Here is a 288,358-nt window from a genome sequence, read left to right as displayed (position 1 = left end):
AGTGACTCCCACAGTCCAGTGACTCTTCAGTCCAAGTTTGGTGGAGGTAAGTCCTTGCCTCCCCATGCCAGACTGCATTGCTGGGAACCGCGACTTTTCCAGCTACTCCGGCCCCTGTGCACTTCCGGCGGAAATCCTTTGTGCACAACCAAGCCTGGGTCCACGGCACTCTAACCTGCATTGCACGACTTTCTAAGTTGGTCTCCGGCGACGTGGGACTCCTTTGTGTATTTTCGGGTGAGCACTGTTTCATGCATCCTCATAGTGCCTGTTTCTGGCACTTCTCTGGGTGCTACCTGCTACTGAGAGGGCTCCTTGTCTTGCTCGACATCCCCTCTGTCTCCTGGCGCAATTTGCGACATCCTGGTCCCTTCCGGGCTACAGCAGCATCCAAAAACGCTAACTGCACGATTTGCAGCTAGCAAGGCTTGTTGGCATTCTTTCGGCGGGAAAACACTTCTGCACAACTTTCCACGGCGTGAGGGATCCGTCCTCCAAAGGGGAAGTCTCTAGCCCTTGTCGTTCCTGCAGAAATCTTAGCTTCTTCTGTCCAGTAGAAGCTTCTTTGCACCCACAGCTGGCATTTCCTGGGCATCTGCCCATCTCCGACTTGCTTGTGACTTTTGGACTTGGTCCCCTTGTTCCACAGGTACCCTCGACTGGAAATCCATCGTTGTTGCATTGCTGGTTTGTGTCTTCCCTGCAGTATTCCCCTATCACGACTTCTTTGTCCTTTGGGGAACTTTAGTGCACTTTGCACTCACTTTTCAGGGTCTTGGGGTGGGCTATTTTTCTAACCCTCACTATTTTCTAATAGTCCCAGCGACCCTCTACAAGGTCACATAGGTTAGGGGTCCATTCGTGGTTCGCATTCCACTTTTGGAGTATATGGTTTGTGTTGCCCCTATCCCTATGTGTCCCCATTGCATCCTATTGTAACTATACATTGTTTGCACTGTTTTCTAAGACTATACTGTATACTTTTGGTATTGTGTATATATATCTTGTGTATATTTCCTATCCTCTCACTGAGGGTACACTCTGAGATACTTGGCATATTGTCATAAAAATAAAGTACCTTTATTTTTAGTATAACTGTGTATTGTGTTTTCTTATGAGATTGTGCATATGACACTAAGTGGTACTGTAGGAGCTTCACTCGTCTCCTAGTTCAGCCTAAGCTGCTCTGCTAAGCTACCATTATCTATCAGCCTATGCTGCTAGACACCCTATACACTAATAAGGGATAACTGGGCCTGGTGCAAGGTGCAAGTACCCCTTGGTACTCACTACAAGCCAGTCCAGCCTCCTACAATATGTTTCAGCTTTATTTTGATATTTATCTTCTTAACTACCATTTGAAACTTCGAAACATTAACCCCCTCTTGATCCACACAGTGAACTAGAGATTGACACGGTTAATTAGTGGTTGTTGTCACCACTTCTTCATTTGCAGTCTTCAGTCTCATCGTATGAGCAGCATGGCTCTACTGTGGAATACCACCACATTTCACAGCAGTGTTCATCACAAGGATTACTTGGTAGGGGCCCCTCCACCGTGGCTCCAAACAGTTTTTACGAATGTGTTCTTTACCAAAACCCAATCACCTAGCTATAGTGCATTATACAAGACTTATTTTGGTCATGATTTTACCAAATTCATCTGACAAAGGTATCACAACATCAGTCAGACCATTTCAGTAATCCAACACAATTTCATCACTTTTTGAAACAAGTACAGCAGTGGGAATATAGTTAATTGTCATAGTCCTCCCCATAAACACTTTGGGCCATATGTACTAACATTGAGGATATTGGTTTCCTAATTGCAATTATCTCTGAATCAGAATTTGGAAATTGCTATTCTTATTGTATGAAACAATTTATTTTAAAATAGTGATTCTCTGTGGGTCACAAATTGACCTACCTCATGAATATTAATAAGGTAGGTCACAATTTGTGACCAACAATGAATTGGCCAACTATGAATTACAGCCATCACAGAGATGGTGGCCTGCTGGAGTCAGCAGACTACTATGTTTGGGATTGATTTTTAGGTCACATCATACCAGACAGCACAACTGTGCTATCTGGTTTGCTAAATACATCTTAGAGACTTTCAGAAAATTGACCTAGGAATGCATTCCAATTGTTGATTACCATTGGCATTGTGGTTTGTAACTTACATTTTCTGGCTTTCTATTTGCTGGCTTTATTTGCTTTAGACTCCCCAGGTTCAGTTTGTCCCTCCTATAGCCTAAATCGTGTTTTCTGTATTCCTCCACAAACTTGTTTTCTGTTAACAGGAATTACACCTTGTTCTTATCTCATCACATTTGCTGTGCATTCAGAGACAGAGGTCAAATGTCAGGCGCTGTCTTCCAAAGGTGCTTGCTTACTGTTCTTTCTGTGACTTCAAAGTGGGAGGATTTATGTGACAATCTTGATGGATACTGGGAAAAGGAAATAGTTTTTCTCTAGCACACAACAACATTTAAATGAATTGTGTAAGTATTTTAGAATATATCAGAATTATGAGCGTACAAATGAAGCACATATTTTGTTATTTCTGAAGTGTGTTGGAAACAAATATATTAATATGTTAAAAAAGAATTGTTAAACTAGGTAATGCAATTTCCACACATTTCCATCTGTGCACTGTATAGCTGTATTAGTAAAACTGGTTGTTTGTGCAAATGTAATGGTCATTTCAGTTGAAAATGTGTTGTCTGTAATGACAGTGTGCTACCACACCATGAATACTCCATCCTGCGTTACGCCACTCTATTCTGCACCACTCCACTTTACACCACTCCACGTTATTGAACTCTGCACCACTCCACTCTATGACTCCGATTCTACACCATTTTACACTATGCTTCTTTACTCTATCCTTTACCATTTTACACTTTCCCAATGCACTCTTCGTCACTAAACTCTCCTCCACTGTACTCTTCACCCCTGCTCTCTACAGCACTCCAGTCTAGGCCACACCAATCTACTCTGCGCAACTCCATTCTACGCCACTGTAATCTATGCCAATCTGCAACACTGCACTCTATGCTGGTACACTCTATCCCAATGCACTTCACTCTCTAACACTCAACTCAATGCCCCTGCACTTTATGCCAATCCACTGTGTGCCACTCTAACCTACTCTGCGCCACTGCACTCTAGATCACTTTACTCTATGCCATTACACGCTATGCCACCCTACACAACTGCACTCTACCCTGCACCACTCCACATCGCTTCATTCTACTCTGAAATAATCTACTCTACACTACTGCATTACTGCACTCTATGCCAATCTAATCCACTCTGCATCAGTCCACTTTATGCCACTGCACTTTACGCTACTCTACTCTTAACCACAGCACTCTATACCAATGCACGCTACACAAGTACACTCTGTTACTGCACTCTATGCCACTGTGCTTTAATCTGCATCAGTATACTCTACGCCACTCCTTTCTACAACCCTCTACTTCACTGTACACCACTGCACTCTGGCACTCTACTCTGCAACACTGTACTCCTCACCACTGAACTCTATGTCACTTTACTCTGCACTACTCCATTCTACACCTTTGCACTCTATGCCACTGCAATCTATGGCACTATACTCTACTGTGTGCTGCTTGATTCTACTCTGCACACTATGCCACTGCACTCTACTCCACTTGACTCTTCTCTGTGCCAGTTCTCTCCACATTACTCAGCTCTATGCCACTCCACACTACTCGATGCCACTGTACTCATTGCCACTGTACTCTGCGCCACTGCACTCAATGCCACTGTACTCTACTTTGCACCGCACTATTCTGTGATACTCTACTCTGTGCCACTCTACTCTGTGCTGTGCCACTCTATTCTGTGCCACTGCACTCTATTATGCACCACTCCAATGTACGCTACTGCATTCTACAACACTGCATTGTACGCCACTGAATTCAATGCCACTGCACTCAATGTCACCGCACTCTATGCCACTGCACTCTACGCCACTATACTCTGCAACATTCAATATCACTGTACTCCACATCCGTCCACTCTCCACTCTACTCTATGCCACTCCAGTGTATCACACTCAATGCGACTCCACACTATGCCACTCCAATTCACAACACTCTCTGCCACTCCACTATACAACACTCTACTCTACTCTTCACCATTCCACTCTACAACACTCTCCTGTATGCCACTAACTTTTAGCCATGCTGAGCAGCTGCCACGTTGGTGACAACATGGCTAAAACACATTGGCAAAGCCAATAGCTCTTGCATAGGCGTGACCTATTACCTTTGCCAATTGCCTGTTAATAAAGCAATTTTTTATGCAACCCATTTTCTTCAAAGGAAAATAGCATATGTTTAAAAAAAGAAAATGTTTCATTTGTTTAGGAATAGGCAGTGGTCCCTTGGCTATCCTCTAAAAAAGTATTTATCTTAACATTCTCAAAAGGGAAGGAAGATGACTCTTTCCCATTTGCAAATTGGTTACTACTTCAAGTTTGTAGCCCGTAAACGATTAATATTTTGTGACTGGAATTCAGTGGCAAAGCATTAATACAGCCAATTCCGATTTGACGTTTGAAAGGAACGCCCCTTCCAAATACCTCATTGGTATTTGGTAGCAAATGCAAATTGTTATTCAAGTTAAAGAATCGCAATTTGCCTTTTGTACATTGCAAAAAGCTTTTTTGCGGTCGCAAACTGCCCAATTATGTTAATAAGGATGTTTGCAACCTTAAAATAGCTTTGTACATCTGGCCCTATGGTGAAATGCCAGTCTTTCTATCTAGAGTGCCTCTGATGGTCATCAACAAAAGTGTAAGTACATCAGGCCACCTTAAGGAAGCAGCAGCACACACCTTAGCCAGACTGGATTTTATAATCTCATCTATTGGTTCAACCACCCCTAATGCTTTGCTGAATTTGTAAATTTGTGACCAATAGCTTGAGGACCTCATTTCTAAAATGGGTTCCTCTATCTGTCTCAATACAAGTAGGGATATCAAATCTAGAGATTAATTCCTTCAGTAATTATGTCATATCTGATAGTTGGATAGGCCTCCACCCATTTCGAAAATAGGTGGACAATCACTAAAATGTGGCTAAGCCCAATGTGAACAGGCATCTTGATATAATCTGCTGGCATTCTGGTGAGCAGTCCTCTTGACTTTCTTAAGTAACTTATAGTCATCATAGTTTGTTTCCTTGAATTGTATTTCTGACATAACTCTTCTGCTATGGACCTGAAGTGAGAATGATATCAATATTATTTTTAAATCCTCACCATTGTGTCTCATCTCAGTATCTGACCACTGATCAACGTAGCCATTGCTGGTAACATTGAAGAGGCAAGAACATATTTATTGTTGATTGATTTTCAAACATCATTAAGATCTTTCTTCACAACCGTTTACCATTTTTTTTCTGTTAATCTTTTAGAACGCCGTCTTGAGACTCTTTAAGCTCACTCAATGTGGCTGTACACGATTGAAAAAAACAATTTGCATAATTAAATTCATCAATCTCAGTTTCAGTTTAACAGTTGCTTTGCTCTTTTGAATTGGTTGTTACAGTTTTCAGAGCACATTCCCTAGTAATCTCCTCTGAAATAGTTATTGGCCAAGTTGACCATGTCATCACCCGTCTTATGAGCAATACCCTTTACAACAGATTTTTCTTTAGGTTACTGCAAAGCTTCTAGTAAGTGTAAAGTGTATGTCCCATTTCTAATGGCGGTACCAGAATATGTCATATGAACCCTTTGTGACTACAGCTATCCAAAATCATGTAACACACCAAAACCATAGGGGCTGTATGTGAACATTGTCACACCCAATTCATTAGCCAGACAGCATGCTATTGTAGAGGCATTAAATTCTGCTACTTTGGCTGAGGTTACATTACTTAAGTAAGATGCTTAAACAGTTTTTTGATATGGAACAAGCTGCATATGCCACTCTAAATATTCCATAATAGACTCAGAAGAGAATCCTCCAAAAACAGTATTAAATCAGCCACATCAAGTCAATCAATCAATCAATCAACATTTATATAGCGCTGCTAATCACCCCATAGGGTATTCAGATGCTTGCAGTTCACAGACGGCTCAATCCTATAGCCAGGTTTTGAGGGCCCTTCAAAATTCTGGGTGAGGTGATGGTTCAACGCTGTGTGGAGAGGCTGTTCCAGGTCTTTGCAGCAATGTAGGAGAAGGAGCGTCCTCCACTTCTGGTTTGGCAGATGCAGGGAGTGTGGGCAAGTGAAAGGGTGGTGGAGCGTAGTCTTCTAGATAGTTGGTGGATTTCTGGCAGTGGTTAATGTAGGCGGGTCCTTGGTTGTGTAGAGTGAGTCAGTAGTTTGAATTGGCATCTCTTCTGTACGGTGAGCCAGTGGAGTTGACTGATGTGGGGTGTGATGTGGATTTGTCAGGAGAGGTCAAGGATGAGTCTAGCTGCGGTGTTTTGTATGGTTTGAAGTCCCTGTGGGAGGTGTATGGTGATTCCTACATAGAGACTGTTGCTTTAGTCCAGTCTGCAGGTGATTGAGGCTTGTGTCTCGGTGTGTCTCATGTGTGGGAGTAGCCACTTGAAGACCTTACATAGCATGCACAGAGTGAGGTAGCAGGAGGAGACAATGGCGTTTATCTGTGATGTCATGGTGAGGCTGTTATTGAGGATGATTCCAAGGTTCCTGGTGTGGTCGGTGGGTATGGGTCCTAGGCTAGATGGCCATGAGGAGTTATTTCATGTGTTGTTGTTGCCGAGGATCAGGACTTTCATTTTGTCTGTGTTATGCTTTAGGCAGTTGTTCTTCATCCATTCAGCAATGCTTGCCATGCATCTGTGACAGGTTTCCCTTTTGGTGGTGGTGGGGTCATCAGTGAGTGAGAGGATGAGTTGGGTGTTGTCTACATAGGATATTATGTTGAGACTGTGAGCTCTGATGGTGTTGGCCAGTGAGGTCATATCTGCATTGAAGAGTTTGGGGCTGAGAGATGAGCCCTCGGGGCACCTCAGATGAAATCCTTAGGTTTGGAGGTGAAAGGTGGTTAACAGACCCTCTGTGTTCTACTGGGGAGGAAGTAGGTGATCCTTCTAAGTGTGCCTCCGTGAGTGCTGATTTGGTGGAGTCTTTTGATCAGTGTGTGGTGGGATACATGTTGAAGGCTGCCAACAGGTTGAGTAGGATCAGGGTGTCGCGTAGGCTCTCATTATCCTAATGAGACTATTGGATTTTGAGCAGCAAGATCGTTCACAATGTGGGGGACTAAGTCTAACCCACGGTGAAGGACCCTTGTCACTCTAAATCCGTTTTTTTGCTCCGGCTAACTAGCAGTGCCTCATCTCACCCGAAAGGAAGAGACAATTGGGCAGCCAAGCGCATGTCATCTTAGTACTTTCCAGGGAAGTCGTGGTCACTCAGGTCACAACCGGTTCTCTCATACACAGTACGGTCTCATATGGAAATGACAAAGGCAGTTTAAGTTTTAAAGATTGGTTTAATAAAACGACTGCATTTTAGATAGCAAAGCGTGAGCTGCAATAACCAGAACTACACAACACAGTAGGATTAAAATAGTAACGATGAGAGTGAAGCACAAGAATAAGGCTATCATAGTGCAACTAGATTAGGTTCTCTCTAAGTTATATTCTGAGCACAGCATGTGAAGCTCTAAGCCTGCCTTTCAGGTTCCCCCGGGAGGACATCAACCCTCCTACCTGAGCAAAGGCCTGTAATCAGCATCTGCAACAGGGCAGTCAGGATCTAGTTGTAGGTTCCTGGTCGGAATCTCCCTCTGACGTGTACTAGGACTAGAAAGTGTTTTTATAACTAACATGCAGATGTTCTAAGAAAATGTCCCTACGTAAGGATGCATGTTTTCTATGAACACTAGAGACTAAACTTCTACCACGTTTACCGGCAATGTACCAGACTGTAGCCATGACTGAAGCACAGGTTGAGCAAGAATGCATTGTTTGAGAACACAGTGCTGAACTAAGCTAAGCAGTGTGATAGAAAGAAATAAAACAAGACCGTAAAACTGGTTATTCTAAAATAACAGTGAGAGGCTAAGTAAAATGTATCTAGGGCAAAGTGCACAGAGGCCTAACATGTTAACCTGACGTGCATGAAGCTACATTAAAAAATGGCTACACTACAAGGGCTGCTGTTTCCCCTTAGTTGAGGAAGATTCTGATGTCATCTGTGGCTGCAATCAGGGTGGTCTTGGTGCTGTGGGACCATCCTGCATTGAGTATCTGGTTCTGCTCCAGGTATGTTGTGAGTTGCTTGTTGAGACACTTCTCCAGTACCTTTGCTGGAAATAGGAGCAAGGATATTGGATGGTAGATTTTAAGTTCTCTGAGGTCAGCTGAGGATTTGTTTGAGAAGTGGTCTGACTTCAGCATGTTTCCAGGCATTGGGAAATGTTGCAGTGGAGACTGAAGTGTTGAGCAGGGTGGTACGTTCCTGGCCGATCCTTTGGTTTCTGAGGTTGAAGATGAAGAGTGGGCATGGGTCTGGAGGAGCTCCTAAGTGGATGCTTCTCATGGTGGAGGTGGTGTCCCCAGTTGAGAGGTGGTTCCAGGTGGTCAGTCTGTGCTTCCTGTCTGATGCGATGATGGCAGAACTGTTGAGGCAGTCCGTAAGTGTAGGTTGAGGGTCAAAGATTCTGTATATGGTTGCGATCTTGATAGGAAGAAGACAGCAAAGTTGTTGCACAGCTCTTGGGAGGGTGTGTTGTTGTTTTCGCTGGCAGCCGGGTTGGAGAACTCCTTAATGAGGCTGAAGTGTTTTTTGCTGTTGGTGGCACTCATATTGATGTGTGTGGCTGGGATTGCCTTGTTTGTTGCCCTCAGCAAGTAAGGTTAGATGTTGAGGGCAGTCTTGAAGGCTGCTCTAGTGTTTTTGTTGGCATGCTATCTTCTCTCCAGCTGTTTGTTGTTGCACATTGCTGATCTGAGTGCTTGGGTGTACCAACTGGCCATTTTTGGGGATCTCTTCTGCTTGTTGCTCTTGATGGGGACGATGCTCTCAGTGCAGTTGGAGATCCAGGTGTTGTAGTTGTTGATACCCTCTTCCAGGTTGGTGGCAGTAGCTGGGTGGGAGGTGTTGAAGGTGTGTGTTCAGAAATTTTGTTCTAACTCCGATGGGGGGCACAAACCGTGTTGGGCTTGGCAGTGTGGGGCTGGAGATGCTGAAGTGAACAATGGAGTGAACAGTCCATGTGAGTTCTGTGACGTGGCTGTTTTTTATGCATTTTCTGGAGGTGAAGATGGGGTCCAGTGTGAGTCCTGCAGTGCGCATGGGGTCGCGACAATCTGGGTCAGTCCAATGCTGCTCATACTGTTGAGGACGTGGGTGGTGTTGATGTCATTGGAGTCGTCAAAGTGAAAGCTGAGGTCATCAAGATACAGTCCTTGTAGTCCGTGGCAATGGGAGCTATGAAGTCTTCAATGGTGTTGTAGAAGCTAGAGCGTAGGCCCCGGTGCCAGTATGCAAGGGTGCCTCTAATGGTTGTCTTGTCATTCGTGTGGAGCTTGAAGTTTAGGTGTTCCATGGGGGTGATAGTATTGTTGGTGGTGCACTGTATGACCTCTTTGTAGATGATTTCTAATCCCTCTTTTCGGCTTGTTGGTGCTGTCCTAGTGAGTGATTTTATATCTGTCAGGGACCGCAGTGGCGAAGTCAGGGGCGGAGGCTGTGTTGAGCCAAGTCTCGGTGATGAAGGTGATGTTGGGTACAATGGTTGTGATGAGGTCTAATAACTCTGTGGTGTGCTTGCACATTGAGCCAGTGTTGAGGAATAGGCAGTGAAGTAGGTGTGTTGCCTGCAGTGTGGTATGGTGAGAGATCAAAGTAGTGCTTTTTGATGTGCTGGTGGGCATGTTCATACAGGAGAATGTGCATCTGGTGCAGGAGAAAAGACCTACTGTAGAGTGCAGTGTGGTGTGGCAGCAGTGTTCGCTGGGGTGTCCTGTGTACAGGGTGCAGAGAAAGGCAGAGTCATGAATGCAGGGGGCTGGGGAACAGGGATCCTGCCACTGGGCAAGGAAAAAGCAGTAGAAAAAAAGGGAAAAGCAAAAATTCAAAAAGCAAAAGAGTAGACTAATGATCAATGTAGCAGCATAGTGGAAGACTGGGTGAGGGGCTTGCTCAATGCAGTTGCACTGTGGGTTCTATTAAGTAGGTCCTGGGAGGATGGAGGGGCGCTGGGAGGCAATAGGTGGGGCTTGGCAAGAAGTGGGAAAAGCATGTGGCTGGTGGGAACGGGCGCCAGGGGAGCAGGAGAGGAACCACGAAGGGAAAACAGCAGTGAAAAACAAGGGAAAGACAAGGAGAGAGTACTGAAAAATGGGGGAAGGACAAGGAGAAAGCACTAAAAATTAGGGAAAGACCAGGAGAAAACACTGAAAAAACAAGGGAAGGGCAAGGAGAAAGCAGTAAGAAACAAAGGAAAGCAAAAAAATCAAAAAACAAGAGTAGACTACCGAGCGATGTAGCAGCACGGGGAGAGCTGGGTCAGGGACCTGCTCTACTGAAGTACCTTTTATGTCTGGCCTTGCTTTGGTACATAATTCCTTCATATTGGTAAAGCCATTGTCACAGTCCTCATTATCTTAATCTTTGTTTGGCATCAACAGCAGTGCTGCAGGATTCAAGTGTTGTACCACCTGATTGTTGTCAGCTACCAATATCAATTGCTCATATTTTGTCTGGCAGCAGTTTGTCATGTGCTGAGTTTGTGTATGAGTCAGCAGAACCTCAACTGAAGTAGGGACTAACACAATAATTGTAGGACCCATCATAATCCATCACACTCTGTTTAATTGCAAGGCATACTGCTGCTTCGACTTCAAACAAGTAAGAGCTGCAACTATTAGATCTAATGTATCAAAGAAGCAATAAGCCGGTTTACTACACCCTGCTTTTGAACCACCGCCAACATTGCACAACATTCTCTTTTGTGACAGTACAAATTCAAGTCCTTCTCATAATTTGGTATTCCTAGTGCGGGAGCAGTACAGAGTTTGTTTCTGAGCTTGAGGAGGGCACTCATACATTCGTCATCCAATAGGATGGGTCCTCTATGTCACTGTAAGAAAGTCTTACTAAAGACTTAGCAATCAGGGAAAAGTTTGGAATCCACTTGTGTCAGTAACCAACCATTCCCAAAAAATCCTCACTTTCCTTGGGGTAGTCAAAGGATTAATTCTCAGGATTGCAGAAATGCATTCTTTGGACACCCACCTTTATCTTTTCTCAATGTTATGTCCCAAATAAATCACTTCACTCATACAGACACCTTATGAAGTAAGAGGTCATTAATACCCTGTACCAGCACTGAGTTCTAGAGCGACTGCAAATTTTCCAAATCTTTCTTTAGAATCTGAATAAAAATTGAAGGGATTTCTCTGTATCCTTGTGGGATGTGACACAAAACAAAGAATTTATTGAGGAATCTGAATGCCAAAGGGTACTGATAATCCTCATAAAGAGGAATGGAGAAGAATGCTGGGCACAAGACAATGACTATATAAATTTCTGTATCCGCAGGAATTTGAAATCAAATCACAGCAGAATTTGGTACCACAATCGTATCTCTATTTGTCACTCAGTTTTTGTATGCACATTACAGGTGAGTTGCATGGGCTACCTAGTGCTTCTTATAGAAAGTCCTGCTCTAACATATTTATCTGGCTTCATTGTCTCTTCTACTTTCTGTGTGAGCTTGCATTGGGGAGTTCCATGATAGGCTGCATCTGGTTTTAGTCTAATCTTTACTGGCTCTGCACTTTCATTTAGCCCATTTTCTTTACCCATAAAATCCTAAAATTTTTCTTTCACTGTGTGCCTTATTTCAAGAGGCAGGTCTTCTTTTGTAAGGACTGGGAACACCTGGACCTTTGAGTCTTGTGATTTTATTTTGAATTCTAAATCTTCATCTTGAGTTTAAATTACAACATCATCTGGTGTACAATAAATCATGCAATTCATCTTGCAAAACAAATCACTACCTAGCAAATTAACACAATTCGAACCACACAATATAAATTGGTGATCATTTTCTATTGAGCCAAGTTTACATGAACATTTGTTGTAACCTGATTAGTTACCAGCTTATTGGAGATCCCTATAACTTGGACTTCCTTACCTGAGAGAGGTAGGTTTGTGACCCATATGGAACAAACATTGGAGCTATAGCACCTGTACACCATCTACATATAGGCCACTGTGGTCTTCCTTTAGGCCTGCACCAAACATGCAATCCTACTCTCCTCTCAACCACTGTAACTGTAAATTATTTACATTTGGTAAAACTGTAAGAATTCACTATTTATATGCAGAGGCTTTTGCTGAAAACCTGAACTCTGCTGAAAGTAAGCCATCTTATTTCTCATGTTTGCTATATCACTAGAGCTACATGCACATTTGTATGAAGTTGTCCTTGATTTTTCCAACATTATCTATCAAAGTCTGTTAGTCTGGGGAATTTGACTATGCTATGTGATGTGCATTCTGCTGCATCTGGTGAACAAAATCATTCTAGGCTAGATCTGGATTTGATTTTGCACTCGTGTTTCCAGTGCCTAATTTCCCCCCAGAAGTGACAAGGAGGCCTCTACTTCAGTATGTTAATATCCACATTCATTCCACCTGAATTATTCACAAGTGCTCTAGCTTTGTCCTGTGGAACTACATTCCCAATCTGCCCCAAAAACAAATTACTTCCTTGCACACCAACTCATTGTGTACCAAAACTGCCACCAAACATTGCACCATCAACAAAACCAGAATCGAAACCCAAATTCACTATCTGATTTATACCATTTATTTTTGGAAATGGTTTGTCTGCTGAACCATTAATTTTTCTTTCAGCTACCCCTGTTTCTCACTGAAACAGTCACTGCAGTACTCTGAGTACCTGAGGACCTCAACAAAAGTCTTAGCCTGCCAACATATCATACTCTGCTAAAGATTAAAACTCAGCTCAAGATGTTAGCCCAAGACAAAAGCTGACACAAAACCTATTTTTTTCTTTTGTGAGGTCGCCGACTCCACAATACTGTCCATGGATCTGAATAAGCCTCTCATAATATGCATGCACTGACTCTTTTGGCTCTTTTAGCTTTCATGATCTTTGACCAGTTCACTTCTTTCTCTGGAACCTTTTGTCTTAAATATGCAATCACTTGTTTGTACTCATCAATAACAAAGGCAGCTTCAGTATTATGATAAAGCACACTCCAAAGCTCCTCTGTTGGCCAATTTACAAGTGCTTTACATTCTACTAAAAAATCGTTCATAATCACAATTTCATAATGTATTCAAATCAACCCAAAGCACCTTTGAGATTGTCATTAATCTCGCTAAGCTTTTGAAAGATACTAGTAAATGCTAGGAGATCAGATCTCCACCAAGGAACACGCACATACCCACCTCCATGTACTGCTCACAACAGATATCCTGTTCCTACTAATGCCTTTTAAGGCTCACTTATACTCACTTTTGATTCTATGGCTGTTTCATCTTTTTTCTTTTTTAGCAATACAACTTCCTTTCTTACTCCCTTTTTCTCTAACGTTTTTCAAAGCAGAGAAAGTTTAATACGTTTTCTTAATTCTTTAATCTGTGCAGGTGTAAAAATCATATCCATTTCATTCACACCAACGTCATCCAAATCCATTCTGAAGTTTTAGCACCATTCTTTTTTATTGTGTAGATTGACATCATACTATGCTGCCAATTCCACAATTTTTGGATCTGCATCACAGGCACATCTACCTGCTTTATAACTCAGAAATCTCAACTAATCTGTATTATAAGAAAACAATTTCTCTTTGCCAATTATACCCTGCAAAATTTCTCCAAATTCAGTTTTTAGTCTAAGGACATCAATTTCTCTTCTTTCTGGGTCGGCTGGTTGGATTGCAATCACAGTAGTAACTGTATCAGGAGCAATAATAATAATAGGAGTCAAAACAACTCTACTAGGACTGACTATGTTTTCAGGTGGAGGAATAGATAATAGAAATGCACTCATACTTAGCTTTCCTGCTCCCACATCATGAGGTGGTCTGGGTGTTTGTAAACCATTTTTCTTTTGTCTGTCATTTTTCTTTTAGGCAATTTTATCATTCATTTTCAAACTATCAAATTCATTGAAAATTGGAGGAAACACAACCACTCTCAGCATAACATCCTCTTGCCTTGCTCTTTCTTACATGCCACATCTCTATTCTAATCAACGACTCACAGTATTTTTAACCTGACCTTTCATTCCTTTACATTCCCTTTCTATTCCAATACGATCCCATTCATTCAGTGTTTCAGCTAGGTGGCGTTTTCTCTTAAACATTTTTCATCTAAAATATTCAAGATTTCTCACATTAAAAGTGCTCTCTAGAAGAAACTGCATGCACTTGTCATCAGATGTAATCTCATTTCATTCTTCTAAACATAGGCACATATGGTAACCTGAATTTAACATTACTTCAAAAGCAGGGAAATATCTTGTATGAATCTTATCTCCTTCAATCTTATGAACTTTAAGCTTTTTAAGTGTGGCACTCACTTTTGCCTAAACTCATCTGAAACTAAGTTACAGAAATAAACATATAGCAAGCAACCAATCACTGCCCAGCTGGAGCAAGGGTCAAGAATGTATGATGGAACAACGTATGCGTATATCACGCATACCTTTACAACGCAGGCTGTACAACAACCGCGTCTTTACCATGCATGCCTTTACCACACATGCATTTACAACAAAATTCGTTGTAAAAGCACATTTGATAAATGAACATGCGTGGCAAATTTCTCCCCTGCCCTGCATCCTACACCTGACACCATACTCCACATGCCCAGGATATTAAAACTGCCCCTTCCACCCCCTGTCCTGAGCCGTAATCCCTACCCTGCCTTGTCCTAAAACCTACCCCGCCCTGTCCTAAAAACTACCCAACACCCAATCCGTCCTAAACCCTAAAATTTACCATGTCCTAGAAACTACCTCACCCTGTCCTAAAAACTATCCCGACCCCCTGCCCTAAGCCCTAAAACCTACCCTGCCCGTCCTAAAAACATACCCACTCCCACCCTAAAAGATACCCTGCCCTGACCTAAAACCTGCCCTGCCCCAAAACCCACCCCAACCCCCTGCCCTAACCCGTAAAACCTACCTGTCCTAAAAACAAGCCCTTTCTGTCCTACAAACTACCCAGACCCCCGTCCTGAAACCTACAACCTACCCCTCCCTGTCCTAAGAACTACCATGACCCACCACCCTAAAACCTACGCTGCCCTGTACTAAAAACTATCCCACCCTATCCTAAAAACTATCCGACTCCCCACCCCCACACCGAAACCTAAAACCTACTTGCACTGTCCTAAAAACTACCCCAACCCACAGCCCTAAACTCTAAAACCTACTGTGTCCTGTCCTAAAAACTACCCCACCCTGTCCTAAAAACTACCCAACTCCCCACCCCTGCCCTAAGCCCTAAACCCTAAAACCTTCTCTGCCCTGCCCTAAAACCTACCGCAACCCACACCCCCAAATCTTAAAAGCTACCCTGTCCTGTCCTAAAACCTGTGCCGCCCTGTCCTAAACACTACTCCAACCCCTCGGACTAAACCCTACCCTGTCCTAGAAACTACCCCACCCTAACCTAAAAACTATCCCCCGACCCTAAAAGCTACCTCGCCCTGTCCTTAAAACTTCACCGACCCTCCGTCAACCTAAACCCTAAAAGCTACCCTGCTCTAACCTAAAACCTACACCGCCCTTTCCTAACAACTACCCTGACTCCCCCACCTTAAACCCTAAAACCTACCCTGCTCCGTCCTTAAACTACCCTGCCCTAAACCCTAAAAGCTACCCTGTCCTAAAACCTACCCACCCTGTCCTAAAAACTGCCCTAAATCCTAAAACCTACCCTGTCCTAAAAACGACCCCATCCTGTCCTAAAAACTACTCTGACCCACCTGCTCTAAACCATAAAACCTACCCTGCCCTGTCCTAAAAACTACCCCTCCCCCTCCCCGACCCTAAACCCTAAAAGCTACCCTGCCCTGTCCTAAAAACTACCTGACCCCCGCCCTAAACCATAAAACCTATCCTGTCCTAAAAACTATCCCAACCCCTCCCACCTTAAAAACTTAAAACGTACCCTGCCCTGTCCTAAAAACGACCCCGATCCCCCACCCTAAACCCTAAAAATGACCCTTCCCTGTACTAAAACCTACCCGCCCTGTCTTAAACACTACCCCTACCCCAACCCCGCCCTAAACCCTAAAAGCTACCCTGCCCTGTCCTAAAAACTACCTGACCCCCGCCCTAAACCATAAAACCTATCCTGTCCTAAAAACTATCCCAACCCCTCCCACCTTAAAAACTTAAAACGTACCCTGCCCTGTCCTAAAAACGACCCCGATCCCCCACCCTAAACCCTAAAAATGACCCTTCCCTGTACTAAAACCTACCCGCCCTGTCTTAAACACTACCCCTACCCCAACCCCGCCCTAAACCCTAAAACCTACTGTAAGGAAATGCCTCCTTGGCATGGTTGCCCCCTGACTTTTTGCCTTTGCTGATGCTATGTTTACAATTGAAAGTGTGCTGAGGCCTGCTAACCAGGCCCCAGCACCAGTGTTCTTTCCCTAACCTGTACTTTTGTATCCACAATTGGCAGACCCTGGCATCCAGATAAGTCCCTTGTAACTGGTACTTCTAGTACCAAGGGCCCTGGTGCCAAGGAAGGTCTCTAAGGGCTGCAGCATGTCTTATGCCACCCTGGAGACCTCTCACTCAGCACAGACACACTGCTTGCCAGCTTGTGTGTGCTAGTGAGGACAAAACGAGTAAGTCGACATGGCACTCCCCTCAGGGTGCCATGCCAGCCTCTCACTGCCTATGCAGTATAGGTAAGACACCCCTCTAGCAGGCCTTACAGCCCTAAGGCAGGGTGCACTATACCATAGGTGAGGGTACCAGTGCATGAGCATGGTACCCCTACAGTGTCTAAACAAAACCTTAGACATTGTAAGTGCAGGGTAGCCATAAGAGTATATGGTCTGGGAGTCTGTCAAACACGAACTCCACAGCACCATAATGGCTACACTGAAAACTGGGAAGTTTGGTATCAAACTTCTCAGCACAATAAATGCACACTGATGCCAGTGTACATTTTATTGCAAAATACACCCCAGAGGGCACCTTAGAGGTGCCCCCTGAAACTTAACCGACTGTCTGTGTAGGCTGACTAGTTCCAGCAGCCTGCCACACCAGAGACATGTTGCTGGCCCCATGGGGAGAGTGCCTTTGTCACTCTGAGGCCAGTAACAAAGCCTGCACTGGGTGGAGATGCTAACACCTCCCCCAGGCAGGAACTGTGACACCTGGCGGTGAGCCTCAAAGGCTCACCCCTTTGTCACAGCCCAGCAGGGCACTCCAGCTTAGTGGAGTTGCCCGCCCCCTCCGGCCACGGCCCCCACTTTTGGCGGCAAGGCTGGAGGGAACAAAGAAAGCAACAAGGAGGAGTCACTGGCCAGTCAGGACAGCCCCTAAGGTGTCCTGAGCTGAGGTGACTCTAACTTTTAGAAATCCTCCATCTTGCAGATGGAGGATTCCCCCAATAGGGTTAGGATTGTGACCCCCTCCCCTTGGGAGGAGGCACAAAGAGGGTGTACCCACCCTCAGGGCTAGTAGCCATTGGCTACTAACCCCCCAGACCTAAACACGCCCTTAAATTTAGTATTTAAGGGCTACCCTGAACCCTAGAAAATTAGATTCCTGCAACTACAAGAAGAAGGACTGCCTAGCTGAAAACCCCTGCAGCGGAAGACCAGAAGACGACAACTGCCTTGGCTCCAGAAACTCACCGGCCTGTCTCCTGCCTTCCAAAGATCCTGCTCCAGCGACGCCTTCCAAAGGGACCAGCGACCTCGACATCCTCTGAGGACTGCCCCTGCTTCGAAAAGACAAGAAACTCCCGAGGACAGCGGACCTGCTCCAAGAAAGGCTGCAACTTTGTTTCCAGCAGCCTTGAAAGAACCCTGCAAGCTCCCCGCAAGAAGCGTGAGACTTGCAACACTGCACCCGGCAACCCCGACTCGGCTGGTGGAGATCCAACACCTCAGGAGGGACCCCAGGACTACTCTGATACTGTGAGTACCAAAACCTGTCCCCCCTGAGCCCCCACAGCGCCGCCTGCAGAGGGAATCCCGAGGCTTCCCCTGACCGCGACTCTTTGAATCCTAAGTCCCGACGCCTGGGAGAGACCCTGCACCCGCAGCCCCCAGGACCTGAAGGACCGGACTTTCACTGGAGAAGTGACCCCCAGGAGTCCCTCTCCCTTGCCCAAGTGGAGGTTTCCCTGAGGAACCCCCCCCCTTGCCTGCCTGCAGCGCTGAAGAGATCCCGAGATCTCTCATAGACTAACATTGCGAACCCGACGCTTGTTTCTACACTGCACCCGGCCGCCCCCGCGCCGCTGAGGGTGAAATTTCTGTGTGGGCTTGTGTCCCCCCCGGTGCCCTACAAAACCCCCCTGGTCTGCCCTCCGAAGACGCGGGTACTTACCTGCAAGCAGACCGGAACCGGGGCACCCCCTTCTCTCCATTCTAGCCTATGTGTTTTGGGCACCACTTTGGACTCTGCACCTGACCGGCCCTGAGCTGCTGGCGTGGTGACTTTGGGGTTGCTCTGAACCCCCAACGGTGGGCTACCTTGGACCAAGAACTGAACCCTGTAAGTGTCTTACTTACCTGGTAAAACTAACAAATACTTACCTCCCCTAGGAACTGTGAAAATTGCACTGTGTCCACTTTTAAAACAGCTATTTGTCAATAACTTGTAAAGTATACATGCAATTTTTATGCTTTAAAGTTCCTAAAGTACTTACCTGCAATACCTTTCGAATGAGATATTACATGTAGAATTTGAACCTGTGGTTCTTAAAATAAACTAAGAAAATATATTTTTCTATACAAAAACCTATTGGCTGGATTTGTCTCTGAGTGTGTGTACCTCATTTATTGTCTATGTGTATGTACAACAAATGCTTAACACTACTCCTTGGATAAGCCTACTGCTCGACCACACTACCACAAAATAGAGCATTAGTATTATCTATTTTTACCACTATTTTACCTCTAAGGGGAACCCTTGGACTCTGTGCATGCTATTCCTTACTTTGAAATAGCACATACAGAGCCAACTTCCTACACCTACCCTGTCCTAAAAACAACCCCACCCTGTCATAAAAACCACCCCGATCCCTACCCTAAACCCTAAAATCTACCCTGTCCTAAAACCTACCCTGCCCTGTCCTAAAAGCTATCCTGAGCCCCCACCCTAAACCCTAAAAGCTACCCTGCCCTGTCTTACAACCTACCATGCCCTGTCCTAAAAACTACCCCAACCCCTCACCCCACCCTAAACCCTAAAACCTACCATGTCCTTAGAATTACCCCACCATGTCCTAAAAACTACCTCCACCCCCACCCTAAACCCTAAAATCTACCCTGATCTGTCCTAAAAACTACCCAGACACACCGCCACGACCCTAAACCCAAAAGCTACCCTGCCCTACCCTGTCCTAAACCCAACCCAGCCCTGTCCTAAAAACTACCCCGACCCTGACCCCTCACCCTAAAACCTACCCTGTCCTAAAAACTAACCCACCCTGTCCCAAATGCTACCTGAACCCTAAAACCTACCCCACCCTGTCCTAAAAACTACCTGGACCCCCGCCTTTGCCATAAAACCTAAAACTATCCCGCCCTGCCCTAAAACCTACTTTGCCCTGTCCTAAAATCTACCCCGAACCCTGCCTTAAACACTAAAACCTACCCTGTCCTAAAACCTACCCTGCCCTGTCCTAAAAACTACCCCGCCCCACAAACCCTAAAACCCACCCTGCCCTGTCATAAAAACTACCCACCCTAAACCCTAAAACTTACCCCACCCTGTCCTAAAATCTACCCCGACCGCCCGCCTTCGCCCTAAAACCTAAAAGGTACCCCGCCCTGCCCTAAAACCTGCTTTGCCTAGGCCTAAAATCTACCCCAACCCCCAGCCTGAACCCTAAAACCTACCCTGCCCTGTCCTAAAAACTACCCTGCCCTAAACCCTAAAACCTACCCTGCCCTGTCATAAAAACTACCCCACCCTAAACGCTAAAAGCTACCCTGACCTGTCCTAAAACCTACCCTGGCCGGTCCTAAAAACTACCCCGCCCCCCAGACCCGGTCCTAAAAACTACCTCTCTCCTCTGGTCCCTACTCATTCCTGTTCCACCCGGACTACTCTCTGCCATTACCAAGCATATGCATGATGAAGGCATGCATGCTAAAAGCAAGCGTAGTAAATCCATATGCGTGGTGATGGCAGCGTGGTCGATGCACAGCGTTGCATTGGCCACGTAGCTAGTGATGTTTCCCAGGTCAAACAAACACAGCATGACCCACACAGCAACTGACCAATGACAGCAACAGTGACTGACCAATGACAGCGACAAACAGTGACCTGCTGCAAATCTTACCAATCCCAGCATGGCTTCTTAGTGGCAACTATCCAATGCTTTTCATGACTGTGACAATTCACCTGCCACAGTGCAAATCACTACAACTTAATGCTTTTCCAGTCGCAATCAAAATAAACAACAAATTATAGAATTGCTTCACGTTAATATTACGAGGGAAAGGAGCTACATCAGTTTCACTCAAAGATAAAATAATAATATCGTTCAGCACCATCAATCACACTAAGGCAATTTCTCAACCAGAGGCAACTTGCACCGATCAGTGCATTTATTTCCGCGTACAAAGAAAATAAACGAACACTAATTCGAGTTAATGCATGTTCAACAAGACCTTTTAGTAATTCAGTACAAAACACACTTCCACTTTATAAACCAGTTCAAAAATATATCTCTAGTTCTTGGATACTAATCCATTTACCTGTAACCAATTTAAAAAGAAAAAAAAAATCAACATTCTCAATGCAAGTGATACAATTCAAACCTCTTCCAAATAGCACTTAAATATTTCCAGCTCACAAATATTGCAAAATCATCAATGTCATAGTAATTAAACCATCTAATAATGCCCAAAATCAAAAGCGCAGAACCAAGAAGTTCACATATAGTGTAATTCATGTCATCACAATAATCCAGCTCAAAAACTATAAATTCCACAATGCACTATTAAGTGCACAACCAATCACAACAAATTCTGCCCTTCTAATACTCACACTTCTTTGTTCAGGAGCAACTCTGGAACACCAAAACACTGCAGGATATTGAATTTGGTCAGACCAATCAAATCAAGGAATGCAGACAAATTGCAGAATGGGGAAACATTATCTACAGGTGGATCTATTATCTTCTCTTTGTTTCCCTATATGGGCCACCAGTACTGTTGGCGCTATTCCTGATAATCTATAGAGTTAGAAATAAAGGCCGATATTTATACTTTTTTAGCGCCACAAATACATCTTTTTTTGGCGCAAAAGTGGTGCAAACTTCCAAAAAACGATTCGATTTTGTAAGTTTGCACTGCTTTTTCTTCAAAAAATGACGCAAATGCAGCACTAAAAAAGTATAAATATGGGCCAAAGTGCCTAATGTGGGATCAGATGTGGTGTTGTCCTCAAGACTAATAAGGGAGTGTGTCCCTAAAAATAAGATTCAAAACAACATTTTAAATGGCAATCAAAAGGGAATAGCCGTGGCTCAAAGAGGGATCTAGATCAGTATGTCAGTAAAAAGAATATCAGAGTCAATCAGTGTGCCTAATATTTCATTCTTAACCATTAATCTCAGACATCATTTATAATGGATGCAATATGAGCAAAACATGGGAAATAGTCTAAGTCAATGGTTCCCAACATGTGGTGCGGGGATTCCTGGGGTTCCGCAAAGCCTCCTCAGTGGGTCCGCAACTGATTAGAAATTGAATAATACTAACAGATTAGGTCCCCAGCTTTTAGTGATGACTCAGTGGTGGTCCCGGACTCCAATAATGATGCAGTGGGGTTCCACTTATGATAAAGGGGGGATTCACAGAAGTCAAAAGGTTAGGAACCACTGGTCTAAGTCAGGAACGTACCTCAAATCAATGGAAAATCGAACAGCATCCTCTCAAGAAAGAGCTCAAATAGATTTGGCTGACTCCCAATTCCATAGAAACCATAGAAAACAATGGAATTGGCACTGTCAGCATAAGATGAGCAAATGTAATAACACATTATCGAATCATAGTGCAGCATTGTAAAATGTCATATAATACCACCATCCTAATACTTGAATAATACTGGGCAATAATGGGTACCCTTCTAGACTAATATCTTTTGACCTGTTAGCACAAATCTTGTTAAATAAACAATAGCAGCCTTCTGAGTGAATACGCCTATCGTGAATGAACAGGAAAGGACCTTCAGAAGCAAAACTTTAACTGAAGAATGTCCTTGATGTCAGTGAGAAGTGAAAACCTGATTTATTCTGAATCCAAAATGGAGGACTAATTGAGGCCTTGTTATGCCTATGCCAAGATAATACAGTTCTGTGCATCACATCATTGTCATTCAAAATGCAAAAGGTTGATATTGCTAAGCAAACATTATTAAACTAACAACAGCATTAACACAGCTGACACAGCATTTACAATTACTTACCACTAGTTGTGATGTACAATTATGCAGTAGTAAACACTACACTTTTAGTGTATTCTTGACAGTCATACATTTTCAGTAAGAAATCTGGCTTCGTAAACTACGCCCACAATGCCAATATATTATGGGAAGTAGGAGTCCAACATAAAATTAAATGGCTCTTATTAGGGATTTTTTGGGAGGATGAGTGTTAAATTGAACAGCACCTCAAAAGAACACAACAATCCTCCTCGTATGTTTATGCTTTATATGCTTTATGTTGCAGAGCTAGGCTATGATCTAATAGCAACCCTGTAAAGTGTTTTAATCCAGGCCCTAAATTGCAATGAGCCAGAGCAGCAAGGCAGTCTAACCCTCTCCACAAAGAGTTCACCCATACACAAATTCTAAAACAAATGTATGACTTCAAAATTCAGCACAATTTTCAGAAATATTTTTTGGATTAAACATCATGTGTCTGATTTAAAAAAAACAGTCAGCAACCTGCTCTAACAGGTTTTCAAACTCTCACGGGTGCTGTATCCTTGTTCACTTCACCTCCCCACCATGCCACCATTACTCTTTTAGTTGGCCAATATGAGATTAACCCCCAAATGTCACTGACTAAGCTGACCTAGACAAACCAGGTTTTCTACAATAAAGTTAGCACAGTAAATTGTCTATTGCCTCAGAAGTTATGCATTGGCCAAACTAGGCCCCACATAACTACTATTAGAGACACCACATTCAATTGCAACAACAAAATTGAAACTGATCATTGACTTGGACTCTAAACTATTTACATCTGAACAATCTGAAGCCACACATTAGAAGTCAGAGGGTACTAACTTAACTTTCACAGCAGTCTCTGGTACTCTGGGGACTGAACTAAGCCTCAAAATCGAGGCAGTCAAGCTAGAAATGTAGCCCTCTTAAAAGGAATCTACTCCCTGAACCAGTGGTTTTGTCTGCCTTCTACTTGACCTTCCAAAAATAATTGCCTGCTCCTTTAATTATGTCATTTCTTGACTCAATTATGGTTACCCAAACAATGGCAAAACCAACTCTTAGCTTGATTTTGTAATCCTACTCTGAATCCTCATTGTTCCATTCAAGTAGACTCAGGACGTTATTATACATTGTTATGAAATTAGAACTTAGGAAAGTTGAAGGCTTCTTTGAAGACAACGGAGTTCCTCTGGGCTTCTAATGGCTGGTATAAGCCTGAAGCTCCAAAGTTCCAAAGTTTGTCTTCATGTTTCTCCCTTTTTAATTTAGTCTGTCCTTATTGGGTGGAATGTTCTAATGACCTTACAGCCCTTCTGCCTTGGGCTATACCAGTGCTTTATTTGGAATTAAAAACGAGCTGGTGCCCAAAGCTCTCCTCTGAAACATGCAGCTGCTGCAAATCAATGTGCGAGCACTAAATAATGAGGCAGCGTAATCCTGAAGCCATCTTGGGGCTCTTTAATCCTTTTGCAGCCAATCCCTGCCCCTTCAGCTCGCTCTTGCAGCTTTCTGCTTTCTCCCTTCGTGACACTTTTTTCGTTTTTCTCTTCAACCGTCTTTCTTATATGTGTCTTTTGCTCACAGCAAATGTTTGAGGCCGAAGAATACGTGCAGGCCCTCAAAAATAATTGCTGGTGCCCCACACTGGAAACCACCAGCTCAAATTAAGCACTGGGCTATACCGGTGGTTAAAGTCCCTCTCCCTTATTATAGCCGTGGGTTCAGGGCCTTTAACAACCGGTACAGCACTATATTAGAACATTGGAATGTTACGCGCTCCATTGAAGACAATGGAGTAGCTCTGAGCTTATAATGGCTGGTATAAGCGCAGAGGGCCAACACTATAACATTTGTCTTCATGTTTCTACCTTTTTATTTTAGAAACTTCTACACTTAGTGGGTGGAATGTTGTAATAGCCTTATAGCCCTTCTGCCTTGGGCTATACCAGTTGTAAAAGGCCCTCTCCCTCGTCATGGGCCCGTTTCTGCAGCTCAGGCCTATAATGCTGGTTCAGAGCCTTTAACAATCAGTATAACACGAGGCAACGGGCTGTAAGGCTATAATATATTCTAAAATACATTTATCTTCTCTTCCTCTTGTCAAATAACCAAAAAGGTTTTCATAAATAAGTGAGCATTTGAGAACACAGTAAAAGTAAGTTATGCAAAAGAAGTAACCCATAACATTGGAATCTGATTTTCTCATCTGTAGACAGGGTGGACAGGAGCCTTAGATTACGTACGCTTGATACATTTTGCTTTAGCATATTCTTCATTAAAAGTTTTCATATCCCACTGACAAGCATTAAGGTCAATCCAATTCTTTCATGCTCCTGTGCTCACTGGTGCCCTGATTTACCAAACTGTAACACAACGCATCACAGCTCCCTGGGCATGACAGGGAGAAAGCCAAAAGCCCCCCTATCTACAAAGACATGCCACTATGCTGCTCCATCCCTAGCACTGGTGCACAATTACGCGGCCAAGCTTGACGCACATTGTGCAATGGTGTCTGCAGGAGTATGGCTTTTGTTTTGTACTGAAAGTGTCCCCTTCCAGTACAAAATAATGTGCTTAAACTAACTTTAAAAATGTCCCCCTTCTAATGGGTGCTGTACAGTGCTGCACCCATGCAAAGTTGGCAAAATTAGAACTGACAGCATTTCACCTTTTTTAACGCCTGCTTTGAAGTGGTGTTAATTTTGGTGCAAATCTCTACAACTGCTACTAGATAGGGGTTTCGCCAAAACCTATGGGTGATTGCCTGGGAATACCTATATACAATTTATAGAACGCCCCCTTGACATAGAATAGTGCAAAACAGTGTTTTGCGCTGTTTTGCATTACTTTCAAGCAACTTTCAAATGCAAATCAAGTTTTGCACTGGAAAATAAATCCAACTAAAAACATTTTGTGCAGGTTTGCATCACTTTTTTGTGACGCAAACCCAATAAAAAATATATATATCTTGCACTAGGTATGCTACTTGGTCCCAGTGCCTTCTCATTTGTGGTGGATCTCGTTATGTAGTCTGCCTCTTTTAAAGATGGCTCCCAAAATGAAGCATCATCAGTGGGAGCCAAGCAAAGATCTACAGAACAACCCTGAAATATTCAAGGGGTTTGTGCCACTGCAAACAGATTCATTACTGTGACTCGCTTTGATCTCTTTTTGGGCAGTATTTTACTTTTCATGAAAGGCAAGTGCTGTGTCACCTTATCTCTCTGCTGGAACATTGGTGCCTGCAGAGCATGTTTGGTTTTACTGTTGAAAGTAATTTATGATTCCAACACAATGTGGTTAATGGAATTTGAAGAGGGAATTTGGAAGAGTCACAAACTATGTGCATAGCTTTCCTAAGTCCACTATGCAGGGGCCTAGCTTGGCCAGTAGGATTAGGGGGTGTGAGCTTCAGGTTTTTCAACAATCACTCTGGCATAGAATGCTAAAATGCATTACAGACAAGCAGGACGCATGAGAGGGGCTTTAGGGGCAGTGGGGAGGGAATACAATACGTATTGTTGGGGGTCGGTAGTAAATGAGACAAAACATTATATTTGGTCAAATAACCAACATTTTTGAAGGCTTTCAAAACAGAGAGAGAGAGAGTGTGTGCCTTTTTGTCTGTTTGTATTGAAAACATTCGTGTGAAATCGACAAACACCTCACCATATCCGACTGAAAGCACCTGTACCCAACTAATTTCCAGAAAATACATTTATTAGGGGGTGTAACACCCCAAACACCGCGTCCCGAAGCTACTCCCCTGCCACTAAATCAGATCTGAAGTACTTCCAATGTAGTGCACGGCACTGATATGCAAGGCTCTGACGTGTAGACAAACCATGGTATGAACACATGTTATCCAGGCACTGAGGTTCAGGAAGCAGTTTTTTAAGCATACCTGGGAGATGAAGAATACAGAAGGTGTATCTTTTATGGCAAGAGGTATGTTTATAAGGGTAAGCTTTATTTATTCCTGAGTGCTTCGCTTGCTAAATAATGCTTTGCTGAAGCATTTACTATTTTTGGTGCCGGGGGCTAAGAAGCACACTAATAATAAAAGAATGTGCCCGTGCTTCCGTGCAAGGCAAAATCATTCACTGCTGGAGAATAGCTTTTTAAATAGTATCTGTTGAGTTTTCATTCTCAATAAAGAGTTGAGGCTAGATTAAAGGATACATGCAGATGCTTCTGTAGAGCATTTAACTGCGTAATGTAAATATGCTTAGAGACAGGCCTATTGTTCACACTAACAACAGGTCTGCAGTTATTACTTAACGCTGAAGTTAACAGTTAAACGTTTTGCCCCTCTATTTTGCAAAGTGTTGGCAGTTCGGCATGCAAATTAAATTGTTCCCAAAAATGCAGTTCTTCAGACACTTATTATACCAACATATCATTGATTTAGAGATTTGGTAAACAGTCGTGTAGCGAATAGTAAACCGCTACAGAAATTATGTATTCATATACATTATATATTCACGTACATTAGACAACAGTACTCTGTGCTGCTGTTTTATTTACACATATTCCTATCTTGACCATAATAAATGCATAACCAGTAGTGCGTAGAATGGTTCAATAATGCCTTATCGATGCTCTGGTAACATTTATAGACCTATGGTACTACTGGAAACTAATTCTCAGTTACCGATTATGGGTCCGCTAATGAGTCTGGCATTGAAGTATACCTTGGTGAGGCAATTATCTGCCTAACCAAACTGCATAAGGATCAGACAAGGGCTGTGGGCACAAGAGCAGCCCAGGCCCTACCCCAATCCCCTTCCTGTTGCAAATGGAGCATGAACAGCCATTCTGCCTGGCACAGCCTTCCCTGCCCACTGAAGATTAACCAGTCCACCATCTCTCCTCCCACCCACATAGACACCCACTGCCCCCATTTGCCACCTGCCCAGAACAAGTTTCACAAGGTAGCTGAAGTGTGCATTGAATGGAGACTCGAAAAAGGACCCAGTAATTGTGATCTGCGTGTTGCCCTCTCATTCCGGGAGCAATGACTCTGAATAAGTGGCTATAGATGCAGACACCACAGCCAGAAACATTAATTCTGTGCCACCTTATATCATCACTGTCATTGTTTTAGTGAAGCTGCAGAAGCATTTAAACATTGAGATAAATACACACATAGCTGGATTCCTCATATCTCTGTTGCAAGCTTGGAATAACATCTATATTAAGGACCATTTGCTGCTGTTCACATTGGTCTGCGTGAATAACAAAGTTATACGGACTATTTCAGAGATAATATGGGTGGATTAAAGGTAGCTCAAAGGTATGTAGCGTGTGGCTGCGTATCTTATCTGGAAATTGATTGCTATCTGAATAGTGGCAACAGCTCTTTGAAGTGCAGTAACAGCTGCCTGGTATTATTGGATTCAAACATTCTTTGGCTCTGGGTACTGAATTCTCGAATTTCTCATGGCTTGCCTCTGGATCACATAACAAATACTCTAGACCACTGAGCAATAGATCACTGTGCCATACTAACTAGATGCATGCTAGGCTGGCTTGCAAATGTAATTTAAATACGCCCAACACACTCCCCAGTTTACACCAATGCACACAAAAGATTTTTGCCCTTCATGGGATTGGCAAAGGATCTCTGGGCTGTATCATGATCCTGTTAGTGCACCCAGGCACTCGCACAGAAGGCCGAAGAGATCCCTGTGAGAAACAGGGTTGTTGGTTGAGAGGGGGTGTGAGTCCTTCTCAAGCAACAGCCACAATCCTTGTCATGGTGAACCACAAAATCACTAAACTAACCAGTGTTTAACCCACAAAAGCAATCTGACTTATTTTAGAGGCAATGTGTAAAGTATTTATGCAGCACATTACAGTAATAAAGTGAAAACACAACACAAGAAAAATCCCACTGCATTTACAAAACTAGAAGTTAAATGTAATAAATTGTGTGACATCAAAACAACAAAAATCCAATCTGTAGACCCAGAGATATGCAGTTTCAAAGATTTAGGTGAATATAGCACCCAAAAGCACACTCACGGTTACCTGGTTGTGCTGGACCGGGGGAAGTCACAAGTTTAGGACGACCGCAACGCCAGATACAGGGACCAGATTAGTCCTGCCAATAAAGTTACCTTCTCAAATTCTAGCATGGTAAAGGAGGCCACGAGGAGCAGAAAAAGCATCATGGATAGTCATCACTGTAGTGGAAAGAGCAGGCCGGGCACCACAAGCAGTCACGTAGATCCTCTCATGTATCGTGAATGGTCATTGTTAGAGCTTTGCGTTGGTGTCAATGCAGGCTATTAAGGCTGTTGTGCAAAGTGCAGACCTTTCCTGGTTGGTGTTGGAGGTCGCTGTAGCACCAACTTTCTGGTCTACCGGAGCTTCAAGTTGGCATTCGTCGTGGACTACAATATCCCAGTGCAAAAGGGCCCATTTGGAGTCATGAAGAGCTCAAAACATCAAGACTTATCCTTTGTTTTTAGAGGAGCTAAACTCATGCCACCCAAGGGCCCAGGGCCTGGGGAGGCACCTCTTGGGAATCAGAAACTCACTCCAGCAGAGGCCCGCAGGGCTCAGGCTGGTCCACTTGCAGGCCCAAGAAGGATCAGTGCAGCAGGTCAGTTGGGAAGTTGCAGGGAAGCCTCTGAAGCTTGTTATGTCCCAGTAGCTCTGGGCAGAGTGACTCCAAGGGTCAGCCTTCTGACCCTTGGAGTCACTCTGCCCAGGATGAAGGGAATAGGTCTAGTCTTCCTTCTCAGACAGCAGTCTTGAGCAGCAGGGAAGTCCTCTGGTAGAAGGGCGTTCCTTGTTCTGTACTATCCACAGGTCCAGAAGTGTGCTGAAAAGTAGGTCTTAGGGCTTTATTGTTATAACCAGTGCCAGCTTTGAAGTGGAAGAAACATCTGGAGTTTCCCCCCCACAGATGGCTCTGGAATTTCCTTCCTCCGTGCCCAGGCTCCACTGGGTTTGAGGTCACAATAGTGCTAGTGTGAAATTCGTTGTGTGTGTGTGCTGAGACATCTCATCTGAAATGTAAGTGGGGCTGTGCACAGGTTCACGCTCCTATCTGACAAGGGTGGTCAATCCTACCAACACCCAGTCCCTTTTATATGACTATCTGGGATGAATACAAAAAGGACAACTGTCGGTCACACCTAGTCATGTGATCCAGGATACAGGCTGCAGGCACCAATGACCAGGGGAATAAAATGGCAACTTTCTATAAGTGGCATCTTCAGAATTGTGACTTAAAGTGCAACTGTACAATTAAAGAGGATTTTGAATTACAATTCTTTAGACACCAAAGATGATATTGCTCCCTGTTCCCAAACAAAAGTTATCACTTAATAAATGTAATAAAGTAACCCAAAGTTATCCTATGGGAGAGGTATTGGCATTTTTCACTACCAGGACATGTAGTACATGTCCAACCTTTTGAATACAATGCACCCTAACCTAGGGGTTGTTAAGGGCCTGCCATAGGGGTGACATATGTATTAAAAAGGAGATTTAGACTTGGAAAAAAGTTTATTTTGCCAAGTCAATTTGGTAGTTTAAAACTGCACACTGGTTACAACTGCGGGTCTGAAACATGTTTTAACAGGCTATTCAATTGGGTGCACAATAAAGGCTGCATGCTCACTAGTAGCATTTTATTTACTAGCCCTTGATATATGGTATACCACTTTACTAGGGGCTTATGCGTAAGTGAAATATGCCAATCAGATGTAGGCCAATTTGACCATGTTTTAGGGAGAGAGCACAAGCACTTTAGCACAGCTTAAGAGTGATAAAGTTCACATGGCCCTAGAGCCAACAAAAATGGGTTCAGAAAACAGAAGAGGTAAAGACAAAAGGTTTGGGGGTGACCATGCAGAGAGGGCCAATTCCAACAATCCATTTTGTAGGAAATGTGTCATCTTTAGAATATACATTACCTCAGTAAATATACAAGTAAGAACTTGAGGTGCAGGCACCACAACTCCTTGCCATTAGTTTGCTGTAAATATATCATGGATAAAATTAGACAGCGAAAAATCTTTATCAAAATGTCCTCTACTGAGCAAATGGAATGAAAAAATGTTGTGGCTACAAAAAAAATAGAAAGATGTTATGCCTTATAGTGTGAAGGTAGAAGTCCTGGGAGAAGGGGCAATAGGGTATCCTCCTGCTAAAGTAGAACGGAACATTTACAGTGAGATAGGAAGGGGTGTCTTGTAAGGGTTTTTTAGGATTCAGAGAGGGTTAGCACTAAGAGATAGAACTGAACTGATACGGTTAATGGATTGATAGCATTAGGGAGTAGTTAGAGGCTTTAAGGCTTCAGTGAAGAGTAGAGTTTAGGATTAGTAGGGTTTTTTAGGTTTCAGGCAAGGTAGCAATAAGGGGTGATTCGGGGATGGGTAGCGTAAAAGGGCAGTAAGGGTTGTTAATGTTAAGAGGAGGGGACTGTTAAGGGATAGCAAGTTTTTTCTAGATTTAGGGAAGGGCATCAATATGGGGAGGTAAGACGCTTTGAGGTTCAGAGAATTGTAGCATTACATAGTTTTTAGAGTTCGGGAGCGAGTAGCATTCAGTGGGTTTAAGGTGTTCTTAGAGTTCAGGGAAGGGTAGCATTAAGGGCTAGTAAGAGGTTTGTTCAGAGAAGGTCATTTTAATGGGTAGTAAGGGTTTTTATGGTGCAGGGAGGGGTAGAGTAAAGAGGTAGTGAGGGGCTTTTAGGAGTCAGGAAAAAGTAGCGTTAAGAGGTAGTAAGGGTTTTTAGGGTACAGGGAAGAGTAGCATTAAGGAGCATGGAGGATTTTTTAGGGTTCAGGGACTGATAGCAGTAAGAGATAGTTAGCAAGTCTTAAGGTTCAGGTAAGGGTAGCCTTCCTTAGCAGTAATTAATTTTTAGGGTTTAAGAAGGGGTGGCAGTTAAGGTAGTTTGGGGTTTTAAGAGTTCAGTGATGGAAAGTGAGAAAGAATATTAAAATGTTACAAGGGGACAGTTAGCTATATTAAATAATTTATGTAATGTAATTTACTTTTTTCAACACATTTTTTTTAAATTGTCATAAATAGTAATGAAGGACAAAACATCGATTTATTACATACAACCTTGCAGCTCCAGCTTTACAAGCTCTGCTGACCAGAACACAGGAGAACTTCAATGTGCAAAATTCAAGCAGGTCGAATTTGTACAAGGTGTGAGTTTCTGCATGAGTATTTAATACGGAAATTTGCATTACCAAGCGTAATTTGTCTTTTATCCCCTCCACAGAGAAAATATTTTACACCGAGAATCCTGTGGGTCCCTACCACGATTAAATGTTGCCTCCCTTTTCACATCTTTGGAAGACAACAGTTACTCCGGTCTTTGTCATGAGTACATTTCCATTCATTTCCAGACGGCAAAACTACCAGCAAAATGATCTTTTCCTCTATATGCTCAAGCGTTTACTTCAGTTTGCAATGCCTTCCCCAAGCCACCAGAATCCAAATATTGTAAGCCATGCTCCTGGATTTATAAATTGAGAAAATTCATCATAATTTAGTTTTATTTATTCATAAGTGCAAATTTCAAGATACAGGCACTCATTCCGACCCTGGCGGTTTCAAACAGCCGGGGTGGAGGGCAGAGGAAGCACCGCCAACAGGCTGGCGGTGCTTCCCGGGCCATTCTGACCGTGGCGGTAAAGCCGTGGTCAGAAAAGGGTAACCGGTGGTTTCCCGCCGGTTTTCCCCTGACCCAGGGAAGATTCCGACCCCCTTCCCGCCAGCCTGTTCCTGGCGGTTTACACCGCCAGGAAGAGGCTGGCGGGAACGGGTGTCGTGGGGCCCCTGGGGGCCCCTGCACTGCTCATGCCACTGGCATGGGCAGTGCAGGGGCCCCCTAACAGGGCCCCATGAAGATTTTCAGTGTCTGCTTTGCAGACACTGAAAATCGCGACGGGTGCCACTGCACCCATCGCACCCCTGCAAATCCGCCGGCTCCATTCGGAGCCGGCTTCCTCTTTGCAGGGGCTTTCCCGCTGGGCCGGCGGGCGATCTTTTGGAGATCGCCCGCCGGCCCAGCGGGAAAGTTGTAATGACCCCCACGGTCATTTGACCGCGGTGCGGTCTTTTGGCGGTTTCCGCCCGGCGGGCGGCGCCCGCCGCCCGCCGGGGTCAGAATGACCCCCACAGTCTCACAGGGACATGAAAGTTACTCAAACAGCTTTTTGGTACAACTAAGTTTCATTTAGGTGCATTTATGACTAATGAAAAATTAGACTAAGGGGGCTTTTTAGACTCATTTTAACTTTGTTATTATTCATTGTGCACTTGTGCACATAAGGATTTACCTTGACGTCAAACATAGGAGTTAGCAAAATTTACAGTCATTTCTTAATTAGTGCTTAATCAGGACAAATTACCTACCATTCAGGTTTATATGGCCCATTAAGTAAAGAAAGTCGTTTTAGAAAAAAAGCACACTTGCACAGAGTTCTGTGGAATTATTCCTTATCACGTCATTACAATTTCACAGTTTTTTTCAGGCTTCCCTCCTGCGATCTGATATGAGGGTCACAAATTTCGCAAAATGTAAACACCTACTTCTACAAAAACTTGGATTTACGTGTATGGTACTAACCCTAAACTTGCAGATTTCTCGAGGTAGAGATCACCTGCCTAGTATATGTTATGGTTCAACTCTGTTTATTGTTTTCTGTTAACAAGGTTATACAACATACAACCAAAGGGCGGTGGGTTAACTGTCAATATAGGCCATGGTAACAAAGAGGGAGGGGACAGTGGGGATAGCGGTGGGTGGGGGAATCCCCAATGGGTCATCGAGACTGTTGGTATGTGCCTTGCTCCCATTGTTTCTGCACTGGGGATTATTGAGGTTTAGGGGTGCATAAGGAATTTATAGATGTCTGACAGTATGGGCCTGTCAGATGCGCGGGTGATCAACCACTTTTCAAAGACCGTAAGGGGACGACTTCAAGAAATTGATTTTAAAACCTGAGACATCCCTAAATGTGTCCAGTTCCTGCATAAGTAGGGGAGTGAAGTGAGTGGGTTTGTCAGCACCATCACTATATCGCTGCGTAAAGCACCAGCTTGTGCTCCCTGCTCCAATCGGTAGGCCCCACAATATTGTTGTTAGGACGCACCCATTGTGCTAAAGGCTCCATATAAAGAACAAATAGCAGGGGGCAGAGAGAACAGATGGTAAACCTGGGAGGTGCCCCTACAGATGTCAAATGACTGAGACAGGAGCCCATTGGACCTGACAGCTGCCTTGGGTTGTTTGTAACTAGACCCCACCCAGGTACGAAACCTTGGACCAAAGCCTATTTTAGTGAGGACAAGATGGAGAAATGGCCAATGCACTCTGTCAAACGCTTTTGCAGCGTCAGCTGACAAAAGAACAGTGGGTATCTGTGATCGGTGGGCTTTGTCAATGAGATGGCAGAGTCATTTCGTATTATTGTTGCAGTCTGAAACCAGCTTGGTCAGTGTCGATCAGGTATTGCAGATAGGGGACCAGGCGAGTCACCAAGATTCCTGTAAAAATGTTTGCATCCATATTTAGTAGAGAGATGGAACGGTATAATGAGAAACTGGCAGGGTCCTCTCCCGTTTTAGGGTTGACAGTAATGGTTGCCAATTGCATGGTGTCAGTAAAAGTGCTGGTTGTGCTAAAGGAATTGTGTAGTCTAGTTAAGATGGGCGCTAAGATGGGTGCAAAGGTCTTGTAAAAGTCTTCCGCATAGCCATCTGGCCCCGGGGCTTTGCCAGGAGTTAGTTTTTGTGTTGCTTGCAGTACCTCAGTAAAGTGGATGTGTTTTTCAAGGATTGAACCGTCAGACGGAGAGAGGCAGGGTGGTGGTAATTGTGCTAGGTAGGCTTCTGCATTACCTATTTCTAAATCTTCAGGTTTGCAGAGTGTAGTATAAGTGTTCAAATGCCTGAGCTATAAGGTCACCTTGGCTCACCTGATGGCCTTGTGAGTCGTCCAGCTACACTATTCTCTGCTGCAGACTGTGTGAGAGTAGTCTTGGGAGGGGAATAAACAACAATAACAAACACAGAACAAAATAACTGGGTGGTTCCCTGTCTGGGAACATTCCTATAATCAATGGTGTGAGGGTCCTTGTTGTCGGCCCAGTCCATCAACACTCATGAGCAGGAAGAGTGGGTCCCACCACTGATAGCTATGTCTGAAGTTAGGGCATTTCATTCCGGGCTCTATTAACTTGATAGGAAACATTAGTTATGCCTGCTTCCGGACTTGTGTGGGTACAGTCAATCTGGTGGGTTTCCCTTAGTCATTATCAGGATCAAATACTGTCCTTCTTCTGGAGTTGCTATAGCAAGGCGGCCTGCATCCAGCATCTCTCCTGAGCCAAGGGTTTGCAAATTTTCCTCTTTTTCGTGGGGAGGCGGACCCATTCCGCGCAGGTGGGTTTGGAGACCCTTAAGATCGGCAAAGTGGCAGGTCGTCCGAGTTCAGCGTGTCTCCTCCCAGCAGTGAATTGGCTTCCTCCATGGTGGGCAGGATGTGTGTTTCATTGTTCCACACAAATGTGATGCAGAAGGGGTGCCCCCATTTGTGAATGATCCCTTTTTTCTGACGGAAGCTGGTAAGGGGCCGAAGGGACCGTCATCTTTGCAAAGTGATGGTGGAGAGGTCTTGATAGACTCCTACTTTGATGCCTTCAAAGTCAACAAAGTTCCCGTCTCTCACCACCGCCATGGTGGTCTCTTTCTGTTGATAATAATGTAGACAGGTGAGAATATCTTGTGGTTGACCCGGTGCACGGGTGGGCCGACCCACCCTATGAGTGCGATCAAGAACGATCTTCTGGTCTGCTAGATCTAGGGCTGCATGGTGGAAGAGGCGGCAGACATAATCTGCAAGTTTCCCGGCATTAGCTTGCAGCGGGACACCATTGATGCATATATTGTATCACCTTGACCTGTTTTCATGATCCTCCAGTTGGTAATTAAGGTCCGCCTTTTTGTCCCTGAGACTAAGAAGCTTGCATCTGTGCTCCTCTAGTTCCTCGTCCTGCGACTCTCATGTCTGCTCCAAGGAGTCAACCCTCTGTTCCAATTTTCCAACGTTTCTTCTGATATCCTTGACATCAGCAGCAAGTTCCTGTTTCAGGGCTGTTATGTCATCTCTCTGAGTGCAGAACGGGCTGTCAAGGAACCGCTGAGTGATCGAGGTATCCGATGCCGGGCACCCTCCAGGGATATAGCAGACGGATCCAACACCCTGCCTGGCCCATCCTCCACCTGATCTGTTTTCTTGCCGGCCGGTTTTGTGAACATGTCTTTTATGGTTGAGTCCTTACAGGCTGTGCGTGCCGCTGACATGTTGGCTGAAGGTCAGTTAATTTTTTTGTAACCCTGGTCTGGGAGTCTCACTCTACCCAGCCCCACACGCCACACCCCTCAGACCGCCTCGGCCATATCTGCCTCACCATGGGTCCCCCTCATGGGTGTCCTTCCAAATGTACGCTGCAGGGTAAGTCGATCTTGGGGAAGAGCCAGCACCTTCTCATCTGGGGCACATGGCTATGAAGCAAATTGAGGGGAAGTTGATTCCAGCCAGCCGGCTCAATGAGTATGCCAGGCGGGTCTAAAGCGGCTTGTGCTCCTCTCCAGGGGATGTTGCGCATCTGCCTTTGCCCTCCTTTCCGGTTAGCAATCAGGGTGCATTCTCCAGGCAGAGTTTGCAATGTCCCTACACCTACAATGAAGCACCTCAGGGCCAGTGCGCTTAGTTCATTCAGAGCGAGGCCCTGACTGCCACCACCAGTACCCAGGTATCTCTACTGTATCTCTCCAGGGTCTCCTGAGGCTAGGGCTCAGTGTCTCCTCATTCCTCCAGGCCACTGTTTGTGCTGCCGTCACGGCCCAGCCATGACCATCATCTTGCCCTGGGGCTGCCGGTTGTGCATGTAGTGCATCTTCTATTTGGGGCAGCTGCCCGCTGGATTGTCGCTCCTTCTGATCGGGTGAGGCAAAACCTCAGAGGGGAGTGGGTCACCGATCACTGCTGCCGCCGTCATGCCCTCTAGTGCGGGTCGGTCAGGGTACCTCCCTGACCTCCACTCATCCCGCAACTGAGCCCCTCAGCACCATGACGAGGTGACACGTCTCTTGGTGGGTCTGCAAGCACCGCGGGCCCGCTATAGCCTCCTCGCGTTCGCCATCTTGTTGTTCACTGCACTCACTGCCTCACTGGATAAACATCCCTCCAACCTAGGGATCTGCTGAAAGGCCACTCTGTCTCCTTTCCTGTCCTGCAATATAATCTTCTGCTGAAAGGGTGCAAGGGAAGCCACTCTGAGAGCCGGGAATGCCACTATCATGAGCCACAGCAGCAGAGCTCTGCACTAATGCGTCCTATCTAGGTGCACATTGGACACGCCCCCTGCCTAGTATATTTTACGGTTGAAATGTACCTCATTTTCTCTGCAGAGGTTAAACTACGAGAAGATATATATATATATATATATATATATATATATATATATATATATATATATATATATATATATATATATATATATATATATATATATATGAATATATATATAGATAGATAGATAGATAGATAGATAGATAGATAGATAGATAGATAGATAGATATAGAGAGAGAGAGAGAGAGAGTTAATTAGGTTCAGATTTTACACACATAAAACCATTGAAATTCATCAGTTATAGTTATAGTTATCTCAAGAGACTATGGGGGTCATTCCGACCCTGGCGGTCATGGACCGCCAGGGCCGGGGACCGCGGATGCACCGCCAACAGGCTGGCGGTGCATCCAGGCCAATTCTGACCGCGGCGGTAAAGCTGCGGTCAGAAAAGGGAAACCGGCGGTTTCCCGCCGGTTTTCCCCTGGCCTGAGGAATCCTCCATGGTGGCGCTGCAGGCAGCGCTGCCATGGGGATTCTGACCCCCTTACCGCCAGCCTGGTTCTGGCGGTTTTGACTGCCAGAACCTGGCTGGCGGTAACGGGTGTCGTGGGGCCCCCTAACAGGGCCCCACCAAGATTTTCAGTGTCTGCATAGCAGACACTGAAAATCGCGACGGGTGCAACTGTACCCGTCGCACCCTTTCCACTCCACCGGCTCCATTCGGGGCCGGCATCCTCGTGGAAGGGGGTTTCCCGCTGGGCGGGCGGGCGGCCTTCTGGCGGTCGACTGCCCGCCCAGCGAGAAACTCAGAATTACCGCGGCGGTCTTTTGACCACGCAGCGGTATTCTGACGGCGGGACTTTGACGGGCGGACTCATGCCCTAAGATACTTATATCTCGTGCCCCTGCCATGCACAGTTTTCTCATCAATAATTTTGTTGTAAATGTTGCAGTGATATTATCAATGATATCATAGAAGATGTCATGACTGATGTAATATTGGGGTAATTAGCAGTGCATGGCAAAGTTTATAGTTACCTTAGGACACAACTTATATTTTTTTAGAAATGTGCTGAATTGCTAATAGTTTTTAATTCTATGTCTTAACTATAAAGTCCCTGTAACCTTTGGTATTTTTTTCAGTGAATTTCTAGGGATTTTTTAACCTAAAGTAATATTTTATTACCATATCATGCTGACAACCCCTGCATGCAACCAACCCCATGCTGTGGGTCTGTGATTGAGTGTGTGAGTGGCTGTATGGGTGTATGAGTCAGTGTGTTGGTTGTGTCGGTGTGTAAGTGGGTGTGTGAGTGTATGAGTCAGTGTGTGAGTGCATGTATGAGTACTGTGTGGGTCTGTGAGAGTGTGAGTGAGTGGTTTTGTGGGTCTGTGAATGAGTGTGTAAGTGGTTTTGTGGGTCTCTGAGTAGGTATGTGGGTGTGGGTGTGTGAGTGTGTGTGTGAGTAGTTGTGTGGTTGTGTGGGTGTCTGAGTGTATAAGTGGGTGTATGAGTTCACGCATGAGTGGCATTGGGGGTCATTGAGTGGGTGTGTGAGTGATTTTTTGTGGGTCTGTAAATGTGTGTGTGAGTGGCTGTATGGGTGTGTGAGTGGGTATGTGAGTGGTTGTGTGGGTTTATAAGTGAGTGTGTGAGTATGCAAGTGGATGTATGAGTGGGTGTGTGGGTCTGTGAGTGGGTGTGGAAGTGGTTTTGTGGGTCAGTGAGTGGATGTGTGAGTGACTATATGAGTGTGTGTAGTTTGTGTGGGTCTGTGACTGGGTGTGGTAGTGATTTTGTTGGTCTGTGAGTGGGTGTGTGAATGGCTGTGTGGGTCTATGTGTGGGTGTACAAGTGGTTTTGTGAGTCTGCGAGTGAATGTGTGAGAGGCTGTATGGGTGTGTGAGTGGTTGTGTGAGTGTGAAGCGGGTGTGTGAGTGGGTGTGTGAAATGGTGTGGTAGTGGTTTTGTGGGTCACTGAGTGGGTGTGTGAGTGACTATATGAGTGTGTGTAGTTGTCTGGGTGTGTAAGTGGTTGTATGAGTGTGTGAGCAGCTGTGTGGGTCTGTGACTAGGTGTGGTAGTGATTTTGTTGGTCTGAGAGTGGATGTGTGAGTGGGTGTGTATGGCTGTGTGGGTCTATGTGTGGGTGTACAAGTGGTTTTGTGAGTCTGCGAGTGGATGTGTGAGAGGCTGTATGGGTGCATGTGTGGTTGTGTGAGTGTGTAAGTGGGTGTGTGAGTGGGTGTGTGAATTGGTGTGTGAGTGGCTGTGTGGGTCTGTGACTGGGTGTGGTAGTGGTATTGCAGGTCTGTGAGTGGGTGTGTCAGTGTGTGAATGGGTGTCTATGTTTTTAGGGTCGAGCCTGCGTTGCATGGACTCGCGCATGTGTATCGCAGCAAGACGCTTTAGTTATTAGAAAAGGGCTCAGAGCCCTGTCGACGTCATGTCAGTGTGTTTCGTTGGTTCGTGGGCTTGCCTAGTAAAATCTGCTTGCTTTCAAAAGTGGAAGGCATGCACACGACATGCCTTTTCCGGTGGTTAGCCCTCCTCGAGTGCAGCGAACAAGTACAGAAAACATGCGAGGCTCGCTGTTTTCTGTTGGATCGTGGACTACTTTTTCTCTATTTTCCTAGCATGATTTCACTTGGCAGAAGTTGAGCGCTTTACACAGTTAATTTCACTTTTTCAGGTTACGTACATAAAAGCACTTTTGCTGATAGATGAAAAGTCGGGTTAGGAGTTTACAACACGATCAGCTCTAGCATGAGCAAACGCGAGACCCGTTGCATTGCAAATGCTTGTTTGAATTGGGGTCTGCATCAACAGATCTTTCGCAGATTCACACGAGGTCCGCGCTGAGTGCTACGGAGGATCTGCAGATCCTTTTGAACCCCAAAAAACATTTTTGTGCTATTTCTTGCCCAGGAGGTGTCCTTCACTGACCCCTACTTCAGTCTTTTTCTTTAATAACCCGAAAATTTCTGAACAGATTTACACAGAATTACAAAAACCACTCTGTAATTCTTTTCAGTGGAAATTGCATGGGGATAACAGGTTTTGGGACCCCACCTTTTTCTCATCCCCCAGTCGATTAATCAACCCAAAATTTTCCAGACAGCGGCAGATGTGAATGGCAAACTAATTTAAAAAATATAGTGAAAAAGTTTTCAAGGGCCAAAAAAGTTTTAATCTCTTTCCCTGCTCGCAGACATGCAGGCAGAGAAAGTGATGAAAGTATTACTAGTGGATGTGGGGAGCTGGATTCCCTGTCGCTCCCTGCATGCGGGGGCATTGCTAACACCTGCAGGAGACGAGGAGCTGGCTACGACTGCGTTGGCCTTGAGACTCCCCCTGCAGTCCCAGACGCTGCAGTTCTACTTGAAAAGCTATCTGATGAAGACGCTTGAAGAACAAGAACACAGGCTAAGTTACAGACACACAAGGTCATTGGAGACATCACCTTGACATCTTTTAAGCAGCTGTAGTGTAGGAGATGCACTATACATATACCTAACGAGGTAGCACTTACTAATTAGCCAATAGAAAGTACTCCAGTTTGGTAGACATTCTGCATAAAATGGTAACCTCTTCTTGGATAATTCCGCAGGGCAGGATTCATTCTGCCATGATACTCATTTCACAGAAATCAAACCTCACCTGGAAATTCCTACAGATATAAACAAATTAGGTGCCCAAGTTGAAGCTCCTCTTCTGTGAAGTACTAATTGATCCTTTTTGTTTTGCTTATAATTTTGACACCGCTTGACGAATCTTCACAAAAGTTTCAAAACATATACTTTAGCCAGTTCAACTTCAGTCTTGAAAGTTTCGAGGTGATCCATTGAGCGGGGGCAGAGAAAAGAGGGGTCCCAAAACACATTTCTCCAATTCATTTTCCATAGTACATTTAGACACGCCTACAGCCCGAACCACTCAACGGAATTACACTAAATTTGGCATGAACCTAGATTCTGTTCCGCAGATTACGCGTTTTGTGGTTTGCTGCAAATCAGTTCTGTAGTTTTGGAGTAATTTAGGGCAAAAAAAATATAGATATCTAGAGATGCGGATCCTCGGCAAATCCAACTGTCCCGTGCTGATATCTGATTGGCTGCCAACAATTCAACAAGGAAGTGTTGGTAGCAATCTTTGGACTTGGATTTAGCTGAGTCCCAGACAAAAATCCCAAAAAAAGAAAAGGAGCCAGAGTAGAGTCACTCTGAATCCTTAGCCCTGGTGCTGGGGTCCCTGAGGGACTAAAAAGCATTTTTTTTTAAAACATCATAAAAAAACAACAGATAAATTCTAAATATTTTCTGAGATTTTTTTTTTTTAAAAGCAGTCTCCTGCACTTTTTATTTTCTTTCCTCCGGGTGAGCCAGACCCCAGCGGCATTTGGGGCTTTATAAAGGAGGGGGGCACACAGGACCCCATCTTTGCGCTTTAATAAGCTCCGTGGACCACCACCTCCCCGGGGTGATTAAAGTAATGTGAGCGAGGAGTCACGTGGCCCCCACACCCTTGGGACCACCACCTCCAGGGCAAAATGCTTTTTCAAACTGGGTGAGACCTTATGGCCTTCCCTGCAGTCCCGGGGTCCACCTATTTTCACACCCAGTGAGGCCGCAGCCAACTCCCGCCTCCCACGGCCAAAGGACCATGTGCAGCATGGGGCTGTGTGGTTAGGGGTGTTGGCCGCAGGGTCTAGCTGCAGTCCAGATCTTGTGGGCAACCTCCGCTGAGCATGGGCAAAAGCCATGCATGGTGTAAGGTTGGGTGCTTAGCCCTGTGGCCAACCGCTGCCACACACGACTACATGTTAAAAAAATGACTACTTGGTAAAAAACATAGAAATTCGCTGAAAAAAACAAAGGTTACAGGGATGTTATAGTTAGGAAATAGAATTTAAAATACCTTACAAATTCACTGAAAAAGCAAAGGTTACAAGGACGTTATAGGTACGTTCTGAATTTGCTCGCACAAAACCTAAGAAATTCAGCAGTTATAGTTACCTGAGCTAACTATAACTTGCACTCCTGTAATGCACTGCTTATGACCTCACATATTGCATCACTCATGACATGGTCAGTGACATCACTGATGACATATCTGATGATATCTCAAATTACATTACTGATGACATCACTGATGATATCATTCAGTGAGTGTAAGTGTTTGCTATGGTTGAATGAGTGGTTGAATCACTTGCTATGAGAGGATAAAGCAGCCACTGTGAGTTCCCAGAGTACACCCTTTTGTTTGCAGAAAGGCCATATGTTTGATGCTGTCTCAGTGCAGAAAAGGGTGCTTCAATCAAACTAGGCCTGCAGCACATGAAGGAGAAGAGGGAATCTTCTTGTTAGTTATGCCATCATCATTTAAATGTGAGCATCTACCAACTGTCCAGTTAAGTGGGAAGCACAAAGAGAGAAAGAGACCAGTACAGGATGATGGTCTGGACTAACAATGTATCGCTTACACTCATTATCCGTGTCTGAGGGTCCAAGCAGTGCTTAATTTGTAAAACAAAACCAAAAATAAGTGCAGGGGTCGAATGTTTGAAGACTACTACAGACACTCCCAAAAGTCACAGTTGCTCAATACCAGGGCTGCCAAGTTTTAGTTCAATATTATGTACCTTTCTTTCACCACCCTACACTTCGTGCCTCTTTTTATTACAAGTTCTTTTTCATCCTTGCTTTACCCCTTTGCACAGTTTTCCTATTTTTGTTTTTCTTCTTCTTCTCCTTTTTCTGACATTTTTTCTGCTGGTCTGGGTCAAAGTATGATTATGAATATTAAGTAAGTCAGGTTCCCCAAAAATGAGCTCGGGTCTCCCAATACTTGCAGCCAAATGCACAAATTTAGCAGTAGATTCAAGGCTTTGGCACGATAGCTGGATGGATGCCTGGTTGCTCCTTTGACTGGTAGAAGTGGGACCATCAACTCACCCCTTCTTAGTCTGTGCCTCTGTTCCTCCAGCATCTAGGCTTGTCTACCTGCTGACTGTCTCATCAAGGCCTGGAGCCAGGAATAGTCAGTGCAGTACTGACTGATAGCAGGACAATGTATTTGCCATGTCTGAGTATTTATACCAGAGTTATTGTTTTTAGAACTGTAGTGCAACTCTTTTTAGTCATTGTTGATGATGAATAGTAACATTTGCCACTCATGTTTCCAACGGTGTAGCAGGAGATAACACAATGCCATGTATGCATGTATATTCTATTTATCAATTTTATAGGAAGGGATGCTTTCAAAACACATTTGACGCAATTCTGTTTTTTCAACTCTTCTTACAGAAGTGAAACCACGTCTTAGAGCTGTGCTGCCAAAAAGAAATTCAATCACAATTTATTTGATTTCAGCTTAATTCTAATATTTCAACCTCACTGGGTGTCATTTTAGCGAACGAGATCACTGGGAGGCTAAATGACGCACTGACACGTAGCATCACATGCCAAGAATGAAACCTATCCTAAAAAAGTTATTATCAGGTTGGTAGCTGATACTCCACAGCTTAACATACAATTGTGCATTGATAATTCATCAACAGTAGTGGCTTATTACACGAACTTGCGTATTGTGTACGCGTAATCAGTTAATTAGAGGGTGTTATAAACAAGAGATGGAAATTCAAAGTGACACACAATGTGTAACGTTTCCGCCACCCGTATCTGATTATATGGTTGTTTTTCACTATTGAGCCCCACTCTTCTCGCTAATAAAGAATAATAGCTATCGAAAACCACAATTTAGTTTTTCTTTAACGGTGCATGACTTTGCAATGTTGGTTCCGCGTTAATGATATGACGTAGATTTCTCATCGCATGATAAAAATGTGAAGCTGTAGAGTTTTCCAAACGTTTTGCCATTATCGACCCGGCCATTGCTAAAGTTAAGCTTAACACACAAGGGGCCTGGCTCACAAGGTGACCTTACACTTTTGTGCAAGATTACGTTTATTTTGGAATTGACAAACTCCTATTTAATAGTAATTTCACGACTGCTATCACCTTGCACCTTTTAATATGTGGAAAATGACAGTTTTGACTTTTATTATGGAATAAGTCTAACATTTCCACCATCCAATTGCGAGAGTACTAGCCATGTTCAAAGACCACTTGGAAACAGCGTTTGACAAGCAGTAAGTAAAGCTGTACAACTTCTTTTATGGCTCTTTTCTGCCCATCTGTCCAGTCAGCGAGCAGCCGCTCAGTCCATGTCATTCTTTGATCCTTTCCCAGAGTGCCCTGGCCACCTCCGGTGAGCCCACCCATTCTGCATATGGCGCTTCCACGTGTAAGACCTACCCATGAGGTGACCACCGAAAGCATGAGGGAGGAAAGAAAAAATATTGTATTTTTTTCTTAAGTACCTTTTTTTTTCTTTTTTTCCTTTACTTCCTTTTTTTAATGAAAAGAAAGGTTGTCAAACTATAACTATTAAAAATAGATTAAAACATTTCCAATCCTGTTAATTACCAGCAGAAAAAGGACTAATCCTGTACTGAAAACAGGTTATTTGTTCTTAAAGTTAAATTCCTATGCAAGTTATGTTTTTTTGTGATGCAGAGGACAACAATATATCTTTCCTTGCTGCAAAACAAACACTATGCAGATTTACCTGTGATCAATTTAAGTTCAGAAGGGAGTTATAGGAAAGCCTCCTAATCACAATCTCTACATTAGTAAATATACTGACTAATAGCTGTGTGCTTAAAAATACTGGCAAGAATTAGAATGTCAAACGCCTTTCTGTTAAACCAGTGTAATTTGACATATTCTCAGTAATTTCATGCCCGAGATCACAACATTACACCATGTTGTGTAATGAAAATTCAGTTCAGGGAAAAATTCTAACTCGATAAGAACAGTGACAACGAGATTGGCACCAAGAAGAGTTGAATTTTCCGAACGCGAGCAGCTCTTCTTTAATGCAGGAGGTAAGAATACATTTCAAGTTGATTTTTAACCCGAGCAGACACTTCCTGTGATTTTTAGAGGGCAAACTGCAGTTCAGAATGTGGCAGTTCTTTTAACACCAACACCCTAAAATCAACTCGAATATATATGTTTGAGTTGAATTTTTGCCCAAATTCAGGTAATGTGTTTTGCTCTAAATGCATTTTTCTTTTTATTTTATATTTTTTGATACAGGAGAAAAGTGCCAGAGAGACTGGGAGGCTACTGTACCTATGGTAGCAACTTGCCATTCCTATCTAGATGCAGCGGCGGCTCCTCTGCAATGGCGGAGAAGGGTTGCACCACTGGCTCAGAGCCAGCAGCTGAAAAATGAAATATTTTAACATTGTTTTATTTTTCAGCTGTTGGCTGAGCCAGCGTGTGCAGGGACAGGTGGGGTTGGGCCATGGGGGGGGTGAGAGGAGGAGTGGAGTGGAGTCACTGGAGTTTTGCACACGAGTTTGAGAAACAGCACAGACTCCCATGCACAGTCTGACCGGCAGACCATGTAACTCAGACCACTTCTGGTGCTGCTCTCATGCTAAAACCTAGCATGAGAGCAGTACCAGGATTGCATGGAAAGCCTGTGCTGGTGTCCCAGGGACTTCTGGGACACCATCAGAAGAAGGAGAGAAGAGGTGCAAGGCGGCCAACAGTGTCAGTGGCAGAAAAGGTAAGATTTAAAAAAAAAAAAAATCCCAACCTCCCCCCGTATCCGCACTTGAGATTTGTGGCTGCCGCCACTATCTAGATGACTCCTCCCTTTGCTTTGCTCTGCCCTTGGTTATTTTGAATCTGGGAGGGAAAGCAAGTAAGTTCAATGGATTAGTTTGCAAAATGTTTGCTGCTTGTTGGAGGGTGGTACCACTATTTTTGTTGTTTTTTCTTTCTTTTTTTTGTTTGTATGTTGTTGGGTGGCAAGCACTTTTGGAATAGGGGCCCATGTGGTATGAAGGTTTTATAAGGGATAATGTTTGCAAATTTTAAAAGACTGGTTGACACTTGATTTTCATATCCTCATTCTTTGTGTGCTAGAAATATGTTTTTTATTATTCTAGGAGCTTGGACTTGGCGTTATATTCATGCCAATTTCTTTTTTTTTGTCTGACTTTGTTGGTGGCTATTGTTAAGAGGGATTGGAGTCCAGGCCCATGTCTATAGAGAAGTTCTTTTGTTCTTCCCCATATTTTGCTGGCCATTTGTGAGCATTGTTTGTGTTTCTCTGGGATAGTTGATTGTTTTTCTTCAACTTTTTAACAGTATGTAGCAGTGGTAATTTTTGCCATGTGCGGTTTGTATTTGGGGCATTTTCAAAGTTTATTTTAAAACTTTCTCACTGTTTCCACTTTGTTGTACTCTTGAATTTATTGTTGCTACTTTACTGGTGGTGTACTAGACCAATAGATACACCCATGTACATTTTGGGTGTATATTTGTGCAATCCTTTCCCTGCAATCCTGTTTTTTATTAAAATGGGGGTAAGCGGCTCCAATAAGGGTAAGGCAGTCTTGTTCTTTGTTTCTCATGCCTCCATGTTGTGACAGCCATTTTGTGGACCCTGTGTGAATATGTGTGTTTGTGTAAACAGATATTTTGCCTTTGTTCTCCTTGCCTCCTTCCTTCTTCTCTCATTCTGAGTGGTGAGCAATCACCCTTTTGTTGAGCCACTGGGCGTTTTTAATTATTCATCATTTTAGTCCAGGTCCTAGGAGCATTTATCTTAGAAAAAGCCTGTGCCATTTTTGTTCATTTTATTCCTGATACATCAATGTGTGTTTATGGCTGAATGTAATTGTCTGTAGTACACAGTAGCTGTTTTCTGATTTATTTATTTGATTTTTGCCTGCCTTCCCCTGCCTCTAACATGGATCCCAAAGGCCCTGGATGGATACCAGTTATTATTTGATTAGTTTACTATATTTCTGCATGCCTCCTATGTTAGTCACATCAGCCCTGAAGGGACACTAAGTTTATGCATGGGTAAACTATAGTTAAGCACTTGTAATTATTATGATGCCTTGTATTACATTGACCAAATTGTCTCACGTCTCATTGACTTCCGATTTTTTTTACTTGCAACTGCACATGATGCTTGATTCTAAGATGGAGAGAAGTCTGTAAGTTAGCGGACAGTGACATCAGGATCCTCTACTAACTTTTCAAACTAACCGATACAAGAAGTAAAGAAGATGGCCTCAAAGAAGGAGGTTTCTGCCAAGAAAGTAGCCACTAATGAGAAGAAGTTTGTCAGCACCACCACTGCCCTGGCTGCATGAGCAGCACAACAAGAAAATATTCAGTTTGCTGCAGAACGATTGTTGTGGTAAGCCAGGTGGATAGTATGGTACCAGTAGCAAAGTGGCCCATCTGAAACACACAATCATTTGGGAAGAGCCCTTCAAAAAGATAGCTGCTGGTGAGAGAAAATACATAGAACTGATAAAAGGAGGTGGTGGTGAGAAAGAGGATGTCAGTGTCATGAGAAGCATTATTTTAACCTGTGACTGTCAATCGGAGTGTGCAGTCATCACATGCAGCAACCTCAAAATAACACAGGGAAAGAGGGAAACAGTCACCCCGAAGCACCCAAGCAGCCTTCCTGCTCCCTGCATTCATACAATGCGAAGTTGGCCAAAACCTTACCACTTGATCTCCTCCCTTTTTCTTTCATGGAAGGAAAGTGGTTTCTAGAATTGTGGGGACCCTATGAACAATAAGGAAGGCTCTGAGCCCGAACTATTTTTCCACTGTTGCTGTGTCAGCACTGCATCATTAAGTGCTGCATTTCTTGGCAAAGCTATTATGGAGAGCACTGTTTAGTCAATCCACCTTATGACAGAAATGTGGCCAAATAAAAGATTACATGTGCATCACTGCACACTACATTTCTTTCAAGGGAGTGAAGCAAAGGATAGTCACTGTTCTCACCATTAACAATGCTTTTCAAGGAATTCGATGGCATGCAACAGTTGCGATGATTGTCATGGAGAGATTGCATACTGCTGTCAACATCTTGGATGAACTTAATACCAAAATCTACAAATGCCCTCAACCCAATAGTTCCATCACTGGATTTGTTGCCACTAACAATGGCAGTAATATTTTCAAAGCTATGGCTGATGGAGGATAATTTGGCATCCCTGTTTAGAGCATTGCATAAAACTAAATGTGCAGGACTTACTCAAAGAAGAAGTAGTCCACATTATATTGGTCATCTGTCACAGAATTTGCACTCATTGCCATCAATCACTTAATGCCCGGAAGCAGTTGAGGATCATTCAACGTGCTAATAGAGATTCTGTAAAAGCTCTCATATAGGAGGCACCAACACATTAGAATTCAACCTACTACATGTTGCAACACCTGTTTTCCCAGTAAAAGCTTTTTAATGATAACTTACTACAAATGAGAGGGGATGCAACTGCCATAGCTAGGACAATGGAAGTGGACACATGGGGCCTAGTGGAATGCCCGATCAAAATACTACTGCCTTTTGAGATTATGACACAAGAAGTCAGCAAGGAGGACAGTACCATGATCCAAGTGATCCTATTGTTGTACCTGCTGCAGGAAAATGTGCAAAAGGTGGAACAAACATTTAGCAATGTCAATGAAGAAGCAGCTTTTTTGGTAAACAGATTAATCCTTTGTTTGACCACAAATCAAAGACTGCAAAAATAGATTGTGGGGGTGATTCCGACCCTGGCGGTCCTTGACCACCAGGGCCGGGGTCCGACCCCCTCACCACCATCCTGTTCCTGGCGGTTTCGACCGCCAGGAACAGGATCGCGGTGAGGGGTGTTGTGGGGCCCCTGGGGGCCCCTGCAGTGCCCATGCCAATGGCATGGGCACTGCAGGGGCCCCCGTAAGACGGCCCCACTTTGAATTTCAGTGTCTGCTTAGCAGACACTGAAATTCGCGACGGGTGCTACTGCACCCGTCGCACCCCTTCCACTCCGCCGGCTCCATTCGGAGCCGGCTTCCTCGTGGAAGGGTGTTTATCACTGGGCAGGCGGGCGGCCTTTTGGCGGTCGCCCGCCAGCCCAGTGGGAAACCCAGAATGACCGCCGCGGTCTTTTGACCGCGGTACGGTCTTCTGGCGGTTCCCGCTTGGCGGGCGGCTCCCGCCGCCCGCCAAGCTTGGAATCACCCCGTGTCTCCAAAGAGTATATCTGCACCACTGCACTAGACCCATGGTACAAAAAAAGGGCTGGCCACTTTCACTCCTTTCTGAACATTGAATGTCACAATATACAAGAACTGGATTGTCAGGAAATCAGGTGATTTAGAAGATAAATAATTGCAAAGTAGAGGCCATGGCTGAACTGAAGTGCAGCATTCAACCTCTGGACAGGGTGTGCTGTTGGCTGTCAGTCCTTCAGAAGCTGGCCACAACCATCTCTGGCTTTTACTAAACTGATAGCATTGACAGCTTTTCTTCCAACATCTGCAGTGGGTTGATTTAATGTGGCAGGACTTACATCAAGTGCATAATAGCAGGCAATACAGACACAGTAAGTATCAACAACTATGACAATTGAGAAGATGGTCCAAGACTATCTGGATGACCCAACAGAAGGGTACATGACCAATGTCCCAGTTACCTTTTGGCATGGGAAGGAGGATCAGTGGCCATAACTCAGCAGACTGGCAATAAAGTATCTAGAATGTGCTATAGCCAGTGTATCTTTGGAGGGTGTGTTCAGTGCAGCTGGCTGCAGCACATGCTAGATACTTTATTGCCAGTCTGCTGAGTTGTGGGTACTTGTCATGGTCAGAAAACATGGCAAGACTGAAGATGATTGAAATGAATAAGCATTTCATCCCCAAAGACACACCCATGGATTAGACAGGGCAATTGGTCAGAAAAAGTAGCAAGTAACCCTCTGGGTGACCTCCTAGAGTTTGGGGATATACTCTGCTTTCCAGATTAAAATGGGAACAATAACAATAGATATGACTTTTTTAGATAGATAGATAGATAGATAGATAGATAGATAGATAGATAGAAAGATAGATAGATAGATAGATAGATAGATAGATAGATAGATAGATAGATAGATGGATAGATAGATAGATAGATAGATAGATAGATAGATAGATAGATAGATAGATAGATAGATAGATAGATAGATAGATAGATAGATAGATAGATAGATAGATAGATAGATAGATAGATAGATAGATAGATAGATAGATAGATAGATAGATAGATAGATAGATAGATAGATAGATAGATAGATACCCAAAAGTTACAGCTTAGGGATAGCTTAGTTATAGGTAGGAAAACATTATTGATTCTTTCTATACAAAGCAAACTTAAACTACAAAAACATTAGATTTGTAAATAAGTGTATTCCTTATTTCTATACAAACGAAACTTAAACTACATGAACATTATAAATTCTAAAGTTATACCTTAAATGTAAACTTTATGCACCACATTCCCCTTATTATAAGTATCTCACCTCAATACAAATTGTTTTCAGCTCGCTAAACACACAGCAATAACTATAACTTGCTCCTTCTACAGGAAATGATTATACCCTTTTATATTAATTCTCTAATACCAAATAGGTCCTGAACTCGCCCCTCACGACCGCAGCACCAACCTGCTGCCTTCTGCCTCTGCCCCACGACCACGCTGCCGTCTGCGTGTTCGAGGCCCTCCTCCACCCGCAGGCATCCTCCTGCGCCTCATCCCTGGTGGCTAGTGGGCTCACTTGACCCGAGTGCCGCTTCCGCCGTCCCGTAAGTTTGTTTTTCAGCCTTTTTCCGCTTTTCTGCGCCTCGCCGCCGGCGCTTTTTGCCCCATTGTGCCCCCCTGATTGCTGTCTCCCCGATCGTATTTAGTGCCAGTATTGTGTCCATATTGTGTTTTTTCCTGCATTTGTGACTGTTTTTGCCCGATTTCTGTGCCTTTCGCCCCTTGTGCGCTCCTCGACCCCAGCCGCTGCTTCCCTGCGGCCCTGCCCCCCTCGCGCCCCCATTTGCCGCTCCCTCCCGCCTCCCGCCTCCCAGCTGCTCCTCCCTCCCCCCTCCCTTCTTAATGGCTGGCGCTGCGCGTCGCCAGTGAGCGAGTTCGGACCTGGTTCAGGTCCTGAACTCGCCCCTCACGACCGCAGCACCAACCTGCTGCCTTCTGCCTCTGCCCCACGACCACGCTGCCGTCTGCGTGTTCGAGGCCCTCCTCCACCCGCAGGCATCCTCCTGCGCCTCATCCCTGGTGGCTAGTGGGCTCACTTGACCCGAGTGCCGCTTCCGCCGTCCCGTAAGTTTGTTTTTCAGCTTTTTTCCGCTTTTCTGCGCCTCGCCGCCGGCGCTTTTTGCCCCATTGTGCCCCCCTGATTGCTGTCTCCCCGATCGTATTTAGTGCCAGTATTGTGTCCATATTGTGTTTTTTCCTGCATTTGTGACTGTTTTTGCCCGATTTCTGTGCCTTTCGCCCCTTGTGCGCTCCTCGACCCCAGCCGCTGCTTCCCTGCGGCCCCGCCCCCCTCGCGCCCCCATTTGCCGCTCCCTCCCGCCTCCCGCCTCCCAGCTGCTCCTCCCTCCCCCCTCCCTTCTTAATGGCTGGCGCTGCGCGTCCGCGCAGCGGACGCGCGCAGCGGGCGCGCCAGAGGCGCGCCAGAGGCAAGCCCGTCTGCGCCCGTCCGGCGCCTGGACCGCGCCCAGCGCCACCCCCCCTGGTCCTCGCGCCTCCCGCGCCCACTTCTCGGCCAAAGAGCTCCGCGCCCTCAACCCCGGGCCCTCCACTGAATGCTTCCGGGCATCCCCGAAGCTCACTAAAGGACCTTTCTCCTGTCACATTCAGAAGGCTCCTCAAGACCTGGCTCTTCGACCGCTAAACAGCCTCTCCACCCCCCCCCCACCTCAGCGCCTCGAAACCCTAACGGGTACATAGCGCGCTTTATAAATACTATGATTGATTGATTGATTGATTGAAATAAAATCATAGCATTCATAACAACACCTACAACTTCTCAAGTCACACCATTTGCTAGAACTCAGTGCATGGAAGAGTGGTGAGTTACAGTTATAAGAATTTGTAATGTTTTGTGTAGTTTACCTTTGGTTTGTATAAAAATAAGAAATAAAGTTACAGTAATTTAATGGTGGTATGTAAATTATAAATTTAAAGTATAACTATAGCATTAGAATGTGTAATGTTTGTGCCTTTTAAGCTTGTTTTTTATAGAAATAAACAATAAACTTTTCCTAATTATAACTCTTTAATCTTTGTTTTTGTATTTAACTTCAATGTCTTTTTTATTTTTTAATAAAAATGTGTTTCAAATCGTCGACTTCACTGTCGTTGAGTGGAGTGTTGCTATGTGAAGTGTCATACAGTACAGTAGAGGAGAGTGTCCTACAGTGTAGTGCTGTAAAGTGGAGTGTCATACAGTGGAGTAGAGTGGAGAGGAGAAGAGTGGAGTAAAGTGTCATACAGTGGAGTGGTGTGTCAAACAGTTGAGGGCTTGGAGTACAGTAGAGTGGAGTGGTGTAACGCACACTTAAGTAAACTGTCTTAAATTGGAGTGGCATCTCATAGAGTTGACAGGAGTGCTGTGTCATAAAGTGTTGGAAGGTTTTATAGAGTGGAGCAGAGTGCTGTACAGTGGAGTGGAGTGGGATAGAGTGGAGTAGAGACTTGTACAGTGAAGTGTATGTGGAAAGAGTGGAGTACAGTGTCGTTGAGTGGCACAGAGTGGAGTACAGTTTTGTGTGGTGGAGTTGCATAGAGTGAAGGAGAGTTTTGTAGAATGAAGTGTAGTTGGATAGAGTGGAGTAAAGTGTAATTGAGTGGTGCAGTATGTTGTAGAGTAGAGCAGCGTGGAGTGGAGTAGAGAGGCCGACTTACCATACAGTGGAGGAAAGTGTCATAGAGTGGAGTGGTCTGTCATACTGTGGAGTTTAGTGGTATGTTGTAAAGTCTTGGAAAGTGTTGTATAGTGGAGTAGAGTAAAGCATCACATAGTGGATGATAGTGTTGTAGAGTGGAGCGACATGGAGTACAGTAGAATGCAGTACAGTGTGGTAGAGGGGAGTGGCTTCGAGTGTCAGAGTTGAGTGGCATAGCGTAGCATAGAGTGGAGTGGTGTAGAGTGGAATAGTGAAGTACAGTAGTGTAGAGTAGAATAGTGTGTCTCAGATCTAAGAGCAGTAAAGTGGGGTGGAGTGGCATAGAAGGAGTTGCGTAGAGTGTTATAGAGTTGTGCAGAGCAAACTAGAATGTTGTACACTTGCATAGACCAGAGCACACTTTTGTACAGTGGAGTGCTACAGAGTGGAGTATTGTGAGGTAGAGATGAGGGGTGTATAGTGTTGTTGAGTGGAGTAGACTGTCATTGAGTGGAGTAGAGTGCAGTGGAGTTACGTAGAGTGGAGTTGCATAAAATGGAATAGTGCAGAGTGGAGTAGAGTGGAGTGGCTTAAAGTGGAGTGGTGTATAGTGGAATACTGTTGAGTGGAGTGGCATGTCATTAGTGTTGGAAAGTGTTGTATCGTGGAATGGCATAGAGTGGAGTAGAGTGTGGTAGAGTGGAGTGGTGTACAGTACAGTGTTGTAAAGTAGAGTGATACATAGGCCGTCATTATGACATTGGAGGTAAATGCCGCATACCGCCACGCTGATGGCCGCCAACTTACCGCCGAAGTGGCGGATATTCGTTCACCATATTATGACACACACCAATCCGACAGAATTCAGCCACATACACAAATCCACCAGACCAAAGGTCAGTGATAAAGTGGCGGTATCAAAACCCACAGCATTACGCCACCTCACAACGGCCACCACATTATGACCCACAAATCACCACGGCAGATATTCAACGGTGGTAAACCATTGGTGGTACACACCGCCGCGCTCACAATGGACACCCACAGACAAAACAGCACCACATTGGACAATTCAAACAACACACACCTGACACCAATACACACCACACCCACACCACTATAAAACACACACCCACAGTACCCACAACCCTTTCTGATTACAAATCATTGCCACCAGAGAGGCCCCAAGACCACTGAGACAACTAGAGCCACACACCACTCACACCCATACACCACTCACGCACTCCACATCACACACCCCAAAACATTATCCATCACACCCTCACCAAACACCTCACATAACCCCCTTGTCACCACAAAGACACCCCAGTTTCACAGAGGAGGAGCTAAGGGTCATGGTGGAGGAAATTGTCAGGGTAGAGCCACAGCTATTTGGAGCACAGGTGCAGCAAATATCTTATGTTAGGAAGATGGAGCTATGGACAGGGTGAATGCCGTGGGACAGTACCCCAGAACAAGGGACGACATCAGGAAGAGGTGGAACGACCTACAGGGGAAGGTACATTACATAGCAGCAAGACACCAGCTCGCTATACAGAGGACTGGCGGTGGACCCACATCTCCTCCCCCACAACTCACAGCATGGGAGGAGCAAGTCTTGGTAATATTGCATCCTGAGTGCCTGGCCGGAGTTGGAGGAGGACTGGACTCTGGTAAGTCAACTCTCTACTATTACCACCCCCCTACAATGCATGCCATCACATTCCCTCACCCCCACTTCCATCACTCTACTCCATCCCACACACTCCACCATCACATCTCACTAATCCAATGCCAAGCCCTGCATGCTGTACCAATGCATGGATACCCCTCACAGCCCTGCACGGACACTCATCACTAAAGCATGCGCAGCATAGAGAACTAACAATCCCACCATACTCTAACATACAAAAGTGAGAGCTAGCAGGGCAAAACCAACCATAGAGGGGAAGCCAGGGATGTACGATATGTCATACACATCAACCATAACACATCATTTACATCCCCACAGGTACCCCAGCCAATGTCACCGGAGAGGAGGAGCCACCACTATCCAGTCCCCCAACTGAAGAGGCACACAGTGATGACAGTAACTCTGGACTTCAGGATCTGGACCTACCTGGCCCATCAGGGACCACTGGACAGCCGGTTACCCAAGCCCAGTCACAGACCACCACAGAGCCTCCCCCTTCAGGAAACTCCACCACAGCATCTACCCAGCGTACCCAGACCTCTGTCCCCAGGTCACGTCAATCAGCAGTGTGTCCACATGTACAGGGACCCCAGGCCACACCTCATAACCAAGACAATCAGGGACCTGGGGGCAGTGGCAGTGGCACACGGTTCAGGGGACAGAGGCACAGGCCAACAGGGAAACTGGGAGGAGTGCTGTGCGCCAGGGGGAGGACATGCCAGGGAACCAACACTCCAGGAGGCACTCTCCGAGATCCTGGGAGCCTACCAACATTCCCAGGACACGATGGGCCGGATCCTGGGCAACGTGCAGGAGAACAGGCAGCTGCAGGAGGGACAATACCAGGGGATCAGGGAGGACTTGCAGGACATCAACAACACCCTGATCTCCATAGCAGGGGTGCTGGCAGACATGGCCAACATTATGAGGGAGGCAGTCTCACACCAGCGGGCCCCTGCCACTAGCCAGTCATCTGAACAGCCATCCACTTCCACTGGTGCTAGTGTCCAGGAGGCCCCGCCACAGGACTCACAGGCCACCACCACTCGTCCCCCTGCAGAAGGTGAACCATCCCGCAAACGTTCCCTGTGATCCAGACAGAAGCCAGAGACACTTGCCAAGACCCCCTCCAGGAAATGAGACTCTCCTAATTGTCCCCCTTGTGTCCCACTAAGTCACCCTGTCCACCTTGAACTGCCATTGCTCCCCTTCCTATGTCCCCTTGGACAATGCACCTGTGCTACAAACAGACTGAAACAATACCCTAGACTTTCCTCCATCATCACCCCATCCCATTGCACTTCCCCCTATATGTTAGCACTTCAATATACACCCTTTGACAAAAATCGATTTCGAATATGTCACGTATATCAAATATGTGTTGTTTGAAACAGGTACAACCTTTGCAAATGAACTGTACATAGAATGAGCATAGATTAATGACCTGTAGCTGGCTGTAGTGATCACACCAGGAGTATTTGTCATATCACCAACATCTGTAAAATGAATACCCAGAGGGAACAGTAAGTGGACATTGAATTGGGAATTACCAGCATGCCAATGCCACATAGAATACAACCAAAGTCATTGAAATGTAAAGTTACACTGTCTTACCTGTGTGTCATTGGAAGTATTGACGGATCACAGATGTTCTGTTGTCCTCATCTTTATCCACTGCCTCCTCATCTTCACTGTCCACAGGGTCCACTGCTGCCACAGGGGCATCTCCTGTCTCCTCCTCCTGCAGAAAAGGGACATGGCATCTGAGGGCCAGGTTGTACAACATGCAGCATGCCACTACTATCTGGCAGACCTTCTTGGGTGAGTAGCACAGGGATCCACCTGATAGATGTAGGCACCAATACCTAGCCTTCACGAGGCCAAAGGTTCTCTCAATTATCCTTCTGGTTCTCCCATGCGCCTCATTATAACGTTCTTCTGCCCTTGTCCTGGCATTTCTCACAGGGGTCAGCAGCCATGATAGGTTTGGGTAACCAGAGTCACCTGCAATTATTGAGGGACAACATTTAGCCACACACTGTCCTATATGGCCCACACCATACCCATACACCATCATATACTGGGTGGGAACCAGGGCTCACCTATAAGCCACACCCTGTGCCTCTGTAGTTGGGCCATCACATTTGGGATGCTGCTATTCCCTAGGACAAAGGCAACATGCACCGACCCAGGATACTTAGCATTGACGTGGGAGATGTACTGGTCCACCAAGCACACCATCTGCACATTCATGGAGTGGAAACTCTTATGATTCCTGAACACCTGTTCATTCTGGCGGGGGGGACAAATGCAATATGTGTTCCATCAATCGCCCCAATTATATTGGGGATATGTCCCATTGCATAAAAATCGGCCTTCACAGTGGCCAAATCCTCAACCTGGGGGAATGCAATGTGGCTGCACATGTGTTTTATCAGGGCAGACAATAGTCTTGTCAGCACTATTGAGAACATTGGCTGGGTCATTCCTGCTGCTAAGCCCACTGTCACTTGGAAAGAACCAGTTGCCAAGAAATGGAGTACTGATAGCACTTGCACAAGTGGGGGGATCCCAGTGGAATGACGGATATCAGATATCAGGTCAGGCTCCAATTGGGCACACAGCTCTGTGATTGTGGCCCTGTCCAGTCTATAGGTGACTATTATGTGCCTGTCCTCCAGTCTAGCCAAGTCCACCAGGGGTCTGTACACGGGGGTATGTCTCCATCTCCTATTCATCCGCTGGGTAGGAATCTATGGGACAAAAGAGTGAGGAGCCTGTCACAAACTGAACAATGGAGCCTCAACAGTAGTTTGCATTCTGTGAACATGTAATGGGTCAGTGTGATTTCTCCAGTATGTGCCTATTTTTCCTGTGATGCAGCATTATTCCATAGGGTTGCCCCCTCCCGAAATGGCGTCCGCCTGTCCTGTGTGGAGGGACCGGTGTAAGTGAGGTGATTCCGCTGACGTTGTGTGCTGTGGCGGAAGGTGGTCGGGAACCGCCGTACAACTACTCATTGGTTAATATTGGGCCCTATGGGTTACAGTGGCCAATGGTGATCTACACCGGCGGTGGCGGTATGCACCACCGTGGACGTGACTGCCATTTTCTATCATATTCCTCACTTGTTACCTGACCTTCCATAGGAGAGAACCTACACTGCATGTGCTGCTGTGACCTGTGTCTGGAGCCCACCATGGCCCATGTGACCGGGGAAAGGGCCTCAGCCTTCACTTCGGAGGAGTTGGAGCGACTGGTGGATGGGGTCCTACCCCAGTACGGACTGCTGTATGAGCCTCCAGACCAACAGCTGAGTACACTGTGGGCACGATGCATGTGGCATTGATGCATGGAGATGTGTGTGAAGGCATTGTGTAAGGGAGGATTATCTGTTGGTGGTGTACATGTTGTGAGCTGGGCTATGTATGTGCCAATGGTGATGGAAAGGGGTATGGTGGCCCATGTGTGTGACAGGCTGGACTGCTTGTCTAATGGTGTTCTCCTGTCTGTATTGCCAAGGAGGAGCAGACCCTGGGGGTCTCTGGCAGGTAGAGCCCCCACTGTCACAAACGGTGGGAGGACCTGAGACGCTGGGCACGGAACACAGCGGAGACCCAGCTGGGTATGGCCTCCCAACGAGGAAGGGGTGCCCGTCGAACCCTGACCCCCCCTTGATGGCCTGCATACTGGCGGTGGCCTATCCAGAGCTGGATGGGCACTTGAAGGCAACACAGCAGCCACAAGGGGGTGACCTTAGTATGCACTACTGCCTTATCTTGTGTTGCCTTGTTTAGCGTGAGCTTATCTTGTACACGTTTGATTGCGTCATCATCCCCTTTATCAACGAGAGAGACACCACTGTGAATAACCTCAACACAGGCCTTGGAATGCTCATGTGTCTTTGCCATTGTAAGAGAGGGATTATCCTTCTGCCACATGCTTTCTTCGGCCTTATCCAGAGCACAGACCAACATAAATTTGTCTCATAGGCGCTACTCATTTATCCACCGAAGCCGCGAGTGGAGGCCAACCTGCGTAGTTCACTTATATATTGATCAACAGACTCCTCTAGGCATAGCATCCTCTTCCCGAAATGGTAGAGCTCTTGACCAGTGCTCAACTTGGAAAGCTAATGTAAATCCAGTTTTTTTTTTTTTAAATAGACATCATATTCGTTCAGGTTTGCTGAGTCACTGTCTGATAGGTCAGGAAGATGCTCAAATACATCCTGACCTTCAGGATCCAGACAGTGCATCACCACCAACATTCCTCTTTCAGCACTAAGGGGGTCATTCTGACGCCGCCCGCCAAAGTTACCCCGTCGAAAGACCGCGGGGGTCATTTCGACTTTCCCGCTGGGCCGGCGGGCGACCGCCAAAAGATCGCCCGCCGGCCCAGCGGGAAAGGCCCTGCAACAATGAAGCCGGCTCCGAATGGAGCCGGCAGAGTTGCAGGGGTGCGACGGGTGCAGTTGCACCCGTCGCGATTTTCACTGTCTGCAATGCAGACAGTGAAAATCCTTGTGGGGCCCTGTTAGGGGGCCCCTGCACTGCCCATGCCAGTGGCATGGGCAGTGCAGGGGCCCCCAGGGGCCCCATGACACCCGTTCCCGCCATCCTGTTCCTGGCGGTAAAAACCACCAGAAACAGGATGGCGGGAAGGGGGTCGGAATCTCCATGGCGGTGCTGCAAGCAGCGCCGCCATGGAGATTCAGCCCAGCCAGGGGTATTCCGGCGGGAAACCGCCGGATCCCCTTTTCTGACCACGGCTTTACCGCCGCGGCCAGAATGGGCTCTGAAGCACCGCCAGCCTGTTGGCAGTGCTTCCACGTCCCTCCACCCTGGCGGTCATAGACCACCAGGGTTGGAATGAGGCCCTAAGTGAGGTGCCACAGATCCTCACATAGTGACTGAATACCTTTTTTCGATTTCAGCCATGGTATGATTGGATCACTTGGTATTGCAAGGAAAAATGGTGAGTCATTGACATTTTGCATGATGCAAAGATAGAAGTAAAGCTAAACCGAAAAAAACTGAATGCAACCAAGACACTATACGCTGCAAGTTGAACAAAAAACCCAAAATACAAGGCAAACACACAAGCCAAATGCCCACAGGACCTACACCGATATCCAACAATAATACCTTAAATAGGCAGGTGTCTGACGTGATACCCAAGGTGCCAGGATGTCCTTCTGAGAAGTCTACTTATTTCAAATGTTCACACTGGTAAAGTCAATGTTACTCAAGTTCATTTTTACCACCAAATATTTGTTGCTGTTAAGAAGTAAATTTAGAAGCCAGAATATTTGTTGCTGCCATCTCTCCCCTTTGCCAGCAACAAGTTATTGCTTTTTACCTTTCTTTCCTTTTACTCTATGCTGCAAATTAATTAACAGTCACATTTCAAGACAAGCTGTAAATGACAAACTGGATAACTCACCACCGAAGAGCATGCCTGCAGAGTGTCTTTGCTTGGCAACAGGGAGCAAGCTGATTGACTTGTGTCTCACCACTGACAGCGAGGCCTGTAATGTTGCTCCTTCATCCTCATGTCTCATCGCATGCTGTTGCTTGGTAATAGGGCGCACATGTCCGACATACACGCTGACACAGGTCTCCGACAAGACCTATGATGTTGCTCCTTGTGCTCATGTACACTGCGCACAAGCCTGTCCTGTCTTGAGCCTTCCCCAGCTATTGGGGAGAATGAGCTGTCTCCCTACAATCCCCAAAATATCAATATTTAAAAAGGTAAAGGGTACCTCTCATTCGCCAATGGACCACAGGAGGGTTGTTGGAGTGGTTATGTTGAGATCTCGTTTTCACATCATTTAGGTGCTGACAATGCCACTTTGCTTCAGGATGTTGTTCTCTCTGTAGATCTTGAAGTACGTCGCTTGTTGTCAATGTTGAGTTCGGGAAGGAGTCTTTCAGACAAGCAGGAAAAGGCCCAAAGAAATTGTATTAAGTAATCAGTATCAGAGACCCCATCCACACCAGCAGCTAACAGACAGGTTAGATCAGCATGGTCTCCCTGATTGGAATGTGTTTCTTATTATATCCTCACCATTCCAGGGATAATGGAGTGGTTACAGAACACTACATCATTGAGAAACCTAACTGCCTGGGCAAAGAAAGCGTATGACCAGACGTGGGGCTTGTGCTCCATTGTGCCACTGGGACCAAGCTGCAACCAAATGAGGGAGCCTAAATAGGCCAAAACCGGTCTTGGGTTGTTTGTATCCTGGTTCAGAGATGACCTGGCTTGACAGTTCAGGCTAGACTGTTTCTATTGCAGCAGGACCAATGCTGATTTGCATACAACTGGGTCTAATCAGAGATAGCGTGGTGGCCAAAAAAAGTGCAATAGGGTGCGATCACAAGTAATTACCAGTGGCTAGGCAGTTTGGGAGAAGAAGATTTTGCAATGCCAGCTAATAGTGTCCCCTTGGCTACCGGTGTCACAGCCCACCCTTAGCAAGCATCATGCATGGAGGAGTCTCAAGAACCTAGGTATGATGAATTCTGGGTAGGTAGTAAGACAGTGGTGCACTATGAGTCAATACTGTAGGGATACCAACCCAGCTGGTTGTGTCCAGAGTGGGATCTCATATCAGTGCTCAAGGGATAAGACCTTCTTATGGCTTGTTCATTGTGTGGATCATTTGTGTGACTATTCTGTGGGTGCAGAATTACACCTTGTCACTTGAATATAGTGATGCTTTTGTTCTCTCTGCGGGTCAGTGTGTTTTTAAGTTTGCTTTCTCTACAAACTTAGCTTTGTCTTGAACACTCTTTTTCTTGCAGTAGGTCATCAAAAGCTCATAAACTGTTGCGTTGGGTAGTAATCTTACTTGTGGTGTGTTAATGATGTGTTAAAACAAAGCAAAACAAAACATTCATTTTTAGAGCCTGCTGGGGGATATTCTTGCAGTGTGAGAGACCGGCTGACCTCTCTTGACTTGCAGCCTCTTAATGATTTACCAGACTGGTGTAAGCAATACACATAAAAGTGCAGGTGCCTGGTGATAAAAACAACTTTTTATACAAATTGTGATGTGACATGTTGGGATCGTCACAGTATTATGAGTTCAGTGCCAGATCCTTTTTAAAGGTTATTCAAACACTTTGGGGGTCATTCTGACTCTGGCGGTCATGGACCGCCAGGGCCAACGACCGTGGAAGCACCGCCAACAGGCTGGCGGTGCTTCCTGGCCAATTCTGACCGCGGCGGTAAAGCCACGGTCAGAAAAGGGAAACCGGTGGTTTCCCGCCGGTTTTCCCCTGGCCATAGGAATCCTCCATGGCGGCGCTGCAAGCAGCGCCGCCATGGGGATTCCGACCCCCTTTTTTCGCCATCCTGTTTCTGGCGGTTTTCACCGCCAGAAACAGGATGGCGGGAACGGGTGTCGTGGGGCCCCTGGGGCCCCTGCACTGCCCATGCCACTGGCATGGGCAGTGCAGGGGCCCCCTAACAGGGCCCCATAAAGATTTCCAGTGTCTGCTTTGCAGACACTGAAAATCGCGACGGGTGCCACTGCATCCGTCGCACCCCTTCAACTCCGCCGGCTCCATTCGGAGCCGGCTTCATTGTTGAAGGGGCTTTCCCGCTGGGCCGGCGGGCGGCCTTCTGGCGGTCGCCCGCCGGCCCAGCGCGGAAAGTCAGAATGACCGCCGCGGTCATTTGACCGCGGTACGGTCTTCTGGCGGTTCCCGCCAGGCGGGCGGCTTCCGCCGCCCGCGGGGGTCAGAATGACCCTGTTTATCTGCTTGCCAAATAGCAGATATATTCCCACAAGATGGGCCTTGAAAATGTGAGAAGATGAGTGGTCAAGACATAGAAAGGGTGTAGGGGCATCCCCATAGATGTGGTATAGGGATCTTAGAACAAATCTCCCTCCATAGAGACGTCACAGAGAAGAAGGATATGGGGAAATTTTAAATCAATTTGATCGGTTTCATCAAAAGTACACATATCTGCAAAATGCAAAAAACACTTATGGGATAGGCATACATTGTGCACAATGCACATGTCCCTAGTGCAGGTGTAGGCTGACAATATCAAGTCCTGAATATCGATGGGACTGAATATTTATATAACATTGAGGGATATAATTTTTATACATTTTCTATACTTAAATCCACCTATACATACCTTGGTGAATATTTATATATTACCTACTGGTGGTCACCAGTAGGTAGTTAGTTAGGACCTAGTTTCTATAGAAAAAGCGTTTTTTGACTTGCCTATATCTTTGGCGCTGTTTGACAAATCTTCACAAAATTTTCCAAAACAAAATGTCAATTTGGGTCTTGTTGTGCATGGAAAGTTTCAGGGTGATCCGAAATGGGGGACCGCGAAAAGGAGGTGTCAAAAAAAGTGTTTTTCACGTGTTAATTCCCATAGGGATTTTAGACACAACTGCAGCCCAAACTGCCGGACGGAATTACAGCAAATTCAGCAGAAAGGTAGCTTTTGGTCCAGAAAATGTCCTTTTTTTACCCTAATATAACTTTGACTCTTGCCCTCACTATTCAGTGCCAATTACCCCAGATAATACAGCACTTGTGACGTTTTATAACATCATTGATAATATCACTGCAACATGTGCAGTACAATCATTGATGAGAAAACTTGGCATGGCGGGACGCGAGTTATAGCTACCTTAGGGCATGATTTATAGTTACTTGAAATAACTATAACTATAACAGGCAAATTTCTATGGTTTTGTACATTTATATTATGAGCCTAACTTTAACTTCCATGTAACTTTTTTTTTTTTAAGTGAATATGGCAGTAGCAACTCTGTAGTAATAGTTAGGGTAACGAGAGATAGGAATTTTTTGTCCCTTAATACCTTTGCACCCCTTTAAAGAATGTCTGCGAAACTTTGCAGACCTGCTGCCCCCGGTCATCTCATTGTCAGAATACTGAAAGTTTTGCAGTGTTTGGTGAAGGGGGTGCAAAGAGAAAATGGGGGTCCCAAAATAGTCTTGAAACCCGCTACATTTTACATAGACTTTTGTAGTTTGTGTAGCAGGAAATGGGTTAGTCGGATTTTGCTGAAATTCGGCAGCATTAGGGATTAGGGTGTGAAGATTATTCTTTTGGGTACTGCTAGAAAGTAGAGTACGTATTTCATGAGTTATAAGGTTTTTAAACTTAGCGATATCTTGTAGACCAATACTTCTAAAAGTTGCAAGGAAGCTAAAAAAATGAACTTGACTGCATCTACATAAGTTTTCTTTGCATTTTCTCTGGCTTACAAAATAAAAGTGGCCTGACAAGCCAAACAAAAACCATCTTTCTAATGCACCCTGTGCAACAAAATGAAAAAATGACTTAGCAGTAAGCCACACAAATTACTATTTGGAGCACATGATAATTAGCCACTAGGAAAAAAAACAAATCTCAATTTTCACACCAATAACAATGACTACCTTTCATTCACTTTGGCCTCCACATGTAGCACAATCCTACTAAAACTAGCAAAGAAGCCAAAAAAATAAACTGTACTGCTTATGTAAAGTTTCAGATTTACTACATGAACAACTGAAAGACCCATTTATGGGCAGATGCTAATGAAAACCTATAAACAAATACATAACAAATAGAATATATCTTAATCTACATAAGTTTTCTTTGAATGACTCTGGCCCCGGGGTCAAAATCCCCCTACGACAAATATAATTAAAAAAGTGGAAGGGGCCCCAGGGGCCCCTCTTAAGCCTCATTAGGCCCCAGGGACCCATCCCCCAAGGTCTCCTTTTTAAATAGGTGGGTGCCCGGGTGCCCGCCCAAGGCAACTGCCATGCAGACGATAGGGGCAGCTGGGGGCGCCCATGGGTCCCAGCAACCCCAACTGGTGATCCACGTTGAAACAGATCTCAAGTCTGCTTCCATTTTTAAAGCTCCCGCCCAAAGGGAGCAGACTTTGGGCCTGAATTAGAACTCAGTGGACAGGTTTCTCCGTCAAAACAGTGACAAATATCCTGTCTGTGGAAATCTAAATCCCATTATGTCCTAGGATATTTAGGGGCATATTTATACTCTGTTTTCCCTGAATTTACGTCAACATTTTTGATGCAAATTCAGCACAAGCCTAACACCATATTTATACTTTGACGCCCGACCCAGCAAACGTCAAAATTCAGCAGTGTGCGTCATTTTCTGGATGCGTGAAACAGCCTTGCGTTAATGACATGCAATGTAGGCGTTCCCATCCAAAAAATGACTTTAAGGCATGTGCGCCTTATTTATACTCCTGCGTCATTTTGACGCACAGGAGGGGGCGGGCCTTAAAAAATGGCACCCAGCCTGATTTGCGCCATTTTTTAACACCTGGGTGAGGGCAGGCGTTAAGGGACATGTGGGCTCATTTCCATGGTCTCTGACCATGGAAGCAGTCCACAGGTGCCCTTCCCTGCCCCCAGGTACACCCCCTGTCACCCTTGCCCACCCCTGGAGGACACCCATGGATGGTGGGACCCATCCCAGGTAAGTAGAGGTAAGTATTCTTTTTTTTTTTTTTAAGTGGCATAGCGGGGGCCTAACTTGGGCCCCCTACTTGTCACTGTGCCCAATGACCATGCCCAGGGGACAGAAGTTTGGTTTGCGTCAAAAAGTATAAACATGGGCCTTAGTTTTTGGCGGACAGGATATCTGTCACCGTTGTGATGGAGTAATTCGGCCGACGAGTTCTAAATCAGGCCCTTTGTGTTGGTCCCATTTGACAAGAGTTTTGATAATGTTCCCGCCAGGGCGGAGCAAACACATTTTTCCATGCTCTCACCAGTGCGGTCAGGGAAAATGCTGTGTCCCAAGGGTGGGCTTCCTGGGACACAACAAGAGAGCTAGGCCCTGGGGATGGGGCCCCAAAGCCATTAAAGGTTCAAGGTGGGCCCTCTCCCCTAAAACATAGTTTGGGCCCCGGGGATGGGGTCCCTGGGGTCAAAGCCCGGGGCCGAAGATGGCTCAGGGACAGGGGCCACATGCCCGCTCCCATAATTATTTAAATCGGACCTCGGGGAATGGGGTCTGCAGCACTTAAAACGGCTCAGGAGTGGGGCTGCATGGCCCCACTCTCCTTAATAAATACATTGGGCCACAAGGGATAGGGTCACCGGGGCCATAAGTGGCCCAGGAAAGGGGGGCTCATGTCCTCCCTCCCCTTAATTGAATAATGTGGCCCAGGCATAATTTTGTTTTTTTTACAAGCTCAGCAAAAGGAAAAAAAAAAAATTCAATATTGGTCCAAGGGGTGTACCTCTAGGTCCTCCTACGGAGCCTAGGGGGGGCAGGGCATACCAACCCTGCCCCCTTATATTTTTTTTATTATAACTTCAGGGCAGGGGACTAAGTCCCTAAGTCCTGTAATGGCTGCCTGCAAAATTTTTCTCATGTTGCTTGCAGCCAATCAAAGCACTCACTCCTGCGGGGGTCTGACTCCAGTAGGAGCAAGATGGACAGCTCCCTGGGCCAATCAGAATGCTATATTTTCTCAAGTTTGGTTTGAGAGACTCTTACGAGAGTCCCTTAAACCCAACCTTCCAATTTTTGGCCCCAGGTACCCCATCACCCTGGGACCAAAGTATTTTTAAGGGGACAAGAGTGTGCCCTCCCCCCCCCAGTTGTTTTCTGCCCTGAGTACTCCATCCCCCAGGGCTCAAACTTGTTTGTAAGGAGAGAGGTGCCGCATGGCCCCCAAGCCCTAAAAAGGCCCCCGTGACCCCATCCCCCAGGGCAATAAGTTAACTTTTAAGGGAGGGGGGCCATGCAGCCCTCCTCCCCAAGCCTTTAACCTCCCCAGGGACCCAACACCGGGGCTGGCTCACTTGCTGTGTCCCAGGGATCCCACCCCCGGGACACAGTAGTTTCCCTGCCTGCATCGGCATGGGAGCATGTGTTTGCTCCCATTTTCGAATCTGCAGCCAAACAGGAGCAAATACAAAGTTTGCTCCCTGTGAGCGGGAGCTTTAAATATGCTCCTGTCGGCTGGGAGCAGACTTGAGATCCTTTTCACTGCTCGCACTAATGCGGGTAGAGAAACAGAACAACATATTGCTCCCACCTGAAGGAGCAGCATAAATAGCCGCTCCCCCAGGTGGGAGCAATGCTGGCTCCTGCACAATGCAGGGAGCTGGCTGGGATGGCTGGGGCCCTAGTGGTTCCCCTGCAGCCCCCAACATGTGCTTGGTGGGTGCTCCAGGTGGACACTGGGGCACCCAACTATTTAAAATGGAAGCCCTGCGGTATGGGGTCCCCGGGGCCAATGTAGGGTCATTTAGGAGCAGCCATATGAGTGAAATGTGAACAATATTTTCAAGAAAAATGTGTGTCTAATTATGTTTAGTATAAAGAGGAAACATATTTTGAATATGAAGATAATGTGGTTTGATAAAAGAAATAAAAATGAAATGCAAGGTATTGTGTGTTCTTATATTGAAGATTTCGCTCCACACATATATATTGATAAGTATTTAAGCCTTGACTAGTGCAACCTGTAAACCTGTAGGGCCCACAGTTATTGTTCTTATGTCATAAATTATGTCATAGAACATGTCTTGAGCAATGTAATATGTGAGGTCCTAAGCAGTGCATGGTGGGGATGCAAGTTAGCTCTTCTAAGTATAACTGGTGAATTTCTATGTTTTCTTAGTTCAAAATGTTAATGTTGTCACTGACATATTCACCTAACTATAACATTATGTTAATATTTGCTTTTTCACTAAATACATAACAAAAATGGTCAAATGGTCATACAAGGCTGGAGTGCACTTGTAGCTGGGTCCTATGTCGCATTTGACCAACTCCTGTATTTAATTCATCCAAAAATAACACAGTACTTGTGGAATCATAGTGGGAATCCTTAAGTCCTCCATAATGTGAGAATAAACAGATAAAGCCAACACGTTTCAATCTGCCATTCTTGGTCATGGCTATTTCTCAATGTCACCTTTTTATACTTGCCCAACCCTGCCTAATATGAAGCATGTTGGGAAATGTAGTTCACATTTTTTGTAATGCTTTTTGTGATGCCTAATCATCCTGATTCTAATTTAGAGTTACTCCAAGAATAAAGAGAGAACAATATGCAATGGGAAGAACATTGCGAAAACTGACTATGAGAAAGTAATGGGAGAATTTAAACAAATTGAAGCCCAAATTAAAGAGAGCACATTGGACAGTAAGAGAAATAAGTTATGAAAGCAAATGGATGAAAAATTGGATAACTATGAGGATGAGATAAAACAGCATAAACTTAGAAAGTTAAATCGGAATGAGAAAGATTATGATCAAGAAATTATCTACATATTTCCTCAAACATTTGAGAACTTGAAAAAACAACAGGTCATTGAAAGACCAGCAGAAACAACAACCACCTTTAAAGAAATTGGTGAATCAGATGTGGAATTGAGTGAAGGAGAAGTAACCTCAAATGGAGGGTAACATCAGCGATAGAATCCATTTTTTTTAGAGGAAACACACTTTGACTTGGCGGGAACCAAAATTGATACATATAAAATCATTCACAAATTAAAATTGTCAAAGTTTAATGCAATAATAAACACAGGTTATGGAAAGAAAGAACCAACAAAAGTGAAGCAACTGGAATAGTTAATCGAAAAAATCCCAGATGTAATCAATTTACATGAACTTGCAACAGGAGAAGATCAGCCGATCACAGAAAGTCAACTGCTACGACAATGTGAGATTCAGACCTTTTCCCATGTGGCAATCCATTTCAAACAGAAGTCCAAGTTTTGTCCAACACTTTCTCTGGCCAACAAAATAGATGTCTTCCATGGCTTATTAGCTAATGAACTGGAAAACTTAAAGCAGAAAAAAACAATGGGAAGAAAATGGAGAATCTGACAAAAGATGAGCGATTAGCCATTAAAAGTCTACGAATAACGTCAGTAGATTACATCATGGAGGTGGAACATCAACTAAAAGAGACATCAAATTATACCACATTATTGAAAAATCCAATTGAACAAATGGAAATCTCACTAGAGATTAAATTAAAAGGTTGGCTACATCTGGCTCTCATAAATAAGGAATATAATTTTTTAAAACAAATAGATCCAAAAATGCCCACTATTTATTTTCTGCCTAAAATACACAAAACATTAACTAGTCCCCTAGGAGACCAATTGTTTCAGCTTGTTACTGACTGTAGGAGAATATCTCCACATATGTGGATAATTATCTGGTACCAATAGTTAAGAACATGAGCTCCTGCATTAAAGACACAGGAGACTTTCTATGAATCCTAAACAATATAAGATGGCAACAAGACTACCTATTCATAGCAACTGACATAGTATCTCTACACATCAAGAAAACATGAAATTGGATGTCAAGCATGACAATATTTTTGGAAACAACGCAATGTGGTAGAACTGAAACATGCAATGATGCTCATGGAAATGATTAAACTATGTCTTCACAACAGCATATTTATATTTATTCACAAAGTAGTCAAACAAAACTGTGGGAATGCCATGAGCCTTTAATTTTCTCCCAGCTACGCCAACCTGACCATAGATTGGAGGGAGAAGGAGGTAGCGTTGGAATAAGAGCATTAATCATTTACTCATAACATTGATCTGTGAACCATATATATTGATGATTTATTCATTCTTTGGAGTAGATCATAGATGGACTTTGAAAGGTATTTTATCACATTAAACAACAACAAGATTGGTTTACAATTCACATACAATACCAGTAAAGAAAAAAAGGACTCTCTGGATATTACAATTTATATCAAGAATGATCTCGTAGAAACAACTTAGGGCCAGATGTAGCAAAGGTTTAGCGACTCGCAAATGGCGAAAAACACAGTTTGCGAGACGCTAAAGCCACTTTGCTATGTAGAAATGCATTTTGCGAGTCGGAACCGACTCGCAAAGTGCATTTCCGACTCGCAAATAGGAAGGGGTGTTCCCTTCCTATTTGCGACTTGCAGTGCGATGCAATTCCATTTGCGACCGCAAAAGCGGTCGCAAATAGACTCGCAGTTACCATCCACTTGAAGTGGATGGTAAACCAGTCGCAAACGGGAAGGGGTCCCCATGGGACCCCTTCCCCTTTGTGTCTGGCATAAAAAATAATTTTTCAGAGCAGGCAGTGGTCCAATGTACCACTACCTGCCCTGAAAAATACCGAAACTAAAGGTTTCGGTTTATTTTTCAAAGTGCAGCTCGTTTTCCTTTAAGGAAAACGGGTTGCACTTTGAAAAAAAAAAACTGCTTTATTTAAAAGCAGTCACGGACATGGAGGTCTGCTGACTACAGCAGGCCTCCATCCCCGTGAGTGCCCTGAATCGCTATGGGGTCGCAAATAGCGACCCACCTCATTAATATTAATGAGGTGGGTCTTTGTGACCCCATAGCGACTCGCAGACAGTGTCTGAGACACCATTCTGCATAGCAAATTGCGAGTTGCAATTTGCGAGTCGGAAGGACTCGCAATTTGCCACCTACCTACATCTGGCCCTTAATACCATAAGGATACTTCATCCAATAGCATTCTACCTAGCTCCAGTTTGTCTTGATGAAAAGAAAATGTTCCAATGAACTACAAATTAAAAATGAAGAAGTGAAAAAGAGATTTCTAAAAAGAGGATATTATTAACAAGATATAATGAAAGGTCTACAAAGATCAAGGAATATAACTGGGTTAAAAACATTAATTCCTGATCAAAACAAGATAATAGAACCAAAAGAAAAAGCAATAAGACATGTAGTAACATACAGGGATACAGAAGACATCAGACAAGTATTTCAAAAGTATTGCAACATAATAAGAAAATCCTGACATTGGCCCATTGATAGGCACAACACTTAGCACCACATTTAGAGGAGCCTCCTCCCTGAAGGATAAACTGATTAGAAGCCACTTTACTATTGAAGATTGTTAGAAATGAGGCCTTTGGTTGGCAGTCAGGTTACCCCGTGTACAAGCAAGGACACTCACTCTAGTCAGGATAAGCCACACACAATCCGAATTATCCTGTGCCCACCCTCTGGTAGCTTGGCACTGAGCTTAACTTAGTCGGGCTTAACTTAGAAAGCAATGTATTAAGTATTTGTGCAATTAATCATGCAATAACACAGTAAAAACACCACAAAAATACGCCACACAGTTTAAAAAGAATATGAGATATTTATCTGACTAAATTAAGGTCAAAACAATCAAGATTTGATAATCACAAGTTGAAAATATCACTTTGATATCAATAAGAATAGTCTTAAGTTCTTAAAAGCAACAATTGTCTCTTGTAAACACAAAGAACCTGGTTTGTGTCAAAATTACACACACATAGACCGCAGAGGAGGAGATGCGTGGAAAATGAAGTGTGTGCATTGGATTTCCGGGCGCACACAGATGATGCGTCGATTCTTCTCCATGCGACCAGGGCTTTGTGTCAAATTTGGGCGCAAATGCTAGAATCCTCTATGCGAGGAGGGGTCTTTTGATGCCCAGGGACGATGCAGAGAAATCCTGGGCATGCAGGATGAAGTCCAGGGGCTGCGTTGATCCGGTGGGCGATGAGCCAGATTTTCTGTCGTACAGCAGGCACTGCGGCGGTTCACCGATGCGTTGAATTGGTGGGCTGTGCATCAAAGTTGAATGCTGGCACTGCATCAATATCCACTCGGGGAGCAGGGCTGCGTCATTCCGAGTCGGTGATGTGGGGATTCTTTCACTGCAAGGCAGATTGTGCGTTGATTCCGGCAGGCTGTGCATCGATTTTCGCTGCACAAGGAGTTTCTTTGCAGAGATTAAGTCTTTTTGACCCTGAGACTTCAGAAACAGGAGGCAAACTCAATCCAAGCCCTTGGAGAGCACTTCTCAGCAGAGCCAGAGGCCAGCAAGGCAGCAGGGCAAAAGCCAGGCAGCAGTCCTTTTCAGAAAAGCAGTCCAGTTGAGTCCTTTTGTCAGCCAGACAGTTCCTCTTGGCAGGTTGCAGGTTCTGGGGCAGAGTGTCTGTCCCAAGAAGTATCTTCAAGAGTCCAGAAGTGTCTAAATTGGTAGGGTCAGGGACCCAGTTTATATACCCAAAAGTGCCTTTGAAGTGGGGGAGACTTCCAAGAGTGGTTTTGAAGTGCACAAGGTCCCCTTTCAGTACAACCCTGTCTGCCAGGGTCCCATTAGGGGGTTTGGCAGTCCATTGTGTGAGGGGAGGCCACTGTCCTTTGAAATGTAAGTGTCAGGCCCTCCACACTTCCAGCCCAGGAAGACCCATTCAGTATGCAGATGTGTGCAGGTGTGACTGAGCATCCTGTGTTTGTAGTTGTCTGGGTGAAATGCACAAGGTAGCTGTCAACCAGCCCAGCCAAGATGTGGATTGTAAGGCACAGAAGGATTTAAGTGCAGAGAAATGCTCACTTTTCTAAAATAGTAATATAAAATCCAACCTCACCATTAAGCAGGATTTTGTATTACCATTCCGGCCATACTAAATATCACTTGTCTATCCCTTTCGGATCAGGACCTACCACTCAAACAGTATATGAGGTTAACCCTAATGTTAGCCTGTGGAAGGAGCAGGCCTCACAGCCGTGGAAAATGAATTTAGGAGTTTTCCACTACCAGGACATTTAAACCACACAGGTATATGTCCTCCCTTTTACCTACACAGCACTCTGCCCTATGGGTTACCTAGGGCCTACATTAGGGGTGACTTGTATGGAGACAAAAGGGGAGTTTAAAGCTTGGCAAGTACTTTTAAATGCCAAGTCTAAGTGGCAGTGAAACTGCACACACAGGCCTTGCAATGGCAGGCCAGGGACATGGTTAGGGGGCTACTTAAATGTGTGGCACATTCAGTGCTGCAGGCCCACTAGTAGCATTCAATTTACAAGCCCTGGGCACATGCAGTGCACTTTACCAGGGACTTTACAAGTAAATTAAATATGCCAGTTGAGTATGAGCCAATGTCACTATGTTTTAAAAGGGAGAGAGCATATGCACTTTAGCACTGGTTAGCAGTGGTAAAGTGTGCGGAATCCTAAAACCAGCAAAAACAGTGTCAAAAAGTGGAGGGAGGCAGGCAAATAGTTGGGGGTGACCACCCTAAGGCTTTCAGATCTAACAAAGATGAAAAAGAAAATGGCTGGAAAACAGAAAGGCTTTACACAGTGCAGGACTTGCAAAGCATGCACCATTGGGAAAAACATGAAGGAGTTCATGGACAAAGATGGTAAGACATTGAGGATCAACAAAAGAATTACATGTGAATCTCAGTATGTGATCTACATTTTGCAATTCCCCTGTGGATCAAGATACATGGGTGCACCACTTGTCTCTTGAGAAAGGTAATATTGGAACACATAAGGTGTTCAATATAAAGATCTAACATATGAGCTTGTTAAACATTACAATAAAATATACATGGAGGGTTGGCGAATGTTGAGTTACTATGGGATTGATATGGTTACTGAAAAATAAAGAGGAGGAAATCAGACATTACGTCTTCGAGAACTAGAATCAAAATATATTAAACCGTTAAGAACAAGACAGCCATATGGTCTCAACAATGGTGAGGAACTCTTTGTCCATTTATGAGGCAACAATTAATTACAAAAGAAAAATACATTATTGAAAATTAGATATAACTTAACAAGATCAGAGTCTGTGTGAATAGACAAAGGTTTGAAGTACAAGTAATAAAGATAGGTTGAGATGATTGCAATCGGCTAACAATACATTAGGTTCCATGGTTTATTGATTATGATAATAGATCATTCATTGTGGAAACAGATCAACCTCAGTGGAATGTGCAACTTGAACAATGTGCCACTTAGGCTACAAGTTGCAGTAAGAATAGACTATTCAGTCACTCATTGGGAAAGTATGATGATATATGATTGAGAAATGTTACAATGCCACTTAGGCAATAAAACGTTTGAAATAACTAGAGAGCCAGTCAGTTCTCTGTTGGAGAACCTTTAAATATGAGATGCAGCAACTGATGTTCACATTCCTTACAATATACTTGAGAAGTAAAAATAATTATGGCACAAACTGTTTTCCTTTTTCAATTACTTATGAGTGTGACACAACATGAAGTCATGTTTGTTTTTTTCTTTTTTAAAACATGAACTTCTTTTCCCAACATGCATCATATTAGGCAGGGTTCGGCAAGTATAAAAAAGTGACATTGAGAAGGGACTCAATAGCTGTGACTAAGACCACAAGGTTGAAATGTGTTGCCGTTATATAAAGGATTCACTCAATGATTCCCAGAGCCCATACAGCCACATTATTTTTGAATGAACATGTATATATATATATATATATATATATATATATATATATATATATATATTCACTGGAAAAAACAAAGGTTGATGTAACGTTCTAGTTAGGTTCAAGGGTTAATGTAACGTTCTAGTTAGGTTAAAAATATGTTTTTGTGTAAAAATATTCTATGACATAACTGATGACACAAAACCATAGAAATTCAGAAGTTATAAATAAAAGTATAGTTATACTTATCTGAAGAAACTATAACTCATGCCGTTAAATAACTTTAGACCACGAGTTATAGTTTCTTAACATAGGTATAACTATAGGTCTGCTGAATTGCTATGGTTTTGTGTGACTAAAATGAGAACTTAATATATCTTCCCCATGACCTCTGTTTTTTTCAAAATATTTATACACAAACACAGATGTGGAGTTAAGAATTGTACTTACTATGTACCCTTATATCTTGATATTTTGTCTCTCAATATTTTTGTACTGATATCCTGTTCATATTCAAGATTCGTATTCCCAACTATAATCCATAGTGCACTATGAGGATGTGTGAAATGTGGGGTGTATGAGTGTGAGAAAGTAGCCTCTTTCTAGCCTTGTTACCCCCACTTTTGGCCTGTTTGTGAGTGTATGTTAGGATGTTTTCACTGTCTCACTGGGATCCTGCCAGCCAGGGCCCAGTGCTCATAGTGAAAACCCTATGTTTTCAGTATGTTTGTTATGTGTCACTGGGACCCTGCTAGCCAGGACCCCAGTGCTCATACGTTTGTGACCTATATGTATGTGTTACCTGTGTGATGACTAACTGTCTCACTGAGGCTCTGCTAACCAGAGCCTCAGTGTTTATGCTCTCTCATTTCTTTCCAAATTGTCACGAACAGGCTAGTGACCAATTTCACCAATTTACATTGGCATAGTGGAACACCCTTATAATTCCCTAGTATATGGTACTGAGGTACCCAGGGGAGTGGGGTTCCAGGAGATCCCTATGGGCTGCAGCATTTCTTTTGCCACCCATAGGGAGCTCTGACAATTCTTACACAGGCCTGCCATTGCAGCCTGTGTGAAATAACATCCACGTTATTTCACAGCCATTTACCACTGCACTTAAGTAACTTATAAGTCACCTATATGTCTAACCTTTACCTGATAAAGGTTGGGTGCTAAGTTACTTAGTGTGTGGGCACCCTGACACTAGCCAAGGTGCCCCCACATTGTTCAGGGCAAATTCCCCGGACTTTGTGAGTGCGGGGACACCATTACACGCGTGCACTACACATATGTCACTACATATGTATAGCGTCACAATGGTAACTCCGAACATGGCCATGTAACATGTCTAAGATCATGGAATTGTCACCCCCAATGCCATTCTGGCATTGGGGAGACAATTCCATGATCCCCCGAGTCTCTAGCACAGACCCGGGTACTGCCAAACTACCTTTCCCGGGGTTTCACTGCAGCTGCTGCTACTGCCAACCCCTCAGACAGGTTTCTGCCCTCCTGGGGTCCAGCCAGGCTTGGCCCAGGAAGGCAGAACAAAGGACTTCCTCGCAGAGAGGGTGTTACACCCTCTCCCTTTGGAAAAAGGTGTCAGGGCTGGGGAGGAGTAGCCTCCCCCAGCCTCTGGAAATGCTTTGATGGGCACAGATGGTGCCCATCTCTACATAAGCCAGTCTACATCGGTTCAGGGATCCCCCAACCCTGCTCTGGCGCGAAACTGGACAAAGGAAAGGGGAGTGACCACTCCCCTGACCTGCACCTCCCCTGGGAGGTGCCCAGAGCTCCTCCAGTGTGCTCCAAACCTCTGCCATCTTGGAAACAGAGGGGCTGCTGGCACACTGGACTGCTCTGAGTGGCCAGTGCCAGCAGGTGATGTCAGAGACTCCTTCCTTACCTGTGTTGCTAGCCTATCCTCCTTCCTAGGTAGCCAAACCTCCTTTTCTGGCTATTTAGGGTCTCTGCTTTGGGGAATTCTTTAGATAACGAATGCAAGAGCTCATCAGAGTTCCTCTGCATCTCTCTCTTCACCTTCTACCAAGGAATCGACCGCTGACTGCTCTGGACGCCTGCAAAACTGCAAAAAAGTAGCAAAGATGACTACTGCAACCTTGTATCGCTGATCCGGCCGTCTTCTCGGCTGTTTTCCTGGTGGTGCATGCTGTGGGGGTAGTCTGCCTCCTCTTTGCACTAGAAGCTCAGAAGAAATCTCCAGTGGGTCGACGGAATCTTCCCCCTGCAACCACAGGCACCAAAAGACTGCATCACTGGTCCTCTGGGTCCCCTATCAGCACGACGAGCGTGGTCCCTGGAACTCAGCAACTCTGTCCAAGTGACTCCCACAGTCCAGTGACTCTTCAGTCCAAGTTTGGTGGAGGTAAGTCCTTGCCTCCCCACGCTAGACTGCATTGTTGGGTACCGCATGATTTGCAGCTGCTCCAGCTCCTGTGCACTCTTGCAGGATTTCCTTTGTGCACAGCCAAGCCTGGGTCCATTACCTGCCAACTGTTGACCGTGAGCCCTGCCTCTATCTGCCCCCTGCCCTGCACTCCTTGTCCCGCCCAATTGAATCCGTCAAAACATTGGTATGCCGGGTGCCTACCTCCACAATTGGAACAACCGTGTCTAAATTTGCACTGTTGCCTAGTACACAATCCACAGTTAAATGACCAGCATGCCTCGTTATGTGGGAACTGGCCTCTTTGTCCGAAACCCATCCCGAATTGGATGGCCCTGAAAGGGTTTATATTGAACCGGTAAACCATTAGCCGTGTGGGTGGCATTCCTGGCAGTTCTTAACCACTGTATCCATAATTTGTTGTCAATCTCCCCCCAAACTTTCTCCGGATAAATAGTCTTACGGGCACGAAACTCCTCATCGTAACGAAACCAGCCAAAACCCCCATAATCTATCTGGGCCCTTCTCACCACATCCATATACTTGAATAGGACCACACAAATATACAGAAAACGCTTGCATAAAACACTTGCATAAATCAAAAAGGCAGAAGTCCAATTCTCTATGGTCGTTGGCACCTTAGGTCTACGAGCCAACTCCCATTCCTCTTCCTTAGAACCTTCTTTTGCCTGCACTTCCCTATGGAGTAATTTAAAAACATCAATGAATTCGCCTTTCCATATTTTTTCTTTTAAACTTTGAGTGAGATGCGCCCCCAAAGGCATCAACACTCCCATATATGGTAGCTTCTTACCTTTAGAACCACCCTGTCCAACTGAACCCGACTGTCCTGTACTCACCTGATCCTCCACCGACTTACCTGTAACCACCTGAGTAGAACTCATTGAACCTTCCGACTTACTCTCCTTTGTCCCATCCCCTGCTTCCACCTGAATAGCCACATCTACATTCTTTGAATTGGGCCCCACCATTATTAAGTCACCCCCACTTGCCCCAAACCTTGTCTCCCTTGAGACCTCACCTCTACGTAAGTTGCCAGCCAATTCTCGGCGACATGATAGATGATCGCCCTGGACCACCCGCCCACTCGTTGTGGCCTTCTGGGCCGCCAAACCCTGCACTCCCAAAACCGGAAGGTCATCTTCGAAATCCAATTCCTCTTCCTCAGTGTCTGGACCTGAAATAGCGCTCTGGCTAGCAGGAATCGTCTGAGTGATATTTAAAATAGGATCCAAAGATCCCCTTTCTTGAAATGGTGCCTCCCTCACAGTCCATTCGGATTGCACCCTCTCTTCAAACCGGTGTACTGGAGGCACCCTCACCTCCACCGGTACCCGAAAACCAGCTGGTCGCCCAAGCCGCTGATCTGCCGAGGCCATCCCATGTCCCTCATGAACATGGGCAGCATCACACCCAGGTCGGTACGCCCTCGAATCCTGCTGCCAAGAATCTAATCGCACCTGCGCAGAACCCGCTCTACCATCCTCTCTGGTCACCCCCGAAATGGTACCCTGCAGCACAGAACCCTGGCCATCCACAAACTCAATCTGCTCCCCTGCTCTAAAAACTGACTGATTGGCAACCTCCCACTCCTGCACTCTGTGCACCATGGGACTAACCACCCGAGGCACCCACTGTAAAAATCTACTACCCCGTACACTAGAACCTGCATATGACAACTGCTTAATACCTCTCCCCCCCACCCAAAACCTCAACAGTCTCCCCCTCCTCCCCAGAATCCAACACAATAATGTCTTGGTCCATAAAGTTCTCCCCGTGCCCTTGCCGAACATCAAAATTTTCACCACTCGCCCCCATGGAGCTCAAAACTATTTCTTTCGAGGGCGCGGCCATATTGGCTTCCCCTCCCAAGGTGCTTTCTTCTAACGCAGCATCACTGCGTTCCCCACCGCTTTCTAAAGAGAGTGGAGCTTGTTGCAAGGCTATTTTGTGCGCACGTGTGTGTTTCAACACGAGCGCGCAAGCTCCACACACCCCCTTCTGGCCCCCATAACTCACCGCACTCTCATCCGCACACATGTCGGTGGGTGCACGCGCCCGAACCCCACACGCCACCTCATGGCGACCTGACCGCACCGCAAATTCCGCAGAGGATCCCCTACCGGCCGCTGCCACGCGCTGCCTTAATGATGACCCGGACCTCCTCAGTAAACGCACACCACCTCCATGCACATTGCTCCCCACAGGTAAATGCGCCGGTATTTGTTCCACCAAATCTAAACGCTCAGGTGAAACCGAGACCTTCCTACCTGCCACACTCTTTGTTTTAAACTTCCTGAATTTTCTTGGGCTTGTATCAGGCGACGTGCAAGCCAATACAGCTGCAGACACACGCTCAGCCGACGACCTCTTTGGTCTCTTTAGCCCCACCCACGCCTGCTCCAGCACGCCCTCCTTTATCAGGTCCTCCCTACCAGCCTCCTGTAACACAAGCAAAGCCTGCACTACGCTATTCGACTCCATGACAACAGAACTCAAAAATCTCCCACTGACACGATATTAACTCTTTAACCTAAAACTCCCAAAAAACAGTACCACCTCCTGGGTGTGAACAACGGCCAAAGAGGCCTCCCACACCCAGCCCACCTACTATATACCCACCCCAAAGACCCACCCCATCCTGTCAAATTGCCCAATCGTTAAACCGATCCCCTCGTGACCCGTTCCAACCACCCGATAAGCCCTGGGGGAGACCGGGTTAAACCTCGGCTCCCCCCAAGCCCCCAATGATGAAAGGACAGAGGACCCAGTTCACAAATGAAACCGTACATTTGGGTTAGTAAAAGTACTATGGAACACAAGTGCAGATTTGTGATTTTCCCTTATTCACAAAACTGATCAGCAGTACAGTACTCCTGGAAGACACCACCAGTCGCAAGGTTCCAAGCGTACTGAAGGAGTAATATAAAACTACGGGCTCTAGAAGTGCAACTCATTGTGCAATGCACATATCATTCCTCTTTAACCTCCACAGAGAAAACATTTTTTCACAGGGCAGAACCCCTTCATATACACCCCCACCAAGTTTGGAGGTAGGATGACCACATCACTTCAGGTGATTCCAGATACTCTTCCCAGCCCTGAAGTTGTCACATACAAATCATTGTTTTCAGGGGTTCTAGTCAAATTAATTCTGTAGGCGCTGAGTAAGACTACAGCACCCAGAATGCATTAGGCAGTCAAATTAATGTTTTGAAATAGAAATACTGCCCTTAATGACCGTGGTGGTTACCCTTTGTTGGGAGGTGATGAGTTGCCCTTCCCACCTTGGAAAGGCTGTTATTAGTGCAGTACTGTGCCGCATTAAAAAAACACCCTGCTTCTAGGGTGGAAAAGAGTTAATTAGGAGTTTATGAATGCACACAAATTCCTGATTGTGTGGGGGTTCCCAAACCTACAATGAAAGCCAAACTTTGTAAGCCCCACCCCCACACCTTGCATGGGATTTACTACTGCAGATATGTGCAGGCTTGGATTTATGGATGCGAGTCACCTTTTGAGGCTGAATGACAGCTGTAAAGTCTGCTGTTTGTACTTGTAAACCTGAATTAGGAGCTAAAGTCACTGTGAAACGGACCATGTTTTTGTTCACCCAGATGGAGCTTGCACATATTCATTTTTAGAATTTGGCGTCATACCAAATTAGCATTCAGTGGAAATTTTGACATGAATAAATAATGTGTACATATTTTTTACTTATCCACAAGGAAATATGCTTCATGTGACGAAGCTCATACCCGCACCCGGCCCCTATTACTATTCCTCCCTCATAAAGATACGTGCTTCTTTCTGTAGTTCACATGAATCGTTCGCATCCATTTGCAGGATGGAAAACTACCCGCAAAACGTGTTTGTATTAGGGCTCAGTTCACTAAAATGGCTTCATGTCAGAATACCGTATAGCGAGAAATTGATAATGATATTCTGGTACCACACCACTAAAGAAGATGTACTTTACTACTCTCATAACGTACAACTGTGCTTAACCTAATGTATGACTGTCATAAAGAACAGGCTACAATGTATGATATTTAAAAAAAACTTACAACTAATTTCCTAGTATTATTTTTTCATATTTCATACAATGAGTAAAATACACTGGTTTAAACATATATTTAACACAGTTTTAAAATAAATTTAGAAGTACTTTGTTCTCTCACTTAATAAAATATTTTCCTATGTCCTGTCTTTCCTCACACCTCTACGAAAAATTTGAATGATTGTTCCTCCTCCTGACACTTTTTGCAGAAGATAGAGCTGTACCTTCCAATTGTTGCTAGAGAGTGCAGGTAAATGTGGGAATTAAAGTTTAAAAACATTGTAAATACCAAGAGGTTACAGCTGAGTGGGTGTGCCCCAAACGTGTAAGCTATGCACTCTTTGTTCACTGACTTACATCTGAATTACAGCAGTTTGTTTTAATTTTTGTAAATAGTTGTAACATATGCAAAGGTAAATCACTCTTATTTACAGATGGAAGTAATAAATCTGAACCTATTCGTTGTAACTCACTCCCCAAAGTTTTTTTAAAGAATTGATTGCACATGTTATTTGGGAATCGTATCCCAAAAAAGGATCATTTATTGATCTTTGGTCTTTTTTTCCAGCACTTTCTAGCTTTTGAAAAACATTTTTTAAATGTGTTTAGGATTTTCCAGCAAGCACCTCTTATGTTACATAAAATGAGGATATTATGCAGTAGTACTTTGGTCCAAGTACTATTACTTGGTCCAGGAAATTAGTGAAATGCCCATATGAATGTTTTGCCATGAAATTGTTCCACAACGAGGAAGGCACGTCCTATTATTATTCTTTGTAAAATATTATTCATAGCAATCATAAAACTTCCTACATAATCAACAATAAATATCACTGTGTTATTGATATATATGTGCTAGTCTTAAAAAATGATATAAATGCATGTATCTAATGTCCTTTTTACAGCCCATTGTAACATTACTAGTCATCTATAATACAGAAGTGACATTGCTTCTTTTAATTAAAATTGGACCTCAACAATGACTTGTGACAAAGGGCCTCATTATGAGTTTGTTGGTCCTAGGACCGCCCAACTCATGGTGGCAGTTGGACCGCCACAATCCTATCAGTCTGACCGCCAGATTACGATCCTGGCAGTCCGACCGGCAGGAGACCGCCAGGATCAGGGATCCCGATGGGTTAGCGGTGGTCAAAGTCGTGGTCAGCCACGGCAGCGCCGAGTTTGGCACCGCTGTGCTCACTACAATTTTCCTTTCCACCAGCCTTTTCATGGTGGGGTCCCCGCCATGCAAAGGCTGGCAGAAAGTCAGAGTTGGGGGCCACAGGGAGGCCCTTGCACTACCCACAACCATGTCATGGGCATTGCAGGGGCCCCCAGACAGTGCACAATCTTAGGGTGCTGTGTGCAATGGCATTGGCCTCGTCACCCTGAGTGAGTCGAAGCCAATGCTGCCACACTGTTTCCAGTGGGCTGACCGGCGGAAATGTTGTAATAGGACATCAGCTTGGTGAAAACATTGTAATACTACAGTGGTGAGGCCGCCACCTTGACGGCCGCCTCACCACCACCATGTGGAGTTGTGGTGGTTCAACCACTCAACTAGTTGCCAGGCCCACTGGAAAGGCAGGTCACTGAGCAGCATTACCACTGCCACTAAAGCAATGAAAGGGATAACTACCTTTTTTCACTTTTTCTATTATGCTATGTTTTCCCAAAAAGTCAGCCTTTGCTGATAAGAAAATATTTATAGATTAAGTTTATTTTAGGCACTGCTAAAGTTCATTACATATGGAAATGCATCTGCAGGTCCCATTTAGGTATGTATTGATATTAGCAGAGAGTGAACTTAGTTTGAGAGCAACAAATTAGTGAACGTTGCCTCCAGGAAGATACAATTATTGGGGAACAGTGAAGGGTAGGCTATTGAGTCGGGGTACTTCTCCTTGAAGTGATGTGTCTCTAGTTTTTTTATTAATTCTAGGAGAGTTGGTGCTGACCTGATACCATGGGGTTGCTGTTCAAAATCTTGGGTACATGAATAAAAGAGGGATGCCATCTGTATTTTTCCTTCTCGAATTTGACTCCAGTCTTGCGATATCCAAGCTCTTGATCAGGGGTCAGCCCACCGGTCTGGCCGATTAAGCTTGGATCTTGATGACTTTATAAGTGATACAGCTAAAGATAACAATATTCTAGGCTGGAAGGGAGAGGCAGTGCAGTTCTTTTAAAGTGGGGTGATGTGGTCAAATATCTTTGAGCCATTGACGAACCATGCCGATGTATGTAGGATTCCTTTTAGGAGTGGTAGGTTGCTGGGGAAGATTGGTGAGCAGACCATTGCCTCCGTCCAAATGTGAAAGTGCTAAAGATTGTTTAGCTCTTCAGTGGTAATCTTCTAGGAGGAATTGCTAAACTTTCTTCGAAAGAGAGTTGGAACCAGGCTGTTGTGGGCTTCCTTGCTATGTGTTGCTTGAATGTGTTGCTTTGCATGGGTTATCTGCAGCAAAGTGAAGCCTGGTAGGTTTGAGAGGGGGAGCTAGGTGTGAATCAGGGGCTGGTTGGTACAGTTAGCAAACAGGAAAAAGTTAGTCTTTGTGGGGTTTAGCCTCAGGAAGTTAGTTGATACTGAAGATTGAATGAGTCCCAGGCAGGATTTGAGTCTCTGTATGTTGCTGGAGGAGGTTTTTTTTAGGTACAGTTAGGTATCACCTGAGTATTTATGTATCCTGATGCTGCTGTCTGCAAGAAGTCATCCATCAAAGAGGTTCCATTTCCATTTAGAGGCTAAAGATGATGGGGAAAGGACGAAGCCCTGGGATACTCCATAGAAGACTATCTCCACTGCCTATATGGTGGCTTTTTGGGTGGTCACTGTCAGAAAGTGATGTTAGAGACACTGTGTATCACATACTATGTGCAGGAGAGCAATACTCTAAACCCCCGTCACCATTTCTTTCAGGAAAGGAAAGGAAATGCTGGCACCCATCACATAGTGTCAGCCATATGCACATGCAGAAAATAAGTTATGTACAGTGTTCCAACAATGAGTTACGACTGCCAGCAGCTCATGAACTTGTGTATATTCTGGAGTGATGGCACCCATCTTGGATATCTGAATATAACTTCCCTCATGAATGACAGTGTTTTTGAAATACAATCTTGAGACAATGCTGCTGCAGCCAAGGTCCTGATTCACAGATCTTGGATTTCCTTGGCAAAGCCTATTGCATATTACTGATTAGTATGGGTGGACATTGGAACTACAAAGAAACATTCAAAAAGTGGTGCTGTTGATGGAAACAAACTTTGAATTATTTATTTAACATGTATATGAACTCTTCACAGAATGGGGGTGGTTACAATGTACAAATGTTATCCTGTGAAGGAACATAAAGGATTCTTAAACTGGATTTTGTTGTGTGTGTGTATATATGAATGTCATATATAAAGCATTAGAACAATATATATAAGTTTAAGATACACATTATGTGCGTGTTTAGTTTTCCATCTAAAGACAGAGAGCTGGTTACACAAAGATATTGCTGATATTCACTGTTTAGAGTTAGAACTGTCTATAATAAGTTACTTAAGATATCTTTTTTGTCTTTTAGATATCCACAACACCCTGCAGACATCCTTGAATAACCGAAGTGACAAATGGGTGTGATTTCCAGCCCAAAAAAGAAAAAGAAAACTAAATATTTTTTTGTTAATATTTAATGTTTTTTTTTTGGGGGTGGGAAACATCTATCCAAATTTGCCCATGTTTTTAATTTACTTCTAACATCTCTTTACCACTACCCACCTTTGAACCCTAAAATTATCCTTTCCTCTCTTTATCACTGCCCACCACTAGATCCTAAATATACCTTTACCTACCTTTACCACTGCCCACATTGAATCCCTGAATTTCCCTTACCTCCCTTTACCACTACCCACCGCTAAACATTAAAATTACCCTTGCCTCCTTTTACAACTGCCCACCCCTAAAACCTAAAGTTACCCTCCCTCGCCACTGCCCAACCCTGAACTAAAATTTTCCCTTACTTCCCTTTCCCACTGCCCAACCCTAAAACCTAAAAATACCCTTACCTCCCTTTACCACTGTCCACCCCAAACCCTAAAATTACCCTTTACCACTACCCACACCTATATCCGTTTTTTAAAATAATATAATAATTATGTTATTTAAAAATATATATATATTTACCTGCGTGGTGAAGGCATGTGTGGTAAAGGTACAAATACTTATCTGCGTGGTGAAGGCTACTTGGTAAAGGTATTGAGTGGTAAAACGTCATTGTAGTGGCAGTTTCCACCATTCCTACTTCACCTCTCTCTGAATAAAAATCTCTATATCCCACCTCTCTCTACCTGTCTCATGATCTCGCCTCCTTCTATGATGCCCTGTACCACACTGCACATCTCCACATCTCTGTCCCTTTCTTTCTATCTCAGTTCTCTCTTCCTCACTCCTCTCTCTACAGCTCGCTGTCCTGTTTCCATCTCACCTCTTTGTAGCTCTTCTCCATTTACTTCAACTCTCGCTCAAACTCATCTCTATCTTTACCTCACTCTCTCCATTTCTACTTACTCAATATCTAGGTCCTGCTAAGCCCTTCCTTGACTTGACCTCCCTCTCTGCCTCACTTCTCTCTCTCCCATCGTTTTGACTGCCTCCCCTCTCTCTCACTCGCTCCATCACTAACTTACCTCTCAATTTATCACACATTTGCTCGCTACATCAACTCTTAATCTCGCCTCTCTCATTTCCCACCTCTCTTTCCTCTACCTCACTTTTCTCACAACCTATCTCCTTTCTCTGTAGCACTCTTTCTCGGCCTTTTTTCGATATCATTACTTTCTCTCATCTGCATTTGTATCTCCTTCTCTATTTCAACTCCTCCATGTTTACCCCACCTCTCTGTATCTCTATCCCTCACCCTCTATCTACCGCACACCAAACTTACTGCCTCTTTGACCTCACCTGTCTTCCGACTGAACCTCTTTCTCGATATGCCTTATCTCTTTAGCTACCCACTGGTCCTCTCTCTAGCTCACATTCTCTACATTCCATCTCTCTCTCTCTACTTCTCTCATTATCTTATTTCATACCTGGCTACCTCTGGTGCTGATCTGTCTTTGAGAGCCTTTGGGAGATTGAGAGGATTTTACCACGTGAACTCCCTCCTATCTGTTCCCCCCACACCCCACTCAAAATGTTGACTTCCTTTAGCCTAGCAGTATGTGGAATCTGGGTCTTTGAAAGTTTGCATAGTTTTTGCTCAGGTTTCTACCCTTGATTGCTCTTCTACGTCCTTCCTGCTCCTGGGGTGTATTTATTCAGCAGTATCGTTTCCTTTAAAAATAAATGAATCAATAAATAAACTAAATTAAATTGTGCATGGCTTCTGCTTGTGTCGCCAGTTCCCATTCGTCCACTTCTTGGTACCCATTTACTCATTCAATAGCATGGCACATGGACCCATATTGATTACTTGGCCTTCTCTAATTACCCCCTTTATAGCGTACAGGTGCACAGCATCTTGTTGCCCCTGTGGCTAATCCAGCTACTCCTTATGAGAATTATAATTTCCTTGTCTGTCTCTCACATAGCCTCATCTATCACCCCACCAGGCACTCCGTCCCATAACATGATGACAGCACCTCAATGGTCATCACAGACGATATGAAAACACTTCACACATAGGCTCAAAACAAAAACAACACCCTTCCGATCACACATCCTCCAATGTGTCACTTTCTATCTGAGTGGGTAAGCGCTTCAGCTCTGTGGGTCATTTCTTGTTTTTAGGTTATTTAACCCATTTGTTGCTGAGGACGGAACTGTTCCATCCTTAGCCACAGTGATTCTGTGCTGAGGACAGAACCATTCCATCCTCATCACATGACCTACAAATCCCTCTGCTGTAAAAAGCAGAGGGGTTTTATTTTTTCACCTCATGAGCTGGGGAAAAGCTTCCCCAGCACCTGAGGCCTTTTATTGTTGTTTTAATGTACTGACGATCTCATGCAATCAGCTCATTTCACTTTCACTGCTGTGGTGCTCGTTGGGCTATTTCAGCCCCCCGAGCACCAAAGCACACAGGAGGGGTATGGGTGGAAAGGGGAGAATCTCCCCTTTTTAATGGTACCTTTTCCAAATGGGTCCCTGCCTAAGGAGGGCAATCCTCAAGCAGGGATCCACCCCACTAAATATTTGGAAATTAATTTTGCCTGTTTTCTTCCCCCCATCCCGGGGTCAGATTGGCCTTATTTTTAAGCCAATCTATACCCCAGGGGGCAGAAAATCACTAGACACCAGAGATTTTAAAAAATATAGGTTGGGGAGTGGCCCCTTGGGCAAGGGCTGCACCCCATTATGGGATGATTATTTTCGCTGTTTTCTTCCCCCCCCCCCCCAGTGGGCAGATTGGCCCTATTTGTAGGCCAATCTGCCTTTGGATGGGTAGAAAAACACTAGGCACAAGGGATTCTCTTTTTTTTTATTTGTAGTGATGGGGACTGACCAGCTTGGGCATGGCCATGCCCGCACCCACTCCAAAAAATTTAAATGTTCTTTCTGTCTCACAGCAGGGCATATATCTCCAGCTGCCCTTGGGGGTCAGAAAGCCCACTAGACACCAGTAATTACATTTTTTTGTAGGGGTGAGGGCTGCCCAGCATTGGCATGGCCATGCCCCAACCCCCACAAAAATGAGAAACAGGTTTTTTTTTCTCTGCTGCAGACTAAAGCATCTCAACCCAATGGCAAGCAAGAGGGTATTTGAGTCTGTTGGGTGTTATTTTTACAAATGGGTCAGGAGAGTGTGGCTGACTCCCAGAATCATCCTACTTGCAATAGTGAACAGCTAAACTTTTTGGGCTTGGGTAGGCTGCCACCTGGAAAAACCCACAAGACCTAGACAGTTCTATTTAAGTCCAAGGTGGTGTGCTTCACATCCATCCCACACCATTTTCTTACCCACAATACTCTGCAAACCCCAAATGTTGACTAAAAACACACATTTTCTGCACATTTCTGGTATGGAAACTTCCGGAATCTGCAGGAATCCACAAAATTCTTACCTCCCAGCTTACCACCCTCACTTCTGCCAGTAAAAATGCTGTGCCACTTGTGTGGTTGAGCCTAGTGCCAGCAACAGGAACATATCCAACCAATGTCATTAGGAGTCCCCATGCAAGGTCTCCCATTGCCCTAGGTTTAATAGGTTCCTGTCAGTAGCACTAGGCCTTACCACACAAGTGAGGTGCTGTTTTTATCAGAAGACTTAGGAGAATGCTGGTTGGAAGGGAGTTTGTGGCTCTGTGCAGATTCCAGAACTTTCCATCACCGAAATATGAGGAAAATGTGTTTTTGTGAAAGTTTGATGTTTGCAAGGGATTCCGGGTAACACAACCAGGTGAGAGCCACTCAGGTCACCCCATCCTGGATTTCCCTAGGGGTCTGTTTTTCAAAATTATACAGGTTTTCTAAGTTTCCTCAGGCGCCAAGTGAGCAAGGGCCTGAAAACCATAGATACCCACATTGCAAAAAACAGGTCAGTTTTGCGAGGAAAGATTTTATGTATCCATGTTGCATTTTGGGCAGTTTCTTATTGCGGGCACTGGGTACCATGAATTCTTGGACAACCCAAAAACCCTATATATCCCCACAACCAGAAGGGTTTAGCAGATGTAATGGTATATAGCTTTTGTGAATTGGCTGTCATGATGAGAAGTTACAAATGAAAACATTGTCACAAATACACATTTTGTCCTACTAATTTTCTATATTGTTTTATTTCAACACTTGGTTTCTTTGAGAAAACCTTGAAGGATCTACACAAATGCCTCCTTACTGAATTCAGAATCTTGTCTACTTTTCAGAAATGTATTTCTGTTTGGGTTCCAACATTGGTTTCATACCCATTTCTATCTCTAACTGGAAGGAGGTTGAAAGCACAAAAAATAGAAAAAAATGGGGTATGACCCATGCAAAAACTGTGTTGACAAATTTAGTTTCTGATTCAGGTTTGCCTGTTCTTGAAAGCTGAGACAATGGTGATTTCAGTACCACGAACCCTTTGTTGAAGCCATTTGCAGTGAAAAAAACTGACACTTTTCCCCCATTTTCCCCCCCAACAAAATAAAAATTAGCTGTATTTTGGCTAATTTCTCAGTCCCATCCAGGGGAATCCATAAACCCTGGCTACCTTTAGAATCCCCAGGATGTTGGAAAAATAAGGACACAAACTTGGCATGGATACTTTATTCTGGATGAAAAATTATGGGATCCTAAGCACAAACTACCTCAAATAGCCACAAAAAAAGGCTTGGCCGGAAATGTCTAGCAGCAAAAAGGTTAAGGCTGCAGAACAATGCAGGCCTTGCATTACAAGTTCATCAGAGTTTTATTGTCATTTCACGCCAGTTTCTTACTCTAGTTGTTCCTCTACTTCTGTCTTTTTCATGGCTTTTGTACTGCTTTCTTTTGAGCTAGCAACCTGCACTTAAATAAGCTTTAATCCTGAACTTCACATGAAGTTTTTTTTGATGCCTTGTGGCTTTTTTCGTCTATCCTGGTATGCGATCATGGCTATCTGGTTCTTCCACATAAAATAAAGAAGGAACAAAGTGGCTACTTGTGGGCATCGCCAGTACCTGGGATAAAAAAACATGAAATCCAGTGTGCAGACTTTGACACTCCCTCCTATGTGTATTGCCTAGATGCATTAGAACATTAAACCCTGACTTATCACATGATGCATTAAGTACATTAAATCCAAACCTATTGGCTTTGCCAATGCATGTTTTTGGGTTAGCAAAGGGTTCTACATGGGTCAAGACATATTAGACAGGGTTTACAAAGGTAGTAGTAAATCTACACTCGTAGATTACAACTATGTGAGTGTAGATTTACTACATTCTACAATTCACAACCATTTCCAGGAAGCCTCCTGGAAAACTTTAGCAGTTGCGGTTTGGATGTGGATTTTTAGGGAAGACATGTGAAACTCCCATCTTGATCCATTTCCTGCTGTACAGAGTTCTTCATAGCGGGAATGGGATAATCTGTATGAACAGACACATTTTTGTCCATTTGGAAAATATTTTCCCTGAGGAGAAACCCTATCAAGCATATCCCCATCAAAATTGGGGCAGTCCATTCCCCTTCCCACCCTGGAAAAAGTTTAACGCCATCTCTTGCCTGAAAAAAAAAGGATCCTTCCTAGGGTGTTAACAGGAATTAGAGGAATTTGTGAATGTCCACAAATGTACGTTTGTAGGTGTTCCCAAACTGTCAAGGCTTACCATGGCTTGGAGAATCCGTGTTTCTTCCAATTGAGTGGGATTTACGCAGGCCACAGGTCTGGTGGGTGCGCCTGGATGCAATCCCCTGTCTGATATTAGAGGTCTAACTCCGTTACCCTTAGCCCAATGGCAAGGGACCCTTAAATGGATATTTTAATTCCTGCGAGGCTGCACAATGTCAGCTCTGGCAGTGTCAACACATTGGTTTTATTGTCTTATGTCTCTTCAGACACGTTTTTCCTGCTGTTGCGTTGCCTAATCATACACAGGGTGGACTCTACATGTGGTGCTAAGACACAAATAGACCCAAACCTCAACTTGTCTCTCTCTGTTCTGGACAACAAAGGTGTTTTAGGGCCTCACTGTTTTCAGAGCACTGTCAATGTGTAGCCTTTATCATGTAATCCAAGCATTTGCACTTCAAATTTCACCACGGTCGTCACCCCCGCAGGCCTTATAAACCTTGAACTTGTGCCAAGAATATTAAAGTATTGTGACAAAAGGAAAATCAGGTTTTTGTGCAACAAATATGGCTTAAGAGCATGCCCATTGTGGGGGCAGTAGATGGGGTATTTGTGTATAAACAATTTTCACTTTCATACTAAAACAAAGTACACTTTTTTACCCATAAAAATGTATAAATTACTGTTGGGATGCGGGAGAAAACAAGGAAGAAAATGATTAACTGCATACTGTTCAACAACTGCTGAAGTATGATACCATCAGCTATTCATGACCTTTCAGCCAACAGGATGTTGCATTCTGGGGCTTGTGGGTTTGCTTTTAACTGTTAAGGCCTCATTGTTCCATGCAAAGGGATATTGGCTAAAAAGCCAGGGCTGGCTAAAGGTGTCACATATGAGATGGAGCCATTTAGCAAATAACATTATTTGGGGGATCCACGCCACCTTCTAAGTAACTATGTTTGAGTCAGACACACACCTGCCAGCTTCTTTGAAAGGTTATCCCATTCTTGGCTTTGCACGAGTTCAAACTGTTGAGGACCACCACTGACGCTGCAAGCTTCGCCTTCCTTAAACTTCTAGTTACCCACATCTGCTGAATGGGCAACCAAAGAAGCAAAAAGAGGCCATTCCGTTTCATGTGAGGGATATTGGAGAATTATGATATAATTTCCTCTGACAGCACTTCCTGTGTTAGCATGCCACGAGACACTCATTGCCCATCCTAATTATTAACCAAATATTGTTTCAGCTATTGTGCCCTGGATTTACTGGTGCATAAAACTCTGCACTCACATAAATCACTTTACACCTGCCAGAAATCTATTTATGCATTCCTGGCAGGCCTGAAATAGATGAATTTGATTGTGATTTCCCTTTATGAATTTGGCCCAGTCTGTGCTTCAAGTTACATATATTTAAGCAGGGGGGACAGCCTTGCCAAGATTCCCAGATTCATGCGTGATGAGATGATCCAGTACGGGTTTTTTCTTTGAATCCTAGGACTTGTAGACTTGTTTATGCCATGATAACACCCAAAGTTCAAAGAAAATAAAACTGGGCTGGAGCAGCATATCATGCGTGGACAGGGGAAACTTGGCACTATGAGGGTGTGAGCGCATACATGCCAGGTTTCTAAGGCCCATGCATGATTATTTGAGTAAATTCGGATATTTTTCTTAGAATTCTGGGACTTGTAGTTGTGTTTAACCCTGTGTAAAACCAGAACTACAAGGCCTGGATTTCTAAAACAAAAAACGGGACTGGCCTAAACTAGTCACACGAGGACCCAGGAAACTTGGCAGCTATGCTGAGATCATTGAGAGCATTTAGTTCAATTGCCCTTTAGTCAGGACCACTGGAATTATGCGGTTGTGATGTTTTTCGCATGATTATAGATTTCTCGCATATGCCACATAATCCATTATTTGCTGCGTAATATGACGACTTTAAGAAAAAAAATGTTTATAGCTGAAACAGTTTAACGACTATTAAAAATGCAGCAACACGTGTTGACGGGCAGGGGAAGCAGCCCTTTGCAGAGGATAACTGGTCACCTTAGAGTTGCTTATTGCTAACAAGTGTTGAAATGACGAAATAATAAAGCAATGCTGCCATATAATGTGCCGCATTACTCCAAATCATTTCTCTTTTCTTGATACATAATTTAGTCAACCATGCCTCATAATTTGGCCTTCCCCGCCACATAATTCCAGGGCGCCCTGCGATTAGTCGCACGTGAAGCGTCCAAGAGTAGTGTCGGTGCCCGTGTGGTAGTGTACAACGACATATAGCTGCAGAAAAAGCTGGTATTTTTAAAACTCTTATTAATTTTCCTAGTATATTTTTATTTTGTGTTTATAATGTTTAACGGTTTATAGAGATGAGACCGTTTTTCCTACTTTTTAAAAGTAGTGTGAACGGTTGGAGACGCTCATTCACAGCTACAGTCCAGTACAAGGAGCGGGAAGGCTGCAGCTGCGCGTGTTTGCAGAATGTCCGATTGGGCGGCGGAGGGGGAGAACCGGAGAGGAGGCGGGCGAGGGGCTGGGATTGAGGGACAGATGCTGCCGACTATTTAATGCCTCTCCGGGTTCACGCGGGCCTCTTCCGCAGGAGAGACACCGAGCCGCCCACAGCTCACGCGCGAGAGCCAGCAGCAGCCCCCAGGGAGGACAGGCACCATGAGCACAGCAGGAAAAGTAAGCAATGTCCTGCTTTTTATCTGCACTTTTAGATACATGTATGCACTCGCCGAGGGACCTTCGCGCGGATCTGAGACATTTGTAAGCAGCCGAGGCGGGGCACGGGGAAAGCGCAGGTGGCACTCCATGTGAAGGATTTCAACTAACATGCAGGTTGGTTGGCGACCATTCACTGCAACATGGAATATGCACCCGCTACACCCCAGCCCAAAACAAGTCGCGCTATTACTTGAGCCCCTGCTGTGGCCTCTACGTCAAGAACGACAAAAAGCATTAACCTTTCAGGTGAAACAGGAGAGAGAAAGCGATACCCATTTAGTGGCTGAATTTCACATGGTGAAACCAGAAAACCTGGCATCAACCCTGCTTCCACCGCTTGACTCAATTGTGTGACCCTATGCAAATATTTTATTCCATCAATCCTTCTGTTTTCTCTATTCTCACAAATGAGATCACCTTCAACTAGAGGTTATGTGGGGTACAACAACCTCTTAGTTATGATTTAATAACCTATGATATTACTATGATGATTGCATGGGCCACATATAGAGTACACATGGCACGTGAGTTGCCTCTTAGTTTACTCTTGGCATGGGGGGGGGGGGGGGGCAGGGGTTGAGTAGGAATGTTTCCTAAATTCACTTTTAAAAACAACCACTTTGAATAAGAGCCTCCCAAGGCAATGATATAATCTGAGGTAGGAATGTAAAACGCTTCCACCTGTTACAGAAATACACATATATGGATTTTTAATAGACTGTATAATAGCTTCATTTGATACTTGTTTCGTCCTTTAAGTGCCAAATAGCTTTATGGCGCGGCTCGATCTCGGGATCTCAAACGGGGTCTTTGAGTCATGCCAGATTACTGATTCCGCTCCCTCCTTAATTTTTGGCTCACCCACTCCTTCCAACCTCGATGTGTACTGCTGCTTCTCTGTGGGACACCACTTTTGTACCATTACACAAATGCATTAAAAGCCGCATATTTCACCACGGAATTTCCCTTTCCACAATCCTAATTTAAAAAAAGCATAACAATGTTTTGGAATTCTACCTTCGAGCAAAAACAGGCAAGTGCACTTTCCAAGATCTTGTTTCATTATTATTTTATGTATTTAAAAAGTCTGGTTAGTTCTAACTTTCCATTCAGGACTGAATTTAAAAATTGTTTATTTCTTGCCCAGAGAAAAGGTCAGATTATGGCCAGAGTTATGGCTTTGGAACAAGGGAAATTAACTTGAATCCCAGCGTCAATCCAACACCCTGTGATTCTGAGCAAATCACTTAATCTCACCGTGCCCCCAAAAAACTGAATGTGATAATGTCAAATGTAACCGGCGATCATATAAAGCGCTCCAATATCTTCGGGCGGCGTTCGTGCCTCATAAAACTGAAAACATGGGTTCTTCTGTATGAAATACATTAAAGCAAGAGTGAAATATGTTCGTCAAATAAAGGTAGCTCTGTCGACACCCAGCACAAATAAATAACTTTACAACAATAACGTGTTCTGCAAAAAGCGCTTAATACCACAGTTTTATCGTTTGTAAGCGCTATATATCCATTATTCAGCACAATGCACCGACCTCTGGAGACGGAAAGGATGAACTTCCCTTTCCAGCATTAAACCTTATAAACTGCAGGTATCACCACAGCAGCAGCGACGAGCTTACACACGAGCTTTTACCTGCCTTCCCCGTATTGCGCACCCTTTGCACGGATGCTGGTGTCACCCTGTAAGCCTATGGGTGTGCGCGCCCTGCTGATGCGCTGCCCCGTGGAGGGTGCCCTTGCTGACAGGTATTCATTGGGCTGCGACTTCCCGTACACCTTTGTGGGCTAGTTCTTTGCTAGATACTAAACACTGAGAGTGACAGCGTGACATGTATCCTGTCTGTGCATCCTCTGGTGGTGGGTAGCAGTGTTTCAGTGATGCCTGCACTGATATTTAATGCTCAGACACAACTTCCTCCAGTGGTTAAAGATTGACGACAGCCGCTACCCCTTTTTTAGCTTTCCATAGGTGCCAGGTGTTAGATCTGTCCGCCTTAGGGTGGGCATCCCCCCATTCTTTTTGCCTTCTCCCCTCCTGTTTTGCTGAATTCTTTTTCATTGGCCTTAGGACTCTGGACACCTTACCACTGCCAACTGGTGCTAAAGTGCTTGAACTCACTCCCTGAAACATGGTAACGTGCATAAACCTCATTGGCATATTTAACTCATTATTTTAATAACCAATTGCAATAAGTTTTGTTTTTTTCACAAATACAAACCATATTTAAACAAAATCAGCTCCAATGGCCTCACATTCATGCACCAAGTGATCAATGCCTGCCATACCGCAGCATACAATTGTTTATCTCCTGCAAAGTGCAGTGTCCCAAATATAAAAATGTTCCCCCTTCTTCTTGCAGCGCGGGTCACAGTGAATGCGGGTTCCCTGCTAAGTGGGTCAGTGAGGCCCATACCTTTTCATATTTTTTGTGTACTTCATGCATTGTAGACCGATTTTTTCATTGATGCACACTGGTGCATGCCCCTGATCCACTCATGCAGAGGAGGGGCCTGCTACCCTCTCCAGTGCTTGGTCAAGTCTCTTTTGTCCATCAGCAAGGCCATCGCAAGGAGCGAGAGACTCGAGCCACCGAAAGAGTATCCATAATACCTAGCGAATTTAGTTCAGTTGTCTCCCTGTCATCTTCCCAACAATTCTGTTGACCGCTCTCCAGCATCTTTTCGTCCCCGGGCACTCCCAGATCACACGGTAAAAAGAGCCTGGGCCTAGGCCACGCTGGAGGCACTCGGAACCACGGACCTTCCCAATGCACCACAGCCAAGCAGGAGAATAATACATTCAGTGTAGATACTTGAATTCTATGAGGCAAAAGCGCATGGCGATTGTGAGCTCTCTGGGTGCCATCTTAGCCTCGGACCACTCCTCATCGTCGAGGGTGCCCACGTGCACCTCCCACCTCATTCTCAGGCTCGTCAGGAGTATTGGTTAAGAGTGATTTGTATAGTCGTGAGAGCCCTCCCTTTCATAAATCGTCAGTTATTAGTTTGCTTTCTAACCGGTTGTACTCAGTGAGCGCTTTCAAGTTCTCCTTATAGCCTTGCAGGGCACGTCGAAGTTGTAGATAATAGTATAACTGGGAGGAGTGGAGGTGGAATTCAAGCCCTAATTCCTAAAAAGATTTCATGTGGCCCTCACCCAGACATCCCCTAGAGTTGAGATAACAATAAGATCCCAACAATGGAACCCAACCTAGCCCACCATCCCTTACAACAACGTCCCGCCATGGGCGCGGTCACCCTGGTGATAGCACAGAACCATTTCATGTGGCAGAGGGCCTCATACCAACAAATAATGGGGACATGGGTGAAAGGGGGCAGGGCGCGAGGGGGAGACTTGCTGTACAGCAATGTGAGTAAGCAGTGTTGGTGAAGCAAGTCTAATCCCAGTCTATGAGAGGGATCGCCCCTGTCTGCCCGGAACCAATCGTTGATATTGACTAGTTGAGGGGTCAAATAATATAATCTCAAATCCGCCTAATTCTGCTTCATAAGGAAAGAAACTAACTTCTTCAAAGGAGACCCTGAGTATTTTCCCCCTGGAGAAAGCTAATGATTTGTGCCTGTAGCTCTGTAAAAAATGGTAGGCAGGAGTGAACATGGGTCGTGCTGTAAAATGTAAAGGAAACAGGGAAGGGAGACCTTTGCCATAGAGAAGGGCAGTGCAGACCGCACCTTCATGTCCCATCTTGTCCTAGTCAGTAGCTGCGTTAGATTTTGCTCCCAGTATCATTTTTGTGTGAGGGCTACCATCATACCCAGGTAGCAGAAGCTGTCGCCTAACACCTGCAGCCTAGGTTCAATCACCTCCTGACTAGGACCCCTCGTATTGGCATTAGGGTCGACTTCCCCACTTAACCTTGAGTCCCTATGCATCCCCAATGGCATAACATAAGGCCCGCAGTGCAGAGAGGCCCCCTCAGAAAAACTAATAGGTGGTGGGCGTAAGAGGAGGAGGCCCCATCCATGTACTTTGCAGGGGTGTCACCCTCAAGTTTCATTAATCCACTGGCATCCCCATAGATGTGATCTCTGCATGTAGAGAAGCATATCATTGTATCCAAAAAAGCATGCGGTCTTCAGCTCTCCCTTCTTACCAGAAGCCAAAAAGGCAAGCACCTATTTTTAGGAGCTCCTCAAGGGGCTCCATTAGTAGCGCCGTTAGCAAGGGTCAGAGCAGGCAACCCGTCTGGGTGCCCCTTTCCATGGTGAAGGACCAGTGGTTTAAATGGGCCGGTACTCTCCGATACTGAGTACCGGCACTTTTTTATTTTGAGAGGGAGAGTACCGGCATATCTCAAGAAAAACATAATACTTTTAATTGGAGAGTACCAGCACTTCTCAGAAACAAGCAGGTACTCTGGTACAGAGTACCTGCACTTCTATTTTTCCATTTAAAGCACTGTGAAGGACTGAGACAGGACTCCATTCACAAGGACCTGGTCCCAGAGTTCCATGTATAAAAGGGAGACCCAGTGCATAAAGCGGGGCCCAAAGGGCATTTTGTGCAGGACTGCCAGCAGACAGGGCCAGTGCACAATTTCAAATGCCCGTTTTGTGTCAACTAAGAGGCGGGAGGCTTCCTCAGACAGTTTGCCCACATGAGCCAGGGATAGATGCAAGCAGCCGACACCTGTTGGGCACAAAGTTGTTTTGGACGTTGTAGACCACTGAGTGCACCAGCTTGCTGAGGTGGGTGGGCAGCACCTTGGCAAATATTTTTACTTCAATATTGATAAGAGAGATGAGACGCTAGGAGTGGCATTCCTCTGGAGGCTTGTCTGGTTTAAGAAGCACTGTGATTGTAGCCCCATGCAGGTCTCAGGGCAAAGGCCTTCCTTTCAAAGACATCCTCATACAAAGCCAGGAGGGAAGAGCAGCTTAACTAGAGCTCAAGTGGGAACCCATTCCGGCCTAGGGTCTTCCCAGAGGGCATGGACAAGATTGCTAGCTGAATTTCCTCTGCTCAGATGGGAAGACCAGATCCTTGCACTCTGCCACTGAGAGGGATTTCAGGGGTAGGTCCCTGATGATGGGGGTTGTCTTGTTCAGCGGAAGGTTATTCCAGTTGAGCATACAATGTTGTAAAGTGTGAGGCAAACTCACTCACCAAGAGGTCTACCCTACAGACTGCTGTCCTATTCAGGCTCTTTAGGTCAGCCACCAAGCTGTAAGGGTGGCTGGAGGTTGTGAGCCAATAGAGCAGTTTACCTGCTTTCTTTCCCAGTTTGTACATCATGCTCTGTGAGTGGAACCCACCAAGGTGGGTATATCTAGGTGCTTCTGTCGGACAGAAAATCAGATCTGGTGGAGTCTACACTGCATTGCTGGTGCAGTGGATGCCTGCATCACTGTTCGAGCTGAGTGATCTTGTTTTCAAGACAGAGCAGCTCACTCTCCCCGTGCACAGTCTTCCCAGGGACATATGAGAAAGCCCTCCCTCTAAGGACTGTTATGAATGCTTCCCATAGCATGGTTGGTGAGGAGGCTGTTCCCTTATTGAGGTCAAAGTAGCCAATGATTGTGGTGTGGGGCTGTTCTGTGAATTTGCCATCTAGAAACTACCAGGTGTTCAGCTGCCCCAGTCCTCGCTCCTCTACCAGCCCACCACCCACAGTCGCCAGCACTGGGGATCGGCCTGAGAGCCCCCTTGAGAGGATACGTGTCTGGGTGATGTATCTGAGGTCCAAAGAGAGGACCAGGACCTAATATAATTAGGAAGAGGTATAATGAGGAGGGGAGTAATATGTGTATTGCCTTTCTGCCCAGTGCTGTAATCGCCAGACATCCTGTAACCCGCACTTCGGCCCATGTCCGAAGGCACATGGACCTAGGAGCACGTGTGGCAGAGTTTGTGTATTGTAGAGGGTCATCAAAGCATTCAAGTCTCCCCGTATTAATGTGAAGCTGTAGGAGGCTGGCCTGGCTTGTAGTGGATACTAGAGGTACTTACACCTTGTGCCAGGTCCAGTTATCCCTTATTAGTGTAGAAGAGGTGTTTCTAGCAGTTTAGGCTGATAGAAGGTAGCTATGGCAAAGCAGCTTAGGCTGAACTAGGAGACATGTAAAGCTCCTACTATACCACTGGTGTCATATGCACAATATCATAAGAAAACACAATACACAGATATACTAAAAATAAAGGTACTTTATTTTTATGACAATATGCCAAAAGTATCTCAGTGAGTACCCTCAGTATGAGGATAAGATATATACACAAGATATATGTACAGAAACCAAAATTATGCAGATAATAGCAAAAGGAAGTGATGCAAGCAATGTAAAGTTACAGTAGATTGCAATAGGAGCACATAGGTATAGGAACAACACAAACCATATACTCCAAAAGTGGAATGCCAACCACGAATGGACCCCAAACCTATGTGAACTTGTAGAGGGTCGCTGGGACTGTAAGAAAACAGTGATGGTTAGAAAAATAGCCCACCCCAAGGCCCTGAAAGGTAGGTGTAAAGTGCACCTACTACCCCCAGAGAGCACAGAAGTCGTGATAGGGGGATTCTACAGGAAGAACAAACACCAGCAATGCAACAACAGTGGATTTCCAGACCTGAGTACCTGTAAGACAAGGGGACCAAGTCCAAGAGTCGCGACAGTGTCGAGACTGGGCACGAGCCCAAGAAATGCCAGCTGAGGGTGCAAGGAAGCTGCCACCTGTTGGAAGAAGCTTGGTGTTCTGCAAGAACGAAGAGGACTTGGAACTTCCCCTTTGGAGGATGGATGTCGCACGTCGTGAAGAAGCTTGCAGAGGTATTCCCATGCAAAAAGACCGGAAACAAGCCTTGCTAGCTGCAAGGGTTGCGGTTAGGGTTTTTGGATGCTGCTGTGGCCCAGGAGGGACCAGGATGTCGCCACTTGGATGAGGAGACAGAGGGGGCGCCCAGCAAGTCAGGGAGCCCTCACAGAAGCAGGCAGCACCTGCAAAAGTACCTCAACAGGCACTTAGAAGAAAAGTGAACCGGAGTCCACCCGAAGTCACAAAAGGGAGTCCCACGACGCCGGAGGACAACTCAGAAGGTTGTGCACTGCAGGTTAGAGTGTCGGGACCCAGGCTTGACTGTGCATGAAGGAAATCCTGGAAGAGTGCACAGGAGCCGGAGCAGCTGCAAATCACGCGGTACCCAGCAATGCAGTCTAGCGTGGGGAGGCAAGGACTTACCTCCACCAAACTTGGACTGAAGAGTCACTGGACTGTGGGAGTCACTTGGACAAAGTTGCTGAGTTCCAGGGATCACACTCGTTGTGCTGAGAGGGGACCCAGAGGACCGGTGATGCAGCCTTTTGTTGCCTGCAGTTGCAGGGGGAAGATTCCGTAGACCCATGGGAGATTTCTTCAGAGCTCCTGGTGCAGAGAGGAGGCAGGCTACCCCCAGAGCATGCACCACCTGGAAACAGTCGAGGAAGCCGGCAGGAAGAAGCGATACAAGGTTGCTAGTAGTCGTCTTGCTACTTTGTTGCAGTTTTGCAGGTGTCCTGAGCAGTCAGCGGTCGATCCTTTGGCAGAAGGTGAAGAGGGAGATGCAGAGGAACTCTGGTGAGCTCTTGCATTCGTTATCTGGTGAGATCCCCAAAGCAGAGACCCTAAATAGCCAGAAAAGGAGGTTTGGCTACCTAGGAAGGAGGATTGGCTACCAAGAGAGGTAAGAGCCTATCAGAAGGAGCCTCTGACGTCACCTGCTGGCACTGGTCACTCAGAGCAGTCCGGTGTGCCACAAACACCTCTGTTTCCAAGATGGCAGAGGTCTGGGATACACTGGAGGAGCTCTGGGCACCTCCCCTGGGAGGTGCAGGTCAGGGGAGTGGTCACTTCCCTTTCCTTTGTCCAGTTTTGCGCCAGAGCAGGGCTGGGGGATCCCAAAACCGGTGAAGACTGGCTTATGCAGAGATGGGCACCATCTGTGCCCATCAAAGCATTTCCAGAGGCTGGGGGAGGCTACTCCTCCCCAGCCTTCACACCTATTTCCAAAGGGAGAGGGTGTTACACCCTCTCTCAGAGGAAGTCCTTTGTTCTGCCTTGCTGGGCCAGGGCTGCCTGGACCCCAGGAGGGCAGAAACCTGTCTGAGGGGTTGGCAGCAGCTGCAGTGGAGACCCCGGAAAGGCAGTTTGGCAGTACCCAGGTTCTGTGCTAGAGACCCGGGGGATCAGGGAATTGCCCCTCCAATTCCATGATCTTAGACATGTTACATGGCCATGTTCGGAGTTACCATTGTGACGCTGTACATAGGTAGTGACCTATGTACAGTGCACGCGTAATGGTGTCCCCGCACTCACAAAGTCTGGGGAATTTGCCCTGAATGATGTGGGGGCACCTTGGCTAGTGCCAGGGTGCCCTCACACTAAGTAACTTTGCACCCAACCTTCACCAGGTGAAGGTTAGACATATAGGTTACATATAAGTTACTTAAGTGCAGTGGTAAATGGCTGTGAAATAACGTGGACGTTATTTCACTCAGGCTGCAGTGGCAGGCCTCTGCAAGAATTGTCAGAGCTCCCCATGGGTGGCAAAAGAAATGCTGCAGCCCATAGGGATCTCCTGGAACCCCAATACCCTGGGTACCTCAGTACCATATACTAGGGCATTATATGGGTGTACCAGTATGCCGATGTGAATTGGTAAATTTAGTCACTAGCCTGTTAGTGTCAAATTTGGAAAGCAGAGAGAGCATAACCACTGAGGTTCTGGTTAGCAGAGCCTCAGTAAGACAGTTAGGCATCACACAGGGAACACATACAGGACACATACTTATGAGCACTGGGGCCCTGCCTGGCATGGTCCCAGTGACACATAGACTAAAACAACATATATACAGTGAAATATGGGGGTAACATGCCAGGCAAGATGGTACTTTCCTACAGAAGCCAAGAGTGGCAGAGTTTAGCATTTGTAATATTGTCCCAAGTGTCAAGTCTAGTAGGTGGGAGGGAGTGTACAGGCTGCAGAGCGACTATGCCTGCCCTTAAAGAGTTCTGAATATTATTACTGTATAAGTGCCTCCTTGAATCCAGGCCCAATCAAAGACAGAAACCATCCAGCTGTAGCAAGAGAATTTTTATATTAAAGTGACACAGGATGGCTGCCTCTCTTGCAGAAGTATAACATGGTCTTGTATGCCTTCAAACCACAGGGGTGATCCCATTAATTTGTCCAATCAGCATTTAGCACATAATCATTTCTTGGCAATCCTTCACGTACAAATCACATGCCCAGCTATCTCCAGGCAAGATTTCATACATTCATAAATAATATCCAATCAGATTAAAGAGAAATACTGAATTATAAGCAAATACATTGAAATAATCATGTGTTCTCCACAATATCAATATCAGTTGGGGATTTTTCTAAATTAAGAAATATGTTAAGCAATGACAGGTGTTCTGATTCAGTAATAGAACATCGGTGCTGAGCTAGCATTCTGTGGTACATCACAAGTGTTGTCTCTTGAGCAAGCCTCGCATCAAATTACGGTCCAAGCAAAAATCAGAAAAAGAAGAGTTCATCAAGGCCCTCTGTTTCAACAACAGGCAGTGTCCTTATCATTGAGTGTTATAGGGCGATCCAATACAAATGGATTCCATACCATATCAAATTGGGATTCTACATTACAAACCGACCTAGTGGGTCTGTGTGCACCAACAAAGGGAAAGTCCTTTTGAACAATGTTGCCCATCCTCTGTACCCCTAATGTATCCTGAATGATAATAGCTGTGTCGTCCTAGAAAGAAACATTCTGTTCCCAGTAAGTGTGTCTCCTGGAGAATAAGCACTGCTGGATGGAGTCTCAGTGCAGGTGAGCCCATTCACATTCAATGTGTCTATGTTGTGTTCTCCTGTGAGCCCCAAAGCTAGGCCAGCTGCCATTGTGTCTGGTGCTCCGGGTTGTGGGTCTGAGAAGGAACCTCAGCTGAACCTTGCACATCGAATATCGTGGTCACGATTTGAGCCAGTCTAATATGAAGCCGGTGGGATGGGGCCCCTCAGCACCCTCGGAGACTACAGCAATTCTGATGTTTTTTCTCCTGGACCTGCCCTCCACATTCTCTGCCTTGGCTTCTAATTGCCCTACTCTGTGCTAGAGGGCTGCCAACAAAGTCTGTGGGGTTGTGGCTGTGCCCTCAACTTCAGAGAGCCTCCTACCGGCCTAGTTCACCTGTTCTGTTGTGTTGCAGAGATTCTGGCAGAGTAGGGACAGGTCAAGACCTAGTTTTCCTATCTTACCCTCAAATGAGGTTCTGGAGTCCCGAAAGGCTTGAAGAATTGAAGTGGTAGAATCCAGGACAGTGCCCACAGGCAGAGGCCCCTTACTCTCAGCTCTCCAGTTTATCCACAGTGATCTTGGTGAACTTATCTATCTTCCCCTGGGTTGGGGCTGCCACTCTTTCTTTGCCCTTGGCATCCACCTGGCCACCAGGGCCCAGTCACATATAACACTGAGGGTCCAGTAAGGTTTTATATCCTCTGGAAGTATCTCTCAACTGGTCTACCACTTCCTGCCAAAGTGACCAGCTGGCCAGGCCTTCCAAACACTTGGGCTCACTGGCTCTTATGCAGTTTACAGGGCAGCCCCGCATCTGCCTCCCGAACCTAGGATTTACTCTGCATTCTCCCAAGGGTGAGAAGTATGGGGGTGATTCAGCTCACCTCTTAATACTGCCTCTGGGCGCATTCAATATCCTTGCACCTGTTCTCCACGCCCCTCTCAGGTAGGTTGACCAATCGCTATGGAGCCAAAGGGCCACTCCTCCCACCGGGGGGCTGCAGCCCAACGCTTTCCAGCACTCAGGTGCCAGCAAGAGGGGGATACTTCAAGTCCCTACTGCTCCTCCGGGAAGATCACAGGTCGATAGATGACCACTCTTGCACGCCTTGTCGCACTGCCTCCTTCTCTGAGGCCTGTGCAGATGCTGGCATGCTCCCACTGAAGAGGAGGAAAGGGGAGGGTGGCATATTTAACATGCTTAGAAGTTCCTAGCAAAGTGGTTTAACATATACCCACAGCCAGTAAATTAAATGCTATTAGTTGGGCCGCAGCACTTATTGTGCCACCCACTTTAGTAGCCCCTTAAAATGTGTCTCAGGCTTCCCATTGCAACCTGTGTGCAGTTTTAAACTGCCAATTTTACTTGGCAAAGTAACCATTTTGTCAAGCCTAAAACTCATTTTTTATTACATATGTCACCCCTACTGTAGGCACTAAATACCACATAGGGAAGGGTACATTATACTTTAAAATGTGGGCACATACTTTTAGGTTTTCCATGTCCCTGTAGTGAAAAACTCACACAGTTGTTTTTCACTACTGTTAGGCTGACATCTCCCAGAGGATAGCATTCAGTTACCTTATTTCATTTGCTACGTGATAACCCTTGTTTGGCAACAGTAGAAAAGTCATGTTCAGTGTCTAAGGAATTGTAATTTAAAACATTCTCCTATAGTAAAGTCACAGTTCTGAAAATACAGTTTTTAGAAAGTTGGTATTTTCCTGTCCTAAGCATTTGATACCTGCAGTCTGGTTCCTAGGTCACTTGACTACGTGCAGTTGTAAGTTGGTCTGTCGGTAATCCTCCCAGACTGTCACACAATAGGTAGACTGGGTTTTGGCAGAGTGGGCCATCCTGACAAGATGAGAGAGGGGTGGAGCTGTGCACAGCCTCACTTACATTTGAAGTAATGTGCCTCAGTTCACACACAAAAAACTTCACACTAGCCTTTTGTGACCTCATACGTCCCAAGGCCAGAGCAGGGAGGAAGAAAATTCTAGCACTATCTGTGGCAAGGGAACTCTATGAGTTTCCTCCATGTCAAAGCTGGCACTAGGTATGAAACTAGGACCCTCAGGCCCACTCTTAAGTTCACTTCTGGACCTGTGGAGGTATACCCTGCTGACTGTGGCCTGTTGTGTGTTCCTGCCCAGCTGCACTAAGATGACTGCCCTACTGCCTGGAGCCTGACCTGGACCCTCAGGGGGTTGCCCTGCTGCTTGACACCTGCTTTTCTGCTAGCACCTAGGACCTCCAGAGTGGCTGAAAGGACTGGTTTGCCAGACTTCTGTTCAGAGATCCAGGGACACAAAAAGATCCAGCAACTTACAAGAGTCTACCTTGATCCAGCTAGAAATGATTCCTGACTCTCCAAGTAGTGTCCTCTCTGTCTTGGATCCTTGGAAGTGGTGCTAAAAGTGCTCAACCAGCCAGAATCCAACATTTTCTGCCAAAATGTGCTCTGAGAACCGTGAGGAGAAGGAAACCTACCTGCTCGCCAATCCATCCAAGGTGCATCAGTGGTTGGCCGGACACCACAGTAGCTCCTGCTACATTCTTCTCCACGGCAGCAAATCATGTTTAGCAGCTCTTCACTTTGGGGGGTATCCAGCCTCCAGGAGCCATTGTCAGCTACAGATCCATCCAGCGGGGAATTTGTAACTTCCACAAAAGGTACTAAGTCTTACAGTTGAAATATTCACCACAACTTTAACCAGCGGCACCCTGACTACGATGCCGGACACCACCAGCTGCCTTGCCCCACTGAACTTTACCTTCTCAGTAGGGGTAGGTGGAACTCGCAAGTTTTGCTTGGCAAAATTCCAAGGAGTTACATAAAAACTCAGCGATATTCTGCGGAGTTCCGTGAGAGGACGAATTTGGGCCTGTTACGCTGCTAGCACTGATTTGTAGCATCAGGAATTTCTTCTGTGTTGTAAAATCAGTGTGGACGGCACCACGTGTCGGGCCAGATAGTGCGGCTTCTTTCTGCTGCACAATTAGATTTTCTACTTGAGCGGCAACTTTCTTAACTCGAACAGTTGCGATCTTCCGTGACCGTCCCGGTTGAGAGATCTCGCCTGGAGGCGTTCCAGTACTGAAAGTCATGTTAGGGGCTGCAAATTCTCACTTGCACTCTCCAACTTAATGTTGGCGAGCCACACCCAAGAACAACTTTTCTTGCTGAAACTCAGTGCTCTGAGTGGAATGCAAAGTGGGCAAAACTCTGTGAACTCCACTGGTGGAGCAGAATTTTTCACCCAGCCCTACTTCTCAAACATTTTTCTTGAACATTTCTTCTAAGTCTGAAGGTAAGCCAAGACCAATGACAATCCACTTCTTTTTTAAATTCAGAAGGTGCTCCATCGCTGTATGTCATAACCTTCGACTTTTCCCTTATCTCGCACATCTAGATGTCCACAGTTGACAACTTGATCCTATAGGCTGTAGATTGCAATAAATCTTTTAAAATTTTTAACTCCGTTTCTACTGATTGGATTTTTGTAATTTTGATGTGAAATTATTTGTTACATTTTATTCTAGTTTTCTAGATTGGTGTGGGATTTTTCTTGTGTTGTGTTTTCACTTTATTGTTTTGCGAGTTCTGCATAAATACTTTACACATTGCCTGTAAGTTAAGCCTGAATGCTGTTGTGTCAAACTACCAGAGGGTGAAGAACATGTTAATTTTGTGACTTTTTTTGTGGTTCACCCTTGATAACAATTGTGGCTGTTGTTTGAGAAGGGCTCACATCCTCCTCACCGAACAACCTATTTCCTCCCACCAGTCATTTGTAGGTGCTGTACGGTGGCTGGATGCCTCATCAAAATGTGCATTTCCAAAGAGAGAACTGCATATGTTTCCTGATTCCAATAAAGATTTAAGGCCCTACTGATCAAGTTAAATTTACACATGCAGATTTACTTGCATATAAATCTACGCCTATACCTAGGAGTAACTTTACTCTTTTTTGTTATTCACCATTTGTGATTGCAAAGTTCCTTCTAGCTATAGGCTTACATTTCTCTACGCCCTAGTGGAGCCTCCAAGGACATGATATACGAGTGTAAAGTTACTTCTTGTCACTGTATACACGTAGGTGGAGGTCTCTACTACTGGTGCGGAGATCTTAACCCCTTTGCTGCCAGGCCTTTTCACCATCAGTGGTCAGGCCTTTTTTTGGCTATTTGGGGCAGTTCGCGCTTAGGCCCTCATAACTTTTGGTCCTCATAAGCTACCTATGTCAAATTTGTGTCTTTTTTTCCAACATCCTAGGGATTCTAGAGGTACCCAGAGCTTGTCGTTGTTCCCCTGAAGGAGACCAATAAAATAGCTAAAATACAGCAAATAATTCATTTAAAAAAGGGGAAAAGGGCTGCAGAAGAAGGCCTGTGGTTCTTTCCCTGAAAATGGCATCATCAAAGGGTTTGGGGTGCTAAAATCACCATCTTCCCAGCCTTCAGGAACAGGCAGACTTGAATAAGAAAACCACATTTTTCAACACAATTTTGGCATTTTACTGGGACATACCCCATTTTAACTATTTTTTGTGCTTTTAGCCTCCTTCCAGTTAGCGACACAAATGGGTGTGAAACCAATGCTGGATCCCGGACAGCTAAACATTTATAAAAAGTAAACAAAATTCTGAATTCAGCAAAGGGTCATTTGTGTAGATCCTACAAGGTTTTCCTACAGAAAATAACAGCTGAAATAAAAAAATATTGACATTGAGGTAAAAAAACAGGCATTTTTCTCCATGTTTTACTCTTTAACTTTTTCCTAGGAAATCAGATTTTCAGAAGCAATATACCGTTACATCTGCTGGACTCTTCTGGTTGCGGGGATATATAGGGCTTGTAGGTTCAACAAAAATCCTAGATACCCTGACCCAATAAAGGAGCTGCACCTTGCAATGAGTTTTCATTGTACACCTGGTATACAGCAATTCATTTGGTGAAATATAAAGAATGAAAAATAGGTATCAAGGAAACCTTTGTGTTTCCAAAATGGGCACAGGATAAGGTATTGAGAAGCAGTGGTTATTTGCACAACTCTAGTGCCCATACTAGTATTTGAATTACAGGGCAATTCTCAAATAGACGTTTATTTTTTTACACAATGTCTTACATTTGGAAGGAAATAATTTACAGAAAGACAAGGGGCAATAACACTTGTTCTTCTATTCTGTGTTTCCCCAAGTCTTCTGATAAAAATAGTACCTCACTTGTGTGGGTAGGCGTAGTGCCCGCGACAGGAAACGCAACATGGACACATCACATTTTTACATTGAAATCTGACGTGTTTTTTTCGAAAGTGCCTAGCTTTAGATTTTGGCCTCTACTTCAGCCAGCACCTAGAGAAAGCCTCCAAACCAGTCAATTTTTTTAAAACTAGACACCTAGGGAAATCGAGGATGGGGTGACTTGTGGGGTTCTCACCAAGTTCTGTTACCCAGAATCCTTTGCAACCCTCAAAATTTGGCAAAAAACATGTTTTCCAAACATTTCAGTGATAGAAAGTTCTGGAATCTGAGAGGAGCCACAAACGTCCTTCCACCCAGCTTCCCCTCAAGTCTCCCTATAAAAATGATACCTCACTTGTGTGGTTAGGCCCAGTGCCCGTAACAGGAAATGCCCCAAAACGCAACATGGACACATCACATTTCCCCAAAGAAAACTGACCTGTTTTTTGCGAAGTGCCTAGCTGTGGATTTTGGCCTCTAGCTCAGCCGGCACATAGGAACAGCTACCAAACCTGTGCGTTTTTTAAAACTAGATACCAAGGGGAATCCAAGATGGGGTGAGTTGTGGGGCTCTCACCAGGTTCTGTTACCAGAATTCTTTGCAAACCTCAAAGTTTGGCAAAAAAACACATTTTCATTACATTTCAGTGATAGAAAGTTCTGGAATCTTAGAGGAGCCACACATTTCCTTCCACCCAGCATTCCCCCAAGTCTCCAAATAAAAATGGTACCTCACTTGTATGGATAAGCCTAATGCACACGGCAGGAAATGCCCCAAAACACAGCATGGACACATCACATTTTCCCAAAGAAAACAGCTGTTTTTTGCAAAGTGTCTAGCTGTGGATTTTGGCCTTTAGCTCAGCCGGCACCTAGGGAAAACTACCAAGCCTTGCATTTTTGAAAGCTAGACACCTAGGGAAATCCAAGATGGGATGACTTGTGGGGCTCTCCCCAGGTTCTGTTACCCAGAATCCTTAGCAAACCTCAAAATTTGGCAAAAAAAACACTTTTTCCTCACATTTCGGTGCTGCAAAGTTCTGGAATCTGAGGGGAGCCACAAATTTCTGTCTACCCAGCATTCCTCCAGGTCTCCAGATAAAAATGGTACATCACTTGTGTGGGTAGGCCTAGTGCCCGCGAAAGGAAATGCCCCAAAACACTATTTGGACACATCAAAATTATCTAATACAAAACTACCTGTTTTTGCGGGGGTGGTGGGGCACCTGCTTTTTTGATCCTGGGCTCAGCAGCCATATAAGGAAACTTACCAAACCCAAACATTTCTGAAACCTAGACACCCCAGGGAGTCCAGGGAGGTGTGACCTGCATGGATCCCCCAGTGTTTTCCTACCCAGAATCCTCAGCAAACCTCAAATTTAGCTAAAAAAACAATTTTTTCCCACATTTCGGTGTGGGATCACAGCAACAGCACAAACTTCCTACCACCCAACGTTCCCCTCAGTCTCCAGGTAAAAATTATACCTCACTTGTGTAGGTGGGCCAAGTGCCTGTGACAGGAAAGAGCCAAAAACATGTTGAAAATGAGGGGTAACCAAAGCCGGTCCAAAAGGGCAGTGTGATTGGCCGTAGCTGCTGTAAGCGGACCCGCCATACCCGAAAGAGGAGAACAGCTCTGCCACTTCCGACCCGGAAGCACAGTGCGGGAGGACCAATCCGGGTGCTGAGGGGCAGGAGAAGCCAATTTGCGCCATCATCCGGGGTCCAAAAGAGGAAGAGGCAGACGAGAAGGGAAGAAGAGAAGAGAAGAGAACACGGAGCGGGAACACAAGAGAAGACAAGAAAGACAACGAGAGCTGCAGAGGAAACTCCGATACTGACTGCCCTGGGGACGCCCATACCGAAGACTGGATGTCCCGACCCAGCGGCGCAGGAGGTACCCAGCGCAAGCTCCGGCCACGCTTTGGGAAAAGCGTGGCCCCTTCAGGTGCGTGGCTGGCATAACGCTGAGGGGGGTTGGGAGAAGAACAGGGGAGTACGAGAATATGGGAGGAAGGGAAAGGAAGGTGCTTAATACCTTGTTTGGGGTAAGGTAGCGGCACTGTTGAAGTATAAGGGTTCTAGTCTAAAAGTTTGCTATTTCATTATAATTGTTTTTTTTGTGTGTGCTCCAGGCCACCCAGTCAGGTGAGAGATCTAGAGAGGCACAGAGGGTACAATTAGGGATTAATCCCTTGACCCAGAGGAATACAGGCAAGCAGACAGACACCTTAAAGAAGAGAAAACTACGAATAGGGAAGAAAACTATAAAGAGAACCAAGAAGCCTGTATAGAGAAAACCGACCATTCACCAAAGAAGGGAGAACAAAAGAGAAAGAGAAAAAAAGAGGAGTCAGCAAGTGCAGGCAACAGAAGAACCGAAAGAAAGCCAGACTGGAACTAAGAAAAGAAGAGAAAAGGGGGGGGAGAAAGAAGTAGCACAGAGTAACGGTCAGTCCACTTACCGGTACCTATTTTTGCTCTTTTTCCCACATGTGCCTTCTGGGAGCCCTGTAAAGAGAAGACGAAGAAAAGAATTCTAGGAACATTCATCGTATATACTGGAAAAACATAGAACTACGTGGGAGAATCCTTAAATAAAATAAAAATTCCCATACCATCTGACCACTGGCTACTTGTCCTCATTGGGCCGCCCTGCTACAGGAAGTTTGAAAAAAAGTTTTTAGGCTGACAAGTGGGGCAGAATTTTTATCGGTATAGATGTGATAGTGCTGGGTGGTAGGAATTTTGTGGATTCCAGCAGATCCAGAAGGTTCCATCACAAAAATGTAGGAAAAATGTGTGATTAACAGCAAAGTTGGCAGTTTGCAGGGCATTGTGGGTAAGAAAATGGTGCGGGTGCATGTGAAGCACACCAACCTGGACTCACTAGATGTTTAGTTTTCAGATGTGTCTACGTCTCGTAGATTTTTCTACATGGCAGAGTCCCAAAGTCCCAAAACTGCAGCCCTCACCATTCCAAGTGGGACGATTTTGAGAGTTAGACAAGCTCTCATGGCCCAAATGTAAAAGCAAAGCCCAATATAATCATACGTCCTCTTGCTTGCCGTGGGATAAGATGTATTAGTGTGCAGACAGAGCTGAAAGACTGTTACTTCCTTCAGTTGGGGTGGCGGCTTAACCATGCCCATACTGGTTGGTAGCCACCACCCCACTATTTTTTTATTGTTTTTTAATTCCCATGCATCTAGTAGGCTTTCTGCACCCCTTACCTGGGGGGCGGATCAGGAGTAATTGCCCCATCTGCCCACCAGTGGGCAGAACAACTTTGTCTCCATTTATTTGGGGTGGGGTTATGGCCATACCCTCACCCTCTTTAAAAAAAAAAATCTTCCCTGGTGTCTGGTGGGCTTTCTACCCCCATTGGGGGCAAATGGACCTCACAAAAATAGGCCAATCTGCCCCCAAGGGTGCAGAAATGGGCTAAAATAAATTTGCCCCCCCAATGGAGCGACCCTTACCTAAGAGGTCGCTCCCTGTGCGTGAAATTGGCACACAAAAAAAATCCCTGGTGTCTAGTGGTTTCTGCCCCCTTGGGGGCAGATCAGCCTATTTAAAATAGACCAATCTGCCCCAAGGGGGCAGAAATTCCCTAAAATAAATGTCCCCCCCAGGGGAGCGTCCCTTGCCTAAGTAGTCGCTCCCCTTATAAATGTAAACAACAAAAAAAATCCCTGGTGTCTAGTGGCTTCTGCCTCCCTTGGGGACAGATCTGCCTAATTAATATAGGACGATCTGCCCCCGGGGGGGCAGAAAAGGCCTAATAAAATAATTTCCCCCTGGGGAGCGACCTTTGCCTAAGTGGTCACTCCCCTTGTGAATGTAAGCAACAAAAAAAAAACCCTGGTGTCTAGTAGCTTCTGCCCCCCCTCCGGGGGCAGATCGACCTAAATAATTTAGGCCGATCTGCCCATTGGAGGGCAGAAAAGGCCTAATTAAAAAATGTCCCCCTGGGGAGGAACCCTTACCAAAGGGTTCGCTCCCCTTTATGAAATTACACAAACAAAACAAAAATCCCTGGTATCTGGTGGCATTCCTGCAGCACGATCGCTATGCAATCGTGCTGCAGGAATGCTCAGAGAGACATGAAAAGGGAAGAAAAATCCTTTCCTTCCCTTTTCATGTCTCCCTGACCTCCCCTGCCCCAGTACAGAGGAGAAACTAATCTGTTTCTCCTCGGTCTCCAGCGTGATGGGTGGCGACCTCTGATGAGGTCAGCACGCAAACGCGTACTGACCTCATCAGATGTCACTGATTCCCATTTCATCCCTGCCCTGGTGGGGTGGGAGGCTCATCGGGAGAGCGCTAGCACTGCCCCCATAAGCTGGGTGCAGGACGAGCTGGTCTCGTCCACGGTACACGGCAACCGAGGACGAGACCAGCTCATACCAGGGACCCGAGGGGTTAATATGGTAAGGTAAATAAAAATGTATTATGAAGGTTTATTGAAATTGAAAAATATTAATAATTTGTAATAAAATAATAATGTAAATAATTGTATATACTCATTTTAGCTCCTGAATTAAAAAATAAAATTTAACACTAATTTAGTTAAGTGTATTTTAAATAACTGATTATTTAAAATACATTTTCTCATTTAAAAATAATACCCCTAAAGATCATGTTAAAGACAAATACTTTATGTACTGAGCTCCTTCTGCAATGGGCCACACCAGCGGAACTAGATGGCGTCCACGTGATTGGTGCAGTGCACACCCACGACGGCACTATACCGAGCACCCCAACAACTTTATTACGGGTAGGGGGGTTTTCATTAAACAACTGCAATTGATCCGACATACAGGAGGGGTCCACCACTCCACTCGATAGCAAATTACACGGCTGTGTTGCCCCCGTTGGGCATTAGGGCGACAGATGCTTCAAAGGTAGAAGTATGGGGTGGGGGGAGTTGGGGAGTTTAAAGCTCACGTTAGGGCTTAGTGAAATGGTTGTGATAAGTTACTATAGCAATACATACACCTGCCGCATAGATCCCTTCCATTCGAGGTGCCTATCTCTGGACCTCTGGTCAGGTCCCCGAATTCCCGTAACGCAATCATGGCACACACGGTCCCCGCACTGACACAGATTCTCTCATGGAATGTTAAAGGCCTCCTAGATAAAATCAAAAGATCTGCAGTGTTCAACACCCTGCGCAGGTATGCCCCTTCAGTGGTACTCCTACAGGAGACCCACCTATTGGGAACCAAGTGCCCTATCCTAGCACGGGGAGGATTTGACAAAGCTTTCCACGCGGGTTTCTCGAGAGGTTCCAGGGGGGTGGCCATCTTATTCCACCGCTCACTGCCCATAGTGGTTACAGCCACGCAGTCAGACCCACAGGGTAGATTTGTAGCAGTGACCGGTATACTACACGGGTCACCGATAAATTTTGTATGTGTGTACGCTCCCCCAGCTGGCTTTGACACCTTCTTATCAACTCTCCACCGGATGATTATAGGCCTCCCACAGGGACTCACACTTATTGGAGGGGACTTTAACTCGGTCCTGGATCCTAAAATAGATGTAGCCGGACCTATTTCATCCACCCGAGTAGGGAGAGCATCAAATTAAATGGTTGGACAACAAGCCTAGCCCTGTGTGACCTATGGAGGACATGGCACCCCAAAACACGACAGTACACACACACTTCAGCGGCTCACCACTCTCAGGCAAGAATTGATCTTGTGCTCATGCCGCCCTGGACGTCCCTAGAGTCACTGGCGCTGAGATATTACCTAGGGGAGTCTCGGATCACTCTCCTGTCCGAATCCGAATAGGAGACATAGCCCCAAATCAGCGTCCCATGTGGCGCATGAATGCATGGTACCTGCAGAATAACGACTTCACTCTCGAAATAAGGGACCACCTCACCCAGTACTTTGAGCAAAATCTGGGATCCGTACAATCCCCGGGCACAGTTTGGGCGGCATGTAAAGCCACATTTAGAGGCTATGCCAAGCACCGTGTGCGCGCCTGCGAACGGGCACGAGACTTACACGTGACAACCCTCGAAGCCAGAGCCCTAGCCCTGGAGCAATCTGAAACTACCGTAAAATCAGCATCTGCTTTAAGGCGTTTAACAGTGATTAGAGAAGAAATAAGACAGCTGGTGTTTGAGGCCGCAAAACACACATGGAGGGCATCGGCGGCTCGCGTGTATGGATGGGGTGATAAAAATGGCAAACTCCTGCATTGGTTGGCCTCACGACCGCTAGCCAACAGAGTTATCCCAGAGGTCGCGGATGAGGCAGGCTCAATCGCAAAGACCCCTCGGGAAATTGCTACGAGCTTTGCCTCATACTACGCCCAGCTATACGCTGAGCGCCCCCGCCCGCAAGTTGAAAGGGAATCTCCCCTTCTAGATGACATAATCCTCCCTAAAATCCCACAGGCAACCAAGGAGATCCTGGAGGAACCCATAACCCTGGCCGAAATAACAACGGCCATGTCCGGGCTAGCATCAGGCAAAACTCCTGGGCCGGACGGCTTACCATCCGAGCTTTGTAACAGAACCGGGGACATTTTATGTCCCCATCTGCTCAACATGTTTAACGAAGCAGCAGAAATAGGACGTTTCCCCACAGGAATAGACCAAGCCACAATAGTGGTGATTCCGAAGACCTGCCCACCATCGCCCGACCGCTCAGCCTATAGACCCATCTCCCTGCTAAACGCAGAGATTAAAGTTCTCTCAACATTACTGGCTACCAGGCTGAGGGAAGTGCTCCCCTCGCTGATACATCCAGACCAGTGCGGCTTCATGCCCTCACGTACCACCAGACATTGTATTAGAAGGTTGCATAATGCCCTAGCTCGCCGTGGCGCCTTGTCCAGGTCCCCTCTTGCCCTCCTACTAATAGACTTTGAAAAAGCCTTTGACACTGTGGATTGGACGTACTTAGAACACGTTTTAAAGAAAAACGGTTTTGGACCCAAATTCCGAAACCTAGTAAAAGTGCTTTACTCCAACCCGACAGCTTGTATTCAGGTGAACGGGGTGACATCCGATCCATTCCCCATCCGTCGCGGGACCCGTCAGGGTTGCCCCCTATCACCGTTACTCTTCGCCCTGGCAATTGAGCCTCTGGCAAAATTGCTGAGAGAAGACCCACTGATAACAGGCTGGGCATGGCCTGCGGGACCGGAGGACAGGGTGGCACTGTACGCTGACGACCTCCTCCTTTACCACTCCAACCCGGCAATGAGCGGCCCGCGGGTCCTAGAACTCCTAGAGCTCTTCTCACAAGCCTCGGGGCTTACCCTGAACTCTAGCAAATCCTTACTGATCCCACTACACCCCTCGAGAGACTGTGTAAACTGGCAGGAAAACATCCCAATCCGCCGCAATAGCTTTAAATATCTGGGCGTTCACATAGCTCTGCTCCCTGAGCTAGCTTGGGAATTGAATATCACACCGCTCCTTAAGAACTCCAGGAAAGACCTTCAAAGCTGGCGGAATTTACCACTCAACACGCTGGGGAGAATAGCTCTATACAAAATGATGGTACTCCCCAGATTCCTATACCAACTACAAAACTTCCCGCACCTAATCCCTCGGAAATGGTTCAACGAGGTCGAGACTATGGCACGCCAATTCCTGTGGCACGGCTCGCGCCCCAAACTAGCTCTAGTTACGTGTCAAAGAAACGTCTATGAAGGGGGACTGGGGATGTCCAACATTCATTTTTACTACCTAGCCATGCGCCTACTGGTGATTAACGACTGGCTAGCGGGGGGATGGACCGACCCCGCGTACAGACGAACTTCAGGAGATGGGTTACAACGGGGTTTTCAATGCCCTGTATGGAGGCGTGATTCCACAATCCACCCCAGAGGTGACCAAGCTGGTCTTCACGGGATGGCGCGCAGCACAGAGAGCCACGGGGTGGTGGGCTCGCCTAACTCTTCAAACACCTCTCTGGCAGGGGAAATGGCTAAAGGAAGTCTCCACGCTAGAGGGCTTTCGGAAGTGGGACAATATTGGGATAACTACGCTTGGCAACATCTGGGGCAACTCGCACATTCGACCCTACAAGGAGCTTCAGAAAACATACTCACTACACAACACTCAGTTTCACAAATATCTACAGCTCAGACATGCTCTACGGGTACACGTACGTCCAGGAGACAGCATCCCAGAGTATAGCCCGCTGGAAGCTAAGATTATGATGGGACACCTAAACAAAGGGGGAACCTCCCAAATATACAGCTCCATCCTCACTAACACATCCCCTCCCCTTGAGGAACTTCGCCGGAAATGGGAGGACTGGGTGGGTCCCATGGAGGATTTAGTCTGGAGAGAGGCACTAATGGCTCCCTGAACACTGGCCATATCCACACGGTTTCAGTTGCTACAGACCCTTTACCTACACTCAGCTTACCTTACCCCTAAGAGGCTCCACCGGGCGAGTCTTCGGCCCACAGACGAGTGCCCCCGGTGCTCTCTGCCAGGAGCTGATTTCTTCCACATGGTCTGGGCCTGCCCAGTTATAGAGTCATATTGGAGGGCGGTTATAGAGGAGGTTTCCGAAGTGCTGCAGTCTACGGTGGAGGTATCCCCGACACCACTTTTACTGGTGGCATTGGGCGAGATAGGACTAAATAGATAGAGTCGTACATTCCTAGGAGTGGCTTGCTTGGTGGCAAAAAGGGACATTATGTCGGAATGGAGGGCCGTAAAAGCGCCAACCCTTAACAAATGGAGACGAGGAGTGGATTGGTGCGCAGGATGTGAAAGACTGGTGTACGAAGCAAAAGGTTGTCCTGAAAAATACAATAGAATATGGGGGAGTTGGGTGGGTCTGTTGGCTGACTGATTAAATTAAGATGGCAGGAAGCTCCATACACCCCCGAAGTAAGTCACCCAAGGTCCATGGGGCAGTAACAGCTGAAATCCTTGCTCTGTGTGTGGGAGGGACCGAACATAGGCCACAAAAGGTGGAGAGCAAACTGATCTCCCTCGGACATGGTATCAATAGGGGTCGGCCACCTATTCTAATGTCATAAAGACGGGACCAAAATCTCCAGAATCCTTAAAGACTAAAACTTATTTCAGACCGCATGGAGGCCGTGGGCCCACCAGGTCCCCGGGTCCCACAGGACGAATGAGACAGAGATGGCAGATGCTACATCGTGAAGAGGGTGCTATGGAATTGATATTTGTATTTCTTAGGTATTGCTATAATGTATTTTCGTTGTGTATTTCTTTTTTGTTCTTCAAAATAAAATACAAATATTTATTTTTAAAAAAAAAGGCAAATACTTTAACATGGTAATTTGTATATAATATGTATTAACTTTTGTTGAAAATTACATATAGGTTTAATTTTGAATGCTAATAACAAAAGTTTAAAGTTTATTATCATTCGAATATTAACATAATTGTACTATTAAATGTTCACTTAATATAATTATTTTATGTATTTTAATGAACAAAAATGTAATGTTTGTTTTAAAACTCTAAATTTTTAAATTCATTTGAACTTTTGTTCCTTGAGTTTGAGGTGTTATTTTAGGTCCCTGTCTCCATTGTTTGCTATGGGATTGTGTTGCAGTGCTTGTGAGTGGCTATGTATGGTGCTGGATGTACTCAAATGCTGGGCTGGAGTACATTTACAATTGTTTTGGGACCTATTTGGTTGTGCTAACTTTAATAGTGCAGTTGGGTAATAGCAATGGACTTACTCTTGTGCAGGTGGGTGTTCTATTTTTGCAAGTTGCCCCCTAGGCCCCTCCTTACCCCTTTCCAAACCCCTCCCTCCCATTTAGGTCTAAGTATTCCTTATTTTCCAGCCACTTCCCCAGTCACTCTTACAATTACTACTAAAACGTAGACCTGCGTGTGCAGAGATCTCTGCACGAGTGGTGGAGATCCCAGCATAGAAAAGATAAAAGAAACAGACATCTCCACTCACAATTGTGTGAATTGGATTTTCCTGTACATGATTAGTACTACTGTAGCACTATTAAACATACTACAACATACAGTTTGTGAATAGGCCCCTAAGTCTGTTTGAGTTTTATGCAGGATCTCTGATAGGCCCCAATCTCCACAACTTTAATTAAACTTACCATGGCCAAGAAAAGAATATGACTGCAATACACCCTGCAAATATTCAGATGATTCTCCACGTGCCCCCAAAGATGCTGAACTTGCATTGGAGCCCCATGGAAAGAAGACCACTATACTATTTCTTTATGTTTGGAGATCTCTGGCTCAACTATGAAGTCTCCTAACACATAAATGTCCTAATTTCGGACGTTTATTCAGAGGCTTAGGGTACTGTATTGCCTCTCCCACACCATCTGTCAACAAGCAAATCACACAATATGCATCAGTAAATAAGTCACACTTAAAATGCATTGAGAAAGCTTTGCATATACAATGTTGCAAAGTAATATATGTTTTCAAATGACTGAACTACGGGACTAGATTAAGAATGTGGCAAATGTAAATCATAATATGTTATATTATCCACACAAAGAGTACTGCTTGCTAATAGTTACAAAACTCTGCAAACAATGGACAAAGTCAGAAAATCATTTGGTATTCAGGACGGAAGACTCTTATCCACCGACTGGGTTGTATGCTGAATCATTGGGCCTGTGTTGGCACCAATCTGAAATATCCAGGTGCGGCTATTGTGTTTGTGTTGGGGAGAACATGAGGGTAATAGCTCGCACCCAAATTTTACTTCCAGCATTTTCTTATAAGACATACCAGGCTGCTTGTGTTATCATTTTTCCGTAAAATGATTTATTTCATATTTATGTATTTATTCACAGGTTTTATTATAGGATGAACCATGCCTTATCAATTTTAGAGCACCATACTTATTCAATGCTTTGTATTATACACATTTGTAGATCCTCATTAGTTATTCTGTGTACTTTCCATCCATCCTACAAATATACCTTAAAATTACAGGATTACCATAGAGGCCCCTGCTACCCCTGGCTTGCCCTTGTTAGTGTGATTTTGAAGGGGCCTGGCAGTTCAACATCAGGAACAGAAAGTAGCTATGGCTTAGGGGCCCTGTATACTTGCATTACTTTCTGCTTCTCACCCTTCCCCTAATCCTTAAGTAGTAAATGGATTCTTTAAGAGGCTAATAGTGGGAGTCAAATGGTTGACATGAATAGAGTCTAAGGGTACTTGATGTTGGTTGGTGAATTGGCGTTTATGAATTTTGAGTACAATTGTACACTGTTAGATGTTGTCTGCGCATGTTCTCCAGTTGCTTGCATCATACCAGTCAGAGACTTCGGTCTGGGTCGTAGCTATCAATGGTGCAGCATTTAGGGACCCAGATAGACATATGTTAGTCCTCCAATTAGGAACAAATTTGAATTTTATTGCCCATTTGGTGCTAACTGATGCCTGCAAAATGCCCAAAAATATTTAACGATTTATTGAACTTTCAGAAAAGAGATCACGCCGAAACAGTTGAAATATGTCTTGTCCAGGCCCCAAAAGTCTTTTAAGATGAGAGAGGGAGAGACTATTACAGAGATTAAGGCAGAGGTGTGAGAAAGAGAGAGAAAGATCACTGCCCCAGGGGTTCTTTAATAGTGAGGGCCCTGGGAAATGGCCATGACTTATGACGCCTGAGAATAAAGGTCCAATGAACCCTGCCTGTTATGGTACTTTACCCAAACAGCAGATGAGGAGGCCAATTTTCTTTGTTTGAACCGCGACTTATGACACTCTTGGTATTCGCCGACTGTGGTCATTCTTCAGGCAGCTGTGATGGACATTCAGCCCCGATTGGGTTGTGCAGTTGGTCCTGTTTTCTTTGTGTTTTTTTAGTTTGAGTTATTTCAATTTTGATTTAAAAGGCTTGATAGTACCCAACATCCCCAGTGCTCAGGTGGTATCTAATTCTAGATATAAGGTGCTGTGCCTCAGAATGACGGGGCCTGTTTTTTTTGTATTTTTCAGGAATTTCAGGCAATTTAACCACTGAGTTATTTGCAATGTTTATGCCGCATTTATTCAGTTGGACTGCTCCCAGAAACTATTTTCCTTCCCTTCGAGGACACTGGGTGGGCACCGGCCTTTTGCACGATGTCCTCTCCTCCATTATCGACCATCTGTGCGCGGAGCGCCAGCGAGGTGAGGCGATAACACTTTTTGGATGCCTTCCAGTCGCTTTGAAGCCGAAATCTGCAGAGGTTGTTTGGTCAAAGGTTTGTGAGCAGTGTTAAGAATAAAGAGGTTATTTAAACAGACTCGGTCAATTACTAGAATCTCACATCATCATCGCTGTAGCTTTAGGGTCTATAATGGAAAAGCAGGTTCTGGCACTGAAGAAATATTGATTTGGCCATACAACTGATTAGACACAAAAGAGATACTGCCCCATGTTTGGCCCCGCCGTGCTGTTTTTGACTCCTATTGTTTTGCCACTGCTTCACTTGCCTTGTGTCATCAATGCGTCAGGTACAGCGTTAACGAAGGGGCACTTTTAGGCGCATGATGGTACAATGAGACGCCATTGCAAATATGAGACGAATAGAGTTGTTCGTTAACTGCTACCTTAGAGATTCTCTTACGAGCTCTGATGCTGAAGAACAGACGGGACGCGATGGGGATTAAGGAGAGCGAGGAAGGGGCAGGTGAATGTACTCAATGTGAAGGGAAAGACCAGGTGTGTCACCAGGGCGAGCTCTAGAAGAATGGCACGTGAAGCAGGATGATACAGGGCATAACAGTCGACATTTTTATAACAACGCAACAAACTGAATTGTATTTGGATGCGGAAGCAGTAGATTTCAATACCGAAAAGGAAACAGTTCAGTGATCAGAAAAAGGGATAGAGTGAGACTATTAGGCACTGTCCGGTTGTACACAATGGCTACATTTACACATATATTTTTATCCGCTTCTAAAGATCATTGTTACACCAAAGGGTCTCCTGGCATTGGGGGATACCGGCAGTCAGCATCAAGGAAGAATTAACTTGGAGCGAATCGGAAGAGGGGCGGCTCCTCCATGAGGGCGGGGGAGCGTCACCCCCGCCAGCAGCAATAGTAGCAAAACTTTTACCAAACTACGATAATAAACTGTGTTTATTATTGTTGTTTGGTAAAAGGCCTGGTCATGGGGTGGTGACGAGTAGCGAGGGGGAGTGCTGAGCCGGCCAAGCACACATGCTCTGTAGGCTCTCTCCATCCCAGCAGCCTGCACAGGCTCCCAGTCTGCCTGCGAGCATCCTGCCTGCTTTGAGCAGCGTCAGTGTTGGCCGCACGGCAGGCTGGGAGACTGTGCCTGCAGTCGACAAGGGACAGAGGAGTGGCACCTGGCGGAGGAGGTAAGCCTTTTAAAAAAAAAACATTTAATTTAATTTTAATTACCCCCCTTTCGCCGCCCGCCCCTTCACCTTGCAGCAAGCCACCCATGGTTTGAGTTTTTTAGATTAAGAGATGATTCGGAAAGGAGCAGAGGGGAAGGGTATGTTAGTATTTGGAAACCAAGAATTAAAAAGAGTGACCACCTGCTCTGAATTTAAATATTCAAATCTCTTGAAATAGAATTGTGTTGCCAGAGCGAAGAAGTCTGGTGGGTGAATAAGTGTGCCAGATTTTGAATGGTATAAAAAATAAGCCGGGCACTAAAATAAAAGTGGCCCCCATAGGCGAAGCAAATAGCTAAAAAAAAGTGGTAGTATCGAGGAAATCAACAGTAAACCCGGCCCACCAAGCCATAAAACCGGCACACAACTGCTAAAAAATGGCGTACACACTGATTTGTCATACCAGCCCATCGGGCAGTGCCTGATTCTCAGATTGCCTGATAGTCCGTTCCACCCCGTTTGTCTTAAAGATAGTGGCGTCAAGTCTTGTGAACGGTTCTGTGGCAGACGCACATGACTTTGGACAAGACGCATTCCAAATAGGCAGTCAATGGAGTACAACAAGATGCATTGAGAAATGTGTTCTGGAGGAAGAGGCTAAGAACAGCTAACTGCATTGTTTTGGATCAACAGAAGCTGTTTTATAGTGCCAAAATGGGCCACCTTGTAAAAGAGAGTTACAATAGTTGAGGCACAACAGATTAAAGATCTGAAACATAGGTTGATGAGTATTTTTAGGTAGGAGGATCCGAACTTTTCTAAGGAATCTGATAAGAAGGAAGCAGGTCGCTGTGATTTTGTTGTTATGCTGTCTGAAGGACAGAGATGTGTCAATCTGAGCAGCAAGATAATGAACTGAGGTGGATAAGGGATTTGTAGCAAGTTTCTTTGGCCACCAGTTGGAACCTCCAGATAGTAGTTTCGTTATTAAGAATGAGAAACTCCGTCTTGTTACTGTTGAACTTGAGTGAATTAGATGTCATCCAAGGGACAACTTCACCTATGCATTCTTAAAATTAAGTTTGGGTTTCAAGAAAATTTAAAGTGAATGCCATGCAGTGTTGTCAGTGTTGGCCATGAAAGAGAAGCCATTGGGACGAATGAGTAGTGCTAAAGGAAACATACAGAGGTTGAAGAGAGTTAGACTTCAAGATGTTCCTTGGGTTACTCCACAGGATACCTCACAAAAGGATGAGTGAAAGTTCGCCAGTTGTATAGCCAAAGTACACATGAAACAAAAAGAGGAGAACAAGGACAGAACCTGAGTCAGGTCACATATATCAAGATGTGATAGGTGATGAATCAATGTGCAATGTGAACCTTCTGAAAAGCTGCATATAGATCAAGCAAGATGAGGATAGCTTTGCCTCCCTTGTACAATTTCAAGTGAATGTCCGCTATGATAGAAAGTAAGGCAGTTTCAGAACCATCAAGGACTTTATTTTTTTCTATGAATTGGGAAAGTTATTTACCTCTGTTTCCAGGATTTTAGCAGGAAAGTAGAGGCTTGATATTGGATGAAAATTAGGGAGCACACTGGGGTTAGCACTTTGTTTGTAACAGTGTTGTGACAAGGGCAGGTTTCCATATGGTGGCATATGGATTGTGGTAAGGGAATCTTTAATTATGTCAGTCAAAATGGAGATATAGGGCCTGACCTTGGCAGATTACCCTGTCCCAAACGTGGTGGATATCCCACCCGCCATTTTACAAGTTCCATAGAATGTAATGGAACTTGTAATACGGCGGACAGGATATCCATCACATTTGGGACAGAGTAATCCCCTCCGCCAAGGTCGTAATCAGGCCCATATTGTCTGCGAAGTGTATAAAAAAGTGTGCTAGAGAGAGATCCATGTGGTACCCTGATTTAATAATGCTCATAACTTCCATTATTCTGGCAAGAGTGGCTTCTCTGAAAGTCTTGAAGAGACTCATAGGCGGAGTCATTAACATAGGTTTAATAAAAGATGTGTGTGATTTGAGGAGTGAGGATAAGATTTTGTCAGGTTTTTGTTCTTTAAAGAACTGGAAGATATTTTGACATATTGATTTTTATAATACTTGACGCTGTTCAGCTTGTAACCTATATCCTCTTAATTTGATCAGGTAAGGAAAGTGAGGCTGAGGAAGCAAAAAAGTAATTTGTTAAGGCACATACCTTACAGATCAAATAGGAAACAAAAAATTAGACAGAATCTTTGTATTTAGCAACTGGGTTCGCTAGACAGAAAAACGGGGTAGATTTAGAGACCAAGAGATCATGATGTAGTGGAGAACAAAGCGACTCTTAAAGTTCGCCACCTCCCAAAACTGCTCGAGCCTTTCTTTGACCTATGATAGAGTAGAAACCCTTGGCATATGAGTGCCAAAGCCGGCAGAGATCTTAGTTTGCATCCAATCCAGAATCCATGCCTGGCCTGATGATTAGCAGCTCCTAAGCCCTCTCCTAGTCCCAACAGCCAACCGGGGCACAACTAACTTTCCCCAAAAAAAGCACATGGATGCAGGACACGTTAAGGGGGCCGTGGGCCAAACGTATTTTGGGGGCCCCTGTTCCGGACAGCTTTGAATTTATGATCCAGTTTCAGCTGTATCACGCCCTCTTTAGCCAGGTCATTGGCAGTGCACAGGCAGACTCATCCAAATTCTAAATGTGTTTGCATATAATATTCAGAGATAGTGGTTTGTTTTCAATATTGGAACATTACTGCCGCTCACTAATATTACTGCAAATAATCTCTGTGACACTCTCCCATTTCTCATATGTGAGGTCCTGTTTTGATCTAAAAGAAAAAAAAATTATGGACCTTTATGAAACACAACATTTCTCTGCAACATGTCTCACACATTACCAACACTTAAAATAAATTAAAGAAAAACGGTATTTAAAACAAGGTCATTAGAGCAAGACACTCTGCACAACAGAGGTGGTTCTGTCATGGGGGCCCCTGAAAGGCTGGGGCCCTGGACCAGAGCCCACTTTGCCTATGCCATAAAAGGTCTCTGCATGGCTGAACAAAATTGGCTGCAGTGAGTGCTGCAAAAGTCTGATACTGGCTCCAGCCCTTCCCCCTTACCACTTCATGTCTGCACAAGCCCATCAACATTAAAAGCAGGACTTAGTCAAACTCTGCACCTCTGTAGGAAATTACCCTCTTTCTTGTCATGGTTACCCACTTTTTCTGCCTGATGTCAGTGTGCTTCACTGTCTTCACTGCAATCCTGCTAATCAGAACACCAGTGATTATGCTGTCTCTCCCAAAAGCCTGTATTTCACCACAGTTGGCATACTGGTGCCCCCTTGTAAGTCCCTAGTATGTGGTACCTAGGTACCCAGGGTATTGGAGTTCCAGGGGATCCCTATGGACTGCAGCATATATTTTGCCACCCATAGGGTGCCCATGCAAAGGCTTCTGCAGGACTGCCATTGCAGCTGCGTGAAAAGGTGCAAGCACCATTTCACTGCTATTTTCCACTACACCAGGTCACATTTAAGTCAACTCTATGGTAGGCCTTGTATCCCCAGAGGGCAGGGTGCAAAGTGCCTATATATGAGAGCACCCCTGCACTAGTAGAGGTGCCTCCATGAACTCCAGGCCCATTTTCCCAGACTTCATGAGTGCGGGGACACCATTTTATGCGTGTACTGGACATAGCTATCTACCTATGTCCAGCTACATTATAGTAACTCCAAACATAGGCATGTTTGGTATCAAACATATTGGAATCATACCGCAAGGCTTTTGCAAGAATTGGTTGTATGATTCCATGCTCTCTGGGTGCTTCTTACAGGACCCCCAGTATTGCCATTTCAGCCTTCTGAGCGTTTCCAGGCAGCACAAGCTGCTGCCACCTCCCAGACAGGATTCTTCCCTTTTATTGCTTGAGAAGCTCAAGTCCATGAAGGCAGAACAAAGGATTTCCTTTGGGAGAGGGGTGCTACATCCTCTCCCTTTGGAAATAGATGTTACAGGCTGGGGATGGGTAGCCTCCCCAAGCCACTGGCAATGCTTTGAAGAACATTTGGTGTCCTCCATGCATAAACCAGTCTACACCTGTTCAGGGACCCCACTCCCTGCTCTGGCGTGAAACTGGACAAAGGAAAGGGAAGTGACCACTCAGGAGAGGTGCTCAGAGCTCCTCTAAAGGGTCCCTGGATTTTGCCATCTTGGATTTCAAGTTGGCAGGGAACTCTGGGAGCACTTGAGTAGCCAGTGCCAGCAGGTGATGTCAGAGCTCTCCCCTGATAGGTACTTACCTAGTCAGGTGACCAAGCTCCCTTTCAGGGCTATTTAGGGTCTCTCCTTTGGGTGGTGCCTCATATTCGGATTGCAAGACTCCAGCAGGAATCCTCTGCACTCTCCACTTTGACTTCTCACTGAAGAAACTGCATCTGGACTCTTCAGGACCCTACAAAGCTTCAAAAAAATAAGCATTCTATCTCTGGCTCCTGCCAGCAACTGCACCAGTTTCCTGGTTGTGCATCCTCTGAGCACAGCCCGTCTTCAGCCTGCATCAGAAGGAAGAAGGAATCTCCCATGGGTGATGGAGTCACTCTCCTGCTTCTGCAGGCACCAATTGTGACAATGACTGGCTGTGTGGATCCCCTCTGCTGCCAAGCTGCATGGGTCCTATATCATGGGTGGTGGACTGAAGTGGTCCCAACGGTCCTCTCTTCCAGCTGTCCAACTTTGGTGGACATAAGACCTTGCCTCCCCCACGCGAGACAGTATCCCTTTGCACCATGTCATTTGCAGCTGCCAAGGCTTGTTGGAATCCTTCTTCCAAGTTCTTCATGCAATCTGAAACTCCGACCCCCAGCACTCCATCCTGTAACACACACCTTCCTGAGTGGTTCCCCGACAGCGTGGGAGCCTTTGCCGTAATGTGCTCCATGGGCCTCTTTTGCAACTTCTTCGTCCCTGTCCTGCAGGACTCCTGTGTGCACTGCCTGGTCTTCTGTGGGCTCCTTGTACTGCTGAGGGCCCCCTCTCACTTCCACTCCTGGGTAGAGTCGACTTGGTCTTTCCTGGTCCCAGGCAATGCCATTTTCTGCTAACCGCAAGCTTTGCTTTGGCCAAGGCTTGTTGGTGGACTCCAACGACGCAAACCAGACTGTAATCCTCCATTCGCCGTGGGACATCACCTGCTTCCTCCAGGAACCCGACTCTGTCTTCTTGGGTGCAGTGCTGACTCTTCATCCTCACCAGTGGTTCACTTCTTGCACCTTCCTCCTGGTGGGTTGGGGCTCCTGCCCTTTCTGGACTCTCCTGTACTTCTTGGTCTTGGTCCCCTCTTTCCGCAGGTCCTCTGTTCCAGGAATCCACTGTTGGTGTCTTGCAGATCCTTCACCTACCTCGCCGCCAAGACCTGGAACACGCTCCCTACCTACCTCCGACAAACCCGAGACCTGCTGGCCTTCAGAAGACTCCTCAAGACCTGGCTCTTCGAGCAGTAGCAGTTCCCCCCCCCCCCCCAGCGCCTTGGAACCCTAACGGGTAAGTAGCGCGTTCTATAAATATCTGTGATTGATTGATTGATTGATCTTCTGGGTTTTGCATAGTTCTTCTGTTCTTCTTTCTGTGTGTTCTAGGAAACTTACTGTGATTTACTCATGCTTTCCTGGTCACTGGGGTGGGTTCTGGTACTTACTTTTGGGATTTCTAAGTACTCCCAGCTCCCCTCTACACACTACACTTGCCTAAGTGAGAGACTGACTTTCACATTCCACTTTCTTTTTATATTGTTTGTGCTCCCCAAGGTCCATTTCTAACTACTGTGGTTTTCACTAATTGCACTGTTTTCTAACTGTGTTTATGCCTATTTCTGCATACTAGTGTATATAATTTGTGTATTACTTACGTCCTAAGGGGGTATATCCCCTATGGCATTTTTGATATTTGCATCACCAAAATAAACTACCTTTATTTTTGTAACACTGAGTGTTTTCTTTCATGTGTGCGAGTACTGTGTGACTACAGTAGTATTACATGAGCTTTGCATGTCTCCTAAATGAGCCTTGGCTGCTCATCCACAGCTACCTCTAGAGAGCCTCGCTTCTAGACACTGATTACACTACACTAATAAGGGATAACTGGACCTAAATTAAGGTGTAAGTACCATAGGTGCCCACTGCACACCAGGCCAGCCTCCTACAACCTCTGTGTGGCTATTTCTGCAGCCAATCGTGATAGTGATGGCCTTGTTTGAGCGAAGGCGCTATGATTATCATAGAGTGGGGATCTACGTGATGAAACTAACCAAAGCCAACAAATGTTTTGAGCCTGAGGATGGTAGTATTGCATAATATCCCTCAAATTAATAAAGATTTAATGAGAGGAAAAAGGAAAGGATACCCATTTTTGTGTACTTCTTCATTAGTGCACATAAAATATCTAAGTATCAATGCTTTCCCTTCCCTCAAACCCTTTCTCAAATAGAAACCAAAGCCGATGAGCTCTTGGATACAATTTAGTTGAAGCTAGTGGTCGCAGGTGGGGCCCACCAGCATTCATTTTTTAACACTATCAATTATTTTTATTCATCAGACTTTGACTAAGAGAAAAAGAGGAAAAAACACAAAAAGGGGACAAAGGGAAATAGAAAGGCAGATAAACAATTACAGAGGGAGAAAGTAGGGATGAAATGAACATGCAAGAGTGAGATTAAGGGGCAGTGAGTGTCTATGTGGATGAAAAAGGCATGGCGCTGAATTAAGACTATCCAGAAAAAACTTTGGGTAAAGGAAAAGCCCTGGGCTCCGTTTCCATAAGACAAGTTATCCCACCAGCGTATTCTCCATATGAAAAAAATATCTTAATAGTTGAGGGTAACAAAATCAATATCCAACCGAATCACTCCATTGATTATCCATATATGAAGTTTATTCTAATGCCAGTATCAAGATGAATGAATAAAGAGAAATTTTCATCTGTATAAAAACAAAACACAGAACCAATACTTGCTTCACCACTCAGTAACTTCATCAGGGCTAATACGGCTAATTTTGCAAATGTAACCAAATAAAACTAAAACAAGCAGGTACATAATTAATCATGGTAATGCAGTTATCAACTTTCTCTAATACAAAATCTTCTTATCACAAAAACAAAAAAAATCGGAATTATACAACATTATTACAGATTTCGATTTGCAACTTTGAGAAACAAGCATAGTTATAGTAAAAAAAATACCCTCAGAAGGAAACATGTAATTGGAACAGTTAATTCACATATTTTCAATATCAGGCACTTTTAAAGTAACAGTCAAATTTAAATGGAGATCATTAATGCTTTCCAGATGCGGCTGCTGCCAGGAAGGGGTGGGGAGGTCAAAAGCTTACCTGCCGCCTTCGTGTTCCGCTGCTTCCGAAGCTTCTCAGCTTCTTTTTCCCTCCCCAACCAATCCTGATGCTTCTCTCATGCTGTTACAAGAAGAGCTGAGATTGGCCTGAGCGGGCAGAAATGCCACTCAGGGAGGGAGTGGGATACTGCGCTTGGTCTCCACACAGCTGTAAAATATAGCCGGGTGGAGAGTTCTAAGTGCACATGTCAGTTTGGCTGGCCTCAGACTACCAGCCAAACTGACATGCACACTTAGGAGCGCACCACCACTCCTCCTCCAATTGTCGACGTAGAGGATGGTGGCCCCGCCCGCATTATGAAAGTGGAAATATAGAGGGATAATAAAATACTTTTATTATCTCTTTATTTTTTGGCTTTCAGCAATGGGGCAACACTCCTCTGCTATAGCAGAAGGGCCACCCTGGATAATTATTGGTTATATATCTTAGATTAACCATGAATCATGGTTCCATAAAACACGAGAATTCAAGTCATGGATCTCTGCTAATATTCCCTAACATCCCAGTGCTTGTAAACCCACAAGTAAGAAAAGGTCCTTCCAATAGCAATTTTAGTAAAGAGAAATCTCCAATTGTAAATTGAAATATGTTACACTGAAACTTCACTCTAAGGATTAGTCATTAATCTGAAAAGCATAACCACATCTACAGAATTCTTCCAAAAAAGCACTACCCTACTCTCCAAGAAATTGTGACTCCAATCTAAATTATCTATGAAGAAAACTGAAGTTCCAACTATAATATAGTAATATCCCTAAATAAGATAATGATAAGTCATGCTCTAAAACATTTCTAATTATTACCATTCACTGATCCCAAAATAAAACCCCTCCTAAACTTACCCATTCAATGGTAAATGTAAAATACAAAATCTTCTCAGTAATCATAATAAGATAATTGCAATGATGATCCATCAATCATCCCCATTATATGGGAATCTAAAAGCAATGTAAAAAAAGAACACAATTTAAAACCCATAATTCACAAAAGGGTCCTTTAGGTCATCAGATTTGCTGAGTAAAGAAAAAATATTGCCCTACAATAACCAACTCAATATTACTACATACCTAATAGACACGTCTCAAAAAGTTGAAGGGCTCTGAAGTTACAGCATGATATTAAACAGAGCATCTTTCACAGATGCCTTATATACTGAATTCAAACAGTCAACCAAACGAGAACTAAATGCTCCAACCGGGAAGTAGACAAAACTATCTTTGGGTGGAATTAGTAACATTCTAAAAAGCATCGGTCTAAATGTGTTGTACTCCAAGAAACATAGTATCAAGCTCCTCACCACCACATCAAACCTCAACAATAACCTATTATTGTTGTACCATGGACAATAAAATAAAAGAAAAATATTAAGAAACAACTCTCACAAGTCTCAGAGGGCAAGAATCAAACCTCCTGCCGCCTCATGCATATATACCATTGTTTGACCTTTATGCCAACATTTTCATAGTATATCCATCAATTCCCTAATGTTGATGAAATAGAACCAAACAAAAAAAAGCAACAGAGATGATGTTCCATAAATGGTGATCCTTAACCTGACTTAAGAATGCTGAAATAAATGAATTATAAGTATACAATTCACAAGTGATGTTCACTTTTTCCATCTTCATACGTGAGATGTTCATAAAAAGCCTTCAATTCGTCAACAGTACACTTCTACAAACGAAAGTATCATCAATATAGAGTCCCCAGTACACCAGTTTCTTACTGTCTTCCCATATTCCAGTTGAGGCATGCTCCCTCTCATACAAACCCATAGAAAAGTTTTGCATAAGAGTGAGCAAACTTGAAACTCATTGTTGCCCCTCTCTTTTGCTGAAATAATTCATTTTGATATAGGATGAAATTGTTAGTCACACAAATTCCAATAAGTCAATGATTATTTGTGAATGTTGTTAATAACTGACAGACTTTGTAAAAAATATGAGACTTGATAGCCTTGGTTATTTGGCACCTGGGACATTCAATTGCACTGTCCACGGGCTTCTGACAAATACTTTGCGCATCAGTACTTATCCTTCCACAAATTAACCACTGGTTGAAACATCATAGTGGTCTAAACACATACCAATGCACACCACTGCTTTCCATTATCAAGTGGGAGGATAGCTGACAGGATCGATGTTTCTGGGATCAAGAGTCCAAGGTATGATGCATGTAATAGAAAGTGTTCAGACTTAGCACCTCCTTTGAGGAACACAGTCACATATTGAGCTCTCTGGTACTTCTTCAGAACATTGACATCTTGCTAGAAATGGCTACTACTGTAATGGAAAAGTCTTTACTGGCTTGTAGGTCTTGATAATGTGTGTTAACAGCCAAACTTTCCAGTAGATGCAAGGATTGATAAATGCAAGAGAAAATATTGGGCAGTCTGGTTCCAGAATCAAATCAGTCTCATTCAACTTCAGAGGTTTTCAATTCTGATCACCAAACTCAAGAAAATGAGTCTGCCCAGGATTTTTAACTTAGTGTGACAGTGAACCATTGGTTCCAATCTGTAGCTATAGTTTTTTATGGAAGGTATGGTTGACTGTTGAATATTAGAAATGACGACTCCAGACGAAAATTTCAGGCCCAACCTGTCATTATAGGAGGAGGGGGATGTTGAGGATGTTTTTATGATGTTTGTGTTTACTCCCCATGTATAATGAAATGAACAAAAAAAACTCATTTTAAGGGATTCAGAATGAGTGATACACTGCTTAGGGTGTGGTTTCAAACAAAGTTAGGCACTTACTGATAGGAATAAGCCTGTGCCTTAAGCAACAACATTTGCTAGACTTTGAGGAAGATTCAGAGAACCACTATGAAACTTTTAGAGGGGTAGTCAGAACGTAAGTAACAAGCTAAACCACTCTTAAAGTGGAGATACAAAGGAGCCACAGCTAAATTCCCATAGAATCCTTGTCTTGTTTTCAAGAGTAATAAAAGGAAAACACAAATAGACTTATTAATGAGATATGAGGCTAGACTTCTGTTTAAGGGGTTAGTTATTTTGTTTTTTGATAGACTTGTAAGGATGGTTATATGTCAGAATATCATATACTAGAATATATTTGCCTTGGATGTAGATTTTCTATTATAAACTTCAGCCGACCAATGTTTTTGTTAATTATATTAATGACAAAATATTTCTTTCAGACTATATGGTGGTTCTGATATTTTCATACCATACCATAAGGACTCGCCCCACCAACATGGTTGCCACTTCAGTACTAGAACAGCCTCTATGACAAGGGTACAATCATTCTCAATTTTGGGTAGAAATTGACCGAAACTATGCAATCAATTAAAATTGTCTCAGAGTATATCAGGAACATAAAAACATAATAGTGAGGTTCACTTTCTCCATCAATTAATCAGCTGTGGGCCATTAGACTTCCTCATTTGAAGTGTGAAGGGGTATAAAGAACAATTTCTTAAAAAATCTGCAAGTTTTTGTGATTCTACATTTCTCAGTCAAAGACTTTGCCTGAGAATGTTTGCAAAAGCCAATCTTAATATTGTTTTTCTCCATGATGTATTCTTTTTTGTCTTGTTGACCGCATGGCCAAACTTCATGTTTTTCAACATCTTATAAGTTTTGTGGTCACAACCAAACTTGGGTTTTTTGACTTTGGCAGTCTTTTGCCAAAACTGCCGTCAAAGCGGGTGCCAAGAGACCCCCAGTGTTGGCGGTCCAAAGACCACTGCATTATGAATCACCAACAGATTTCCACCCACTAGGCAGAAATCCGACATCTGACCGATGGTGGATGAGAGGCGGTTCCACCGCCATGCCGCAAGGACTCCACCTGGCATATTATGAGAAGTAATTTGGCACAGCGGTCCTTGCACGTTGGTGCGATATTGGCGGTGGAAGAACCGACACCCATCCCCTCCTAGGTGGCCACCTGAAAATGGGCTGCTGTGCGGCCCAGACAGGTAGGTGGACCGACCAAAGGGGGGGTGACAGGTGCATGTGTGTGGTGTATGCATGTATGTCTGCAAGCATGTATGTATATTTGCCGGAATGGGTGTGTGTGCATGTGTATATGTCTGTCTGCATGCGTGGAGTGGGGTGTGTGTGCATGTATGCAGAGGGGTGTGTGTGTGCATGTATTAGGGGTGCGTGCATGTATGCGGATGGGGGTGGGTGTATGCATGCAGAGAGGGTGCGTGCATGCATGCATGAGGTAGGGTAGGAGTGTGCGTACATATGGGTGGGGGTGTTTGTATGTATGTGTGCGGTCGGGTGGGGGTGTTTGTATGTATGCATGCAGTCAGGTGGAGGTGTGTATCAAGAAGTACGTGAGCGAGTGGGTGTGTGTATGTCTGCAAGTGTGTGGACGTGTGGGAGGAGTGTGCCGGTGACAGGAATGGGTATTCCTGTTGCCGGGTGCATTACCGTCAGGGTTTTCGTGGCAGGGCAACCGCTGTGAAAAGCCTGGTGGTTTGCTGCCTCACAATACTGCCGGCAGTCTTTGGTATGACGCCGGCCCGGAGGTGCTCACCGCCGGCCGGCGTGGTCCGACCGCACCAGCGGAATTGGCGGAGTTATGGCGGCTTGGCTTTGGCCAAACCACCAAACTTGTAATGCGACGGTCTTTAACGCCGGGATCGTGACCGCCACACTCGTAATGAGGGCTTTAGTCTACAAGAAGTCTCCTACGCAATGTCTTCTCATTGTTCCTTACCTCTTTCCGCTCAGGCAGTGGCTGAGCTCTTCAGTTCCACAATAAGCATTCTATGCTGTCTTTCGTGTTTGTCTTGAATATGTATCTCTCCTGCTGTAGCTACCAAATGTGTATTACTGCAGCACTCCCCTTTTTTCTCATGTTTAATATTAATAGGTATCAACTATTCCTATAAGTAGTACTTCTGGATTCATGCAGCAATGGAGTACAAAAGTATGGAGCAGGTAGAGTAAATTACAAGGCACCCACCCAAGTGTCACTGTTGAGAGTTGGTGGTAATGTGCGGTAGTACCGTCAACAGGCTAGCTGTACATACCACCACATTATGACATTGGCCAATTTACCATTCCTACCGCCATGGCGGTAGCGGCCGCCGGGCCGGAGATAACAATCTCCTGCACGGTGGCCGCTATTGTACCGCTGGCAGCCTACCACCATGATTTTCGTGGTGTCAGTAATGCCACAAACGCCATGGCGGTAGGCCCTACCAGTGACAGGGAATCCCTTCCCTGTCACTGATAGGAGGCTCACCCACCCCCCCAAACACTTCCCAGATGCCCTCCACCACCCCTCCATCCACGATCCCCCCTTCCGAACCCCCACCCCGCCACACACGCACACACTCACAGACACGCACCATGCATACACCCACTCACTCACACTGGCATATACGCATTCATTCACGCGTACATCCATTAATTCTCGCACACATCTGTACACACATTCAGACTGACATGCAGATACGCATTCACATTTCCATTTTTACATGCATTCACACACATGCATACACCCACGCAAACAACACTACACACACAGACGCTTTAATGCACACACTCACACATTCACGCACACAACCCCCCTACACACATACACACACACTCACACAACATCCCCTAACCCCCTCCCCTGTCGGAAGCCCAAATTACTTGCATCCAGGTGGTCTTCCAACTGGGAATGGGACAGGGTGCTGCTACCGCCAGCAGCGCCCGGCAGCAGAGCACTGCCAGGCCTTATCATGAGTACTGATACGGCTAGTGGCGGTGTGCTGGCATGGCGATGCTGGTAGTCGCAGCGCCACCTTACCACCATCCGCCAGTATGGCCACAGCCAGATTTCCGCCCTTCTTGTGGTGGAAGTCCGGCTGTGGTCATAATCTGGCGAACAGATGGTAGCCGCGGTGACGGTCTTTTGGCCGCCGTCACAGTGGCAGTAGGCGGCTTCTACCGCCAATGTCTTAATGTAGGCCATAGTGTCTTAGCTTTGTTTCAAAGTCAAAGATCTCAACATGCAGGCTCAAGATCCTCAAGCTAATTTTTTGAGTACTGCGACATGGTTACTGTCCATATCACACAATTAAATCCTTTTCAGGGAGGTGACTCCTAAAGGCATGATCCAAGCCATTCATAGTGGGTATCCTACAAACCTTTGAGCCATACTGACCCTAATAAACACTTAACTGGGCCAGTGTAGATCAGAGAGACTTTAGTAGCATAACCAGTTGTTATTCTCTTTGTGCAGTTGCCGTTTTGTGAGACTCTTCCTACAGCGCCCCACTTTTCTTGATCCCATCTTCCATTAGAGTGCCTTCCTAGTGAGTAGGGAGGATGAAGGGATAAAGCATGCTAACAACATGAACATGGAGCAGTGGCCTAAGCATGTCACATCCCTCAATTGCCCCTTACGATGTGTGTTTTGGGTAATTTGAACCACCAATAAACTCAGTTAGTGGAAAACTATGTGCTAAGACTGGCATGCTACTGGTTACTGTGGGCTGGCAGTCACCCAGGACAGATGTAGGGATGTTCATGAGTTCCCTTATCCACAAGTGGTGGCCAATGTATGGTGCTTATGTACCATCTTCCTATCAGATCTGTTGCGCTGTGTCACTATGCAGATCAGGGCCACCCTAACCCTAACAGACGTAAGGTTCCCCTATTTCTAATCCTGTAGTAGCTCAAAGATGCCTAACACCTCCTGTTCAACCTTTGGAAATCCTGAACACTGCCCAGAGCCAAGGGTACCTGAAGGACAGCATGTCTAATGTTGTGCATTATCAGCTACTTCCCAAGCAGCTCTGAGTTTTAAATGCCATCTGAGCTGGCCCTTTAATGTGGCAGATAATGGCATTTGTTTAGGATGACAGAAATTACAGACCCCTTTCATCCCAAGAAACCATGTCCAACTTTGGCTTTGCTGATGCACTTATACAAATGTGGCATTGCAGCTCAGTACCTGCTTATATCTAGTGCTACCATATGTCACATTTAGGGTGTCACCTTTGTTCTATTTAATCGATATCTTTTTAGATATCATGATCAAATGTGTTAGGGTAATTGAGTAAAATTAAGAAAACGAGACTACAAGTTAAAAAAGCACTGATTGGTGAAATTAATGCAGCCAATCTATAGATAACAGTGTATGTGGTGAGATCTGGCAACCTAAGATGCACACTGCAATATCATTATGCTTATTGTACCAGGTTTGATTTCCTAAAACAATCATATATTTGAGGTTTTTGATGCTTACAATTACACCAACTTATGTGTTCTGATCTTAAAAGGTGTTCCCTATATGCAGCCATAGCAAACTTAACAAAGGCAAAAAGAACACTTTGTAGCGAGCAAGAAAGACATCATGACACCATTTCTCCATTTTCAAAGATATTTTTAAATTACTACAAGTTTACATTTCACTGGAGCTCTAAAGGGTCCCATTCAATGCATTGTTCTAATGGGCAATTCAAAATATAAAGAAGAGTTGCTGACCTAAGCTGAACCTGGTGACTTGGGCAGGAAAGCTCATTGGTTCTGCATTTGTTTAACACAGATAGTGTTAAACAAATGCATGCCACAAACTCTGTTGGTGAAGGCGTTTTCTTTTTTTAATGGAGGAACACCAAACTTAAAGCATCATATGGTAAATAATGATAGTGATATCACAAAACTCTAAAGCTGAGGCATGATGCTTTCAAACGCTCTCACTAAATCAATCTCAAAGTCTTCAATTACTCTTTCTGAACTGTCTCCCTTGTTCTTATATCTTCAAACGGCTTAGTAGGAGTGAATCCTACAAACTGCATTCATTAAGCCAAACCTGGAAATTAGACCATCTAGTCTACTACTTGCTACGCATCTGTTGGAAATTGGGTCTCTAGTTGGTAGAGGTTTGCATTCTGTCCAAGTTAGAACCACAATCCTAGACAGGGCAAGTAAGATACACCCTAAAAGTTTACCTGTGCTCACCCTCTGGTAGCTTAGCACAGAGAAGCCAGTCTAAACTAAAGAGACAATGTGTAAAGTATTTGTGCGCGCACACACACACACACAGAGTAACACAGTGAATAACCCACAAAAGGACTCCACACCAGTTTAGAAACATAGCCAATATTTATCTGAATCAAACAAGACCAAAACAACAATAATCCAACATACACAAGGCAAATTCTAGATTTCCAAAGATTAAATTAGAATGCAGTGCTTAGAAGACAATAGCTCCCACCCGGGCTATTTGTTCGCGCTGGACTGGGGCAAATCCAAAAGTTCAGTCTGACCGCGATGGAGCACAGGCCGGTTGCAGGGGTCACACAGACACACTGACAGTACCTTTGTTGCCTCAATGCTTGGTGATGATACGTTGATCCAGATCAGAGGATGCACCACGCTTGCAGGCGAAGCATTGTTTCCTGATCAGGCAATATCGTTGTTGCTTCGATCTCCACAAGCGATGATTGCTAGTTGCATTGGTGCTTCATTGCCAAGCCGGTGCTGCGTTGTAAGTCGTGGTCATTGTATCATGCAGTCAGTGAGCGGTGTCCAGTGCTTCTGTGCAGCCAGCAGCATAACAGCATTTCTGCAGCATGATGTGTCACTTCCAATTTATACGCTGGTGTCATTGCATCACTTGTTGTGTTGCAGTATTACACTCACCTCCAAGGATCTAGGACTGGATTTGGCACCACTTGGCATAGCAAGACTCACAGTAGAGGAGCTCAGTAGCTGGTAGAAAGATGCAGGTGAAGACTTTGATATCACTGAGGCTTCAGAAACAGGAGGCAAGCTCAATGAGGCCCTTGGCAAAACTTTAGATTACAGGATGTAGACAGTTAGATCCAGTCCTCTCACTCAAAGGCAAGAAGTAGCAGGCAGCAAAGTGGCAGTCCCTCCTAACATCCCTGCGGTCCTTCTTCCTGATAGAATGTCCTCAGTTCAGAAGTATTCTGAATATATGGTGTTAGACGCCCCGTACGCATATCAAAATGTGCTTTAAAGTAGGGTAGACTTCAAAGAGCGGTTTTGAAGTGCCCCAGTTCCATTTCAGCCCAGTCCTGCCTGCCAGGATGTTTGTTGGGAGTTATCAGTTCCTTGTGTGGGGTCAGGTCACTACCCTTTGAAGTGTAAGTGAGAGCCCCTCCGCCCTTCATTGGCAGGAAGACCCATCAGTATGCAGATGGAACGCAGGGGCTGTCAAGTGTCCTGTATTTATGTCTCTCTAGATGGAATGCACAAAGGTAGCTGTCACCTACCCTTAAACAGACTAGACACAGATTGGGGGCAGGCTAAGACACAGGATGGTTAAGGTAAGAAATGCCAACTTTCAAAAAGTGGCATTTTCAGACCTGAAATTTAAAAACAACCTTTACCACAAGATGTGTTTTTAAATTGTGAGTCTAGAGATACCAAACTCCAGTTTTCCATCATTTCCCAATCGAAAATTACACTTAAAAGATGTTTTAAGGCAATCTCCATACTAGCCTATGGGAAAGATAGTCCTTGTAATAGTGAAAAACGAATTTAGGAGTTTTTCACTAGCTGAACATGTTAAACTTAAAAGTACATGTTCAATTTTTAAATACACTGCACCCTGCCATTGGGGCTAACCAGTACCTACCTTAGCAGTGTCTTGCATATAATAAAAAGGAAGGTTTGGGCCTGGAAAGTGGGGACACTTTACTAATATGATAAGGTACACTGTTCCGAAATTAGAAGGAAAGGAAAAAGAGAAAAAGTCCTGTTAATCAGGAGCAGATGGTCCTCACACACCGTATTCGGTGTCATGCTTCATCATTGGACAGCTCCTCGTCAGACCGGCGCTGCAATGTCTGACGGGCACCCCCCGAGGGGGGGCTCTTTGCCAGAGATCTTTTTGAATATACTCGATGATGCCGCGGAGCCAAATATGGGTCCGAGAGAGGAGAAAATGTACAGAAAGAGAATAATAAAATTGGCTCAGATCCCTCACCTAATAGTTTATTATTTGCTGTTGGGAAGTGGTCAAGATTAAAAAGAAAGAAATCAAGGGAGTGAAACTAGAGGCAATGCTTGAACACTCACACAAGATCAATCAAAGTAATTAAGGAGGACGGAGAAGGTCCGACTCTCCTTAATATGTGGTCCAACAGGATCCCGTGACGCTTCTTCAGGACCTAATTAATCATAGATTTTCTCCACAAGAAGAAAACAAAATACTTATACTTCTGTTGACTAACGCTCACAGTCAGAACGTCATCAGTCGCTTGACAGGACTAAAAGTGGGGACACTTGCCAGGTTGATGCAGCAGTTTAAACTGCATGCAAAGGCTCTGCAATGGCAGACATGCGGCATGTTTGAAAGGTAACCATACTGGGTGGCACAACCAGTGCTGAAGCCCCCCGAGTAGCATTTTACTTACAGGCCCTGGACACACATAGGCCCTCATTACGATCTTGGCAGTCTTCTTTGAAGACCGTCAAAATCCCGCCAGACCGAAGACCGCCAGTGTTGGCGGTCTTCCGACCACCATATTATGACTGCTGGCGATAATCTGTTTGGAGAGCCGCCAGCAGCCATACTGGCGGTCGGCGATGCAGTGGAGGTTGCTCCTCTGCCACTGCCACGTCATCAGTACACCGCCCACCGAATTACATTGCAGTATTCGGCGTGGCGGTGTTCTGGTGATGGGGTGCTGGCGGCAGAGCAGGCCCCATGGAACCCGTTCCCTCCGGGACGACCACTGAGACAGGTAAGTTGATCATCCGATAAGGAAGGGGTGTGTGGGGTGTTTTGTGGTGTGTCCGTGAATGGGGGTATGACTGTGAGTGTATAGAGTGGGTGTGTGAGTGACTGTATGAATGCAGGGTGTGGTGTGTGTCGGGGGAGGTATTGTGTATGTGTGTGTGTAGGAGGCTGGCCTGGCTTGTAGTGGGTACCAAGGGGTACTTACACCTTGCACCAGGTCCAGGTATCCCTTATTAGTGTAGAGGGGTATCTAGCAGCTTAGGCTGATAGAAAAGGTAGCTTAGCAGAGCAGCTTAGGCTGAACTAGGAGGCGTGTAAAGCTCCTACTATACCACTGGTGTCCTATGCACAATATCATAAGAAAACACAATACACAGATATACTAAAAATAAAGGTACTTTATTTTTATGACAATATCCCAAAAGTATCTCAGTGAGTACCCTCAGTATGAGGATAGCAAATATACACAAGATATATGTACCCAATACCAAAATATGCAGTAATAGCAATAGAAAACAGTGCAAACAATGTATAGTCACAATAGAATGCAATGGGAGCAGATAGGTATAGGGGAAACACAAACCATATACTCTAGAAGTGGAATGCGAACCACCAATGGACCCCAAACCTATGTGAGCTTGTAGAGGGTCGCTGGGACTGTAAGAAAACAGTGAGGGTTATTAAAATAGCCCATCCCAAGACCCTGAAAAGTGGGTGCAAAGTGCACCTAAGTTCCCCAGAGAGCACAGAAGTCGTGATAGGGGAATTCTGCCAAGAAGACAAACACCAGCAATGCAACAACGATGGATTTCCAGACCAGGGTACCTGTGGAATAAGGGGACCAAGTCCAAGAGTCACAATCAAGTCGGGAGTGGGCAGATGCCCAGGAAATGCCAGCTGTTGGTGCAAAGAAGCTGCCACTGGATGTGGATTCTGCAAGAACGACAAGGGCTAGAAACTTCCTCTTTGGAGGATGGATGTCCCACGTCGTGAAGAAGCTTGCAGAGGTGTTTCCGTGCAGAAAGATCGCAAACAAGCATTGCTAGCTGCAAGGATCGCGGTTAGGGTTTTTGGATGCTGCTGTGGCCCAGGAGGACCAGGATGTCGCCAATTGCATGAGGAGACAGAGGGGGCGTCCAGCAAGACAAAGAGCCCACTCAAAAGCAAGCAGCACCCGCAGAAGTGCCGCAACAGGCACTACAAAGTGGAGTGAACCGGAGCTCACCCGAAGTCACAAAGGAAGGTTCCACGACACCGGAGGACAACTCAGGAGGTCATGCACTGCAGGTTAGAGTGTCGGGGACCCAGGCTTGTCTGTGCACAAAGGAAATCCTGGAAGAGTGCACAGGAGCCGGAGCAGCTGCAAATCACGCGGTACCCAACAATGCAGTCTAGCGTGGGGAGGCAAGGACTTAACTCCACCAAACTTGGACTGAAGAGTCACTGGACTGTGGGAGTGACTTGGACAGAGTTGCTGAGTTCAAGGGACCTCGCTCGTCGTGCTGAGAGGAGACCCAGAGGACCGGTGATGCAGTCTTTTGGTGCCTGCGGTTGCAGGGGGAAGATTCCGTCGACCCACGGGAGATTTCTTCGGAGCTTCTAGTGCAGAGAGGAGGCAGACTACCCCCACAGCATGCACCACCAGGAAAACAGTCGAGAAGGCGGCCGGATCAGCGTTACAAGGTCGCAGTAGTCGTCTTTGCTACTTTGTTGCAGTTTTGCAGGCTTCCAGAGCAGTCAGCGGTCGATTCCTTGGCAGAAGGTGAAGAGAGAGATGCAGAGGAACTCTGATGAGCTCTTGCATTCGTTATCTGAAGAATTCCCCAAAGCAGAGACCCTAAATAGCCAGAAAAGGAGGTTTGGCTACCTAGGAGAGAGGATAGGCTAGCAACACCTGGAGGAGTCCATCAGAAGGAGTCTCTGACGTCACCTGCTGGCACTGGCCACTCAGAGCAGTCCAGTGTGCCAGCAGCACCTCTGTTTCCAAGATGGCAGAGGTCTGGAGCACACTGGAGGAGCTCTGGACACCTCCCAGGGGAGGTGCAGGTCAGGGGAGTGGTCACTCCCCTTTCCTTTGTCCAGTTTCGCGCCAGAGCAGGGCTGGGGGATCCCTGAACCGGTGTAGACTGGCTTATGCAGAAATGGGCACCATCTGTGCCCATCAAAGCATTTCCAGAGGCTAGGGGAGGCTACTCCTCCCCAGCCCTGACACCTTTTTCCAAAGGGAGAGGGTGTAACACCCCCTCTCTGAGGAAGTCCTTTGTTCTGCCTTCCTGGGCCAAGCCTGGCTGGACCCCAGGAGGGCAGAAACCTGTCTGAGGGGTTGGCAGCAGCAGCAGCTGCAGTGAAACCCCGGAAAAGGAAGTTTGGCAGTGCCCGGGTCTGAGCTAGAGACTCGGGGGATGGGGTGACAATTCCATGATCTTAGACATGTTACATGGCCATGTTCGGAGTTACCATTGTGACGCTATACATATGTCGTGACATATGTATAGGGCACGCATGTAATGGTGTCCCCACACTCACAAAGTCCGGGGAATTTGCCCTGAACAATGTGGGGGCACCTTGGCTAGTGCCAGGGTGCCCACACACTAAGTAACTTAGCACCCAACCTTTACCAGGTAAAGGTTAGACATATAGGTGACTTATAAGTTACTTAAGTGCAGTGGTAAATGGCTATGAAATAACGTGGACGTTATTTAACTCAGGCTGCAAGGGCAGGCCTGTGTAAGAATTGTCAGAGCTCCCTATGGGTGGCAAAAGAAATGCTGCAGCCCATAGGGATCTCCTGGAACCCCAATACCCTGGGTTCCTCAGTACCATATACTAGGGAATTATAAGGGCGTTCCAGTATGCCAATGTAAATTGGTGAAATTGGTCACTAGCCTGTTAGTGACAATTTGGAAAGAAATGAGAGAGCATAACCACTGAGGTTCTGGGTAGCAGAGCCTCAGTGAGACAGTTAGTCATAACACAGGTAACACATACATGGCACACTTATGAGCACTGGGGCCCTGGCTGGCAGGGTCCCAGTGACACATACAACTAAAACAACATATATACAGTGAAATATGGGGGTAACATGCCAGGCAAGATGGTACTTTCCTACACAACCCCCCCCCCCCCCCAAACGAAGGACAATAAGACTAGCCATGACCTGATGAGTCTTCATTGTCTAAGTGGAAATATCTGGAGAGTCCATCTGCATTGTAGTGGGTACTCCCAGGTCTATGTTCCACTGTATAGTCCATTCCCTGTAGGGATATGGACCACCTCAACAATTTAGGGTTTTCACCTTTCATTTGTTTTAGCAAAAGTAGAGGTTTGTGGTCTGTCTGAACAATGAAGTGAGTGCCAAACAGGTATGGCCTCAACTTCTTCAGTGCCCAGACCACAGCAAAGGCCTCCCTCTCTATGGCAGACCAACGCTTTTCTCTAGGGGGTCAACCTCCTGCTGATAAAAGCAACAGGTTGATCCTGGTCCTCAGAATTAAGTTGTGATAAGACTGCCCCTACCCCTAATTCAGATGCATCAGTTTGGACAATTAATTTTTTTTAGTAACAGGGGCTTTTCAGGACAGGTGCACATGGCCTGCTTCAGCTCCTCAAAAGCTTTCTGACAGTTTGCTGTCCATAATACCTTTTTAGGCATTTTCTTAGATGTGAGGTCATTAAGAGGGGCTGCAATGGAGCCATAGTTCTTTATGAACCTCCTGTAATACCCAGTGAGGCCTAAAAAGGCTCTCACCTGAGTTTGAGTTGTAGGGGGAACCCAATCTATGATAGTTTGGATTTTCCCCTGAAGTGGTGCAATCTGTTCTCCACCTACCTGGTGTCCCAGATAAACCACTTTCCCCTGCCCTATCTGGCACTTTGAAGCCTTGATAGTGAGGCCTGCCTTTTGCAGGGCCTCCAAAACTTTCCATAGGTGGACCAGGTGATCATCCTAGCTGGAGCTAAAGATAGCTATATCATCTAGATATGATGCACTAAAAGCTTCCAGCCCTTGCAGGACTGTATTCACCAACCTTTAAAAAGTGGCAGGTGCATTTTTCAATCCAAAAGGCATTACTGTGAATTGGTAGTGCCCTCCAGTGGTTGAAAATGCAGTTTTTGCTTTAGCATCCTCTGATAACTTGATCTGCCAATACCCTGCAGTCAAATCAAAGGTGCTTAGATACTTGGCAGATGCCAGTGTATCTATTAGCTCATCTGCCCTGGGTATAGGGTGAGCATCAGTTTTAGTTACCTGGTTGAGACCTCTGTAGTCAACACAAAATCTCATTTCCCTTTTCCCATCTTTGGAATGAGGCTTTGGTACAAGTACCACAGGAGAGGCCCATGGACTTTCAGAGTGCTCAACCACTCCCAGTTCAAGCATTTTCTGAACCTCTTGTTTTATGCAGTCTCTGACATGGTCAGGCTACATATAGATCTTACTTTTGACAGGCAAGCTGTCTCCAGTATCTATAGTGTGCTCACACCAAGAAGTGGTGCCTGGCACAGTAGAAAAGAGTTCAGAAAACTGACCCAGGAGATTTATCCAGTGGTCTTTCTGCTCAGCAGTAAGACAATCTGCCAAAACTACACCTTCCACTAGAGCATCTTGTTCTGTGGAAGAGAAGAGATCAGGGAGAGGGTCACTCTCTTCTTTCTGTCCTTTAGCTGTTGCCATGAGCAGGGTGAGATCAGCCCTGTCATAGTAGGGTTTCAGGCGATTGACATGGAGCACCCTAAGGGGACTCCTGGCAGTGCCTAAGTCAACCAAGTAGGTGACTTCTCCCTTTTTTTCAACAATAATGTGGGGTCCACTCCATTTGTCTTAGAGTGCTCTTGGGGCCAGAGGCTCCAAGACCCACACTTTCTGCCCTGGTTGGTACTGAATCAGAACAGCCTTCTGGTCATGCCATTGCTTTTGGAGCTCTTGGCTGGCCTGAAGGTTTTTACTGGCCTTTTTCATGTACTCAGCCATCCTAGATCTTAGGCCAAGTACATAGTCCACTATGTCTTGCTTTGGAGCTTTTAAAGGTTGTTCCCAACCCTCCTTCACAAGTGTTAGAGGACCTCTTACAGGGTGTCCAAATAGGAGTTCAAAGGGGCTGAAGCCCACTCCTTTCTGGGGTACCTCCCTGTAAGCAAAAAGGAGGCAAGGTAACAGGACATCCCATCTCCTCTGGAGTTTTTCAGGGAGTCCCATTATCATTCCTTTGAGAGTTTTATTAAACCTCTCAACCAGTCCATTTGTTTGTGGATGATAGGGTGTGGTGAACTTGTATGTCACACCACATTCCTTCCACATGGCCTTTAAGTAAGCAGACATGAAATTGCTTCCTCTGTCTGAGACCACCTCTTTTGGGAAGCCCACCCTGGAAAAGATTCCCAGGAGGGCCTTTGCCACTGCAGGAGCTGTAGTGGTCCTTAGAGGAATTGCTTCAGGATATCTGGTGGCATGGTCCACTACCACCAAGATAAACCTATTGCCTGAAGCAGTAGGAGGGTCAAGGGGGCCAACTATGTCAACCCCTACCCTTTCAAAAGGAACCCCAACCACAGGTAGTGGAATGAGGGGTGCCTTTGGAGTGCCACCTGTTTTGCCACTGGCTTGACAGGTTTCACAGGACTTACAAAATTCCTTTGTGTCCTCTGACATTCTAGGCCAATGGAACAAGGGTACAAGCCTGTCCCAAGTTTTCATTTGCCCCAAATGTCCAGCCAAGGGAATGTTGTGGGCTAGAGTTAGGAGGAACTCTCTGTATTGCTGAGGAATCACCAATCTCCTGGCAGCTCCAGGTTTTGGATCCCTTGCTTCAGTATACAAGAGGTTGTCCTCCCAGTAAACTCTGTGAGAGTCACTGACATCCCCATTTTCTTGTTTGACAGCTTGCTGTCTTAGACCCTCTAGTGTGGGACAGGTCTGCTGTGCCACACTCAGCTCCTCCCTGGCAGGCCCCCCTCCACCCAAAAGCTCAGCAGTGTCTGCTTCCAGCTCCGCTGGTGTAGGTTCTGCACAGGGTGGAAATTCTTCTTCCTCAGAAGTTGAATCCACTGTAGAGGGAGGGATAGTAGGTAGTGTTTTACCTTTACTAACCCTAGCTTTAGGGAGCACTTGGTCCATTCTTCCAGGATCCAAGTCACCCTGTCCTTTTTGCTTTTTGGCCTTTTTTGGCCTGAGCCCTGGTTAAAGCAAAAATATGCCCTGGAATGCCCAGCATTGCTGCATGAGCCTCCAACTCCACTTCTGCCCAAGCTGATGTCTCTAAATTGTTCCCTAGTAGACAGTCTACAGGTAAATCTGAGGCAACCACAACTTTCTTTGGACCAGTAACCCCCCAACCCCCCAGTTGAGATTCACAACAGCCATGGGGTGGCTAAGAGTGTTGTTATGAGCATCAGTTACTTGGTACTGGTGACCAAGTAGGTGTTGTTCAGGGTGGACCAGTTTCTCTATTACCATGGTAACACTGGCACCTGTGTCCCTGTAGGCCTGAACCTCAACACCATTTATTAGGGGAAGTTGCTTGTACTTATCCATATTAAGGGGACAAGCAACCAAGGTGACCAAATCAATGGCACCTTCAGAGACTAACACAGCCTCTGTGGTCTCCCTAACAAGACCAACCCCAACTAAATTACCAAAAGTGAGCCCAGCTACTCCCTTGGATTGGCTATTAGTAGGTTTGCTCCCACCACCACTGCCATTACTAGGGGAACTAGGTGTAGCAGCAGGGGTTGTAGTGGTAGGAGGCTTGGTGCTTTTCTTTGGGCAACTGGGATCAGTTGTCCAATGGCCTTTTATTTTACTTAAATAGCACCATGGTTTCTTTTCTTTATTTTGATTTGAAGAGGATTTGGGCCCACCACCCCCACCAGAGTGTTTTTGTGGGCCTGATGAAGACTCATTTTTAGATTTGTCCCCACCCTTGTCAGAAGACTTACCATCCTTCTTCTTGCCATCTTTGTCACCCCCTGTATGAACTTTTCTGTTCACCCTTGTTCTGACCCATTTGTCTGCCTTCTTTCCCAATTCTTGGGGAGAGGTCAGATCAGAGTCTACCAGGTACTAGTGTAACAAATCAGACACACAATTATTAAGAATATGCTCTCTCAGGATTAAGTTATACAGGCTTTCATAGTCAGAAATTTTACTGCCATGTAACCACCCCTCCAAGGCCTTCACTGAATGGTCAACAAAGTCTACCCAGTCTTGTGAAGACTCCTTTTTGGTTTCTCTGAACTTGATCCTGTACTGTTCAGTGGTTAAGCCATAACCATCTAGGAGTGCATTCTTAAGAACTTTAAAATCATTGGCATCACTTTCCTTAACAGTAAGGAGCCTATCCCTACCCTTTCCACTGAAGGATAGCCATAGGATAGCAGCCCTCTGCCTTTGAGGGACCCCCTGTACATTACAGGCCCTCTCAAGTGCAGCAAACCACTTGTTAATGTCATCCCCCACCTTGTAAGGGGGAACTATCTTGTGCAGATTCCTAGAATCATGCACTTTTACAGGATTACTATCTGTAATACTGCTGCTGCCACCATGGGGTCCAAACCCCAACCTCTGTCTTTCTTTTTCTAAGTCAAATGCTTGTCTATCTAAATCCAGCTGTTGCTTCTTGAGCTTCAGCCTGGATTCTTCCACTCTCAATCTATTGAGTTCCCTTTCTAACATTCTGTCTTCAGGGAGGGTGGGTTGGGCATGCCTTTACACAGAAGAATGGTGAGAATGAACAGAGGGAGACCTGTCCCTAACAGATGGCACTCTAACAACCTGGCCTAAAGGGGTAACCTCTATACTATGATGAGAACTCACATTAGTACCAGCCATGCTAGGTGGCCTGCTAAGGGGCAGGTTGGGAAGGTCCCCTTCTACCCCCTTTACTGGGTGTGCCCCAGAATCAGAGTGTGAACCATCAGCCAATCTCTCACCAGAGGTGCCAACAAAGGTCTTATCCTGTTCAATGAGCATATTGGCTAGCAATTCTCTTGAGGGATTCTTCCCTACCCCTAAACCTCTTTCAATGCAGAGACTCCTTGCTCCTTTCCAGCTAAGGTGATCATAAGCAAGTTTAGCCAGATCAACAGTTTGACCTGTACCAGACATTATAGAAAAGGTTTAAGGGACAGAAAAAGAAAGAAAAAAAAGTTTCAGAACTTTTCAAAGAACAGAAAAAAAACTTTAAAAACTTTTAAAGAACTTTTTGAAAGTTTTAGAGGTACTTTTCAGCACTTAGCAAAAAGAGTAAGAGAAGAAAAGCAAAACTTTTTGGTTAGGTGTACATACACTGAACTTGTTTTGTATATTTTTCTCTTATGAAAAGTACAAAATGACAAAGTGGTAAGTAGTTGCAAGTACTTATCCCACCGCTGCACAACCAATGTAGGAGGCTGGCCTGGCTTGTAGTGGGTACCAAGGGGTACTTACACCTTGCACCAGGTCCAGCTATCCCTTATTAGTTTTTGAGGGGTGTCTAGCAGCTTAGGCTGATAGAAAAGGTAGCTTAGCAGAGCAGCTTAGGCTGAACTAGGAGGCGTGTAAAGCTCCTACTATACCACTGGTGTCATATGCACAATATCATAAGAAAACACAATACACAGATACACTAAAAATAAAGGTACTTTATTTTTATGACAATATCCCAAAAGTATCTCAGTGAGTACCCTCAGTATGAGGATAGCAAATATACACAAGATATATGTACACAATACCAAAATATGCAGTAATAGCAATAGAAAACAGTGCAAACAATGTATAGTCACAATAGAATGCAATGGGAGCACATAGGTATAGGGGCAACACAAACCATATACTCTAGAAGTGGAATGCGAACCACGAATGGACCCCAAGCCCATGTGAGCTTGTAGAGGGTCGCTGGGACTGTAAGAAAACAGTGAGGGTTAGAAAAATAGCCCACCCCAAGACCCTGAAAAGTGGGTGCAAAGTGCACCTAAGTTCCCCAGAGAGCACAGAAGTCGTGATAGGGGAATTCTGCCAGGAAGACAAACACCAGCAATGCAACAACAATGGATTTCCAGATGAGGGTACCTGTGGAATAAGGGGACCAAGTCCAAGAGTCACGATCAAGTCGGGAGTGGGCAGATGCCCAGGAAATGCCAGCTGTTGGTGCAAAGAAGCTGCCACTGGATGGTAGAAGCTGTGGATTCTGCAAGAACGACAAGGGCTAGAAACTTCCCCTTTGGAGGATGGATGTCCCACGTTGTGAAGAAGCTTGCAGAGGTGTTTCCGTGCAGAAAGATCGCAAACAAGCCTTGCTAGCTGCAAGGGTTTTGGTTAGGGTTTTTGGATGCTGCTGTGGCCCTGGAGGGACCAGGATGTCACCAATTGCGTGAGGAGACAGAGGGGGCGTCCAGCAAGACAAAGAGTCCACTCAGAAGCAAGCAGCACCCGCAGAAGTGCCGCAACAGGCACTACAAAGTGGAGTGAACCGGAGCTCATCTGAAGTCACAAAGGAAGGTCCCACGACGCCGGAGGACAACTCAGGAGGTCGTACACTGCAGGTTAGAGTGTCGGGGACCCCGGCTTGTCTGTGCACAAAGGAAATCCTGGAAGAGTGCACAGGAGCCGGAGCAGCTGCAAATCACGCTGTACCCAACAATGCAGTCTAGCGTGGGGAGGCAAGGACTTACCTCCACCAAACTTGGGCTGAAGAGTCACTGGACTGTGGGAGTCACTTGGACAGAGTTGCTGAGTTCAAGGGACCTCGCTCGTCATGCTGAGAGGAGACCCAGAGGACCGGTGATGCAGTCTTTTGGTGCCTGCGGTTGCAGGGGGAAGATTCCGTCGACCCACGGGAGATTTCTTCGGAGCTTCTAGTGCAGAGAGGAGGCAGACTACCACCCACAGCATGCACCACCAGGAAAACAGTCGAGAAGGCGGCCGGATCAGCGTTACAAGGTCACAGTAGTCGTCTTTGCTACTTTGTCGCAGTTTTGCAGGCTTCCAGAGCAGTCAGCGGTCGATTCCTTGGCAGAAGGTGAAGAGAGAGATGCAGAGGATCTCTGATGAGCTCTTGCATTCGTTATCTGAAGAATTCCCCAAAGCAGAGACCCTAAATAGCCAGAAAAGGAGGTTTGGCTACCTAGGAGAGAGGATAGGCTAGCAACACCTGGAGGAGTCCATCAGAAGGAGTCTCTGACGTCACCTGCTGGCACTGGCCACTCAGAGCAGTCCAGTGTGCCAGCAGCACCTCTGTTTCCAAGATGGCAGAGGTCTGGAGCACACTGGAGGAGCTCTGGACACCTCCCAGGGGAGGTGCAGGTCAGGGGAGTGGTCACTCCCCTTTCCTTTGTCCAGTTTCGCGCCAGAGCAGGGCTGGGGGATCCCTGAACCGCTGTAGACTGGCTTATGCAGAAATGGGCACCATCTGTGCCCATGAAAGCATTTCCAGAGGCTGGGGGAGGCTACTTCTCCCCAGCCCTGACACCTTTTTCCAAAGGGAGAGGGTGTAACACCCCCTCTCTGAGGAAGTCCTTTGTTCTGCCTTCCTGGGCCAAGCCTGGCTGGACCCCAGGAGGGCAGAAACCTGTCTGAGGGGTTGGCAGCAGCTGCAGTGAAACCCCGGGAAAGGTAGTTTGGCAGTACCCAGGTCTGAGCTAGAGACTCGGGGGATCACGGAATTGTCTCCCCAATGCCAGAATGGCATTGGGGTGACAATTCCATGATCTTAGACATGTTACATGGCCATGTTCGGAGTTACCATTGTGACGCTATACATATGTCGTGACATATGTATAGTGCACGCGTGTAATGGTGTCCCCGCACTCACAAAGTCCAGGGAATTTGCCCTGAACAATGTGGGGGCACCTTGGCTAGTGACAGGGTGCCCACACACTAAGGGCCTGATTCTAACTTTGGAGGACGGTGTTAAACCGTCCCAAAAGTGGCGGATATACCACCTACTGTATTACGAGTTCCATAGGATATAATGGACTCGTAATACGGTAGGTGGTATATCCGCCACTTTTGGGACGGTTTAACACCGTCCTCCAAAGTTAGAATCAGGCCCTAAGTAACTTAGCACCCAACCTTTACCAGGTAAAGGTTAGACATATAGGTAACTTATAAGTTACTTAAGTGCAGTGGTAAATGGCTGTGAAATAACATGGACGTTATTTCACTCAGGCTGCAAGGGCAGGCCTGTGTAAGAATTGTCAGAGCTCCCTATGGGTGGCAAAAGAAATGCTGCAGCCCATAGGGATCTCCTGGAACCCCAATACCCTGGGTTCCTCAGTGCCATATACTAGGGAATTATAAGGGTGTTCCAGTATGCCAATGTAAATTGGTGAAATTGGTCACTAGCCTGGTAGTGACAATTTGGAAAGAAATGAGAGAGCATAACAACTGAGGTTCTGGGTAGCAGAGCCTCAGTGAGACAGTTAGTCATAACACAGGTAACACATACAGGGCACACTTATGAGCGCTGGGGCCCTGGCTGGCAGGGTCCCAGTGATACATACAACTAAAACAACATATATACAGTGAAATATGGGGGTAACATGCCAGGCAAGATGGTACTTTCCTACAGTGTGTGCATGTGTGCATGTGTATGTGCGTGTATATGTGTGAGTGGTGTGTGCATGCATGAGTGGGGGGTTGGGGGGTATGTATGGGGGTCCAGGGAATTCTGGGAGGAAGGGAGAGGGGGCCCTATCAGCTTTAGGGGGGCTTAGGGGGGCGTGGCTTTTGGGGGAGAACTGTGGGGAGGGGGGCTGGTGAGACACCTATCAGTGTCAGGGAAGGAATTCCCTAGCACTGATACTGCCTACCACCATGGTTTTCGTGGCGGTACAGCCGCCACAAAAACCATGGCGGTATGCAGAGTCATTATCCCACAGGCAGACTAGTGACGGCTGCCGGGCTGGAGACGTTTGTCTCCAGCCTGGCGGTCATTACCACTGTGGTGGACGGTGTGGTACATTGGCGGTTTGGCATGAGCCAACCTGCCAATGTCATAATTTGGCCTTAATTACTGCCAGCCTGTTGGCGGTTCTACCGCCAAGTTAACACCGTCCGCCAGGGTTGTAATTAGGACCATAGTGTACTTTACTAGGGACTCACTAGTAAATCAAATATACCAATCATGGACAAGCCAATGTTACCATGTTTTAGACACAGAGCGCATGCACTTTAGCACTTGATAGCAGTGGTACAGTGCACAGAATCATAAAGCCAACAAAAATGGCCAGAAAAAGAGGAGGAGAAAAGCAAAAAGTCTGGGGATGATCCATCGCAACCCCCCTCCAGCCTAAAGCCAGGGTAGACTAATTGATACCTTGATGGACTTCCCTGCTTAGGGCGATGGAACATGGACAATGGCCCACTACTGCAAGGGCACTTGTTAATTCTACGCCTCTCTGAACACAGTTGGATCCCTCTGACTATACTCCTAGAACCCACTGAATTGACCCATGAGGAACCTTTCTCCTCATCTGTGGACTCCCATCTGCGCAGCACCTAACCTTAATTTGCTCACAGACGCATACAAGTAGGTGGACAGTACTAACATGTCCAACAATGCGATGTGCCCCGTTCCACCCACTGGGTCTGATTTCTGTCTCCAGCCCAGGGAAAACTCTGTCCAGAAGTATAACAACCAACAGAGCCCACTGGCAGTTGTCAATGTCAAGAGCTGGGCCACAGGCCATCCAGGGCGCTTGGCACTGGCCATTGAGTGGCGGGATGCAGCAGTTCAAGTGATGCACCTGTGTGGTTGCGCCAGTTCTTGTGTTGCAACACCACACTTTCCACGAAGGGCCCAGGACTGGATTTGGCACCACTTAGCAAAGCTGGACTCTTGCAGATGGCAAGATACAGGTGAAGCCTTTGATATCCCTGAGACTTCAGAAATAAGAGGCAAGCTCAGTCAGACCCTTGGAGAAACTTTAGATTGCATGATGTAGAGAGTTAGATCCAGTCCTCTCACTCCCAGGCAAGAAGTATAGGGCAGCAGGCCAACACAGCAGATCAAACAGCAAAATGGCAGTCCCTCCTGACAGCCCCTGGTCCTTCTTCCTGGTAGAATGTCTTCAGTCCAGAAGTGTTCTGATATATGGTGTCAGAGGCCCAGTACTTACACCCAGTGGGGGAGACTTCAAAGAGTGGTTTTAAAGTGCCCCAGTTCCCTTTTAGACCAGTCCTGTCTGCCAGGAGGTCTATGAGAGGTTATCAGTCCCTAGTGTGGGGTCAGGCCACTACCCTTTGAAGTGTAAGTGAGAGCCCCTCCACCCAGACCCATCAGTATGCAGATGGAATGCCGGGGCAGTTGAGTGTCCTGTACTTATGGGTGTCTGGATGGAATGCACAAAGGTAGCTGTCACCTAACCTTGCACAGATCAGATGCATACTGGAGGCAGGCTAAGGCACAGGATAGTTAAAGTAAGAAAATGCCAACTCTCTAAAAGTCTCACTTAAAAATGCTCCTAAAGGAATTGTTTATATATAATTTGTGTACATATGACCCAGTCTTCAATTAATGAATAAGACAACCCGTACTGTTGTATTTGTACATTTTTTGAACTTCCTGAATCCTATTGATTAATATATTTAATTTGAACAGTACAGAGTTGTCTTATTCATTAATTGAAGACTAGATCATATGTACACAAAGTATTTCCAAACAATTCCTCTAGGAGCATTTTTAAGTGAGGTGAGACATTGTCTGTACCCAATTCCTAGGGGAATACTGGGTTGCTCCTGTGTGATCATTAACTCTCTAAAAGTGGCATTTGCAGACCTGCAATTTAAAATCCACTGTTACCACAAGATGTGTTTTTAAATGGTGAGTCCATATGCACCAAACTCTATTTTTCCATCTTTTCGTAATCAGAAATGGGCCCTGTTCTATGTTTGAAAGGCTACTATAGTGGGTGACACAACCAGTGCTGCAGGCACCCTAGTAGCATTTGATTTACAGGCCCTGGACACATATAGTGCACTTTACTAGGGACATACTAGTAAATCAAATACGACATACAAGGAGAAGCCAATGCCACTTTTGGATAGATAGTCCTTGTAATAGTGAAAAACTAATTTAAGAGTTTTTCACTACCTGGACATGTTAAATTTAAACGTACATGTCCAACTTTTTAAATACACTGCACCCTGCCCTTGGGGCTAGCCAGGACCAACCATAAGGGTGCCTTGCTTGTAATAAGAAGGAAGGTTTGGGCCTAGCAAGTGGGTACACTTGCCAGGTCGAAATGGCAATGTAAACTGTACACACAGGCTTTGCAATGGCAGGCTTGTGCCATGTTTGAAAGACTACCATAGTGGGTGGCACAACAAGTGCTTCAGGCCCCCTAGTAGCATTTGTCTTACAGGCCCTGGGCACATATAGCGCTCTTTACTAGGGATTTACTAGTAAATCAAATATGACATACACGGAGAAGCCAATGCCACTTTTGGAGAGACAGACCTTGTAAGAGTGAAAAACGAATGTAAGAGTTTTTCACTACCTGGGCACGTTAAACTTAAAAGTACATATCCAACCATTTAAATACAATGCACGCTGCCCTTGGGCTAACCATGGCCTACCGTAGGGGTTTCTTGTATGTAATAAAAAGGAAGGTTTGGGCTTGGCAAGTGGGTACACTTGCCAGGTGGAAATGACAGTTTACTGCATACACAGGCTCTTCTATGGCAGGTCTGTGCCATGTTTGAAAGGCCACCATAGTAGGTGGCACAACCAGTGCTTCAGGCTCCCTAGTAGCATTTGACTTACAGACCCTGGGTATATATAGTGCACTTTACTGGGGAATTACTAGTAAATCAAATATGACATACATGAAGAAGCCAATGTTACCATGTTTAGACACAGAGCATATGCACTTTAGCACTGGAAAGCAGTGGTAAAGTGTGCAGAGTCATAAAGCCAACAAAAACAGTTTCAGAAAAAGAGGAGGAGGAAGGCTAAAGGTCTGGAGATGACCCTGCAGAAAGGGCCATTTCCAACAGCATCATACAAACAATATTTGTGTGAAGATTATAAATCCCAGGACTCTTGAGTTTGGCAACGTTCGTCATGCAATACCCACAAGTTTGACTCTTGACAAAGTTCACACACTTTGACAAAGTTGACTTCTGGGAAAATCATGTCTTGCAAAAGCCTACTGCTTGATTTGTTTTTTAGGTTTGGCGTTTGCCAAGGCCTTTTTCTTGTGCTAAAATTATATGTATAATATACTGACTAAAGAAAGCTTTTATCCTGTCCTCTACATTAATTAGTCTCCTCTTCTTCCATTGGTCTGTCATTGTGTTATTCAACTTTTTACAAATTTGAACACAACTAATATGGGTTGTAGACAAAAAATACTATCGGAGCCAAAAATAATTCAGGGATAAACTAGATCACCCAGATTAAGAGTTGAGTGTAGTGCATAAACATCCAGTTTCTATAGGAACTACTAACTATAAAAGAGAAGATTCTCTTCCAGGGTAATATGTGAGAGGGAATTCCACTGGCAGATTTTAGTCTGAATGTAGCATTTCCTCCAAAAATCTGATAAATGTAATTACCAGCAAGCTCTAAAATAGACCCTTAGAACATCATTGCGAGTGCCAGCTTAATTGTTATATATGGGATAGCTCCTGTTACACAGCACATATTGCAGTTATGCGTTTTATGTTATGTATACGAAGGTCAAACGTGCCAGTATTTATCAGGGTAAAAGGCTCAATATTTACTCTAATGTATGGAATTCAAGGTAGTAAACAACAGAATCTTTATTAAAATGTATCATACCCGATGAATTCCAATTCTGTGATGTCGGATTTTATCAGGTGTAATAATTAGCACATCAAATACTGGGCCTTAAATTGTTGTTGGGTCCAAGATCCAATAGTTGGCCCTTTTCATAGTTTTTTTCAGTGAGTATTTGTTAGTCATAGCTATACTAGGCATAAAGTACAACTACCAACAGAAAAAAACCTTTGGGAATTGGTCAACAAAGAATCGAATTGGATAGTAACTCTTATGAACGCATCATCCCCGGGTAACAAACAGTTTAAGTAGAGCTACCTTGAAGGTTTTTGCGTTGCTCTGTGTGCTTCTCAGTGCTTAATTTAAGCTGATGATTTCCGGTGCTCAGACCTAGCACTTAATTGTCAACACCAGCTCTTATGACATTTCCCCACATGGTGGCAGTTTGTCCAATTTAGAAATGAGCACAGCAACAGTTGTTTATTAACCCAGTACACAATAAAACCCACTAATACCTGCCTCCTAAGCCATTCTTAAAGGTTTGGGAGCCTGAATTGTCACACTTGTGGAAGTGTGATGGCTAGTAATTTTGTTGGTCCTGTCATTGGCAGCGCTGGTAGGGTGGAAGGGTGGGGCAAGCTGCAGGGGCCTCGTGAGCATTTATTTTGTTACAAATTAGGCACTGGTGTCAGAGTTTAATGGAGGCAGAGTTATGAGCGTTGTAACCGTGCTGATGGAATGCTAATGGCCGCCTTCTGCTCCCTGTGGCTTCCATAAGCAGCCCCATAAAACACGAATGAGTGCGTCTAAACGTTAACCTCAGGTGAAGGGTTGTACGCACTCTATATGGTTATGTTAAATATCATAAACCTGGAATGTGTTTGTTTTTCAGGTTATTACTTGCAAGGCCGCTGTTGCCTGGGAAGCTGGGAAACCGTTTTGCATCGAAGAGGTGGAGGTTGCGCCGCCGAGGGACCATGAAGTCCGGATTAAGGTAAAATATATTTGTCTTGCACAATAAGGCTCTCCGACAGGACAAAATTAATTTTGAATTGAAGAAAAGCAGAGGGCAGTTTGTTCTTGCATATCAAAGAGTACAGATCAACTTATCAGCAAGGAAATTATTGCAACAAAAACGGCAAAAACAAAAGGGCTGACAAAACGAACAAAGGGGAAATCTGAAATAGTGCCTTCGTTCGTGGCTGACTGCCTCGATTAATAAACGTATTAAATTTGAGCAGCATTACTCACTCACACAATGAAGAGTATTGAAAGAATCCATCGAGAAACACAAGCAACCAATCGAGTTGAACTAACATGGGCTTTCCGAATTTCTACAAAAGAGTGATGATCGCCATGGGCATCATATCACTCAAAACAAGATATGAGTGTTACCGGGTTCGATGACATCACGTAAAGTTCCCAGAGTCTTCTAAAAGCAATGCATATTAAAACATGACAAACATATTTTATGTGCCAGTGCATTATTTCTGAACTATAAGTACAAGGGCCCAAGTTATTTCTCAGGAAGACACCGTTGTTGGCACTACCCAATGATCCTGCCAGCACTGCCAAATGCTAACCATCACTCAATGCAAGTGAGACATTTTGGGACTATTTCAGGTCACCTTTAGCTGTAAGGATGGCCTAGATCAGCTGGTTTTAGGTCTGGCATGAGACAGCTCATGCAGAGTCACCTGTGAGACATTTTGTTAGATTACAGGGCGTTTAGCATTGATTGGCATAATTGTCACTCTCACTTGCTTCTCTTTGGTCAGCTCATGCTGACTTCACTTCCTCTTTGCTTGTTTGTCCATCCACTGGAGCTTGAGCCAAATACTGTGTCTTTGTTCCCTCTGTGTCCTTCCACTGCTCATGTGTGTGATGGTACTCTTTGTTTTTCCTGATTATGCTTGCTGTAGTTGCTGCATGCCCGCTGCCCTGCTCCTCCCTCATTGTTGCTGTTGCCACATCCCCCCAACTTCCTTCCTGTATTGTGCTGCTTCTCACGGCCCTTAAACCTCCGACCCACTCCAAGGTGTATTGCTTCTCCCATACCTCGCAACCCTCCCAAGTTGTGTTGCTTCTCCTAAATGCCTAGACCCTGCCACCCTCCTCCCACTGTCTCTCTTGTTGCTTGTCCTCTCCGACTGTCCATGTTTGGCTGCCCCCACTGGCCATAAAAAAAAGCGCCTTGATGCAGCCAACCACAGAAAACATGGACAAAGCCAAATAGCTCTCACATACACAAGAGCTATTTAGCTTAGTCATTGTTTTTTGTTTTACCCGTGTTGTACTGTTGACTGTGTCATGGCCTTTTTTCTTCCTTTCTGCCATGCCGCACAGCAGCCATGCACAACATGGCTATAAATCAAAATTGACAACGCCAATAAATATTGCATAGATGAGACATATTAGCTTTGCCAAAGCTTGTATTATTTTATTTTCAAAGAATGTTGAACACTTTGCTGATGTGCTACCACAAAATGAGGTAGCGTGTCACCACGTGGTAATTCATCACAGGTAAGTGTCAGTGTCTTGAAATATAACTGGAAACAGGCACTAGCACAAATTAAGCACTCACAATCTGAAGCTGCAAATGTCGTTGTTAACACCTGGATTTGAAACTATTTCTTCTATCTCGCCCATTGTACACTTTTTAGGTCTGGTTTGACAGTGTAGCTTTCTGCAAGAGGTATTGTTACCCATTCTTAAAATATGCAGAGTGGGTTTTGCCTCCACCCAGAGAACTATTACTTTTTTACCTCATGCTATTAGCTATTTCGTTTGCCTCATTTTACTTCCAGGAAAATGCTTCCATTAGAATGCATGAGGTACTATTTTACAACTGAAAAGTAAACTCAATCATCACGCTGTGTATCACATTCAAATTTGTATCCGGTGTATGCATTCTTAAGTGGAAAGCAATCCTTTTTGTACTGTTTTCCCCAACACTGATAAAGCCAATAGTGCTGGCTTTAATGTGATCAACAGCATTTGTGTATACTATGGGTATAAACTGCACTTATGAATACCTGTACTTACTGGTGTTATTACATTAAAGCCAGACCTATTGCCTTTGCCAGTTATTGTCATGAATCTAGTCTTATTATAGTGGACCAGCATCTGTGGTTTCATTATTAGAGATTCAAGTTTGGACATTTGATATGCTTACCTGCAGGTGAAAATTTAGCCTGTTCCTTGGCTACTTGCTCAGAGTCATCTCATGAGCCCCTTCCCAGAGGATCCTAAGCTTCTGACACTGCACTCCATCCCTCCACCGTTTACACATGCATACACTTCCCTTTCCTATCCCTATTAACTACCCTTGTTTGTATGACTTATTGTGCTTACTATGCTTCTTCTCCATGCCCCATATTTTAACATGGTCTTGCTTACCAGTTTCTATGTAGCTGAAACAGGTGGCATCATAAATGCTACCGGAGGGACTCTCGTGGATTGTAAAGTGTGTGGTGGACACCTATGGTGTTATCACCCTATACCAGGTCCAGGTATCACCTATTAGTGAGGTGTAGTGAGTGCCTCAGAAGCCAGGGCTCTCCAGAGGTAGCTGTGGATGAGCATCCAAAACTTATCTAGGAGACATGCAAAGCTTATGCAATATCACTATACCCACACAGCACTCTCACACATGAAAGAACCACACAGTGTTACACAAATAAAGGTACTTTATTTTGGTAACACAAATACTAGAATACTAATAGGCAGTCCCCCAACAATAGGTAGGTAAACACACTATTATATACACATTAGCAATCAGTAAAGAGCATAAAAAGCAATAAGCATTGCCAAAAGTATAGACAGTGAGGGCCCTAGGGGAAGGCCAAACCATATACTAAATAAGTGGCATGTGAAAGGCAGTCCCCCACCCAAGGATGTGGAATCAGTAGAAGAGAGCTGTAGGAATAGGAACCCCAGGAGGTGAGTACCAGAGCGATCCCCAGCGACCAGGAGAGGAGAGGAGAGGTAAGTTCCTGGTTTTCCCCAAACCAACAGGAGGACTTTGGAAAAGGATTATGCAAGACCAAAACATGACTGGAAGAACCCAGTGGTGGATTCTGGCAGAAGAGGACCTGCAAAGGAAGGGGACCAAGTCCATTTTGTGATGGAGTGTCCGGCTGTGGCAGGAGACACTACTCACCCTTCTGTGGATGCAGGACCAGGTCGACTAGGTGCAAAGAAAACCAGAAGTGCAGCACAGAAGATGAAGAGGAGTTCCTGAAGTGATGCAGGTGATGTCCCATGTCGTCCGTCGGGTGCAGTTGGTCAATGGTGCCGGAGAACCACCCACAAGCCTTGGCAAATGTAAAAGAAGATGTGTTCCGAAGCTAAAGAAGACCAGCAAGGCCCAGGGGACTCACTCAAGCCAAGTAGGGGAGTCTGAGTTGACCCTTAGCAGTCAGAAGAGTCACAAGAAAAGGAGGCAGCCCCCAGAGGCAACACACTGGCAGCAGGCAAAGCAGTCGCAGTGAGGCCCACTCAGCACACCTGAAGAGGAGTCCCACGTCGCTGGAGCAACACGAAGGAAACTGTGCTTGGCAGAAAGAAGTGCTGGGGGCCCGGGCTACAAAGGAGCCTGAGGATCCCTTGGAGGAGGCACAAACAAGCCTTGGTAGCTGCAAGAGTTGTGGTTCACAGGGGTACTGTGCTGCAAGGAGCGGCAAGGGCTCACCATCTCCTAGGTGGGAAAGCTGGCAGAAGGGGCCTAGGGAACCGCTGCAGACCACCACCTGTGATGCAGGATCCACGCAGTTCTGGAGGAGAACAGATCCACACAGCCGGTCGGTCGTCTTTGCAGTTGGTGCCTGCAGATGCAGGAGAGTGACTCCTTCACTACAAGGGAGATTCCTTCTTACTTCTAGGTGCAGGCTGGAGTCTTGTTGACCTCAGAGGATGCACAGCCAGGGAAATGTTGCAGTTGCTGGAAGGAGCCGGAGAAACGATGTTGCCAAGGGGAGTCGTCGCTGGAGTTGCAGATTGTTGGTTCCTGCAGAGACCAGTTGCAGTTCCAATGGCCAGAAGATGAAGTAAACAATGCAGAGGAGTCCTGCTGGAATCTTTCACATCAAATCTGAGGATCCAACCACAAGGTAGACGATAAATAGCCCTAAAAGGGGGTTTGGTCTCCTGCAAGATGAAAACGTATCAGGAGAGGGCTGTGACGTCACCTGCCTGACCTGGCCACTCAGATGCTCCCAGGGGCCTCTGCGCATCTTGGATTCAAGATGGCAGAAGCGAGTGGTCACCTGGAGGAGCTCTAGGCACCACCCATGGGGTGGTGATGGACAGGGGACTGGTCACTCCCCTTTCCTTTGTCCAGTTTCATGACAGCCCAGGGACCGGGGGTCCCTGGACTGGTGCACCCTGATTTATGCAAGGAGGGCACCAAATGTGCCCTTCAAAGCATACCTGTGGCTTAGGGAGGCTACCCCTCCAGTACACGGGTAAAATGGCATCCCGCACTTACGAAATCTATTGCAATGGAGCTGACTTTCATAGGGGCACCTCTGCTCATGCAGGGGTGCCCTCACACACAGGGACCTGAACCCTGCCCTCTGGGCTAGGCGGGCCTACCATAAGGGTGACTTACAGTGGCCTGGTGCAGTGACCTGTAGTGAAAGGGTGCATGTACCTTTTCACACAGGCTGCAATGGCAGGCCTGCAAGCACATTTTTCATACATTCTGCAGTGCCCTGTTACCTAAGTACCATTTACTAGGGATTTATATGGGGGCACGAGTATGCCAATTGTGAGGAGTGCCGAGTCCTAAGCAACCAAAGATAGAGGGAGAGAGCACAATCACTGGTTAGCAGTATCACACTGAAAATATTCAAAACATATTGACAGCAGGCAAAAAGTGGGGGTAACCATGCCAAAAGAGAGTACTTTCCTACAGATGTGCTCCAGCATGTTAACACTGGCATATGTGCTCCTGTATGTAAATACTGACTGAGGAATATTTAATGACAGTTGAATGATGTCTGGGGTATATAATACTGCTACACACTACTTCCTGAAAATGACCTTGCTTGGAGATGAAGAAAATGAAGCTGGATGAGTCTTGGTAGAAGGGCGACAACATCCTGTCATACCATTGTCAGATTCCAAATGTACATTTTGAATGAAGATAATCAACTGGGTGGATATCAGCCTCTGACATTATCACTGAAAGTTTCAATATCTCCTTGAAAGACATACGAATGGGCTTGGGTCAGATGGTGGTCAGTGTCACATGTTTGTCCCATGCTTCTGGGAGTCACATAACCTCTTGGCGTATTCAAGCTGCTTTGGTATGGACACTTACTGATTCTTGATACTGCAGTTAATGTCCTATGCAATATTTGGAATATTTTGAATTGCCTTTATGGGACTTCCTTAGGAAGAACAATCAGGTTATGTCTATCTCTAGACACTCCCACCGTACCCACACCAGACCGCCCTCTCAGGTTGTTCAGATGGAAACAAAGCGGCCGGAGGAGGCCTTAAAACATGCTATGGAATCCAATGGTGGGCTGGCGTTTTTAGGGCAGAACAGGGTGACCATCGCTCATTTTTCCTTTCCATGACACATGAAATAGGTATTTCTAGCAATTGCAGCAGAAGGACTAGCCTGCGTGAGTCAATTGCTCCCTGATACAAGCTCTCACACAAAATGAAGGACAGACATGTTAGGTGAAGTCTTTCATGGAGGTGAACTTAAGAGAGACCTCAAGGGAAGCAAATGTTGGAGCTCTCTGGCATTCCTGCTCTGTGTTTCATGTACTGTCTCTGCTAGATGTGTTGGGGACGACTGCAGTGTGGATATTGGAATGTGTATAATGAAGTAAATGAAAACCAATATGTTTGCAGCTACGGCCAAGTTGCTGCAACATAAAGAATATTTCAAAGCTTGGAAATCGTTAATAAGTAATTGCTTTTTTACATTTGTAATTCTGCTTATGTTAACTGCCTGCAGTGAGCTGAAACAAGTTCTCTGTAAAGTGCTTTGACCCCCCCCTGTGTTTTGTTGACACTTTATAAAATATTAAAACATATGAATACATCAGGTAGCAGGGCCTGCCCTTTTCATCTCTTGGGATTTTCCCCCTGGATCTTCACAGTTGTTGTTACCGCTAACTATCACCGTCCTACCGCAGAGACACTGTAGTCTCACACTGTAGGAAGCTGGATCTGTATATACTATATCAAAATGAGATATCGTGTGCACAGAGTCCAGGGGTTCCCCAGAGGCTTGACAGAGGCTAAAATAGATAATACAAATGCTCTAATGGTGGTAGTGAGGTCGAGCAGTTAGGCTTATCCAGAGGGTAGTGTTAAGCATTTGTTGTACATACACCAGCAATAGAAGAAACACACACACAATGACCTAACTCCAGACCAATAGGATTTTATATAGAGAAATACGTTTTGTTAATTTATTTCTAGAACCACAAGATTCAGATTGCAGGTAAGTGCATATAATAAACTGTACTTTGCACATATATAATCAGGACTTTGAATAGAATCAACAATGTATACAGTTTTTCTCAAAATGGCAAAAAGCTATTTTAAAAGTGGGCACTGCATTTTTCAACAGTTCATGGGGGAAGAAAAGATAGTACAGTTTTGCAGGTAAGTACACTACTTACAGTTCTTATCTCCAGGTTGTAGGTAGTCCATCGTTGAGGGTTCAAGTTACCCCAAACACCCACCACCAGCAACACAGGCCGGTCAGGTGCAGAGGTAAAAGAGGCACCAAATTAACATTGGCTCCTATGGAGACAGGGGGCACTCAGAACTTGGTCTGCTGGCAGGTAAGTACCCACGGTTTCGGAGGGCAGACCGGGGGGGGATATTTCAAGAGAGCACTGTAGGGGCCCCAAGTAGTCACCTAACACACACCATCAGTGGCACTAGGAGAGCCGAGTACAGGATGCAAACAGGGTGTCGGATTTTCAATGCAACTCTATGAGGGAAACCTGGAAGTCACGCTGAGGCTGCAGACGAGGTCCAGGGAGGCTTCTCAGGCAAACCACCGGCTGGTCAGCTAGGAGGGCCGCCTGCTAGTCGATGCTGCGCCAGGGGTTGGTTTCTTCAAGGCCTGGGGCTGCGAGTGCAGTGGTTCATCAGGCCTCGGTTATCTTCGTCCAGAGCTCCTAGCCAGGGGGGTCTTTTGGATTCCCTCTGCACGCTTCATCGTGGAAGGGTCAACCGAGGGTGGGTTCTTACTCACAATCGCCTGGGGACCCTTTCTTGCTGGGTGGACCACCTGGACACGGGCTAAGGACGTCGGTGCTCAGGGGTCAGAACTCACGCATCTGGAGTGAGGGGGAGTCCTTAGTTGTAGGTTTCTTAACACAGAGCCACTGTCCCTGGGAGTTCTTGGCCCTTTTGGGTGCAGGGCAGTCCTCTGGAGTTGGCAGAGGTTGCTGGGCCCGCTGGATGCGTCGCTGGTCTTTCTGCAGATTCTATGAAGCAGGAGACATGCTGGTAGGGCTGGCGCCAAAGCAGTTGTCGTCTTTCTTCTTTTCTGCTTGGGATTTCAGCTTAGCAGTCCTTCTTCTTGTTGATCACCAGGAATCTGGTGAGCTGGATTCAGGGAGGTCCTTAAATCCTAGATTTAGGGGCGTGTTAGGGGTCAGAGGGCAGTAGCCAATGGCTACTGTCCCTGAAGGTGGCTTCACCCTCCTTGTGCCCGCTCCCTTTGGGGAGGTGGGCACATTTCTATCCCTATTGGTCCTTGTCCTCCAAAGCAAGATGGAGTATTCTGCAGGGAGGGTGCCACCTCAGCTCTGAACACCTCATGGGTGGTCCTGGCTGGGGTGGTATAGGAAACTGGCACTTGTTGCAGTTACCCCCTCAATTTTTGCCTGATATTGATGCTGACTTGACTGAGAGTGTGCTGGGATCCTGCTAACCAGGTCACAGCACCAGTGTTCTTTCCCTAAAAATATACCATTTGTAGGAAAGTGCCACTGTAGGCATGGTACCCCCACACGTTTTGCCTAGAGTTGATGCCAACTTTGATTGAATGTGTGCTGGGACCCTGCTAACCAGGCCCCGGCACCAGGGTTCTTTCCCTAAAACTGTACCAGCCCTGGCACACACTTAAGTCCCTTGTAAAAGGTACCCATGGTACCAAGGGGCTGTGGCCAGGGAAGGTCTCGAAGGGCTGCAGCATGTATTATGCCACCCTAAGGGTCCCCTCACTCAGCCCACGCACACTGCCTTGCAGCTTGTGTGTTCTGGTGGGGAGAAAAAGGCAAAGACGACATGGCACCTCTCTCAGGGTGCCATGTCCAAAACCACTGCCTGTGGCATAGGTAAGTCACCCCTCTAGTAGGCCTTACAGCCCTAAGGCAGGGTGCACTATACCACAGGCAAGGGGATAGCTGCATGAGCAATGTGCCCCTACAGTGTCTAAGTCCATTCTTAGTCATTGTAAGTGCAGGGTAGCCATATTGAGTATATGGTCTGGGAATTTGTCACTACAAACTACACAGCACCATAATGGCTTCACTGAATACTGGGAAGTTTGGTATCAAACTTCTCAGCACAATAAACCCACACTGATGCCAGTGTGGGATGTATTGAAAAATTCACACAGAGGACATCTTAGAGATGCCCCCTGCATGTTAGCTCAACTGCTAGTGTAGGACTGACCGGTCTGTGCCAGCCTGCCACTGAGAGACGAGTTTCTGACCACATGGGGTGAGTGCCTTTGTGCACTCTGTGGCCAGGAACAAAGGATGTTTTGTCTAGAGGTGCTTCACACTTCCCTCTGCAGGAACTGTAACACCTGTACACCCGACGCCCACGGCCCGTGTCCAGGTGGTCCACCCAGAAAGAAAGGGTCTCCAGCTGATTGTGAGCAAGAACCCAACCTGGGTTGACCCCTCTACAACGACCCCTCTACAATGACGCCTGCAGAGGGAATCCCGAGGACCTCCTGAACACGAGCTCTGGACGAAGATAACCGATGCCTGAAGAACCACTGCACCCGCAGCCCCCAGGCCTTGGAGAAACCGACCCCCAGTGTAGCATCGACCAGCAGGCAGCCCTCCTCCCTGCAAAGCCGGTGGTTTGCCCGAGAAGCCCCCTGGACCTCGTATGCAGCCTCAGAGTGACCCCATGGTCCCCTCATAGAGAAGCATTGAAAACTCGATCCCCTGTTTGCACCCTCCACCCGGCCACCCTAGTGCCACTGAGGGTGCGTGTTAGGTGAGGGGCCCCTCCAGTGCTATCTTGAACCCCCCCCCGGTCTGCCCTCCGAAACCACGAGTACTTACCTGCCAGCAGATCAAGTTCCGAGTTTAGAAATATTGGTTGTCTTCCAGGGGATATTCATCAATAGTCATAAGCACTGAATATTCCCCACAACTTGCGGGGACCCCAGAGCACATATAAACACACATGTATATACCTTAAAAGTATATGTAAAAGTAAACATGCTGTCTATGGTTGACAAACAGGCTAAAAATGCCCTATTTTTGTAAAGTTTTTTCTTTAATAAAACTCTTCAACTAGAGTTAAAACCTTTCTGTAATCACAGAAGAGAGCATAGAAAGCACTAGCAACCTCTTATAGAGAGAAAACTGCAATGAAAATACAAAGACTTTATTAGCCACTAGGCTGCATCAAATGAACATAGCAGAACCAAAAACTGGCACTGTGCCTTTAAGGCCCTGAGAACCTCCAGTATCCCACCATGCTTCAGCGGTAAAAGTGAGGTGTCAGTTGGACTACAGTTAGGTCAGTTCTTTTTTCCAGCTCCTTCTGTTTGGACCCTGGAGCATCAAGCTCTCATTTTCTGTTTCTTACCAGAAAAATTCTATTGATACTCAAATTTCTACATTTTACTCAACATCTTTTTTAATTTTCTAAGTAAAATAACATCTTTTTCTCACAAAATGCCATCCTTTTTGTCAAATGACCTGCTTGTGGCAAAAAGACGGCTCAGACTGATCCACACTCACTCTGCATAGTATGCCTACCTCAAAGCCACTGTCCTGAAACCTGCAATCATTGCCAGAATCTTTCAAAAAGAACATTGAAAGACAGAGAAAGGATTCGGCTCCATGGCCTACAAGAGAGGGAGAAGACAACATCCACCTCTCTTCATAAGAAGGTCCTCAGAGACAAAAGTGCAACAGAAAAACAGCGAGAAAGATCTACCTCAGCAGGTAAGAAAATACATGTTTGTTCACCGTCAGCGTCAACATCAGTTCTGTCATCGTTGCATCAACGTCGTCAATTGACATTGAGAAGCGCTCCTCCATCAATGGTGACACACATGACGTCATGGGACATGACGTCGAAAACACAGTTGACTGCAAAAGATAAGTCTCCGTTGGTGGTCACCCACCGCTCAACATCAAGCCAGAACTGGCATGATGATACTCATCGAGAGCACACCATGACCCACTGATTTCAAAGCAGTCAACGTCAAACAACACAACGTCACACAAATCGACATCAAGGAAAAGATCTGTTTTTACATTGATGGTAATGAGGCTCTGTTCGACATCGAGATACACGCCACCGATGGCATCACACTCGACGTCAAGACTTTCAACGTCATGGCATTTGACATTGAGATATGAACGATCTCCGCCGACGACAGTGCACCATTGTTCGATGTCGAGACACACCTCACCTATTCAGTCAACGTCGAAACAAACTTTGACATCGAAACAAGACCGTTTACATTCTTCACAGCGTCGATCAATGACTGCAAATCATCCACTGGCAAAGACAACTTCACCTACTGGTTCTTTAACGATGTTGGTGCCTCAAAGACATGATCCTACGACAACCATACAAATAGGTCGTCTCTGGCATCCTCAAGAGCTTCGTCACATTCAGAAGGTCAAGTCTCACCTATAAATCTATGGTCAAGATGGTTGGAGACTCAGACGATGCAACATCTCAAAATCAGCTTGAATATCTTCAAGAATCTTGGTCTTGAAGTAAATCTATAAAAGTCTATACAGACTCCAACCCAGAGGCTCCACTACTTCGGAGCAACACTGGATACAAACCTTGAAAAAGTGTATCCTTTGGAGGCGAGTCTATTATCAATTGCGCAGAAGTGTCACAGCATCCTTCACACTCTGCGACCAACAGCCAGGCAAATAGCATAACTCCTAGGTTCCATGGCCTCCTGCATTTTCATTGTTCCGAATCCCAGGTTACACATGAGACCTCTCCAAGAGAATCTGGAGGATCAGTGGAGTCAGTTTGCAGACAAATGAGACGACACAATAATTATGTCACCAGCAGCAAAAAAATCATTACAATGGTGGACTCACCAACAGCATCTGTTAATAGGAGTCCAGTCTCATTAGAGCATTCCTATGCAAACTATTGTAACAGATGCATCACTTCAAGGTTAGCGGGCTCACATGGGCTCTCTGCAAGCTCAAGATCTGTGGTCGGACAAACAGCAGCAATATCACGTCAACCTGCTAGAGTCGAGGGCAGTTCATCCAGCCCTCAAGTCTTTTTCCCATCCATCAAGGACAACTCCATCTTAGTGCAAACAGACAACACAACCATGATGTACTATCTGAACATGCAGGGGGGCACACGATCTCGCCCTCTTTCTCTAGAGTCACAGATCTTCTGGCATTGGCTACTAGCAAGGAGGTTGTCAATACAGTGGTTCACCTCCCAGGAGCCCAGAACACACAAGTGGACTCCCTCAGCCGAAGCTTCTCAGACTCACATGACTGGGTGCTTCATGACGATGTTGTAAGAGACATTTTTCAACAAAGGGGTATCCTCAAGTAGACCTGTTTGCCAACGAAAACAACAAAAAATGCCAAAACTTCGCATCCAGGTTTCACCGGCCAGGGACAGAGGGGAATGCCATGTTGATAGACTTGTCAAATACATTTCTCTATGATTTTCCACCCATTCCCCAAATTCCCACAGGGATCAACAAATTCTACAGGGCCCAAAACCAGGATGATACTAATGGCCCCAGAAGGGCCCGACAATGGTGGTACATGGATCTCCTCCACCTATCAGAAAAGCCTCACAGGAGGCTTCCATGCAGACCAGATCTTCTCCACAAACTAGAGGGGAAGGTATTTCATACAAACCTTCCCTCGCTGAGCTTGACAGCATGGCCCCTGAATTCCTGCAATATGGTCATCTACGTCTCTTGCAGGAATGCATGAAGATTCTAAAGGAGTCTAAAAAACCTTCAACATGGCACTCTTATTCATTCAAGTGGGAACTGAATGTGGTCATGTCTAAAATCATGGGTCCACCTTTTGAACCTATACACAAAGCCTCTTTGCAACATCTGACATGGAAGACAGCTTTTCTTGTTGCTATTACTTCAGCCAGAAGAGTCAGTGAAATTCAGGCTCTCTGTTCTGAACAACCCTACACAGTATTTCATGATAACAGGGTGGTTATGAGGACCCATCCTGGTTTCCTACCTAAAGTAGTATGTGACTTCCATATTAACCAGACCATCTCTTTTCCAACATTCTTTCTCAACCATCTACATCAGCAGAGAGAACTTTGCACTCTCTAAAAAGAGTGTTAAAATGTTATCTAAAGATACCAGACAATCTGATCAATTATTTGTAAACTATGGCCCCATGAGAACTGGCATAGCTGCCTCAAAGCAAACTATTTCCAGGTTGATAGTCCCATGTATTGTATTTGCTTACCAATTGGCTAACAATTGACTGCCAGACCCAAAGCCCATTCAACAAAGGGCAAGGTGGCACTGACAGCCCTTCTGAAGAATGTGCCCATCTCCGAAATCTGCAAAGCTGCAACATGGAGATCGATACATACTTTTACAAGGCATTACTGTCTAGATTCAGATGCTGAGACAGGCACTCAAGTGGGTCAGCTTCATTAAGAAATGTGTTTAATTAGAACGAGTAAACTGCTTGTGCTTCCACCTCTTCGTCCGCAGGGATGTAGGATGGGCTTGCTAATCTATTCAGTGCTTATGACTGTTGATGAGGATCCCCTGCAAGAGAAGGATGAGTTACTTACCTGTAAATCCTAGCTCTCTTCCAGGGGAATCCCCATCAACATTATAAGCAACCCACTTGCCTCCCCGGACGTAATTCTGGAGATACAGTAGTTTAATGTTCTATACTAATCCTCTCACCTCTGAGGCATGGTGGGATACTGGAGGTTCTCAGGGCCTTAAAGGCACATTGCCAGTTTTTTGGTTCTGCTATGTTAATTTGAATGCAGCCTATTGGCTCATAATGCCTTTGTATTTTCATTGCAGTTTTCTCTCTTTATAAGTGGTTGCTGTCAGGTGCTAGCCGGCGCCTACAGGGCCGATCGGGAGATTGTAGTCATTAGGGACTACACCTCCCATGAAGCCCAGCGCGGTAGAGATCGCGTAAAAGTCAGCGCACCCTGGAAAGGGTGTGCGTTATTCTGTGCTAATGAGGCAGGTCGGAGCCTCAACGAAGTCGGAGCAGACGGCGTTCCCCAGGGGGGGGAAATCATCAGCGGCCGGAAAAGAGGAATGAGATTCATCAGGGCCCCCTCCTGGAATCTGACCTTTTACCGGCAGAAGGAGTTCCTAGCTGCTCCTCCGTTCTAGATCCAAGTAATAAGGAGGTGGTAAGCGGCAAGCTGTGCTACTTGCCGGAGGCTATCGCCTTTCTTTATTTCTGCATTCCTTACGGCCAGGTTGTGAGTGACTGTTATATATTGGAGCACTTTACTTTTTGAGGTACCATAATAAAGGAACGGCGATCTTATGAGACATAGGGCCTCATTCCGACCCGGACGGGCGGCGGACGCCGCCCGCCGGGCGGAAACCGCCCAAACACCGCCCCGCGGTCAGAAGACCGCGGGGGGCATTTCAACTTTCCCGCTGGACCGGCGGGCGATCTGCAAAAGATCGCCCGCCGGCCCAGCGGGAAAGCGCCTTCCACGAGGATGCCGGCTCCGAATGGAGCCGGCGGAGTGGAAGGTGTGCGACGGGTGCTGTGGCACCCGTCGCGCTTTTCAGTGTCTGCTAAGCAGACACTGAAAAGCAATGTGGGGCCCTGTTAGGGGGCCCCTGCAGTGCCCATGCCATTGGCATGGGCACTGCAGGGGCCCCCAGGGGCCCCACGACACCCGTTCCCGCCAGCCCGGTTCTGGCGGTGTAAACCGCCAGAACCAGGCTGGCGGGAAGGGGGTCTGAATCCCCATGGCGCCGCAGCTTGCTGCGCCGCCATGGAGGATTCCCATGGGCAGCGGGAAACCGGCGGAAGACCGCTGGTTTCCCGTTTCTGACCGCGGCGTTACCGCCGCGGTCAGAATGCCCATGAATGCACCGCCAGCCTGTTGGCGGTGCATTCGCTGCCCTCGGCCCTGGCGGATTCAATCCGCCAGGGTCAGAATGAGGGCCATAATCTTTTGGCTTTTTGTTGGCGGCAATTCAGAATGAGATTTACTGTTTGCAGGATTCCAAACAGCCGGGACAAATGATTCTTGTCAACATTCACTGAGAGATGAACGAGTTACTTCTTCAAATATACGTGACATTAACAAAAGGCTCAGTGGGTTAACTGAATCATAGGAAGAAGTGCAAAATAGATTTTCTTCACCTTATTCTTTCTCCTCATGTTTGTTTCTTTATACGTACTGTAGTATTGTTTAGGAGGAGGGGCGGTGAGACCCTTAAGTGATTATTAGTGGCCGTAGTTGGCTTGGGGCATCCATTGGTGATACTGATGGAACGTAGTCAGGCTTTGGACTAGTTCTGCCCTTATGAGTTATGGGCAGGCCAGGTCGTTTTGGTTTTAGTGAGACCTTATGAGAATAGACAGACAATGTGATAATTAACACTGTGTATTTTTCTTTGCAGTTATCCCGTCCCTGCTGATCCTTCCCCTTCCTTCCCTCGCTTGATTACTCCAATGCACTGTGGTTTTTTATCGGTGACTTGGTGGTGTCAGGAGGTGGACCTTGTTTGCATCACACCGAGTCTGAGGAGTACCTACACCGTGACAGAATAACGCACCCACGAATAATACTCCTCCTGCTCGGTGTAATGCAAAGATGGCATCTATGGATGATGTATTACAGGCGTTAGTGGTAGTGCAGCAAGAGTTGGCAAATTCTAGGGTGGAGGCAGCGGCCCTAAAGGACAAGGTAGAAAGGCTTACTAGGAATCCCTTCGATGCCTCAGCATCTACACCGCAGGTAACCGTGAACGTCTCCCCTCCAATCCCTTTGGCCAGTCCGGAACGGTTTTCAGGGGACCCCAGGAAAGTTCAGGCTTTTTTAATGCAGTTGTCTCTTCAATTCTCATGTAGACCGGCGTCTTTTCCCTCTAACCTTTCCAGGGTAATGTTCGCTATTTCTTATCTCTCGGGAGATGCAGCTAACTGGGCAGTGCCGTTAGTTAGAAACGATGACCCATTATTATCGGATTGGAATGCCTTTCGGTCGGCCTTTGAGAAGGTGTTTGATCACAGAACAACCACCTTTAGTGCTGATAGAGAATTGCTGGAACTGAGACAGGGGAGGTCTGACCTGGTTACTTATCTAACGACCTTCAATAGACTGGTGGCGGAATCAGAGTGGCCAGAGGAGAAGAGAATGTCTCTCTATTATCAAGGATTAAGAGACGACATGAAGGATATCCTAGCCCAAATAGATCCACAGCCTTCCACGTGTACTGAACTTGTGAATCTTACCTTGAGATTGAATCATCGGCTAGCAGAGAGAAGGGGAGAGCGTAGAGCGGGTGATAGGCGGCCAGTCATTCCAGAAAGGGAGGGGCGACCAGTTCCTAATTCCCATGATTTATGCGGGGAACCTATGGAAGTGGGAGCCGTTAGGGCACCTCTGTCAAGGGCCGAAAAAGAGAGTAGGAGGGTACAGGGGTTGTGCATGTATTGCGGCAGGAAGGGTCATTATGTGAGAGAGTGTCCCCAAAAACCAAGAAAAAAGTTCTCCTACTCCCCCACTCAAAAGGCCGCGGTGACGTCAGGGAAGATATCAGAGAAAGAGGATTTGCCCTTTATAGAACCCCTATCGGGGTTCCGGTTGACTTCTTTAACCCTCTTGCCACAAGAAGAAAAGGCGTCACACCTTTTGTTATCTGTAGAGCTGGTGTCCCAAGATCAAATCCATCCTGTGTGGGCAATGATAGACTCAGGAGCCACGGGAAATTTCATAGATGAAGGGGTGGTTAAGAGACTGGGACTTCTGAGAATTCCAAGAAAGAACCCCGAAATAGTGTTGGCAGTTGACGGTACACCACTGAAGTCTGGACCCCTTACTGAACAAACTGAGGATGTGGGGTTGGTTTTCAGTGGAGTATCCCCGGCACGCAGAGAAATAATCAGGCTAGATATAATAGAGGCTCCTCAGTATGAAATAATTTTGGGAATGCCCTGGCTAAGAAAAAGCAATCCTGTTATCGATTGGCAAACCAAGACGGTTAGTTTTCAGTCCTTGAGGAGTGAGAAAGTCTGTTCCTTATATGATAACCCCCCCGCGTTAGCGTTGGCTCAAGGGTTACAATTGGCCACAGTGGTGGAGAAAGCGGTGATATTGCCCTCTGTTTACGCCAAGTTCAAGGATTTGTTCGACGAAGGTCAGGCGGAGACATTGCCACCCCATCGTATATACGATTGCAAGATAGATCTGATTCCGGGAGCACTCCTTCCTTCTTGTAGGGTATATGCTCTATCAGACCCAGAAACCAAACATTTGCGAAGATATCTGGACCGCTTCCTGGAAATCGGGTTCATTAGACCATCTTGTTCTCCGGCAGCTTCTCCACTCTTTTTCATAGCTAAAGCGAATAAAGAGTTGAGAACCTGCATCGATTATCGAATGCTGAACAAGAACACGATAAGGAATAGATACCCTCTTCCCCTCATTCCTGTGTTATTGGAACAGGTGAAAGAGGCAACTATCTATACAAGGTTGGATCTGAAGGGGGCTTACCATCTGGTCAGAATCCGTGAAGGGGATGAATGGAAGACGGCGTTCAAGACCCGTTATGGCCTGTTTGAATACTTGGTAATGCCGTTCGGGTTGTGTAACGCCCCGGCGGCTTTCCAGTACTTTCTGAACGATGTTCTCAAAGAATACGTAGACCACTTTGTGATCGTTTATATAGATGACATATTGGTGTATTCTACCTCCCTAGAGCAGCACATGGAACATGTTTCCCTAGTACTCCAAGCATTGCAACAGCACCATCTTTATTGCAAACTGAGCAAATGCGAGTTCCATGTACAGAAGGTTGAGTTCTTGGGGGTGGATTTAAGCCCGGAAGGGTTCTGCATGTCGACAAGAAAAATACAGGCGGTTCAAGCGTGGCCAGTGCCCACTAGTGTGAGAGACGTGCAATGCTTCCTGGGGTTTTCCAATTACTATAGAAGATTCATCTGTCATTTTTCCCACATTGTGTCACCTATAACAAGGTTGCTAAGAAAGGGTGTGTCTTTTGTTTGGTCAGAGGAGGCAGAGGAGGCCTTCTGCTTCTTAAAACAGGCCTTCTGCTCAGCGCCTATACTTCAGCATCCACAGCCAGAAGTACCTTTTATAGTCGAAGCAGATGCCTCGGATATAGCCATTGGGGCTGTGTTATCCCAAAGAAACAAGACCTCGGGACAGCTTCATCCGGTTGCGTTTTTATCTAAGAAGCTATCTGCTGCGGAACTCAACTATACGGTGGCAGAAAAAGAACTACTAGCCATCAAGAAGGCATTTCAGGAATGGAGACACTATCTCTGGGGGGCCCAACACCCGGTCACGGTATATACTGATCACCGAAACCTGCAGTATATGAAGGAGGCTAGACAGCTTACCCAGCGGCAAATGAGGTGGATGCTGTTCTTTTCAGAATATGAGTTTGTAGTAACCTTCCGTCCTGGAGTCGACAATCGCAAGGCAGATTCACTGTCTAGACAAAGGGACGCGAGGAACATCACTTCAAGACCTGATGAAGCAATCATCCAACCGGAAAAAGTGCTTTGTGCCCTTCATATCTCTCACTTCCTAGAAAAGGTCTCTAAGCATAAGTCTGCTGCTCAGTGGAAGGAGTGGGCCGAAGTAAGTCAGGACCGTACTCTTAAGCATGGAATACCGTTGCAAGGTAATCGTTTGTATTTACCAACACCTGAACTTCGAATGCAAGCCTTCAATTGGTGTCATGATGCGGTAACAGCTGGTCATCCGGGGTACACCAAGACTGCGCAAATAGTTCAACGACATTTCAGGTGGAAAGGTTGGGCTAAGGACGTTGCGACATGGGTAGCTCGGTGTGAGATATGTGCTCGATCCAAGGGAGAAAACGCGAAGAGCCAGGGCAAGCTGATGCCTTTGCCCACTCCGGAAAAACCATGGCAAACCATCAGCGTGGATTTTGTGGTAGGATTGCCAATGGATCAGGGGTACAATGCTATCATGGTGGTAATCGATAGTCTTACCAAGATGGGTCACTTTCTCCCTTGTAGAAACCTACCTACAGCAAGTCAGACCGCCCATCTAATTCTGTCTCAAGTGGTGCGGTTACATGGTTTACCAAGAACCATTATTTCAGACAGAGGCCCCCAGTTCGTTGCTAGGTTTTGGCGCATGTGGTGCAAGGTTCTGCGCATTGAATCCGCCCTATCCACCAGTTTCCACCCACAAACCGATGGCCAGACGGAGCGCCTCAACCAAACCCTGAAGAAATATCTGAGGTGCTATGCAAAGGACGCCCAGGAATCGTGGGTGTCATTGCTATGGCTGGCCGAACTATCGTACAACAATGCTTGGCATAGCTCGATAAGGGAGTCTCCTTTTCGTGCTAACACAGGGTTCCACGCGGAGATGTTGCCCATAATCATACCTCGGGATGTCACGGATCAACCTACTGTCCATGCTATGGTTAAGAACCTACAATCCATGCAAAAAAAAATACGACTTAATTTGGATAAAGCCAAGGAACAGTATAAGAAATGGGGTGATGTACATCGGCGTGAGGGGCCGGTGTATCAGCCAGGGGATCGAGTGTGGCTTTCCACCAAGTATATACGCTTTAAGATGCGTAGCATCTTTCATCCTCGTTACATTGGTCCTTATGAGGTGGTACGCAAGATAAACCCTGTGGCTTACCGTCTCAACTTACCTGCTTCCTTAAGAATCCATCCGGTGTTTCATTGCAGCCTTTTGAAGCCAGCTCTGTCAGCGACCCGGCGGGCGGTGCCTCCGGTGGTTAGAGACGGGCAGCTGGAGTATGAGGTGCGCAAGGTGTTGGATTCCAAACTACGGGGGGGTAAGTTATGGTACTTGGTTTCGTGGAAGGGGTATGAGGCCGAGGAGGATTCATGGGAGCCGGAAGGCAATATCCATGCCCCTAGGGCGGTGCAACGGTTTCATGCTTGTCATCCCACTAAACCTGGCCCTAGGAGGCGCTTGGAGGTGGGCGTACTGTCAGGTGCTAGCCGGCGCCTACAGGGCCGATCGGGAGATTGTAGTCATTAGGGACTACACCTCCCATGAAGCCCAGCGCGGTAGAGATCGCGTAAAAGTCAGCGCACCCTGGAAAGGGTGTGCGTTATTCTGTGCTAATGAGGCAGGTCGGAGCCTCAACGAAGTCGGAGCAGACGGCGTTCCCCAGGGGGGGGGAAATCATCGGCGGCCGGAAAAGAGGAATGAGATTCATCAGGGCCCCCTCCTGGAATCTGACCTTTTACCAGCAGAAGGAGTTCCTAGCTGCTCCTCCGTTCTAGATCCAAGTAATAAGGAGGTGGTAAGCGGCAAGCTGTGCTACTTGCCGGAGGCTATCGCCTTTCTTTATTTCTGCATTCCTTACGGCCAGGTTGTGAGTGACTGTTATATATTGGAGCACTTTACTTTTTGAGGTACCATAATAAAGGAACGGCGATCTTATGAGACATAATCTTTTGGCTTTTTGTTGGCGGCAATTCAGAATGAGATTTACTGTTTGCAGGATTCCAAACAGCCGGGACAAATGATTCTTGTCAACATTCACTGAGAGATGAACGAGTTACTTCTTCAAATATACGTGACATTAACAAAAGGCTCAGTGGGTTAACTGAATCATAGGAAGAAGTGCAAAATAGATTTTCTTCACCTTATTCTTTCTCCTCATGTTTGTTTCTTTATACGTACTGTAGTATTGTTTAGGAGGAGGGGCGGTGAGACCCTTAAGTGATTATTAGTGGCCGTAGTTGGCTTGGGGCATCCATTGGTGATACTGATGGAACGTAGTCAGGCTTTGGACTAGTTCTGCCCTTATGAGTTATGGGCAGGCCAGGTCGTTTTGGTTTTAGTGAGACCTTATGAGAATAGACAGACAATGTGATAATTAACACTGTGTATTTTTCTTTGCAGTTATCCCGTCCCTGCTGATCCTTCCCCTTCCTTCCCTCGCTTGATTACTCCAATGCACTGTGGTTTTTTATCGGTGACTTGGTGGTGTCAGGAGGTGGACCTTGTTTGCATCACACCGAGTCTGAGGAGTACCTACACCGTGACAGTTGCTAGAGCTTTCTATGCTCTCTTGTATGATTACAGAAATGTTTAAACTCTAGTTGACGAGTTTTATTAAAGGAAAACTTTAAAAAATAGGGCCTTTTTAGCCTGTTTGTCAACATAGACTGAATGGTTGCTTACACATGTATGTGATATATATGTACTAAACTTCTCTACACAATTTTTACTTTTACATATACTTTCAAGGCATATACAGTGTTGTTTATATGCATGCCAGGGTCCCCACTCATGGGCAGGAATATTCAGTGTTTATGACTTTTATGAGGATTTCCCTTGAAGAGAATTAGGATTTACAGGTAAGTAACTTATCCTTTCTCACTTATGGAAATCGTCTCACTTTTCTAACAATCTTGCTAGTCTCAAATACTCACTCTGAACTAAGCATACACAGTGCAAAGAGTTCCCGAGCCAAAACTGTACATTGCCATTTTTGTGCCACCTGATATCCCCGACAAAGAGCCATGTTTGCAGCTGTTACCTGCTACAAGGCACCTTCGCCTGTCCCCAGCTGGTTGCACAGTCAGTTTCTCTGACTTGCCAGGTGGTGGCGTGACAATGCGTACCATGAGTGTGAACAGGGCACAGTTTGATATTGAATTATTGATAACTGTATTTTTTCATCGACCTAGGATGAAAAGTATACTGGATTTGCCAGAAAGGTCCCGTTTTTTAAATATCTGTCCCAGCAGATTTTGCCAAATTCAGCACGTCTCGGTTTTTAGAAAGGGTTGACTGAACACAGACCAAGCTTTTATCCATTCCAAGGCAGGAGTAGTTACCACTCTTTTTAGAAATCAATGTAATTACCATAGACAAAATGTTATGTAAAAGTTGCATCTAAGTTCTTCCCCTTAGTGACTCAGCTGTTTTTCTGTCTTGATGAGGTCTGTCTTTTGGTGTGAAATATGCCGGATTTTGGATTTCAGAATCCGGTCACGTTACCCTGGGCTGTCCATCAGTTGTATTGGTGGCAGAATGCAGCTGTGCATCAGATATTCGAGGTGCAAGAGCGTAATGCAGGCACCATCAGCTCCTCCGGCAGAGAAGGGCCCCCAACCCTTGAGAGGGCCCCCTATTTAGCCAAAGGCCAATGAATAGCTTCATAGGAGACTCATGGGCCCAGCATCTCATTCTGCAGGGAGCACCATCAGTTTGTGTTCAACCACCAGCGCTTAAGTTGTAAAAGAATGAGTGCCGGGCTCAGGGCTCTGCTCAGATCCTCGTAGCCTCTGCAATTGTATGTTGGGGCACTGAAAGCCAAGGCTGCTTAGTCGTAAATGCACCTCATGCCTCTTAAATCACTACCAGACGCTCCCTGGCCCTCCGTGGGCGTAGGTCACTCTTGCAGGTTCCTGCTTTCTCCCTTTATCGAAGTTTTTCCTTCTTTCGCTTCCTCGTCTTTCAGTTTTATGTGTTTTGCCTCTCGCTCTCCTAAATTGTCTAATGCGGGAAAATAAGTGCTAGTCCCCCAAAATGAGTGGCGGTGGACCCCCACCGTGAACCACCAGCTCAAATTAACTTCTGTATACCACCAACGACAGGGCGTTTGACCCATATCCTGAGCCCTCTCAATCTCCTGCGTCATCAAAGATACATTCTATATCAGCTACTGGTGGCGAGTTTAAGCAGCATTTGAATGTAATATCCTGTTCACCGTACGTATCACAATACACACGTTGAATCAACCCCGTGTCCAGATTCACAGTGAGATTAGTCACTAGCTTCCTTTTGTTCCTATAACTAACCTAACAACAATCACTTTCTGCTGCCCGCTTCCAATTCTGAATGAGCTTCTCTCCCTCACTGAAGACAGTTCTAGGGATTGTTTTGTTATATTACAGATTAAAATGTAGTTGTAGTGCACTGTACTAGAAATGCTAGTGTTATCCCTTTCTTGTGTGGGCACCAAATAGAAGTGCCTCAACTTGCTTCGTGTTAGACATTTCATATAACTTTTAATGTCTCTATTCTCACTGTAAGAAATAGACCAATCAGACGAGAGCATTCAGGAACCGGAAAGAAACTGGGTTGATGTGTGAACTGAGAAATGTGGATTTAACTGGGATAAATAGAGGGGCATTTTGTTAGTTTAGCCAGTGTCCAATTTACTATGTAATTTGCATACCTAAATATGTCCTAATTGCAAAATGGCATTCTGGATTCACAGATTGAAGACATTTCAGTTTTTGCTTTCGTAATGGTATTATTTCAACTAACAGCAAGTTCTACCACAATAGTGGAATCACTTGTGTGCACGTCTGCTCTAATAGGCTGCTTTGTTGGGATTTCCAGTGCAAATCCATCTGCAAAAAAGTGGTGAATACTCACAAACTCACAAGTATTTGGGAACATTTTGCGTGCCCTTTCCCATCTGAACACTTTGAACATGTACTTCTACTGAGGGCTGGAGTAAACCTGTGTTCTTGTTGGGAAGTGGGAGGAAACAGCCACAAAATGTGATAGGGGTATTTCTTGTGAATGAGATTTGCTCATGAGGACTTGTAATAGAGAAAATACGTTTTTGTGTGAATCTAATCCTGTTGTTGCGGCCTAAAAATAATCCTTTAATTCTTCATAATTCAAAAGTTGAAGTTTTTCTCAAAACCTCGGCTTACATAATTGTATTTATGACTTTTCCTAGTGCCCTCTTATGAATCGAGTTCTTTCTAACTACATACTGCGTTGCATTGCAAAAGGTCTGTTTTATTTAAGAAGAATAGCTCACATTTTCAGCAGACGTACTACAGCTGACAGTCTTACATGAAGAGATCAAGTGATTCACATAAACCAAGGTGTTGAAGACAGAAAATCATTCATTTGTCCTTGACAGTATGTCCTATGATTATTCACTTATATTGTATAACATCAGTTACATCACAAACGCACACTTGCAAGGAGTCACAAAACCTGCCTCATTAATATTTATGAGGTATGAGTCGTTTTTGTAATGCCTGCAAATGATGGAATGAAGACCTGTGAGGGACATCTGACCTCCATCCCTGTGTTCGAAGTCACTAGATCTAAACATTTTTTTAACAAACAAACAAGGTGATGGACAGAATGCATTAACTAATCTTAGCCACTGTCAATTATGAAAAGACTGCATTCCAGTCAATCGTTTATGCCTGTTATGCCATTCTAGCCAGAGATCTGCAGTATGCAAATCAGTCTTGGTCGTGCTCCAAATGGAACAGTCCAGCTGGGACTGCCAGGCCAGATCTCCTATAGATAGCAACTTCCGCAACACTCGGACTAGTTCCATCCTATGTAAACCTCATCAGTGAGGTATAACTTGAGTCATGTGGTACAACAAGCATGAAATCCACATCTGGGCATACCCATTGCATCTACTGCAACAAACAACACAGTAATGGAAGGAATGCTTGAATTAATCTCAGCCACTGTCAACCACTCACGGACTGCATTCTAGTTTATCGTGTTTTGCCAGCTATTCCACTCTAAACAAAGTCCTGCCATATTACAATCAGATTTGTTCCTGCTCCATTAGGAAACATGTGAAGAATGGAGGACTCGTAAATAAAAGATTAAATATTATCTTTTATTTTCAAGATGAGGTTTGAAGTAAAAAGCAATGCTAGCACGACACACACCAGCAACCGCCCACAGCAACTTCCACAAATGCTCTCCCCAAACCATTCTATTCCCATATTCCAATCCTATTATGATCTCTTTACAATCTAATCACCACACACCTTCCCCCTCAACAGAAACGTTTTTTTAAAAACAACAAAGCAAACCATTTATATATTTTTTCCACAACATATGTTCCAGGGTAAACACAATAAAATAGCCGTTACTAAAGAATGGAATTAGCAACCTTCCATTACAAATTCTTTAAGGTACCTCGGTAATTTTTTTTCTCTCCGACTTTTGCGAATAGCACATCGAATAGGCACATCTCCAGTACCAGACCTGACATCATCACCACCATCAGAATGCACCACATCTGATTACAACATAAAATTGGTTCCCCATAAACACCCATTAACATCATCCTATCTGCTGTACTCTTCCCCCTCATGTATGTTAATCTCTTTATACAAACTCACATGCCACAAATTACGTATTATCCCATCTTCAAGCTTGACAGCACCATCCAAAACCTTCACAATCTTTATAGGACTCGACCACCGAGCAGCTTCTTTACTTATTAACACAGGGTTCCTCACACGTACATACTGCCCAACTACCAGGTGAGGTATGGACCTCCTATCATAAATTCTATTAATGATACTCTTGTACTCATTTCCTCATAGAATTATAGTCCTCTGTAAATGTCTCTTTTTGTCTTTTAATCTTCAACCACCAAGGAATTAATTTAGAAGACAGCTTCCTTCCCCTCAATGGCTCAAATGGTGTCCTCCCTATTACAGAATGGGGTGTAATCCTGTAAGATAACAACATACTCTGGATAGCCTCTTTCCATGATAAATTGAATGCTAACGCTAAATGTATAGCCTCCTTGACTACCCTGTTAAACCTTCCAACCTGACCATTACCTTCTGGATGATACAACGAGACACTTACATGGTTCACCTCACAACTCTTCAAGAAGGAATGCATTTTACTAGATGTAAGTTGTACCCCAATATCCGAAACAAGGGTTTCGGGAATGCCTTCCTTAGCAAATACATCTTTCGAGAATTCAATAACAGTACCTGTGGGTACAGTACTAACGATATGAACCTCCGGCCATTTGGAAATATAATCAATTAGGAAAATAGCATACGATTCCTTAGCAGGTAAGGTGACAAACGATCCTATGAAATCAATTGCCACCTTCCGCCACAGCCCTTCAGGCAACTCTACCATTTCTAACAGTACTACCAAAGGTTTGATAGTCTTATCACTCAATTTACACGCACTGCACTCTCTTACCCAATGGTCCACCATACCATCCAGACCTGGCCACCAAATATTTTCCTTTATTTTCCTCCTGGTACTTGCCATACCCCATGACCTTCATGTCCCAATTTAACAATGGTTCCTCGCATTGCATTAAAAGGTACTATTATGCCACCCCTCAAAATAATTCCGTTAGACACTGACAATTCATCCTTAACCTTCCAATATGTACCACATTCACCTTGCAACTGCCATTGTGAGAGCCACCCCTTCATGAGGAATTCCTTTATCTTTAATAATATCTCATCTTTCTACATTTCCGTCATCCACACTTCCTCAGATATCTCCAACTCCATTTTATCATTTTGCAGAAACATACATTATCATAAGTAAATGCCACATCACATTCACTATCATCAACCTCCTCAGCACTTAAATTGTCCAAAATTTAATCGAGACATCCCATCTGCTACACAATTATTCTTCCCTAGAAGATTTAAAATCTCGTAATGATACATTTGTAATTTCAAAGCAAGTCTTACTAACCGCAGAGTAAGATTTTTTTCTACCGAGCTCAAAATGTTTACCAATGATTTATGGTCCGTGCAAATCTTGAATTTACGCCCACCATATATTCATCCTAAACCGTTGCACAGCGCAAGTAGCACCTAACAATTCCCTTTAGATTACAGAATAATTCCTTTCTGCAGGAGACAAAGTGTAGGATGTTTATGCAACAACCCACTAACTTCCTTTCCTCTGTTGGGACAATACCGCACCAATACGATACCCACAAGCATCCACAGATACAATACATTCTGCACCTTCATCCAATAATCTTAAACAAGATGCATTCACAACTTCTTCTTTTATAGCTGCAAATTCTTCACTATGTACTTGTTACCAGCAAAATGTTGCATTTTTTCTAAGTAACACTTGAAAGTAAGATTCTCCACTTTGGATGCATAGTATTCCACAAACCATGAATATAATTTAGTCAGACCTTAAAAAGATAGTAATTGTTCCTTACATTTAGGCTCTAGAGCTTCATAAATAGCCTTTATGTGGCTGATCTTAGGTCAAATGCCTTCCTTTGAAATAATATGACCTAAATATTCCACTTGATTTTTTCCAAATTTACATTTCTGTTCTTTCATCGCTAGCCCGTTGTCCTTTAAGACTTGAAAAACTGTCTTCAAAATACAGTCATGCTCAATCTAATCCTTTCCATATATTAATATATCATCTTGAAACACATTTGCACCAGGTAGGGAGCTAGGTCTGTATATAATATATCAAAATGAGATACAGTGTGCACAGAGCCCAGGGGTTCCCTAGAGGCTTGACAGGGGCTGAAATAGATAATACTAATGTTCTATTTGTGGTAGAGTGGTCGAGCCGTTAGGCTTATTAAAGGGTAGTGTTAAGCATTTGTTGTACACACACAAGCAATAGAAGAAACACACATTCAATGACTTAACTCCAGAGCAATAGGATTTTATATAGAAAAATATATTTTTGTTCCTTTATTACTAGAACCACAAGACTCAGTTCAGAAGTAAATACTGTTGCAGGTAAATACTTAGCATAGCCATCAATGTAACTTTGTTTCACTTTAGTCAAGTAAACAGTTTTTGAGAAAACAGAGAATATCTATTTTAAAAGTGGATACACTGCATTTTCAGAACAGTTCCTGGGGGGAGAAAATAAAGTACAGTTTTAGAGGTAAATGCACGACTTACAGTTCCAGTCTCCAGGTGTTAGGTAGTCCACCATTGGGGGTTCATGTCAACCCCAAACACCAACCACCAGCAACACGGGGCTGGCCAGGTGCAGAAGTCAAAGTTGATCAATTTTAACGTGGGTGCCTATGGAGATGGGGGTACTCGGAATTCGGTCTGCCAGCAGGTAAGTACCCGCGGCTCGGAGGGAAGATCAGGGGAGATTAGAGGAGCAATGGAGGGGCCCCAAGTAGGCACCAATCCCACACCCTCAGCAGCACTGGGGAGGCTGGGTGCAGGGTGCAAACAGGGTATCGGGTTTCCAGTGAAACTATGAGGGGACCCCGGGGGTCACTCAGCGGCTGCAGGTGAGGTCCAGGGGGGTGTCTCGGGCACACCACGTGTCAGACAGGGTCACTGCTGCACCGGTGGTCGGTTTCTCTCGAGTCTGGGGGCTGCAGGTGCAGTGCTTCTCCAGTTGCCAGGGTCCTCGTGATTCCCTCTGCAGACGTCATCGTGGAGGGGTGGAGAGGTCAGCCCAGGGTGGACACTTGGTCAGAATCACCTGGGGGTCCTCTCTGGCTGGTTGGTTCCTCTGGACATGGGCCAGGGGCATCGGGTGCAGAGTGGATAAGACTCACGCTTCTGGAGTGAGGTGGGAGACCTTCAGAAGAGGTTTCTTCTTCTGTTCTTCTTTGGACAGGGCTGCTGTCCACAGGAGTTCTTGATCCTCTGTGATGCAGGAAGTCCTCCAGAGGTTTTTCAGGGGTCGTTGGACCTGCAGGACGCTTTTCTTCTGCAGGTTCTTTGAAGCAGGAGGCAGGCCATTAGGGCTGGAGCCAAGTCAGTTGTTGTCACCTTTCCTTCTCTGCTGGGGTTTCCGCTAAGCAGTCATTCTTCTTCTTGTGAGGTTGTCAGGAATCTGACTGGCTTGGTTCAGGAAGCCCTTAAATACAGGAGTTAGGGATGTTTTTATTGGTCAGAGGGCTGTAGCCAATGGCTACTGTCCCTGAGGGTGGCTACACCTTTCCTATGCTCACTCCCTTTGGGGAGGGGAGAACATTCCTAAACCTATTGGTCTCTGTCCTCCAAACCAAAATGGAGGGTTTGGCAAGGGGGGGTCACTTCAGCTCTGGACACCTTAGGGGTGGTCCTGGATGAGGTGGTGACTCCTCCTTGTTTTTCCTAATTATCCCTCTGGACTTGCTGCCAAAATTGGGGCTTTGTCCGGGGGCTGGGCATCTCCACTAGCTGGAGTGCCCTGGGGCATTGTAACACGAAGCCTGCACCTTTGAGGCTTACTGGTAGATGTTACAGTTCCTGCAAGGGGGGGGGGTGTGAAGCACCTCCACCCAGTGCAGGCTTTGTTTCTGGCCCCAGAGAGCACAAAAACTCTCACCCCAGGGTGTCCGAAACTCATCTCTCAGTGGCAGGCTGGCCCAGATCAGTCAGTCCTGCACTGAAGGACTGGGTAAAATACAGGGGGGCATCTCTAAGATGCCCTCTGTGTGCATTTTTAAATAAATCCCACACTGGCATCCGTATGGGTTTATTATTCTGAGAAGTTTGATACCAAACTTCCCAGTATTCAGTGTAGCCATTATGGAACAGTGGAGTTCGTTTTCAGAAACTCCAAGCCCATATACTTAATATGGCCACACTGTAATTACAATGTCTAAGAATAGACTTAGACACTGTAGGGGCATATTGCTCATGCAGCTATGCCTTCACCTGTTGTATAGTGCACCCTGCCTTAGGGCTTTAGGGCCTGCTAGAGGGGTGACTTACCTATGCCACAGGCAATGTTTTGTGTGCATGGCACCCTGAGGGGGATGCCATGTCGACTTTGCCCTTTTCTCCTTACCAACACACACAATCTGCAATGGCAGTGTGCATGTGTTAGGTGAGGGGTCCCTTAGGGTGGCACAACACATGCTGCAGCCCTTAGGGACCTTCCCTGCTCACAGGGCCCTTGGTACCACAGGTACCTTTTACAAGGGACTTATCTGTGTGCCAGGGGTGTGCCAATTGTGGAAACTGAAGCTGACAACCCCACAAAGAAGAGAAGGAGACAACAACTGACTCGGCCCTAGCCCTACCGGCCTGTCTCCTGCTTCAAAAAGCTGCAAAAGAAGAAGCAACCCTTCTAAAGGACCAGTGACCCCTGAAAAGCCTCCAAGGGACTGCCTGCATCACCAAGGACCAAGAAACTCCTGTAGACAGCAGACCTGTCCAACATGAAGAAGTAAAAGTAACCATCTTTAAAGGGACTCACTCCAGAAGCGGAGTCCAGAACTATTCTGCACCCGATGCCCCTGGCCCATGTCCAGAGGAACCAACCAGCCAGAGAGGACCCCCAGGCGATTCTGACCAAGTGTCCACCCTGGGCTGACCTTTCCACCCCTCCACAACAACGCCTGCAGAGGGAATCCCGAGGACCGCCCTGACCGCGACTGCCCGGGATGAAGATATTCGACTGTAGAAGCACTGCACCCGCAGCCCCCAGACTCGAGAGAAACCGACCACCGGTGCAGTAGTGACCAGCAGGCGGCCCTCCACCCTGTCCAGTTGGTGGCATGCCAGAGAAGCCCTCCTATGCCCTGCCTGCAGCGCCTAAGTGACCCCCAGGTCTGCCCATTGAGTTCCGTTGGGAACTCGAAGCCCAGTTTGCTTGATGCACCCGGCCGCCCGTGCCGCTGAGGGTGCATGTCTGGTGCCTACTTGCCCCTCCTCAGTGCTCCTCTAAACCCCCCTGGTCTGCCCTCTGACAACACGGGTACTTACCTGCAAGTGGACCGGAACCGGAGTACCCCCTGTCTCCATAGGCACCCACGTTATTTTGTCTCCTATTTGACCTCTGCACCTAACCGGCCCTGTGTTGCTGGTGCCGGGTGTTTGGGGTTATCTTGAACTCCCAATGGTGGGCTACCTATGCCCCGGAGACTAAACCTGTAAGTCGATTACTTACCTTCAAAACTGTACTGTGCTTTCTTCCCCCAGGAACTGTTGAACATTGCAGTGTCCACTTTTAAAATAGCTTTTTTTTATCATATTAAGAAAAACTGTGTACATTGTTGATCCCATTCAAAATCCTGATTATACCTATGCAAAGTACCTTTCATTTAATGTACTTACATGCTAAGAAAGAATATTTTTCTATATAAAAATCCTATTGGCCTTGAGGTACGTCGTTGAGTGTGTGTTTCTCTTATTGTCTGTGTGTACAACAAATGCTTAACGCTACCCTCTGATAAGCCTAACTGCTTGACCACAGTACCACAAATAGAGCATTAGTATTATCTAATATTGCCTCTGTTAAGCCTCTTCGGGAACCCCTGGACTTTGTGCACACTATATCTCATTTTGATATAGTATATACAGGGCCAACTTCCTACAATATATAACACAGCAAATTACATACACCTACCTGCCAGGTCTTTTAACTTGGTCACTGGTTGTTAGCGGTTTATGATAAAAGAGTAGCATCAATGATTTTGTTGTAAATAATTAATATTGACAATTTTTCAATTCTAAAATTGTGAGACTCTGTATTAAATATTATTGAGGCCTACAAGGGCGGCTCCTCCGTAATAGGAGAGGAGCCTTGCCCACATCCTCAGTCATCACTGTCTGAGAGAGCCATGGGAGTCTAGTGCGGGGAGAGCCATGGCAGGGAAGAGGAGTGGTGGGCACTTGTAAGTGCGCATGTCAGTTTGGCCGGCCGTCTTAGGCCAGTCAAGCTGACATGCACACTTACATTTCTCCATCCCAGCTGTGTTACAGAGCAGGGTTAGAGAAATGATACAGGCTCCCTGTGCCTGAGCAAGCACCAAACCAGTCCACTCAAGCCAATCCCAGCACTGTTCTCATGCTTGCCTTATCATGAGAGCAGCATCTGGATTGGGAGCCTGTGCTTTGTGCCCCAGTGACGAGAAGAGAAGAGCGACACGGAGGTGGCCGCCAGAGGGAGCGTCAGAAAGGTAAGGTTTTTTTTAATTATTTTGACCCCCCCCAACTGAAAGTCTGGGTACCCACCCACCCCCTGCCCGCCACCCTTGACTGGCGGCAACCGCCACTGGAGGCCTGTGGGAGGATTACTGATCTTCATTTATGGGCACTTTATGTTGGACCAGTGCGCCCTTTTTGCTCCCCATCTTGCCCATCTGCATATCTTAAACCTAATCTCTTTTCCCATTCAGTGCCTTCTTTTCACTCAAGCCTGAATGTTCTTCCTCACACCTCCTTCACCTCGCTGCCCCCAAACACACACTGTACTAACTCACATCAAAGCACTTTCTTTTACTTTTGCCTTGTAAATATTTTGACTTCTGTGTGCCCCTTCACACACGTTTACACAGAGTTTCATTTACACCTGAAATTCATGACCATTGGTCTGTGTGGTCTGGAGAGGCCAACCCCCTGACATGTACTGTGATAAACTTGCTCTGCCTGTAGTCTCAGCACCAGAGCTCTCCGTTGTGGCCCATCATAAACAGCTGAAGGGACTCAGTTCACCCTGTATACAAGAGTAATAAGATGCACAAATAAAACACTGAAACACAACATGATAGAAATGGTTAACACTCAAAGGAAATGCAAGATTAAGTAAAACACATAACATATAAATAGAAACTAAATCGCTGGCCTGCGTTATATTAACGTTTTTAACATTCATTGTTCGGAAATCAATCTGTGTTTTTGTCAATAAGAAAACGCATAAGTATATCTTAAAATGGCCTTTCTCACTTTTGGTCTAAAATGGCAGACTTGAGCGCTGACGTACTACAGAGGGCCTCTTCCTGTTTATTAGAGAGCGGCTGTTGAGGTCTGTTTCTCCTTTCTTGTCCTCTAGCCCTGTTAACTTGATATTAATATTTGCTAAAAAAAAAATGCTATCTGGTTCATGTAACTGCTGCAGAAAAACAGTGGAATGTGCTCGTGAGACTTCCTTGGCAAGAACATTAAGACTGCATTGTTGAACCTTTTCCAACTGTGCAGACTTCCGCGAGAATGGAGAGTGTAAAATGTTTTGCTAGTTCTGTCATAACCACATCACCCACTGTCAGTGCTCTCATGGGTAATCTGTTCAAAGCAGGATGGTCAAGTTGTAGCCGCACACTGTGGCCTTGAAGCATATACAATAGAGGGCAAATTGTTTTATGGTTGAACGAGTCGGGTCTAGTGGGTCCAGTTCTATTCAGTACCAACAAGCAAGCATTGGCAAAAGCCAATAGGCCTGACTTTAATATGCTGCACATGTAAACACGTATGCACAAATACTGCTTACAGGCGTTAGCTTATTTAAATGAGTCCAACTTGCTTTGCTAAATCTTGTTTTTAAATATGTGTTTGTTAACAGATTTTATTTCCGGCTCTGTCACACAGACATCAAGTCCACACCTCAGTATGCTTTACACATGTTTACCTTTTTACCACACTACATTACACGTATGGCTACCCGGGCACACACTACTTGCACACATTTCATATTAAAATTGTCAACAAAATATAATTTTGCATGCTCTACTTTTGTACTATGTAGGTTGTCAAACGTTGTTGTAAGTTAATTGTTAAACAAATTTGAATGCTGATTATTGGATTACCTCTAGTCTTTAGAATTAAAAAACCTTTACTTCTTTGTAAAATTAATGTTTCTACCCAGTTTGCTCAGGGCTTACATGAGGGCCCTGCTTTTCACTATTTGTAGTTTGACTCTTAAGCATTTGAAAATGTTCATTACCCGACTGAATGAGTTAAACCTTTATTTCGTCGGTGATTAATTAAAGTCATTGCATTGTCTGTAAACAATAAGTTGCTAAAATCCATCAAGGAAACAAGTACTCAGAAAAAAACATCAGGTGAGTTACAAAATGCATAGAAGTGAAACAGCTGGGAATTCATACCCACTATTTCACCAAATTTGAACATAAAATACAGTAGTGTTAGTAATAATGACAACATAAGTCCACTTTATGATATTGATGTTGATAGTTTATAAAGCGCGTGACTGCCCTAAGGCGTCCTGATGCTAGCATCTTTTCTTGATGCCAGAAAATCAGACCTGTGCAGATAATGAAAGAGGAAATTCTGAAAGGGCAGAGAATGTGAGAAGAGCCAGGTTTTGAGCTGTTCCCTAAAATGCAGAAGGATGAGTTGAACTTTGAGATTCAAGTGCAGCTTATTCCACAGTTTAACGATGGCAACAGAAATACTTCTTCCTCCCCAGGCAGCTTTCCTGGTTTTGGGCAATACCAGCGATTTGGAGGAAGCAGAGCAGAGAGGTCTTCTTAGAATATACCAGTGGACTTTCTTTCTCAAATAGTTTGGGCCAGAATCATGAAGTGCTTTGTGTGCCAAACAGAACACCTTAAAGGCTACTCTTTTCCTGACTGGTAGCCAGTTCAGCTCCTCAATAGTTTGAGAAACTCAAGTATGTCACATTTTGGAGTATCTGCAGTTTATCAGGCTTTGTTGTGTGCCCAAATAAAGGGCATTACTGTAGTTGATCCTAGAGAGAACTAATGAGGTAATCACTGTTTTTTGTAGGTCGAACGGGATTAAAGGAAGGATTGTTTTCAAAGTTCTTCATAGATAAAAGCACAACCATCCCCAGATTTCTGACTTTGGTAATTTGGGGGAAAAGGGGCCAAGCTCTTGTGGCCACCATGTTGGATTCCAGACAGTTCTATAATTTCCAAAAAGAAGAACCTCTGTCCTCTCAGGGTTTAACTTTAGACAATTGTCTCCCATCCATCCCACTTCCTCTTGTATACAATTACTGAAGCGTTTGGCAGCCTCACTGGGATCACAGGAGTTCAAGACTATAATTTGTGCATCATCCACGTGAGAAACTGTGGAAAAGCCAAAGGATCTGATAAGTTTGGCCAGTGGTGCCACATAAATATAAAAAATGCTAGGGTTTAAAGACGATTCCTGAGGGACACCATCTGGTGAGGAGAAAGGTTATGCACTCCTCCTTTTCAGCATAGCTAACTATACATTTAAAAAAATTACAGTGCATGATGTTATTTGAGGATATATACCACAAAGACTATATTCCACGTCTCTTTCCTCCTTCGAGTACCCCAGGAGCAGATAACTAAACCTAACAATCTCACTCTGGACAAGACAAATTAGGTGCATCAAATCTTCTTTTCCCATGTCACAGCTCTTAAATACAGCTCTACACAGAACTCAACAAATTAAAAGTTACCTGATTGGCTGTTAACTGAATCTAAGCCAGAGAAAGGCTTCGGCTATACATCTTAGAAGGACAAACATCATATGTAGCCATAGACAAATAAGGCATATTTTAATTGCCTCTAATCGATTTTTAAATCTTAGGTATGGAAATAGCCCCGCTTACACTTTTCTCCTGTCCTAGCAATAATGTGGCACCCTTTGCAAATTCGATCAATTGTTCTCTTTTTCTCTAGAAAGTTCAAAAATTAAAACTTTCTAATTTATTACAGTGATGGTTATTGGCTGGCCGAATACTGGGCCAGATGTACTTATATTAGTAATAGCTATTACCAAATCATAATTTTGTGTATATTTTTATTTGGTAATCACTATTACTAATGTACTAAAGTTATATCTGGCCCTTATTTCCTACTTAGCAGTCGTAGTGGGTTGTAAGTAGACCTACCTCATGAATATTAATGAGGTACATCGTAATTTATGACCTAATAGGATTCGCTGTCATCACAGGGATTGTCACCTGCCACCATGTCTGTGATTGACTTTAAAAAAAATATCTTTTTTTTAATGCATCCCATTTTCCTTAAGGAAAATGGGATGCATTTAAAAAGAATGAAACATTTCATCTTTATTTTTCAAGAGTTGTCAGTGGTCCATGAACTACTGCCTGCTCTTGAAAAATATCTGCTGCACTCCAAAGGTTTTTCAGATCTATTTAATATAACTCCAGATATACCAGAAGATGTGAGTACGAATAGGCTAATTCCTCGAAATGACACTGTATTGATTAGTATGTGCTCTCAAAACTATGGTTGGGACACAACGTTTTCAGTCCTGGAATTTCATTTTGACAAATCGTTGTTTTCAGGCGTGTTAGTCCCAGTTGATCAATTGCAGTCTAGAGCAATAGTCGAAACTGAGGTAAAAAGAAAACCTTTTCAACAATTAATGAACATTTCATATTATTTTTCTACGAATTTTTAAAAAAGTACGCCATTTGTGCTTTTTTAATCTTGCAAGTAAACACCCTATTTTAAACCTTCTCCCCGCGGGCCTGTCATTGGTATCTGGTGTGTGACAGAAATAATTTATAGAAGGTGAAGCATGTCTGTCATAAGACAGTTGCTTGCTTCCGCTCCCTTTGGCCTTTTGAATAACAAGACAGGAAACTGTAAGGAGCAATATCCCAAAGATAGAGGTTCAGAAATCTTACTAATCGATTCATCTGCACTGTGCTAAAAGTCAAGCAACAACATTTGTCTTTAATGCCTCTGTTTTCGTTCTCAGCCACCTGCTCCCTTTTTTGAGCTTTTAATATTCCAAATTCTGTCTTCAATCAACAATTTAATTCACTATTTGGTATATCTCTTCATGCACTCACTACAAAACATCCCTGATTGGTCACGATAAACCCGGTTCTTTCGATCCATGTACCCAGCTGTCTCCTGGGTGCTTCATATGACAAGAAAACAGTATTTTACTCAAATAATCCAACCTAGCTATAAGGATTGATATTTATTGAATTTGCTGTTTCCACCGTCGCTTTGTATGGTCTTGTGCCATTCAGTGTCATATCTTCTTGCTTTTAGATTGTTGCCACTGGGGTGTGTCGCACAGATGACCATGCTGTCAGTACCCACTTCAAAGAAGGCTTGTTTCCAGTGATCCTGGGTCATGAAGGAGCAGGAATTGTGGAGAGTGTTGGACCAGGAGTAACACAATTTAAGCCTGGTATGTGCACGGTCTGTTGAATGACTGTACCAAAATATTATCTGCTGCTTTCAACAGCTTTTCTAAGGTTTTGTGGCATTATGATGAGAATTCCAAACATCTTACCTCAAAGGAGGGGTACAGATAAAGTAAGAAGCAGTGTAAAGTAAATGGTTATGTGTAAACCATTGCTGTCCTGCCTCAAATACACTGCCATATGAGTATGACACAGTGAAAAATTCGGTCTATTTCATTGATAAAGTGGATTAATGATCTTATAGATATAGTCATGTGGAAAGGTTTTCATCAAAATTAATAAGTGATTTGATTACCCAATTCACACTTAATGCAACAAGTTGATTTGAATTAGTGAATTATATTGTATAGTCTGAAGTATGAATATAGCTTTGTTGTCTGGAAAGCATTCATGGACGACATAAGATTCTTTACAAGTCACGAAGCACTATTCACAGTTCAGACTAAGATAAAACACTATGGTGCAATTTATAATCATTCAGGGTGTTATATTATTTAAATTGATCTAAGTGGCCTTGAAAAAGGCCAGACCCACTGGCCACAAGGTAAAGCAAGTGTTGTCAATTCTAAGCAAATAAAGTATGATACAGAAACAACTCAGTGAGTTTGTTAGGAATTGAATAATCAAATTAAGGCAATACTGTTGCCTTTTACTTTTAGCTCTATAATGATTCTACTTGGTACAAGAGCTAACCAAGCAGGCAAAGTAATACACGATCTTAAATATGCACTATAGCAAGCAAGCAACCCTGATACCGCCCTCCGTGTACTCCATTATTCATGCATTCAAATGTGAATGAATGAACTATGGACTGGAAAATCTTTTGGAATGTCCATTGAAGTAAAAGTGTGCTATGGTAAAAGTACAAAAAGTCTACCGAACGGACACGTTACAATTATTCTGCACTTCATAGATGATAATTCATCAGCTATGATTATTTTGCTTAAAACCATAAAACAATTAAAACAGTCCAAAATCGAAACGTATTTAAGACATTTTGATTTAAAAAAAATTACATATGAGTAGTCGTTGCATGTTGAGGAGCAGACTTGATTCATTTGTAATGATGATTTTACGAATTAATTGGAATGTCTTGACTCACTAGATTAATAACATAATTGATAATAATATTTTATTGTTACTCTATAATACGATCATACATTACCAATTGATGCACTTGACTAGAACACTTGATTAGAACAGCAACTAATCAGGAAGAGGAAAGATTATCTCCACATTAATGATAAATAGCAGCTCTTGCTTCAGTACAGCCTGCATGTATATAAAGAATGCATATGACTCTCCCTTAGTTTGTTAGTTATTTCCATGAGTGATTCAAGTACCTACAGATTTCCAATAAAAAGAGAGGGGTATATGCAAATTTCAAATAATGTAGCTTCTTTCTATAGTCCAGTACCCTCTGGATTAGAACAGGCCAGCTCCTACGGAAACCCACATAGGCGGGCAGAACAGAAACAAGCGAGAAGCAGTTTTGACTTTGTTCTCACAGAAAAAACATTGTTACTGTGGGTGCAGTGTTGGCAACGTGAAATTCCCTAACGAAATTTCAAAAAGAGTGATTTTTACATCTCATTTTTTATGTCCACCCCATTGCATAAATAATTCGATTGCCCGATAATTATTAATAAGATTGGGTAACCTTTATTTTGTGCTCATAGGATCGCAATAAATTGCCCCTAAACCACCAAAGATTTGGGCCCATATTTATACTTTTTTAGCGCCGCATTTGCGCCACTTCTTGACGCTAAAACGGGGCAAACTTACAAAATACAATTGTATTTTGCAAGTTTGTGCAGTTTTTGTGTCAAAAAATGGTGCAAATGTGGCGCTAAAAAAGTGTAAATTTGGGCCTTGGTTTTTCAGGAAATGGATCAAGTTGATGCTTAAAACTGAGTTGTCTGACCAGAGGCCACATAATTATATTACACAAATACACTATACAACGCACAATTGTGAACAACAGCTACAATGAACAACATTGTACATACAAAACAAAGCCTGAGAGGTTTTATGCCTAAATGCGGTTCAGCGCGAAAACTTTACAAAATAAGCAATGTTACTAAACCACCGTACATGACAAAGGTACACAGAAAATGATTCAGCCATACTTACATACAAATATAAAAGAAGTTTAAAGAAAGGGAAATGCATATAGGCGAAGGTAGTGAATTCCATAGACTTGGAGCAAGAAGGGGAAAGGATTGGAATCCAGAGGGACACACACATTGGTGTAGCATGAACCATTCAATTGTTAAACAATTTAAAGCACTCCTAATGTAATCAACAAACCCCAATTTTCCTTTACAGGTGACAAAGTGATCCCTCTCTACATTCCAGAGTGTGGCAAGTGCAAATTCTGCTTGTGCCCGAAGACCAATCTGTGTGAAAAGATCAGGTAGGAGAAAGTATTTCGCTTATTGCTAAAGGAGTAGAGTCTAACTTCATAACCCTCCTTATTTCTAGCAATACCGGCTACACCTAAATAACCAGAGACCCAATGTCTTTGCACTATCATTTTTTCACAGTGCAAATGCCATGTTTTGGGCAAGAATGTATTAAGAAAAGGATAAAAAAACACGCATTTGCAATACAATAGGTCTCACGTTTACAAGAGCTAGGGTTCTTGGCATTGTAAATGATAATATTAATCTTGCCTTTAGGACCTTATAAATATTTAGCCATGCAGTACATTAACCCTTTATCAGAAATAAACTGTGGTTCTGCATTCCTTCATACACTTGGCATTAGACTGTAACAGTCAGAACATCCCCTGGAGTGCATCACAGTAAAAATAGTATCTGGAAGAAACAAGGTCATGTAACCATATATTCAGCCCGTAGAGGGCATAATCAAATGAAAAAAGAATGACAAAGAACATTGCAGTGTAACCATATAATCAGCCCCTTGAGTGTATAGTGTATTACACATTATCAGGCCTTACAGGCCTTTTAACTAACATTTAACTGTGGAGTCAGCAGCACAAGGGTGCAGTGCCGCAGGTTGTTAATAGATGTCCTTGTAGAGTCAACAGCAGAAGGTGCAGTACTACTGGTTGTGGCTGGGTGTCCCTGTAGAGTCAACAGCAAAAGGTGAAGTACCAATGGTCATGGCTAGATGTCCCTGTGGAGTCAACAGCAGAAGGTGCAGTACCAGTGGTCGTAGCTAGATGTGCCTGTGGAACCAAAAGCACTCAGGGGCATATTTATACTCTGTTTGCGTCGAATGTGCGTCAAAACTTTTGACCACATTCGGCGCAAACCATGCCCCATATTTATACTATGGCGCCCGACCCCGCGGACATCAAAATTCCATCATGTGCGTCATTTTTTTGAAGCGGGAAACTGCCTTGCACTAATGATATGCAAGGTAGGCGTTCCCTTCCAAAAAATGACTTTAAGGCCTGTGCGTCTTATTTAACCCCAAGCGTCATTTTGACGCACAGGAGGGGGTGGGCCTTAAAAAACGGCGCACAGCCTGATGTGCGCCGTTTTTTAACGCCTGGGTCAGGGCAGGCGTTAAGGTATCTGTGGGCTCGGAAGGAGTCCAGAGGTGCCCTCCCCTGTCCCCAGGGACACCCCCTGCCACCCTCCCCCTCCCCTGGAGGACACACATGGATGGGGGGACCCATCCCAGGGAAGTAGAGGTAAGTTCAGGTACGTACTTTTTTACGTTTTTTCTAAGTGGCATAGGGGGGCCTGATTTGGGCCCCCCTACATGCCACTATGCTCAATGACCATGCCCAGGAGACATAAGTCCCCTGGGCATGGCCATTGGGCAAGGGGGCATGACTCCTTTCTTTGATAAGACAGGAGTCATGTCAATGGGGATTGTGCGTCAAAAAAAATGGCACAAGTCCGGTTTGAGGCCAGATTTTAGCCTCAGACCTGACTTGCACCATTTTTTGACACACAACCCCCATTTTCCCATACGCCGGGGCTGCCTGGTGTGAGTCTTTTTTTTTTACTCAGACCAGTCCACAGCGCCAGCTAACGTCATTCCATAAATAAGGCGCCCGCATGGCGCGTTGGAATGGCGTTAGCTGGCGGTGAAACTTTTGACACACAACTGCGTTGGCGCAGTTGTGCGGCAAAAAGTATAAATATGGCCCTCAGAGTACACTGTCACAGAACGCTGCAGAGAAGTTCTTCTGACACCAGAAGCTCAGAATGTCCCCCAAACCTGAAGACGGCTCAAGAAGTACCAGGTCCTCAGTGAAATGGCTGGCATATTTAGCCATGCAGCACATTAAATCTTTATCAGAAATAAACTGTACCTGTGCATTCCTTCATACATTTGGCATTAGACGGTAATGGTCCAAACAGCCCCTACCTAGCACTACATTAAAAATAGCATCTGGAAGAAACATGGTCATGTAACCATATATTCAGCCCGTAGAGGGCATAATCACATGAAAAAAGAATGACAAAGAACATTGCAGTGTAACCATATAATCAGCCCCTTGAGTGCATAGTGTATTACATATTTTCAGGCCTAGCAGGCCTTTTAAATAACATTTAACTGTGGAGTCAGCGGCACAAGGGTGGCAGTGCCGTAGGTTGTTACTAGATGTCCCTGTAGAGTCAACAGCAGATGGTGCAGCACCACTGGTCATGGCTAGAGGTCCCTGAGGAGTCAACAGCAGAAGGTGCAGTACCAGTGGTCGTGGCTAGATGTCCCTGTGGAACCAAAAGCAGAAGATGCAGTATCAGTGGTCATGGCTAGATGTCCCCGTAGAGTCAACAGAAGATGGTGCAATACCAGTGGTCGTGGCTAGATGTCCCTGTGGAACCAAAATCACTCAGAGTACAGTGTCACAGAACACTGCAGAGAAGTTCTTCTGACATCAGAAGCTCGGAATGTCCCCCAAACCTGAAGACAGCTGGAGAAGTATCAGGTCCTCAGTGAAATGTTTGAAATATTTAGCCATGCAGCACATTAAACCTTTATCAGAAATAAACTGTGTTTGTGTATTCCTTCATACACTTGACATTAGACTATAATGGTCCAAACAGCCCCTCAGAGCACTACATTAAAAACAGCATCTGGAAGAAACAAGGTCATGTAACCATATATTCAGCCCCTAGAGGGCATAGTGTATTACATATTTTCAGGCCTAGCAGGCCTTTTAAATAACATTTAACTGTGGAGTCAGCTGCACAAGGGTGCAGCGCCGCAGGTTGTTAATAGATGTCCCTGTAGAATCAACAGCAGATGGCGCAGCACCGCTGGTCGTGGCTAGAGGTCCCTGTGGAGTCAACAGCAGAAGGTGCAGTACCAATGATCATGGGTAGATGTCCCTGTGGAGTCAACAGCAGAAGGTGCAGTACCAGTGGTCGTCGCTAGATGTGCCTGTGGAACCAAAAGCACTCAGGGGCATATTTATACTCTGTTTCAGCGCAAACCGTACCCCATATTTATACTTTGGCGCCCGACCCCGCGTACTTCAAAATTCCATCATGTGCGTCATTTTTTGGAAGCGGGAAACTGCCTTGCATTAATGATATGCAAAGTAGGCGTTCCCTTCCAAACAATGACTTTAAGGCCTGTGCGTCTTATTTATCCCCAGGCGTCATTTTGACGCACAGGAGGGGGAGGGCCTTAAAAAACAGCACACAGCCTGATGTGCGCCGTTTTTTAACGCCTGGGTCAGGGCAGGCATTAAGGTATCTGTGGGCTCGGAAGGAGTCCAGAGGTGCCCTCCCCTGCCCCCAGGGACACCCCCTGCCACCCTCACCCTCCCCTGCAGGACACCCATGGATGGGGGGACCCATCCCAGGGAAGTTGAGGTAAGTTTAGGTACGTATTTTTTTAAGTTTCTTTTAAATGGCATAGGGGGGCCTGATGTGGGCCCTCCTACATGCCACTATGCTCAATGACGATGCCCAGGGGACATAAGTCCCCTGGGCATGGCCACTGGGCAAGAGGGCATGTCTCCTTTCTTTGCTAAGACAGGAGTCATGTCAATGGGGATTGTGCGTCAAAAAAAAGGGCGCAAGTCCGGTTTGAGGCCTGATTTTAGCCTCAGACCTGACTTGCACCATTTTTTGACACACAACCCCCATTTTCCCATACTCCGGCGCTGCCTGGTGTGAGTCATTTGTTTTTACTCAGACCAGTCCGCAGCGCCGGCTAACGTCATTCCATAAATAGGGCGCCTGCATGGCGCTTTGGAATGGCGTTAGCCGGCTGTGAAATTTTTAACGCACAACTGCGTTGGCGCAGTTGTGCGTCAAAAAGTATAAATATGGCCCTCAGAGTACAGTGTCAGAGAACGCTGCAGAGAAGTTCTTCTGACATCAGAAGCTCAGACTGTCCCCCAAACCTGAAGACGGCTGAAGAAGTACCAGGTCCTCAGTGAAATGGCTGACATATTTAGCCATGCAGCACATTAAACTTTTATCGGAAATAAACTGTACTTGTGCATTCCTTCATACATTTGGCATTAGACGGTAATGGTCCAAACAGCCCCTACCTAGCACTACATTAAAAATAGCATCTGGAAGAAACATGGTCATGTAACCATATATTCAGCCCGTAGAGGGCATAATCACATGAAAAAAGAATGACAAAGAACATTGCAGTGTTACCATATAATCAGCCCCTTGAGTGTATAGTGTATTACATATTTTCAGGCCTAGCAGGCCTTTTAAATAACATTTAACTGTAAAGTCAGCTGCACAAGGGTGCAGTGCCATACGTTGTTACTAGGTGTCCCTGTAGAGTCACCAACAGATGGTGCAGCACCACTGGTCGTAGCTAGAGGACCCTGTAGAGTCAACAGCAGAAGGTGCAGTACCAGTGGTCGTGGCTAGATGTCCCCCCAGAGTCAACAGAAGAAGGTGCAATACCAGTGGTCGTCGCTAGAAGTCCATGTGGAACCAAAATCACTCAGAGTACAGTGTCACAGAACGCTGCAGAAAAGTTCTTCTGACATCAGAAGCTCGGAATAGCCCCCAAACCTGAAGACGGCTGGAGAAGTACCAGGTCCTCAGTGAAATGTTTGTAATATTTAGCCATGCAGTACATTAAACCTTTATCAGAAATAAAATGTGTTTGTGCATTCCTTCATACACTTGACATTAGACTGTAATGGTCAAAACAGCCCCTACAGAGCACTACATTAAAAATAGCATCTGGAAGAAACAAGGTCATGTAACCATATATTTAGCCCCTAGAGGGCATAGAGTATTACATATTTTCAGGCCTAGCAGGCCTTGTAAATAACATTTAACTGTGGAGTCAGCGGCACAAGGGTGCAGTGCCGCAGGTTGTTACTAGATGTCCCTGTAGAGTCAACAGCAGACGGTTCAGTACCCCTGGTCGTAGCTAGAGGTCGCCGTAGAGTCAACAGTAGAAGGTGCAGTACCACTGGTCATGGCTAGATGTCCCTGTGGAGTCAACAGCAGAAGGTGCAGTACCAGTGGTCGTAGCTAGATGTCCCTGTGGAACCAAAAGTAGAAGGTGCAGTACCAGTGGTCATGGCTAGATGTCCCCGTAGAGTCAACAGCAGAAGGTGCAGTACCAGTGGCCGTGGCTAGATGTCCCTGTGGAACCAAAAGCACTCAGAGTACAGTGTCACAGAACACTGCAGAGAAGTTCTTCTGACATCAGAAGCTCGGAATGTCCCCTAAACCTGAAGACGGCTGGAGAAGTACCAGGTCCTCAGTGAAATGTCTGAAACATTTAGCCATGCAGCACATTAAACCTTTATCAGAAATAAACTGTGTTTGTGCATTCCTTCATACACTTGACATTAGACTGTAATGGTCCAAACAGCCCCTACAGAGCACTAGATTAAAAATAGCATCTGGAAGAAACAAGGTCATGTAACCATATATTCAGCCCCTAGAGGGCATAATCACATGAAAAAAGAATGACAAAGAACATTGCAGGGTAACCATATAATCAGTCCCTTGATTGCATAGTGTATTACATATTTTCAGGCCTAGCAGGCCTTTTAAATAACATTTAACTGTGGAGTCAGGAGCACAAGGGTGCAGTGCCGCAGGTTGTTAGTAGATGTCCCTGTAGAGTCAACAGCAGATGGCGCAGCACCACTGGTCGTGGCTAGAGATCCCTGTAGAGTCAACAGCAGAAGGTGTAGTACCAGTGGTCATGGCTAGATGTACCTGTGGAGTCAACAGATGAAATTGCAGTACCAGTGGTCGTAGCTAGATGTCCCTGTGGAACCAAAAGCACTCAGAGTACAGTTTCACAGAGCGCTGCAGAGAAGTTCTTCTGACATCAGAAGCTCATAATGTCCCCCAAACCTGAAGACGGCTGGAGAAGTACCATGCCCTCAGTGAAATGGCTGACATATTTAGCCATACAGCACATTAAACCTTTATCAGAAATAAACTGTGCTTGTGCATTCCTTCATACATTTGGCATTAGACGGTAATGGTCCAATCAGCCCCTACGTAGCACTACATTAAAAATAGCATCTGGAAGAAACATGGTCATGTAACCATATAGTTAGCCCCTAGAGGGCATAACCACATGCAAAAAACATGACAAAGGACATTGCAGTATAACCATGTAATCAGCCCCTTGAGGCATAGTGTGTTACACATTGTCAGGCCTTCCATGTCTTTTAAATAACATTTAACTGAGGAGTCAGAGCACAAGGGTGCAGTACCACTGGTCCTTACTAGGGCCCATATTTATACTTTTTGACGCTAAACTGCGCTAACGCAGTTTAGCGTCAAAAAATTTTTGCGCCGTCTAACGCCATTCTGAAGCGCCATGCGGGCGCCGTATTTATGGAATGGCGTTAGACGGCGCAATCAGACCGGCGCTGCCTGGTTTGCGTGGGAAAAAACCACGTAGACCAGACAGCGCCGGCGTAGGGGGAAAATGGCGTATGGGCGTCTTAAAATGGGGCAAGTCAGGTTACGTCGAAAAAATCGTCGTAACCCGACTTGCGCCATTTTTTTTCGACGCCCATCCCCCATCAACATGACTCCTATCATTGTAAAGATAGGAGTCATGCCCCCTTGCCCAATGGCCATGCCCAGGGGACTTCTGTCCCCTGGGCATGGTCATTGGGCATAGTGGCATGTAGGGGGGCACAAATCAGGCCCCCCTATGCCACAAAAAATTAAAAAAAAAATACTTACCTGAACTTACCTTAATGTCCATGGGATGGGTCCCTCCGTCCTTAGGTGTCCTCCTGGGGTGGGCAAGGGTGGCAGGGGGGGTCCCTGGGGGCAGGGGAGGGCACTCTGGGCTCATTTTGAGCCCACTTGTCCCTTAACGCCATGCCTGACCCAGGCGTTAAAAAGCGGCGCAAATGCGCCGTTTTTAGCCACGCCCACTCCCGGGCGTCTCTTTTGCCCGGGAGTATAAATACCACGTAAAGGCCTGGGAGTCATTTTTTAAGACGGGAACGCCTCCCTTGCATATCATTAACGCAAGGAAGGGGTTCACGCTAAAAAATGACGCACATTCCGGGAACTTTGGCGCTAGACGCCTCTAACGCCATAGTATAAATATGGCGTTAGTTGGCGTTAGTTTAGCGTCGAATTTGCGTCGAAAAAAACGACGCAAATTCGGCGCAAACGGAGTATAAATACGGGCCTAGATGTCCTTGTAGAGTCAACAGCAGAAGGTGCAGTACTACTGGTCGTGGCTAGATGTCCCTGTAGAGTCAACAGAAGATATTGCAGTACCACTGGTTGTGGCTAGATGCCCCTTGTAGGAAAGTACCATCTTGCCTGGCATGTTACCCCCATTTTTCACTGTATATATGTTGTTTTAGTTGTATGTGTCACTGGGACCCTGCCAGCCAGGGCCCCAGTGCTCATAAGTGTGCCTGAAAGTGTTACCTGTGTTATGACTAACTGTCTCACTGAGGCTCTGCTATCCATAACCTCAGTGGTTATGCTCTCTCATTTCTTTCAAAATTGTCACTAACAGGCTAGTGACCAATTTCACCAATTCACATTGGCATACTGGAACACCCTTATAATTCCCTAGTATATGGTACTGAGGTACCCAGGGTATTGGGGTTCCAGGAGATCCCTATGGGCTGCAGCATTTCTTTTGCCACCCATAGGGAGCTCTGACAATTCTTACACAGGCCTGCCACTGCAGCCTGAGTGAAATAACGTCCACATTATTTCACAGCCATTTACCACTGTACTTAAGTAACTTATAGGTCACCTATATGTCTAACCTTTACCTTGTAAAGGTTAGGTGCAAAGTTACTTAGTGTGTGGGCACCCTGGCACTAGCCAAGGTGCCCCCACATTGTTCAGGGCAAATTCCCCGGACTTTGTGAGTGCGGGGACACCATTACACGCATGCACTACACATAGGTCACTACCTATGTGTAGCTTCACAATGGTAACTCCGAATATGGCCATGTAACATGTCTAAGATCATGGAATTGCCCCCTCTATGCCATCCTGGCATTGTTGGCACAATCCCATGATCCCACGGGTCTGTAGCTCAGACCCGGGTACTGCCAAACTGCCTTTTCAGGGGTTTCACTGCAGCTGCTGCTGCTGCCAACCCCTCAGACAGGTTTCTGCCCTCCTGGGGTCCAGCCAGGCTTGGCCCAGGATGGCAGAACAAAGGACTTCCTCAGAGAGAGGGTGTTACACCCTCTCCCTTTGGAAAAAGGTGTTAAGGCAGGGGAGGAGTAGCCTCCCCCAGCCTCTGGAAATGCTTTCATGGGCACAGATGGTGCCCATTTCTGCATAAGCCAGTCTACACAGGTTCAGGGACCCCTTAGCCCTGCTCTGGCGCGAAACAGGAAAAAGGGAAGGGGAGTGACCACTCCCCTGACCTGCACCTCCCCTGGGAGGTGCCCAGAGCTCCTCCAGTGTGCTCCAGACCTCTGCCATCTTGGAAACAGAGGTGCTGCTGGCACACTGGACTGCTCTGAGTGGCCAGGGCCAGCAGGTGACGTCAGAGACTCCTTCTGATAGGCTCCTTCAGGTGTTGCTAGCCTATCCTCTCTCCTAAGTAGCCAAACCCTCTTTTCTGGCTATTTAGGGTCTCTGCTTTGGGGAATTCCTCAGATAACGAATGCAAGAGCTCCTCAGAGTTCCTCTGCATCTCTCTCTTCACCTTCTGCCAAGGAATCGACTGCTGACCGCGCTGGAAGCCTGCAAAACTGCAACAAAGTAGCAAAGACGACTACTGCAACTCTGTAACGCTGATCCTGCCGCCTTCTCAACTGTTTTCCTGGTGGTGCATGCTGTGGGGGTAGTCTGCCTCCTCTCTGCACTAGAAGCTCTGAAGAAATCTCCCGTGGGTCGATGGAATCTTCCCCCTGCTACCGCAGGCACCAAAGAACTACATCACCGGTCTCCTGGGTCTCCTCTCAGCACAACGAGCGAGGTCCCTTGAATCCAGCAACTGTGTCCAAGTGACTCCCACAGTCCAGTGACTCTTCAGTCCAAGTTTGGTGGAGGTAAGTCCTTGCCTCCCCACGCCAGACTGAATTGCTGGGAACCACGACTTTTGCAGCTACTCCGGCCTCTGTGCACTTCCGGCGGAAATCCTTTGTGCACAGCCAAGCCTGGGTCCACGGCACTCTAACCTGCATTGCACGACTTTCTAAGTGGCCCTCTGGCGACGTGGGACTCCTTTGTGCAACTTCGGGTGAGCCCCGTTTCACTCCTCTTTGTAGTGCCTGTTCCGGCACTTCTGTGGGTGCTGCCTGCTTCTGAGAGGGCTCCTTGTCTTGCTTGATGCCCCCTCTGTCCTCAGACGCAATTGGCGACATCCTGGTCCCTCCTGGGCCACAGCAGCATCCAAAAACCCTAACCGCACAATTTGCAGCTAGCAAGGCTTGTTGGCGGTCTTTTGGCAGGACAACACTTCTGCACAAATGTCCACGGCGTGGGGGATCCATCCTCCAAAGGGGAAGTCTCTAGCCCTTGTCGTTCCTGCAGAATCCTCAGCTTCTACTGTCCAGTAGCAGCTTCTTTGCACCCACAGCTGGCATTTCCTGGGCATCTGCCCATCTCCGACTTGCTTGTGACTTTTGGACTTGGTCCCCTTGTTCCACAGGTACCCTCGACTGGAAATCCATCGTTGTTGCATTGCTGGTTTGTGTCTTTCCTGCAGAATTCCCCTATCACGACTTCTATGTCCTTTGGGGAACTTAAGTGCACTTTGCACTCACTTTTCAGGGTCTTGGGGTGGGCTATTTTTCTAACCCTTACTATTTTCTAATAGTCCCAGCGACCCTCTACAAGGTCACATAGGTTTGGGGTCCATTCGTGGTTCGCATTCCACTTTTGGAGTATATGGTTTGTGTTGTCCCTATCCCTATGTGTCCCCATTGCATCCTATTGTAACTATACATTGTTTGCACTGTTTTCTAAGACTATACTGCATATTTTTGGTATTGTGTACATATATCTTGTGTATATTTGCTATCCTCATACTGAGGGTACACTCTGAGATACTTTGGCATATTGTCATAAAAATAAAGTACCTTTATTTTTAGTATATCTGTGTATTGTGTTTTCTTATGATATTGTGCAAGTGACACTAGTGGTACTGTAGGAGCTTCACTCGTCTCCTAGTTCAGCCTAAGCTGCTCTGCTAAGCTACCATTATCTATCAGCCTAAGCTGCTAGACACCCTATACACTAATAAGGGATAACTGGGCCTGGTGCAAGGTGTAAGTACCCCTTGGTACTCACTACAAGCCAGTCCAGCCTCCTACACCCCTGTAGAGTCAACAGCAGAAGGTGCAGTACTGCTGGTCGTGGCTAAATGTCCCTGTATAGTCAACAGCAGAAGGTGATGTACCACTCGTGGTGGCTGGGTGTCCCTGTGCAGCCAAAAGCACTCAGAGTACAGTGTCACAGAATGCTGGCAGAAGTTTTGTTGACAACACTGCATCCCCAGCACAAGTGGCTTAGCAAAGGCCTGAGGGCTCCTACCTGGGTGGGGCTCTCAAGTGTTGTTATACAACTGCTGGAGATATCCCAGGTCTGAAGCAGAGCATGTCTTTTGCCTAAGATCAAGTGCAGCTTTCGATTGAGCTAGTTGTAATTTGGGGCAGTTATCATCCTCCAGCCCCTAAAGAGCATAGTGCATTACACATTTTCAGGCCTAGGAGGGCTGTCAAAATATTATTACAAACAAGGTCCTTATAACACAAACTCCTCTCAGCTGAAAACACAAAAGTTCCAACAATAAAAGAGTTTAAATATACATTGTATGGTGGAAGAAGTTATGATTTTGGGCCCCCCTCTAACACAGTGGGACCCAGAAGAGGGACTGGACAGGAAAAGCACATCTTTCTGAATGTTTTGTTGGTGGTCCCTTTGTCCTAGGTCCAACACAGGCTAAGTTATGGGCAACAATGTGTCGTAAAAAGAAAGCTTGCAAAGCATTATGGCGTTCATATCCCCGAGTGCAGTGAATATTGTAGTATCAGCTCTCTCACTGTGCATGGAGAGCCGCTGTTGAGGATTCAATACCCGGGTCCATTTCATGATATATAAAGCCACAAAAAAGTATACAAAACGCGCGCACACACAAGATTGATTATGTAAAGTAAGGAGTAAGTGAAGTGCTTACTGACAAACACTCGAGGCAGGAAGCAATTAAAAAAATAGTCCGTCTAAACAAAAGAAAAACATTCCAGGCGTAATTAAACTGTAAGTGGCTGGTGCTCCTCAGCCAAGAGCAGGAAGTGACGTATCAGCTGCCAAACCAGTAAGGAGGCAACAAAGAAGAGAGACACTTCCTTCAAGTTATGATAAGCAGCAGGCAGCAACAGGCAGGAGCAAAGTCCTTTGCTCATTCCTACAGATATTGCAGAAAGCACATGCACACTGTCCAGGCGTGACCTAAGAAGAGAGTAAAGTAGGAGAAATGCCAAGATATTGTACTCTATTTGTGTTTAGCATTCCCCATAAAAGAAATAAAACAAGCATTTGCAATGCAATCAGTCTTGCATTTGTGAGAGTTAGAGTTATTGGCATTGTAAATGATAATGGTTTTTACCTATATGTTTTGTTTTGTATGTAGTGGATGTATGTGGTGTGTAGTGGAATTTGTGTGTAGTATTAAAATTGTTAATTGTTTATTAGTGTGGTGAAGAATTGTGTGTTTGTCTAGTAGAATTATGTGGCATGGGGAATAGACAGTGGTGAGAGCTGCAGAGAATAGATAGAAAGCAAGAATGACAGGGATAGATAGTTTGTGCAGGTAGTGGTTATTGACATTGAGACAGAGGAACAGAAATAGTGTGTGAAAAAGAGAGAAAGAAGGGGAGAGCAGGCCACATATGCCTAAAGAGGAAGCTTTTGTGTATGCAGAAGATACCCTAAGAAGAGGAAGAGAGCGCATCTTTGAGGGACCAAAACTTTGAAAAGGTACGGGAAAGAAACTGCGTGAAGACCTGAAGTTAACTATATTAGTGATTCATGGATAGTCCATGAGAGAGTGAGATAGATGGGTATGGCATTGGAAAATGCAATAGGTTTCACTGTGATTAATACGCTGTTTTTGTTGTAAGTTGTAGCTTGGAGAGCAGTTGTACAATTTAAGCAAAAAGCTTAAAAATGCATTGGTAAAGCCAATAGGTTTTGCCTATGTGAGATTTATTGGTTTTGGTAATTTTTCTTAGCTATGTTGCAAATGGCTGAAAATAATGTAAGAAAGCTGTATAACACAGCCAACATTGTTCATGTTAAAGCACCTTTTTTTAATTTTCAGTTATGCTGCACTCAAGCTAGCGCTGCTGTATTAAATGGCTAACAAAACATTGACAAAGGCGATAGAGCTTGCATAGGTGAGATCTACTGGCTTTGCCAATGCTTTGTATGGAATGCCACAAGGTAAGTTAAAAGCATTTATACAGTGTTTACAACTGCTGAAATGCTAATGTTATAGAACGGAGAATGCGCTTGTGAAGGTGTTAGTGTGTCCAGATTCAGAAGCATTTTAGGATCTGTGACTGGGGTGAGTGTTTGAAAAGTTTCAGCACTCAGTCCATCATCCTTTTGTGTTGCTAAAGTTACCCTAAGTGGGAAGGGTATGCCCAGACGTGGGTCCCGTGCTCAATTTGCCAAGTTTGGGCTGAACTGTTCCCAAGAGGATCAGGGTCAAAACTGATTTGCATATGGCTTGATCTGAACTGGGGTGGCATGGTGAGCAAAAGAATGATGGATTAAACCCAGATCTGTGACTGGGGGAGTGTCTGAAAGCTTTCAGCACTCCCTCCATCATCCTTTTGTGTTGCTAAAGTTTCCCTATGTGGGATGGGCATGCCCAGAAGTGGGTCCCGTTCTCACTGTGTCACTGGATTCAAGCAAGCTTGGCTGATGAAGGATGATATCGTGAAACTGTTTCCAGAATGCCTGTTTCAAGTCCTGGCAAGATGTAACCTGGCAGTTTGGGCTGGACTGTTCCCATGGGGTACAGATTCAACATTGATTTGTATACGACTGGGTCTGAACTGAGTAAAAGAACAATGGATTAAACCAAGATCTCTGACAGGAAGTGAGTGTTTGAAAGGTTTTGCCACTCTGTCCATCATCCATTTGTGTTGCTAATGCATTTTAGGACCATAGAAAAACTATGAAAATGTGTTATATAAATGCACTGAATGTAACATAAGATGTACATAGATGGAAAAATCCAATAGGTCACAGCTTTTATTACAGTGATAATTTAGGCTATGTGTTAATTTGGTTGCAATAGTTAAAAAAGAACCAAAAAGCACACCTGGCTGCTTGCTAGAGTAAAATACAGCAATAATCTACTTTCAGTTGGTTTCCAAGAGCATTTGACCCCTGTGTCACTCCACCTGCTGCACCATTCAAATCATGGTCCTGGTACCTGCAAGATAATTGCACTTGTGACTGCTTGTTTAGTAGCAACATATAGCAATAATTGGTGGTCAGTGGCTTTCCTGGAACTATTGGCCCCTATTCCACTGCACCTGCTGCACCATTCAAATCATGGCCCTGGTGCTGCAAGGTAAATGCGCGTGTGACTGCTTGGTTAATAGTAACATAAAGCAATAATCAGTGTTCAGTGAGTTTCCTGGAGCTTATGGCCCCTGTGCCACTGCACCTGCTGCACCATTCAAATCATGGCCCTGGTACCTGCAAGGTAACTGCACTTGTGACTGCTTGTTTAGTAGTAACATATAGAAATAATTGGTGTTCAGTGGCTTTCTTGGAGCTTTCGGCACCTGTGCCACTGCACCTGCTGCACCATGCAACAGGGTCATCCATGGGGCTGCCTTGGCGACTGTTCATATGAAATCAAAGTTGAACCACTTGAAATTACCGGTGCCCCACAGCACGGGTTCCGAGTCCTGCTTTTCTGGCTGGCTGTACCTCTGGCGAGCAGAACGGGACACCTCCAGCCACTGTAGACCGAGAGCGGGGCATTTTGAGGGGGGTTTGCGAGGAGTAGCGACAAAGTGACTGAGCTGAAGGAAGGGGCGCTGCGCTGAAGGAGTTTTCTGCAGTGCAGATGGTTGTACCTCCTCCGAAGGGAAAGAGACATGATGAGCTTTAATATTTATTTATGTATATATTCATTAACAACTTTGTGTGGCACTTAAGCAACATTTAAGAGAGCTTTAAATTGCAACAAAAGGTATAATAGGGTCCATCTCTAACAACAGCAGCAGATGCAAGGGGGGTAATCAGAACATGAGCAGTAGACTGGGAGCGGGCTGCGTTGTAGGGGGGTAGCGAAGTGACCCAGCTGTGATTGTTAATCAAGAATCGACCTCGGAGCTGGGGAGCCGAGTTCAAGTCTTTGTATGGTAAAGGTATGGCCTTTTAGAACAAAATGCAGTGTAAAGCTGTTCGTCAACCGAAGTTCATAACACTGCCACTAAACAACATTGCTATTTCGGTATGGCAAATGAAACAACAAACAAAAGCAGTGCAGGACTGTTCGTTAGACGGAGTTGCAAACACAACCAGTAAAGAAGCCGATAAGTAACCAACCAAAAAAATAGTGCACAAAAACAACAGATGGGAACGACAGGGGAACAATACAAGTAGTTAGTCCCTGATCCAGGTGAGGAAACAAATGAGCACAAGGCGGGACTAAAAAGATAAATTACCCTATAGGAAAGGGGCCTTTTTCAAGGACACACTGTAAGGAAATGCCTCCTTGACATGGTTACCCCCTGACTTTTTGCCTTTTGTTGATGCCAGTTATGATTGAAAGTGTGCTGGGACCCTGCTAACCAGGCCTCAGCACCACTGTTCTTTCCCTAAACTGTACCTTTGTTCCCACAATTGGCACAGCCCTGGCACCCAGATAAGTCCAGTGTAAATGGTACCCCTGTTTCCAGGGGCCCTGATGCCAGGGAAGGTCTCTAAGGGCTGCAGCATGTATTATGCCACCCTGAGGACCCCTCACTCAACACATGCACACTGCCTCACAGTTTGTGTGTGCTGGTGGGGATAAAATGACTAAGTTGACATGGCACTCCCCTCAGAGTGCCATGCCCACCTTACACTGCCCTGGCATAGGTAAGTCACCCCTCTAGCAGGCCTTACAGCCCTAAGGCAGGGTGCACTATACCACAGGTGAGGGCATATGTGCATGAGCACTATGCCCCTACATTGTCTAAGCAAAACCTGAGACATTGTAAGTGCAGGGTAGCCATAAAGAGTATATGGTCTGGGAGTTTGTCAAATACGAACTCCACAGTTCCATGATGGCTACACTGAAATCTGGGAAGTTTGGTATCAAACTTCTCAACACAATAAATGCACACTGATGCAGTGTGGAATTTATTGTAAAATGCATCCAGAGGGCATTTTAGAGATGTCCCCTGAATACCAGTCCGATTCCTAGTGCTAGGCTGACCAGTCTCTGCCAGCCTGCCACAACCAGACAAGTTTCTGCCCACATGGGGAGAGTGCCTTTGTCACTCTGTGGCCAGGAACAAAGCCTCTACTGGGTGGAGGTGCTTCTCACCTCCCCTTGCAGGAACTGTAACACCTGATGGTGAGCCTCAAAGGCTCATGCCTTTTGTTACAGCACCCCAGGGCATTCCAGCTAGTGGAGATGCCCGCCCCTCCGGCCACTGCCCCCACTTTTGGCAGCAAGGCTGGAGGAGATAATGAGAAAAACAAGGAGGAGTCACCCACCAGTCAGGACAGCCCCTAAGGTGCCCTGAGCTGAGGTGACCCGTGCCTTTAGAAATCTTCCCTCTTAAGTTTGGAGGATTCCCCCAATAGGATTAGGGATGTGCCCCCTCCCGTCAGGGAGGAGGCACAAAGAGGGTGTAGCCACCCTCCAGGACAGTAGCCATTGGCTACTGCTCTCTTGACCTAAACACACCCCTAAATGTAGTATTTAGGGGTGACCCAGACCCAGGAAATCAGATTCCTGCAACCTACACAAAGAAGGACTGCTGACCTGAAAGCCCTGCAGAAACGTCGGAGACGACAACTGTTTTGTCCCCAGCCCTACTGGCCTGTCTCCAGACTGCACAGCGATGCATCCGACAGGGACCAGCAACTTCTGAAGCCTCAGATGACTGCCCTGAAACCCAAAGGACCAAGAAATTCCCGAGAACCGCAGCACTGCTCACCCACAGCAACATTTTTGCAACAAAGAGGCAACTCTTAAAGAACTCACTCTTCCCGCCAGAATCATGAGACTTCATTCTCTGCACCCGACGCCCCCGGCTCGAGCTCCAGAGAACCAACACTATAGGGAGGACTCCCAGGCAACTGCGACTTCATGAGTAATCCGTGACGACCCCCCTGGACCCCCACAGCGATGCATGCAGAGAGAATCCAACATGTAACAAGGAACCCGACGCCTGGACCAAGCACTGAACCCGCAGCCCCCAGGACCAGAAGGAACCGACCCTCAGACGACCCTCTACCTAGCCCAGTCGCTGGCTGGCCCGAGAAGCCCCCCTGTGCCCTGCCTGCACCGCTAGAGTGACCCCCGGGTCCCTCCATTGATTCCTATTCAAAACCCGATGCCTGCTTTGCACACTGCACCCAGCCGCCCCTGTGCCGCTGAGGGTGTGTTTTGTGTGCCTACTTGTCCCCCCCCAGTGCTCTACAAAACCCCCCTGGTCTGCCTCCGAAGACGCAGGTACTTACCTGTTGGCAGACTGGAACCGGAGCACCCCTGTTCTCCATAGGCGCCTATGTGTTTTTGGCCCTCCTTTGACCTCTGCACCTGACCGGCCCTATGTTGCTGGTGCGGTGACTTTGGGGTTGCCCTGAGCCCCCAACGGTGGGCTGCCTATGCCCAGGAACTCGAACTTGTAAGTGTCTTACTTACCTGAAAAACTAACCACTACTTACCTCCCCTAGGAACTGTTGATTTTTGCAGTGTGTCCACTTTTAAAATAGTTTATTGCCATTTTATCTAAAACTGTGAATGTTACTGTTCTAATTCAAAGTTCCTTACTTACCTGTGTGGAGTACCTTGCATTTTATGTATTTACTTCAAATCCTGAATCTTGTGGTTCTAAAATAAATAAACAAAATATATTTTTCTATATAAAAACTATTGGCCTGGAGTTGTCTTTGAGTGTGTGTTCCTCACTTATTGCCTATGTGTTTACAACAAATGCTTGACACTATGTTTTGATACGCCTACTGCTCAACCACACTACCACATAATAGAGCATTAGAATTATCTAATTTTGCCACTATCTTACCTCTAAGGGGAACCCTTGGACTCTGTGCACACTATCTCTTACTTTGAGATAGTATATACAGAGCCAACTTCCTACACACACCAAATAACAAATAAAAAGGTAGTAGGCGGGATGAAAACCCATGAATTGATTAAAGCATGTCTTGAAGAGCATCGCATGCTTTGCCTAGGCTCGACCTAAATATATGTTAGACATAGCGGTATGACGTCCCAATAGATAGCTCTGGCATACATGTGAATGCGCATTATAAACTGCTAAGTGTGTAAAACATTTTCATTGGATGGTCCGGATAAAAAAATGATGTAAGCATGACAAATTGACTACATTTAAATTCTCTATCCAAACATGTAGAATTCTTCATATCGAGGCCTGGCTTTGTATGGTTGCACTGTAATTAGTCATTCGTCCATAGTCTAAATGTTCCCCCTTAATTTGACAAGTTCATTTTGATGTGGCTTTGGTGCTTAATGTAGTGGTGCCAAGTACTCCCCTATATTTATGATGGTGCTGTTCTCACCATATTAATGCTGCACCAAATGTTACAATTAGATTGGTGGCTATGTTCTTGTCCATTGATGATGGAAGGAAAACTGAAGAATTACATAAAATTTGCTAACTAAAAAAAGCAGGAACGAATAAAGGAGGCAAGGTATCGGTGGTGGTAATGAAAAAGGGAGTGGACATGGAAGTGAAGGAACAAGAGCAAAAGAATGGAATAAGGATAGGATGTAAAATATAGGCAGGAGAAATAATGGGGAAGGAGGCATACAAGGAAGAGGGAGAAACAAAAAGGGAACAAAAAGCAAAGCTGGGTGAAGGAACAGAGAATAAAAATGTAAAAGAGGTAGGAATAAGAACAAGAGAGGGAATGCACAAGTTATGAGAGGACAAAAGATAAGGATGGAAGTAGGGCAGTGGTAAACGATTAGGAAGTAGCAGGATAGGGAGTACAAAGGAACAGGATGGAGTGAAGGATCAAGGGAGTAAAGGAGCACGCAAGAAAGCTAAGAAAAAAACAAGAGAGGAAATGAAAGAATAAGGGAGAGAAGGATGAAATAATGGGAGGAAGGAGAGAAGAAAGTAGGAAAGAAGGGAGTGACTAGAGGGCTTATATTAATCTAGGAAGGGTGAAAGAAAAGTGCTAAGGGATACAAAGACACTAGAAGTGAAAAAGAAAGAAAAAATGATAGCACCACCAAGTAGGTAAAAATACATACAAGACAGCCGAAAGAAAGATTTGAGAAAGCACTAGGGAAGGTACAAAGTGAGGAAACTAATATTGAAGAGAGAATGAAAGTGACAGAAATGGAGGATGTTAATTCTCCTGAGAAAAGAAAAGACCTGCTTCTGTGTACTAAAGACCTGTGATCAGAACCAATGCTAGCAGGAGGCTCTGGAGTACATATGCTTTATATTGTTCTCTAGCCTAACATATTGGTATCCAACAAGTTGCCTCCAAACATACTTCCCTTTCGAGATGAGGTGCTTTAAATGGTATTGAGTATTTCCACTTTAATTTGCAAGAGATAGTACCTGTTCTTCTCAGTAGGTAGCAGGTATCTTGATGGCGAGTATCTGCCCTTCTATAGTTCAATTTCAAGCACTATCCAGGAGGAATATTTGCCTGGATTATTGAAGTGCATACTTCTGGATGTACAATGGCCAACTGTAGGCGCTGGTAATATGTATCACTTCTGATATCCTAATGCATCCTCTTTTTGTTGAAGTTTAAGACGTTTCAAACACTTCTAAAAGTTGGTTTGTGAAGATGACTTTTGTTACACGTGTACGTTGCTTCCTCTGGGACTATCTGAATACGTGTTTTTGGCTATTTTTAGTCATGAAGGGGCATATTTATAATTATTTCACGCATTGTAGTACAGCAAGCCACCTTGCTGAGCTGCGTGAAAGGGGGATGTGCCATATTTAACATGATACAGTGCATTCCTGTCCTTTCCTTGATCTAGTGCACAGTGTGCTGCCTTGCACCATTATGCCAGGGTGCCTGCGTTGCAGGTAGGATTGTTTTTATTCAGTAAGGGGCACCTTCCTGTAGAAAAACAATCCTCAGAGGCATTTTCCTCTTTCTGAATGCATTTTTGCAGCACACTTAGAAAGAGGAACCAACAAGGAGGAATAAAGATTTCTCCTCGCTGCACCTCCCCAGGGAAGGCGTAACATTTTGCCACATTCACAGGTTTGCCAATGGTGTCAAATCTAGGAATGCACAGAATCTATGGGTGGATGTGTGGGAATACCCACACTCCACCCGTGTAACGCCTTCTCTGGGCAGAGTAACACAAGGCAGTGATTTGTGCTGCCTTGCGTTACTCCAGATTTACCAAGTCACTCAGAGCAATGCAAGGTGACCTTGCCTGGCTTGATAAATCTGACTTTGGTTTGGCGTGCCCTTGGCCTCCTTCCGTGATGCATTGCAAAATCATGAAAAATACGCCATTATGTCTCTTAAAACACAGGCCTCCTCCATCATAATCGGCTTTGCCCATATGTAAAGCACAGGTGCATATACATAGGTCTATACGTTTTTTCTGTTGAAAGACGTCCAATTTAGATGTTTCTTTGTTACGTCCTCCTGGGTTCAATAAAAATATAACCTTTTATTAAATATTTTAGCTTTCTAAAGCAAAGCTTTGCGTAAAAAAACTTGCTTGATGATTATATCAAGAAAAAATTAGCAGCAGTCTTAGGGGCATATTTATACTCCGTTTCCGCCGAATTTGCGTCGTTTTTTTCGACGCAAAACTAACTCCATATTTATACTTTGGCGTTAGACGCGTCTAGCGCCAAAGTTCATGGAGTTTGCGTCATTTTTTGGCGTGAACACCTTCCTTGCGTTAATGAGATGCAAGGTAGGCGTGCCCGTCTTAAAAAATGACTCCGAGGCATATGCGTCGGATTTATACTCCCGGGCAAAAATTACGCCCTGGAGTGGGCGGGGCTAAAAAACCCGCATTAGTGCCGGATTTTAACGCCTGGGTCAGGGCAGGCGTTAAGGGACCTGTGGGCTCAGAATGAGCCCAGAGGTGCCCTCCCCTGCCCCCAGGGACACCCCCTGCCACCCTTGCCCACCCCAGGAGGACGCCCAAGGATGGAGGGACCCATCCCAGGGAAGAAAAGGTAAGTTGGGGTAAGTATTTTTTTTTCTTTTTTTGGTGGCATAGGGGGGCCTGATTTGTGCCCTCCTACATGCCACTATGCCCAATGACCATGCCCAGGGGACATAAGTCCCCTGGGCATGGCCATTGGGCAAGGGGGCATGACTCCTGTCTTTGCTAAGACAGGAGTCATGTTAATGGCGTCTGGGCGCCAAAAAAAAATGGCGCAAATCGGGTTGAGGCGATTTTTTTGCCTCAGCCTGACTTGCCCCATTTTTGGACGCCCAAACGCCATTTTTCCCTATGCCGGCGCTGCCTGGTGTACGTCGTTTTTTTTTACACACACCAGGCAGTGCCGGTCGGCTAACGCCGGCTAACGCCATTCAATAAATACGGCGCCTGCATGGCGCTTCAGAATGGCGTTAGCCGGCGCTAATTTTTTTGACGCAAAACTGCGTTAGCGCAGTTTTGCGTCAAAAAGTATAAATACGGGCCACAATTTTTGAGAGTTTGACGTTTTTTGCACTGATTGCAAAATGTGTCAAAATAATGACTTGGAAAATGCACATTTTTATGTTAAAAAAAACCTAGAGACAGTTCTCAATCGATCACTTGTATATTTTTACCAAAATGTGCCTGTCCGCAGTCCAAATGAACAAGACAAATGCTGCTAAAGATACTGTAATATCAAATGTCTACCTATATGAGTACAGCTGCACCTTGTTTATGCTGAATTATACCCTCTCCTTGTTTCAAATGACCCTCATTATGTGCCGCCCGGTGTTTGGGACGATATTTATCAGACCAGATTAATTCCAACTCCACTGGGTCGGAGTAACTCCCACTTAGGAGTTTGACCCTGGAAATGGAGAATAACAGGCAGGTTTTGGCGCTTAACCCATCAAAATATGAATGTCCAAGTAATTATCTGGCGTTTTTCACTCGATATTTTTCAGCAGATTTGGGCTGCTGAGACTTATCAGGTGAAAATCGCGAAAGTGCAGCGCTAGACACCAAACTCATAACTGCAGTGTGTAGTAACAGGCTTCTCCCCTAAGAAAAAACACTTTCATACCTGGGTTATTTCAGCAATAATGTCATTCATTATGACAATTACATAGCAAAGTGTCAGGAAATGGGTTTGGTCCGGCTTGGCCTTAGAAAACACCGGTAGTTTCACCATTCAAGGAAATTGGTGTTGCTACTCAGCAAAAACTCAAGACATTCCTATTTGTTTACATTTCAGTAATTCATAAATCATTAACCCTTTATAATGACAATCCCATGAACTCTAAGGAACGGCAGGCTGGCTCACTTTCCTCTAGTCTTGCTGTAATCACCTTGTAAAGAGTTCCCCTGTTATTTCCACTTTGTTTCGCTTGAAGAACCTGAGGACGACATTATTCAATTTAAGAAGGTCGCCTGGAATCTCAACACAGTTGACTCTATTTGTTATTTACCCTCCTAAGCTAACAGAATACCCATAAAATATAAAAATACTACCCTCATTAAAACTGAAATGAATCCATTTAATATTATAAAAGTAACTGTGATAACGTTTCTAGCAGAGTAGTTAACAGTACTTAGGCTCATATTTATACTTTTTGACGCAAAACTGCGCTAATGCAGTTTTGCGTCAAAAAAATTAGCGCCAGCTAACGCCATTCTGAAGCGCCATGCGGGCGCCGTATTTAATCAATGACGTTAGCCGGCGTTAGCCGCCGGCGCTGCCTGGTGTGCGTGGAAAAAAACGACGTACACCAGGCAGCGCCGGCGTAGGGGGATATGGGGCATGGGCGTCAAGAAATGGGGCAAGTCAGGTTGAGGCAAATTTTTCGCCTCAACCCGATTTGCGCCATTTTTTTTCACTCCCAACCCCCATAGAAATGACTCCTGTCTTAGCAAAGACAAGAGTCATGCCCCCTTGCCCAATGGCCATGCCCAGGGGACTTCTGTCCCCTGGGCATGGTCATTGGGCATAGTGGCATGTAGGGGGGCACAAATCAGGCCCCCCTATGCCACTAAAAAAAATAAAAAATACTTACCTGAACTTACCTTAATGTCCCTGGGATGGGTCCCTCCAGCCTTGGGTGTCCTCCTGTGGTGGGCAAGGGTGACAGGGGGTGTCCCTGGGGGCATGGGAGGGCACCTCTGGGCTCCTTCAGAGCCCACAGGTCCCTTAACGCCTGCCTTTTGCAGGCGCTAAAAAAGGCGCAAAAGCGGGCGTATGTCATTTTTTTTGACCCGCCCACTCCCGGGCGTGATTTTGGCCCGGGAGTGTAAATACGGCGCACATGCCTCGGAGTCACTTTTTTAGACGTGAACGCCTACCTTGCATATAATTAACGCAAAGTAGGTGTCCACGCTAAAAAATGACGCAAACTCCATGGACTTTGGCGCTAGACGCGTCTAACGCCAAAGTCTAAATATGGAGTTAGTTTTGCGTCGGAATTGCGTCAAAAAAAACGACGCAATTCCGGCGCAAACGGAGTATAAATATGCCCCTTAGTATTGACATGTTGGAGTTTATTTAAGACAAGTTAATATGTTTTTACAAGCCTTTTTGCCCAGATAGACTTCCCAAAACCCTCCGGCAAGCACAGATTTGGACCAACATGTCAACTTGGGCCATGAAGATAGACAGGTTGTGATCCACGTGTCTCGACTACAGGATTATATTTGTGAATTTTCAAGCCCTTTGCCTCCGTAGATGAAGACCCACAAGAATCTGCACTGTATATTTTCAAAAGGCGTTATCAAATATTAAAGTACAGTTCTGGAGCAGATTATGTGGGTCATTACAACCTCGGCGGTCTTTTCACAAGACCGCCGAGGGACCGCCGTGCTGAAGACCGCCAGTGGTGGCGGTTTTCCACTCGGCGTATTATGACTGTTGGCAGCTCTACGTCGTTTTTCCGACGGAGAGCCGCCAACAGTCATAGTGACAGGCGGCGGGGAATTGGAGGTTGCTCCACCTCCACCACCACGCCAACAGAACACCGCCCAGCGAATCACGGAGGATCGCCGGAACAGGTAAGTCGATCATCCGTTAGGGGAGGGAGGTGTTGTGTGTTGTGTGCGTGCATGGGGGTGTGCGTGGGTGTATGTGGAGGGGGTGTGTGAGTGCGTGTATGCTTGTGGGGGTGTTGTGTGATTGGGAATGAGTGCGTGTATGTCTGTAGGTATGTCTGTATGGATGTGTGCGTGTATGTTTGAATGTGGGTGTGCGTGTCTGACTGTGTGTGTGGATGTTGGCATGTATGTCGGTGTGTGTGCGTGGATGTGTGTTGGTGGTGCCTGCGTGCGTTTCGGGTGTGTATGTGTAAGGTAATGTTGGGGGTCGGGGTGGGGAGAGGGGTCCTGCCACCTTGGGGGGGTGGCAGAGGAGGTGGGGGGTGTAGGGGAGGGAGTCGGGGGGGTGGGGGAGACCCCTATCAGTGCCAGGGAACGAATTCCCTGGCACTGATAGTGCTTACCGCCATGGATTTCATGGCGGTTCCTACCGCTGGAAATCCACGGCGGTATGCCAGGTCAAAATACCGGCGGCGGTATTGTCACAGCCGCTGGGCTGGAGACCCAGGTCTCCAGCCCAGCGGTCCTCTACGCCCTGGCGGGCGGAACGGAGAAGCGGCGGATGACCATGGCGGTAACCGCCATGGTCATAATCCTCAAAAAAAGACCACCAGCCTGTTGGCGGTCTTACCGCCGCTTTAACACCGTCCGCCAGGGTTGTAATGACCCCCTATATGTATTAATGTCATTGCATTAATGAAAATAATAGTGAAAAAAATGCAACACAGGAACATAATATAAAAATTGACAGAATATCAAAGAAAATCCGCCACTTCAAAATCAAAAATGTAATCATGGATTCCCTTGTCCCCCAGACACCAGCTAATCAAAATATTTGCACCGAAATGCCATAAAATGAGATTACTGAATGGCCTTTTGACACATATACCTTTCTCTCATTTCTTAATCAATGTTTTTCTATCTGGAGCCTTGAAATAGAAAGCGAGGTCAATGCCTGCCCCTGTGTTGTCAAGCTTGTTCAGATAACACCAACCACACAACTGCATTTGTAATGATCTTCAGAAAAGTGTCTATAGCCTCGATACTCGTTCGGGACTCTTTTGGTTGTCTCGCCCCAAAGTGTCCATGCATTGGGTTTGATACCATTTGTCAATTTATTATGAGAAACGAGGGCTCTTGATTTGTGGAGTAAGGAGCTGAAAAAGAATGTATGAATTTATCCTGCTAATTTGCCCAAATCTACCATACTCTAAATCCTACTACATAATGCTTGATGCATTATCACCCTATCACAAAGCCTTATAAAATGACTACGTAATACAATGAAAAAAGCAAAACATGCATACAAATAAATGAATGCAAGGAGGTGTTCAAAAGCAGGAAAAAGACAAAGCATGTGGCCAGACAGCTGGGCATTTTGTCCCTCACAAACTCCTGGTTAGATCCGATTTCTGCTGCTGACATTTCCCTAGTATTACCAGATAGCTGTTCTAGTTCTAAATTGACATCAGAAAAAACAGTGTGGGTTAAAGGGATAGGAGTGATAGCCAGTGCAAATGATCAAATGTAACTATACAAGACAGCAATTTAGTTCTTGACAGAATACATCTTAGCTACGATCTGGACACAGTCAACGGAGGCTATCACACTGGTATGCTATATCCTTCACGGAAGGACCCTAAAAAATGTGACACAGGCCCCTTAGGCTTATTGCTCCCATTCACAACTAGGTATTGCTAGCAGATGGGATTTAGGGATTGTAAACTCTGGTTTAAAAACCTATCCAATGACATGAACAGTAACCTATGGTTATCTCTATACAAGTTACATTTCATTAAACTACAAGAGAAATGTCGTATTGTGGATTGGGTGCATGGGTACATAGTTCACCTTAATAATGTTGTAACACAATCACTATAATCGTCAGATCATGTAACCACCAGCTTTGAACTTGTAGTAAATACATTAAATAATCTCAAAGTCCCATTGATACACAGTATCAGAAGGATGCAAATAAATGAGCATATGAAATTATAATCAATTGACTCAACAGTACCCTCCCTGATCTTCAGAATTAATCTCTCCTTAATGAAACAAAGTGCCTTATTGGAGTCTGTTGTGGCCGGGACAGCTCCAGTGCTATATGTTACTTTATGTTATGACACTCATTATGACAGTGGCGGTAAAAACCGCCTACCGCCGCGGTGACGGCGGCCAAAAGACCGTTGCCGTGGCTACCAGCCGTCTGCCGTATTATGACCACAGCCGGATTTCCACCAGAAGGATTGCGGAAATCCGGCTGTCGCCATGCCGGGTGATGGCAGCAAGGTGACGCTGCTGCCAGCAGCAGCGCCACTCCAGTAGACCTCCGCCGGCCGTATTATGGCCAATAATATGGCCTGGAGGTGTTCTGCTGGCAGACGCTGCTGCTGGCAGCAGTGCCCCGTCCCGTCTCCTGCCGGAGCACCCCCTCAACACAGGTAAGTGGGTGCTCTGACAGAGGAAGGGGGTGAGGGGTGTTTTGTGTGTGTGTATGTTTGTGCTTGTGTGTATGCGGGTGTGTGTTATGTTTTGAATGTGTATGCATGTATGGAGGTGTGAGTGAGTGTATGTTGTGTTCTGTAAATGCGTGTCTGCTTGTATGTATGAAAGTGTTTGTGGATGTGTGTGTGAATGGATGTATGCATGCGTGAATGAATATGGGATTGGGTGTGTGTATGCGTGTATGAAGGGGGCATGAAAGTAGGGGGTGTTTGGAGAGGAAGGATGTGTGGGGGACTCTGATGTGGGGAAGACCTCTATCAGTGATAGGGAAGGGATTCCTTGTCACTGATAGTGCCTACCACCATGGTTTTCGTGGCGGTAAGGAAGCCACGAAAACCATGGCGGTACGCGGGGTCATAATCCTGCAGGTGGTACAGTGACGGCCGCCGGGCTGGACATTGATACCTCCAGCCCGGCGGCCGTTACCGCCGTGGCGGTTGGTGTGGTACATTGGCAGTTTGGCTACAGCCAATCCACCAATGTCATAATATGGTGGAAAGTACCACCAGCCTTTTGGTAGTACTTTTCACCATATTACCGCCGACCGCTAGAGTTGTAATGAGGGCCTAAATCTCGTGACCATTACATTGAGTGGCATCAAATTTTTTCATGGGTTTGGCACCCCAAACTCCCTTATTTTCTTTTAAATAATGTGATCAATTTTAAAAATCATATTGGATGTGATTGCAAAAACAACACTGCCCTGGCTACACCAGGTAGGTTAAAGAGCAAGTGCACATTAAAACTCTCACCTTTCTTTTGTGTTTTACACAGGCAAAGAGACTCTGTGATGAGGCTTTGTTGTCCCCCAGGGGTCCATGGACCACAGGTTGGGAACCTCTGTTATAGGTCATTTATGACATGAGTAAACCAGGTCCCATATTTATGGGTAATTGGTGGAGGGCAGCGCCACAAGTCTTCTTGGGGCGCTGCCCTACGTCAATGTTGAAAGGGCAGAAATGCACTGTATTTATGAAATACAGACAATTCCTGTCCTTTCACCCTGAGCTGTAGTGCAATGTGCTGCCTAGCGCCAACACGGGCACCCTTGCAAGGTGCAAGGGTGCCTGCATTGCATGCAGAATTGTTTTGGGCAGGAAGGGACACTTTCCTGCACAAAAACAATCCAGAGAGGTGTTTTCCTCTTTCTACGTGTGCTGCGGAATGGAACAGACCTGGAAAGTGAAGAAAACACAAGGAGAAATGGAAATATTTGTTCTTGTTACGTGTGCTCTTGGAGGTGTAAGATTTTGGCGCTGCCCAGGTTTACATTGTTAAGTAAATCTGGGGCAGCTTCAAAATCCATGGGAAACCTACCACAGCGCCCATGATACACCTGCCTGGCAGAGAGTAAGACATTGCGGCGACTTGGCGCTGCTTTATCTTACTCCATATTTATGAGGCCATGCAAAGCCACACAAAATGGTTTTGCATGGCCTCATAGATATGGTTGAGAGGCTTGTGCCACCGAAGCCTAAAAAAAGTGACGCTTCGGCGGTACAAGCCTCTCATAAATATATCCCCACATTCCCACATGAGATATTTTTAGGGTTAACCAAACACCTGCAAATTATAGCTGTGAGTATGCATACATGAAGCCTGTCATATGTTACACGGCTTTTTATTATCCGGGCAGAAAACAGGTTTTTGACACCATTCCTTTACTTATGAGAATGTCTCTTGGCATTATGGTTTTGATTTTAATTCTGTAGAGGTCTATGAACTTGAATTTTTCTAACAAGTTTTATATTTGTGTTGTGGGGTGGCAGTAGATTTGTGTGACTTTGGTAGTTATCTGTCTATGATCCCTTTTTGGTCTTTGAAATGGCAAGGGTATCGCTGTTAGTGAAGTTTTGTGTTTGTTTAAGGATTAAAGATTAACTTGGGTCTCCTTGCTAAAGCTCGTAAGACCTCATGGGCTGAGTTCAAAATTGTAAAACATGAGGCGGCTGTTCAAATGTATATGTAACTGAAATTCAAGTTCACGTTTCTCCCTCACATGGTTAACTCTTCATTGTAATGCCACCACTAGCTGAGGAGTATTTAACCTTTCAATGTCAAACCTGTAGACACACATGTGAGACATTTTATCACGACTTTATCATTTAACAGATGTAGTCCCCATATCTTTAGCACAACAAGGACAAAGTATTAGCACAGCCTCTAGAAGATTTTATATACTCAATACCCATATAGGAATAGGTGACTTTTTTGTTTACAAAAGTTCTCAATGTTGTGTTGTGTAGCAGAAAGACATATAGGGTCGTTTACCATGACATCTCCAGTGTCGTACTATCCGTTCTGTTTGCTCTTTTTTGTAATCATTTGTATCTGAGTCAGCATCGGGAAGCAGAGAGTGCTGGAGAATGGTTCGAAGGTACCTCTGGGCTCGACGCTAGATGGGTTTCTGCAGAGAGCGGTGGGGTTCATCAGCAAGGAAATTGACTTGAGTGAACGCCAACTAGCACTCTCGTCTTCCCTGACCTCGCCCCTTGTTTGTGAACCCAGGCTATCACCAACATCAGTGGCTGGGACGTCCCTGGGCACTTTGGCTCCGAGAACTAACTTTAGAACTGGACTGCTCAATCGCTTGTATGTCCACAGCTCCATCAAAGAAGACAGAAGGGGCCCCAGCGCAGCATCACATTCCGCACCCCACCATGCGAGATCAGAGACATCTAAAGGAACAGGAGGCAAAAGGAAGAAGGTAGTTGCCGATACCAAATGTAAGAGGCTGTGCCCTCCAGCCCAGGTGGCAGAGGGGCACTTGAAGATGGGAAATTGGCTAAGCCACATGTAGGATTACAGACTTTGGGGAATAGGCCGTGTTGGACAAGTTGGAGCCCATATACCAGTGCTTGGGTGCGATAGAGTCTGAGATTCAGAAATTAAATCACTCATTAACCACCAAGCACACAACAGCTAAACTCTGCACAATGCTGTCTGTTGATAAGACTACCAGTCTTCCTTTGTCCACTATGAGGGCTCCAGCGAGCCAGTAACTGAAGCCCACAGTTGAAGTACCTGCCAGTAGAAATAGCTTCCCCTCTGGTAAGTCAGGAAGAGTGGAACACCACCACCTGGGGCCATTAGAAGGGGCATTGAGTGGTATGGATCGGCGGGAGGGGCACCATGCCTAAACAGGGATCTAGCCCAATGGTGCAAACCAACATCATTTACCTTCTCACCAGACACTTGTCTCTATGTTGCCATATTGTTTAACGTGCCTTGCGTAGCAATTTGTTTTGAGGAATCCTATTCCCAACAAAAAATTAAAACCATGCACCGGCTTTGTAAATATGCTGGCGTGTTCTATTCACCCACCAGGCATATCTATATGATTGGGAGGGTGGATTGGGTGGGGCCTTTGACTAAGTTGTTCAAGGGTGAATGTATTGTTGTAAATTTTAGGGACCCAACCATTGTCCACAACCTTCTTAAGAGCTGTACATATCAATACTGTTAGGATCTAACCTCTCCCTCCTACCATTGCGTTGATTTTGTTGCCTTATGAGGGGCAGATATGGGCCTGCCGTTCAACCCTTTCCTGCAGGCCAACAAATTTGGATACGGGGAACAAGTGTTGGCTAGCGGGACACCCCCGTCTTAATAGAACCTCCCTCTCCATTAACTGAGGTTGATTTACTTCATATTAACACAATGAGTCACAGTAGGAATGGGACCTCTCACTTGGACAGCCCCAGTTTTAATTCTAGCCTAGCTAAAAATGTGCCTTTAAACCACATGCTACGGTCTATCCCCAGTGCTTTATGTCCATCGGCCACCTCCATTGCCCCTCAATACAGGAGAGTGCCCTTGCATGGATGCTGTGGATATCCCTTTGTAGCATTCTTCCCTCCATCTCCACAAACAACCCTGTTGAGTTGGAACATCGTAGGAATTAGAGGTAGACTAGGTGATCCTGACTGGGGCAACCTCTTCGATGGCCATGACATTTGTTTATTTCAAGAGACAAGGGCAATGACCAATTGAATAGGAGTGGCTATAAAAGTTACAGTATCCCAGCATAAATCTAATGTTGGGTGCCCCTCTGGGGGTCTTCTAGCCCTGCTTTGAACTACTCTATCCTACTCAATCATGACTCTCAATGTGGATTCCCCTGATGTCATAGGGTTAATTCTCCCCCACCCAAATTCACAACCCCTGATGATCATCAACATTTTTAATAGGAATAACTACAAACTACATGAGGAATGTTAAATGGGAAACAGTGGGATCTTCACTAGAGGGAGTCAAGGCCTTATATTCAGTCATGGCCAACTGCATGGATAGCATCTATACTAACTGGGGGAACAATTGTCTGATGTTAGCTGAGCACAGATGTAGGAAGTTGGCTCTGTATGCACTATTTCAAAGTAAGAAATAGCATGCACAGAGTCCAAGGGTTCCCCTTAGAACTAAGATAGTGGCAAAAAGAGGTAATACTAATGGTCTATTTTGTGGTAGTGTGGTCGAGCAGTAGGCTTATCAGAGGGTAGTGTTAAGCATTTGTTGTACACACACAGGCAATAAATGAGGAACACACACTCAAAGACAATTCCAGGCCAATAGGTTTTTATATAGAAAAATATATTTTCTTAGTTTATTTTAAGAACCGCAGGTTCAAGGTTTACAAACAATACTTTAAATGAAAGGTATTTCACTTAGGAACTTTAGGAACTTTGAATTAGCAAAATAGCATATACAGTTTTCACACAAATGGCAATAAGCTATTTTAAAACTGGACACTGCAATTTTCAACAGTTCCTGGGGGAGGTAAGTGTTTGTTAGTTTTGCAGGTAAGTAAACCACCTACAGGGTTCAAAGTTGGGTCCAAGGTAGCCCACCATTGGGGGTTCAGGGCAACCCCAAAGTTACCACACCAGCGGCTCAGGGCCGGTCAGGTGCAGAGGTCAAAGTGGTGCCCAAAACTCATAGGCTTCAATGGAGAAGGGGGTGCCCCGGTTCCAGTCTGCCAGCAGGTAAGTACCCACGTCTTCGGAGGGCAGACCAGGGGAGTTTTGTAGGGCACTGGGGGGGACACAAGTCAGCACAAAAAGTACACCCTCAGCGGCACGGGGGCGGCCGGGTGCAGTGTGCAAACAGGCTTCGGGTTTGCAATGTAGTCCAATGGGAGACCTAGGGGTCTCTTCAGCGATGCAGGCAGGCAAGGGGGGGGGCCTCGGGGTAGCCACCACCTGGGCAAGGGAGAGGACCACATGGGGGTCGCTCCTGCACTGGAGGTCGGATCCGTCAGGGCCTGGGGGCTGCGGGTGCAGTGTCCTTACCAGGCGTCGGGTCTTTGAAGCAGGCAGTCGCGGTCAGGGGGAGCCTCTGGATTCCCTCAGCAGGCGTCACTGTGGGGGATCAGGTGGGTCAACTCTGGCTACTCACGGGCTCGCAGTTGCCGGGAAGTCCTACCTGTAGTGTTTGTTCTCCACAAGTCGAGCCGGGGGCGTCGGGTGCAGAGTGCAAAGTCTCACGCTTCCGGCGGGAAACGTGTGTTCTTTCAAAGTTGCTTCTTTGTTGCAAAGTTGCAGTCTTTGTGGAGCAGGGCCGCTGTCCTCAGGAGTTCTTGGTCCTTTTAGATGCAGGGTAGTCCTCTGAGGCTTCAAATGTTGCTGGACCCTGTGGAACGCGTCGCTGGAGCAGTTCTTTTGAAGTGGGGCCGGTAGAGCTGGGGCCAAAGCAGTTGGTGTCTCCGTCTTCTCTGCAGGTTTTTCAGCTCAGCAGGCCTTCTTCGTCTTAGGTTGCAGGAATCTATCTTGCTGTGTTCTGGGAGCCCCTAAATACTCAATTTAGGGGTGTGTTTAGGTCTGGGGGGTTAGTAGCCAATGCTACTAGCCCTGAGGGTGGCTACACCCTCTTTGTGCCTCCTCCCTGAGGGGAGGGGGGCACATCCCTAATCCTATTGGGGGAATCCTCCATCTGCAAGATGGAGGATTTCTAAAAGTCAGAGTCACCTCAGCTCAGGACACCTTAGGGGCTTTCCTGACTGGCCAGTGACTCCTCCTTGTTTTTCTCATTATCTCCTCCGGCCTTGCCGCCAAAAGTGGGGCCGTGGCCGGAGGGGGCGGGCAACTCCACTAGCTGGAGTGCCCTGGGGTGCTGTAACAAAGGGGGTGAGCCTTTGAGGCTCACTGCCAGGAGTTACAGTGCCTGCAGGGGGAGGTGAGAAGCACCTCCACCCAGTAAAGGCTTTGTTACTAGCCACAGAGTGGCTCCCCATGTGGCCAGCAACATGTCTGGTGTGTGGCAGGCTGCTAAAACTAGTCAGCCCACACTGGAAGTCGGTGAAGGTTTCAGGGGGCATCTCTAAGATGCCCTCTGGGGTGTATGTTACAATAAAATGTACACTGGCATCAGTGTGCATTTATTGTGCTGAGAAGTTTGATACCAAACTTCACAGTTTTCAGGGTAGCCATTATGGTGCTGTGGAGTTTGTGCATGACAGACTCCCAGACCATATACTCTTATGGCTACCCTGCACTTACAATGTCTAAGGGTTTTATTAGACACTGTAGGGGCATAGTGCTCATGCACTTATGCCCTCACCTATGGTATAGTGCACCCTGCCTTAGGGCTGTAAGGCCTGCTAGAGGGGTGACTTATCTATACCTATAGGCAGTGTGAGGTTGGCATGGCACCCTGAGGGGAGTGCCATGTCGACTTAGTCATTTTATCCCCACCAGCACACACAAGCTGGCAAGCAGTGTGTCTGTGCTGAGTGAGGGGACCCCAGGGCGGCATAAGACATGCTGCAGCCCTTAGAGACCTTCCCTGGCATCAGGGCCCTTGGTACCAGAGGTACCAGTTACAAGGGACTTACCTGGATGCCAGGGTGTGCCAGTTGGGGAAACAAAGGTACAGGTTAGGGAAAGAACACTGGTGCTGGGGCCTGGTTAGCAGGCCTCAGCATACTTTCAAATCATAACTTGGCATCAGCAAAGGCAAAAAGTCAGGGGGTAACCATGCCAAGGAGGCATTTCCTTACAGGGAACAATTGCCTGATCTTAGCTGAGCACAGAATGGTATTTTCTAAATTAAGGGAAACCAACGACTTTGAGGGGTTGTTTTAATGGCCTGTGCAAAAGGTACAGGCCAACCTGTTAAAAGCTATAAAAGAGGGAACACACAAGCCATTAGGGAACAGAGGGCCATCTACTGGTCTGTTCTAATGGAAGCAAAAGCAGCCTGGAATTATGTTATTTTGTCTGATCTCCTTGACGTCGCTGTAGCAAATGACCAGAAGAAATTCCTGTCTCTGGTCAGTATGGGTGACGGAAGAGCGGGTAAACCTTTGGAAACAACAATCCTACCCTGTGAATGGGTCCCCCATTTTGGGAGATTTTACTCCCCATCCACTGCCACTGAGTGTGTCCGCGGTTTGAGAGTCCCTCTAGCACGATGAACTTGACTCTTTTCCCAGTAGTTTTTTCACTTGTGGAAACTGAGTGAGCTGGGGCTTCGTTTAAACTTGAAAAAGTGCCAGATCTTGGCAAAATCCCAGCAGATGTTTTTAAATCGGATCTTGCAGTCTGCGCACCCTACTTCAATGTGGTTTCAAATGTCATTTTAACAGAAGATGCAATCCCAGTGTCATGGAGAGGGGGCAGGGATTGTGCCAATTTTTAAAAAGGGGGATCCTAGCATTCCCTCCAACTACTGCCAATTAGATTAATAGATAATCTGCAAAAGATCTTTTGCAAGCAGGTACTTGAGTGGTTGTTGAACTGGTGTGAGGAAAAACATATCCTGTTGGGCCTGCAAGCAGTATTTAAGCACAGGATTAGTGTCGTTGATCGGGCCTTCCGGTTCCTCTTGGTTAAATGGAAGATGGTGGAACTGGCCAAGGGTGAACATTTTGTGGCATTTATCGATCTGTGTGCTGCTTTTGACTCTCTGCCCAGAGGAAAGTTGTGGGAGGTGCTTCTTAGAATGGGAACCCCTCCAAACCTTTTGCACTTAATTTGATTGCTATATGAGGGAGATTTTGCCAAAGTTTGGTAGAGCACGAATGGAGAATTAACTGAGGCTTTTCCTGTAGGCCAAGCTGTGCACCAGGACTGCGTCCTTGCCCCAACTCTTTTTCTCTTATTATAAATAACTGTATTTCCTATCTTTTGACTTGTGTTAATGATTCCCCTACCCTGGTTTGTGGAAAAATATCAGCACTCCTCATTGCAGAGGAAACAGTGTTGTTGTCCAAAACCAGGAGGGGCCTTGAAAATCTGATTGATTGCTTAGACAAGTTTTGTGGCGACTTTGGCGGTCATTATGATCATGGTGGGGTGGCCTGCCATGCCGGCGGTGGCGGCATGGCGGGCCACCGCCACCTAATGAACACTATGAGGGCCGCCATTGGCGGCTCTCACTCACCTTCAGGCTGCCTCCATCAGGCAGCCTGGCGGCGGTCGGAATCATTGTCCGACAGGGCAGCGGTGCTGCCCCTCGGATAATGATCCCTAATTCTCCATCCTTTCCCTGGTGGGTTTCCCCACCAGAGAAAGGCTGGCAGAGGGGGTGCACCGGGGCACCCCTGGGGACCCCTGCACTGCCCATGCACTTGGCATGGTCAGTGCAGGGGCCTCTTTGCAGTGCCCCATCGCGCAGGTCACTGCCCGATTTTCAGGGAGGCGACGTCAATGTCCCCGCCAGGCATTCCTGTAAGCCGGTGGACGGAAACAATGTTTCCACCCGCCGGCCCACAGGAATGTTCATTATACGGCCGGCGGGGATCCGGGGACACTGGTGGTCAGTAGTTTGACCGCCAGCATGAACACATCGGTTGCGACCGCCCTGTTCATAATGAGGGCCTTTGTTCTTAAACTAATACATCCAAGACTAAATACAGGACCTATTCCAAGAGAGTCAGAGTGAAAGGGGTCATTAAGGTGGGATCCAAAGATTTGAAAACAGTTCGGGAGTTCAACTACCTGGACATTAGGGTAGATGAAACTGGATCCTGGGATTCCCATATGTTAAAGAGCAGTCTAGTAGTGAACCATAGAGCTGGAGCCATACATACAATTTGCCAAAAAGGCCACTTGGTCCTCTGTATGCCAATCAGTGGAAATCTATAAAGCTCAAGTTAGGGGAGCAGCACTTTATGGTGTAGAACTACGAGGCCACTGTAATACTAGCTCCTAGCATGTAACGGAAAATACATTTTTTAGAGGTCTCCTTGGTTTCGGGAAGCGATCACCATTGTTCCCACTGTGCTTGGATCTTTGTATCCTTGAAATAGCAATGCTGATAACAACAAGATCCCTGCTGTATTGGATGCGCATTTGGAGCACTCACAAATTGCTATATCTTAGGGAGGGCTGGCAGGAAGTTACCAAGTCCAACAGGGTAGAGAAAGTTAAATGGCTGGGACAGATTAAAAGAGCCTGAATAGATCTCGGCCTGGAAAAATGTTGGTGAGAGCCCCACTCTATCTGCCCAGGTGATGCACTTAAAGGTAAAACCTAGCACAGGAGAAATGTGTCAGTCATAGGGAGCACTCCACCGCTATAGGCAGCCTATCAAGTGCTTTTTTTACTTCACAGATCTGTAAGCAAGGCTAAGGGATTCTTGGGCTTTCTCTGACCGGTACAAGCATTTTCGTTGTACCACCAATTTAGGTATGAGACCCCCCCAGTAGCAGCTTTCACCACTCACTGGGGGAAGATGAACCAGGGGTCTGACTATTGCCTTTACTCCAAAAATATACCAGAAACTGATGGGCATTTGATGTTCTTCTGCCCCCTCTATGCCAAATCTAGAAGTAAATGGATTACATTAAGGAGAAGCCTATAGAATATGTAAAAGTGACATTTCCTTGATCGTGGTGATGGCTGTTTCGAAATTCTTGTATATAGCTTAGTCACAAAATGTCCCAGACGAACCTCTGTACTGATCATTTTCTAATGAGATTATAACTATTGGATGGTATGTTGTATGTGATTTTTAAAGATATTTACTTCTCTTTTAAGTTGTTTTTAACGAGTAAATTGTTCTGTTTTGAATGTTCAACTATGTATTCTTTGATAATGAAACTAATGTTTCGAACTGTCAATAGATGATATGGTACGGAATCCTAAAAGTGAAAAACTCTCAAACTCTGGCCCAGGCCTTGTAAGAACTAAGATCTTGGAACCATTTGCTGGATGAAATCAGACTCGGCCTAAACCTGCTATCCTTCTGGAAAGACAATGGGGCTGATTTAGGTCTTGGCAGAGGGAATACTTCGTCACAAATGTTTGTGACAAAGTATTTCCCTCCGCCAAGATCTAAATCAGGCCCTTAGTCTGTTGTTTACCATTGGATTGTGCACTACTATATTATTATGTTTTACGAAAGTGTTGGGTACAGAACATGTGACATCACACGTATTTCTTTAATTCCAACTCCATGTGCTACTGGTGTAGTTGATCTACCCTCAGTCTGTACTGAATAAGTTACCTCCAGCATCAGAATAGACTGGTTGTTAGCCCACTGTAAGTACCCTACTCTTTTGGATCAAGTTTGCAACTATCACATTTTCCAGAAGGCCTGAATCTGACATAAAAAACATCTTAAGAAAAAAACAAAGTATGGTCTGGACATATTGTTAAAGGCTCTGTGGACATACAGGAAATGTTAAAGTAACTCTACCTCTTAAGGAGAATACCTTGTGCAGGAGAATTAGTTTCTGTTTTGATGAGACATACAGGTAAAAGTTGGACAAAAAGACCTGTAAATTTGAGGCATGGCATAATAAGGCCCCAAAGAACACTCACCCTTCAAGTAAGGAATGAAGCTTACAGAGACAAAAATTCAAAAGGAGAAAAAAGAGGTTCAAAGGGAGATCATTATAAAGGCGTTAAAAGTAAAGACAAGCCCCAAGCAGGAATATGCAAATGCATTACATGGCCTTTAATTTGCAAAATTGCTAAAGCACAACATCCAGGGAACCTCGCTTCTATGTATCTGCTATACATTGAAAACAAATCAAAGTAGACAGAAGAGGGAGTTATTGTTGAGGAGGGAGAAGAAACAATAAAAGGGAAATAGAAAGAGGTCAAGTAGAGAAGGTCTATCTCTAGGGAACTGGACCTTCACAAATTCAGATAGGACGGAAGGAAAGAAGCTGACAAGGAGGTAATGAGGATTTCCTGGTTAATCGGAGACCTAATTACTGATTCCATTGACAATTTCTCATTACTCAGGGAATTATCAGGGTTCTACCTGAAATCTGCATTAATTCCCCCAACGATAGTGGAACCCTAAGTATAACTAACACTGGGGTCCAGAATTACCAACAATGCACCAGGACACTCTTAACAAGACCCAGAGCCAGATTTACAAAGATGTAATGCAGCTCAACGCAGCAAGACAACTTTCTGTGCTGTGCCACACAGTGGGCATGAACATATAGGGCATTAATGCTCTATCTCTGCATTGACACACACAGTGCAGCCTAGTGCCAACACAGGCACTTTTGTTCAATGGTGCCAAGGTGGCTATGTTGCAGGCAGCATTGTTTTTGTGCAGGAAGGGGCACCTTCCTGCACAAAACAATCTTTAGACTTTTTTTCTCTTTCAACATGTGCTGGAAAGTGCAGCACACATAGAAAGAGGAAAAACTTCCCCAGGAAAACATAACATTTTTACACATTCCCAGGTATAATAATGTTAGTAAATCAGGGAATGCACCAACATCATGGGGGGCTACATGAGAACAACCATGATCAACCAATGGAGTGCCTTCCCAGTAACTTAAGGCAGCAGTTGTGCTGCCTTGCGTTACTCCAGATTTACTATGCCACACAGAGACACGCAAGGTGGACCTGTGTTGCATAGTATATCTTCCTTAAGGCTTGCATTGCCCTTGTGTCACCTTTATGTGACCCATGGTACCATAATCCTTGTATAAATCTTGCCCTGGTGTCCGGTTGCAGCAACTGTTCTGCTACTATGTTCACATTCTGATGCAGTTAGGTTTACATTGTTTCATTGTGTTGACTGCCTTGAGTGTTTCTTTTTTTCAGCAAAATCAAAACTGCCATTTCTGATCAAGACCTGATGGCCGACAACACCAGCCGCTTTACATGCAAGGGAAAGCAGATCTACCACTTCATGGGCACCAGTACCTTCTCTCAGTACACCGTGTGTGCTGAGACCTCTGTCGTCAAAATTGATGATACCGCCCCACTGGATAAAGTGTGTTTGATTGGCTGTGGATTTTCCACTGGCTATGGAGCTGCCCTCAACACTGCTAAGGTAATCAAATTAAATTAAGTGCAAGGTTGTGCTTTGAATAGTGCAGAGGCAGCTGCTAAAACCTGTAGAAAAAGCAGCATAGCCACATTTTGTTTTTTCCCAAGTGCACTGAGGTGCCTACAATGAATGCTGTGAGCGGTTGTAAACATGTGATTGAAGAGCCTACAAATGTGCACAAGCTACATGATTTCAGAAAGCTGATTTGCTAGTTCGAATTATAGATACATTCACGCTTGCGTTAGCATTACTCTGCATATTTTATTGTGAAGCAAATGTTTCTGAAAAATTACGCTGTATAACTCACTCACAAAAAGAACATGCACGGAAATGGAAACCCCCTTATCAGAAATGCACTTGAAATCTCAGTGTACCTACATCTGCATGGGGGCTGCACACATAAATCAATCCAATACATTTATGACTCAGGACCAGCGGTTCTTAACCTTTTGACTTGTGTGGCCCCCACTGAATAACTTCTGTAATCTAGGGGCACCCTGAGCCATTCTCTGAAGCTGGGAACGGTGGCCTAAGACATTTCTGTGATTTGAGCCTCAAACCAAAACACAAAAATACAAAAGCAAGTGTACATCAAACAAATACTCAAATATTGCAATATTTTGCTTAATTCAGAATCACATATATAAAAAGTTCTAATTTTTTCAGTTCTGCTTCTTTATTATGTTTATAGTTTACTCATTTTAATTTACTAATTGTATTATTTATTTTTGTAAAACTGTTGCGGACCTCCCTTATTAAGATCACAAATTAAGAACCACTGCTCTCGATCATTTATGCTATTGCATCCAACAATGGGCTTGTCTGACGCATTATTAAGTTTTTTATGTTGATCTACAAAAAAATCCAGATATGGACTACTACTATACTGTCAGGAAGTCAGGAAAAATGTATATAGGTAACAATAGAATTACTATTCTTAACTCTATATTTATGTACATTGATGATCTAAGTAGGTACGTAGATATGGAGTTCTAAATAGTAAAGATAGATAGATAGATAGATAGATAGATAGATAGATAGATAGATAGATAGATAGATAGATAGATAGATAGATAGATAGATAGATAGATAGATAGATAGATAGATAAAACCTAGTGGTAGTCGCCACTACGTAGTTATAGTTAAGACCTATTTCCATAGACAGAGTGTTTTTCGTTTTGCCAATAACGTTAGCGCCGCTTGAACAATCTTCACAAATTTTTCAGAACTTATACTTCGGTCAGTTCAGCTGCTGTCTTGAAAGTTTGGGAATGAACCGTCAAGCGATGGCCAAGAAAAAGGGAGGGTCCCAAAATGCATTCTCCCCATTCATTTTTCCACATGGTCTTTAGACATGCCAACAGACTTACATCAAATTTGGCAGGAAGCTAGATCTTGGTCCGCAGATTGTGCTTTTTGTAATTTGGTGTAAATCCGTTTAGTACGTTAGGAGAAATTAAAGGTAAAACAATAGAGATATCTAGGGACACGGATCCGACTGCCCCCGTATAGATATCTGATTGGGTGCCAACACTTCAAAAAGGAAGTGTTGGCAGCCCGGTCCCAGGAAAAAATGTTTTAGAAAAACAAGCATTTGCAAAGCAATGGGTCTCGCATTTGCTCGACTTAGAGCTATTAATGTTGTAAAGTCAAAACCGGACTTTTATTGCCACATAAAATGAAAGTGAAAATGAATACAGTTTTACATAAGCAAGCCGACGGCCACCATGAGTGTGAAGAAGACACACAAAAGGAAACAGAAGTTCACTCGCAGTCAAACGTATTGGCAAAAGTGTGATTATCCATGTAACAGGGTCGATGTAATGCAAAGCGCTCGACTACTGCTCAGCGTGATCGCGCTGTGTAGCATATAAAAATAAAAAGTAGTCCAAAAATCATGCTGAAAACATGGAGCCTCATCTGTTTTCAGTAGTTGGCTGGTGCACTCGAGGAGGGCTAAACACCGGAAAAGGCATGACGTATGCATGCCTTTCACAAATGAAATCAAGCAAATTTTAAGCGGCAAGACCACCAACCAACAAAACTGAAGGCCGTGCGGTGGGCGCGGTAAAAAGCCCACAGAGAGCTTGTGCGCTCGACACTAACAAAAAGAGGCTAGGACTTAAAATATATATTTTTTTTAACATCAGATCCTAATCCACATACTGAAAGGTAATCTCACTCTTATTAATTGACAAATGCATTTTTCTTTTCAATTTGTCCAGAAATATCTCATTCTAAGTATATAATTCATCAAAGCCTAAAAAACTCTCTATCTCGCTCCCTCTCACTCTCTTTCTCTCTCTCTCTCTCAATTTCTCTTTTTCAATCTATTTCTCCCACTCACACACCCACTCAATCCCTTATGCACTTACTCACAGACCCACTCAAACTCTCACGTACCCACTCACAGACCCACTCAGACCTTCATACACCCATTCACAGACCCACTCAGACACTCACGCATCCACTCACAGACTGACTCAGACACTCACGCACCCACTCACAGACCCACCCAGACTCCCATACACCCACTCACAGACCCACTGAAACCCTCACGCACCCGCTCACAGACCCACACAGAGACTGATGCACCCAATAAGACACTGATGCATCCACTCTCACACCCAGACAGACGCTCTCACCCCCAGATACACCCTCTCACCCTATTCCCATACCCAGAGAAACAGGTTACAGCCAACTGCCACCACGCATGGCCAAAGACCGTGGGCAGTGTGGGGTTGGGTGGTTAGGGGGGTTGGCCGCAGGGTTTGGCCCTGGCCTGGCTGCCAACCCTCACCCTGCACAGGTGAAGACTGTGTATGGGTAAAGGCTGTGCATGGCGCAAGGTTGGGTGTTTATATGGGGTTAGGCCCTGCCGCCAACCACTGCAGAGGCCCTGCGTGGCAGTGGTTGGATTAACGTAAAGTAATGAAAATTACTATACATTAAAAAAAACAACATAGAAATTCACTGAAAAAAACAAAGGTTACAGGGACGTTATAGTGAAGAAATGGAATGTAAAAACCCATAGGAACTCACTTTAAACAACAAAGGTTACAGGAGCGTTATCGTTAGACGCACATTTTAAATGTACAAAACCATAGAAATTCACCTGTTGTTAGAGTTATCTCAAGTAACTATAACTCGTGCCCTAAGGTAACTATAACTCGCACCCTCGCCATGCACTGCTTATTACCCACAAATTACAGCATTCATGACACCTTTGATAACATCATTGAGAATATCAATGTAATATTTGCAGTAAAATATTAGACGAAAAAACTGTGCATGGCTAGGGTGTGAGTTATTACCTTAGGTCACGAGTCACAGTTACTTCAAATAACTCTACAACAGTTGTATTTCTATGGTTTTGTACGTTTTAAATGTGGGCCTCACTATAAAGTCCTTCTGACCTAAATATAAGCGAAATATATATATATATATATATATATATATATATATATATATATATATATATATATATATAAAATGTCAGCAATGCTCCCATTTGTGTCCCTTCTTTGCCCTCTCGCTGCCAGTGCACGATAGGGGAATGAGAATGAGGTACACAAAATATCTCAATATCTCACAAAAAAAAAATCTTCCTTCTCAGCATACAACAACATGCCCTACGAATAGTGCACAAGTAAATCTTTACTTCAAACCTGTTTCCTGTGCAACTACCTGGAATGCCTGTCGATATATTCATATATATGTGTGTATATATAAAACTCTAAGCCTGAAGGGGTTTTGTTTTGATATTTATATATGTGTGTGTGTGTGTGTGTGTGTGGGTGCATCCACTAATTGAACTGTAGGACTATACTAAATTGTTTGGTGGACTTACAGTGCACACTTCAGATTTGTAAGTGAATTTAACCACATATTTAAATGTCCAACTTGTTTCAATTACTTTTTAAGGGGAAGGAAAAATCAGGAGGTGCGACAAAGAAAACGTGCAAGCCCTCATCAGTCTAAACCTGCACAGTAGCTTCTAATCCAGTCTAAACCCGCACAGTAGATTCTAATCATAGTCAAATATTGACTTTTGAAAGTAGTCAATGCTTTTGCAGAAATAGTCACAGCTACATATAGATATAAATTGTTCCTGATTACAACCTCAGAGAGTAGTTGCCAGTCAATAATGAGTAAAATGGGTTATGGGTGACTCTCTGCGTGCTAGAACCGAGAACGTTTCTGGAGTTCACGGTTGCTGTACGCCTGCGTTACATTTGATGGAAAATGTAATTGTGTAGTTTTGCAATCGACTTTTATAGGTTTAAAATCCAAACTAATTTTAATATTAAATTATACTTATTTTGAGCACGGGATCTATCACTAGTAAAATCACACAGTCTCTCAATGGAACTCCAATGAACTTTTTAAATTCATAATAGGTTGTGGGTGGTAAAATTCTTGGAGAAAGAGGAAGATTTTTTTTTATTTGTTATCGGTCCATCTGTCATTGACGATGTTCGACTGGCATGAGAATTACCATTGGCAACAAATGAGGGAAGGAAGAATTGCTGCAAACATATCGGCGAAAGAGGTGGGACATCTTCCTAGATTTCCTGATTCGACCTTGGATTGCCAGGTCAGGACCCTAAACAAATATAAAAAATCAGTAGCAATGAAAGGGGTTCAAACTTAAAGAATAACGTTGCCATTAAAACACATACATTTGTGTCTTGTGACGTATGAATGCAGGAATTAAAGCCACGTGTTTGACATTTCAAAGTGGCTGATTCTTTTTGGACAAAACCAGAAGCAAAAGAAAATTCAAATTGACCCTTATTACATTCTGAAGATATTTTAAATCAAAAATTGCTTTGGGCCATAATCCTTCATATTATTTTTATTTGTATTCTCGATGGATAAAAAAAAAGGGAAGACGTGCAAACGTCCAAACAAACGTGTGTAATGTGTCTGCATGCCTGTCAGAACATACTGCCATGGTAAAAAGAAAAAAGCTTAGATGACCACTGCTTAGGAAACATTGGTTCCCGTCTCCTGACTAGGGCAGCAGGTACCCAAAATCTGTCTTCATTGCTGCATCGAAAACTAGAATGCGTCCAACTAAAGCTAATTGAGTGATAAAATGTCAAAAAGGATTAACTATTTTCCTACAAATGTAGGTGTGAGTGATACAGTTGGACTATTGCAAATTCTCTGTTAGATGTCTGTAAAGCATAATTGGAGTGCAAAGTTGAAAGTGAAAGCTATAAGTGTTGTATATGTGTTTTATAAAGTGTTTACCTAATTTTCATGAACTTCTACTTATTTGCCTTGAGTGTATTTGTGGTTTATAGGTAGCACCTTGTGTAACAGTGTTTTATTTGCTGTAGGTTGAACCTGGGTCCACCTGTGCTGTGTTTGGATTGGGAGGAGTCGGCCTTTCAGCGGTCATGGGCTGTAAAGCAGCCGGAGCAACACGTATCATTGGCATCGACATCAACAAGGACAAATTTCCAAAAGCGCTGGAACTAGGAGCCACAGAGTGCATTAACCCCCAGGACTACTCTCAGCCTATTCAGAAAGTTATTGCAGAACTCACCGACGGTGGAGTTGATTTTGCCATTGAGTGCATTGGTCTTTTGGATGTCATGGTAAGTATGTTTCTCTATCACTCAGTATATCACATGTTCTTCTTAGAAATCCACTCTATGGTCTTCATTAAAAGTGGCCCAGAAAATAGGCTGGATTTCCCTCACATCCGAATTACCAATATTGGGTGTCTCACCAACGGGGAGAATGGGGAAATATCTGGCCCATTACAGATTGGACCCTGTGGGTCTACTAAGACATTAGGAATTTCTGGAGAATTGATAACTCCAGGTCCAATACCCCTAGTAATTCAACATTTTGTGCCACCTGAAATCTTAACGTTTGCAGTCTTAATAAATCAGGCCCAACTGTTATTGAAGATGCTTAATCCTGTGCCAGTTGAGAGTGTTTGATGGGGTAAGTGTCTTTCAAAGTTGATTTGTTAAGTCATGGTCTGTATTTGTAATTCCATGGGTGTCCTGAAGAATTATCAGTGGACTAGATTTTTACACTCCCAGATCTCCTTTCTAATTAGTTCTCCCGGATCTATTGCTTTTAGCCAACCTAGCACCATAATCAAACTTTTATTGTTATGTGAGTCATATTTAATCTTTTCAAAACATATTAGATATTTACACTTTAAGAGGTTTGCAACATGATACTTACAGAGTTAGTTCATCAATTTACCTGAACTCTTCCATTTATAGAATGCACATTGCATAGAAGATTTAAACGTATTAGTTAACCATCCCAGGCATCACAGTTTTGAAATTTACATATCAGTGGCTTGTCCTTAGAAGTTAGTGTCATTTCCAATCAGCGACAGCCTAATAATTTCTGAGTTTAGAATTGTTGTCCCGAAAATAATAAAAAAAACGAATTAACTAACAACCGATCCAAAGATCTTCAACAGATCTTCCAGACTATTAAATTTGCTTAGGTACGTCGACTGGTAAAGTCTTTGCATAGGCTGGATAGCTTTCGGTCTGCAAACGTGCCAAAGGGTGTAAAGTCTTCACTGTGTGAGGAAGGGGCAGGGCCTCAGTGGGGGCATGGCCATGTGCAGAGCACAGCCTGGGGCACTCTAAATTCCATGCCTCTCACCCACAACTCCGAAAAAAAGAAAGGTTCTGAGGCTGCCTGGAGGGTCTCCTGGGGAAGTTTCACACCAAGTAATGGATATCAGCTGCAAAGGTCTGCAAAAGCTGCTCTCTGCAGGGGGTTCCAGCTTATTGTGTGCACATAGTGTGATCATGGCTTTCACCGGGTGCCCGTGTGAAGGGAGCTGATATGTTGTGACACATGGTTGCAACATATGAGTTGTAAGATCTGTTTTTCTATCAGATTTGTCAATGCTATGTCCCCGGAGTGCAGAGTTTTGTGTTATGCTTCACCTCTGCAGGCACAAAAGTCCTGGTTTCTTTTTTCACTGTTGCTGATTCTGTTTCAGAGAGCGGCCCTTGAGTGCACCACTGTAGGATGGGGAACATGCGCACTTGTTGGAGTGTCATTGGATGACCGTGGTGTTGCTGTTGACCCATTTCAGCTGATCATGGGGCGCACCCTCAAGGCCACCTTCTTTGGAGGTAAGTGGTACTTGTGGCGATTGCTTCTTTGCATATGGATTTAAAACACATTAGTACGGTGAGAAGAAAATAACGTATCGCAATATGATTCTGCCTACAACTTCAAACCTGTTTTTCCAAATATGTTTCCAAACTGTGAAAGCGTAATGAAGGCTGTTTTTGGTGAACTGCAGCTTAATATGCCATGTGGGTAACTTGCATTGGCTTTGGTGGTTATTATGTCGCTCATGGAGATGGCTGTCTTTCTGCTGAACAGTAACTGATCCACAGGCTGTGAGAACAGTATATACGAGCTTTTAACTTTCCTGTGTTCTTTTGTGCTTATGCTTAAACATAACTTTAAAAGGGTACTTTTGAGCTGAATTGGTAATGCTTTGAGTGGTGCAAGCCTATTTATCCATTCAGTTTATCTATTTAATTCATTAACTGGAATTCCACAAAGTTGGGTTATAATAATAGTTTACAGACTCCCGAAATGTAGCGGTAAGGTATTCGCGAGCAGGAATGAGCTCCCTGGGGGCCCTTCACCTTTCTGTTGGAAACATTTTTTTAAGAGTAGGCCCCGTTCAGTGAACCACTTATAACCCTTAATAATGCCAGTTCCAAGTTTTTTGTTTTGTTTTTCCATTTTTTAAATGCATCCTATTTTCCTTCAAGGAAATAAAAAACAATGTTTAACTTAAAAGCAATCAGAGACAGGGTGGTGTGCCCACCCCAGCAGCCCACCATCCCTGTGATGGTTGATATTCAAAGGGGGTTTCAATTTGCGAACTACCTCAATAATATTCATGAAGTTCATATCAAACTCCACACCCACCATTTAAAGGCCCTACACAACACTGGCCCAGCATAATCAACAATGGCATCTACTTTCACAAACCTTCCAGATACCGCTGCTTACCCGGACTCTACTTGCACAGATTCCATACAGCCTTTACCCTCATTGCGCCTAAAACATGGAACACCCTGCCACTACACACAAGAGCCTCCTGCTCTAATTCCACAAAAAGCTAAGGACCTGGCTTTTCGAGTAGTCCCCTAGGCTCTAGGTGTGCCTTGACTCATACTTGCTAAACGCCTGGGTGATCTTTCAATCTACAAATCTGCATAACATAACAGAACATAACAGGTTGATCTAATTGCAACCTACTACGAATCAGGTTTTAGTCCTATTAGTACATAGGTTGGTTTGCAAAAACAGAATGGATTCGGTAAATGTAAGTGATCAACTCTATTCATAGTACATCCAGCCCTCAGACCGGTGTAGATCATTTCAAGTTTGTATTAAGGTCAGACTGTACTGTATGTTGTGGTCTCTGTCAGCCTGCCTTTCTAACATGACCTAAAATTACCTCTGCTGTGGAAATTGTTTGCAGTGGTAGTTGTACCAGAGGGGGGCACATGGGGCAGGTGGGGCACACACATACACACTCATTCACACATGTGCACACACACATGCATCCATTCACAACACTCACTATTAAATGTACATACAGTCATAAAGGCATGCACAAAACAAACACATAAAACTTACCTTCACTGTAGAGAGGGTAGCCTTGGTGGTCCCAGAAGGGTTCGAACTGCTGCATTTCCTCATCGGCTGACCTAATATCAGCCAATGAGGGAAGGCAGCAGTCCGTCACTCGTCACAAACTGGCATGGGGACAGTGAGACTGCTGACTTCACCTCACTCTGTGGCTAGGTTTCATTGATTGACACTTAGCCCTGGGCACTTCAGGGCTTAATATTGAAGCAACCTGGTCCGTGGCAGTCAGTGAAGGACCTTGAGGGACTTTTGCCAGGCTGAGGAGGTCACACCCACACGGCTATCTACTTAAGTTTTTGAAAGTGTTCCAAGCTCCCTCTTCTCACACTGTCAAGTCTGCCTCACTTTTGAAAGGTTTATTAGCGCTAATAACTGAAAGAAGGCTTCATTTTAATATTGTGTATGCGCCACTATGCCAGCATCAGCACGTACAAAAAACAACTGATCAAAAAAGGTAGTCATGCCCTTCTGTGATTTAGTTCCAAGGCCTGTACTAAACATTAGAGTTAAGGATTGTATTGAAGTATGACAAGAGGTACTCAGATATCCAGCAAAAAACAACAAGGAAGTCTACAAGACTACTAACAGTGAAATGCATATCTACAAATAACTAATTTTATAAGGCATTCCAAAATGCACTTATATAGTTTTTCAGTGCTGTAAAAAAAAACTGTTACTAATAATTAGAGCTCCCGGTTTTCCGTTTTTAATGATTTTTACAGATAAATACAGAAATGGATTGATTTATCATTTACAGATCTTAATATCATTGGAAACTTATAGACATTCAAATAAGAATGAACATTTTTTAGTTAAATAAATATGGTAATATACTAGTTTCAGATTCATTTTTCCACAAAACCTAAAATCGATACAGATAAAATTAGCAAAAAATAAATATGGATAAATAAAGACAGTTTTATGGTATTTATTTTTTTGACATTTCTGAGAACCCTACCAATAACTAATTAATTGGTACTTCTTGCGAAGATGTCAGGCTAAAATTACCCTTTTGTGATTCATACTTGAGAACTTCTGATCAGTGCAGAAGTCACTTCATTAAGTCACTGGGCCATCTTGCCAGCAATGATTAGCTCCAAATTGGTCTGGCTGGTGTTTATTGACTGGTTTGGGTCATCCCTGAAATACAAGAACAAAAAAATGAATGTTCTTTCCTTAAAAAAAATCAATGTGAAGTGGGTAGTAACATGGTATAGATGCCCTAACGGACTGAAGATAACAAATGTTGAGAAGTATGAGTATGTTGGTTACAGAACAGCTAAATAAAGCTAAACAAATATCACTAGTAAACATGAAATTAAAATGAATCAAAACCTTTCAATTAATAGAACAAATAACAATACTTGAGGCTATTTACAAAGGCATATTTACGTAAGTCTACACATGTCAAGCTACTCTTGCACTTTTGAGTAACTTTGCTATCTTTAGCTATTCACCATTACCCGTGTAAAGTTACTCAAAACTGTAGACTCCCATCTCTCCACCCCCTAAAATATGGGGCAGAGTACTACTAGTAGTGACTTTATGACTGTATTTTAAATTCTGCACACTTGGTGGAGACCTCCACAATTGGTCAGGGATCTCCTTATGGTAAAGTATACCTAAAATTTAAAAAGCATGTTAAAAGTTAATGTTAAATAATTGTAGATATGTATTTAAAATGTAGAATCTGTTAATGTTACTGCACTATAAATGTAACCTTTAAATTCATTTTTTAAATACATTTAATTATATATATATATATATTTTTAATGTTTACAAAATAAGGCCACTTAAAGTAAAATGGTTATATTTATTATGTATTAAATGTTCCTAAACGTTGTGTATTACATTATTTGAATGTAATTACATTAAAAAGTTATATTTATTTTAAATATGGAAAAGGTCATGACATTCTTTGAAAAGGTATTTATAAAAATATATTTAATTTTTGTAATATTAACATATTTATATATATTTTTAACAATTAAAATGAATTAATTTATTTTGACACTATTTTCTGAAGAGTTCTATTTTAAGGCCCTACCTCCATTGTTTTCTATGAAGGGTATTGAAGTACCAGTGGTTGGCTATGTGTGGTACTGGACTTAATCCATCTCTAAGCTGGAGGACATTTACAACTGTTTGGGTCTTTTCAGGCTGTAGTAACTTTAGAAATGCAATTTGTGAATAAGAAAGGACATACTCTTTTTTAGGTGGGTGCATGTCCTCCCCAAGCCCCACCCTAGCCCTCTCTTAACACCTCTATAATCCCCGCCTAAACAGTAGTAAGTATTCCCCATATTACAGCTGCTCCTTACTTCCTCCTGTCCCTCCCACATTTACTACTAAAACATGTGGGCAAACAACTACCCAGTGAAAGTGGCATACTCCTGCAAACTTATATAGCCCATTCTGCAGAATAGCGGAGTGCAACAAAAGTGTGGGAATGCTTTCCATAAAGGCATGGGTGATATACAATTCGCTGTTGCATGACCACCCATAAACTCACAATTAAATTTTTTTGTGTTGTGGGGAATTGAGCTATGACATTGGAGAATATCTTGTGGAAAATTATGGAAAGGAATGAACAAATGCTAGACTTGCTCCCTGGAGCACAGCTCTCTGCCACATAGAGTAGTGGAGAATGTTTGGCTACTCACTTCTCGAGTCTTTTGGATTCTTTCTTTTCAGTTTATGCCACACACATTTACCAACTATTGTATTTTGTAAGTGTTGAGATGGGTCTGTGCTGGGTCTTATTTCTCTGTCTCTAACAATATAAAGAGCCACCTTGAGCGACAAGTTTGTAAGCAGGCGTTGATTGACCATTACCATAGTCTGGCTAAGGCTACTTTACTGACAATCGCTTGCTGGGTAATGGTTGTTAGTCCACTATTGGTTCAGGGCATCATCACTGCAGTGTTTGTATTCCTCCTCATTGCCATCTCCTAACATCTCTTAAGGTAAAAAATAACCTACTTTCTCATGATGCCTCCATCCCACTCATCTTGTAAACAAAAATGATTTCATCACAGACATCTAGTATTCACAGCTCTGTATAGGAAAGTGCCCCCTTTGGCATGATTACCCCCTCCCACCTTTGGCCTGAGATCTGATGCTAACATAACGGAGTGTGAGCTGGGATCCTGCTAACCAGGACCCAGCACCAGTGTTCTTTCCCTAAACTGAACTATTGCTTCCACAATTGGCACACCTCTGGCATACAGCTAAGTCCCTTGTAAAAGATAACGGTGGTACCAAGGGCTCTGTGGCCAGGAAGGGTCCCTAAGGGATGTAGCATGTACTATGCCACCCTAAAGGACCCTTCACCAAACACATGCACACTGGTATTGCAGCTTGTGTGTGCTGGTAGGGGGGAAAAGGCAAAGATGACATGGCCACCCTCTCTGGGTGCCATGCCCACAAACCACTGCCTCTGGCATAGGTAAGTCACCCCACTAGCAGGCCTTATAGCCCTAAGGCAGGGTGCACTATACCACAGGTGAGGGCATAGCTGCATGAGCAATATGCTCCTACAGTGTCTAAATCCATTCTTATACATTGTAAATGCAGTGTGGCCATATTGAGTACATTGGCTGGGAGTTTGTCATTAGGAACTCCACAGCTCTATGATGGTTTCACTGAAGACTGGGAAGTTTGTTATCAAACTTCTCAACTCAATAAACCCACACTGATGGATTTATTGAAAAATGCACAAAGAGGGCATCTTAGAAATGCCCCCTGTATTTCACCCAAACCCTCTTCTGTAGGGCTGACAAGTCTGTGCCAGCCTGCCACTAACAGACTACTTTCTGACCCCATGGGATGAGAGCCATTCTGCTCTGTGGGGTCAGCAATAAAGCCTGCTCTGGGTGGATGTGCTTCACACCTTCCCCCTGTAGGAACTGCAACACTTGACGGTGAGCCTCAAAGGCTCCTGCCTCCTGTTACACTGCCCCAGGGCACTCCAGCTAGTGGAGATGGCTGTCCCCCGGTCAAGGCCCCATTTTCGCAGCAAGTCTGGTGGGAAAATAGTAAACACCAGGAGGAGTGTCCACCTGAGCTAGGACCACCCCTAGGGTGCCCAGAGCTGAGGTGAACCCCTCCTGGAAGAATCCTCCATCTTTCTTTACAGGATATTAGCCAATAGGGTTAGGAATGTGCCCCCTCTCCCCAAAGGGAGTGGGCACAGGACGTTTGTAACCACCCTCAGGAATAGTAGCCATTGGCTACTGCCCTCTGACCCCTGTAATGCCCCTAAATCTAGTATTTAGGGGCACCCCTGATCTTTGCTCTTCTGATTCCTGGTGACCTAACAAGAAGAAGAAGGACTGAAAAGCCGCACCAGCAGAGAAGACTCCAGACAACAACTGACTCGGCCCCAGCCCTACCGGCCTGTGTGCAGCTTTGAGAATCCTACGAAAAGCAGACGACTTGTCCTGCAAGACCATTGACTTCTATAAACCCTCAGAGGACTGCCTTCCTACCCATTGACCAAGATCTCCTGAGGACAGTGGCCCTGTCCACAAAGAAACCTTCAAGAAGGACTCCAGAACCAGCCCGGATCCATGAGTCCTCCCACTCTGCGCCCGATGCCTATGGCCCATCTCCGGGTGGCCCACCGGTCCAGAGAAGGTCCCCTGGTGATTCCAACCTCGCATCAACCCAGGTTGACCCCTCCTGACCAACATCACAATGCCGGTAGCCTAAATCCTGAGGCCCCCCTGACCGCGACCAGCTCTGGTGAAGATTTCCCAACACCTAAGGTTATCCCTGAACCCGCAGCCCCCTGGCTTTGGGGAACCCAACCGATGGTACAGCAACGTCCAGTGGGCTCTCTACTTACCTGTCCATCAGTTGGTTTTCTTCAGTCGACTCCCTGGGCAAAGCCTTCAGCATCTTTGTGACCCTCGGGAGTCCCTAATTGAAAAGCATTGGGAGCCCGACTCTGTGTTTGCACCTTGCACCCGGCTGCCCCTGTGCTGCTGAGAGTGTGTGTTTGGTGATGACCTGTGCCCCCCTCAATGCTGATCTAAACCCCCAGGTCTGTGCCCTGAAGTCACGGGTACTCATCTGCAAGCTGTTTCTTTCTGAGCACCCCCTGTCTCCATAGGACTACATTGAGTGCCTGACAATAACTTTGACCTCTCTACCCAACCGGCCCCATTTTGCTGGTGGTGTACTCTTGGTGTTTTCCTAAAGTTTGGTTTGTGGGCAGAAGTGATAGAGCCTGGAATAATGTCCCAATCTTCCAAGAGGAAAGGCAAGAAGACTGGGGGACCAGCTTCTGTACAGCAAAAGGCACAAGACTCCTCTTCTCAGGAAGAAGTCTTACCAACCCCAGAAGCAACTGAACCCATGGAACTGTAACCTTACCAGGGTGTGCTCTTGGGCCCAAGGGAACCCTCTAGGGACAAGCGGTGCCAGGGGCAGAGAACCTGTCCCACTCTTGAAGGCCTGCAACAGCAAGCTGCTGCACAGGAAAAGGGAGGTGTCAGTGGCTCCCACAGGATCTATTGGGAGGAGGGACTCCTGTTCACTGAGGTCGGAGACCCCAGACCTGGTGCCACCAGGAGAGTGGTAGTGCCTCAGCAGTTCAGGGAATTCATCCTCACACCTGCCCATGACATCCCCCTAGCAGGGCATCTGGGCCAAACTAAAACTTGGATTAGGCTTGTCAGCCATTTCTACTGGCCAAAAATGACACAAAAGGTGAAGGAGTTTTGCAGCTTCTATGTCACCTTCCAAACCAGTGGTAAGTAGGTGGCCACCCAAAGGCCCTCCTATTTTCACTATCGGTGGTTAAGGGTTCCCTTTGAAACGGTTGGTGTGGGCATAGTGGGTCCACTTGAAACACCCAGCACCTCAGGAAACCAATATATACTGGTAGTACTGGATTATGGTAGTATTGGTAGTACCAGGTATCCTGAAGCAATCCCCCTTAGGTCTACTACAGCCCGTGTAGCAACCAGCGCTCTCATTGGTATCTTTACCAGGGTAGTGTTTCCTAAAGAGGTAGTTTCTGACAGAGGTGCCAACTTCATGTCAGCTTACCTGAAACACATGTGGAATTAGTGTGGGGTGACCTACAAGTTCACCACACTATGCCATTCACAAACCAATAGACTTGTTGAAAGGTTCAACAAGACTTTGAAGGGCAATGATCATGGGGCTTCCTGGGAAACTCAAAAGGAGATGGGATGTCTTTTTGCCATGGTTGCTTTTTGCCTAAGGAGAGGTGCCTCAGGATGGAGTAGGGTTACCCCATTTCAACGTCTGTTTGGCCATCCTTTTATGAGACCACTTGCTCTTGAGAAGGAGGGTTGGGAGAGACCTCTCCACAAACCCAAGCAAGATGTGGTGGACTAAGTACTAGGCCTATGTTCTAGGATGGCAGAGTACATGGAGAAAGCATCCAAAAACCTTGAGGCCAGCCAACAGCTCCAGAAGCAGTGGTATGACCAAAAGGCTGCCTTGGTAGAGCTCTAAACAGGGCAGAAGGTGTAGGTTCTGGCACCTCTGGCTCCAAGGGCACTTCAGGACAGGTGGAGTGGCCCTTACCCTATCCTTGAGAAGAAAAGTAAGGTTGCCTACTTGGAAGACCTGGGCACTAGCAGGACACCCAAAAGGGTGATCCATTTGAAACACCTCAAGCTTCTTTGTAACAGGGCTGATTTAACCATTCTGATGGTTACTGATGAGGATCAGGAAGCAGAGAGTGAACCCCTCCCTGATGTCCTCTCTCACAACCCCAAAGATGGGTCATTTGATGGAGTTGTCGACTCAGACACCCTCACTGCCGAACAGCAGACTGACTGCAGGCAAGTCCTGCGGCATTATTCAGAGCTCCCCTCCTTAACCCCTGGATAGGCACACTGGTGTACCCATGATATTGACACTGGAGACAGCTTGCCTATCAAATCCAAGATCTATCTGCTGTCTAACCAAGTTAAGGAGAGCATCAAAGTTGAAGTCAACAAATACTGGATTTAGGGGTTATTGAACCCTTTGACACCCCCTCGGCTAGCCCAGTGGTCTTAGTGCCCAAGCCTCACCCCGAGGGTGGAAAGAAGGAAATGAGGTTCTGTGTGGACTACAGAGGTCTCAACTCTGTCATCAAGACAGATGTTCACACCATACCCCAGGCTGATGAGATATTAGACAAATTAGGTGCAGCAAAGCTCCTCAGTACCTTTGACTTGACTGCAGGGAACTGGCAAATTCGCATGGCACCAGGAGCAAAAGAAAAGACAGCATTCTCCACAACTGATGGGCATTATCAATTGTCTGTTATGACCTTTGGTTTAAAGAATGCCCCTGCCTCCTTCCAAAGCTTGGTGAATCAAGTCCTTACTGTCTTGGAGTCCTTAAGTGCAGCATATCTAGATGAAATTGCTGTCTTTAGCTTCTCCTGGCAGGATCACTTTGTCCACCTGGGCAAGGTTTTGCAAGCCCTGCAATCTGCAGGTCTCACTATTAACGCATCCAAATGCCAGATAGGGCAGGGCACTGTTATATACTTAGCCCACCTTGTAGGTGGAGGCCAAGTGCAACCTTTACTGCCCAAGACAACTCTAAACTGGGAAGCTCCTGCCACCCAGAATCAAGTCAGGGCATTCCTTGGCTTGAGTCATTATTACAGGATGTTTGTGAAGGGGTATGGATCCATTGTGACCCCCTTCCTCACAGAACTTACATAAAAAAAGATGCCCAATAAAGTTAATTGGACAGTTAGTTGTCAAAAGGCCTCTGACACCTTGATGGAGGCAATGTGATCAGCACCAGTTCTCAAAGCTCTAGACTACTCTAAGCAGTTTGTTGTGCAGACAGATGCCTCTGAACATGGGCTAGGATCAGTCCCGTCCCAAACCAAAGATGATGGCCATGACCAGCCGGTTGTTTTTATTAGCAGGCGGTTACTTCCCAGGCAACAGCACTGGAGTGCAATTGAGAGGGAGGTATTTGCTGTGGTTTGGTCCCTGAAGAATGTGGGACCACACCATACTTGTTTGGCTCTCGCTTCATTTATCAGACTGACCACAGACCTCTCAGATGGCTTATGAAGATGAAAGGCAAGAACACTAACATTTTGAGGTAGTCCATCTCCCTACAGGGAATGGACTTTACAGTGGAACATAGACATGGAACTGCCCATACCAATGCAGATGGACTTTCCAGGTTCTTCCACTTAGACAATGAAGACTCTCTTCCAAAACATTAGTCTCATCCTCTTTCATTTTTTAGGGAGCTGTGTGGGAAAGTGCCCCTTTTGGCATGGTTACCCCCCTGCACACACTTTTGCCTGATATCTGATGCTAATGTGACTGAATGTGTGCTAGGATCCTGCTAACCAGGCTGAGCACCAGTGTTCTTTCTCTAAACTGTTCCATTCCTTCCACAATTGGCACATCCTAGGCACACAGCTACGTCCCTTGTAAATCCTGCTACTAGAAGACGACTCATCCTGCTGGACCAATGACATCTACAAACCCCCAGAGGACTGCCTGCCAACCCAAGGACCAAGATCGCCAGAGGACACCGGCCCTGTCAACAAAGCAACCTCCAAGAAGACTCCAGAACCACCCTAGATCCGTGAGTGGTTCCCACCCTGCACCCTATACAAAGGGTGCATGTCCAGGTGGTCCACCGATCCAGAGAAGGTACCCACGGGATACTGACTTCGAGCCAACCCTGTCTTGATCCCTCCTGACCAACACGATATTGCCTGCAGCTGAAAACCTGAGGACTCCCCTGGCTGCTACCGTCTCTGGTAAAGATTTCTCGATGCCTAAAGGTACCCCTGCACCCACAGCCCCCTGGTCTTGGGGAACCCAACTGATGGTCCAGCAACATCCAGTGGGCTCTTTCCCTGTCCAGCAGTTGGTTTTCTTCAGTCGACTTCCTGGACCAAGCCTGCTTCATCTTTGTGACCTCTGTGGTTCCCTCATTGTAAAGCATTGGGCGCCCGACTATGGGGGTCATTCTGACACTGGCGGTCCATGACCGCCATGGCGGAGGGCGGCGGAAGCACCGCCAACAGGCTGGCGGTGCTTCCTGGGCGATTCTGACCGCGGCGGTAAAGCTGCGGTCAGAAAAGGGGAGCTGGCGGTTTCCCGCCGGTTTCCCGCTGGCCCAGGGTATCCGCCATGGCGGCGCTGCTTGCAGCACCGCCATGGGGATTCCGACCGCCTTCCCGCCAGCCTGTTTCTGGCGGTGTCCATCGCCAGAACCAGGATGGCGGGAACGAGTGCCGTGGGGCCCCCTAACAGGGCCCCACAAAGATTTTCACTGTCTGCTTTGCAGACAGTGAAAATCGCGACAGGTGCCACTGCACCCATCGCACCCCTGCAACTCCGCCGGCTCCATTCCGAGCCGGCTTCATTGTTGAAGGGGCTTTCCCGCTGGGCCGGCCGGAGGTCTTCTGGCGGTCGCCCGCCGGCCCAGCGGGAAAGCCAGAATGGCCGCTGCGGTCTTTTGACCGCGGAGCGGTCTTTCGGCGGGAACCGCTTGGCGGGCGCCGACCGCCGCGGTCAGAATGACCGCCTATGTGTTTGCACCCTGCACCCGGCTGAGGGTGTGTGTTTGGTGCTGACCTGCGTCCCCCCCACCACAGGTCTGTGCCCTGAAGTTGCGGGGGCTTACCTGCAAGCTGTTTCTTTCTGAGTGCCCCCTGTCTCCATAGGATTCCGTTGGGCAACCAGCACCAACTTTGCCCTCTGCACCCAGCCGGCCCTGTGTTGCTGGGGGTGCACTCTTGTTATCTTCCTGATAGTACATTCCCTCTGGGCTCTCCTCTCTTTGTACTTGTTGCAACATCATTCCTTTATCAGTTTTAGCTGAGTCCTTCTTTACTTTGAAAATACCATCCCTTTCCATATTTATCAGAAGGGTGCATAGTTCTTGATATCCTTTAGTAGACCAATTAGCGTGGCATGGTTTACAGGTATTGGCCACAGATGCTAACAGCCCATTCATAAGGGTCTGTGTGGCTAATACCTTATAGACCTCTGTTGTCCATGGCACCACTGCACTATTCTCCCATGCTTCATTGTATCTTAAAATGTAATTAACCACTGACTCACCTATCTTTTGTAATACGGCAGTAACTTGAGAAAAGTCAAAAAATGTCACTGCTGAGCCATTAATTGTGTCCATTATAGACTTTAACCAAGTAATCCCCTCTGGAGCCAGTTGACATGTCAGATACCCTAGTTAAATCCCCTTCCAGGGGTATATGAAAATAAGGGATATAACCAGGTGGTGAAGCACATGTCTGTGCAGGTGTGTTGATCCCCTCACAGTGAAAGTAGGGGGCCAGAGAGAGATGGAAAAATAGACGTTGTTTGAGGAGGTACTAAAAATGGGGTGTAGGCAGACCAGTCCCTACAGACTGGATGCTTTGTTCAGTATGGGGTGACTGCTCTCATTGCTGTCTCTACCAGAAATGCCAGAAATGCTGCCCAATGCACAATTGACCAGGAATGGTTTCAGCCCCTACACATCCCTCAACATGCAAACACACATTCTACAAAGACATCCAACTCATGCATCACAAACTGACCACAGGCAGATTGCATTGCCCCATCACCCAACACAATACCCTATATACAACACATATACACATATCCCCCACAACTACTACAGTCAAACACCTGCATTCTCACAGCCAAAATTACTCTGTCCACTCCCACTAACACAACCTGCCATCACCCACACAATACAAAACTACAGCATACATTTCTCTCAGTCTCAGCCTTCCAGATACACACTCTGCTCATACTAACCAACAACACTATCCGCTGTTTGCTCCACACAGACCACCTGTCATCATAACAATGCCCAAACCCTGCCTTCTAACACACCATCTACAAACACTCTTCCCCTCTCCTCACCAATTACACACAACCATACAATCCCCACATTTCACTCCACCACACATATTACCTCTTCCAGTCATCACAACTAATACTAACTCCCCTGACACACACCCATCACCTCTTACACACCTCATACATTCATCTCCAAAACACATCATCACCCCATCTAACACTCAAATTCCACTTACCAGCACTAGCTCACATACAAATCCCTCACCAAAAACATCTACACCAATATCCCCTCTCACTATTCCACAAAAACAATACCGACCACAAACATCAGCACATCAAAGTAACACATACTTACATTACACTTATCGTCATACCCACTCCCACCCTCAGGACTACACAAAGAATACAAATTCCATCCTATCTCCACCCCTACTTTCTCACTCTTCACAAACACCTACCACAAGCACCCCAACCCAGCAACTTTCATTCACTCGCCTCTCCTCCATTGCACAATTTAGAGCCTTACATCATGATCCACATGCTCCTCCACCACCCCTAACCCATACTCCATCCACACTAAACAAACGCAAACAAAATAAAAAACATGCCACTCATAGCAACCTCGCATCCCCTTGTCTATTACATAATAAAACTACCCTACAAAAAACAGTACACTCCTCATGTCTCTCTCAGCCACCAAGTCCACCACCCACACAGACCCAACAAAATGCCTCCTTAACCTGCTGGAAGAGGAACACTATATTGAAAAGCAAGACTATTGTGAGCCTCAAACAGTTATCACAACTAGCAACACTCCTGCTTCAAGCTCACATTATACTACTTACCCTTCTCCTAAACAAAACAACACTACCACTAACAAACCTTTTCTAAACTGCCAGCTCATAAATGCTCGATCACTCTTAAAAAACAAGCACCACATCTACGACCTGCTCACAGACACACAACCTGACTTACTATTCATAACTGAATCCTGGTTGGGAGATGACATGGCACCAGTGTTGCACGAAGCCGTTCCTCCGGGCTATCAAACCATCACTCAAAACGGTATAGGCAAGAGAGGAGGTGGACTAGCTATTATATTCAAACAGGCAATGAACCTCAGTAAAACAGACAACATCTCCATACAAGGTTGTGAAGCCCTCCTTACCAGATGCCACCCTACTCCAACTTCCTCCTGTAACTTTCTCCTCCTTTACAGACCTCCGCCTACCAACTCCACATTCCCAGATGCTTTTCTAGACACAGTCTCAAACCTTATTACACTATACTCCAATCTATGCATTCTTGGGGATCTAAACATTTGGTTTGACAAGGCCAATATGCCCCATCCAAAAGCTATCACCACTGGCCTAGTCGCATTAAACCTACATCAGACTGTACACAATCCCACGCACATCGCTGGTCATATCCTAGATGTCATTTTTGCTAAGCCTGAACTAGTTACTATTCATAGCATCACGCCAATCACTTGGTCAGACCACCATATGATACCTTTCCGACATACAACTCCACAAATCAACACACCCCACAACTACTTACATACATACACCTATCGACCATGGAGCAAACTCAATTTGGATCACTTAGAAACACAACTAACAGCAAACACAGGTCTAGATACAATTAATTCTGTGCCAAAACTTTATGAGTGGCCACAGGAAGCTTTTGATGTCCTAATACCACTCAGAAAAACTAAACACGACAAAAGAAAACCAACACCTTGGAGAAACACAGAACTTAAAAAGATAAAGCAACAAATCAGAAAGTTGCAGCGGACCTGGCTCAAAACAAACAACAGTCAAGACAAACTGCAGCTACACAAACTTAACAGGATATACAAATCATCAATCAAAAAAGCTAAAAAAAGATACTACTCAGACAGAATTCTAAATGCTCAATCTACAACCAAGGAATTTTATAAAATTTGCAATGAATTTCGAAAACCTACATGCATGGAAGGAAGTCATCCCACTACTCAAGATTTTACAAACAAATTGGCAACTCACTACACAACCAAGGCAGACACATTGGACTCCTATTTAAAATAGAAGAAAACCATCAGCACCAACCCCTTTCCTAAAATACCCTTTAAGAATAAACCAACCCAACCTCTACAGTCCTTCAAAAAAATATCCCAGGATGAATTTATGGATTTGGTCAAAGCAAGCAGACCTTCTGGTTGCCCTTCTGACCCTTGCCCACCACAAATCTTCAAGAACATTCTTCTATCTACTTCTGCTGCCACACCTGTAAGAAGAATCATCAACAACTCTTTAACTTCAGGAACTTTTCCTGTAGACCTGAAATTGCATACATACGACCTTTATTAAAGAAAACAAACCTAGACCCGCAAGACCCCAACAACTACAGACCAATCACAAATTGACCTTTCCTGGGCAAATTGATAGAAAGAGCAGCATTCGCCCAGATGTCACAATTCATTGAAGACAATTCTATACTTTCAGACTTCCAACCTGGATTCCGTCCAGGAAGAAGCACTGAATCGGCACTCATAGCAATCTGGGATGATCTTAAAAACACAGTCGACCGCAATGGAGTTGCTGCACTACTTCTCTTGGACCTCTCGGCTGCCTTTGATACGGTTGACCATGACACCCTAACTCAAAGACTCCACAAAGCCGGCATACAAGGGATTGCTCTCGACTGGATTACTTCCTATCTTCAAAAAAGATTTAATATCATCCACTCGCCCCCCTTCTCGTCCGAATCCTACCTCACAAAAGCAGGGGTCCCCCAAGGGTCAATCATCTCACCTTTGCTTTTCAACATCTACATGATATCTTTAGCAGAACTGATCAATGATTTCCATCTCACATGTTACAACTATGCAGATGACACACAAATACTACTTAAATTAGAATGTCCCAAAAACATTGAAAACTCACAAATCTTCCGTTGCCTCAGAGCCGTTGATCAGTGGATGACCTGGAGCCATGTCAAACTAAATACCTCAAAAACAGAAATACTCATATGTGGTGACTGGAAAAGTTATGACCCTCTGTGTGTCTGGCCTGACGATCTCGGACCACCTCCTCAGTTATCCAAGGAAGTTAAAAACCTAGGAATCACCATGGATTCCAAGTTAACTATGAATGCCCAAGTGGACAAATTAGCACAAACAAGCTTCATCACCTTGAAGACTTTAGGACACATCTTCCCCCACCTCGGATTTCCACACAAGGTGCAAGCTACTATCGTGCTTGTACAATCCAAACTGGATTATGCCAATGGCCTCTACCATGTATCCTCTCTATCGGTTATGAAAAAACTACAACGTATCCAGAATTCCGCAGCCAGGCTACTATTATATGTAAAGCCGCAAGCCCACATCTCCCCTGCCTTGAGAGCACTACACTGGTTACCCGTTGCCAGAAGATGCACTTTCAAGCTGCTTTGTATCACCCACAAAGCTATACATGGAACAGGACCGCTTTTTGTCAGAAAGAAAATTACCAAATGCATCCAACAAAGAAACCTCCGCTCAAGATTGGCACCCCGCCTTAGAACACCACCATACAAGAAAACGACTATAGGTGGTACATCCTTCTCCGTCCAAGCAGCCAAACTATGGAATTCATTACCCCCAACTATAAGAGCCACAGGTAACTTTCTTGTCTTCAGAAAACTACTCAAGAGTTGGCTCTTTCCTTCATAACCACCATATTCAAACAACTATGAAATGCAAATGCCTATGTTGATAAACATTTTTTCAGATTATGTGTATATTTCTATTTATTTATAGTTTCTTTAGAAAACATGTATCGCTACTATGTCATAACAATAAAATACACACACACTCTTTAAACCTGTTTGACTAAGTATTTTTTACCCATGGTTCTAATTATGTATTGTATGTGCATATGTGTGTGTATTCATGTGTGTGTGTGTGTGTGTGTGTGTATATATATATATATATATATGTATATATATATGTGTATTTATGTGTATATGTTGTTTCTGTGCTTGGCATGTTCGTGGATCATTGCATGGCTCCTGGGTGGGTTGTTATACTAGATATCTATGAATTCCTGCTCTCATCTTATCACACTTATCTACTCATCATCGTATGTCATGTCTCTATCAAACTATCCTCCATTCTCACTCTGACTCATCCCAAATCCCTTCTACTACTTTCATCTCCTAAATAACTCTGCCTAAGCTCTTCCCTCCGCTTCCACATCTAACTCACCAAACCTCACTCTACTACTGTGACCTCCCACACAACGCTACTAAATTCTCCCGCATTTATCTCACCCTGCTACTATGCTCTCCCTAACCCTTCCACATACTCTTCCCTCCTCCACCCCCCTTTACTCATCCCAAGCCTTTGGGTTGAGTAAATGAAGGATATACTCCCAATTAACACTTCTGGATTTCTTTCCTCCTCCACCCCTCCATTACTCCAGTCAATCTAACTAACAAACTCTCATATCCGCGGCTCAAATTAACTCATGATAATACTAAAACTGTACTCATTATTTCCCGATACTAATCCATCACTAATTCTTGTTGGGTTCCAGATTAGCGTGCTACTCATCAAAAAGCGCTTTGACGCCTCGTCAGGGGTAGTAAGCACTATATAAATACGATTACAATACAATACAATACAATACTTGAGAACCAGGTATTGCAATTGCTATTCGTATTCAGTCTCTGTCTTTTCCTATCTTCTTCAGCTGACATCAAAATCTCCTCCTCAGTCAATGTATTCCCAGCTACTTGTTCGCTATCTGTTCCATCACCTAGTTTGACATAAAGGCCTGGAGGCTTAGAGGCGGGAAAAATGTATTCAATTTATTTATGTCAATGTGCACCTGTCTGTGTGTCCAAATGCACAACAGAGTGGAGCCCTTCTAGAAGTAGGCATTTGGTATTGCTTTAACCCTGTCTACCTCAGCTGCTGTAAAGCCACAGTGTTTGCACATTGACAGAAAATGCTGCTCAGTTTTCACAGTTAATTTATTCTAATAAACATTGGCTATATGTTGTTGGCCAATTCTTCCCTAGTTCTAGTTCCTTTTTGTTGGGTGTTGTGCAATCACTGCTCACCACTGATACTGCAGAACAGTCCCTGGACTTTGTAGGGGCATTCCCCTGGCCTTTAATTTTTGAAAGAAGAGCTCTCTTTGTAGTGGTTGAAAGCCACTGCTGAGTGCCATGATGGGTCACCCCGTAATTCTATAGTCTCTGCCAAGTTTTTAATATCATGTATCTCAGGAGAGCCAAATCTAGGCCATTTCTCATTCCCAGCCCATGTCCATACCAGCGCGGAAAATGGGCTTACATATTCTAGACAGTATGTCTTCTCAACAACCTGAGCTGCAGGGCTATCTGGTGGTAATTTAAAACCTTTCTCTCCTGCCAGCTGTTTAAACAGTCATTTAGCCTTTTCCTGCATACAAGGGCTAACTACCTTCTTGTTTCCTTTAGTAATACAATTGCCTATTGTGTCCTTTATACCTTTAAAAATAAAACACACAATTGTATCCTGCAAGAAAATTTTGTAAGGCAATGGAAAGAGAGAGAAAGAGAGAGAGAGAGAGAGAAAGAGAAAAAAAACAAACCTCAACAGCTGTTGACAACTCAGAAACAACACGCATTATCATCAGTCAATATGTAATTCAAATACAGTTATTGATCAACAACCAATTTCCTTTGTGGACATAGCAAAACCATTTTTTTCTGCTCTGGCGTAACGCACCAGTCAGATGCTCCTCCCACCGTACTCAGAATGGATGCTCTCCTAACGTTTCCAAATATCCTCTGGCACAGGTTCTCCTGCATGGGTTACAACCCCGGAAGAGATCAGCCACTGCTAATCAGTTATTGGCACAGGGTAAACTTATAAATCCCCTCTGGCACAGGCTTGCCTGCATGGATTACAATTTTCTGAAAAAATCAGCCACTACCAATTAATTATTGGCACAGAGTAAACTCGTAGCTCACACCTCAGTCCCCTGGTTCACTGCCAGAGAGGAGGAGTTTACCCCTCACTCCCCTGGTTAATTGCCAGATTGGAAGGAAAAAAAATCCTGTTTTACTCTATGCATTGGAAGGCCACAGCAGCAAAAGTACTCACCACACACTGGTGTGATATTCCATGCATCTGAGTCACAATGCATCATCTGTTGGGGAAAACTGTTAACAACCCTTCCCACAGAGATGGAAGAAAACACTAGACACAGCAGCTGCGCTGGAACAGACAAAATGTATTTGCAAGTATCAAGGCTTGCTGGCCAGCAAGGGAGAAGGCAGTGGGGACAATGATGCTCTAAGACTCCTTCTCCTGAGCGCGGATTGCAGCCTTTTTATGCTTGTACAAAAAGCAGAATCATCAGAATGCAAAAAAGGCTCAGTGCATGGGCAAACATATAGAATTTGTAGGTGAAGCAAAAATGAGCACAAGGCACAGTGCCAAATATAACATATAGAAATGCTGTACAAGCAAAACATAGGACACAGGTGTACAGTGTACCCATCTAAAGGAAACTCTGACCTTGCTTGTGGATTGTCTGGAGACAGGAAGACAGGAAGACCTGGGTCTTGGAGTGGTTTGTGTGCGCAACTGTTGGAGGTGTCAGAGAGTTCAGTGTGTGGGCCTAAGTTAGGTTGGAGGTGCATACATATGAATATATATATATTAATGTTCTTTTTTTTTTCTCAGAACAGCGGCTGCCACCAATCAAAAGTGGTGTGCAGGGGGGTGGGGATAAAAATAAAAACAAAATGTACCTGCTGCTCCGGTCCCAGCACAGGCTACCTCGGTACTCCTTGCCTCCTAGCAGTCACTAAGGCACAAAGCACATGCTCCCAATCCAGGCAGTGCTCTCATGCTATACCAACCATGAAAGTAGTGCCGGGATTGGGCTGAGCGGGCTGGTCTGACACTCGCTCAGGCACAGGGAGCCTGTGCCATTTCACTATCTAGCTGTGCAACATAGCTGGGGTGGAGAAATGTAAGTGCGCATGTCGGTTTGGCTGGCCTAATATGGCCGGCCAAACCAACAAGCACACTTCACAGTGCCCATCACTCCTCCTCCCTATAGCCCGGCCCCACCTTGCCCTAGATTTCATGGTAAATTATGTATATGTTCACCTGTAGAATTCTCGAAAGGTTTAAAGGAGTATGCCCGGAAACATGTGATTGTCACAAATTTACCGGCATACCCCCTGGGAACCCTGGTGAATTCCAAAAAGTCAGAAATGAATACCCAAGCAAGATTACGAACGTGTGGGCGAACATTTTCAATTAGTTCTGTAAATCGACCCTACAGTCGTGTGGCAGGATAGGAATGCTTTCAAGCACTGTAGCAGATTTTGTGGTGTTACATTATATCATAGACTGCAACACGGTTCTCTAAATCCTGTGACTTATTAGCGCATGTGGCAAACACATACTTTAAAATTTACTTTTATGCTGCAGTCTTTAAAGACAATTTTGATGGACGTTAATGTAAAACTTGTACCTGAATCTGTTCATCTACTTAGATGATAGCAGTTTCACCGATAGGTCTAGCTTGTAATCCAGATGCTGACATCTAATAAACCTCAGTAGCCTGCAATGGAATGCTCTAAGATCAGTGAAGGAAATGAGGTGGGTCCAGCCAGATCCCAGATGCAGCAGGTATTACTGAACCAGATTCTAGTAAGCCCCAGAGTAACATGCTGGAGTTATCTCGGTGTAATTGGCAGACACTGTGACACATTCAGCAGCACTGTATGCTGTCTGCTTTCTATTTAGAGCAGCAACCTATATGGGGTGAGGAGGGTTTCTTATTTTCTCTTTCAGCTGGCCCAACACAGAGGCCTCACAAAAAGAGCAATTAGGGCTCCTTTTGTTGGAGTCTCATCCCGGCTCAAAGCTTACTGGTGCCTAACACCTTGATGCCAGTGGAATGGAAGGAAACAAAGGTTCTCTACTTGTTATCACTTCAGAAGTGCTTAAGAGAAACTATGATTTGGAGGTAGACAAGTTCAACCCCAGCATGTAAGAGATATTCATGCACTGTAAGAATGTTAGATGTATCCGTATGGATGCATAACTATAGTAATAACAATTTAAATATATAAATACGTTTTTAATTGCTTTTATAGCACCGCTAATCCCTAAGTAGGGTGTCAGAGTGCTTTACCTCACACACACACATTATGCAGAGCCAATTGAATTATACAAATGTGTAAATCAACGTACAGGAAATGTTAGATAAAGTCTTAAAGTGTAAGGGTCACATTTCAACACAGTCAAAGGCATTTTAAGTTAAGAATGCCTTGGCTAGCGAAACACATTGTCAGGATTTATGACATAGAGTAGAAAATGGGGTTGTCTGTACAAATTAGAATTTATTACTATCTAGATTAACTCTTTTCAGCAACCTTAAATTAACGAAATATTATGGAAAAACTATGGGGGTGATTACGACCGCCAGGGGTAATGTGGCGTCCGTACCGCCAACAGGCTGGCGGTACGGAGACCCGTATTACGACCGCGGCGGTAGCGCCGCGGTCGCACCGCCGGGGACGGCGGTTTCCCGCCGTTTTAGCCCCGGCGGTGATAATCCGCCAGGGCAGCGCTGCCCTGGGGATTATGACTCCCCTACCGCAAGCCTGTTTCTGCTGGTTTGCACCGCCAGGAAGAGGCTGGCAGTAATGGGAGTCCTGGGGCCCCTGGGGGCCCCTGCACTGCCCATGCCACTGGCATGGGCAGTGCAGGGGCCCCCTAACAGGGCCCCGTGCAGCTTTTCACTGTCTGCATAGCAGACAGTGAAAAGCGCGACGGGTGCTACTGCACCCGTCGCACGGCCGCAACACCGCCGGCTCCATTAGGAGCCGGCTCCTATGTTGCGGCCGCATCCCCGCTGGGCCGGCGGGCGTAAACTAGGTTTGCGCCCGCCGGCCCAGCGGGGATGTTGTAATGGGGTCCGCGGGAGTGCAGCCGCATTGGCGGCCGCACGGCGGTTACCGCCGCCCGCCAAGCTTGTAATGACCCCCTTTATCTTCTAAACATATGCCGTGCAGTTTGCATGCAGATCTTTGATGACGCTTCATAGCTCTGTGCTGTTGTAAAAGATTGTAACTTATAACATACAAGTAACAAAAAGATCTCTGTGAAAAAAGCAGTAACCGACTGAGCTATCTACATGAAGTCCAGATATATGATATGCATGTTACCTGTGCTTTGCACCAGCCCATTAACCCTCTATTCTACTTTATGGTGGCTCAAAGATGTGGATAGACAAAACACATTTTTTAAGCAAGTGCATTAACCACCAAGGTTATCTTACCATTATTGTTATTATTATCCTGCTGAGCACATAAAGATCCGTGCAGCAAGTTTCTTAACCATTAAGATATTTTAAAATGCTCCCTGTCTGTGACCAATGAAATAAGCCACAACAGATTTCTGTCACATTTATCCTTGTTGCCAATTTCTTTGCGGCAGAGTTTAAAAAAAAATGCGGGTTGATTCAGATTCTCCTTTCAGACTGTTTCTGCTGGCAACACCTTGACTCCCAAATTAATGCTTTCCGACTTAAATGTTTTCCATTTTCAGCATCGTATATGGCTATAAAAAAAAACTACAGTAAGCAACAATATAGAAACTAAACGTAAGAATCAAATGCAGAGCAAACAGTAGATGTGGTGCTAAGTATTAAATATAGTTAACTATTGTTTGTGCTAAACAGGAATGAGCATGATGGATAGGTGAATAAGGCGGAACCAACTTAGTAATGTATTTTTTTCATATTATTGTTTTCATCACAGGCTGGAAGAGTAAAACCTATGTGCCAAAACTGGTAGCAGATTATTTGGCCAAAAAATTTGACTTGGATGGCCTGATCACCTTCACTTTACCTTTTGATAAAATCAACGAATCTTTCACCCTTATGCGTGAGGGTAAAAGGTGAGTTCTTCCTTGTCTGTGCCCACTAAGTACTGACACCTAACGTTGGCCACTGTCTGCATTTGTTTCGGAACTTTGACCTAAAGATATATTGCAAGACATTTATTTAGTATGCTGACTGTGATGTTCTTGATAACGATATGTTACAATCAGTGCTTTAAATGGAAAAATAGAAGTGCAGGTACTCTGTAATAGAGTACCTGCTTGTTTCTGAGAAGTGCCGGTACTCTCCAATTAAAAGTATTACGTTTTTCCTGAGATATGCCGGTACTCTCCCTCTCAAAATAAAAAAGTGCCGGTACTCAGTACCGGAGAGTACCGGCCCATTTAAAGCACTGGTTACAATGAGTGTGCAGCCTAAGTGCATCATATCGGTAGGTAAATAACACCAGTTGACACTTGTTAGTGATTTATGAGATAAAGTACCCACTGCTGTACATTAAACAGATATTTCAAACCACCATATAAGAAATGAGGCAGAAGATTGAGTTCCTGTATAAGGACATGAAACTACAAGGTGATTCGAAACACCCTTAAAATGTACAGAAGAGGATATTTTATTCCTTATACAGTCTCCCTTCCCACAAACCGCTTAAATCCTTGGTTACTTGTTCTTTAATGTTCTTTGCGGACAAGAAAAATAAACTCATAATCTGTGTTGTGAAATTAAACACAAAAAAACTATAATTTTTGCACAAATATATTGGAATCATTGTAGTCATGCTCAAAAGGGTGTGAATTGTTTAGAATCATGCAGATTCTAGCTTTCTTGCTGTGACTTGCAGCAAAAAAAAACTGTTCCCATACATATAATTTTTTTTGCTGATTAATATCAGGGTTTCCTAGTGAAAACTGCAGCTGCAATTATGCTCAATGATCTGACTTTCAGCCAGGCTGCTGGCCCTGGTAGCAGGCATTGTGATATCAGAATCCAACTGTGGTAAGTTATTGAAGCTAAGAAACTATGTAGTTTAGTTATTACAGGTGACTAAAGATGTCACAAGGTTCATGTAATAAGGAAATTAGAGACAGGCCTTTAGATGGGGATTCTGGGCTCCCATGTAAAAATAAGGTTCTAAATTCACTATCCAAAGTATTTCATTGTTTAAAAGACAAGCCCTACATCCTAACCAATCTCAGCTTGGTTTCCACCTAGGCTACCAGTAATGAGAAATGGAATGTCTTGCGTTAGAAATCAGTCCCTCTTCCCCTTGCAATTAGTATTGTGGATGCATTTATGGAGCCATCCCATTGACTCTGGATGCATGCACATCATGGAGCTTCTGGATGTTGAAGAGGCAGTTTCAGAACAAGTAACAGAAATGAGAATTGGCGCAAAAGTGCCCTGTTCGCATATCCTGTGACAGTGTCATTATTGTGGCAGTGGTGAATAGAAGCACAAGAACATGGTCCATGTACCTCCTCTTGGTGTCGTCATAGTGAACATTTCAATGGCCCCATGAATATTAAAATAACTGAGAATCTAGAATACCACATTCATGTTCTTGGGTACATCTGGTGCGTCCAAATGAAGTTCACTTATCATTTTGAGAAAAAGAAGTTGAATTAAATAAAGTGCTTACTCAAGTTTGAAGATGGTGATAAGAAGCAGTCTTGGCCTGAAAAGCTGGAATCACATTGGAGGTCATTATGAGCCCGGCGGTTGGTGTAATAGTGGAGGTATTACCGCCAAGAGGCTGGCGGTACATACCTCCCCTATTATGACATTGGCGGTTCGGCCAAAGCCAAACCACCAAGTCAACACACCGCCTGCCACGGCGGTAATGACCACTGGGCTGGAGACTCCACCCATTGCATTTTGACCCCACCCACCGCCATGGTTTCCATGGTTTCTGTACCGCCACGAAAACCATGGCAGTAGGCACTATCAGTGCCAGGAAATTCTTCCCTGGCACTGATAGGGGTCTCCCCTGCCCCCCTGCCCCCCTTCCCCTCCCTAGAGTCCACTATAATACCAGCACAAAAAAGTCCCCAAAAATACATTACAAACATTCAAAGACCGCTTGCCACCCTGTAGTGCTGAGAGCAGTGGCTGGGTTTGTCAACTGTCTTCAATGAAGGCAGTAATTAATTCGGCAGGCACCCAAAGGAAGCACATGAGAGGAAGAAAGCAGGAGGCTTAGCCAGAGGGAGTCTAGAGAAGCAGGATGAGTGAGTGATGAGAGCTGGAAACAGGAATTATGTGTATGACACAGAAAGATGGGACAGGGACAAGGAAGTAGGGTCTGTGATGTCTTCCAAATGAAGCATTAAAAAAGTAAATGACCAAGATCACTGCAGGAGGTCCTTATAGCGATTGTGCATTTGGAGAAGAAAAAGCACACTCTTTTCTGATTGGCCTTCTGAACTTTTCTGAGTGTCACTACAGCAAACACTTTCGGATGTAGCTTTGTGTATATTTGTCTTACTATGTTTTGATCCTCCCAGAGACAATTAATTTTCATCATGGACAATGACCATTATCTCCTCCGTACTTGTACTGTACTCCTGACTATGATTAATAAAATGTATGTAATGAGAAAAGAAAACTAAAAGGCGACAAAAAGGCACAGGAGTTGATTGTGAGCGCAGCTACGACTAAGGAGTTTGAGCTGGATGTCCTTTTTGAGAAGGAAGCTAACGTGTTTTACATATGGTTGGTCTCTGTAGTTGCTCATTGAGGAAAAACATAAACTATAATGCAGCCCAGGGTAAATGCCAGTAACTGAGATTATTTTAGGCACTCCATCAATATAATTTAGACTTTTCTCTAAAAGTGAAGTAGTGCCAGGAAATTTCTAGGCGTGGGAGTGTGTATTTACAAGAGTTGCATAGTAAAATGTAAAAAAAATGCAAAAGGAGCTTGGCCAAAATGTCAATATGGGATGAAAAGAGCCTGCCTCGCCTTTTCCATACGTTCCCATTAGCATCAACTTAGTTATGTGCATGTGTCCAAGTTACCTACAGTTTTAACACTATCACAGTATTGTCTTGTACATCAAAGAAAACTGTGGTGCATGCAAGAAAAGACCAAAAAGGGGCTATTGATCCACTAGCACGAGGACAAGTTGGTCTGACTCCGTTTGACATCACACCAGAAAGAGGACTGAGATGGCGACCTGCAGAGCCCTACTAAAACAGCAGAGCTTCAACAAATCAAGTGTTTGCAAGCCAACCAGTAATTTATTTTCAATAATCAATCCACTGGTATCATATTGTATTGGTGAGCTTGGCAAGGCCAGGAAATCACAGCACAACCATTGCTGCAGGTTGATAGTTCCACAGAAGATAGGTGACAAATTCAAACCCGCTGCGGAAATTGTTTGCTGCCTACAGGAGGGTAATTATACAGGAAACTCCAATCTATAGACACTTAGAGAAAATGACAGAGTATTCCCTGTGCATGAAAGCAATGCAAAATCAAAAAAGCCTTCCCAAAGGCATATGCTCCTAACTTGCCATCTAAAAACCAGAATACCCAGGTAGGTAGTTGGGACAATGTAGGCCCCTAAATACACTGTCCAATGACTGGAATAATTACCGCTTTTAGTTACAAGTCTGCTAATAATTACACATGAAATCCAAAGAAAGAAGCTAAACAATGTAATTGACATGCTAGTATGTACACACATACAACCAGAATCTGAATCATTAATAAGTAGATATACTGTCACAAACCATTTAGTAATGACTGGTGTCTTCCCTATCCAGAAGCACACACAATTCCCTTCCTTCTGATCATGACCACTGATGCTCTGGATTACACAGTAAACTATGGGCCTGATTACAACTTTGGCGGAGGGGGTTAATCCGTCCCAAATGTGACGGATATCCCGCTCACCGTATTACAAGTTCCATAGGATATAATGGACTCGTAATACGGCAGGCGGGATATCCGTCACATTTGGGACGGATTATCCCCCTTCGCCAAAGTTGTAATCAGGCCCTATGTCTTTAAAGCGCAGGATAAAAAATGCTAACGAAACCAACAGAATGGGTCAGAGTAGGCTACAGTTCTCTGAAAAGCTTCATTTGTTTATGTAGGACTTTTTCTATACAAACCATGAACAAAAAATAATTATAATAATAAACCTCACAAATTGATTCCTCTTTGCTATATTTGAGAATACTTTGAAACAACTCTAAAAAAGGTTTATCTTACCATCTTCGGCCTGAACATATGTCTAATTGTGAAATAAAAAGCTAGAAAAAGATAACTATACCTTATCCTAAAAGAGAAGGTGGAAGAGAGGTTAGACGTGTAGAAAAGTGAGAACATGAAAAATAACAATAAAGTGAAAAAACACTTAGGAAACATGTCAAAAGCAATAAAGTCCCAAAAATGTGCCCAAATTAATCAGCGTATTACATATTATTCCAGATATTTAAATGAAGTCAGAACCAAGAAATAATGAGAGAATGGGTGTGAAACAGAGAGACAAAAAGAGGCAGAGGAAAAAATTGCTGTGAGGGGGCGATTCAAAGGTCATGTGAAAAGGGTGTTGTGCACAGAGGGTGCTCCTCACCTGAGATGAGTTAGGCTGTGGCCAAACCATATCATCAACTCCTGTTGGACACAGCCAAAAGCCGTGCACTGCAGGTTTTGGCCATCTGCAGCATGTTGGTTGTAGGCCCCACAATCAATGCACATTGCATACAAAGTCTGTGCATACTGTGGGTTGAGAATAAAGTGTACTATAAAAAGGACCGAGAAATTCAGTGAAAAAACAATTAAAAACTAAATTATGGTTCTGACTCAAAGGTGTAAAATCACTGAAATTCTCACAAGTTATAGTTTGCAGCACACATACAACACTCACCATCAATTATGGTGCTTGCCATGCATAAAATAACTGTTTGCCAATGACACTAGAAAAAAAGTAGTTGAGCAAGAGTTAAATATGCAGGCAACATGAGACATGTTGTGGTTTGTGCACTTGAGCCAGAGAAGGCTTAAAGCTTAGTTAAAGTTAGGAAAACTTATTTTTCTTATACAAACCAAGTTTAAACTACACAAACTTTAAAAATTCTAAAGTTATAGTTATAACTTTCATTTAAAATGTATCCACCACCTTAAATTATTTTAAGTAACGGACCTTGTTACAGACTCTTTTCAGCTTGCGGAGTGGAGTGGAGTGGAGTAATGTATTGTGTACTAAAGTGTCATGGAATGGAGTGGCGTTTTGTAGAATATAGTGGTGTGGAGTACATTAGAGAAAATTGGTGAAGTGCACAGTCAAGAAAAGTATTATAAATTGGAGTACTGTATTGTACAGTAGAGTGTAGTGGGGGTGTCGTACAGTATTGGAAAGTGATGTAGACTACAATAGAGTAGAGTGGCCTACAGCCTCGTAGATTTTTGTACAGTGGAGTGGCGTACAGTTCAATTTTGTAGAATGTGGTAGAATGGATTGGCATATAGTGTTATAAAGTACAATGGCATTGAGTGGTGTAGAGTGGCTTAAAGTGGAGTAGAGTGGAGTACTATGTCAGAGTAGAGTGGAGTTTAGTTGGGTGCACTGGCATACAAAGAGTTACGTAAAGTGTTGTGTAGCGGAATAGAGTATCATAGAGTACAGTGGAGTAGAGTGTTGTACAGTGGCATAAAGTATAATACAGTGGTGTACAGTTGAGTGAAGGGGTATAGACAGGAGTAAAGTGTTGGAGAGTGGCATACAGTGTAGTAGATTGTTGTAGAGTGGAGTTGCATAAAGTAAAGTAGTGTGTGAATCAGTGGTGCTGCATGGAGTGAATTGTTGTATAGTAGCATAGAGGGAGGTAAAGTCTCATGTAGTGAGGTAGAGTCAAGTGGAGTGGTGTAACTTAGTGTAGAGTAAAGTGTAATAGAGTGTATTGGTGTGTCATAGAGTAGAGTTGCATGGAGTGGCGTGTCCTCGAGAAGCATAGGTTGTAAATTGTTATAAATTATAGTGGGGTCACGTACAGTAGAATGGAGTGCTGTGCTGTATAGAAATGTTTTGTGTATTTGAACAGTGTTTTACATTAAAGTGTACAGGCATAGAATGGAGTATAGATTTGGACAGTGGAGTGTACAGGGTTAGAATGGAGCAGAATGTCGTAGAGTGCCATGAAGTGTGGTAGACTTTTATGAAGTGAAGTTATATAGAGTGGAGGAGAGTGTCATACAATGGAGTGATGTAGAATGGAGTGGTGTATACTGTACTGTCGTAGAGTGGATTATCATAAAGTAGATTAGCATGCAGTGGAATAGCGTACAGTGGGATACTGTACAGTGGAGTGTAGAAGAGTGGGTTGGCATAGAGTGGAATAACGTGGAGTCGTATACGTTGGGTTGGTGTAGAGTGGAGTAGGGTACAGTGGATTAGCCTAAAGTGGGATGGCATACATTAAAGTGGTTTAGCATAGAGATGAGGAAACTGTTATAAACAAGAGTAGCGTCTCACACAGTAGAGTGGAGTGCTGTGTCATACAGTGTTGGAAACTGTCGTAAGGTGGAGTACAGTGTTGTACAATAGAGTGTATGGGCACAGAGTTTAGTGCAAATTTGGACAGTGGAGTGTATGGGGATAGAGTAGAGTAGAGTCTATTAGAGTGTCATAGAGTGTATAGAGAGGCATACAGTTTTGAAGAGTTGAGTTATATAGAATGGAGGAGAGTACACTGGGGTGACATAGAGTAGAGTAGCTGATAGTGAAGTGACATAAAGTGGAATAGCATAGAGTGCAGAAGCGTAGACCGGAGTGGCATACAGTGGAGAGGCATAGAGTGTAACAGCGTATAGTGTAGTAGGGTACAGTGGAGTGGCATAAAGTGTATTAAAACAGTGGACGTTTGAGAGCTCCATTGAAGACAATTGAGTAGCTTCTGGCTTATAATGGCTGGTATAAGCCTAGAGCTCCAACATTGCGATGTTTTTTCCTGTTTCTCCCTTTTTAATTTAGAACATTCTACTCTCAGTGGGTGGAATGTTCTAAGCCCTTCAGCCACAGGCGGTACCAGTTGTTAAAGGCCCTCAACCTTGCCTGCTGCTCGGGCCTATAACTCGAGTTCAGGGCCTTAAACAACCAGTTTAGCCCTCAGCATTGGGATATAAGACTATAATAGCATATAGTGTAGTAGTGTACAGTGGAATGGCGTACAGTGACCTGGTTTAGACTAGAGTGGTGTATTGTGGAGTGGGGTATAGTGTTATGGCATACAGTGTTGTGGCACACAGTGGAGTGGGGAAGAGTAGAACACCATACAATAGAGATGCAAAGATTGAAGTTACATACAGTGTAATAGCTTAGAATGGAGTGTTGTACAGTGGAATAGTGTAGAGTGGAGTATAGTGGAGTGGCGTGGAGTAGAATAGCGTAGAGTGGAATAGCATAGAATAGAATAGCTTGGCATGGAATAGCGTACAGTGGAGTAGTGTAGACTGGAGTAGTGTACAGTGGTGTGGGGCAGAGTGAAATAGCATATAGTGGAGTGGTGTAGAGTGGAGTGGCATCCAATGGACTACAGTAGAATGGAGTGGTGTAGAATGGAGTGGTGTACACTGGAGTGGAGCAGAATGGAGTAGCTTATAGTGGAGTGACATATAGTGGAATAGTGTACAGTAGAGTGGGGTAGACTGGAATAGCATATAGTGGAGTAGTGTACAATTCAGTGGCAGCAGGGAAGTGGTATACACTGGAGTGGAGAAAACTGGAATGGGGTAGAGTGTAATAGCATACTGTGGGAGTGACATACAGTGGAGTGGCGTCCAATGGAATAGCTTAGAATGGAGTGGGGTAGAGAGGAGTGGCATGCACTGGAGTGGTGTAGAGTGCAGTAGCATACAGTGGAGCGGCATACAGTGGAATAGCATAGAGTGTGGTGGCATACAGTGGATTGACGTACAGTGGGATATCATATACTGGAGTAGTGTATAGCATAGTGGCATACAGTGAAGTGTTGTACACTGAAGAGGCATTGAGTGGAGTTTCATACAGTGTAATAGAGTAGAGTGGACTGGCATAGAGTGGAGTTGTGTACAATGTCATAGCGTTGAGAGGAGTGACCTAGAGCAGAGTGTTGTACAGTGGAGTGGCATAGACTGTAATAGTGAATAATGGAGTAACGTACATGGAGATGCATATAATGGAGTGGTGTCAAGTGGAGTGACATACAGTGGCATGGGGTAGAGTGTCATAGCATACAGTGGGTGTGACGTACATTGGAGTGGCATCCAATGGAATAGCGTAGAATGGAGTGAGGTAGAGTGAAGTGGCCTACACTGGAGTGAAACAGAGTGGAGTAGCATACAGTGGAGTGGCATATAGTGGAACAGAATAGTGGATTGGTGTAAAGTGGAATAGTTTATACTGGAGTAACATATAGCAGAATGGCATACAGTGAAGTGGCATACACTTAAGAGTCATAGAGTGTAGTTGCATACAATGTAATAGCTTAGAGTGGACTGGTGTAGAGTGGAGGTGTGTACAGTGTAATAGCATAGAGTGGAGTGGCATGGAGTGGAGTGTTATACAGTGGAGTGGTGTAGAGTGTAATAGTGAATAGTGGAGCACCGTACAGCAATGTGACGTATAATTGAGTGGTGTTGACTGGTGTGGCATACACTGGCATGGGGCAGAGTGTAAAAGTATACAGTGGAGTGCCATATATTGGAGTGGGGTCCAAGTGAATAGTGTAGAATGAAGTGGCATAGAGTAGAGTGCCATACATTGGAGTGGAATAGCGTACAGTGGAATGGCACACAGTGGAATAGCATAGATAAAGTGGAGAGGCACTCAGTGGAGTGGCTTTGAGTGGAATAGCATATACTAGAGTAGCGTATAGCAGAGTGGCATACAGTGGAGTGGTGTATATCGGATTGGCGTAGAGTGGAGTCACGTAGAGTGGAGTGGCATTCAGTGGAATAACATACAGTGGAGTGTTGTAGAGTGGAGTGGCATACAGTGGACCAGAGTGGAGTAAAGTGGCATACAGTAGAATGGCATAGAGTGGAGAAGCGTATAATGGAGTAGGGTCCAGTGGTGTGGCGTACAGTGGAGTGATGTAGATTGGAGTGGCACACAGTGGCATTGCGTACAGTGTAATAGTGTAGAGTGGAGTTTCGTACAGTGGAGTGGCGTGAAGTTGAATAGCGTATAGTGGTGTGGTGGCATAACCTTCGAATGTATGTGAAATTTAGCAGCAATTTAGAGTATGGTGTACAGAGTAATGCAAAACAGCGGATTGCGTTGCCTTGCATTTCTCCAGATTTACCAGTCAACTCAGGGCCACTCATGGTGGCCTTGCATTCCTTTGTAAATGTGTCTGAAGCATTGCATTGGTCATGTGACGCCATGATTGTCGCAAAGGTAATGCAATCCAATAATACAGCTAGGCTTTAGTTATATTTTGATCCAGGATAAACTGTGATAACGTTGTAGTATACTGTGGTACATAGTAAAGAAAAGCCAGTATATAATTGGGTAATGGCTGTTTTTTAGAATGAAAAGGCAGCAATATTGTTTTAACTACACTTTGGCTGTGTTCAGTGTTAGGGTCTTAAATATTGTTAAGTAGTAGGTCCTTACCTATTACCACTTTATGAAAGGTACAAATGTTTATTTGCATTTTTAATATATTTTTAATTACGGTTACGGCCATGTACTACAGTAGTTTTACAGAATTGTGTGAAATTCCACAAAAGAACCGCAGTGACAGATATCAATAGGTTTACATGCCTTTCAACTTAAAAAGACTTACCCTACTTAACTGTAGTACCCGAAAAGCATCATCCCTGCACCATAATGTATAATCCTGCCAGATTTCATATAAATCCAATCAGCTGTTTTCATGCTACGTCAAATACAATAGTCTATGGAAAATGCATTGGTGGAAAAACCTGTTCTGGGACCCCCTTTTATCTTTGCATCCCCTTAATAATTCATCACAAAAATTGACATCATCTCAAAATGTAGAAAATTAGATAGGTCTGTAAAGTTAAGTTTTGTGGTGATTCGATAAATGGGTGGAATGTTATTAGGGGGTAATATCCAAGGAATTCCTGTCTTTTGCGATACCAACTACAACTACAGAGTGGTAATCAGATTTAATATGTTTTTTAATCTATTGTTTTTGTCATGTATTTATTTACTGGTTTACATAATCATGTGACCATAAATGTGACTTTTAGGTGTACATGTCATAATTCTGAAACTTTACACATGCAACCTATAGTTTATTTGTAGGGCTTCCTTGCTACTTTCAGTAATATTTTACAACATATCAAAACCCAAAGTGAATGAAAGCCTATCATTGCTGTTCTAAAAATTAAGATAATTTTTTTTTTCTAATGCCCAGTTTTCATGTCCTCCAGATAGAAGTTTACGTAGTTCATTGCTAAGTCACTTTTCCATTTTGTTGCACAGGGGCACATAAGGAAAATGGTTTTAGCTTGGCTTGTTGGGCACAGTTTTAGTTTGTGAGCGAGAGAATACAGTGAAGTGTTGTAGAGTGGAGTGGCATACAGTGGAAAATGTATGTAGATTAAGATGTATTATAATCGTCATGTATTTGTTTATGGATTTCCATTAGCATGTGACAATAAATGGGTCTTTCAATTGTTCGTGTAGTAAAGTTTTAACTTTACATATGCAGTCTAGTTTATTCTTTGGGTTTCCTTGCTACTTTTCGTAGGATTATGCTACATAGTAAGGCCAAAGTAAAGGAAAGGCAATCATTGTTATTGTTATACAAACTGAGATTATTATTTGTTTCCTAGTGGCCAACTATCATGTCTTCCAAATAATAGTTTGTGTGGGTCACTGCTAGGTCACTTTTTCATTTTGATGCACAGGGGAGCATAAACAATATGTTTTTTGTTTGGCCTGTTGGGCCAGTTTTATTTTGTGAGCCACAAATTATGCAAAGAAAACATATGTAGATTAAGATGTATTCTATTTAGTATGTATTTGTAAATAGGTTTCCACTGGCATGGGACCATGCATGGGTCTTTCAGTTGTTCTTGTAGTAAATCTAAAAACTTTACATATGTAGTCAAGATTATTTGTAGGGCTTCCTTGCTACCTTTAGGAGGAATGTGCTACATTGGAAGGCCAAAGTGAATGAAAGGCAATTATTGTTTTTGTTATAAAAATTGACATATTTTTTCCTCGTGTCCAAATATCATGCTCTCCAAATAGCAGTTTGTGTGGCTCACTGCTAGGTTAATTCTTCATTTAGTTGCACCGGGGTGCATAAGAAAGATGTTTTTTTTGTTTGGCATGTTGGGCCAGTTTTATTTTGTGATCCAGAGAGCATGCATAGAAAATGTATGTACATTAATATGTATTCTGTTTGTTATGTATTTGTTTATATGTTTCAATTAGCATGTGACCATAAATGGATCTTTTAGTTGTTCATGTAGTTGTTCTGAAACTTCACATAAGCGGTCTAGTGTATTTTTGGGGTTTCCTAGGTACTTTTAGTAGCATTGTGCTACAAGATATCACTAAGCTGAAAAACCTTATAACTTAACATTTACTTGCTCTACTTACCTGCAGTACCCAACAGAATGATCTGCGCCCCAATATGTAATAATGCCAAATGTCATAAAAATCCAGCTGATGGTTTTTACGCTATGCAAAATACAAAAGCCTATGGAAAATTAATTGGATGTAAAGCTCATTTTGGGACACCCTTTTCTCTGTGCAACCCCTTGACAATTGCCATAAAACTTTCAGTCCTCCTAAAATCTCCTCAGCAGTCTGAATCACTCGAGCACTGTCGTTAACATCTCTCACAGTACATTGACAGATAATCAATTACGCATACTTGATTTAGGATTAAGCTTTTGCCCAAATGTCCAGTGGGACTATGTTGGTACACGAATTGAGCTCTAAAAATTTGTTCGCGAATTACGTTTAATTAAACATTTCTCCAATAAGGATAAAAACTTATTTGTAGATAATGTGAACAGAAGGGCTCCAGTCTCTGGATTTAATATTGCGGACAGTTCACAATTGATGGCCATCAATGAATTAGCCAATGAGAGGAATGAACTAGCGTACTCAACAAATGATGACACTAACACTAATACCTTTATGCTTAATGAAATGGGATTTGTCACCAATTCTCATGAAAATAGCCACTTGAAATTGACGAGCAGATTCTATCCTCAACTACCAAATGGCAATTTGATTGATACATTCCATGAACTAGTAATTAGTGATATTGACAAATTCCGCACTAAAGGTCCATCTAAAACAACAAATAGATCCAATTTTACTCAACAAGACTGGAAAGATTTAAACACACTTAGATCCAACACGTCCATTATTATGAAGCCCTCAGATAAGGGCGGTAATATTGTTATCATGGACACATGTGATTACACCAAAGAAGCTGATCGACAACTGATGAATACAGAGCATTATGACAAGCTATGGATTAATCCTTTAAATCAGTGGTTCCCAAACTGTGCGCCGCGGCTCCTTGGTGCGCCGTCAAAATTAGCCAGGGGCGCCTCACACAGTCTGGAAACCACTCAGAGGTGCTTTTAATCGGTAGCTTTTCACCGTGGTTTTGGAAACAAAACCCCCTGCATTAATTATTGTGACCAGCGGAGGGCGCCAGAGTACCATTAATAATATCCCTATGACAAAAGAAAAGAAATAGTTTAAAATAAATGGTTTTCAGGAACCTGAACGAGAGAATAAAGAAGTCAAACTGTAAATAGTGTAGGTACAGGTACAGGCTGGGATTACGTTCCCCCACCCGCCAAAAAAAAGTAACATAATGGGGAGCCGTGGCCAACACGGCCAATAGGTCAAAGGAGCCGGGGATCGAAAAAGTTTGGGAACCACTGCTATAAATCAATATCAAGTGACATATCATGAGATGCTTAATGAGTGGCACGCCAAACAATTTATGGACTATGATGAATTTATGTATTTAAAGATTGACCAGCCTAAAATTCCATGCATTTACTTTCTGCCTAAAATCCACAAGAACAAATCACATCCCCCGGGCAGACCCATAGTGAGCATGAATCAGTCTCTGCTTAAAAATACTTCACGATATTTAGACCTGTTTCTGTGCACCTTTGTCACTGAATTACCATCTTATCTATGCGACACCAATGACCTTCTGGCTAAGATACACAATATTCCATGGCATACAGACTATCTAATGGTTACCATGGATGTGGCCTCCTTGTATACTTCTATCAAACATCAATATGGACTAAAAGCATGTAGATATTTTTTACAAACACGACCTATTGAATTTCTTGAGCATACTGATATGCTTTTATCCATGCTACAATTCTGTTTAACCCATAACCTGTTTCTTTTTGATAATGACTGTTTTTTACAAAAACAAGGGACAGCTATGGGGGCTTCTTTTGCTCCCACGTACGCCAACCTATATATGGGCTGGTGGGAGAAGGAGGTGGCATGGTCTGAGAATAATAATATCTATATGGAGAGAGTCGTGTTGTGGGTGCGCTATATTGATGATCTGTTTATCATTTGGGATGGCACTGATCAATTATTGTTGGAATATATAAACATACTAAACAATAATGAATTTAACATTCATCTAGAAGCCACGTTTAGCAGAGAGACCATCAAATTCTTAGATGTCCTATTAGAAGCAAAAAATGATCATCTAGAGACCACCATATATCGCAAACCCACTGCATGTAACTCCATATTACATGCCAATAGTGGGCATCCCACGGCATTGAAATGGAGCATACCATATAGCCAGTTTCTGCGGGCTCACAGAATATGTTCAGATGAGAGTAGATATGATTTGGAAATCAGGACTTTGATGGAAAGATTTCTAAATAGAGGTTATCCTCTCAAAATTTTAGTGGATGCACAGAACAGAGTTAAAAACAAAAGTAGAGATGAGTTACTCTTCAACAATACATCAATCAATAGTGATCCAAAACAATCATCTCCCAGAATATTTTTGCAATATATCCAACAACATGATTCATTGAAAACCATACTTCAGAAAAACTGGCACATTTTACAGAATTATCCCATTATTAGGGACGATATTGGCCCTCATCCGTCCATAACTTTTCAGAAGGCTCGCTCATTAGGGGATCATTTAACTAGAAGCTTTTTCTCTACGAAAGCCAGCACATCGTGGTTGAGCCAAAAAAGTTTGGGATTTTGGAAATGTGGCCACTGTAAGGCTTGCAAGTATGCACAAAACATGCAAAAATATCAAACCTCTGAAGGTCGCTATTGTGATATTAAAGATCGCATCACTTGCGATACGGAATTTGTGATTTATGTTATCGAATGTGGCTGTCACAAAAAATATATTGGCAGTACCATCCACAAGTTAAAAGTTAGATTTTTGCAACACTTTAGAGCCTTTAAAAATCAAGATAGAACATATCCCCTGGCCAAACACTTTTGGGATATAAGGTGATTCTAGTACATTATCATTCTATGGCATTAAATCCATCAAAAATAATCCCAGAGCTGGTGATAGAACATTGGAACTTAGACAAATGGAATTGAAGATGATTCTATTATTAGGTTCTGAATCTCCTTGGGGACATAATCTTGATGCCGAATTACATGTCCATCTAAGATGAAATAATGATTGTTTTCTGCATTGATGGAGAGATCTTGAGTGTTGGGAGGTTTCATTTACATTTAACTATGATCATAACATCATTATTTTTAGTGTTACAACTGCCATACATAAGGGGTGTCTTTTTTGTTATAAATGATTTTGCAGATAATTAGTAGAACAAACTTGTCTTGAATTGATGTTTGATGAATTTTTTCACACAAAATTATCTCTACAATTTTGTGAGAATTTTCTTCCCATAGTATTTAATATTTACAGAAGAGTGAAAATAGATAAGTGATTTTTGTATTATATAACAAAATGTTTTTAGCACTGTTTTGCACCAGTTATATACACTTTATTTAATATAGAAATAATTGTATATTATTAGCACCATGCACTTTAGTCCATGATCCTCTTTTCCAATTTAATTTAATTTTAAATACATGCATAAATCAGGAAACCTATAATTTAGTTCTAAATAGGTAAATATTTAATTCACAACAAAAAATATGGATTGCTATCTGGATATTTATTTATAACATCTAGAAATAATGAGACACAATTTTGAACCAATGTATTTATGGGTCAGACTTAAATGGACATCTTGCAGGTTGATAGTGAAGTGGCAATATATTTGATTATAATAATGAATATGATTTTAGATATTGTAAATTATAATTATATTAGAAACTAATTTGCATTGAACCATAGGACAGTAATTATTTTATTGACTGGCTTATATGTACTGTCTAATTTCTTATAGAAAAAAACTTTTTTATGGAAAATAACTATTAATAATGTTTTTTAACATTTTATAATATTTACAATATTTATGATAATCTTATTTGAAATATTTATAGTCATCCATAGCTAGAAACCTACATTGAAAAATATGTCCTACAAATATTTGATCAATTAAAGTGATGGTGGTTGATCAAAAAATCGACAACATTGGTCCAAGTCACTTATCAACACATAACTTCATGTTTACAACATTTATTTAATTAATTGTATTATATTTAATTAATGTTATATAATATGCATTCATGATAATTATGTGTTATGTATGATTTAGTGGTGTTCAAATTGTTGGAAGCAATTCCTATAATGACAGCAAAGCTAAAACCTTAGGTTTGTGCATGTGTTAAGATGGCCGCTATAGTAGATCACATTAGAAGGCTATGGAAACAAAGGATGGAGTTCAACCTGTATATATACGGTGCCGGCTTGTTGGCCGGATTTGTCCAGTTGAAGGCGTTCTGCCGAAACGCGTTGACATTTCTCTCCAGGACTCTGTAAACCTTTACACCCAATAAAATTTGTTGAATTGAACACGGCTTTGTTGAATACGACTTTGTTCCGATGGTCCGAAGGCTACGGCCGAAACGCGTCAATAAATGTAATTCTGCATGGTCATGGTGTCCGGTTATCCTTTTCTGGATTATGAAATTGCTACACGCAATATATATATATATATATATATATATATATATATATATAGTGGTAGTACAACTAAGAGAAGACGTAATTCTAGACGTTCTTGCTTTTTCATTACTATAGTCTTGTAAGCATATTTTAATACGTGAGTATAAATTGGATGTTAACTGCTCTTTGCAATGTTAATTAAATGCTGTTCCCAGTTGCTCTGAATGTTTATGTTTGTATAAACTTTATGGCCAGAGAATTGTTTCAACTTAGTGTGCTGATTAAATTCTCTAGAATATCATAATTTTTTCCTTATTCAACACATGCCTTTGGCAGGGCCCACTTTTTCAGACTGTCCTATTGTGCTTTTTTCCTGTCGAAAGTCAAGCTTGTCAGAGAATTGCTGCATTTCATTGAGATAGCTCGTAGATGCTATTTCCAAAGCTTCTAACTCACTAGTCACATCACCACACATGCCCCGGCTATGCTGTTCTTGGATTTCCCCAAATGCGGTGGCTACCTAACTATAAGAGAGCTTCGTCACTGGGGTGAAGCTGACTCATACACATTAAAGTACTGCTTCCACCTTTTCACGAGCAGCTAGTAAATCAATATGGAATATACAAGGGACAGTTCCTGACATACAGCAGAATTCTTAGATCATGTTACACGCACTGAATATGACATCGGAGGAACCGTACACATATGCTTTAGTGCAGACACCTAACACATGGTCACCAAGTTTAGAGGCTTTGACATGTGGGAGCCCTGTGCTTTGGGCCTATTAAAGTGGCCAAGGGGAGCAAGGCGGATACCTGCTTCACAGAGCTTGCATTACTAGTGGCAAATCGTATACCCACATTAAAATGGAGAGTGAATGTGTCTACCTCATGGACCTTGTGGCAACAATCAATAACCTGATTGGCGGAAGCGGAGAGCAAAGTGCTGAGAGGTGAAGAGATGAAAGGTCTCTGTAAGCACTTTATCTCCATGAAATGGAATGTTATGTTATTCCAGGTCCAAGAATCTGGTAAAGATAATAATCTTCCCCCCACCGAACTCCACACGAAGAACCCCTTTATGCTTCCATGCTAATTGCGCCCTGTCATGTCCTACATGAGCATAGCATGGTCTGATGTCTGGCAGCTTACATCTGCCCCCCAGTAAACCACCTAATGAAAGAGATGAGCTGCCTCATTCCCCTCCCTCCCCCATGTCTGCCCTAACGCCTAAGCCATTGGATAAGCTGAAACAAAGCTAAATAGCGATTCCTGCCAGGAAACAACATTGCTCATTGTTAAGAGTTTGGCATGCAAATTGTAGCAGAAACTAATTCCAATTCTAGAAATCTTTATTCAGCCAGAGGTGGCCATATAGGACACAATTCAATAAAATGCAATCATGTAAAAAAAAGAATAAGATAACACGAAAATTAAAAGGCACAAATACATCTGCAAGACAATTGTTCCAAAGGGGAATTAGCATGAAATGCTTCGGTGCAAACAATTCACCCAACAGTATATAAAACAGGTATGATTATAAACGTTTGGCGGCACTCATATAAAGTGCAAGGTGCATGACAAAATATTAAAATTAACTAAAATGCCCAAAGGTTATAAAGCACATTGAATTGGTATTGCAGTTACAAAACAGACAAGATGGTTACCCCTGCATGGTTCTCCTCGCTCGCACTGCAGCTTTGAGAAAGGAGCACACTCTGAAACAGATTTCGAGTGTATTCAATAATTGCAAGTGATACAGGACCTCTCTACATCTACGGTGTCCCACTGGGTTTAAGAGAGGTTTGAGAAAAAGTATGCGGGGATGGCTATAATAATTACAAAAAAGCAACTGCGCAGAGGCCCAATCACAAGGACAGGGCAAAGCTGATCCTCCCAAAAAGCCAAATTGACACAGAGGACTCAGGATCCGCCAGACCATACTAGTTCTAAGACAGAAAAGGAGGGACCTCTGCCACTGTTCCAAGGAAAGGTGCACAGCATGCTCCGCGCTAGCGAAGGACCTATGGAAAACCAACACTGTACTTTTCGCCATCTCAATTTGCAACCTTCTTCCCTCACAAAACTCCCAGAAGAGGCGCTTTACCCTGAGCTAGTCTTCATTCTTGATACTCTCAGGCCGCGTAAACAAGGCAACCAGACCCAACACCTGAAATTTTCTAAAAATGTAACTTAGCTAAGGGATGGCACACCCTCTCTCCAGACTGAACCAGTCCAAGATGACGTTTCTACACAGCTGGGCTGGTGGACTGACCCAAATGCAAATCCAGAGTAAAAGAGGGGCAAATTAAACCCTATCTTCGATATATTGCTGTTTTAACTCCATATGAATGATATCACTGGAGACAGTCAATGGTAGCTGTCAAAGCCCCAGGCATATAGCATTCCTCAAGCTGAAGAGTGGAACTACTGTGGTATCCCCAAATTTTCTCCCCGTAAGTGGCAGTTAGGACACATTGCACATTGTACACTCTTACCAAAGGTGCTATCGTCCCTTTCCCCTGGCTCCTGGGAGAATAAAGATTGCCCCAGCTGACCTACTAAGTTTAGGGCATGAGCTGATCATCTGGGACTGCCAAGAGCCTGAGGAGTTAAAAATGACTCCCCGGTAACAAAGGTCTTTTACACTACACATGGATAGGCCCTAAATAATGAGTCTTCAGGTGTCAGTTCTTCCTGAACCACAAGCCATGGTCTGCAGTTTACCGTAATTTGTGGCCAAGTCAAGCCTACTCATAAACTGGACAAAATGGGCCATCCACACCTTCAGGGCATTGGGGGCCCTGGCTAAAAAGACTACGTCGTCCGTGTGTAACAATGAGGTTACCTGACTGTACAAAACTCTAGGGGTGTCAACCTGAATAGAGATCAAATAGAGGCAAGATCATTAATATAAAAAAAAGTAAGGGGGCCAAAATGCAGCCTTGACGCACTCAACGTTTAAGGCAAAATTCTGGATATATTTCACTGTTTGGGCTCAAGTTGCTCTTTAGCTACCAAATCGGTGTGCAGGTTAAACAACAAGTTTACCAAGGATACCTCAACACCCATATCCAGCAGCCTCATCACAACTTGGACCTGTTAACTGACTCAAAAGCTGTTGAAAGACCCTTAAAGGCTAGGTACAGAGGGCAGCACCTAGTGTGGACATACTTGTTAACCATTAGGCTCAGGTTTAGGCACTGCTCTACTGTACCAAGCCCTGGCCGAAACCCAAATTGGAAGGAGGAAAGAATATCTCGCTGATGAGCCCATTCAACAAGATGGTTGTAAATCATGATGCCTATAATTAAACGGTGCTATCTAATAAAGATATTGGCCTGTAGCATTTGGGGGGGACATTCAATCGCTTTTTCTAAAAATAGGCACGATGATTGAAAGTTTCCAAGAACAGGGAATGTGAATATTTAGAGAACTGTTGAAGACGTTTGTAATCAAAGGACCCCAGAGGGCAATGTTACATCTCATAAGATCCATTGGGATCCTGTCAGGGCCAGGCTCTTTACTGCCTCATGCTCTGACCCATAGCCAGTTCAACCTCTGACAATAGTACTGTTATGAGTAGTGCATTATCTAACCTGCTATGTAGAGATTTTGTCAGCTCTGCGTTTTCCATTGCAACAGGGCATTGCCAGGGCCACTTCTTATTCTAATTCTGTTAACTGTGTCCCTAACTCATTTATTATTATTGCCAACAGCTGCTGATTCTAATATTTCCCTATCCAGCTTATGCAGGGTCTCCTTCCTGGTTTTAAGGGAGGTCTTATACGCATGACGAACAGATCAAACCTCAGCTACGACTCTCGGAGAGGCAGTCAGTGCTCACCTTGGTCGCCGGTTGGCTGCTGAGCAATTCTTGTTAAACCATTGTGGGTCCGTCTTATCTTCCCGCACGGATTTAAGAAGGGATTGCTTATTGGCCAGGTTTAGGGTATCGAAATGTGCTGATAAAACACTACCACCGGCTTCTGACATGCAGTTAAAAAATAACCCTTGATGTTTGTTCAGAAGTAAACCCAAAACCGCTAACCGATCTTTAAGATGCCAAACTAACCTTAGTCCAAGTGTGGAGTTCTGTGTGGAAATGATGTTGGAGGTGGGCATAAACCTACTGCCCTAAATCAGACAAGCCTTTATGGGCCCTCCACTCAGTCTGCATTACCTCCTGCTAATAAATTGTTGAATGAGATTCCTAGTTACAAAGATGTAATCAATGGTTGACGGGCATCCGTGCCCTCTTAAAGTTGGTGGGGATGCTCACCCTCACATAGAGCATCAACTAGTTCATTCAGGTCATGCTCAGCCAAATACCCTGCCAAGTTAATTACCCTCACATCACTAGAGTCACCCAGAGGTTTCTCCACCTGAGTCCCCTACTTCTGCGAGGGGCCTAGCAATTTGGCATTAAAATCACCACAATTCATATAGGAGAACTGCGTAATAGCACTACCTTTAAGTGACTGCAAGTTATAAAAAAAATAAACAACTACAATAATGAGGGATTAGCAAAATCATCTTTATAGAAATTGATTAGATAGAAGGCAAACGGAGAGAGTCTATCCTTAATCTGTAGCACTTGAAAAGTGGAAGACCCAGAGTCAACAAGTATAGCTTCCACGCATAAGTTAACACGGACCCAAATAGCAAGTCCACCCACAGCCCTCCCATGAGGAGAAGGAATACTTGACTGTAATGACATGCATATCCATCGAATGAGATGAGAGAAGTGGCCCAAGTCTCCTGCAGGATAATAATGTCATACTTGTGGATAAAAGCCTGCCAGTCTGGCTTATCTGTTTTCCATTTGAGATCTGCTATGTCCAATTAATAAAGCATATGTACAGGCTACATTAGGGCCAGCTGTTTGACCCCCTGGAAGCCAGGGGTTTCCTCAATATCAGTAGCAATAGAGGAAGTTTCCACCATAGAAAATCAATCAATATCTGCAAGAGCATCACATCTATTGGTTGTGAGGATGGTAAAAAAGTCAGCCGGCCCCTGCGAGTTGGCTGGAGGGCCTTGATATGGGGTCCTGGGTAGTGCACCAATAGGGTGAAGGTAGGGGATCAGTGAGGTCAAATGCTGATGGTCGTGACTGACTTTAGATGGGCTAGTAGGAACTTTCAAAGAGCTGGTGCTTTTCTGAACGTGTCAGCTCTGCGGTTTATAGAAATAGCTCAAGGGAACCAGAGTTATGCCACTCATTGAAGCAAAAGTCATGCTTGGGGCAGACAATAATTGCAGGCTATGTAGGAAGCTGGCTCTATATATACTATCTTAAAGTGAGAGATAGTGTGCACAGAGTCCAAGGGTTCCTTGGAGGTTGATAGTGGCAAAATTAGATAATACTAATGCTCTATTTTGTGATAGTGTGGTCGAGCAGTAGGCTTATCAGAGGGTAGTGTTAAGCATTTGTTGTACACACACAGGCAATAAATGAGGAACACACACTCAAAGACTTAACTCCAGGCCAATAGGTTTTTATATAGAAAAATATATTTTCTTAATTTATTTTTAGAACCACAAGATTCAAATTTGAGGTAAGTACATAAAATGTAAGGTACTTCACACAGGTAAGTATAGAACTTTGATTTAAAACAGTAGTACACACAGTTTTGGTTACAATGGCAAATAGCTATTTTAAAAGTGGACACTGCAAAAATCAACAGTTCCTGGGGAGGTAAGTAGATTTTAGTTTCTCAGGTAAGTAAAGCACTTACACAGTCAGTCTCCTGGGCATAGGCAGCCCACCGTTTGGGGTTCAATGCAACCCCAAAGCCACAGCACCAGCAACCCAGGGCTGGTCAGGTGCAGAGGTCAAAGGGGTGCCCAAAACACATAAGTGCCTATGGAGAACAGGGGTGCTCCGGTTCCAGTCTGCTAGCAGGTAAGTACCTGCGTCTTCGGGAAGCAGGCCAGGGGGGTTTTGTAGAGTACTGTGGGGGACACACACAAGCACACAAAACACACCCTCAGTGGCACAGGCGCGGCCGGGTGCAGTGTGCAGAGTAGGTGCCGGGTTTGCTGCAGAAATCAATGGATCGACCCGGGGGTCACTGTGGCGATGCAGGCTGGGCACAGGGGGGCTTCTCGGGCCAGCCACTGACTGGGCTAGGATGAGGGCCGCCGGCTGGTCACTCCTGCACTGGTAGGTGGTTTCTCTCGGTCCTGGGGGCTGCAGGTGCAGTGTTTGGTCCAGGCGTTGGGTTCCTTTGTTATCAGGCAGTAGCGGTCAGGGGGAGCCTCTGGATCCTCTCTGCAGGCGTCGCTGTGGGGGTGCAGGGAGGTCGACTCAGGGTGTCCACGTCATTGGAGTCACCTGGGAGTCCTCTCTGCAGTGTTGGCTGTCCTGAACTCGAGCCGGGGGCGTCGGGTGCAGAGTGTGAAGACTCACGCTTCTGGCGGGAAGTTAGAGTCTCTTTAAAGTTGCTTCTTTGTTGCAATTTTGTTGCTGTTTCTGGACAGAGCTGCTGTCCTTTGGCGTTTCTTGGTTCTTTAGGTGCAGGTCAGTCCTCCGAGTCCTCAGAGGTCGCTGGTCCTGCTGGATGCGTCGCTGTGCAGGTTCTTTGAGTCTGGAGACAGACCGGTAGGGCTGGGGCCAAGTCAGCTGTCGTCTCCATCGTCTCTGCGGGGCTTTCAGGTCAGCAGTCCTTCTTCTTTCTTCAGGTTGCAGGAATCTGATTTCCTGGGTTCAGGGCCGCCCCTAAATACTGAATTTAGGGGTTTGTTTAGGTCTGGGGTCTGTAGCCAATGGCTACTGCCCTGGAGGGTGGCTACACCCTCTTTGTGCCTCCTACCTGACGGGAGAGGGGCACATCCCTATTCCTATTGGGTGAATCCTCCAAAACCAAGATGGAGGATTTCTTAAGGCAGGGGTTACCTCAGCTCAGGACACCTTAGGGGCTGTCCTGACTGGTGGGTGGCTCCTCCTTGTTTTTCTCATTATCTCCTCCGGACTTGCCGCCAAAAGTGGGGGCCGTGTCCGGAGGGGCGTGCATCTCCACTAGCTGGGATGTTCTGGGGCGCTGTAACAACAGGCATGAGCCTTTGAGGCTCACCACCAGGTGTTACAGTTCCTGCAGGGGAGGTGAGAAGCAACTCCACCAATGCAGGGCCACAGAGTGACAAAGGCACTCACCCCATGTGGCCAGAAACTCAGCTGGTTGTAGCAGGCTGGCAGGAACTGGTCAGCCTAACAGGAATTGGACTGGTATACAGGGGGCATCTCTTAGATGCCCTATGTGTGCATTTTTCAATAAATTCCACACTGGCATCAGTGTGCATTTATTGTGCTGAGAAGTTTGATACCAAACTTCCCAGATTTCAGTGTAGCCATTATAAAACTGTGGAGTTCGTAACTGACAGACTCCCAGAACAGATACTCTTTATGGCTTCCCTGCACTTACAATGTCTAAGGTTTGGCTTAGACATTGTAGGGGCATAGTGCTCATGTAACTATGCCCTCACCTGTGGTATAGTGCCTTAGGGTTGTAAGGCCTGCTACAGGGGTGGCTTACCTATGCCACAGGCAGTGGGTTGAGGGCATGGCACCCTGAGGGGAGTGCCATGTCGACTTAGTCATTTTCTCCCCACCAGCACACTCAAGCTGTGAGGCAGTGTGCTTGTGCTGAGGGAGGGGTCCCCAGGGTGGCATAATACATGCTGCAGCCCTTAGAGACCTTCCCTGGCCACAGAGCCCTTGGTACCAGGGGTACCAGTTACAAGGGACTTATCTGTGTGCCAGGGCTGTGCCAATTGTGGGAACAAAGGTACAGTTTAGGGGGGAAAGAACACTGGTGCTGGGGGCTGGTTAGCAGGGTCTCAGCACACTTTCAATCATAACTGCCATCAACAAAAGGTAAAAAGTTAGGGGTAACCATGCCAAGGGAGGCATTTCCCTACAATGGAAATGGAGAAATCCTCTGGCGTTTATGAGCGCTTGGCCGCCGGACCCGCCTCTCCACACAGAAGTCTGGGTGACACAGTCCCACTCCAGACAGGACAATCAACAACAAAGTTCAGGCAGGGGGAAGCATCAGAAACACACCCCAGCAGAGACAATATCACACATTGATTGATAACTTGCCATAAGATGGATCATTGCCTAAGAAACACTTTAACACTATAACGTTGACACACTCGCGTAAAGGCGAACTGTTAGTACTTCTAACTTCACAATGTAATGATGCACTTGAAAATCCATCATTGCCTGCCATTGTTGCTTTTTGTATCCTGTGTATTCAAATATGCAAATAAAATCTAGTAATAAAATAAAGAATCATGTTTTCATTATTTATTTAAAGAGATAGATGAGATGATATACTAATGTACTGCTGAAATGGAAACTGGGCTGAAAAACGTATTTTATAGCCTTCCCATTGGCTGAAGTCTTACATTCATTGGAATGATGCCATTCTTTTCTTCTTTTGATTCTCACAAATATTTCAAATACTATTTTCTACACTTGCTGTCCTTCATTCTTTCCCTACTTTATTCTCCTTTATCCACCAACCCCACCCTTCCTCACCATTCCTTCTATTGCAGTAAAGTTAGGAATATTTATAAAGAATGGTCCAAAACTCTTTGTTCAGGGACTAACTGCAAAAAGCAGCATTGAGATGCAATTACTAATAAAAGTGATAGGATGCAGTGATCAGCCAGAGATGTGACCTGGACAGAAACCTATAGCCTTAAATAAGTCAATGCTATAGAATTTTGGGACAAGTGAATTAATAATTGTGCAAAATAGCTAATACAATGTTTTATTTACTTTCTTACAGTATTCGGACCGTGCTGATCTTCTAAGAACACAGACATGGCTTCTGGAACAATGTCCTGATTTTGTGCCTTGTCCCTAGCCCGAATTACCAATGCATTTTTGTATACACAACCTACTAGAAATTGCAATTTGTACTAAGTAGCATTTGTGTAGAAGGTTAAACTTGTAGTAGAAATGCTTGTTACGCTTTTAGAAAGGCCACATTGTAGTTCTTTTCTGCACTTTGTATTTTATGTCCAAATGTAAACCATGAAATAGTGGAACTGCTTCTTAGATTTAGCGCTGAGGAAGGACCTATAGCTTCAAAGAGATGTTATTTTGCTTACAAGACCTTTTCAAAGGCCACTGTCCCAATATATGCCTCATGGTCAACTTCAGATTGGAATCACCTATGTGCACTGCTGAGTTTTTTAAATGAGAACGCACTTTCAGATTCTCAAAAGTTTTTAAATTCTTTCTTCCACCTCAAAACCTCAACAAAAAGATAAGAAAAATAATTCATTTTGCATGCTTAGAAGGCGTTTTTAAATTGTTTGAGACATTTGAAATTGTGTTTTTAGTGTTCTGGATAATTGTTTAAGCGCTGGCTGTCCAACAGAAACTTCTCCAATCAATTACTCAACATTTCTTTGTGTACTGCTCGGAGTGATTAAATTATCTAATAGATTGATTATGATTCAGGTATTTCCATGTCCTGTCAAAACAGTTCGTAGTAACTTCAACTTTTGATGTAGACCGTGTACCTCAATAAACTCTTCAAGATTTCTGCATATTAATGTGTGTGTATGTTCAATATGGTTTGCGTCTTGTTTTGTTAAAGTAGCCAGTGCAATAAGGGGAAAAAGAAAGAGCCAAATGTAAAATCGTTTTCTTTCTTTTAAGGTGACAAACATTACGAATCAAAGTTTGCGCCCGCAAAAATGTGTTTTGCAATTGACGAATCCCATTTTATGGATTTTGTAAAGTTTTATCAACTCTCAAAATGAGAATGAATACCGAACCAGTATTCAGTAGGGGAGTGTTTAGACGTCCCTTCAGTAATCTGTCTACAGTGTATCAATGGTTTGCAACCATATTTCTGGTGCCATCCATTGAAAACGTAGCAACCCTTCTGTTGGTATCGTAGTTCATTCACAAAATGGAAGAGGTGCTGTTTCGATCCCTTCCCTTTTGTGTATATTGAAGAAACTTTCAGCGCGAATTAGCAGAGGACCATAGGACCACTGCCAGCAGACAGTGAAAGTAAAAAAAAAAAATCTTGATTTAAACAAAATTATAGACAAGGTAGTCCGCTAATCCTTGTATCCATCATCCCTGTGATTGTGTGCAAACATAGGGCCATATTTATACTTTTTGACGCTAAACTGCGCTAACGCAGTTTAGCGTCAAAAAAATTAGCGCCGTCTAACGCCATTCTGAAGCGCCATGCGGGCGCCGTATTTATAGAATGGCGTTAGTCGGCGTTAGCCGACAGGCGCTGCCTGGTGTGCGTGGAAAAAAACCACGTACACCAGGCAGCGCCGGCGTAGGGGAAAATGGCGTATGGGCGTCTCAAAATGGGGCAAGTCAGGTTGAGTCAAAAAAATCGCCTTAACCTGATTTGCGCCATTTTTTTACGACGCCCATCCCCCATTAACATGACTCCTGTCTTAGCAAAGACAGGAGTCATGCCCCCTTGCCCAATGGCCATGCCCAGGGGACTTCTGTCCCCTGGGCATGGTCATTGGGCATAGTGGCATGTAGGGGGGCACAAATCAGGCCCCCCTATGCCACAAAAAAAATAAAAAAAAATACTTACCACAACTTACCTTTTCTTCCCTGTGATGGGTCCCTCCATCCTTGGGTGTCCTCCTGGGGTGGGCAAGGGTGGCAGGGGGTGTCCCTGGGGGCAGGGGAGGGCACCTCTGGGCTCATTCTGAGCCCACAGGTCCCTTAACGCCTG

The 288,358-nt window shown here is 44.8% G+C and overlaps 1 protein-coding gene across 1 annotated transcript; it reads left to right on the top strand.

The window, feature by feature from the left end:
- Window positions 1-92,131: 92,131 nt before the first annotated feature.
- Window positions 92,132-287,186, top strand: LOC138299788 (all-trans-retinol dehydrogenase [NAD(+)] ADH4-like). Its single transcript, XM_069238346.1, has 9 exons — window positions 92,132-92,280; window positions 155,426-155,527; window positions 191,420-191,561; window positions 193,906-193,993; window positions 231,951-232,182; window positions 237,528-237,788; window positions 239,177-239,312; window positions 261,495-261,633; window positions 286,418-287,186. The coding sequence occupies exons 1-9, from the start codon at window positions 92,263-92,265 to the stop codon at window positions 286,440-286,442; spliced, it is 1,143 nt and encodes a 380-aa protein (XP_069094447.1). The 5' UTR covers window positions 92,132-92,262; the 3' UTR covers window positions 286,443-287,186.
- The last annotated feature ends 1,172 nt before the right edge of the window (window positions 287,187-288,358 follow it).

The sequence above is a fragment of the Pleurodeles waltl genome, chromosome 1_2 (assembly GCF_031143425.1).
Source record: "Pleurodeles waltl isolate 20211129_DDA chromosome 1_2, aPleWal1.hap1.20221129, whole genome shotgun sequence".
In the NCBI taxonomy this organism is placed as follows: Eukaryota; Metazoa; Chordata; class Amphibia; order Caudata; family Salamandridae; genus Pleurodeles; species Pleurodeles waltl.
Note: the sequence above shows the minus strand (reverse complement) of the source record. Positions and strands in the feature narration are given on the sequence as shown.

Coding starts and splice junctions, on each gene's coding strand:
- LOC138299788 (XM_069238346.1), top strand. Junction 193,994..231,950: donor AATCTGTGTGAAAAGATCAG/GTAGGAGAAAGT, acceptor TCTTTTTTTCAG/CAAAATCAAAACTGCCATTT. Junction 239,313..261,494: donor CAAGGCCACCTTCTTTGGAG/GTAAGTGGTACT, acceptor TTTTCATCACAG/GCTGGAAGAGTAAAACCTAT.